Raw genomic sequence first — 284045 nt, 5'->3', positions numbered from 1 at the left:
TCAGCCAAATCTCATGCCTAAGGCAGGACTAGAACTCACAGCCTCCCGGCAATTGTTCCAAACTCACCCAACCAGCTTTTATGGCTAAAGGGGGGGGGGGGGCTAGAAATCACAGTCTCCTTTCTAGCCTCCAGAAGGGTGGTACCTTCACCCCCTAAAGCAAAAGAAAGAGATTCGGGGAATGGTGACATACACAATCGTTCAAAAGGCTTAATGTAAAAAATAAAATAAAAAATTGGCTCTTTTCCAAATGCTCTTGGTATGTTTCCCCAGACAAAGATAATTCAGGGTTGGTTGCAGACAAGGCCCATGGGTGAGGCGAGTGAGTTGCCTGGGTTCTGTTTGCAGGGGCACACACGCACGCACACACACTCAGAGCACACACAACTACAAGCCTGTTCAGAACTGCAGCTTTCTCTCACACCTCCACCTCTCTAACCCCCATCGGGAGTTGTATTTCTAGCCGAACTTGTTCTCACAAACCTTCTCTCCTCTTTTTGAGGGCGCAGCTTCGCCTAGGCTCTTTTATCATTTCGTTTTCAAGGGCTACGAAAGATGCTCGGAGATGCTCATCCTCCGATAAGCAGAAGGCAGAGAAGCATCCTTCGTGCCAGAATATTTTCCTGGGAAAACCCCCGCAGACTTTCTAGAAGTAGATGAAACCTAACTCTCAGGTCCCACCGCTGACTGGCTTCAGATATGTGGGCGTTGGGCAGGCTGGGCAGAACGTTCCTTCCTTTGCTTTGGGTCGGACTTCCTTTAAAAACAACAGGTAACGGAATAACAGAGTTGGGTGGGACCTTTGAGGTCATCTAGTCCAGGGGTCGCCAGCCTTTTGGACCTCAGGGACCACCAAACTCATAATTCTAAATCCCAGGGACCACTGACCAGTTCTGTGGGCGTGGCCTAATTTGTGGGTGTGGCTTGGTGACCATGTGACTGGCTGGGCATGGCTTGTAGGTAAATATTATAAATATTTATATAAATATTGAATTTTTTATAATAAAAAAAAGAGCAACTTTTACCCCAAATCAGGCAAAGCAGGCAGGCAGATTGAGTTGTTCACAGAATCACAGATTCACTCAGAGATCTATCTATCTGCCATTGGCTAGCTCAGTCTGTCACATAAAATTTGCTTGCAAGCAAACTCACAAAATTATCTCACAACACACCATGTATGTAAATATTGAATTTTTTTATTAAAAAAGAGCAACTTTTACCCAAAATCAGGTGAAGCAGGCAGGTTGAGTTGCTCACAGAATCATTCAGTGATCTATCTATCTGCCATCGGCTAGCTCAGTCTGTCACATAAATTTACTTGCCGAGAGTCTGCACTGAATAATAGAACCTTCAGTCCTAAGGGAGGTTCGGCTGTGCTTAAAAGCAGAGCTGAAGATCTAAAGACTAGCTAGAAAGCAAGAAATCCAACTGCTTCCTGCTTCCTAGCTAATCTAAATCTCCTGGAACAGCAGAACAGCTGATGGTCGAAAAAAGGAAAAATAGCAATTTTAGGAGGCAAGTTTGCCAAGTAAGGAGTGAGTGGGCCGGGAGCGTTCCTGTGGGCCATGTGAATGGCACAGCCTTGTGTTTCTGTGCAGCCTGAATTAGTTGCTTTGGGGGCGAGATTTCTCTGCGGCCCACCAAAATTTTCTCACAGCCCACCGGTTGGCGACTGCTGTTCTAGGTTGCTTCTCTCCTTGATTGGTTTCCACCCATTGCTTCTTGTCTTGCCTTCAGGGGCTTTGGGGAAGAGGTTGAACCCTGTTTTTTGTAAGACCCCCCCCACTCAAGTATTGGAAAACTGCTATCAGGTCACCCCTCGTCTTTCTCTTCATCAGAGCCTGATAGCCATTTTATCAGCTGTATATTATACATATATAACCCTTGACTTCTGATCAAAATTAAGGCCAGAATTCCCAGGATCGTGCCTGATTTTACGACCCTTTTTGCCCTGGTTGCTAAGCGCATCGCTACAGTTGTTAAGCAAATGATGTGGCTGTTATGGGTCTCCTTCTTAGGCGGCGGCAGGGGGGGGTTGAACTAGATGACCTACAAGGTCCCTTCCAACTCTGTTCCTCTGTCAATTAAAGGAATCCACTTCTCCCACGGACTCTGAATAGTAATAGTAATAGAATAGTAATACAGTCTTACTAAGTAGTTTGACAATGTTGTGGGAGTTAGTTGTTTAGCAGAGTTATGGCACTCGGGGGAAAAAGCTGTCTTTATGTTTAGTTGTTCTGGTATAAAAAGTAGATAATCCTTTATCATTTATAAAAAGTAGACGGGATAGGATTTCCATTTTCTGGTCTTCCTGCCCAAACGGGGCATGATTTGGGCACATTTGTGTTGCGTGCTGCTCCTTGGGGCAGGGCTAAATCGAGGAAAAAAAAACAACCACGAGGAATTCTGCCCCCAGGACTTTATACAGTCTAAATTTCAATAAAAAAAATGGATGGCGCGTGGGTGGATGGAGTAAAAGAGATAATCGTCTTTTAAGTAACAGGAAAGAACGTGCCTTTAGTTCGGTTACATGGCTGGACTGATTTTTTCTTTTTCTTTTTTCCCCCCCAGCCTGCGTGCCGTGCGTTGTAGGCAATTAAAAAAAAAAAAAAAAGGTTCAGGCAAAACTGTTGGAACAAAAGCACCACCACACCGTTCAGGTATTCAAGGAGAGAGGGCTGCTGTGGGCGCAGAAAAAAGGCATTTAAAGCACTCCGAGAATTTTGAGTGCTGGGGGGCATGTAATCTAATTATTGCCATAGCTCCATACTGCTCTGTGCGTGTCTATTCAAGACCGGCTTTTATGGATTAGTTATTTATTAGTTTAACGCTCTTTTAAGCACCTTACTGTACTGGCAATCACAGCGGGGACAAAAGGCCCAGCTTCCTGCTCACGCAGCCTTGGCTAAGCCTCTCCAGATTGTCAGACTTCAACTCCCAGAATTCCTTAGCCAGCAAAGGTCTGAATCTTGGATTCTGGAAGTGGAGGTTCACCCGGGGGGAGTCAGCTGGAAGAGAGGCAGCTCTACTTTGGGTCTAGCAATAGCAATACCACTTGGGAGTTATATATACCCCTTCACCGCCTCTTGCCCCCAGCCATCTGGTCCCTCATTTTAGTGACCTCGGAAGGATGGAAGGCTGAGTCAACCTTGAGCCGGTCAGGATTGAACTGCTGGCTATGGGCAGCCTGCAATGCTGCATTCTAACCACTAGGAAGGGAGGGAGGAAAGAAAGAAAGGAGGGAGGGAGGAAAGAAGGGAGGGAGGGAGGAAAGAAAGGAGGGAGGGAGGAAAGAAGGAAGGGAGGAAAGAAGGGAGGGGAGGAAAGAAAGAAAGAAAGAAAGAAAGAAAGAAAGAAAGAAAGAAAGAAAGAAAGAAAGAAAGAAAGAAAGAAAGAAAGAAAGAAAGAAAGAAAGAAAGAAAGAAAGAAAGGAGGGACAAAGAAAAGAAGGGAAGGAGGGAGGGAGGAAAGAAAGGAGGGAGGAAGGAAAGAAGGAAGGGAGGAAAGAAGGGAGGGAGGGAGGGAGGAAAGAAAGGAGGGAGGGAGGAAAGAAGGGAGGGAGGAAAGAAAGAAAGAAAGAAAGGGAGGGAGGGAGAAAGAAAAGAAGGGAAGGAGGGAGGGAGGGAGGAAAGAAGGAAGGGAGGGAGGGAGGAAAGAAAGGAGGGAGGGAGGAAAGAAGGAAGGGAGGAAAGAAGGGAGGGAGGAAAAAGAAAGAAAGAAAGAAAGAGAAAGAAAGAAAGAAAGAAAGAAAGAAAGAAAGAAAGAAAGGAGGGAGGAAGGGAGGAGGGAGGGAGGAAGAAAAGAAGGGAAGGAGGGAGGGAGGGAGGAAAGAAGGAAGGGAGGGAGGGAGGAAAGAAAGGAGGGAGGGAGGAAAGAAGGAAGGGAGGAAAGAAAGAAAGAAAGAAGGGAGGGAGGGAGGGAGGAAGAAAAGAAGGGAGGGAGGGAGGGCAATAGCAATAGTCCTTAGACTTATATACTATACTATTATATATTATGCTCAACAGCCCTCTCTAAGCGGTTTACAGAGCCCGCCTCTTGCCCCCAACCATCCGGGTCCTCATTTTAGCGGCCTTGGAAGGATGGAAGGTTGAATCAACCTTGAGCCGGTCAGGATCGAACCGCTGGTTGTCGGCAGAGTTCAGGCTGCAACGCTGCATTCTGACCACTGCGCGTGGCTGGCTCAGGCATTCTGGGAGCTGAAGTCCACAAGTCCAAAAAGGCCCATCGTTTCCCAGCCCTGTTCCATGCACGCTGGGGTGGGAAGGGGCTGCCAGGCAAGCAACCCTGAAGAAGCAAGGCGGGCAAAAAGCCACCTTGGGGCCAACTGTGAAAGATGGCTGCAAGACACGCAAAAAAATCCATCCGCTGTTTTCAGGAGAGGAATTAAGCGGAGACAACCGTCTGGAATCGCTGTTGACTCATCCTGTGTAATCAGGCACCTCTTTGCCCAGGGCCCTGCCAGGAGAGGAGATATCAAAGCTCCCCATTTGTGCAAAAGTCTCTCCTCTCCTCCTGCGTTCAGTGAATGAGCGTCTCCGGCACCGTAAACATCGCATACAGGCACGCACACATACGAACACGCTTGGAAGAGTTCGGCTAAGCAAGGGCCATTTCCACAGCAACGGAAAATCCAAGGCCTTTTTGTTTCAAGGGTAGAGAGGCTGACGATGAGAGTTCCTTGCTTTAGAGAAGACGGAAATCTATTAGGAACCTAGAAATATACAGCAGTAGCAATAGCTCCTTAAACCTGTATATATTACTTCACGTGCAAAACAGCCCTCTCTAAGTGGTTTACAGAGTCAGCCTCTTGCCAACCATCTGAGTCCTCATTTTACCGACCTTGGAAGGATGGAAGGCCGAGTCAACCTTGAGGTGGTCAGGATTGAACTGCTGGCAGTGGGCAGAGAGCCTGCAATACTGCATTCTAACAGGAAGGAAGGAAGGAAGGAAGGAAGGAAGGAAGGAAGGAAGGGAGGGAGGGAGGGAGGGAGGGAGGGAGGGAGGGAGGGAAATAGCAACAACACTTTGACTTATATACCGCTTCACAGTGCTTTATAGGGCCTTCTAAGCGGTTTACAAAGTCAGCCTCTTGCCCCCAACAATCTGGGTCCTCCTCATTTTACCCACCTCGGAAGGATGGAAGGCTGAGTCAACCTTGAGTCGGTCAGGACTGAACTGCTGGCAGTCGGCAGAATTAGCCTGCAATACTGCATTCTAACCACTGCGCCACCAGGGTGTTCAAAGTCCCAACTGTTAGGAATAACATAGGTTACCTAACATAGTTTGGGTAAAATAATATATATAAACTATGATAGTGATTTTATGTGTGTGTCACTTTAACTGCAAAGGATGTAATTTTGGGTGCGGCTGTAAATCGCCATAAGAGGGAGCAAGAGAACTTGATTGATTGCTGGCTTACTGGATTGCTTGCTGACGATGATGGATTGTTAACTGCGTGTTCTTTGCTGTTGCTGAAGGAAGAAAGGAGGTTCGACTTCTTCATATCTCTACTGCGAAGAGATATATTACTGGACTGATATTTGTAAGTTTACTGACCTCTTTCTCGACACTGGACTTTGCAACTGATTAATCCCCGGAAGGACTGAACTAGTGTATGATATATGGACTGTTTGACTATGCTATAAATCTTACTGGAATAAACTATTTAACTAGCACTGTGTATCTGTTTTACTGATTGTAAGCTACAACAACGTTTATCTCACATATTTGCCTGCCTGCCTGACTTCCGTGCAGGTTCTGCTAGGGTGTATATCCCTAACACCAACAACACTAAAAAAAAAAAAAAGAAGGAAAGTATATGATTGGTTCCCCCACGCTTATATGAGCCGCGGCCCTTCTTGAATTCCAACTCCCTGCTAAATTCAACTGTTTAAAAAGTGTGCCGAGGAAAATTCAGGATAAATGGAGATGGGCTGTGTGAAAACTTCCTGCCGGGAGGCGGTGGGCTGGGCCCTGGAGACTTTCCTGGGCTCTGATATCTCCTCTCCTTCAGGACTGTTGTCCCTTTGCCATTCAAAAGCCAATGCCCTTGTGACTCTGCTCTTGCCAACAACCTGGCCAGCCCATTTGGGAAACTAGCCCAGAGGCCTCTGGTGTTTGCACCCAAGCTGGAAGTAGCATTTGAAGGCTCTTTTTTTTCTTTTTTGGAGTCAGGAACTCCGTCCCAGCACCGGGGTTGAAACAGTCACACAATGCTTATCCTTGTTTACAAGCACCGTTCTGGAGTGAAGCAATTCTGCCTCTACCCTGGCAGGATGTCAATCATACAGAAACGGCCAAGGGAGGCGGGGGGGGGGGGGAGAAGGAGGAGGAAGGGGGGAGGAGGACGGCTTTGTATGCACCACAAGATCCACTGCACACCAGGAAGTGTGCCAACTCTGCGGAGACGCCGGCAACAGCAGCCTGAAGCTGGTGAGGTCTGTCTGGAGGGGCGGCTTCCAAATTCAACCCACTGCATCCAGCTGGTGGGTTAAAGTCGCTCAGATACTCTCTCAAACGGGCCTTTTCGGAAGTCCGGCCGTGGCTTGAATCTTTCATGCCTGCTGACGGTCATTTACGGCTACGAAGGAAGGACCCTTTCCATCGTTTTCAGGCCCCTCACTCAAAAAAAAAAGGACTTTTTTTTTTTTTTTGCAAGAACACACAACGAGGCAAGAATGGGGCAAAGCTGATCAAAATGCAACTGCAAATTTGAGCTTTTTTTTTTTTTTAAATTAATCTTGGCTTCCACCCCACCCCCTTCCAAAGGCTATGGGGTCAGAGTTCAGCTGGGATGGGGAAGGAGGCTATACATTCCCCTGTTCTAGAGTTAAGCTGTTAACTACATGCATACACACACACAGGTTTGAAGCTTTGCCAGGAGGGAAAAAAAAAAACATTCACAGATCTGCGAGGGGAGCTTCCACTAGTACCAACTTTGGGGCGACGGGTTGGATTGGATGGTCTTTGGGAGGACCCTCCCAACGCCACAATTCTGTGATTCCGCAAACGGGGAGCAGGGCAAAGCGTTGGAGGCTTTAACTTAAAGAAAGGGCACCAACAGTTGTCTACACAGCCATGCAATAGCCACACATCCCCACTGAGCCACATATCACACTAAGTTACAGCGCGGCTAAGCCTTTTCTCCGTACTGTGGTGAAAACCCAGCCAATTATGGCTGATTAAACCGGCTGCTACACTGTGGTTTATGGAGCTGAGAAGAAACGGGTGCCTGAGACCGTTCCTTTTCCACAGCTTCCCCTCTGACCTGTGAGGATGGAGAAAGCCCCTTCCTTAAATAAAGGGAGCTGGGATTCTCCAGACATTTTGCTTAGCGTGGAAAAAGTCACAGGAGGGTTGGCCACTTGGAAGGAAAAGAACACCAAGAATCAATTAGCAAGCAATTAGGGGGAGAGAGAGAGAGAGAGAGAGGAAAAAGGAGCCTCCAGCTCAAAGCTGCCCACATTCAATTTGGTGTTTTCAATGCAGGAGATCATGTTTGTAGCTCAGGATGGAAATAAGGGGTGCTTGGCGTTCTCTGAGCTTGGTGGTTTTCTTGCAGATGTTACATAACCCAACTAGGGAACTTCGTCAGTGCTGGAAGGGAGTGAGGAGGACGGTGGAGGGTCCTTGGTGTTCTCTAAGCTTGGAGGTTTTCTTGAAGACGTTTCATGACCCAAATAGGTAACATCACCAGTACTAGAAGAGAGTAGGGTTGGAGGAGAAGAATGACCGTGGTCCTCAGTGCTTTCTGAGCTTGGTGGTTTTTCTTGCAGACATTTCATGACCCAACTAGGTAACATCATCAGTGCTAGAAGGTGGTGCGGTTGGAGGAGGAGGAGGAGGACTGGAACTGTGGGGTCCTCAGTGTTCTCTGAGCTTGGTGGTTTTCTTGCAGACATTTCATGACCCAACTAGGTAACATCATCAGTGCCTGAAGGTAATGGGGATTGTGGAGAGGAGGAGGAGGAGGAGGAGGAGGAGGAGGAGGAGGAGGAGGAGGAGGAGGAGGAGGAGGAGGAGGAGGAGGAGGAGGAGGAGGAGGAGGAGGACTGGAACTGTGGAGTCCTTAGTTTTCCTGCAGACGTTTCATGACCCAACTAGGCAGCGTCACCATTGCTTTCCCGAGTGTTTTCCCAGGGTGACGGATGCAGCCAGCTTGATTTTAGCATTGGGCTTCTTCTCCCCCTGCCTACCCAGGCGGAACCTGCAACAGGTTCTGTCTGGAGAGAGCGCACGCAGAGCTGGCTCTGGAGCAGAATGTCCACCTGGCTTCCACACCCTGGTGTTCCTTCCCCTACGGATCCTGCAGACGGAGGCATCTTGGTGCACTGCAGAGACCGAGCACCCTGGGCGGTTTGGAAAGCATCTCTATTATGTTCATCCTTCTTCCTGTGAAATTGAGCTGTGGGGAAAGGGGGGAAGAAGGATGCATCCTTCTCTCTCTCTCTCTCTCTCTTTCTCTCTCTGTGTGTGTGTGTGTAGAGATGTCCAGCAGGGAGATCTAGGGAAGGGATCCGCCAGCCGCCAGTTGATCGCAAGCACTCATAAAAAGTAGGCCATTAATTTCCTCCCCACGCCTGGAACTACAATCATCCTGGTTCGATTTCAGGGAAAGCATCTTGTAGGGTCAGGGCTCAAAACAACCAGGTTCCTTCCTGCGGAGCGTCTAAAAGCAATCACAGGTAGTCCTTGACTTGCAACCATTCGTTTAGTGACCGAAATTACAGCGCCACTGGGGGGGGGAAGCGACCTATGACCGTTTCTCACACTTCTGACCACGACAATCTCCCCCCCCACATGGTCACGTGATCAAAATTCAGACGCTTTGGCAACTGGCTCATATTTATGACGGTTACAGTGTCCCGGGGTCGGAGTGGTGCGGTGGCCTAGAGGTGGAGCTCTGGCCTCGACAATCTGTGAGGCTGTGAGTTCGATCCTAGGTAGAGGCAGGTATTTCTCTCTCCGGGCACAGTGAGAATATTATCAGCTGAACAAAACTCCGTACTGGCAACCAGGAAGGGCATCCGGCCAATTAAACACTCTGCTAGCTCCATTCAATTGCCCAGATTCCAACCCACAAGGGATTATAGGCTCGCTAAAAGATGACGGCAGTGTCTTAGGGTTGCGCGATCCCCATTTGCAAAGTCGCGCAATCCCCGTCTGACCAGCGAAGTCAATGGTGGAAACCACATTCCCTTCACAACCGAGTTACTACCTTAACAACTGCAGTGATTCCCTTAACAGTGGTCAAAACAAAATGGGACAAGCTCAATCCCTTTGCCTTGCTCAGAGACGGAAATCTGGGGCTCAACTGTGGTCGCAAGTCAAGGACTGCCTGCCGAGGGGCGTAGGAACTCAAATAAGCAAGCCAGGTTGTAAGACATAATGGCTGTCAAAGGGCTTACCTCTAAGTAGTCCCACGGGTACGAGGCAGAAACTGTAAGGAAATCTTCCCGTACTTTTTTCCGGTCGTACTGCATTTTTCTAGCAACGATTTTTGGATTAAAGGGGATGATCGATTAAGATTCCGCTTCAGAGAATTTTAGAGACGATCCTCCCTTTATTATTTTCAACCACGCTCCCAGAATTCTCCTGCTACAGCACAGGCAGTCCTCGACTTACAACAGTTCATTCAAAGTGACCGTTCAAAGTGACACTGAAAAAAGGGACACGACCGTTTTTCACGCTTGTGACTGTTGTAGCGTCCCCAGGGTTACGTGATCAAAATTCAGATGCATAACAACTGGCTCATATTTAGGACGGTTTTTAACTCCTAAAACATTCCTATGCCTGTTTTAATAGTTGCCATAAAAAAGGGGGAAAGGAGGAAGAAAATCTGGAAAAGGAGTGCAGCAGTTTGGAAGCGAAAGCACATTCCAACTCTTCTCTTTAAAACATTGTGACTGAAATACCAGAGCTTTTGCCCACGAATATATTTAATTGGAGAACCTGATTGTTGACACCCAGCTTGTGATCAGGCTCAATTGGAGAATCTGGTTTATGAGACACCCAGGGGGGAGAGGGGGAAACAGGGTCACAGGGGCCTGTGAATGACGTAGGCCAGAGCTGGCTTCATACAGGGCAGGGCCAGTATGTCACCTCTAATGAGTCCTTTGAAGTTCTTTGAAGTTTGGCTCGAGAATCATGATTTAATTAGGGCGATTGCTGGAATCCTGACAAGGGTTGCACATGATCCCCTTTTGCAACCTTCTGACAAAATCAATGCGGGGGAGCAAGATTCACTTAACAACCGTCTTACTCATTTAACAACTGCACTTAACAAACACGGCAAGAAGAGTCGTAAAATGGGGGCAAAACTATCACTTTAACAAATGTCTCGCTTAACAACATAAATTCTGGGCTCCAGTGTGGTGGGAAGTCTACCTGTGCCTAGAAACTCATCGGGAAAAGAAAAGAAAAACCAGAATTCATTCCAAATCGGAACTAAGCTACTGAGAATAACCATAAATCTCTAACCATAAATGCTTTGCAATGCTGGCTTGCTACGGTTGTGCGACCGAGACCCCAGCGTTTTCTGCAATGCTGCGTAGATGCAATATATATATATATATTATTGCACGCTCGATTGTGTTATGAACCTGAGAACGTCAGCGGGCAAATGTTTTCCAGCTACACCTTCTGCAAAAGGCACAAAGCCATCTGTTTGGAGGGATAGTTAATCACATTTCAATCGCAAACTTCAGTTTTGTGCCAGTACCTCTTGAGTTGGCCAACGGGTTTTGCTTTATCTCAAGCCCTTCACATCCAGATAAGAGCCACTTACGAGCCAGAATATATGCGGAAACTTGTTTACAAAGGCAGGAGGACTGGGGGAGGGAGGGGGATTCTTTGCAGGGTGGAGGGAAAAGCGATATACCCCACCACCACATCCAACTAAATTTGGGACATGTCCAATTTTATTTTGCCCCTTTCGCAATTGTCTCCGTGTCCCCCCCAAAGTCAGCCCCCTGCAAAATTTCGAATCCAGGCTCAAGCTGAAGGATGATCACTGCAAGAGCAAAAAGAAAAAAAAAAAGCTGCTGGAAAATATAAAACATATTCATAATTGAGTCAGCAGAAAGGAAGACGAGTCTAGGAAGAGAGAAAAGGAAGAGGGTTTGCTGTTTTAACCCGTTTGTAATCCCAATTCTTAAGGAGAGGAGGGGGGAAAGGGGGGGATTTTGAAGTATAAAATCTGTCGTGCTCTCAATCGTAAAGGAAATTCCTGAATTGTGTTGCCAGACATTTATGAAGCGTCAGAAATTAATCCTGGGATGGCAGAATTCCATGTTTCTTGGTGGAATCAATTTTTGTTTTTGTTTTAGATGACCAAGCAATTGTGTTTCTGGAAGGGTTTTAATTTTGAGCCTGCCTCTTTCTCTAACCTATATTTTCAGTTCTGTTTATGACAAACTTAGCAGTAATAAGATGTCTGGACTTCAATTCCCAGAATTCCCCAGTCAGCCAGGCTGGCTCGGGAATTCTGGGAGTTGAAGTCCTGCCCGTCTTAAAACCTGGCGAGGTTGTGAAATCCTGATTTGACAGCGTCTCCAAACTTCCATTGCCCTTCCAAGCTGAAGTTTTCCAGAAATTAAAAACATCGAAGTCCAAGGAATCTCTGCTCTCCCAAGATTAGATCCGGGGTAAGGAAGTTCAAAATTAAGGCTCAGCTTCATTTGCCTGCAAAGGCTCCAAAGATTTATCCTTCAAGCAGGGTTAACGCATGAGTAAGAGAGGAAATCACAGCACGGGGCCTTCCTCTTCATGTGAGCCTCTGGCCAACGTTGCCTTGGGTGAGCTGAGAATCCACAGCCATTAACATCTGATGACGTTGCCTAGTTTGATAATGAAACGTCTGCGAGAAAACTACGGAGCTCAGGGAGCAACGAGGACAGAATAACAGAGTTGGAAAGGACCTTGGAGGTCTTCTAGTCTGACCCCCCTGCTCAATCAGGAGACACCCCCCCCATACCATTTCAAACAAACTTAGGCTCTCTAGTTACCATGGCACCGATAAAACAGGACCGTTTTTTACACTTATGACCGTTGTAGCACATCCCCCCCCCCATGGCGACCTGATTAAAATTCGGACTCTTGGCAACTGGTTCGTATTTATGACGGTCACAGCGTCCGGGTGGGGGGTGTCATGTGGTCCTCTTTTTACGACCTTCCAGGCAGCAAAGTCAATGGGGAAAGCCCAGCTTCCCTTCACAACCATGGGACTAACTGAACACAACCACGGCGATTCACTTAACAACAGTGGCAAGGAAGACGGTAAAAACCAGGGCAAAATTCACTCGACAAATGTCATTCGACAGTGGGCTCAACTGTGGTCCTAAATTGAGGACTGCCTGTAATTTGGGGGGGGGGGGTGGCGGCTTGTCACTCTGTCCTGGAAATCAGTTCTCTTTTTCAAACTACCTTAGGATAACTCTTAACATCCGTCCAGGATTTCTTTCCCTGTAATTTATGACCTTTGTCTGGGTGCTTTTCAATCCTCAGTCAACAAGAACTGGCCACGGGCCTCCTTCTATAAAATTCCTCCCACCTCCCCACCCCCCTGCCCCGGAAGACAGCTTAACAACCCTGCCAAACATCGCCGCAGTCCTCAAAAGGGCAAAACAGCAGCCGCCAGCTGCAAAGAGCAAAATTGCAAAGCGGAAAGAGAGGAACAAACATGTGCCTTAAAACAAAATCCACGCAGAAGGAACCTTTCCTCCCTGGAGATATTGCACACTCAGCCTGGGATGAACTGCAAGGAAAAGGGGAATTGCACAATGCTAGGGAAGAGCCCTTGCAGGGACTCTCACCATCTCGCACCGGAGACCCCCGGGGTCTCTTTCACTGCCTATAACCAACCATTCAACGATGTAAACAAAACCCCAAATCCATCTGCAGAACCATCTGAGCAAATAACACGGAACTGGGATGCTGGGATGTTTCTTTATTCCTATTTATCTTCCTGATGTCATCAAGCTTGGAAGGGAATAAAAGCAGCATCCAGAAAATGACAGAATATTAGAACGGAATAGAATAGAATAGATATTGGAATGAAGGAATAGAATAGAATAGAACACCTTTATTGTCATTGCATTCAAAAAACAATGAAATTTGAAAGCTACTCCAGCACAGTGCCCCAAACACCACATCACAATCCCACTACACAGTATTTAAAAATTAAAATAAATAATAACAATAATAATAACAACAACAACAACAATAAAAACCTAATCTAAAATCTATCTAAAATATTTAGTAAGTTAAATAGTTTAAAAATGTCATTATATACATAGGGCTAAATCACAAATGCACTGTTTGATTCAGGACAATTATTGCCTTGGAAAATAAACTGTTTCTCAGTCTATTAGTCCTCATTTTAAGACACCTATAACGCCTCCCTGATGGTAACAATTCGAAATATGAATGACCAGGATGAGAACGGTCTGGGGGAGTTTTTCTGTGCTCTAGAGAGGAGTCTGGTCTTCGCAATCTCTTCCAAAGAAGAAAGAGAGCAACCGATGGGGTTTTTTGTGCTGTGTTAAAAAACTCACCGAGGGCCCCCAAGTCGTGTTTTTTGTCTCAGACACGTCGCAATACAGAATCGGGTGTCTTCTTGCAAGGGTAAACGTGGAATCATGGGCACCAAAAAAAGAAAGGAAAACACCAGAGAGGATACGTGGCCAACAGCAGAGCTCATTTTCTACCAGATTCAGACAACCTGAGTCTGGTGTGTGTGTGTGTGTGTGTGTGTGTGTGTGTGTGTGTGTGTGTGTGTGTGGCTGGAGGCAGAGAGGATGTCCTTCAGTCTCACACTTCTGGCGTTCTGACAGTATTTTACAGCGAGCATTTTTGAGCGTACCCTGGACAAGCTGGGTGTGTCCACCTTCAGTCAGGGCTTCTCGTGAGATACGAGGGAAACTACTGAGTGTTGGAAGAGGCCTTGCCCCTTGCTAAGTGTACAGGTGGTCCTCGTCTTATGGCTGCAATTGAGCTCCCAGGGATTTAGGGTGCCAAGCGAGGAATGTGCTTGGGTGAGTTTTTGCCCCGTTTTCAACGACTTATCTTGCCACGGATGTTCTTTAAGCAAATCGCCTCAGTCGTTAAATGGACAACAGGACTGGGAAGTGAACCTGGATTTCCCCAGTAAACTTGGCTTGTCAAATGGGAGGGGGGGGGTGTCACATGACACCCTACCCCCCCACCCCGGGACACTGCGACTGTCATAAATATGAGTCAGTTGCTGAGCGTCTGAATTTGGAGACCGCGGGGATGCTGCAACGGTCGTTAAGTGTGAAAAACGGTTGTCGGTCGCTTTTTCCCCCCAGTGCTGTTGTAAGTTTGAATGGTCACTAAACAGACTGTGGTTACGTCGAGGGATACCTGTAGGCCAGTGGTGGCTAACCTTTTTGGGCTCTTGTGCCAAAAATTATGTGTGCGCACGCATTAATGTACCCTCTGCAATCCCCACCCTTACCTGCACTGCGCTGCTGATTTTTCGGCTGGTTTGAGGCCTTTTTCAGCCTCCCAGAGGCTTTTCAGGGTGAATAATAGGCCCGTTTAGACAAAACGGGCCCATTATTTGTCCTGAAAAGCCTCGCAGAGGCTTTTCCCAAGTCTCTGGGAGGGCGAAAAAAGGCCTCAAACCAGCCGAAAAAATCACTGTGAGGTGCGCGCATGCGCAGTGAGGTAAGTTTTTTCCTGTGGCTCGCATGCCAGCACAAATGGCTCTGCGTGCCACTTGTGGCACGCGTGCCATAAGTTCGCCATCACGGCTGTAGGCTGAATTAAGGCAAAGTGCTTAAAGCATTCGAAACGGAATGTGTTTTTTTATTTGCCTTTCTCACTGTCCATCACTCAGGGAAAAAGAGGAGGAAGAAGAGGAGGCAGAGGAGGAGGGTACAAGCAACGACATGCTTGGACATTATTCAAGGACACCGAACTAAGGCACCTCTGTTTTCCTGGCTGGCCCAAGTAGGCATGCCGTCTGTAAAAATAGCTGAGGTATAAAAGGAGCTGTTAATAGCAGGACTGGCCAGGCGCATATAAGACAACTGCTGTTTCTTCCTCCCTTCACAAGCTCAAGATCTCATTCAAACTTTTTTTTTTCCCAGGCTGCATCCACAGATCCTGGGAACGAAAACAGGAACTTCTCAACCCAGACAGTTTATTTGCGCTTCATTCAAGCCGTCCTCAGAGCTACAAAGGCTTGTGAGATTCCAGGTCTCGATGCCTCAACTTCCACATGGCCGGCTTAGCCTTTCTACAGGAAGTCCTCGACTTACGGCCGTTCAGAAGTTACACTGACAACCAGTCTTTGCACTTACGACCATGGCAGCAACCCTCACAGTTTGTGGGGTGGCGGTACAAGGAGGTAAAATTGGATGCAACTCACTTAACAACCGTCTTGCTTAACCGTGGAAATTCTGGGCCCGGCTGAGGTTGCAAGTGGAGGGCTTTCTATGGGATATAGCTAAGGCCCAGGGTCCAGGCAGTGCTAACAGCTGGTTTTACTTTCCTAACTGCCGGTTATAACTTCAGACCGCACAGCATAAGGCTGCTCTGAAGGTTAGGCATGGGAAGCCAGCATGCTTAGGGCCAAAGGGGGAAGGAGAGCCGAGACAGACCAATATCCGGGGACTGCTACATCGCAGAAGAGGAAGGGATGAGTTTACAGAAACGATCATCCTTCTGACTTAATGGCAGGATTTGATTGCCTTCTGAAGGAAGAGAGAAGAGGGAGGGAGGGGAGGAGGGGAGGGGAGGGGGGGAAAGAGGAGAGGGTGGGGAGGAGAGGATGGGGAGGAGAAGAGGAGGGATGAGAGGAGGGAAGAGAAGGATGGAAGATGAGATGGGGAGGAGGGGAGGGGAGGGGAGAGAGGAAGAGGGAAGAGGAGGGGGAAAGAGGAGAGGGAGGGGAGAGAAGAGGGAAGGGGAGGGGAGAGAAAGAGATTTACTGGATTGCTAAGTACAAACTTCCAATACCACTCTGGGTGTTGGACTCCTCCCAATGTGATGGATTACAACTCCAGCCCTAGTCCTTCCAGTCAGAATACCGGTTGGGCAGTTTGTTGTCCAACGCCTTCCCTGTTTACAAGAACCCAACAAAAAGCTGCCCTCCAAAAGAGGACCAGATAGATGACCGGAGAAACCTCCGACAACATCTGGGGGAAGGGAGGAAGAAGAAAACGAAGGAGCAGTGACCTAGCCTGCCCCCCATCCTCTCGCCACAACAAACAACAGGAAAAAGTCGCCAACTGCGGCCTCTCGGAGCCCCGCGCAGCAGAGGAAAGCCAGCACTCCCCCCCCCAACCCGGGAGTCCCCCTCAGGACTCACCAACCCATTAAGTCGTCTCCATATTGCCGCTGTCATGGGGGGAGCCGTCAGCGGAGGTGGGCTTGCTGCCGCGGCTTCTAAGCAGGCTGCTGTTTCCTTGCGAAGGAAGCAAAAGGTTACTTCCCTGTATACGGCTGAAGCACCGCCTCTTCCTGCCAGCCTTCCCCCCCTCCAAGAGAGAGAGAGAAAGAGAGAGACACAGAGAGAGAAAGAGAGAGACACAGAGAGAGAAAGAGAGAAGACAGAGAGAGACAGAGGAAAAGAGAGAGAAACAGAGACACACATAGAGAGAAGAGAGACAGAGAAGAAAGAGAGAGACAGACGAGAGAAGAGAGAGACAGAGAAGAGAGAGACAGACAGAGAGAAAGAGAGAGAAAAGAGAGAGAGAGAGAGAAAAGAGAGAGAACAGAGAGAGAGAGAGAAGAGAGAAGAGAAACAGAGAGAGAAGAGAGACAGAGAGAGAAGAGATAGAAAGAGGAGAAACAGAGAGAGAGAGAGAGAGAGAAGGAGACAGAGAGAGAAGAGATAGAAAGAGGAGAAACAGAGAGAGAGGAGAGAGAGAAGAAACAGAGAGAGAAGAGATAGAAAGAGAAACAGAGAGAGAGAGAGGAGAGAGAAGAGAGAAACAGAGAGAAGAGAGAGAGAGAGAGAGAGAGAGAAGAGATAGAAAGAGAAACAGAGAGAGAGAGAGAAAGAGAGAAACAGAGAGAGAGAGAGAAGAGAGAGAGAGGAGAAACAGAGAAGAGAGAGAGAGACAGAGAGAAGAAATAGAGAGAAACAGAGAGAGAGAAGAGAGACAGAGAGAGATTTGCAAATTTCAGAGAAGGCGTCCTGCTGCTGTTTTGGCAGCCACCGGATCCCCTCGGATGCTACAAGGGAGGGGATGGATGGGAGAGCGCTTTCCGCTCCCGAGTCCCGTCTCTTCTCACCATCACCCCAGCTTATTTCAGCAGACAAACAAGGAGGCTGGCCGGGTTCCAGAAACTGAACATACCTTGTGGGCAAATAATGCAGTGAGACACAGCCGCAGCTGGGAAAAGGGAGCAGTGAGAAGCAAAGAAGCTGGCCTCTCTGCAGCCAGGCAGGGGAAAAAGGAGAGACCCCGAGGGGGGTGGAAGGGAAAAACAGAAAGGAGACCGGGGAATTATTATTATTATTATTATTATTTTAAAATTCTTTCTAAAAAGAGGAGAATGGTTTCGGAGAGGAAGAGGAAGAAGAGGGAGAGGAGAAAGACAGAAAAAGAGAGAAAGAAAAAGAGAGAAAGAAAAGAGAGAAAGAAAAGAGAGGAGGGGGAGGAGGAAGAGGAGAGGAAGAAGAGAAAGAAAGAGAAAGAAAGAAAAAGAAAGAAAAGAAAAGAAAGAAGAGAAGAGAGGAAGAGGAGAGGAAGAAGAGGGAGAGGAGAAAGAAACAAAAGAAAGAAAAGAGGAGGAGGAAGTGAGGTGGAAGAGGAAGAGGAGGAGAAGGAGACCAACTGAATAGAAGCAATAGAAGTCATCCTAAAACAGGGGACCCTCTCGATGCTCAAGAAAACTTCATTAGGAGAGAAATAATGGGACATCTGATGGAAAGTTTGACCAGCCATCTTTTTAAAAAATGATTTCTTTACTAAAGTTGCTTCACTATATACATTTGGTTTCATATATATATATATATTTCATATATATATACATTTGCTTCAATATATATATATGGTGTTCGGCTTGGTTCAGATTGTAGTTCTTTTAATTGTAGCAGCAGCAGAATCTCATCTGCCATCATCAGGCTTCTGTATTGTGTCCGTCTGTGGTCAGACTTTACAGTGCTAGACAGTGCTATATCAGCTAGACAGATAGAAAGGCAGACAGATAATCTATCATGTCTATCATCTATCATCTCATCTCTCCATATCTATCTATCTATCTATCTATCTATCTATCTATCTATCTATCTATCTATCTATCTATCTATCTATCTATCTATCTATCTATCTATCTCCATCTCTCTCTCTCCTCTCTCATATCTGTCTGTCTATCAATCATCTCTCTCATCTCTCCTCTCCATCATCTCTCTCTCTCTCTCTCTCTCTCTCTCTCTCTCTCTCTCTCTCTCATATCCTCTCTCTCTTCTCTCTCTCTCTTCCTCATCTACCATCTCTCTCTCATCTCTCTATCTGTCTCTTTATCTCTCACTCTCTATCCTAACTATCCTTCTATCCATCAATCTATCATCTCTCTTATCTATCTGCACACACACACACACAGCATTGCGTTACTGCATAATTAACAGTTTAATTAATTACTTATGCCCTTGACTGACTTTCAAGCAGCTCGATTCCCCCTCTGAGATCAGCCAAGCGCAATCAAGACTCCCAATTCCCCAAACAGCGGCTTTGTAAATACCGGCTCAACTCACGCTGAACCCAAAACTCTTTCAACCCTTGAGTACCCAGCTCTGTTTTTGTTGTTTGTTTGTTGCTGTGGTGGCTTAATTAGTTCCACTACAATGTCCCACTGTCCTGGCGCACAATGGAGTCGTCCCAAGCTGCTTCACTTGATGTGAGTGCTGCTTTCTATGTACTATGGAGCTCAGAGGCTGGAGAGGGGGCGGGGGGGAGACTACAAGCGGTTGAGCCACAAAAAGAGAAGAATGGGGATTCCCTTGGGATGGATTCTAAGTAATCTTTTTTCTCCATGGAAGGTGACTCAGGAGGTAACAGAATAATGGTGTTGGAAGGGACCTTGGAGGTCCTCTAGTCCTACCCCTGCCTGGATCCAGCAGGAGACCCTACAGCAGTGACGGCGAACCTTTTTGGTGTAGTGTGCTGAAAGCGCACCCACGGGCCAGCACCCACAATGCAACGCAGTCTCAGGAGGCCGGAAAACGGGCCTTCCGGAAATACCGGAAGCGCCCATTTTCAGCCTTCGGAGGGCCTCTGGAGCCCGGGAGAGGCCGTCTTCGCCCTCCCGGAGGCTCGAGGGAAGCCTCTAGAGCAGGGGTGTCCAACCTTGGCAACTTTAAGACTTGTGGACTTCAACTCCCAGAATTCCTCAGCCAGCTTTGCTGGCTGAGGAATTCTGGGAGTTGAAGTCCACAAGTCTTAAAGTTGCCAAGGTTGGACACCCCTGCTCTAGAGCCTCAGCAGGTGGAAAAATGGGCCCGTTTCGGCCCTTCTGGTATTTCCGGAAGGGCCGTTTTTCAGCCTCCCGAGCCTCCGGGAGGACGAAAATGGCCTCAAACAGGCCCAAAATCCGTTGGGAGTCGCGCACATGCGCAGTACAGGTAGGTTTGGCTCGGGCTGGCGTGCCCACACAAATGGCTCTGCATGCCACTTGTGGCACGCATGCCATAGGTTCTCCATCACGGCCCTATAGTACCATTTCAGACAAGTGGTTGTCCAATCTTTTCTTGAAAACATCCAGTGATGGAGAAGAAAGGGAGGGAGGAAAAGAGCACAGCCGAATAACAGGGTTGGAAGAGACCTTTGGAGGTCTTCTAGTCCAACCCTCTTCTCAAGACGGAGATCCTGCATCATTCCCGGCAAGTGGCTGTCCGTTCTCTTCTTAAAAGCCTCCACTGATAAGAGCACCCACCACTTCTGGGGGCAAGCAGTTCCACTGGTGAATTGTTCTAACTCTTAGGGTTACATAGGAACTGCTTACTATTCGATCATTTCAAATGCAGGTAGACCTCAACTCACAGCGGTTCTGTTTAGTGACTGTTTTCAAAGTTACAACAGCACTACAATAAGTAACTTATGACCGTTTTTCCACACTTACGACCGTTGCAGCCTCCCCACGAGGATCAAAGTTCTGTCACTTGGCAAACGGCTCGTATTTATGATGGTTTCAGGGTCCTGGATTCCCTTTTGCGACCATTCCAACAAGCAAAAAGGGGGAAGCTAGATCTGTTTAACAACCGCCGTCCCTAACTTAACAACTGTAGAACTGGAAGGCAAGAAAGGTTGTAAAATTCTGTGGAGGTGAGCAAAATTGACTTTCACAAGAGGAATCTGGGGCTCCGTTGTGGTCGTAAGTCGAGGATTACCTGCATAGGGGTCCTATCTTCCATGCAGCCGTCCTATCTCCTTCCAAGAGACAGCTGCATCCGGGCTGCCCGCAAACGGAGCAAAGATAAAAGTACAAAATCCATTATTCCTCTGTTCTGTTTATTTAATGTATTTATAGCTCACCTTTACAGAATTAATTGAGGAAGGCCAGAGACTAATCCTAGGCAAATACCCTCTAATGACCATTTGGCAGCCCCTTTTCCAGGAACGGCGATCTGCCTCCACTTCGAAAAGTTTTCCTGATCAGGAAAAAAAAAAATCCTTTCCCAACTCCAAAAGCATCTGATGCGCAACCTTTCACCTGGAGAGAGTGCCGAAAACCACCGATTTCCAGTTCGTTCCTCTGAGGCACGCTGCGAGGAATCCAACCACTCCTCGGTTTTACAAAGATTCATTTAGCGGCCGTCCAAATTTGCACTGGCGCTGGGGAAAAAGGGGAAGCGACAAACGGAACCTGACGTTTTTCCTCTGCTAAGCTTTCTCTTAAAAGTGAATTTTGCCCACCCTTTTACAACCTTTCTCGGCACGTTTGTTAAGCGAACCACGGCAGTTGTTCAGTTAGCGAAACTGGTTGTTAAGTGAAACTGCCCCTCCCCCCGGTTGATTTCGCTTGTCAAAAGGTCGCAAAAGGGGAATCACATGACACACACACACGCCCAAGATACTGCAGCCGTCATAAATATGAGTCGGTTGCCAAGCGTCCGAATTTTGATCAAATGACCGTGGGGATGTTTCAATGGCCCTAAATATGAAAAGAATAAGGTCATCTTTATTTTTAATTTTTTAAAAATGAAATTCTGTTGCCTGCTCTCAAGAGAAAGTATATCTCTACCCATACACATACATAACACACATAAATATATACCATGTTTTTCCCGAAAATAAGACCCTATCTTATATTTTTTTTGCCACCCAAAAAGGCACCAGGTCTTATTTTCGGGGGATGTCATCCACTGACTAACCTCACTTGTGCGTGTCACCCCCTGGCCTCCCTTTCGCTGTCAGAGGCTTTCAGGAACTCCTTCTTCTGCAGCCGGCAAGGCTTTCCTGAAAACCTATGCAGCCGATAACAGAGCTCTGGATCGATCCAGAGCTTTGTTCTCAGACATAGAGACCATCAGGAAAGCCTTGCTAGCCTTGCCGGCTGCAGAAGAGATGGGCCAGCAAGGCAGGTGTCGGGGTGTGCAAGGCCTGGCTGCAACTGTCCAAGGGTAAGTAGTAGGGCAGCTCCACCCCCCCCCCCCCACATCCCCACCCTATCTTAATTTTTACCCGTCCACTCTGACGTGGGCGGGATCTTAATTAGGGCTTATTTGGGGGGTAGAGCTTATATTGGGAACACGTGTTAAAAATCAAGCTAGGACTTACTTTCAGGGTAGGTCGTATTTTCTGGGGAACAGGGTATCTACACACACACACACACGCACTTTGAATACATAGAGGAAAATGTGTCTATGGAGATTCTCAGTCATGGTTGTCCCAAAGGTGCTCAAATGTTCTTTACTGAGTCAGCTTTTGACCCACTTAATATATTGCTGTTAAAAAAAAAAATTCCACGCAGACAGCATTTCTATCACCTGGGATGTAAACACCTGGGACGCTGAGTCAGGCCCTGGATCTGTCAAGGCCCGGATTCACTGACAATGCCCTGGTTTGCTTAATATCGGGGTTTCTTCCCCCCCCCCAATAAATCAACCATTTCTGGCCTCTGTTCATTGTACAAAGAGTCCTCCACTTACAACAGTTCCTTTAGCAACCGTTTGAAGTCACAACATCCCTGAAAAAAAGGCGATTTACTGCTTTTGGAGCACAAAAATGTGTCTTTTTTTTTTTTGCTTGTTGGTGCAGTCCCCGATTAAAAGCAATTTTTAAAAAGCTACCGTAGCAAAGAGGTGGAAGTGTTTTTGGCAAACAAACATTTAGCGACTGTTCGAAGTTACGACGACACTGAAAAAAGTGACTCGCAGCCGTCCTTGTGCTTCACACACTCAAAGCGTCTTCACACTCATGGGGGGAAAAAAATCGGGTATTTCACAACCGCCACAAATTTACGACATCTGCAGCGTCTCCGGGGTCAAGTCGTCTCCCTCCTCACAGGCTCGCAACGAGAACTCAATCTGGGAAGCCGGATTCGCTTAATGGCGGGATTCACTTAACTGCAATGATTCCGTTTAACTGAGGAAAAACGGTCATCAAATCGGGTGTGACTCACTTAACGCTTTGATTAGCAAACGGAAAGTCTGATGCCGATTGTGGTCTCAAGTCGAGGACAGCTTGTACAGGAAGTCCTCGACCCACCACCACAATTGAGACCAACATTTTCGCTGTTAAATGAGAAATCTGTGGGTTTTGCCCCGTTTGACAACCTTTCTTGCCACAGCTGTGAAGCGAAGCACTTGCAGTTGTTAAGCTAGTCACGCGGTCGTTAAGTGAATCTGGCTTCCCCCAATGAAAGTCACCCAAGGGGATCATGTGACACTCGGACACTGCGACCGTCATAAATAAGCGTCTGAAGTTATATCACGTGACCATGGGCGAGGCTGCAACGGTCATAAGCGTGAAAAACGGCCCTAAGTCCCTTTCCCCCCCCCCCACCCCGGTGCTGTTTTAACTCTGAACGGTCCCCGAATAAACCGTTGTTTTACCTGTTTGCACACCTGCCTACGTGCTCCTGAAGCTGGCAAGGAGACCACAAGAGGGAGGGTTTGCAAAGCCAGGAACTGGATCCAGCCTCGAAATCAATTAGCATTCTGGCTTCATAAGGGAGCAATCAAAGTAATTAAGGTAAAGACTTTCTCTCCCCCCCCCCTTTCTCCCTCTGGGGGTGGGGGAGGCGATTTATGCTGTCCTGGAGAGTTAAAAGACAAGAGCTGTTTAGTTTAAAAGAACCCTGAGCAGGAAAGTTAAAAAAAAACAGCTCAGCCACATGTTCTGTTTTCGCAGGTCATCTGGTAGAAGGAACAGATCCTCCGCAAATAGCAGAGATACACAACGTACATTTTGGGGCAGCAGGCACCCACCCACCCTTCTTAAAATGCCCTGAAAACGCCTCTATATCGTTTAATGCAGGGGTGTCCAACCTTGGCCACTTTAAGACTTGTGGACTTCAACTCCCAGAATTCCTCAGCCAGCAAAGCTGGCTGAGGAATTCTGGGAGTTGAAGTCCACAAGTCTTAAAGTGGCCAAGGTTGGACACCCTGGTTTAATGTGATAGAAAGGAAAATATACAGGGAAATACGGGCGGTCCTCCACTTACAACAGTTCATTTAGTGACCGTTCAAAGTTGCAATCATCACCCATCTTCTTTTAACAACCCCATAATCCCTTGAGGGGGTGGAGTCTGGGCGACTGAATGGAGCTGAGTGTTTACTGGCCGGAGGCCTTTCTTGTCACCGATGCGGAGGTTTTGCCCCCCCCCCCCCCCCAGCAGGTATATTCTCATTGGCAGTGAGAAAAAAAAGTGAATTTATGACTTATTTTCCATAATTACAACGGTTGTAGCACCCCCATGGTCAAGGGATCAAAATTCAGACTTTTGGGAACGGGCTCATATTTATGATGGTCGCAGTGTGGGTCGCGGGATCCCCTTTGGCGACCTTCTGACGAAGCAATGTCGAGGGGAAAGATAAGACTGGCTTAACAATGGTGCCACTAACTTAATAACAACGGTGGCAAGAAAGGTTGTAAAATGGGGCAAAATTCACCTAACAAATGCCTCACTTATCGACAGAAATCTGTTCTTCCTCAATTGTGGTCATAACTCGAGGGCTACCCTGTTATTGTACTTGTTCAAAGGCAGGGGTGGGTTTATTTCTGGCACCCATAAAAAGCCGTACCCAGGTGGGAAATCCTGCAAAAGTTTGACAGCCAGAGCTTTTATTCTTACTGCTGCTTTGTGCGATTGTGTGAAGTTCTAGTAAAATTATCTCCCTTCTTTGAACAGGCATCATAAACCATGAAATCTGCCAAACTTTGAGGTTTGGTTCCGTTTCACTGTTTGTTCCACGATTCCCTGAGAGCTTTGAACAAAAGATCCACAAAGCTTAATGAATCAATTAATTAAACAGCTTAAAAGACTAAGCAAATTATCTTCTAATGGGTCTGGCCAAGAAGGTGGGGCAGAGACTGTAGGGAAAGAGTTTATCCTAAGCCTGCTTTAAAAGCAATTTTGCAACAAGGCAGGAAGCAGAATGTCGAAAGAGGAAGTGGCTTTCCTTTCTGTATTTCTCGGGGTGTCAACACTATATTTTGAATTTCTTCACACCTCTAGGATCTTTTGAACTTGGAAACCACCTCTTATGAGAAGCTGGACAGTGTTCTTCAACATTTATACAGAAATATTTTCCCCCTCTCTCCTTTTTCTCTTTTACAGGACTTACATGAAGAAATATTAAACTGCCCCTGATGAAATCAAATCCCTGAAAAGATAACCAGTTGTTTTTTTTAAAATGCTCTGATCTAACACAAAGGAGAACCAGACTGTAAAAAGGTTTACTTCAGCATCAGAAATTATTATTTAGGAAATGTTACATGCCATCTCATCTCAGTGCCAGGAGGTTCAGAATTGGGCTGTTTGTAAGAATTAGCCTATTGTGATGACCCAGGGTGGGATACAAAACAAACACAGTCACAGAAAATAGGTGAAGCCCCTTTTATTCCTTCACTTTGCTTCCAAGCTCCGAACATCCTTGATGGAAGACAAAAAAACTCCCACACAAACAGTTACAAGGAGGAGGAAAAAAAGCAACACAAACCAGGCAAGATAAGGGCTGGAGGACGTCCAGAGATAACAGAACACACGCTGGGAAGGACGCCAAACTCAGAGAGGAACCATAAACTAGAGATATTTCCAAGCTTTGTTTCCAGCACTGGCCCATACGCATGTCCGTCCTCTTATCCAGTTGTCACAGCTGCAGCCCATGAAGAGGATCAAGGCCCTCTCCTCCCCAGTAGACCACGTCTCTCCCTTATCCTCTCCTCCCTGCGTGCCCTAGGATGGAGAAGGGATGGGCCTGGGTCCTCCTCTGACTGCCCAGCTGGCCTCTGCCCTTCCCCAGCCTCCTCCACAACTTCCGGAGCCACACTCCCACTCCCTGTCGGCTGTTCCTCCTCTCCCTCAGAATCAGTCTCCACCAGGGGCATGACACCTACGTAGGGTAGGAACTGCGAAATGGGTCATATATAAATTTAATCAATAAAAATAAATAACTAAGGCATTACAGCCTGCACACGTATATATATGCACATGGGCTTGGGGAAAAAGCAGCAACTAATCCATCATAGGCTCCAAGAACGGGCAGTGCCCCCTCTTCCCTAAAACACCTGAGAAAAACCAACACTAAAAAACAGAATAACACGAGCTGGAAGGGACTTTGGAGGTCTTCTAGTCCAACCTCCTGCTCAATGGAGAAGCCCTGTCCCATTTCAGACAAATGGCTGTCCAGACTCTTCTTAAAAACCAACTTCTGGAGGGAAGTTATTCCACTGATTCATTATTCTTGCTGTCAGGAAGTCCTCGACTGATGACCACAACCGAGACCCAACATTTCTGTTGCTGAGCAAGACAATCGTTAAATGAGTTTTGCACCATTTTACAACCTTTCCTGCAACAGTTGTTAAGTGAATCGCTATACTTATTATGTGAGCAACAACGATTATTAAGTAAATCTGGCTTCATCAGAAGGTCGCAAAAGGGGACCACACGACCTCAAGAAATTGCAACCGTCGTAAGTATGAGTCAGTTGCCAAGCATCTGAATTTTGATCACGGCGGTAGGTGTGAAAAATGATCTTAAATCACTTTTTTTGTGTGTGTGCCGCTGTAACTAAACCAATGATCACTAAACCAATGGCTGCAAGTTGATAGCAACGCTCCACATTCGACGCAGGGAGACTCACAGCAAGGCAACGAAATGACAACAGGGCAATGAAACTGGACCACAATATCTCACACCACAGGTTCATAAACTTCCTCGATGCTTTAGAGATCCTGCAAGCCCAACCACACTGCCGGTTTACAGCCCGGATTGGCCATTCTGGTATCTATCGATGGGAAGGATAATCTACTTTACAAATCTAATACTTTATTTTTTTAAAAGGGAAAAAAGCTAATGGTTTCTTAGAAACAAACATGCTTTTTTCGCCCCCCGAAAGAGTGGAAGATGCTTTTGTGCCCCCAGGGGCTGCGTCCAGGGAATGAAACATCGCTCTGTTACTCTGAGAAATGTATTAAATCTTTACACTGTCAGCTTTATTTAAGGCTCTGGCCCTTTTTAATGCTTTTTTCATGTACACCACTGTTCTTTCAGGAAGGGTAATGACAATGCTAACCTCTTATTGACAAGGAGCACTTCCCAAAGAAAAAGTAGGCAGATTTATGTGTGTGTGTGGGGGAGAGAATTATTAGTATATATAAAAAATGGCTTCTCGTTGATCTGACCGCCTCTAGTAACACTGGGCTAAGAACGCGGCTCGATACAGGTAGTCCTCGACTTACAACCACAATTGGGCCCAACATTTCTGTTCTTAAGCGAGACGTTTGTTTGCCCCATTTTACGACCCTTCCTGCCACTCGTTACGTGAATCACTGCAGATGGTGAGAAACAGGGTTGTTAAGTGAATCGAGCTTCCCAGGTGATTTTGCTGGCCAAAAGGTGATCATATGACCCAGGAACACAGCCACCGTCGTAAGTACGAACCGGCTGCCAAGCATCTAAATTTTAATCACGTGATCGTGCGGTGGCCTAGAGGTAGAGCTCTCGCCTCGCAATCAGGTAGAGGCAGATATTTCTCACACTGAAATGGACCATTTTGTCCACGAAACGGACCTCGGAGCAGCTGTTTTCTGGCCCCAGGTGGGCAGGAGCGCTTTCGATGAACCAGAATGGCATGAGAAAATTGTGAATGAGCTTGGAGCAGTCCGAGTGAGATGTTTTGAGAATCCTTACCACCTCAAAGTGTTTTGATTGATTTGATTTCTATAGCTTTCCACCTCAAGTAATGACTCGGGGGGGGGAGGGTGTACATCATAAACATAAAAATGAAAGGAGAATTATTTGTAGCCCGGGGTTGAATTGTGAGGTCCGTGATGCTCTCTTGAATTTGGCGGTTTTCTTGCAGACGTTTTATTACCCAGTTAGGTAACATCATCAGGGTAGAAGGCAGTGAGGCTTGCAAAATGGAGGAAAAGGAGGAGAAGTTCTGTGAGGTCTTGGGTCGTCTCTCAGCTTGGGTGCTTTCTTGCAGACATTTCATTACCCAACTAGGTTACATTATCCATATTGGAAGGGAGTGGGGCTTGCTCTGTTTATATACAAGTAGTTTGCTTGAAGAGAGCACTGATGAGGTTACCTAGTTGGGTAGTGAAATGTCTGCAGGAAAACAACGAGGCTCAGAGAGCACAACAAACCCACAAACATAAGTGGTTTTTTTTGCACATCTCTAGAAAGCACTGAGAGAAGTAAAAGGTAGGAATGGCAAGAAAAAAAAACAAGAAAAGCTTTGCAAGCCACAAGGCAGGAGGTGTATTAGATAATATTCAAATTATCTGCATCCTATCCTTTAACGTCTAGCAATAAGCAGGAACCAATCCTCAAATTAATAAGAGTAATCCTCGTTATAAAGAGCCCATACACCAAAAATATTTTCTGTAACGAGCTAGCCATTTACAAACCCAGTTTGACATCACTTATGAATTCTAAGTCAGCCATTTGATGTAGGAAGATATTTGGAGCACACAGTAAAGCTGTGAATATTCCTGGTTCCTGGCTTTATTTTAATTTAAAATAATTTGCATTGTTTTCTTATAGACATGCAGCGTGGACTGGGCTTAGCATCTCCAATTTCAGCTAGCAAGACAGGTTCTCCCTTCCATCCACAGAACTGGGGTAGAGACCACCCAAACCTTACACAACAGTTTTGTGTTAAGCATTACCTGTTGTTTTGTGTGCAGCTGCCTTTGGGAAGTCTCTTCTGCTGGGAATTGCCTTCAACCGCTTGCAGCCAGGTCAAGAAAAGTCAACTCTTGCTAAGTAAGGGCTTTTCCCGCCCCATCAAAAACACACTCCCAAATTTATAGTCCAGGGTTTTTCCTGCCTTAATTACAGAGTGTTTGTACAGCCTTTCTCCTATCTCCTCTGACTCATACGGAGTAGCTTAAAGCAGCACAGCCATTTCATTTTGGGGGAAAGTAATGCAATTCAGGCTATCCAGCTTGGTTCACAGGTGGCCCTGGGTTCAATCCCCAACAGCCTTTAAAGTTTTTTGTTTTTTGTTTTTAAAGAGGGAGATAATATACACACTGGGATGGGGGGTTGGGAAGGAATTATTCTTTAGCCAAGATTTCAAAAGATCAGATGGATAAATGATCTGATCAGGCAAACAGGCAGTTTCTGAAGTGAGACATTTCCACCAGGACGTTACAACAGTTCATTTAACGACCCATTCCAAGTTACGATCACACAATTCCCTTCTGCGATTTTCTCATAACTCAAGTCAACGGGGAAGCCAGACTAGCATTGGTTAAGCTTGCTTAACCGATGCAATGATTCGAGGCCGTAAGACAGAGCAAAAATTCACTTTAACAAAGGTCTCACTTAGCAAGGTAAATTTTGGGCTCAGTTGTGGATGTATCTCGAGGACCACCTGCATTGGAGAAGTTCCAAGTCATCAATGACTTGCAGCCATTCGTTTAGTGACTGAAGTTACAGCAGCACTGAAAAAAAAAAGGGGTGGGGGCTCGCAACAGTTATGACTGTCATAGTATCCCCACGATCACCTGATTAAAATTCAGGCATCGGGGCCATTTTATTTATGACAGGTGCAGTACACCTTGGGATCAGGTGATTACCATTTGCCATCTTCTCAGCTGGCTTCTGGACAAGCAATGAAAAAAAAATCTAGATTTGCTTAATGACTGCGTGGCCTCATTTAACAACGGCAGTGATTCACTTAGCAACCACGGTTAAAAAAACAGGTTGAAAATCAGGAATGGAAATTTTAAAATGTGCAAATATGTAAAACAGCTTTTCTTTTAGGTTTGATGAATAAACCAGTTTGGGGAGGGAAAGAAAAAACATAGAACTGTTTTCTTATATATGACAGCAGCAGAAAAGGTTCTTTATAAGGCAGAAGGATTCAGATATACCCCCAGTGGAAGGATGGACAATGGAAGCGATGGGATTTGGTGCAGATGGTGGAATTGATCGCTTTGGTGAAAGAAAATACTTTATCTAGCTTTGTATCTAATTAGAAATCACTCTTGAGGAGTTGTTGGTTGAAACTGAAATTTTAACCTTGGTTTTTCATGATCAGCTTCGTTTATGACAGAATTGCTCTTTGCTGTGTTTTACTCCAGTTCAAAGGGTTACTAATTTTGATCCGTATCAAGATTATTTTTCTCGATAGTTCTTTCTGTTTACACTCCGCAATATTGTTTTGTTCCTTACTCTTTCCTCTTTCTTTTTCGTTCTTTTCTTCTGCTGCTTCGCATATTTTTTAAAAAATTTGAATAAAGCTTTCGGGGGGGAAAAAAGGAAGTGCTCTATCTATAAGCGTTGTCTTTCTAGTAGAAAGTTTCGTTTTAAATTAAAGATGTTCCTCTATCTTTGGGGCAGGAGTACACTTTAAAAAAGAAGATTCTATTTTGCACGTCTTTTAAAAGGAACGTTACTTAATTTTGCAAAAAGATATACAGAGATAAAAATAAAGATCAATCTGAGCATCTGGAAAATATTGCAGATATTAAAACATTCTGTGTAGTTTCAGAGATGGGTCCTGGGGTAAAGATCAAAGAAACTTTGAAAACTCGACAAACTAATTATTTAATGGTGGAACAAACACCTGGGTGCAAATACACACAGAGGATTCAGCTACACGACTGTATAGGTAGGCCTCGACTAACAACAGTTCACTTAGTGGCTGTTTGAAGTCACAAGGCCACTGTAAAAAAGGACTTACGGCCGTTTTTCACACTTACAACCATTGGTCACGCAATCAAAATTCGGACGCTTGGTAACTGACTCACATTTACGACGGCGACAGTGTCCCAAGGTCATGCGATTTCCCCCTTTGGCAAGCAAAGCCCACGGGGAAGCCAGATTCACTGAACAACCCGCGTTACTAACTTAGCAACTGCAGGGATTCAATTAACCATGGAGGCAAGAAAGGTCGTAAAATGGAGTAAAACTTGCTTAATGACTGTCTTGCTTCGCAAGGGAAATTTTGGCCTCGGTTGTTCAGGTCGTAAGGCGAGGACGCCTTGTAAAACTTAGTGAACTATCCTTGATTACAATCCGACAGGCAGTCCTCGACTCAATGGCCACAATCGAGGCCAAAATGCATGCCGCTAAGCGAGACATTTGTTAAATGAGTTTTGTCCCACCTTATTGACATTTCTTGCCACATTCGTTAAGGGAATCACTGTAGTTGTTAAATCAGTAACACGGTTGTTAAGTGAATCCAGCCTGTGTGGGAAAACGTCATAAGTCACTTGCGTCAGTGCCGTTGTGACTTCAAACGGACACTAACTGAACTGTTGTAAGTCGAGGACTACCTATATCCGTGATGGCGAACCTGTGGCATGTGTGCCAGAGGTGGCACACAGAGCCCTCTCGCCAGCTGCTCTTCTGGTTTCTGGCATGCGCGCCAACCAGTTGGTCTTTGCGGGCACGGAGCGCCAGAAAATAGCTCGAAAAACAGGCCAAAAAACAGGACATTTTCCAGGACGTTTTTGGTGTGAAAAGCACTCTGAAAATGGCCAAGAAACAGCCTGGTTTCCAGCCCGTTTTCCAGATGTTTTGGGGCCGTTTTCAGGGCCATTTCTGGTGCAAAAAACAACCTGAAAACGGCCAAAAAACCAGCCAAAAAGGCCTGGAAAAATGAACCTTTTTTGGACATTTTTGGGGCTATTTTCAGGCCAAAAACACCCCCAAAATGGCCAAAAAATAGGCATGCGCGGCACTAGCCAGCTGGTCTTTGGTTTTCCGGCACTCTGGCATGCGCACATGCGTGAGCATACATGTGCATTCCGGTTTGGGCACTTGGTGCTGGAAAGGTTGACCACCACTGACCTATATAGTGGTAAAAGAAGCACAAAAGGCCGGTCTGGACTTTTTCTTTTATCACAAGTGACCTACAGTTCTTACTCCGGTTCTATTGTGGAGCCAATTACGTCAAGCAGCTGCAATCCTGGATCATTTATTTATGCATCCACATTACGATTCCAGCCCAAACCCAGCAATTTAGCTCCTCAGGTGTGGCCAGCAGGGTGACGCACGACCTGTAAGGTGAAGCGAAGCAAAAGCTAAAACGAGCAGCTTTTATTTCCATTTCGAAATATTCATATTAAAAACACCAACCGGGGCCCGCAGAACTCCCATTATGTGACCAGGCAAAGCCAGACACCCAGGTAGATGGGTAGGAGGGAGGGGAGAAAAATGGATTTTCTGAACTGAAACGGGTACAGGACATTGTGTGCTCCAACGGAACTTTAAGGCGGATTATGATGTCTGAGAGAGGGATTGAAAGAAACAACGACAAAAAAACAACAGAAAGTTTCAAAAAAAGTACCAGGAAAAAAGTCTTAGCTGGACTATTCAGGTAGTTTTAATTAAAACTAGATTTATACCCAGAGGGCGCTTTGCTTTGTGAACTAAATCCTGCCTAAGATGGCTCGATCTGCCTTTTCTGTTTCTGACTTTTTCTTTCGAAAATAAAAAAATCTTGCGTACAGGCAGTCCTCGACTTACAACAACAGTTCCCTTAGTTCAAAGTTAGAAAAAAGATAATAGAAGACTGTCAAACATGGAATTTATTTTATCAATGGCTGGGGGAAAAAGGGGGTAAAGATTAGGAATATAATTTGTATTGTGATTGTGATTGTTAAGCAAACAAAATAACCCAGACAACACAATGTTTATTAAACACTAAATAAATGTAATAGTAGAAAATTTTTAAAAAAACCAAAACAGTTCACTTAGTGACCAAAGTTACAACGGCACTGAAAAATGTGACTTACGACCGTTTTTCACACTTACGACCTTTGCAGCATCTCCATAGTCACGCGATCAAATTTCAGATGCTTGGCAACTGACTCGTATTTATGACGTTCGCAGCGTGCCGGGGGTTACATGATCCCCTTTTGCGATCTTCTGGCCAGCAAAGTCCATTGGGAAGGCGGGTTCATTTAACGACCGTGTTACAAACCTTAACAAATGTGGTGATTCGCTCAACAACGGTGGCAAAAAAGGTCGTAAAAGGGGGCAAAACTCACTTAACTACTACCTGGCTAAGCAATGGAAGCGTTGCTCTCAGTCAATATACTACCTGCATATTGAATTGGATGTTTTTAATGTGTTGTTTTTTTTTTTACTGGTTCACTGCTTTTATTGTGTTTTTAAACTTTTAATCAGGGCTGCGAGACGATTGCTGATCTGCGAACATCTAAACTTTTAATCGTGCTATATTTACTGAATTGCAAGCTGCCCAGTGTCACTGACCGGAGATGAATTGAAATAAAACAAAAACCAAAACCATATAGATAGATAAAACGGAATAGGGGGTTGCTGGCTCTACAAACATTCACTTTGATTTATAAGAATAAAAATGATTATTAGTCAACCTGTTGAGTTATATAGGCTTTGAAGAAAGAAAGGTCAAGGGGAAAGTCAAGAGGAAGGAATCGGATTCACTTAACAATCTACGATTCAGTTGACATAGTGGTTCGCTTAACAACCATGGCAAAAAAAGATCCTAAAATTGACTCACTGAGCTTTCACCTTGCTTAGTGACAGAAGTTCTGCCCCCCCCTCCCAATTGTGGTCGTTAAGTGCCGATCTCTGTTGGAGTCGGTCAGCAGTTTAAGGGACGAACACGTGAAACAAAATAACATAATCAAAATGGCCAGAAAATGGAAGCAAAGAAGCGATTCTTGCCCCAGAAAATAAGAGTAAGGAGGCTTGTAATGTTACCTGCACTTTTCATATTCCCCCCTTGCTTTCTCTCCCCCTTCCGAGCACTAAAGAAAAAAGGAAAATAAAGAATACCAACCATTAAAGGGAACCGGTTGGACCAGTTTGGCCTGGAAGAAACATTACCTGTCTTCTCCACCCTCCTGAAGAAAAACTAAAGTGCAGGAACTTCCTTGCTTTATCGGAGGAATAAAAGCCCCGCCGGTGAAAATACTCTAAGAACTGATCAATGCTAGGGCCGCCCACCTACCTACCTACCCACCCACCACCCACCAATACCACGTTCCCAGGAAAAGGAAAGATATTGGGACCATTAGTTGCGATCCATAAATCACTGGCGTTTCCTGGCTCCTCTTTTCTGTACTATATAAAGAGTAGAGAGGGAGGGGGGGGGAAAAAGTGGCGAAGGAAGAGAGAGAAATGGCAGCCAGCAAGCGAAACGCGAGAGCCACTTTCAAAGGCCTGGTGGGTAGGAAGGAGGCAGAGCGTGGATTTCCTGTGAATTTTACAGGGTGGCAAAAGGTTCATGATCCTGGTCGGAAGCCTCCACCGTTCGGGCCTCTAAACTCAGGATGGGTTTTACAAGGGTGATCCCAGGACAATGAGGTCTAAGCAGAAAGACCTGATTTCTCCCATTTTCCTAACTCCCTCTCTTTTCTTTTTTTCTTCCCTTCTTTCCTTTTTTATCCCTTTACCTTGTTTCCTTTTACTTCCTCCCTCCTTCCCTCCCTCCCCATACTTTCCTTTCCTCTCTTTTCCCATACCTTCATTTCCTTCCTTCCTTTCCTTTCTACCTTCCCTCCTATTTTCATCCATTTACTTCCTTCCCCATTAGTTCCTCTCCTCCCATACTTTCATTTCCTTCCTTCTTTCCTTCCTTCCCTGCCTCCCTTCCCTTCTTTCCTTTTTCATCCATTTACTTCCTATCCTTTTACTTCCTCCCTCCCCATACCTTCATTTCCTTCCTCCGTTCTTTCCCTCTCTCCCTTCCTCTCTCCCATACCTTCATTTCCTTCCTTCCTCCCTCCTCCCACCCCTCCATCCACTGAAATGGATCAGTCATTTTGTTTAAATCAGGGATTAAGCATATCACCAACCCTTATCCGTAGTATCCTAAGGAGATCTATCACCCAGCTATTTTACCATATCATATGCATTATTCTGTGTGTGTGCGCGCGTGTGTGTGTGTGTGTGAGAGAGAGAGAGAGAGAGAAAGAGGAGGGAGGGAGGGATATTCAAGATGATTCAAAGATCCTGCAAGAAAAAAAAAAAAAGAAGAGCTTTGCAATAGAGTATTTTGTTGCCCTCTTCCTCCCCAAATTTCACATTTTATAGGAAAATGGAATTGCTGGCGTCATATGCCTTTTCCAGCTCCAACTGGCAGCCCCCACCACACCTCGACTGACCAGAGGAGGTGAAGGACCCAAGACCCAAAGGGCAGCCAGATCCCCTCCAAGTGAGGTTTTTTTTTGGGGGGGGGGGGTGCAACTGTCAAGATCAAACAGAAAAGGGATCAAATTGGGCTTTTTGGGCTGCCCTGCAAGGCTTCGCCGACCATGAAACAGCAGAAGCTGAGATGCCATCAAAAGCGTCAGAATAACTGAGCGAGTAAACCAGATGTCCCTCTGGGAACACAGGTTTCCAGTAAAAAGAGAATTTTGTACGGCTGCATTACATAACAGGATTTAAGCAGCGTGTATGTGTAAGTATTTAATCCGGGCAGAAGGAAAAGAGTATAAAATCTCCCCTTCTCATTTTTAAAGAAGCTTGAATCAACAAGTGTGAAACTCATACACAGGAAGAATTTACCTGGGGGTGGGAAATAGGTGAGACCAAACAAATATTCTGCATGTACACATAGTCCTTGACTTACAGCTATCCATTTAGTGACCCAAGTTACAACAGCACTGAAAAGAGACTTACGATCGCTTTTCACACGACCCCTTGCACCCCCACGTGATCCAAATTCCGACGCTTGGCAACTGACTCCTATTTATGACAATTTCAGTATCGGGGGGGTGTCACGTGATCCCCTTTTGCGACCTTCCGACAAATGCAGGAAGCCGGATTCACTTAATCACCAGGTTCCTAATTGAACCACTGCAGTGGATTCTCTTATAACAACGGCGGGGTGACAAGAAAGGAACAGAATTCGCTTAACAACCGTCTTCTTTTAGCGAGGGAAACGTTGGGGTCCATGGTGGTCCTTAAGTCGAGGACTAGCTGTGTAGGGAGGGTGGGGGGGAACAATGGAACCCCCCACAGGTAAAGCTTGGTGGGTGAATGAGAGGAGGGGAAGCCCCCCCAACTCTCATCAGGAGACGAAAATACATTAAAATTCCAGTTGTTTATTGAGCAGCGGATTGTGTGTGTGTCTGTGTTGTGTGTGTTTTCCTAGGCCTCGACAAATGTAGCTTGAAACAAGCAAAAGGAAAGATTTGGGCTAGGGGCTGGGGGTGCGGGGAACCTATTTTGTAGCAGTCACGACTACACGTCAGCCAAATTTAGTTGCTTTCAAGGAGCCCAATGAGAATTGCAAATGAGACGAGGGCGAAACGTGGCTTTTAGATAGATGGGGTGCTTCAAGCCTGCAATTTGGCTTAAAACTGGGGAAGATCAGAAAGTCTGGGACAAACCCCCCACCACCCTCCCAGGTTAACAAGAACAAAAGCTGAATTTGAGATTTTGGGGTGGTTGTTTGTTTTTTGCTTCCCTCCCCCGGATTTTTTTTTTTGTGTGACTCCCTAACATAAGGGATGCTAGGGATATATTTAGGATGCTGTTGTACAGGCTGCACTTGCACGTTAGCCATTCTTTTTAGGCCTCGTTGCTAAGACACACGCTTAGAGGGAGAGGAGAACCCAGGCCTTAAGTTAAGTGCGTGTTCAGACTGAGAAAAAATAAATAAATGAGGAGGAGGAGGCGGATGGGAGCTGGAAGCGAAAAACTCACGAAGAAGGGTGGCAGGAATCGGGCACGGCCAGCCTGGGGGAAAAGAGGACCAGGGGGAGGCACGATGGCCAGACTTCCAATATTGGAGGGGCTGCCCCGAAGAAGAGGAGGGGGTCCACCTGTTCTCCAAAGCACCCCGAAGAAGGCAGGAGAAAGATGCAATGGAGGGAAACGAATCCAGCAGAGAAGCAAGCCAGAACTAAGGAGAAACTTTTTAAACGGTGAGAACAATTAAAGCAGTGGTGAATGCTTCAACGCTGGATTTTTATTTTTATTTTTCCCAAGAGGAGACTGGACAGCTGTTTTTGTCTGAAAGTGTCTCCTGCTTGAGCGGGGGGGTTGGACTAGATGATCTCCAAGCCCCCTTCCAATTCTATTCATCGAAGAGAGATTCAACCTTAGAACTAAGGAGAAATTTCCTAACAATGAGAAGAAATAACCAGTGGAACGACTTGCCTTCAGACATTGTGGGCGCTCCGTCCCTGGAGGCTTTCAAGAAGAGACTGGACAGCCACCTAGTATAGGATCTCCTGCTTGTGGACAGGGTTGGACCCATGGAAAGTAGGAAAGATGCAAAGCAGAGGCCCATTTATAGGGAACGCAGGGAGTCCCTTGGCTTACAACCCTTCGTTGGGTGACCATTCAAAGTGAAAAGACACCGAAAAAAGGGACTTATGACTGGCCCAATGCCTCAGCATCTCTACCTTCTGTCGTCATCCTGCAGGCGCTCAAAAACCAGCATGGATTTAGCAGAGTTATGGCATCCTGGGGTCATGTGATTGCCGTTTGCGACTTCCTCAGACAGCTCCTGACAAGTAGAATCAACGGAGAAGCCGGGTCTGCTTAATGACTGTATGATTCACTTAACAACTACAGCGATTTGCTTAAGCGTGGGGGAATGTCATAAAATTGAGCGCAGCTCCCTCTCTTTTACCTTGTCTTTTTTCTTTTAAAATCTCCCAACAATTGAGAGTCCAGCAGGGCTTAATAGAGCAAAGACATACCCTTGGCTGCCACTTTTGAGTTCTTATTCTCTCGCAGGTAATGGCCAATGCTTGGTCTCTGGGTGTATTTAATTCCCCCAATAAAATATTATTATGCACAGGCTTGTCTTTTTCCAAGTGGGATCCCAAAAGCCAGTGCATAAATCCAAATCCTACTAACGTCTTAACGGCCTCGAGATAAAACTGTATTAGCAGAGCAGACTGGGAGAATGGTAATAAAAATGCCTTGTGGCTGAATGATAAAGAAATGGTGACGAACAAAATACAAAAAGTAGCATTTATGGTCTTAATGGCCACCTCTTGCTCCCCAGCTTCCTACCTCAAAAAAATAAATAAATCATACAAATTAAATTCTGAACAGCGGAAAAACAGGGAATCAAAATAGGAGATTAAAGCTTTCTTCCTTTAAAGCAAATGGATCATTTGTAGAGGGAGGCAATTCAGAATCTGATCATTCATATAAATTGGGTTTTTCACCCTATTTGTTATACACAACCACCCTGTGAGGTAGATAAGTTTGGGCAGCTTTGATCCCACAACTTAATGCCTGCTGAATGAACAACACCCAGAATCTCCATGCTGGCTGGTAATTTGAGGAGTTTCCCTCCCTCTCCAACATCTGGACGAAACACCATCATGAAAAGCATCCTCACCTAATTGTGAGGCTTTGAAGGCCACATAACACAGACAAGTGATACCCTGCACAAAGCCAGTATAATTTTTAATAAGCATGATCTACAAACCTAATATCATTGTAAGATGGGGTTTATGGGTTAGTGTGCTGTAAGACAATGCAAACACAAACTAGGATTTTATTAAAGAAAACCACATCTTAAAGCAGGATATGCAAGCAAAAAAGTTTCAATTAGGATAAATGTCTGGCGTACCACTTAAACACCACTGGCATTGACAAATCCACCACCGGTCAATTGCAAAAGGCAGGTCGACTTGGGAACAGCTTACATCCTGAAAAGAAACCTTTAACACCACCAAACATCCACATCTGCCTCTCCCAGGGCCTTGGAAAGGACTCGATTTGTGGATAAAAATGCCAAATCCAGTCTGAACATCTGGCTGACTGCATGACTGACATAGCAACTGAACACCATTGGCATTGACACATCCACCGTTGGTCAATTACAAAAAGGCAGCTCAACTCGGAACAGCTTACACTATTCAAACCTCCACATCTGTCTATCCCAGGTCCTTGGGAAGGATTCAAAAATGCCAAATCCAGTCTGAACATCTGGCTGTGCAATGAACCAAAACTTCAAAACTTTTTGATGGTTCATTGATATCAAGCGATGGAGACTAACCTGAATTTCCTGGTTCACTAAGAGTATTTTGGACAGGGGAGCGTGATGGAGATTTCCTTTTAACTTAGGGTACAAATTTTGAAATCAGGGGACTATTTCCATTTGGTAAAATTCTGCAAATTTCAGTTTAGAGGGAGCAGAATCTTAAAAGGTGGGCGGTCAGTATGGCTTGCTTGACATGGTCAAGGTGTAAATATATGCCTCACAGAAAGTAAAAAACTTTATGCAGACTGAACTTCACAGTTAAAGACGAGGTCAAAACCAATCCTGAAAAAATCCAGAAATAGCTTGATCTCAGCCACTTTTTTTTGTGTGTGTGTGGGGGGGGTGTTGTGTTTTCAACTTCCCATCTCTGGAATCTGCCTTGCAAGGACAAACCAGATCTGATTCGGCTGCCCTTGGGTCAATTAGCCCTTAGTTCAAGGAAGCATTTTCTAGGTTGAGGGAAGATATCAGGAGGAGGACATGACTTTCCAAGTAAAATAAAGAGAAATAGCATCTTGTGGCTGAAAAGCAACACAAATTTGATCCAGCTGTTTTAGGAGGCAAAAAAGTAACTGAAAAATAAAAAGCATGCAAAATGCAGCTGGATTTTCACCATTTGTGACAGCAGCAAAAGGGCCTTGAGTTAAACTGGTACAACTATTGCCGCAGGTGGATTTAAGAGTGTGTGTGTGGGGGGGGAGAGCTTATGAATCAGAAGCATCAAATCTGACTTACAGGTGGTCCCCGACTTACAACAATTTGTTTAGTGACCATTCAAGGTTGGAACAGCACTGGGGAAAAAAGTGACTTCTGACAAGCGAAATCAACACTTAACCGAGGTGTTGCACTTAAATCACTGCGGCGAGAAAGGTCGTAAAACGGGGCGAAGCTCACTTAACAAGGGCCTCGGTTAGCCACGGAAATTTTGGGCTCCGTTGTGGCCGTAAGTCGAGGACTCCTATAATTGGGTCCCCCCTCCCCAATATTTCATATTTTCTACTGGGAAACTCCAATGGCGGACAATTCATGGAGTGCAGCCTGCTGAAAGACACACAAAACTCTACAAGGATCACTGAGGGTCACTGGGAGGATGAAGACCCCCCTGGTTTTTTAAGCAGGGGAGGGGGGATTTTCACTTGCAGCCACACCTCGCTTTGTCTCCAAAGAACAGGGGTGACCCACCTGGGACAATCCACAAATCAACTGCCCCTCTAACGCAATTCGAGAGAGAGAGAGAGAGAGAGAGAGAGAGAGATTGCGGAAGCTGCGAAGAGCAACCACAAAAACAGGAAGCCGACGGAGAGAAGAGAGAGAGAAAGAGAGAAACTTGCGTGCAGGGAATGAACAAGGAAAGAAAAGGGTGGGAAGGCAGCTTTTCTGCTCGGCTCTCAGCTAACACTGGGTCTGTGGGCAGCCAAGAAACGTGTGTAGGAGGAAAGGCACAATGGATGCGCATGGCTTCTCCTTAAAAAGCAGCACCAAGAGGCATCAACGTTAGGCATTCTCACCTCCAGCAATTTACTCCGCTTCCTTGGGAGAAGAAATTCCTGATGGGAACAGATCGCCTCTTCTCACAACCACCTGGAGACCCTTCGTACCTTCCAGGACTCACCAGCTGACTCTCCCTGTCCTGGCTGACGTATCATCTTTATAAACCTCCAGCCTTTTACCAGGCTTGCTTAAAAAGGGAATTGTCACCTGGGGGGCAGGTTTTGCATGCGTCCTGTCACTTGTCCTCCACAGAGTTCAGATGACCACCCGTCATTCCATCCCCAATTCTGTCTTGCAAAGATCACAGTGAAGGAGGCGAGAAATGAGCCGTTGGTTCCTTCTCGTCCTGAGCATCCTGTGTCCGTGTTTCTCAAGCTCGGGAACTTAAAGAGGTGTGGGCTTCCACTCCCAGAATTCCCTCAGTCAAAAGTTCCCAAGCCTGAGAAATACTGTGCTACGCCACTCTGTCTCCCCAAATCTTCAAGATCTCAGTTCTACCCACAGGCAAAGAAGAAAGCGGAAAAAAAAACAGTGGTAAAGGGCATTTAGGACACCACCATTATTTCTATCTCCTTGCATTTTTACCCTTCTAATCTTCTACTTCTCCTTGTCTGCATTCTTTCTTTAAAATGCTTCATTTGAAAACAGTGGTAAGGAAAGTCAGCAAAGAGCAATTCATACATGTGTTCACCTCAGTGATTTATATGCTGGCTTTTTAATCCAATGATTTGTGAAAACAGCTGAGAAGCAACAAGTGATAATGCCAAGAAATATCTGCCTGGGAAGACCTGACGCATTAAACCAACAGTGGGTTAACTCTGGTCTGGCTTGGGAACATTATATAAACCCAGCCACTGCCTGTGGTTTGTAAACCATGGTTTATGGTTCAACACAAGGCATGAGTTCAGACACAGTGGTTCACCTAACAAACCCTGGCAAAACAAACTATCAGCTTAATTTTGAGCTCTGGCTACTATTACACTCCCTGTCCCACAACTGACAGAACAATAAGGACACAGTGTTTTGTCTAACACTGGTAAAGAGGTATGGATTCTTCCTGGAGTAGTATTTCTGATTTCTGAAGTGTGCTATTTACAAAGGGTTATTGCCATTAAAGTAGACCCACAGCAAAAAGTCAGAGTTTCCAGTTACATCATGCACTGGGATGGTGTCAAACCTGCCCTTCGTAAAAATGTACAACTTTTGTATATTGAAAAGGTACCTGCACAGGTGGTGCTTCTGTCCTACTCCATAGTTTTTAGAGGTTCCAACCTTGGATTGAAGGGCCCCTTTGCCTTGTTCCAGACAGACTTCGGCTGAATGTTGAAGCCACCTCGATGAGGAATCAACTTAGCTCTAAGAGTGGTTTCACCACCTCACCTTCTTTTAACTTCCTGCGCTCTTTATATGGAAGTAGATTCTGCAGAGCCTGCCACAGCATCCACCCCGTACCACATGAAAGTAAAATGAACCGATTGCTCAATATAAACCGTACACCAGATGCAAGATGACAGGCCATGCATGAACCCAAGTTCCGGTTTTGGGATCCTTTTAGTAATCCATGCAATTCCTTCAGCTGCTTGAACGAGCCGAATCATCCACGAAAACATTTACCTTGAAAAGGCGAAGGAGCCTTCCAACACAGGGGTGGGCCCAACCTTGGCAGCTTTTAAGAGAGTTGTGGACTCCAGTTCCCAGAATTCCCCAGCCAGCCATGCTCACCGCCATTCTGGGAGTTGAAATCCACAAGTCTTTTAAAGGTTGGGCACCTTTTTCTAGCCCAGTACAACAGGAACTGATCACTAAGCACCTTCCTCATGTTTCAGCGTTTAGATCGCATCTCCCACAATCACCATGCCAGGTTGGACCCCTGCTTCGGGTTCCAGAAGCACAGCTTCCCAGCCTGCTCGCTCCTCTAGAGGGAAAATAAATAAGAGGGGAAGATCTCTAACGATTACCTTCCACTGCCTCTTCCTTGGATTACCAAGAACCTTTATCTCATACCTCCTGCCTCTCGGTTGCTGACCAAGGCACCCTGCAAAACCGGGTTTGCTACATCCTAAGCAGGTGTGAGGGCAAAGTCACCCACACAGGCTCCTTCCCTCACTCCCCGGGGGGAAAAAATCGCTTTATTTACAACCGGTTTCCCCTTCCTCGAAATCACCTTTGGGAAGAGCACCTCATCCAGCCTCGTCCCAAACCTTGGCACAAATCCATTCCTCGGGGGTGTCAAGAGTCCTCCAGATGTTTCACCAGCCTGGCTCTGTGCCTCTCCGAACAGATTTTTTTTTTTTTTAAACACAGGCAGACATTTTGGAGGGGAAAGACACACTCACCCACCCACCCACCCACCCACCCAAAAGCAGCAGAACCAGTTTAAGAGGGGAAGGAAAGCAACCATCTTCCTTCCTTGGCCTCCGTGTTCGCAAAGGGATTCTTTTCTTGGTGTGGCACAGAGGGACGAAGCCAAGGAAACCCCCCTCCCCACTCCAAATTCCCAATTCAGACGGACCAATTCAGAAACCAGTGCTGTGAGGTGGGGGGGGGCAAAGTTACCCTTGCCCATTTTTTCCCCCTGGATCACCCCAAATGCAGCAAAGCCCATTTCTCTGCCTCACTGCAAGCAGCCAGACAGGCCCTTCTTCTCATTGCCCTTTGCCAAGGGGGGAGTGGGAGGGGAGAACCCCAGCTTCTTCCCCAAATCTTAGAAGAAATAGACCCCCCAAAAAACCCCTTCTCTCCCATCAAGTGCTCCTTCCAGCTCCAGCAACAGGCGATTTTTTGGGGGGGTGAGGGCGTCCCAATACCTCCCCACCACCACCAGCATGGCAAGATTAAAGGGAGGGGGGCATTTAAACCTCCCCCAGCTTAGGTGGGGCAGGAGTTGGAAGCCCCCCAGGGGCAACCCAGCTCTTCCCCAGATCTCCAATTCGCTCGGGGGACCCCAAAGACCCCCCCGCAGTCATTGCTTCCCAGCCCTACCCCCCCACCTACATTGTGCCCCCTCCCCCGTCTTTACCTGCTCCAGGTTCTCCGTCACGGTGGGCAGGGGGCTGCGGCCGCTGTTCGACATGGCTCCCCTTGGCAAAGGCCTGAGGGGGGGTCCCCCCAGCTGCTCAGCGCCTTCCCCTCTTCCTGCTCCCTGGCCCAGCTAGAAGAGCTCGGGGGTCTTCTTCCTCTTCTTTTCCTCCTCCTCCTCCTCCTCAGGGCGAGGGGGGCGGCCAAGCCACCAGCATGGGGGAAGCGGGGCTCACTGGGCGGTCGGAAGGCACGACCACCGACGCGGCATAAGGCTCCCCTTCTAAGCCGGGCTGGGGTGCAGGGTGCCCGGCTTGCCAGATCACGCGAGGCCGGGGATGAGGCGCTAGAGACCAGGCCGCGCCGGAAGATAAAAACACCGCTGGGGAAACCCGGCCGTTTGAAGGGCGTCTTGGGCCGGCTGGACGTCGCCAAGCCCCGCCGGGCCTCCTTCGCTGGGCTCCGGCACCGTCTTCCCTCCGCCGCCGCCGGTGCCAGGACGCCACTTGCCGCCCCTCGGATTCACACAGCGGCGGCTCCCAATATGGCCTCCTCAGCCGGGCTTCGGCAACTTCCGCCGAGCTGTCGGAAACAGCCGAGAGGCAGCGGCGGCGGCGACGCTTCCCACGGTTCGCGGAAAAAGCCGAAGAGGCTGGGCGGGCGATCTGATTGGCTGAGGGGGAAAAAAAAAGACGAGGAAGGCGGGTGGGAAAAAATAAAATAAAAGGGAGGGAAGGGGGAGGAGATAGGGGGCGGGGTAAAGGGTTGTACTGCTTTGCGATTGGACAGAAAGTCAAGGTGGAAGAAAACGGGAAAATAAATAAATAAAGCACTTCCGGAAATCAATGGGCACGGTATTTTTTTTTTTAAAGGGAGGGGGAAGCGTTCGGTTGTAGTCGGAAATACCCGAACCTTTTTTTTCTTTCCTAGAGACGAAAATAGCCGAACGGGCTCAGAATTTTACGGAAAGAGGCGAAGTGGGTGAGGTTTTATTTTCCTGAAGATATTCCTGATCGGCGATCAAGTACCAGCATAAAGATACGTCGATTTTTAAATTCAGATTGCAGAGTTGGCCAGGACAAACCTGATTTATTAATACTGATTTATTTAATGCCTGCATCTCTATCTGGAAAATTACCCTGATTAGCCTCTGTAAAAAGATGGAAAAGATGCCTTTTAATTGAATTTGATGATCCCTTCCGCTGTGAGCTGAATGATTTTTAAGCGCATCTTATTCGGTTTACTAGTATACAGCACCAAAGTTAGCCTGCCAAACCCTGCATGACCACTAGAGGGCTGAAGAGTTTGGGTTTTTTTTCGTGGTTTTGTGCTGCCCTCTAGTGGTGCATTCTAGAGCGGATAGGTGTAATTTTCAGCTTTGCACCCATTCATTTCCCAAGCAATTTTACAGGTTGGCTGCACATTTAATGGCAGGGGTCTTTCAAACTTGACAGCTTGAAGACTTGTGGACTTCGACTCCCAGAATTCCTCCTCCAGTCGTGTTAGTTCAGGAATTCTGGGAGTTGAAATCCACAAGTCTTAAAGCTGTCAAGTTTGAAGACCCTTGCATTATGGGAAGAAAAACGGTCCATCTAGCCCAGTTAGCAACCAACCCTACCACCCTTATGATATGTGGACTTCCCACTCCCAGAATTCTCTTGACCAGATGAACACTGGCATCCTTAAGATTTGTGGATATTTCTTGTCATCAAATACCAGTGTAATTTCAAATAGTCACTAAATGAACTGTTGTAAGTCAAGGACTACTTGTATTAGATCCCATAGAAACCCATGGAAATTTCTCCACATACTCCACACTAAACCAAAAGTAAATACTTAGGACTGACTGTGATATGGGAATTGGGTCATTGTGTATCCTGAGGACCTTTATCTTGTCGCTTTGTCACCACAATTTGTCACAACCCCAGGCAGAGGGTGCCTACTAGAAGAGGCAGGCAGGAATTGGGAGCCGTTTCTGTTAAGCTGGCTAAGCATGACAGGTGAAACTAGGTCCGAGCTGATCCCTCAGATTATTATGAAGCCGCCTGGTTTCCAAACAACCAGAATCTGCCTCTCCTTCGCAAATGAGATAAGACATTTTCCTAGTTTCTTATTTAAAACATGTGAGAAAACAAAATAGAACTCTGCCTTGCCTTGGAATGGAATGCAGTGGAGTCGAGTGGAGTCGAATAAGACTAGATTAAGAATAAGGATAAGAATAGAATAAGAATAGAATAACGTAAGAATACAATAGCATAAGAATAGAGTAGCATAGGAATAGCATAAGTAATAAGAATAGAATAGAATACAGAAATAGAATAAGAATAGAATAAGAATAGAATAAAATAGGAATAGCACAGAAATAGCATAAGAATTAATAAGAATAGAATATAGAAATAGAATAGAATAAGACTAAATTAAGAATAGAATAGCATAGGAATAGCATAAGAATTAATAAGAATAGAATATAGAAATAGAATAGAATAAGACTAAATTAAGAATAGAATAGCATAAGAATAGCATAGGAATAGCATAACAATTAATTAGAATAGAATGTAGTAATAGAATAGAATAAGACTAGATTAAGAATAGAATAATAGAATAGCGTAATAGCATAGGAATAGCATAAGAATTAATTAGAATAGAATGTAATAGAATAGAATAAGACTAGATTAAGAATAGAATAATAGAATAGCGTAATAGCATAGGAATAGCATAACAATTAGAATAGAATGTAGTAATAGAATAGAATAGGATTAGATTAAAAATAGAATAATAGAATAGCGTAATAGCATAGGAATAGCATAAGAATTAATAAGAATAGAATAGAACATAGAGATAGAATAGAATACGATAGAATAGAATAAGAATAGATTAAGAATAGATTAAGAATAGTATAAAACAAAAATGGCATAAGAATTAATAACAGAATAGAATAGTAAAATATAGAATAGAATACGGTAGAATATAGAATAGAATAGAAACTTCGTCACTTTAAATGTACACTGATCAACATACCTTAAAATGAAATTTCATTGCATTCAGCTCACAAAGGATAATCATTATACATATACCCACATGCACAGTTGCACACACAGACATGACACAGAGAAACATCACAGTCTAATTCGGATGCATACATGTACATGGTGAGAAAAACGAATCCTGTGAGTTTATAAGACAGATGGCCTAAGAAGGAACAAAGCTGTTACAGAATCTAGTAGTCCTGCTATAGATATTTGACTGTATATACGTATATATGTATGCATGTATGTATGTATGTGTGTATGTGTGTATGTGTGTGTGTGTGTATGTGTGTGTGTATCTATATCTATATCTAAATCTATATATCTATATCTATATCTATATCTATATCTATATCTGTATGGTATTCAGCTTTGTTCGGGTATTTTCCCACGTCATTATAGTTGTGCTTTTAAAGTTGTAGCAAGCGTTTGCAGAATCTCATCTGCCATCTTCAGGCTTCTGTATTGACAGACGAATACAATACAGATGAACCCAATACAGAAGCCTGATGATGGCAGATGAGATTCTGCCAAACGTTGCTACAACTTTAAAAGCACAACTATAATGACGTGGGAAAATACCGAACAAAGCTGAATACCACAATAGAGATAGAGATAGAGATAGAGATAGAGATAGAGATAGAGATAGAGATAGAGATAGAGATAGAGATAGAGATAGAGGTAGAGATAGAGATAGAGAGAGAGATATATAGATATAGATATATAGATATAGATATATAATAGATATATAGATATAGATATATAGACATAGATATAGATATATAGATATATGATATATAGATATAGATATAGATATAGATATAGATATAGATATAGATATAGATATAGATATAGAGAGATTTCTTCTTCAGAAATAGAGAATTCTTGCGCTGATCCTTTCAAATCAACCTTGTAAATTATCTTTGGGATTAACCAATTTTTAGTCCAGGATGTTGGCTGGCTACAATGGCCCCGAAAAAAAGCGACTGATGGCCAGTCCTCACCTCTACAACCATGCAGTATCCCAACAGTCACATGATCAAAATGCAGCCACTTGGCACCATTATACAGGTAGTCCTCGACTTACAACAGGTTTTTTTTTAGTGACCGTTCAGAGTTGCGATGGAAAGAGAGACTTATGAGCAGTTTTCACACTTATGACCGTTGCAGCATCGCCATGGTCATGTGATCAGAATTCGGACACTTGGCAACCGACTTGTATTTATGACCGTTTCAGGGTCACGTGATGCCCTTTTTTTGCAACCCTTTGATGAGCAAAAACAGTGGGGGAAGAGAGGATTCACTTAACAACCATGTAACTAATTGAATAACACTATCATGATTCACTTAACACCTGTGGCAAGAAAGGTCGCACAAGGGGACCAAACTCACCTAAGAAATGTCTCGCTTGGCAACATAAAATCTAGGGCTCCATTGTGGTCCTACGTCGAGGACTACCTGCATTGCCCTATTTTCCCTCTTGAAGTTGCAGTTCCACATCGAGCCACCAGGGGCGTTCCTCTTAAATTCCATTATATGGCCCTGTTTTACTCATCGAGCCTTTAGTTGTATTGCAGGTTCAGTGGGTTAAATAGGGCAACATGCAATCTCTAGGAATTTTCCATATTGTGATCGCAATACCAGATTCAGCCACCAGAGAGCAATATTTCTTCTACTGTAGTAGATTCCATTGTACAGCTGTTGCTTTGTTTTCCTCATAGAGGCTGCAATTTCTCACTGTGCCATCAGGTGGTGGTATCTCCTATACAAATCACTATAACTGTTTAACAATAAAACCATATTGGAAAGGATCCTAGATGTTTCTAGTCCAACCCAATCCAGCCCAAGCAGGGGAGACCCTATACTATTCTAAATAATTACTGTCCAGTGTCTTCTTAAAAACTTCCAGTGTTGGATCGCCGAATAATTGAATAATTGTTCAATTAAACTTCAATTAAACTTCAATTAAACACTGAATAATTGTTCTCGCTGTCAGGAAATACAGCATATTGTCCTATGTTCCATCTTGATTTTGCAATACCTCATTCAGCCACAAGGGGCAAAATTCAGGCTTCCAAAGCACGCTGGGTGTTATTCATCATCAAATGATCCAAGTTCCTAGTTCTCATTGGCGTCTTTCACGCAAGACTTGTAAAGCAGGAGATGCACTTTAGCAGATTGGTTTGCAAAATGAGATAATTTCCATTTTACTCTTTTGAAAGGGAGCAGGCGATGCTCAGAATTTCCATCAAGTTAATTAATGACCTCTCTACTCCGTCTGTCTAAATATAGCAATCTTGATGCATAAGGAAAGTGAAACTCATAATTTGGCAAGAAAAATCCTTAGGAGCAATGAAAAAAAACAACACACACCACAGAATGCTGGAAACTGAACCAACAATTATACACAAAGCTGCCCAGTGAAAAATGCAAAGAGAGAGAGAATAAGGAGAGAACAAGGAAGAATGAGCAAGAATAAGAGAAAGAAAAATGAATGAGAAAAACAAATGAGAGAAGAGAAAGAATGAGAGAGAGAGAAAAATAAGAGTATATGAAAGAGAGAATAAGAGAAAGAGAGAGAAATAAGAAATGAGAGAGAATGAGAGAGAGAATGAGACAGAGGAAAAAGAATGAGAGTATAAGAGAGAGAATGAAAGAGAATAAGAAAGGGGAAGAATGAGAGAAAAAGTCAGAAAGAGACAGAATGTGACAGAGAATGAGAGAAAGAAAAAAAGAGAGAGAGAAAGAACAATATCTTGGGTCTCTAACAAGATTACGGAAGGCCTAATAATAAAAGAATAATTCTTGATATACCATATTTCGAAAACGCCTCTCATTTTTTTCTAAAATGAATTTTTTTTTTTTAAATTGTTCATTCCATCCTTTTTTCTCTCTGGGAGTTTACTGATGGAGACACAAAAGCTTGAAGAAATCTGTCCAAATAAATAAAAAGGAAGATTTACAACAGGGGTGAAAGGAGAGGGCTCCCATTGGCCAGAAATGACGTCATGGTTTCATTCCCCCCCCCCCTTGGGGGGCAAAGAAGCTGAAGTGGGGGGGGGGACTTTTTATGTGTGTGCCGAGATAGGCCAGCTGGGATGAATCCACAAGGGAGATGCTGGCTCGAAGATGCTTAATGCGAAAAAAAAATGTTGTTGTGTGCTTTTGAGAGCCTGAAAATATGACAACAACAACAACAACAACAACAACAACAACAACAAACAACACCCAGTTAACCCATAGCAACAAGCTGTGCTTTCGTACAGGGGGAGTTTAATCTTTCAAGCAAGGTTAAAACTTATGAAGAACGGTGGCTGGGTCGTCTAGAGAAAAGAAGGACCAAGGAGGTGGGGTGTGATAGCAGTCATCCAATATCTGAGGGGCTGCCCCCAAAGAAGAAGGAGTCAAGCTACTCTCCAAAGCCCCTGAAGGCAGGACAAGGAAGCAACGGGTGGAAACTGATCAAGGAGAGAAGCAAGCGGGAATTAAAGGAGAAATTTCCTGCCAGGGAGGACAATTAACCAGCGGAACATCTCTCCACCAGAACTTGTGGGTGCTCAAACATTGAAGTTTTTAAAGAAGAGATTGGACAGCCATTTGTCTGAAATAGGGTCTCATGCCCGAGTAAGGGGGTTGGACTAGAAGATCTCCAAGGTCCTTTTCAACTCTTGTATTTCTTCCTTCCTTCTTTCCTTCCTTCCCTTCCTTCTTTCCTCTTTCCTTCCTTCCCTTCCTTCCTTCCCTTCCTTCTTTCCTCTTTTCCTTCCTTCCTTCCTTCTTTCCTTCCTTCCTTCTTTCCTTCCTTCCTTCCTTCTTCCCTTCCTTCCTTCCCTTCCTTCCTTCCTTCCCTTCCTTCCTTCTTTCCTCTTTTCCTTCCTTCCTTCTTTCCTTCCTTCCTTTCCTTCCTTCCTTCCTTCCTTCCTTCCTTCCTTCCTTCCTTCCTTCCTTCCTTCCTTCCTTCCTTCCTTCCTTCCCTTCCCTTCCCTTCCCTTCCCTTCCTTCCCTTCCTTCTTCCCTTCCTTCCTTCCCTTCCTTCCTTCCTTCCCTTCCTTCCTTCTTTCCTTCCTTCCTTCCCTTCCTTCTTTCCTTCCTTCCTTCCTTCCTTTCCTTCCTTTCCTTCCTTTCCTTCCTTCCTTTTCCTTCCTTCCTTCCTTCCTTCCTTCCCTTCCTTCTTTCCTCTTTCCTTCCTTCCCTTCCTTCCTTCCCTTCCTTCTTTCCTCTTTCCTTCCTTCCTTCCTTCCTTCTTTCCTTCCTTCCTTCTTTCCTTCCTTCCTTCTTCCCTTCCTTCCTTCCTTCCTTCCTTCCTTCCTTCCCTTCCTTCTTTCCTCTTTCCTTCCTTCCTTCTTTCCTTCCTTCCTTTCCTTCCTTCCTTCCTTCCTTCCTTCCTTCCTTCCTTCCTTCCTTCCTTCCTTCCTTCCTTCCTTCCTTCCTTCCTTCCTTCCTTCCTTCCCTTCCTTCCTTCCTTCCTTCCTTCCTTCCCTTCCTTCCTTCCTTCCTTCCTTCCCTTCCCTTCCTTCCTTCTTTCCTTCCTTCCTTCCTTCCTTCTTTCTTCCTTCCTTCCTTCCTTTCCTTCCTTTCCTTCCTTCCTTCCTTCCTTCCTTCCTTCCTTCCTTCCTTCCTTCCTTCCTTCCTTCCTTCCTTCCTTCCTTCCTTCCTTCCTTCCCTTCCTTCCCTTCCCTTCCCTTCCCTTCCCTTCTAAAAAGCAGCTTTTACAGAAGAGATTGGGCAACCCTTTGTCTGAAGTGGTTGAGTAGGGTTTCTTACTCAAGTAAGGGGTTGGACTAGAAGACCTCCGAAACCCCTTCCAGCTCTGATAAGTCTATATTCTAACCATTATTTTTATCAGGATAGCTTTTCTCCCTGTTTATCAAAAAAAAAAAAAAAAAGCGAAAAGCGAAAAGCGAAACCACAATTGGTTAGACGAACAACCTCCTTCCTGAAACTGCGGGGAGGAACCGAAAGGGCTCATTCACCCCACAGAGTAAGCCCTATCGAGGTTTCGTCGATCTGTTTCAGCTTTGTGGACTTAACCGTGAAAAACACCCTGGATTAGGATAACGTATTTATCTAGGCCTGCCTTATTCCCACGATGGTTGTCACACTTTCAGGCCCCCGCAAAGCTCTGAACACACAACAACTCGAGTTTCATAAGGCATCCTAAGCCATCGGGGTAGACTACTGCGTGCTATGGAGGCTCCACTCCTTAATTCCCTTTGCTTCCGGAGGTCAACGCCCTGTGAAATATTTGCACCTTCTCAACCAAGCGTCATTAATGCAGGTAGTCCTCGACTTACAACAATTCATTTAGAGACCATTCGAAGTTATAACGCCGCTGAACAGGAGAATATTTGAAAAGGGGAATATTTGAAGCTCAGGGTTGAACCAGGGTTAGGAGCATTTTTCACACTAACGACCGTCACAGCCTCCCCATGGCCATGCGATCAAAATTCAAACACTTGGCAACGGACTCATATCTACAACGGTTGCAATGTTCCCCCTTTTACGACCTTCTGACAAGCCAAGTCAATGAGGGGAGCCAGATTCACTTAACAACTGTATTACTAATTTAATAACTGCAAGGTCATAAAACGGGATGAAGCTCACTTAACAAATTCCTCACTTAGCCAACGGAGATTTTAGGCTCTGTGGTGGTTGTAAAGTTGGGGACCACCTGTAACCTAGACGCAAAGTTGGAAGCGTTTATCTCCTGTCTCACACTTCGCCCGTGTAATTAAATTTCTGGATCTCCTTTTTGCTGCATTCTATATCCGTATATAAATAAAAACTTTGATTTATCCTTGATGGTGTGGAATGTGCCTCTACGATGAGGGTCTGTTTCGAAACCATTCAGCACCAATAAGCCATGTTATCCAGTCCACAAACAACAAACCCCGATCAAGGCGAAAGGCGCAAAATTCAACCGGGAGTTCTTAAAAGCGAGTGTGATGACCCAAAGGGACGTGGCACAAAAGCAACAAAAGTCACAAAAGTAGGTAAAGTCCCTATAATTCCTCCAACTTGGCCCACAATGTCCAGTTATCATCGGCTGGAGAAAAAAAAAACCTCTCCCAAGAATAGTTTTTAAAGGGAAGAAATTGAGTTTGAACTCAAAGTACATATAAATTATAAATAAAAACCAACACAAATCACATTGCAGCAATTAATGAGACAGGGCAGGATAAGGGATTGAAGACGTCAAAAGATAATGAAATACACACAGTTGGGAGGAACTCAGATAAGACCAGGGGTGGGATTCTACCAGTTCGCCCCTATTCGCTAGAACCGGTTGTTAACATTCTAAGCAGTTTGGAGAAATAGTTGTTAGAAGAAATTACTGGCCTAATCCTGTAAGGAAGGCAGGAAGGAAACATTCTGGTGTTGCTTACAGAAACTGCCTCTCCGTTAACCCTTATTCCATTCTTGGCAAGACTAAACTTCCTGTCTCAGGAACGTCTCTGGAGTTTTTTTTCCCCTTCCTTTGCTGGTACTTTGCTTATGTGGAGTGACCATTGAAAAAAGTGACTTATGACCATTTTTCACACTTATGACTGTTGCAGCATCCCCACAGTCATGAGAGGCCAGGCGAGGAGATGCGTGCCTCAATGTGAGTGATATTGAGTTGGCCACATCCAGCCAATAACATGACCACCAAGCTATGTCCACCCAGTCACATGACCACCAAGCCATGCCCACCACCTAAGCCATGTCCACAGAACCGGTTGTAAAAAAATGTGAATCCCACCCCTGGATAAGACTTGACAAACCAGAATAATTTCACGCTTTGCTTCCAGCAACTTTGCAGTGCGCAGTTTGCCCTTTTAAATAGTCTTCCCAGCTGCAGGCCATGAAGGGGATCAGGGCCCTTTCCTTCCCCGTAAACCACACAACTCACGTTGCTCCCTTCTCCATTCCTCCCTGCATGCCCTAGGATGAAGACGGGGTGGGCCTGGGTCTTCCTCTGAATGCCCAACCGGACTGTGCCCTTCCCATTTCCTCCACAGCCCCCGAAGCCATACTCCCACTCCCCGTCAGCTGTTTGACCTCCCCCTCGGAATCAGATTCCAACCGGGGCATGACAGCGAGCCAGGAAACCCAACCATGGCCAAATGGATTCCCAATGGATTTTTCGCTTTACAAAGAAACGCAATTCCAAAAAAAAAAAAAAAAAAAAAACGAGAGAAGGCTGGCATCCGAAGGAGATTTTGCATTTTAAGCTCTGCGTTCCAGCATCCGCTCCCAAAATCTATTCGGCACCCAAGGGTGTTTGCATATCGCAAGGTAAACAAACACCCCTGGATGTGGCTGGACAGGTTTTTGCGCAGTAAGGGGATTATTAAAAAGACAAAACCCGCACCGCTGGGAGGCACCCAGCTCCTCCTTCCGGGGGACGGGAGGCTATTGGGAGCGTGTGAAAAGGACGAGATTACGTTGGCTGGAGATCGATCGATCCCACGGTGGGTGAGATCACTCATCCGCAGGAATTTTCTGGGAAGCTTCCAGGCAGAGACCAGGGCCAATTTTAGAGCGGTTCTGCATAAACGGGCAGGTGTAAACATCTTCCTTCGGGTACCTGCACGAGAAAGAAGAAAGGGGACAGGAATGAGGATGTAGATGGTGCTGGAAGCTGGCAGACCCCAGACACTTGAGGCCAGGAGTAGAAAATATCGGGGAGGTTCCAGTGTGGGTGAAAAGAGTTGTCCCGTTCTTTTTGGTGGAGCAGATAAATGAGGACATTAAACCTGCTGTGTTTTGGTTAATCCAGCCGTGATGGCTACCTGTTTTAAAAAGAAGGGGTATAGGGACAGGAGGGGAGGGCTGACAAGTTTTGGAGACCGGATGTCCGGCAGATGGGTGCCTTCACGTTCAAGCCAAAATCTGGGAGAAGAAAACCACAATTTCCATGGTTAGAATGGTACAAGGTGGATAGATGTAGGATGCTGCATCCCGCAATGGTTTACCCAGTTCCAGTGGGACCAGGAAGGGCTGGAACAATACAGAAAAGTTTGGTGGAAGGAAGGAAAAGAAAGAGAGAGGAAGGAAAGAAGGGGAAGGGAAGAGGGAGAGAAGGAAGAAGGAAGGGAAAGAGGAGAAGAAGGAAAAAGGAAGAGGGATAAAGGAAGGGAAGGAAAGAAGGAAAAGAGAAAGAATTGGAAAGAAAGAGAGGGAGGAAGGAAGGAAGGGAAAGAGAGGAGGAAGGAAAGAAGGGGAAGGGAAGAGGGAGAGAAGGAAGAAGGAAGGGAAAGAGAAGAAGAAGGAAAAAGGAAGAGGGATAAAGGAAGGGAAGGAAAGAAGGAAAAGAGAAGAGGGATGGAGGAAGGAAAAGAAAGAAAAAGAAAGAATTGGAAAGAAAGAGAGGGAGGAAGGAAGGAAGGGAAAGAGAGGAGGAAGGAAAGAGGGAGAGGGGATAGAGGAAGGGAGAGAAAAAAGAAGGAAAAGAAAAAGAGGGACCAAAGGATGGAGGAAGGAAGAAAAAGGAAGGAAGAAATGGAAGGAAAGAGGGAGGGAGGGAAAGAGAGGAGGAAAGAAAGAAGGAAAAGAGAAGAGGGAGGGAGAGAGGGAAGGAAGGAAGGAAGGAGGGAGGGAGGAAGGAAGGGAGGGAGGGAGGGAGGGAGGGAGGAAGGAAGGGAGGAAGGAAGGAAGGAAGGAAGGAAGGAAGGAAGGAAGGAAGGAAGGAAAGAATGGGGGAAAAGGAAAACAGGGCTTGGATTTTTTTTCCCCACGAGAGCCAGAGTGACAAACCAATTCACTGGTCAGACCAGAGAAACAGCTTCTTCTTCCTGCAACATGCAATTAAATGATGGAATTTGTAGTCACAGGATGTGGGAGGGGCTAGCGGTAGTGCGATGGGTTTCAGAAAAAAGATTACCAAACCAGTTCACGCGGCGCCAAGTTTTGCTCTGACCAGAGCTGGTCTACTCTGTGTGTGTGTGTGTGTGTGTGTGTGTGTGTGTGTGCGCGCGTGTGTGGAGCTTCCAAGGGCTGGGGCAGTCTACCTGAGGGCGGCCCTTCTTGTCCCCCTGCCGCTTGGCCTCTCCTCCAGGGCTGGGCCGGCGTTAGCATCTCTAGCTAAACGGCAAAAGGCCGTTTTGGCTAACTCAGATTCTCAGCACCAGGCTGCCAAGGGTGAGCATCGAGGGCCGGGCAGAGAGCAGCGTGTGTGTGTGTGTGTGTGTGTGTGTGACAAGTGCATGACACACGCCCAAGATGACACACCCGCACACCATTCCAGTGACCAATGTATAGACTCACCCCTGTTGTGGGCGGCTGGGAGTTGAGTCACACACAGCAAATTTGAGTCCGAGGTTGAGCGAATGCAAAAATTCCCCCTTCAGCCCAGCCCCAGACAAAAGAAAAAACAGAGATGGGTGGGGGGATTTTCAAAGAAAACACCATCACACAATGTGTGTGTGTGTGTGTGTGTGTGTGTGTGTAAAACTGTACATTTCCCCTATTACTCCATTTTTTCCCTCTCACTTTCTCTCTGGTGGCATCTAAATATTTCAGTCCGATTGTCCCGCAAGCGGTCAAAATGCACCTGTTTTTACCACCTTTTGGCTGTTTGAAGTTACAGGCCAAAAATGCGGGTGAGATTCGCCTAAGCAGCCCGACCCGTTTTAGCCACGGAAATCCTGGTTCCTCTTACAGTCGTAAGTCGAGGACTATCGGGGTCCATCTCTACAACCTGAGGCAGGTGTTGTGCAAAAATAGGGCAAGTTGTATCCGTTCATCTTTTGCACCATTAGTTGATATTTATAAGGATTGCCTTTGAGGGATTATCATTAATATTGAGTTAAATATCAAATTAATATCGAAATAAATACCACATTAATATCGAATTAAATGCCACATTAAGATTGAATTAAATATCAAATTAATATGAAGATATCTACCGTGTTTCTCACAAAATAAGGCGCGGGCCTTATTTTTTTTTGACCCTGAAAAACGGCTAGGCTGTCTTTTCGAGGGATGACTTAATTTCCTCCCCCACCTAGAGCGGCCGGCGCACGTACCTCGCCGCGAGGCCGCTTCTATCGGCAGACAAAGCTCCCTTGAAGGCAGAGTCCCCAGCCGCTTCAGGGCGTGGCTACCCGTGTCCCTCGCTTTAGGCAGTCTTTGGGTGTGTCCCCACCACTCGTCTTTAGGCAGTGCACACACACACACACACACACCTCCGCCGGAGGCGATCGGCAGAAGCTCCCTTGAAGGCAGAATCCTCAGCCACTTCAGGGCGTGGCGTGGCTACCCGTGTCGCTCTTTTGGGCGATGAAGCTCCCAATGCAGTCACCAGCCACTTCATCGGCTGGTAGAAGCGCCTCGGGCGAGCGGAGGCCGCTGAAGGCAGAGTCCCCAGCGCTTCAGGGCGGCGGCTCCGTGTCCCCTTGCTTTAAGGCAGTTTTTGGCGATGGAGCTCCCCAAATGCAGTCACCAGCCACTTCAATCGGCCGGTGAGCGGCCTCGTGTGTGTGTGCGCTCGCCCTAGGCGGCTTCTACCGGCCGATCGAAGTGGCTGGTGACTGCATTTGGGGAGCTTCCATCGCCCGAAAGAGACTGCCCTAAAGGCGAGGGGACACGGGTAGCCACGCCTCGCCCCGAAGCGGCTGGGGACTCTGCCTTCGGGGAGCTTCTATCGGCTCTCGGGGTATTCTAGCCTGGGCTACCTGCAGGGCCCTCCTAAAGGCAAGTTTTCTCCCCATCCGCACCCCGTCCTTCCCCCCCATTTCTCTTCACCTCGTGTCATTCTAACAAACGATGTGAGAAATGGCGGGGAAACGCATGGTTTAAATAGGCCTAAATTTTGGGAGCAGGGCTTAATTTCACCTCGTGCCTAGAAATCATGCTGGGCCTTCCTATCGGTGGAGGCCGTATTGTTGGAGAAACACGGTAATCGTTGCTTTAAAAAATAGGGCAAGTAAGTACCACATTTGTTCCTTTGTTCACAAGACACTGCCTCCGTCATAAATATGAGTCAGTTACCAAGTGTCTGAATTTTAATCACGTGGCCATAGGGATACTGCAGTGGTCATAAGTCTGAAAAAGGGTCATAACCTTGATTCAACCCTGAGCTACAAATATTCCCCTTTAAGTGGCCCTAAATTGTTTTTTTTTTCCTGTGCCATTTTACCATTTATAATGGTTACCTTTGATGATGATTATTAATATTGAACTAAATATCAACTTTATTCATAAAATGCATTGGCCATCCATCTTGGACCCAGATTTACTGAGGACAATATACGGACTCTGTAAACCGCTTATTAGAGGGGGCTGTAAAAGACTGTGAAGCGGGATATAAGTCTAAGGGCTGTTGCTATCTTACCACAGAATGAACTATCAAATTAACAGTATTAAATATGAAATTAATATCAAATGAAATATCAAATTAAATCTGTTAATTATTACCTGGCATCGATGACCATCACTGCCTTGAGTTAAAGATCAAAAGGCAGGATGGATTTACCAACCCAATTTATATGGCTTTTAATAAAATACGATACCATCTAAAAAAATGAATAGAATAGAATACAGAATAGAATAGAATGTAGAATATAAAGAATAAAATAGAATAGAATGTAGAATAGAAAGAATAGAACGAATAACATATAGAAGAGTTGGAAGGAACCTTGCAGGTCATCTAGTCCAACCCCCGCCTAACCAGGAGACTGTACACCATTTCTGAATTGTCTCTTCTTGAAAGCTTCCAGGGATGAAGCTCCCACCACTTCCGACTTCTGTCCCATCAAGTAGATCGATGTTCTCACTGTCAGGATTTCGAGGTTGAATCAATCAGAATAGAGCTGGAAGGGACCTTGTAGGTCATCTAGTCCAGAGGTCTCCGACCTTGGTAACTTTTAAGACTTGTGGACTTCAACTTCCAGAATTCCTCAGGCAACTTTGCTGGCTGAGGGATTCTGGGAGTTGAAATCCACAAGTCTTAAAGTTGCCAAGGTTGGAGACCCCTGATCTAGTCCAACCCCCGCCTACACACCATTTCTGACAGGTGGCAGTCCAGTCTCTTCTTGAAAGCTTCCAGGGATGAAGCTTCCACAACTTCTGAAGGCAACTTCTGTTCCGTGGGTCGAATAATAATAATAATAGTAATAGCAATAATAATAATAATAATAATAATAATAATAATAATAATAATAATAATAATAATAATAATAATAACAATAGCAACAATAGCAACAATAACAGCAACAATAACAGCAACGGCAACAATAGCAACAATAATAACAGCAACAGCAACAATAATAATATAATAATAGGATTTTTTTTAAAAAAAACCCGAATAATAATATTAATTGGGGGGGAAGAATTAAGAGGCTGTAATAATGAGTGCATTGCACTCCACCTTTCTCTGGGTGCATCCTGGAAAAATGCACGGCGTGGGACCCCAGCCCGCCTACCCCCTTGCAAACCCCCCCACGTTTGCCAAGGGGGTCTCCCCTTGCCGCCTGCGTCCCAGTGAATGGACCCACCTGCCGGGTCACGTGCCGCCCCGTGACGTCACCCTTCCCCGGGAGAGAGCCGGGCCGGCTTCTGATTGGCGGACGATGAGGTCACCCTGCCAGCAGCGGCTCCAACTCCCCCCCCCGCTCTCCGCGCCTGCCCTGCTTTCCCCAGCCGGAGCCTCGCGCCCGCCCCGAGCAGAGGAGGAAAAGGGGGGAGAGAAGAAAAAGCGACAACACAACACAACACAACTTCGCAACCAGACGGGAGGGAGAGGGGGAGATCCCCGCGTTTGCAAAGCAGCCTGCCAAAAAGGAGGGATCCGGAGCCCGGGCTCCATCCGGGATCGAGCGATCCTCGTCGCCTTCAATGATTTTCGGCTGGAGGATGTGATGCAGGTGAGTGCAAAAACACCTGGGAGGGGGAGGAGAGGGAGGGGGCTGCGTGGGGAAAAGGGGAACACGAAGAGGCTTGCTTTTTTTTTTTTTGCTGCCCCCTCCCCACTTTTGCAAAGGGGGGGAAGAGATTGGGAGCAGGAAGGGAGGAAGCCCCCGCCGTTGCGCTTACACAATTTGCGTTGTTGTGCGGTGCATGGAAGGAACTGGACCTCGGGGTGGGGGTGGGGGGCAGGAAGAGCAACGGGGGTATCTAACGGTGGAAACTGCCCCCTCCCCAACAAACGCCCCTATACCGCCACGCGGGCACCGATTTGGGAGCCGAAGGAGAATTGCATCCCCCTGGGTGGGTTTTGTTTTGTTTTCGCATTAAGGGGGGGAGGAGAAAGAGAATAGAAAGGGGAGGGGGTCCCATTGCCCTATTTGGGTGGGTGGGTGCAGAGAGGGGGTCTTCCAGGCATGCACCCCGCAGCCACAAAGGTACCCGGGCAGAGGAAGGTGAGGGGGTTCAGGATTGGGGGTGCAGGGTGGGAAGAGAGGAAAGCTGCGTGGGTGAATTGTGGTGGCTGTCTTGGTTGTTGTGACAGGTCGTCTTGGGGGGTTGCGTGGGAGACGGAGGAGGGAGGGGGAAAAGGCTCTTAGGGATGCTCGGAGGATTTTGGGGGTGGGGGCGGAAGGGAAGGGTTTCTGTTTTGCATCCTAGCTATGAAGCCTGGAGTTTTAAAGCAAGGAGCCTCATGACTTATGACACCAGGGGTTATTTTTAAGCCGGTGATGCCACACAGGGTTGGTTGCAAAGGTGGCTGCTGCTGTGTGTGTTTGTGTATGTGTGTTGGGGTTTGCATGTCTGTGTGTGTGTGTGTGTGTGTGTGTGTCCATCCACAGGCAGGGGATTGGCATCAAAGAAAGAGGTTGGGTAAAACAAAGGAACCCCCGGTGGCTGAGCTTCACATTATTATTATTATTTAATTAAATTTTTAATTCGGTGCAGGGATTTTTAATTAGATGTGTGTGTGTGTATGTGTGTGTGTGTGGGGGGAAGTGTGTTTAAAGACAACAACCCACCCCCCCTCCTTCAAAAGGGCAAGGTTCTGGGTGCAAAGGCGAGACAGAAATTAAATAAGTTGATATCAGCTTCTCTGTTTCATTTCTTTATGCTTTGTTTTAACAATTCAAGAGTTGCACAATATTTGTAGATTAGATGACGCAAGAGAGGGGGGTGATGTAGACACACTTGGGGTGTTGAAGCTGTGTAGATGATGTTTTAGAAGGGACACACCTGTAGAGTGAATAAGGGGGGGGGTAGGCAATTTGTTATGTTTTTTTTTTAAAGTTTTACATGCTGCTTTTGCAGAAAAAAAAGGGAGTTTGGGTCAAAGCTGTTGAAACTAAGTTGTTGTTGTTGTTGTTTTTAAGTGACTGGGTTGAGCTATCCATTGGCAAGGAGGGTTCTCCCAGCCTCAGTTTTTTCACCTGCATAATGGGTATAGCATTGTTGATGATGCTTGACTTGCAACAAAATCTCCGGGGGATTTAGATCGGAGATTTTCAAAAGCTCTGCCAAGGGATTCTGGGAGTTGAACTTGAGGCTTCGCTTATGTAAAGCAGGAACTCTTTTTGCTTTTCTGATAAGCTGGTTTGTTGAAACACTGCTGGGTTGTGTCTTTTCTCACAATTAGATGTGTGTCTTTGCATCCCATCTTAGATTCGATTGCAGTGTCCTCAATCTATAGCAGTATTTCCCAACCTTGGCAGGTTTAAGAGGGGTGGACTACAACTCCCAGAATCCCCCATCCAGCAGGCTTTAATATGGGTGGACTACAACTCCCAGAATCCCCCATCCAACAGGCTTTAATATGGGTGGACTACAACTCCCAGAATCCCCCATCCAACAGGCTTTAATATGGGTGGACTACAACTCCCAGAATCCCCCATCCAGCAGGCTTTAATATGGGTGGACTACAACTCCCAGAATCCCCCATCCAACAGGCTTTAAGAGGGGTGGACTTCAACTCCCAGAATGCCCCATCCAGCAGGCTTTAATATGGGTGGACTACAACTCCCAGAATCCCCCATCCAGCAGGCTTTAATATGGGTGGACTTCAACTCCCAGAATCCCCCATCCAGCAGGCTTTAATATGGGTGGACTTCAACTCCCAGAATGCCCCAGCCAAGATGCTTTCATATCTTACTTCCCGAATCGAGTTTGCAATCTTGGTGGGCATGTGTGATGTCATCGCAGGGGGACCCTCATTTTGGCATCACTGTGGTTTGTTTGGAGGCAAACTGGCTTATTAAGATGGGCCACGTCCTTCGGAGGATGTTTTTACTGGCTGTTCCGACTTCTTCCTCTGGGCACAGCAGCACAAATAAGCCCGCTGATTTCTAACAAGCCAACTTCAGAGGCTCTGCTCTGATTGGCGAACACCAGGGCTTGTCTCCATGGCACACACTCCGTGAAGATGCCGTGGCTGGAGGCCCATCGTTGGCCAACCCAGAGGGCTAGGAAGTGGCCAAAGAGACAGGTGGGGCTGAGTTCCTATCTATCGCCCACCAAGTCAGGGTGGAGAAATGCCCGCACCGATCTTTCATCCTTGGCAGTTGGAGATCTTACAGCCAGTTTTCCTCAAAATTGACAACTTTAGAGAAAATCATGCTGGCTGAGGGATTCTGGGAGTTGAAGCCCACCCCTCTTAAATCATGCTGGCTGGGGGATCCTGGGAGTTGAAGCCCACCCTCTTAAATCATGCTGGCTGGGGATTCTGGGAGTTGAAGCCCACCCCTCTTAAATCATGCTGGCTGGGGATTCTGGGAGTTGAAACCCACCCTCTTAAATCATGCTGGCTGGGGATTCTGGGAGTTGAAGCCCACCCTCTTAAATCATGCTGGCTGGGGGATTCTGGGAGTTGAAACCCACCCCTCTTAAATCATGCTGGCTGGGGGATTCTGGGAGTTGAAACCCACCCCTCTTAAATCATACTGGCCGGGGGATCCTGGGAGTTGAAGTCCACCCCTCTTAAATCATACTGGCTGGGGGATTCTGGGAGTTGAAGCCCACCCATCTTAAATCATGTTGTCTGGGGGATTCTGGGAGTTGAAGCCCACCCCTCTTAAATCATGTTGTCTGGGGGATTCTGGGAGTTGAAGCCCACCCCTCTTAAATCATGTTGTCTGGGGGATTCTGGGAGTTGAAGCCCACCCTCTTAAATCATGTTGTCTGGGGAATTCTGGGAGTTGAAGCCCACCCATGTTAAAGCCTGCTGAGGCTGAGAAACCTTGTCCTGCCAAGAGACAGATTCCCATCCCATTTTTCTTTTTCTTAAGTCCTGGGAAATCTTTAGCTCTTTCTTCACCCCTGGCTGGTTTCGCTGCCTGTCTCTTCCTCCTCGCCCGCCCTGCTTCCCCCCCCCCCCCCCCCCAAGAAAGTTGCCCAGCATCTCCTGGGCCAAACGGTGAGCTCATCCCGGGGTGAAACCCAAGAAGCCCCCATGTCCTCATCACCATGCCAGCCTCTGAGCTCAGGTCGGTATTTTTAGAGACATTGTCCAACTTTCTCTCGCTGAAAGGAAGGGAAAGTGCCTTAAGGGAACCTAGCGGGCTGTGGGACAGGTCAAAAAGGTAAGCTCTGGAGAGGGAAAATGCCCGCATGTGCCCAAGTGTGTGTGTGTGTGCATGTGTCTACATGTTTTGTGTGAGCAAAGCCCGTCTTTAAACAATCTTATTATTCAACAAGTCTGCACTGAAGTGTGTCAAAACGTGCATGCAAAGAACCTGCCTTGCTTTGCACAGATTCACCAGGGAGGAGCTGCAAACAGATCCTGAAGCAGTAGGAGCTGTTTTTCAAACCCCCGCCCTCCCCCCAATCTCTCCACACCCCTGCGAGGTAGGCCACAGAGATTCAGGGCTGAGCAGGGGAATGGGATGGGATCGACCGATGGACTTGAACGTGGCTTTGCGCAAACGCAACATTCACCTAAATGCACGTCCCAGCAGGGATTCTCTGCAAGAGGATTTGCACACCTGTGGATCTACTCATGGACAAAGGTTACGTCGTGCTGGTTGTGTGTGTGTGTGCGTGTGAAAAGCAGACTTGTTGGGCATTGGTCATTCGTGCCAGTTGGTGGGACTGGAACAGAAAGCAGCACGCCAAGGAATTTATATGGTAGATTTGAGGGTGCAACTGTTCCAGTTGGGGTTGGGGATTACTTTGATGAATTGGGATTAGTCAACAGGTAGTTATAAGCAAAATACAGGTCATTCTCAATTTATAAGTTTGTTTTTATTGATCGTTTGAAGTGCACTGAAAAAAGGGACTTAAGTTACTACCGTTTTTCACACTTACGACCGTTGTAGCCTCTCCCTGGTCACCTGATAAAAATTAACACGCTTGGCCACTGACTCGTATTTATGATGGTTTTCAGTGTCCTGGGGGTCACGTGATCCCCTTTGGCGACCTTTTGACAAGCCAAAGTCAACGGGGAAGCCAGTCTCACTTAATAACCGTGTGACTAAATTGCAATGATTCACTTAACAACGGTGGCAAGAAAGTTCAGGGAGAAATGGGGCAAAAACTCACTTAGCAAATGTTTCCCTTAACAGCGGAAATGTGTGATCGTAGCATGAGGACCACCCGTAGATCCCTGGATAAAAATCTGGATTGCAATTCGAATTAGGGCGTGTGCCTGTGTTTTGTTGGGGTGAGACTGAAGCAGGTGTCTTCACTGAAGCATTCCCTCCTCTGGAAGGGAAGGGCCGAGGGTGACAAATGTGTTCAAATCCCCAAAATGTTGTTATTATTATTATTATTTTTAAAAAACGATTCATTTGAGTTCTGCAAGATGGAAGATTTCAGGATTTATTGGAAATTTGTGCTAGGGACAGACAAAGTAGCTTGGAAAAGGATTTTGCAAAAAAATAATAATAATGCAAAATTCAGCCGAGTCCCAGCAGTTGTTAAAAAAACCAAAAAAAAAAAAAACCTCTTCCCTATCCTGGCCTCAGTCTCCAGGTCCCTGAAATGGGCATAAGGCTCTCTGAGCTGTATTGTAAACATGGGCTCCTCTGCTTGGCGTTGCAGGGGTGTTGCTGCATGGCTAGGAGCACCTGTGACCCAGAATACGATCTGGGCTTTAGAAAGCTGGAAACCTGACAGAGGACGCCTTGCCAAAAAGCTGAGCCATAAAAAGAAGTTAGCCTAAACGCATCGAAATGTTATTGGATTACGACTGCGTGGCTGTGGGGTGAGGGCACGGAGGGTGGCAGCCATGCGGGAAGCATCAGTAAATAAAAGGGCTGGGGGGGCTTCAGGGTTTGAAATAATAGCAGGAGATACTGAACGAGGGATGTTAATGGTGGGGGTGATCCCTTCCTTCGTCTCTTCATTTTTCCTTACTCCCTTCCATCCACACCTCATCTACTCCCTTCCTTCCTCTCTTTCTTCCCTTCCTTCCCTCTTAGTTTTTCCTTCCTTCCTTTCCTTCCTTCCTCTCTCCTTTCTTTCCTTCCCTCACTTAGTTTTTCCTTCCTTCCTTCTTCTCTCCTTTCCTTCCTTCCCTCCCTCCCTCTTAATTTTTCCTTCCTTCCTTCTCCCCCTCCCCCTTAATTTTTCCTTCCTCCCTTCCTTCCACCCTTTTCCCTTCCTTCCTTCCTTCCTCTCCTTTCCTTCCCCTCTTTAATTTTTCCTTCCTTGCTTCCTTCCACCCTTTTCCCTCCCTCTTAATTTTTCCTTCCTTCCTTCCTTCCTTCCTTCCTTCCTTCCTTTCCTTCCTTCCTTCCTTCCTTCCTTCCTTCCTTCCTTTTCCTTCCTTCCTTCCTTCCCTCCTCCCTCTTAATTTTCCTTCCTTCCTTCCTCCTTTCCTTCCTTCCTCCCCTCCCTCCCTCTTAATTTTTCCTTCCTTCCTTCCTCCTTTCCTTTCCTTTCCTTCCTTCCTTCCTTCCTTCCTTCCTTCTCCCTTCCTTCTTCCTTCCTTCCTTCCTTCCTTCCTTCCTTCCCTTCCTTCTTCCCTTCCTTCCCTCCCAATTTTTCATTCCTTGCTTCCTTCCACCCTTTCCTCCCTCCCTCCCTCCCTTCCAGAACTCCCAGAATTCCCCAGCTGCCATGCTTTAAGAGTGATGAACTTCAACTCCCAGAATCCCCCCCCCCCAGCCAGCTTTCAGAACACCAGCTTTGCAAACCACTTGGAAACCTGCCCCGGGTGGCCGAGGGCTGAATTGCGCCCTGTTGCCTCTCCTGCATGGCAAATCCATTTAGCTGTTTAGTAAATTTTTGCAAGCTTGCTGGCTGGGGAAATTCATGGGAGTGGAAGTCCCCCAAGCCTTACTCCTTGGGAGACCTCCCCCCTGCACGCTAGGAATTTGGGGAGGGGAGGGGAGAGCGTGGTACTAACCTCCCTTTGGCCTCTTCCCTTTCCCCGCAGCTCAGCTTTCCCAATGCCACCCTCGCCCCTCGAAGAGCGGATCGGGGTGCTGCAGAGGCCCAAGACTTTAGCCCTACGCCTCACCCACACCTTCGTCACCCAAGGCGGTGGCGGGGAGAAGCCCCTCTCCCCCTCCGCCGTCGGCCAGGACCCCTGCGAAAGCCTCCGCCGGAGCAGCATCCTCCTCCCTGGCCATTCTCACACCCTTGACCTCAAGCCTCAGGGACGAGGGCCCGAGCGTGGCTCAGCCTGGCCGCCGCCGGACCCTACGCAGGGCGAGAAGAAAGCACCGCTGACGCCACAGCTGAAGGCGCTCCTGACTGAGGCCAACCTCAAGAAGCGGGGGGGCCTCAAGGAGAACGCCGACCCTTCGGTGGATGCTTCCCCCAGCTCCACGCTCTCCAGCCCCGCCACCACCATGCACCCCTTGAAATGCGGCTGCTGGGGCTGCTGGCGGCTGATGCGCTGCGAAGACGCCGGGGCCAAGTCCGGCCTGCGCTCCCTGGGCTGCTTCTCCAGCCGGTCCAGCCTGCGTTCCCTGGGCTGCCCGGCCTGCAGTCCGCAGGCCGTGAAGAAGCTGGGGTGCTTCTCCTGCGGCCCCGTGGCTTTGCGCTCCCTGGCCTGCCTGGCGTGCAACCTCTCGGTCAAGTCGGTCAGCTCCTCCTCCAGCTTCTGCAGCAGTGACCCCATCGTGGCCTACGACCCCCGGCTGGGGTCCTCGCCGGCGCCCAGCTGCTACGGCGGGGACGAGGAAGAGGAGGAGGAGGAGGAAGGAGGGGACAACTACACCAGCCACAACGCCTGGCCCGACGAGCTGGCTAAGAAGATAGGCCCGACGACGCCGTGGGTCCAGCCGCAATCCTCTCCCTTGATCCTGGACTGCCGCAACCTGGTGGAGTTCACCAAGGCTCAGCTGCAGGGAGCCATGCGCTTCGGAGTCGCCGACGCGCCGGGACGGCGGCGGTTCCAGCAAGGGAAACTGGCTGTGCTGGACTTCCTGTCGTCCAGGGGCACCTGTGATGGGCGGGACTCTTCCTCGCGGCAGTGTCTGTGGTCCAAGGAGGGGTCTGGCTGCAGGGGGGTCCTGGAATCTCCACCGGCTAGCCCCCCCAAGCTTCCCAAGGCAGCCCCGCCTACGCAGAACCTGCACCTGGTCCTGGATTTGGTGCCCAAAGTGGAGCAAGGACTTGGGAAGAGAGGTAAGGAGAAAAACACCTGGACTGCGGGAGACATTTGGTGTTCAAACCCGAGTTTAAACTTTGTTTCAAGATAGGATTTGATGTGGCCGTTAAGCTTGAAGGGCGGAGAAAGAAGGAGGGAGGGAGGGAGGGAAGCACCAGGGCCAGCAGGCAAGAATGCTAAGTTAGAGCCTCTTGGTTCAGGAGAAGTCTACCTTAAAAACGCACCTATCTCCCTCTGGGTGGGAGCAAGCTCCTTCTAACTAAGCCACTTCTGCCAATGGAGAAGGCGTTCCCTGAAGAAGAAGAAGAAGAAGGAAAAGGAGAGGAAGAAGAAGAAAGAGAAGGAGAAGAAGAAGGAGAAGAAGGAGAAGAAAAGAGTGGGATATATCCTTGTTTTTCATTTAAGGGGCCACCCCCTGGAGCAGTGTTTAAACACTTTAAAATAGGGAGAAACAAGGCAATTCTTTCCAGATGTGGTTTGAACCAGGAGTCGGCTGGGAGAGCCACGTGCGAGGTTATGTTGGGAGTTGTAGTTCAGCAAAACATTCCCAACCCCCCCCCCCTTGCTATCCCCAAGGCCCATTCTGAAAAAAAATAAATAAAAATAAGAATAAAACCTGGGAGGGATGTTTGGAGATGCCCTACTTTTAGCTAGCTGAATGAGGGGAGGAGCTAAGGAGGAGGGCCAGGTGCCAGGGAGACAAGTGCACCTGTCATTCCCCCTAAAACTACAACTCCCATCATGCCTTGCTTCCCAGTCCCGACGAGGAAGCTTTGATTGAACCAGGACGAAGCTTGTCCTGCTGGTTAGCTTGATATAATGGGCCAAGCATCTTTTATCCTTCTCTCCTCACACTCCTCCGTTTCCAATCTAGGGAAGCATTTCATCGGCCAAACTTGACCCCTTGTGGACTTCAACTCCCAGAATTCCCCAGCCAGCATTTTTTTAAAAAAAAACTTTACGACAGAATTGCGGCTCTCAGTTGCAGTTGGTAAGCAACCACTAGGAGGCAGTATAGGCAACCGGTTTTGTCCTTATATAATCCCACGCTGCCTCCTGGTGGTCGGTCTAAGTAAGAACACGCACAACAAAGAGCCAGAAATTAGCTCTTAGGGAATTCTGGGAGTTGAAGACCACAAGTCTGAAAGGGGGCAATTTGGAGCCCCCCCACCGGATCTTACCTAGCAGGATTGGAAAGGCAGAGAGGGGGAGAAAGCACCTTGATCTCCTGTGCTTCCACCCCTCCCGTTTTGCCACGCCTTTGAACGCCACGTCTCCGTTGTGCCCCACGGGCAGGAATGCCACCCTCACGTTTCGTGTTTTGGCCGCAGGCAGTCCGATCGGGTTGGATGCTCCGGAGATCTCGGACGAGGTGGGCTCCCCGCTGACCCCCGACTTGGAGAACGCCGAACTGAGCCCCATCCTCCCCTTCCTCTACCTGGGCAATGAGAGGGACGCCCAGAACCTGGAGATCTTGCTCCATCTCAACGTGGGCCATGTTCTCAACGTCACAACCCACCTGCCTCTCTACCACGCCGAGAGCGGGCGCCTCCGTTACAAGCGCTTACCGGCCACCGACAACAACCGACAGGACCTGCGGCAATATTTTGAGGAGGCGTTTGAGTTCATCGGTACGAGCCGAATCTTGACCCAGGTTGGGGAGTCCATAAGTGGGAAATATGGTGGGATTCAAAACATTCTTACTAGTTCTATGGGCGTGGCTTGGTGGGGCTTGGCTTGGTCGACGTCACAGGGGAAGGATATACTGCAAAATCCCCCTTCCCTCCCCACCCCACTAACCTGCTTTCCAGCTCCGTTCTCCTGTGCAGGGCAACCAAAGAAGACCCAGCCAATCAGCTGGGACTTGGGAGGCGGAGAATAGATGGGGGCGGGGCCAGTCAGAGGCGGTATTGGCCGGTTCTCTGAACTACTCAACATTTCCGCTACCGGTTCTGTTGAACCGGTCCGAACCGGCTGAATCCCACCTCTGGAAATGCTGGGAAGGAAATCCTCATGTCCACCCCTAATTCTTTGCAGGAAACATTTCAGATCTAAGTGGGGCAGGGGGGCTAAAATCTGGGCAACAGGAAAGAAAAAAAGTGAAGAGGGAGAACAGGCAATCCTTTCGAAGTTACAACGGCGCTGGAAAAAAAAAGTGTCTTTTACGGCCGTTTTCCACTCTTACGACCGTTGCAGCATCACATGATTTACCCTGGGATGCTTGACACCCAACCCACGTTTAGGGCGGTGGCAGCGTCCCTGGGGTTGTGTGCGCATCCCCTTTGGCGACCATCCGGACGAGCAAACTCAACGGGGAAGCCAGATTTCACGTGACAACTGTGTTACTTTTAACAACTGCAGTGATTCATTTAATAATTGAGGCCAGGAAGGTTGTAAAATGGGACAACATTCAGCTAACGAATGTCTCCCTTGGCAACAGAAATTTTGGGCGCAATTCCTCAAGCTAATTTCTTGCTCTTTGTTGTGCATGTCCTTTACTCAGAATGACCACAAGGGGGCAGTGTGGGATTATGTAAGACAAAACCAAGTCACATATTGCCTCCTGGTGGGTCACTTGCCAATTGCAACTGAGACTAGAAAGTCCGTCACTAAGCAACAGAGTCATAGAATTAATTTTTTTAAAAAAAGCTGGCTGGGGAATTCTGGGAGTTGAAGTCCACAACTCTTAAAAGGGGCCAAGTTTGGAGTCCTTGAGCACATCCTGCCTCTTAACGCTGCCGTTTCTCTCCCCAACTCCAGAGGAGGCCCACCAGAGTGGCAAGGGAGTCCTTGTCCACTGCCAGGCCGGCGTCTCACGCTCAGCCACCATCGTCATCGCCTACCTGATGAAGCACACCTTGATGACCATGGGCGACGCCTACAAGTACGTCAAGGGCCGCCGGCCCGTCATCTCGCCCAACCTGAACTTCATGGGGCAACTTTTGCAGTTCGAAACGGACCTCAACGCCGGCGTCACGCCCCGCATCCTCACCCCCAAGCTGGCTGGCGTGGAGACGGAGGTGTGAACTGGGATGGAGCACCACCGGGTGATCTCCGTCAACTCTCAGGGCTAGGGAAAAACAAAAGGGGGAGGGGCGTGCAATAAGGGGTTTGGGAGGCAGCAGGAGGATTGCAGGCCCCCACTCCCCAAGACGGTCAAAGCGGCAAGACGACTGCCAAATCCAGAACCTCGTAGATGTGCGTCCCAACGCACAAGGTTGCCGTAAGCTTGGTTTTTGTGGGTCTGGGCGGCACAAAATTTCAGCGGCGGCTGCGGTTTCAACCGCCCACCCCTGGCTTTTTCAAGCTGGTCTACCTTTGGCATCCAGGTGGGAAGGGAAGGGGGAGTGACTGGGTTGGGGCTGTTGTGTGCCAGGTTAATTTATTGGGTGTGTGTGTGTGTGTGTGTGTGTGTGTGTGTATAAATTAGAGGGAGCTATTTCCTTACCACTGCCTTTTTTTTTTTTTTTCAAAGAAAAGATCCAGGTTACTTCCTGTCTATGCTGTGGACAGCAGTATATCCCAATTTCTTGTGCATTTGCCAATTGTCTCTGTGTTTGTGCATCTATAAGGAGGGTTTGATGAGGGGGGGGTGTTAAATGGGATGTGGGGGCGATGAGGGTGGAACGCATTCTCCAAACTGGACACTGCACTAGCTTTCCTTCTGGGCTAACAAAAAAAAAAAACCCTTCCTACAAATTGAAAACTAGGAGTGGGACAATCATCCTTTCCTCCCCTGCTTAAAAAAAAAAAATTAAGGGAAAAAAATTAAGAGGCGGCTGCTTTAACGAGCCGCAAGTGGCAGTTGCGTTGCCTGCGTCCCAGGTGCAGATCCAAAACCTTGCATTGGTTTCTGACTATGTGGACTGAGGATTTAAAGGAGGGGAGGGGGCGAGGGATGAGAAACAGGAGCCCCCTCCTCTCCGAGCACAGTTAAAGTAGCCCACCTCCCCATCTTGGCAGGGTCTCTGCGAAAACAAAACAACAAAGTTTTTTAAATGTTTAGAAAAAACGCAAAGGGACAGAAAGGATGCTACGTCTTCCTACTGGTGGGGGAGACTACCCCTCCCATCATCCTCGGCAGGCAGTGACAACAGAGGCCGCTATCTCAATAGAGCAGAGGAGGGGTAGGCGATTTTACAACCTGCAGGACTTCAACTCCCAGAATTCCTGAGCTGGCTGTGCTGAGGAATTCTGGGAGTTGAAGTCCACAGGTTATAAAGTTTATATACCCATTTCAAGACGCCTAGAATCCATTGGGGGAGGGTTAAAAGCTCACTTCGGGCTTCAGATGCAATACATAAACACATATTTTTGATCGGAAGGGGTGGGGCTCGTCTTAAAGTCCCCATGCCCCCCCCCCCAAAAAAATGGGGAATGCAAAGAGCTGGTGCCGCAGGCCCTGTGGCTTTCAATGGTCTTCCAAGGAGTCTCGTTTCTCTCTAACCCATCACCAGCTACAACCTGCCAAGTGAGCATAAATTGGGGAGGGGGAAAATATATGTGGTTTTAGAAAACTGGGGAGGGGGAGATGCAACGAGGAGTGGGCAGCCGGCAGGCCCTCCATTTCCACACTCACCAGGCCAAAAGCGACAAAAAAGCCACACAACTGTGATAAAAAAAAATATCTTTGTAGTTTCCATGTTTGTCTCTCTTTGAAGTGTCTAGATTTGTGTGTTTTTGGCACTGTTCCTATTCTTGGTTGGAACAGCCTGATCTCTTATTTTTTTATTCTGAATACTGCCAGCGGCAAGATTTTACAGACCCTCTGCAAATTCCCAGGATTGGGGTATGGGTAGTCCTCGACTTATAACCGTGTAGTGACTGCTCAAATTTACAACAGCACCGGGGGAGGAAAAAGCGACTTTATGACCAGTTTTCACATTTTGCGACTGTTTGCAAGCATCCCCGGGGCAGAATTTGGGCGCTTGGGCCAAGTCAGATTTGCTTTGGGACTATAGGATTCACTTAACAAAAGTTCACTTAACTGTAGCCAAAAAGAAAAAAAAGTCAACTCACTTAACAACGGTCTCGCATAGTGTTTGGCTCGATTGTGGTTGTAAGGCTACCTGTAATGGGGAAAAATATTGATTAGGATGAGACTGGGAATGGGTGGGTAAAGGAACAAGCTTATCTCTTGCTGCAGAAGCTTCCATGAAGGTCAGCGTGGGAAATCATTTTTTTCCAGCACACCGGATTATGAAAAATTGGAAGGGGTCTGGCAAAAAAAAGGGAGAAATTGAATAGATTTAGGGCGGAGGTCTCCAAACTTGGCAACTTTAAGACTTGTGGACTTCAAAACTCCCAGAAATTCCGAACCAAGCTAATTTCTTGCTCTTTGTTATGCATGTCCTTACTTAGAATGACCACCAGGAGGCAGTGTGGGATTATATAAGACAAAACCAAGTCACATACTGCCTCCTGGTGGTCACTTGCTAATTGCAATTGAGACTAGCAATCATAGAATTAAAAAAAAAAATGCTGGCTGGGGAATTCTGGGAGTTGGAAGTCCAGAAGTCTTAAAGTTATCAAGTTTGAGGACCCCTGATTTAGGGGGTTAAAAGCAAGGAAACGTGTTTCAGAATCCGCGACCTGCCCCAAACGAGCAGGGCCTGCGTTTTAAAAGTCTGCCCACTTCAGAATGACATCACAACTCTTTAAGTTTGCAAGCCTCTTCGGCGAAGCAAATCGATTTATTTCCTTTCCCCCAAATATTTTGAAAGCCTGATCAGGGTTTTCTTTTTTCTTTTTAAAAATAAATAAATAAAAAGAAGCGATGCGGGAAACGGCAGCTAAATTGGGAAACATGGATTCCGTTTCTGAAAAAAGACGACTCAGAAAAATAAAACCAACGAAAACACACCTTTCAAATGCACACGCAAAGCTTAATGGCTGATTTTGTATCTGCATCTGTGTGTGTGTGTGTACACACACCGGCCTCCGTAAACCTGTGCTCCTGGCTTTTGCTTCCATGATCCCTGATCCGAGCAACACCCCTTTCCGTGTAGCAGTTGTGACGGTGTTGGGTAGCAAGTCCAATTTCTCCTCTATTTCTCTCTTTTTAGACTATTTTGTACTGAAAACAATACTGCCTCTCGCCGTTCGGTTCCTCCTCCTGCCTTGCTGTTTCTCTTCTCTCTGGTCCTTGCTTTTGTTATTTATTGGGCCCGACTGTACAAGATTTCCCTTAATTTATTAAATGTCATTTCTGCTTTTGTAATGAGCGTCTCTTTTGAAGGGGGAGGGGGGAAGGGCTCCCAGGTCCCCACACACCCAAAATGGTCCCTTTTAACTCAATGGCCTCCATCAAAGCATCTCCAGGACAGGAAGCAAGAGTGGGCCTGATCAACAGCATTCACAACCTTCAACGCTATTCTGACTTCTCTTCCGTCCATTGGCAACGTCCAAATATTTGACAAGGCTTTGGGTGGGTGTTTGTCTCTGTGTGTCGCACGTGCGAGATTCAGCAGTGGGATCCCACCCCGTTCCACTACTGGTTTGGGGATGCATGCACGCAGCTTTCCCCAGTGCCAATCAGGTGAGAGGATATAAAGAAAAGCCCAGGGGTGAACGGGAGGGCCGATTCTGCGCTTTTCTCTTCATTTATTACCGGTTCGTCTGAACCGGGCCAAACCGGTAGTGTACCACCACTGGCAAGATTTAATTCGCCCTAGGACAGTGACGGTCAACCTTTTGGGCACCAAGTGCCCAAACCAGAACAGACATGCATGCTCCGGAGTGCCAGAAACCCAAAGACCAGATGTGCATGCCTTTTTGGGGGGGCTGTTTTGGGACCGGTTTTTGGACGCTTTCAGGCTGTTTTTCGGGTGCTCCAGCACCCACGAAGACCAGCTGGCTGGCAGAGAGGGCTCTGCACGCCAGAAACCAGAAGAGCCGTTGGTGATGGCGCGCATGCTTTTAGAGAGGGCTCTGCGCGACACCTCTGGCGCGCGTCACAGCCCTAGGAGAATGGCTAATGCCACTTTTATGTGGGAAGCGTGACAATGCAGGCAGGCAGAAAACATGCCTCTTGCATCACAGGTGCTCCCTATCTGTTTTTTGGGGGATCAGACCACAGCAGCAAATATATCTGAGAATTCAAATTATATGCAGGGAAGTCCTCTCTAGGATTTGGTCCTCTCTCTCCTCTCCCTGACTCCTTTTACAAGTCAAAGGCACCCTCAAGTGGTGGAGTCTGAAACTGCAAGCAATCCCCAAAAGGGGTGGGGGGGGGGGAAGAGAGAGAAAATAGATTTTTCAGTGGTTTTATTGTAAATCATCATCAGTGCTAGTGACCTTTTCCCTGGAATATAGGAGAGGACACCACTTGTTCTTCCTCTACCTTTAAGAGTCAACTCCGTTACGTAAACCTGCTTTCATTGATTACAGCAAGAACTTCCGTCCGCTTTTGAATAAAGGGGGAAAAAAAATAAATCTCGCTTGGCTTCCTGGCTTGCACCTGTTGGACTGACACCTGGATAAATAAAAGGCACAAACAGAGCGATTGCGGCTTCTTCCCACGCTGGTTTTCAAAGCCAGGCGTTGCTTAAGCTGGACACACCCCAGCGGTGGTGCGCCAGTTGCAAAACCGTACAGCAGGCGAAGGGATTTTGTTGAGCAGAGTTTATGTCTCTGGCCACCTTTTTGCCGCTACAGGATTCTAACAAAAGAGAAATTATCCCCCTTTTTCCCCCTCTGCAGGAGCACAAGTGAAACGGTAACCGGAACACAGAACTCAAAAATGTACATCGATAGAAAGGAGACCGCTTGTAGAACATAAAATATAATTTTACTGCTCCCTGTGGTTTACGAATCTGTTTGAAAAGCCCAGGTTGATATTTGGTTAAATCAGGGAACCGAAACACGGGGTTCCTTTAACCGCAGAAACACAGCGCTGCTGGCGATGAAAATGATAATCCCAGAGCAATGACTACGTCTTATTTCTTCCTGCAGCTTTTGTGGAGACAGACATAAAAAAAATGAATGATAACCATAATTAAAAAAAAAAGGCAAAAGGGTCTGACTGCAACTCAAAAAAAAAAAAGATTTCCCCCTGAGTTTCTTTTCTTTTTTTAATGAACCGACCCTGAAATAAGGGGAAGGTGGTGGCAAAACTCTCCCATCTCGACTTGCGGATTTAGCGGCGACTCCTGTTCTCCGTTTTCCCTTCTCTCGCGGTGTGGAATTTCGCCGGTGAGAAGGAGGGAAAAAAAAAAAGGAAGGAAGAAAGAAAGCCTGGGGCCAGAGAGAAAATCGGAGCTGCTTCTTGCTTAGGACGGAAAAGCAAAGTTGAAAATAGAAACAAATAATAATAATAATAAAAATAAGAATTAAGACTTGGAAAAAAACAGCGGCAGCATTAGCTCAGAATCTGTTCTCTCCTCCAGCAATAGGAGATTAGGAGTGAAGAGTGTCGGGGCGGAGCTTTCCAGGAGGGGGTGGAGCCTCCTTCTCTCAAGCTCCGCCCCGCCTGCCTGGTCCACCCAAATTTGGTCTCCTTTAACCCTTTCTCACGGCTCCCCGAGTCAAGCGGGATTGGAGAGCCCCCCTCACTTCCTTGGGGCCTGGGCGGAGGGCTGGCACCGGTTCTCCCAGACTTCGCGGATGGTACGCCGGACTTCGCGGGGCATCTGGAGCGTCTCGGCGTGGCACTGGAGGATGTGCTGCTTGACGGTGGCCAGGCAGATGCGTCGCAAGGGGTACTCGCAAACCATGCACACCAGGTGGCCGGTGGCGTCGTCGAAGTCCACCAGGAACCGCGCCCGCCACCTGGGGTTGAAGCCTTTCTCCAGGGCGGTGGAGGCCTCCTTGCCAGCCGGGCTCCCCCGTCGGGCCGCTCCCCGAACTGCCCCACAGTCTTTGGGGCGGCTGTCGGCGGAGCTGCCCAGCGGGCAACGGGGGGAGAGGGTGTCCTGGCTTGGGTGGAGGTGGCTGGCAGCGTCCCTGGAGTGAAGCCGCAACAGGGAAACGGAGCAGTCGCGATCTGGGGAAGAGAGGCAAGGGCGCGCGTCATCGGTCAGGCAATCCTCGACTTACAACCATCCTGTTTAGTGACCGGGGTTACAACGGCACTGTGGGAAAAGGGACTCACAGCCAGGGCTTTTTTGCACTTATGACCCCCGTGGTCACGTGATCGGAAGTCGGACGCTTGGCCACGGATTCATACTTACGACGGTTGCAGTGTCCAAGGGTCACATGATCTCCTTTTGCGACAAAGTCAATGGGGAAGCCAGATTCACTTAACAACCGGCTTACTAACTTATCAACTGCCTTGATTGACTTAACAACTGTGGGGGCAGAACTCACTTAACAAATGTCTCATCTAGTGACAGAAGTTTTGGGCCCACAAACAAATAAGCCTTTTTGTCTTGAGCAAGAGGGGTTGGACTAGAAGACCTCCAAGGTCCCTTCCAACTCTATTATTCTCTTTGCAATGGCTGCCGTTCTTTGCCGCCTCTAAAATCAGGAATGGGCTGCCTTAAGAACCACAAGGCAGCGAAATATTTGACTTTCTTCCCCGTGCTTGTGAATTTCCCAGAATGCTGAAGCCTCCGTGAGGCAGCTGGATAGGCGGTTCTGGCCGGATCCAGCTGCGGTGTGTTTCAGGTTCCTATAATTTTAATAGGAAGGGATCACATTTCCAAATTCTGTCCCCAAGGACGGAATTGGCGCACAAGGATGGCCGGGAACCCAGCAAAGTGGAGTCAAATTGTTGGCTTCTCTCCACTTCCCCCTTGGACATGGATGCTAATTTCTGCTCGATAAACCATAATTCTCTGCAAACATTCCCAGTTTCTGTGCAATTGATTTTTTCCCCCCTAAAACAATGAGGACTAGTGACTTTAAAAAAAAAATAGATGGAGAGAAACAGGCACATGTTCTTAATTGGTTCCAAAACCCACACGGATCAACGGATAGCACAGAAATCTCCTTTCCTTGGAAGGGCAGAGGAATCTTTTACCGGACAATATTAGTGACCTCTGGCAGAGGGAAAACCCACTGCTGATCCCCCTCCCCGCCCAATGAAACGCAACCTGATGTCCAACAAAGACCCGACATGCGAGAGAAACGAAGGTTCATGCTTACCCACGTTTTTTTTCCTGGTGTTTGCCTTCGCTCCGGGGCCTTGCGATGGTTCTGCAACCCAAACACACCACAGTGGTCATTGTGGGGGATGCACCGTCCAAATACTCAGCTTCCTGTCCCGTGTCCACCCCCCCTCCCCAGGCAAGTAGCTTTCTGCAGCTTTGAGGAGCAAATTATCAAGCCAGACACCAAAAGAAGGCAGCGTCTTTGGTTACAAGCAGTCCTCCACTTACGACCGTTTGTTTAGAAGCCGTTTGCAGTCACCCTGGTACTTGAAAAAAAGATATACGTGTGTGTGTGTGTGTGTGTGTGTGTGTGTGTATGTCTCCCAATCCAATTCAGCTGGAGACTGAATAGAGGTAGTCCTCGACTTACAACAGTTCCTTTAGTGACAGTTCAAAGTTACAACGGCACTGAAAAAAGTAACCGAGGACCCTTTTTCACACTTACCGACCGTTGCAGCATCCCCACTGAGCTTCACGTTTAAATAATAATAGTAATTGATCAATAATAGTTGTGATACATTTTTAAAAGTTGAGTTGACTGAGTTTCACGTTTTAAATAATAAATAATTGATTAATAGTTGTGAACATTTTAATAATAATTAGTATCAATAATAGTTGTGATACATTTTTAAAAGTTGAGTTGACTGAGTTTCGTGTTTAAATAATAGTAATTGATCAATAATAGTTGTGATACATTTTTAAAAGTTCAGTTGACTGAGTTTCACGTTTAAATAATAATAATAGTAATAATAATAATACCAATAAAAGGGGGAATAAAGAAGATAAGAAGAATAAATAGCAAAGGAAAAATGGGACAAGACAAAGAACTAAGAAAACAATTCTCTGGAACAGAAAGGGGAGGCAACCACTCCGTCTAAACAATCTCTTTTTAACGTAAAAATAAAATAAAATAAAAACAAAACAAAAGGGAAGAGGTTTTCCATGCCAGAATTGCCGAGATATCAGGGCAAGATACTGGAGATTGCCGACTGACCTGGTACATCAGTTGTAGATTAAAAACCTCCTGATCTGTGCCAAGCCCGGGACAGCGCCAATATTTCCAGAGTCTTTAAAAATAAAATAAAAGAAGAAGCAAGATTTGCACCACTAGTTTTGAGAGTTTCCACACCCACCTGGCTGAGAACGGCAGTACAGCTTCAGGGTGAATCCAGCGGGGAAGGAGCCATCGGTGAAAATCCGGATCTCAGCCGGAGCCGAACTGGGAAGGCCGCATTCTGAAAGCCATTCTTTCCCTAGGGAGAAAGAAACCAAAAAAATAAATATTTTTTTTTTCACCCTTTAAAACCTTTGGTCGTGTGATGAAAACGCAGAGGCTTGGCAACTGACCCCTAGTTATGATGGTTGTAGTGTCCCCCTTTTGTCTGACAAGCCAAGGGGGAAGCCAGTTTCGTTTAACAACCGTTGTTAACTTCACAACTGCCGCGGTTTGCTTAACAACCGTGGCAAGAAAGGTCGTTAAAATGGGGGCAAAACTTACTTAATGACTGCTTCACTTAGCAACAGGAGTGTTGGGCTTAATTGTGGTTTTAAGTCGAGGATTGCCTGTATTTCATCTGACACGGCAGGATGCAAATCTAATCAGCACAGATTTGATTAGTTATTATTTTATTCTGTTATTTTGCAACTAGATACTCCTTTGAGTGTTTCTTAATTGTACTGGCTTTTGTGATAAATAGGGTCTCCTGCTTGGGCGGGTTGGACTAGATGACCTACAAGGTCCCTTCCAACTCTGTTCATCTGTTAAAATAATAAGCCTTGCGACCTCTCCCAATCAAAGTTACAATTTTATTCAAGCCCTAAATAACATTTCCAAGCAGCATTAAAAATCAACGAAGAGCAATTTTCGTGGCTTCCTCCAGGACCTTGAGGACTAGAAACACTAACAGGCAGGGCAGGGAGTTCAAAAAGAAGTAGAAAAGGGATTGTGAACCGCACACAGAAAGAAAAGCTAACTTGAGTATGAAGCACCACCAAAGTTGTGGGACTGGAGATACATTTGGCAAAGAAACACCCGAGCCTCTATTTCGTACAAAATATGGTGCTTATTTGACAAAACGTCTCTCGCTTGAAAGCTAGGCAAACAAGCAAAACTTTCATTTTTGATCCAAGTCCAACATTGCCATCTCTATAGAATCACATCCTCCTCCAATTTGGGCAGCTTTCAAGCTTTCCTTTTGCTTTACATGAGGGCTAGAAACCTGAGTTTAGAAAGGCTGGAGGAACACCTCCTGAGTTTGTTGAACCAACCCTTTGTTTTGGCATTAAAACAGAGCTCAGCACCAGAGGTGGGATTCAGCCGGTTCTGACTGGTTCTAAAGAACCGGTAGCGGAAATTTTGAGTAGTTGGGAGAACCGGCCAATCCCGCCTCTGACAGGCCCCGCCAACCCCATCTCTTCTCCGCCTCCCATTGAGTCCCAGTTGATCGTCTGGGTCTCCTTTGGTTGCCCTGCACAGGACAACAGAGCTGGAAAGCAGGCTAGTGAGGTGGGGGAGGGAATGGGGATTTTGCAATAACCTTCCCCTGCCACACCCACCAGGCCACGCCCACCAAGCCACACACCATGCCCGCAAAGCCACACCCACAAAACACCACGCCCATCAAGCCACATTTGATTGGCTGGGTCTTACTTGGTTGCCCTGCGCAGGAGAACGGAGCTGGAAAGCAGGCTAGTGGGGTGGGGAGGGAAGGGGGATTTTGCAGTATATCTTTCCCTGCCATATTCACCAAGGCACGCCATGCCCACCAAGCCAAGCCACGCCCACCAAGCCACACCCACAGCTGATCGGCTGGGTCTTCTTTTGTTGCTCTGCGCAGGAGAACGGAGCTGGAAAGCAGGTTAGTGGGGGGAATGGGGATTTTGCAGTAACCTTCCCTGCCACATTCACCAAGCCACACACCATGCCTGCAAAGCCACACCCACAAAACACCACGCCCATCAAGCCACATTTGATTGGCTGGGTCTTCTTTGGTTGCCCTGCACAGGAGAACGGAGCTGGAAAGCAGGTTAGTGGGGTGGGGAGGGAAGGGGGATTTTGCAGTAAATCCTTCCCCTGCCACGCCCACCAACAGAACCGTAGCAAAAAAAAATTGAATCCCACCACTGCTCAGCACACACAAAAGAGGTGTGTGTGTGGGGGGAATCAGAGAGGGAAGGAAACCCAAAAAGCGACACACTACAACCGGTTCCATGGCAAACCCCGTGTTACCTGTGGCCTCCATGGGCTCTTGGCCCCTCGACTCCTTGGCGGGTAGCCTCTGTCGGACGGAAAGTCGCCGCTCGGCGTCTACGTGCAAGCCCTCCGCTGCGGAGAGAGAAGAGGAGAAAAGCACGGCGGGGTTCAGTCGGGGGTCTTTTAACGGGACGGGGCAGCTTTGGGAAGGAAAAGGATCTGGTTTCTTTTCACGACCAAAAAAAAAAAAAAAAAAGGGAGGACAGAGACGCACAAAAGACACGGTTAGGAAGCGGCAGCTTTTAGCGTGGAGACAAAAACAACGCCAAGGCATTTCGGAGACGTTCCGTGGCTTGTTCCGTGCTACTTTGCCAAGCTACGGGGAAAAAATTGATGCAGGTAGTCCTCAACTTACAACGGTTCGTTTACTTACGCCTACTGGGGGGAGAAGAAAAAGTGACCTGGGACCGCTTCTTTCACGCTTTACAACCACGGGGCACGTCATCCACAATGCAGATGATGCTTGGCAACAGACCTTGTATTTATGACAGTCCCCCATTTGAAACCTCCTGGCAGGCAAAGTCCACGGGGATGACTCGCTGAACGACCGTGGCAAGAAACGCCGCGAAAGGGGGGGGCAAAGTTTCAACTTTTGACAGCCGCCTCGCTTAGCGGACGGAAACTTGGGGGCTCTGCGGGCGGTCGTAAATCAAGGACGACGTGAGTCGCCAAAAGGGAGCAGGATCGGGGGCTTCATTCCTACCAGTCTTTTTGGGGGTTACTACAGACGTGGCGATTCGCTTAACGACTGCGCTGAGAGGGGTCGTAAAAAAAAAAAAAAAAAAACGGGGCGAAGAAAATCCCCTTAACGACCGAAAGGGTTGTAAGTCTAGGATTACCTGCCTGCAGCCGAGTTAGTCTCTTTTGCAGCCACCTGGCTAGGGAAGAAGAGCGAGGGAGGGGGGGAATTTTGGGATTCTCCAGCGGGTGGACTACAGCTCCCAGAAGCCCCCAACCCCCCCCGGGAGCTTAGCCTTGCAGCAAAGGATGCTGGGATATATCTATCTACCTATCCCCGAGCAGCCTCTTTGACAGACACCGAGAAAGAAGGGATGGGGTTGTTGTTGTTTCTCGGTCTGAAGTCAGCTCAGGGCTAGGGAATCTTTGGCAGCCAGGAAAGGCGGGGAGGAATTCCGACAGCCGGCCAACAAACACACTCACAACACGAACTCCTGGCACGGTGCGACTGTTCACAACAAGGAGGGTTTGCAAAAACACGCACTTTCCCAGGTGGCAGGTTCGGGGACGGGGATTGGTATTTTTTTGAAAGAACAGCCAGCAGTCGTTGACTTACGACGATGCGTTGGGAAGATACCACGGCGCTGGGGTGGAAGACAAAAAGGGAGACTCAACAACGGGCCCCTCCCGCTAACAACCGTCCCAGCATCGAGAGGGGGCTGTTGGAGGCCTCTTCCCTGCCGGTTTCCAACAAGAAAATTCAAGGAGTGGACTAGATTTGCTTAATGACCGCGTGAATGACCGCCAACGCAGCGGTTTTGCTTCAGGATGCTGGACAGAAAACAGGGCACGGCTTCGTTTGCCCGAGCAGCCACAGATATCTCAGTCCCAACCGTGGTCGTAAGTCAAGGACCCCTGGGGTGCAGGGAGGTGGCCCGGGGCTGTGAAAAGGGACGCCGCTCTAGGCAGCCTCCTGCCACCTCTGTGACCTAGCACTCACCGCGGCGTGCGTGGACAGGCCCGCGCTTCCGGCTCACGGGCACTTCCTCCGTATCAAGGAGGACTTCGATCTCGGCAGGCTGCTTGTTCTCGCCGGGGCCGCCTGGGGTGGGAAGGGCCAGAAAGGGAATCAGAAGATGGTTGGCCGTTCCGATCCGGGGGAGGGTGACGCCGCGACGGCGGCCGGGAGGCGCTTACCTGCGGAGGGAGGCGGTGAATCGGTGGCGGGAGGCAGCACGGCCCCTTCGCTCCAGCCTTCCAGGATGTTGCGCTTCTCCTCTAGGGTGAAGTCCAGCGAGTGGGCGTGTTGCTGCAGGATGTGCTGGTGGGCCGCCGCGGGGCCGGAGGTGGCCAAGAAGCCCCCGCACACCATGCACACCAGCCGGCTGTCGTCCGGATTCTCGGCTACTAAGTATTCCTGCTTCCAGGAGATACCGAGCTCATCCTGGCTGTCCGAGTCGGAAAACGGGTACTGTCCTGCGGGGAGGAGAAAAATAGGGTTTTTAATTGAGAACCGCAAACTCGCACCTAGAGAAGAGTTCTACAACTCGGATTGTTTCTCTTAAGCGCGAGGGTTCTATCAATGTGGCAAGTTTAAGACTGGTGGACTTCAACACCCAGAATTCCTGAGCTAACATGACCGGAGGAGGAATTCTGGGAGTTGACGTGCACAAGTCTTAAAGCTGTCATGTTTGAGGACCCCTGCATTAGAAGACCCTCTGATATTTTTGGAATGCCCCAGCCAAGCATGAAAGCTAGGGAAAAGGCCTGGTCTTTGGTGAAAACCAGGAGATAGTGAGTTCTAGTTCCATCATAGCCATGAAAGCTTGGCTGGGTGACTTTGGGCCAATCACCAGGAGACGGTGAGTTCTAGTTCTGGTTAGCCATGAAAGCTGGCTGGGTGACTTTGGGACAATCACCAGGAGACGGTGAGTTCTAGTTCCACCATAACCATGAAAGCTGGCTGGGTGACTTTGGGACAATCACTAGGAGACAGTGAGTTCTAGTTCTGGTTAGCCATGAAAGCTGGCTGGGTGACTTTGGGCGAATCACCAAGAGACGGTGAGTTCTAGTTCCACCATAACCATGAAAGCTGGCTGGGTGACTTTGGGCCAATCACCAGGAGACGGTGAGTTCTAGTTCCAGTTAGCCATGAAAGTCTGGACGACTTTGGGCCAGTCCCTCTTTCAACCCTACTCGCTACACAGGTTGTTGTGGGCAAAAGAGGAGGAGAAGCAGGAAGAGGAAGGAGGATTACATACGTTTGTCACCTTGAGTTACTTACTTTAGTTAAGTAATAAAGGTGGAACATAAACAAACCAAAACAGGCGGCTTACCAAGAACCGCTGTACTGTTCCTTCTTGCCAAAGGTTTACGCTACACGCCAGTGCTTCTCATACTTGCCCTAATCCTAAACCTCCCTCTCACTTTGGATTAGACAGCTCGCTTCCCTTCTTAAAATCTCCATGTCAACTCATAAAACATTCCTAGGCCCGTTTTAGTAGTTGCCATTAAAAAAAGGGGTGGGTGGGAAGGAAGGAAATCTGGAAGAGCAGTGCAGCAGTTTGGAAGGGAAAGTACATTCCAACTCTTTATCTTTAAAAGATTGAAACTAAACTACCAGAGCTTTTGCCCATGGATATATTTAACTGGAGAACGTGATTGATGACACCCAGATCGGGAAGGTGCTCAGTTGGAGAATCTTGATTCATGACACACGCAGGTGGGAGTGGGGGGAAACAGGGTCCCTGTAAATGACGTAGGCCAGAGTTGGCTTCATACAGGGCAGCGCCAGTAGGTCGCCTCTAATAAACCCTTGGAAGTTTTTTGAAGTTTGGCTCGAGAATCGTGATTTAATTCGGGCGATTGCTGGAATCCTGACACTATTGGTTGTCCAGTGCCTTGTCTCTGCCCAGGGCGCCGGACATCCCTTGTTGGGTTGTCTTCCCAGTGCCACCCACGCACCCTTGTGAGAAAAGACACCCCCACCTTTCTCCATGGGGTTCACAAGGGCTCCACCCTGCCTCCCCGAGGGGCGGAGGTGCAGCCGGGAATCAACAGCCATCTTCTCCTTCTCCCTGAAGCGTGAGATGGCTGAAGCGACCTCGGTGTAGTCCGTCAAGGGGGCCTCCGCCTTCAGCGCCATGAGAGATCTGGAGGCGGCAGAGCAGACACCCCGGATCCCGACTGTGGAAGAGACAGAAATGATATCAGTCGTCGAGAGAGAAAGGAAGCATGGGCACTGGACTTGCAACCATTTTTGTTTAGTGACCACTCGGAAGTTACAACGGCACCGAAAAAAAAGTGACCCTAGGAACATTTCTCACACTTATGACTGTCACGGCATTCCCGTGGCTGCCCCGATCAGGCGCTTGGCAACCGACTTGTATTTATGACGGGGTCCCGCGATCTCCCTTTTGCGGCCTTCCGATGAGCAAGTCAACGGGGGAAACCCTGATTCACTTAATGTCTGTGTGGCTAGCTCGACAATGGCAGTGATTCACTTAACGACCGTGGTGAGAAAGGCTGTAAAAGGGGGGCGAAACTCACTCCACTGTCTTGCTTAGCAAACAGGGTGCCTTTTATACAGGCAGCCCTCGACTTACAGCAGTTCGTTTAGTGACCGAAGCTGCAATGGCCCTAGCTGTTTTTTTTCCCAAACTTACGGCCGTTGCAGCACCGTCATAAACACGATCAGTTGCCAAGAGTCTGGATTTGGATCCCGTGACCATGGGAACGCTGCCTCAGTTGTCTCGCAGGTCCCTTTGTTCAGGGCCGTTGTAATGTTCACTCAATGGTCACTAAACGAGGCCTGCCTGTATAGAAGGGAGGCTTAGGCAGAGAAACAGACCACGGTCTGATTTCCTTCGCAGGCTTTACTACAAACACACCAGCAACTAACTACGAAAGAGAAGCAGCTCGTCCGTCCTTTTTAGCTGGCTGTTCTTGCGCCTGATTAACAAACCACAATCAAACAGCCGAAGTTCCTCTCAACAAACACGAAAAGGTTTATCCCGGCTTGCTGCCAAGGCCCCAAGATTTGGGCATTTTAACACACCCCAGTGAAGGGACTTTCCCAATAGACAAAGCAGGTTTCAGGCTGAATCAAGGCCTATTGATAGCAGCCAAGGACTCCACCAGTCCCTTAGGGGAACATCCGCATCTATAGTTTTAGATAACAGCGTCGGCCTAACCGGACAGACCACACAAGAGTCAGAGCCAGATAATCCAATTCTAGTTTATTGTACATCTACATTAGCGGGATATTGTGAGCTTAGGGAAGGGTGTCTCTCTTGAGCTTCTTGTTCTGTCCGTTGTCCGGCTGAGGCCTCTTATCTGACCAGTCCCTGGGCAGCATCTTTTCACCCAATTCCTCAAGGTCATTCCCCAAAACCATAACATCTGGCTATCTACCAGCATGTATTCAAGAAAGCTTGCAGACATTAAATAGATCTGCTTTTTCTTTTTTTCTTTTTTTTGTAGATGTTGGGCTTTTGCAACCGTAATTGCCATTTATGCCAATACAGTAGGAGAGGCCTCCCAACTTGGCCACTTTTTAAGACATGTGGACTTCAAGTCCCAGAATTCCCCAGCCAGCATGGTAGAATTCTGGGAGTTGAAGTCCACAAAGTTGCCAAGTTGGGAGACCTCATACAGTAGAAACTCAACCAGCAAGTCACTAGCTGGAAGAAGCTCATTCTTATAACGCCCTAAGGCAGTTTCCTTAACTTGCCAACTGTGAATCTGTGGACTTCAACTCCCAGAATTCCTCAGGCATAACCGTAAGATTTGTGGTTCCAGGATTTCTCAGTCAGCCATTGCTGGCTGAGGAATTCTGGGAGCTGAAGTCCACAAGTCTTATAACGTGCCCAATTTTGGAGATCTCTGCAGTTGAATGATCATTAAACAAACAGTTGTAAGTTGAGGACTACCTGTATTTAAATGTAGAAACCAAGAGGGGAAAGATTAATGTGAGAAGAGAGGAATAAGCAGAATCAGGGTCTACACAAAAACAACAACCTTGCAGAATGGTTTTTGAAAGAAGCCACCAATTTTTTTTTTACTTCTCCCCGGCCACTTTTGCATTCCTCAACTTCAAAGGTCGCTATTTTACTTTGAAGAGACAAAAAAAGGCTTTGTGTTTTGAGCACGCAAACTAAAAAGGACAAAAATCTTAGGAGCAAATGAAGTGAAACGGAACCTGTACTATTACACAAGATGAGAGGCGGGGAGGGAGAAAGCCCAGGTGTGTATTTATTTAGTTATTCAATTAATTTATACAGTTGCCCATCTCAACAAACTCCTTCCCAAGCTGCACGTTGTTGTTTTTTCATAAGAGGTTCGGAAGGAATGTGAGGGCAAGTGCATGGAAACTGGAGACTGTTTCACGTGCACGCTCAAAGAATCAACTGTATTCTCACAACCCTCCTAAATCTAAACCAGATATTGTGTTCCTCAAAGATGTCATGCTCCAAACAAAGAAACTTCTACAGGGTCACCTGAAAGTAGGATCTTGGGTGCGGTGGCCTAGAGGTGGAGCTCTCGCCTCATAATCAGGAGGCTGTGAGTTTGATCCTAGGTTAGAGGCAGCTATTTCTCTCTCTGGGCGCAATGAGAATATATATTGCTGAACAGAACTCCGCACTGGTGGCAGGAAGGGCATCCGGCCATTAAACACATTGCTAGCTCCATTCAGTTGCCTAGACTCCACTTCGCAAGGGATTATGGGGTCATTAAAAGAAAGAAGATGATCTGAAAAGTAGGATCTATCATCTGCCCAACCCGGGAAGACCTAATTAGGTTAACACAACTCACAAACCATCCACACACCCCTTTTAGCTTTCTTTAAGATATTGTTATTCCTAACCTGTTTTTTTACAGGGCTGTTTCTGATAGGTTGCACTCTTGTTCCCCCTTCTGTGTAAAGACAGATGCAAAAAAAAAAAAAAGGAATTAAGCAGTTCTGCTTTCTCTCTGTTGCTTGTCACTTTCTTGCCACTTTCTCCCATTACTATCCATTCCTTGACTTTTTTCTTCTTTTTTACATGTTGAAAGAAGCTTTTTTTTTTTGTTATTTTTGACTTTTTGTCACAAGGCTTAATTCAGTTTGAGCCTTAGCTTTCCTCACTTCATCTTTGCAGGCTCTGGCTATTTGCTGATGTTCTGTTTGAAGCCAATTATATGCCTGCTCTTCTTGGGAAATCCAATTTAAAAAAAAAAAAAACTTAAAAAGCCCCATTCCTAATCCCCCCCTTTTTTTTTTTGCCTGCAGGAATTTTTTTTAGCATAAATAAAAGAAGCACCCTCCCCCTCGAAGGTTAACCATGCAAGGTTAAAAATAATGGAATGCAAAATATTGTGTCTATCCTACTGATCCCCGTTAAATGGCAACACAAGTGGTTATGCTTTGGCCTAAGTTAAAAGTCTAAATTGGTACAATATGCAATGAAAGGAAACCTTATGGAATTTGGAAATAGCCTGTCCTGGTTTTCTTCCAAGGAGCATCTAGTCTAACCAACAATCCTTGGATTACCAAGTAGTCTTCCAACCAAGCACTAGCTAGCTTGAATAACTAAGCTAGTCACTAATTAGCTTCTAAACGGAGACCTGGTCAGCCAACTGCCATCACTTTCTGAGACTTTCGCAAAAACAAGAGAATTCAGATTTTCTTACCTACAACAAAGGCCTCCCTGAATTGGGTGATCGAAAGGGCTCAGCTCCAGAAACCAATCAGCACAGACTAAAACAAAGGACATTAACCAAAATCAGAGAAAGGGGGAAAACAAAGATAATATAATCAGTTGCCCGCCCCTTGAGGACAAATATTCCTAAAGCGAAGCTTATGTTATCAAGACAGAATAATTTCACTTTCTGTCTCTGAGGAAGAAACCTTTTGCTCCAAACACAACCTTATCACCCACTTTGTTTAAATTCATCTTTCCCCCCCCACCCAATCTCAATGGACAAAACTTGTTTGCAGACACACACACACACACACAGAGCCATCTTTCGGCCCGTTTTTTTTTTTCTACTTTCCCCTGCATTCCAAATTAGTGAATCATTAAATTCACAGCATGCCCCCAATTAAAAAAAACCACCCACACACCATCAGATAGTGTGTGGTTTTTTTTTTTTTTACATCCACTTCTCTCTTATTTTTCTGGTCTGCATTCAGATTCAGTTCTGGACTTTTAAGCAGCGGAGCCAAGGACCCATTCAGCTTAGATTCTCACTCAGCCTCCTAAAAACATGGGACAACCCCCCACACACACCCTCCGGCCCCTCCCACAAATATTCTTCGGGCTTTCCCCACCCACCCACCCATTTGCCTCTCCCCAAATCTCCCCCCCATCTTTTCCAAGTCTTTCCCAGGCATCTTCCCTCCTCCTCGCCCACCTCTTCCAGACTCACCTGAGGGGGCTTTTCCCACACCTCCCCACGTGGGGATGAGCAGCCCCCACCTCAAAGCCAGGGAAGCTGCTTTATTTGCATGCCCCCCCCACTCCCCCACGTTTTCCTCCCTGGTTGTCTTTGAATGGGGGAAAGACCACCTGCTCAAGGAACCTGGGAGAGAGACACGCCCCCCAGCCCCCTCCACCCCCAACCAGGTGATTTGGCACCTGCATGGAGCTGCCCCCCCCCTCTTTCCTGCGGCCAAAGAAGCAAATGGGGGAATAGGGGGGTCTTTGGAGGGGAGGGGGATGTAGGAGGATGCCTCAGTTTTTAGCTCCCCACTTGTAAATGGGGGTGGGGGGTGGGGAGAGAAGAGACCCCCGCCCTTCCTCATATCTTGGGAGGTTGCTTTTCGGGGGAGGAATGAAAAGCCCCCAAAGTCCTTTTTTTGGAATCCACTCAAGGGATGTTTTTGGGTGGGGGGCTACTTCAGCCCCTCTCAGGTGAGTAATGGGGGGTTAATACCAGCTCCCCCCAGGGGAGAATAGCAGCCCCTCCCCACACTGAGGGGCTACCCAGGTTTCCTGCTGCCTTGCCCCTCCCCAGGCGGTGGGGGAGGCGGTGGGGGCTGGAGACCCTCCCCCCATCCCGAGAGCTCCTACCTGGCTGCGCCGCTGCTGGGCCTCCTCGGCGCTTCTGCGGCTGCGGCCCCCGCCGCGCATCATAGAGCATGGCGGCTCCCAGCCCCATAGAGCGGCCCCCTTCGGCCCGGACCACTCCCGCTCCCTGGCTGCTCTATGGTCCCATTGTCCGAAGGGCCTTCCCCTCCCCCCCCCCCACGGGAGAGGTAGCCGGAACTTCCGCTTAGAGCGGCTGAGGGCCGCGTGCCCGTCTATCGAACCTCCCGCGCCTCTATGGAAAGCGGTCCCAATGGAGAGCGCGCAGACGCGGCGTCGGAGGCAGGAGGGCGCCTTTCCGGTTTGACGTCACGTGAGCTTTAAGGGGGCTGCTCTGTTTTTTTTTTTTGCTCTTGGCTCTCATGTTCGGCGAGCCCGGTCCCCCGTCAGCCAATCGCCAGCCACGCGTCGGCTTCTTTCTCCGCCCCTTTTTCTGGCGCAAGGCCAATCGGCGACAAGGGACCGAGTGGAGTGGGAGAGCGTGGACGAGAGAGGCCGGAGAGGCAGGGACGGCTGCCACCTGTCGGGAAAGCGGCGCAACTGCAGGAGAAAACATTCGGAAAGAATGCAGAAAGAAGCCCAACGCCGAATTGGGAGTGAAAAGTCCCACCTCGAGTCTTTTTTCTTTTTCTTTTTGCATTAATGAAGACCCTCAATTTGGGGAGGGGGAAGAGGGGAAAAAAACCCCAAGGCAATGACGTATAGAAAGCAAACTTCTCAGTTTCTACCTGCTTCCTAGTTGCAGGTAAGCTGCTCCTGAACGGGGAAGCTCTGCCTCCACCGTGCAAAGAGGGAAGGTTTATTTAAATGTACGATGAGCCTCCCTCCGCCCGAAGTCAGCTCCCCCGGCTGATTCAACGGGGCCAAGTTAATTCTGGGCTCCTCCCGCCTTTGACAGCTTGCAAAGCGGGCTCTTCTCTCCAGCATGGTGGAACTTCGGCCCCTTTGATGCCATCACAAGATGAAAGCAAACGCCCCCCTTCCTCCTGCAGGGGCTGGGCTGCTGGTCGCAGGGGGTGGGGGGGCGTCCTAGCAACCCTCCTCCATCCACCACCACCCGCTTCCTGGGCTTGCAATTTGGGAGCGTCCCCCAAACTCTCCCGGGCCCAGCTTCCCCGGTGACCGTGCTGCATGAGGAGGAGGATGGGCCTTGTAGTCCTATCGTTGGGAGATTGCTCTTGATCCGCGCTGGGTCTCTCCAGAGAGCCCCTGCTTTTTAAAAAAAAAAAAAGAGCTGGGTTTGGGCACGTCTGAACGTGTGCGTGCACGCGTCTCGATCCCCCCTCTCCGTTGCAAAGCGACGAGCGAATGCTGCCCATGGAAGAGGGGGCACAAGGGCCACGTCCTTCCCACCCACCCCCCGTCCGCTGGGAAAACCCGATTAGCACAGTATAGTGTGCCAAATTAACACAAATAGCGTGCAAAATATACAATGCACACACGCGTGCATCCCTGCACGATTTAGCAAGGGGGAAAAGAAGGGTTTGGTGAGCGTGCAAACCGTGTATTAATATTATTATTATCTATTTGATTTCTTTCCCCCCATCCTCCCCTCTTCTGGTTCCCCTTCTCCCTCCGCGCCCCCACCCCCCGCTGCAGAAATAGGCTGCGTTCCCTTTAAATTTACCCAGGAGCCTTGCAAGGAGCCCCAGGGGCCCCGGGGGGAAAGGTTTCCCCACCCTGGCTAAGCCGGAGCCTGCTCGCTGCCTCGCTCGGCCGCAGGCGGGGAAGAAAGAAGGGGAGGGACGGGTGGGGGGACACCCGCTTTGCAAAAGCGCGGCTGGACGAGGCGATTTTTGCAATTATCGGCCCGAATCGATTGCTATATAGATAGATATATATTGCATTTTATTTATGATTATTTGGGGTGGGGAAAGAGTTGGAAAATTGCATGCAATTGCAACCGAGCGAGGAGGAGGAGGAGGGGGGGGATCGATCAGTGCAAAAGAGAGGAAAGGAAGTGTGGGGGGCGATGGAGGTCTAAAAGAGAGAGAGGGAGGCGGACGGAGCGAGCGGAGGGGGCAGGCATGGAGCCCCCCCGCCTTTCCATCAAGCAGGAACCCCTGGATTCAGGTGAGAACAAAAGGGAGCCCTTTGCAAAACGGAGACACAGCAACCCCCCTCTGCTTTCCACCAACCCATCCTCCACTCCTCTCCTCCCCCACAACTGCCCCAGTTTCTCCATCCACGCCACCTGCTGGCCCTCCTTGCATAGAAAGTGGCCCCTCCCCCATATCCTCCCCCCATCTTCTTCCACTGCCCCTCCTTTGAAATAAGGCTGCCCCATTCAAAACCACTGCAAAGAGGGAGGAAGGAGCCAGGATTGGGCCTCCAAAGCTTTGGGGAAGGATGGAGTGGGGGGGGGAGGAAAGAAGGGGTGGGGGCTTCCCAAGAAAAGGGGATGAGAGGGAGAGAAAGGAGGGCAGGAAGATATAACAAACAACAATCACTTAAAATGCACCCCCTTCCCCCCTTCACCTGGCCAGCCCCTCTCTGGCTTGGTTGAGGGGGGGGGGGTAGTCTGGTGCAAGGGCCCCCCTTCCTCCTCCTCCTCCTCCTCCTCCTGGGACCACCTGGAAGGAGGGAACCCACCCACCCCAATCCTCTCTGCTTTACTGCCCCAGCTCTCTGGATTTTGCGCAAAACTTAGAGTTGTGCCAGCCCCTTTTGGTTTCCTTCCTCGGGTTTTTTTTTTGGGGGGGGGGCGTTTTGGGGTGGGGTTGTCTTTGGGGTTGAGCATCAATTCTGCTCTTGGGACTGTGGGGCGAGTGCCCCCTTCAGTGGGGTGTGTGTGTATGTGTGTGTCCCTGGTTTGATTGTTGTCTTGTAAAAGAAGGGAGACTGCTGGTTGCTGGTTTTGGAAGGAGGTGTCCATTGAGACGGGACACAAACACACACACAACGCACAATCTCACTCACTCTGAAGGTGTCTTCTGGGACACAAACACGTACACACACAATCTCACTCACCTGGAAGATGTCCACTGGGAGAGATAGACACCCACACACAAACACAACAAAAACACTAACACACTCACTCACTTTGAAGATGTCCTCTGGGAGACACACACACACACACGCACACACACAAATACTGGGAGAGAAGTCCACCCGCACAACAAACACACATTCACTCTGAAGGTGTCCATTGGGAGACACACACACACAAACACACACACAAATACTGGGAGAGAAGTCCAAGGACACAACAAGCACACAACAAACACACATTTATTCTGAAGGTGTCCATTGGGAGACACACACACACACTAGGAGAGAAGTCCACCCACACAACCACCACACACAAACACAGTAACACACTCCCTCTGAAGATGTCCACTGGGAGAGACACCCACCCACTCAGGGGATGCCGGAACAGTCGTAAGTGTGGATGATGGCCGTAAGTCACTGTTTTCAGAGCCATTGTAACAGTCAGTAAACAAATGGTTGCAAGTCGAGAATTACCTGCATTTCTTCTCCCTTCTCCTCCTCCATCATCCCTCATGTCCACCAAAGGCGGACAATTCTACTGGCCCACCAACTGTCCAAGGAAGCCTACTGGTCACTCAGCAAATATCCTTTAGGGGCCACCACAGGGTCATCAAGACTGATCGCCCTTGGCACTTACACAAATCAAATTTTGGGTGGCCAGCTTCTCCCGTGGTTGCCTTCCATACAAGTAAACCTCAACATATCCCCATTCATTTAGTGACGGAAGTTACAACGGCAGTGAAAACAGTGACTTATGAACAGTTCTCCCCTTTTACGACCGTTGCAGCTTCCCCACGGTAACCAAATCCCGGTAAACCAGCTAATCAAAGCTTGGGCCATCTGGCAACCAGCATGTCTTTACAACCTATGGTCCTGGGCTCCTGTGATCAACATGGCTACTCTAAGGAAGAGAAGGACCTGGGGAGACAGGAGAGCAGCCTTCCAATATTTGAGGGGCTGCCACGGAGAGGGGGAAAGGGTCAAGCTGTTTTCTAAAGCACTCAAAGGCCAGACATGGAAGAATGGATGGAAACTGAACAAGGAGAGATTCAACCTAGAAATAAGCAGAAACTTTCTGACAGGGAGAACAATCAACTCATGGAACAGAAGTTGCCTTGGGAAGCTGTGGGAGATTCATCACTGGAGGCTTTCAAGAAGAGACTGGACTGCCACCTGTCAGAAATGGTGCAGGGTCTCCTGCTTGGGCCGGGGTTGGACTAGATGTCCTACAAGGTCCTTTCCAACTCTGTTAATCTATAGCAATCTATAGACCCTCCCAGCCGGCTTCCTTCCGACAAGCCAACTCACGTTTGCAAAATGATTCGTTGAACAACTGACCTGATGCACTTAACTCTGCCAAAAAGGCGACCAAATCTGGCGCAGCTTCCTTAGCAACGGCCTTGCTTAACCACGGAAATTCTGCTGCCAATTCTGGTCGAAACTCAAGGACTACCTGGCAGACAGTGCAGGGCATTAAAAACAAGGACAAACAGGCTGAAAAACAGCTGCTATCCCAGAGCTGAATTCTGCTGTATAGTGCAACATTAACGCAATATCAAAGGTTTTCAATTCAATTGTATAGAATGCAAAGGATGTCTGTTTTCGTCTTGTTTTTGTATGTATAAGGTACACTGAAGATGGCATTTAATTTCATTGTACAAGGTGCAATGACAATAAAGGAATAAAGTAACCATGTTGCTTGTATCCTTACAGTTTATATTGTTTTATTGTTTCCTAGTATGATTTGATTGCTGATTAGTAACCTATGACTATCACTAAGTGTTATATCTTATGGTTCTTGATGAATGTATTTTATTTTTCCTTTATGTACACTGAGAGCTTATGCACTAAAGACAAATTCCTTGCGTGTCCAATCACACTTGGCCAATAAAGAATTCTATTCTATTCCCTATTTTATTTTATTCTATTCTATTCTATTCCTTTTTTATTCTATTCTGTTCCTTATTCTATTCTGTTCCTTATTCTATTCTATTCTCTATTCTATTCTCTATTCTATTCCTTATTCTATTTTTTATTCTATTCTATTCCTTTCTATATTCCATTCCATTCCATTCTATTCTGTTCTTCTCTATATTCTATTCTATTCCTTATTCTATTCTTTTCTATATTCCATTATATTCCATCCTATTCTCTTCTGCTTTCTAATCTATTCTATTCCTTTTCTATTCTATTCCTTTTCTTTTCTATTCTATTCTATTCTATTCTATTCTATTCTATTCTATTCTGCTTTCTATTCTGTTCCTTTTTTATTCTGTTCCCTATTCTCTTCTCTTCTCTTGTCTTCTCTTCTATTTTATTCTATTCTGTTCCCTATTCTATTCTGTTCCCTATTCTATTCTATTCTATTCTATTCTATTCTATTGAATAAAACTGAGCCTTTGTATCTTATCTCACCAGGAGATTCCACCTGTCCGGATTCCCAACATAGCGGTGAGCCAAGCTCTGGACATCTCTTGCGTCCCGCCGGGAACGGCTTGCTACGGGGGATTACCAAAAAGGACCCCATGTCCCTCTTGGCCGGAGGACGCAAATACTCGGACCATTGCGAAGCACGAGCGTCCAGGCCTGGCAAAAGCCGGATTCCCGGGCGGGACCACCGGCGGTATTACCACGAGCACTGGCGGGCCGAATACCTGATGGACTTCAATGCGGCACGTCATGGCATGATCTGCATGGTGTGCGGCAGCTCGCTGGCCACGCTCAAACTGAGCACCATCAAGAGGCACATTCGGCAGAAACACGCGTACTCCCTCACCTGGAGCACCCAGGAGAAGGAAGTCATCATGAACAGTTGGGATGCACACTTGGGCCTGGAGATGGAGACGGAGGGGGCCCGCGAGGCTGCCAAGGGATCTGGGGCGCCCCCCAGGGATCACGGTAGGCTGGGCATCTTCCGGGACAGGATTCTAGATTTGGGTGGGTGGGTGGGTGGCTCTGGTTTTGGCCTGGACTGGAACGCCCCAAAGTCCGCTTGTTGGGAGTTTAAAGCAGGAAATGCATGTAGGTTAGTGAAGAACTCATGTTGGATGGCTATCAAATGTATCTACCGTATCGATCGGATTTCTAATTTTTATCAAAATTTCTATCAAATTTCTGATTTTTAATTTCTAATTATCTTTAATGTCTAATCTTTTATCTAATTTCTAATCTTGAATTTCTAATTTTACCTAATTTCTGATCTTTTGTCTAGTTTTTAATCTTTAATTTCTAATCTTTATCTAATTTCTAATCTTTTATCTAATTTCTAATCTTTAATTTCTAATCTTGTATCTAATTTCTAATCTTTAATTTCTAATCTTTATCTAATTTCTAATCTTTTATCTATTTTCTAATCTTTAATTTCTAATCTTTATCTAATTTCTGATCTTTTGTCCAATTTCTAATCTTTAATTTCTAATCTTTACCTAATTTCTAATCTTTTATCTAATTTCTAATCTTTAATTTCTAATCTTGTATCTAATTTCTAATCTTTAATTTCTAATCTTTATCTAATTTCTAATTATCTTTAATGTCTAATCTTTTATCTAATTTCTAATCTTTATCTAATTTCTGATCTTTTGTCCAATTTCTAATCTTTAATTTCTAATCTTTACCTAATTTCTAATCCTTTATCTAATTTCTAATCTTTAATTTCTAATCTTGTATCTAATTTCTGATCTTTAATTTCTAATCTTTATCTAATTTCTAATCTTTTATCTAACTTCTATCTAACATCTATCTAATTTCTGTTTAATTTCTAGCATTTATCTATCTAATATCTATCTAGAGAGACAATTTGGTGTAGCGCTAAGAGCACCAGGCTAGAAAATGGGAAATGGTGAGTTCTTGACCCACCTTAAAAACCAAGCTGGCTGGGTGACCTTGGGCCAGCCACTCTCGCTCAGCCCTGGGAAAGAAGGCAATGGCAAACCACTCTTGAACTCTTGCCAAGAAAAATGCAGGGATATGTTCAGGAAATCACTTTAAAAAAATTAACTTGAAGGCACAGACATGGTCTTGATCTCTATCATCTCTTATTCTATCTATCTATCTATCTATCTATCTATCTATCTATCTATCTATAGCTCATCTATCTTATCTATCATCTATCTATCCATATCTATCCATATCTATCTATCTATCTATCTATCTATCTATCTATCTATCTATCTATCTCTAGCTCATCTATCTTATCTATCATCTGTCCTGTATCTTATCTATCATCTATCTATCTATCTATCTATCTATCTATCTATCTATCTATCTATCTATCTATCTATCTATCCATCCCTATTGTATCTGTCTGTCTGTCTGTTTATCTATCTATATTTATATCTCATCTATCTATCTACCTATATCTCATCTATCTCTATCTCTGTCTAGCTCATCTATCTTATCTATCATCTATCTATATCATCTATCCTGTATCTTATCTATCTATCTATCTTTACATACATACATACATACATACATACATATCAAATGAGATAGATAGATTATTGATAGATGATAGATAAGAGATAAGATATCTATCATCTATCTAACTATCATCTAACTATCATTTATCTATATATATGTATCTAATCTATCATCTATCTATCTCTATCTTTCTGTCTATGTATCTAATCTATCATCTATCGATCGATCGATCGATCTTCCTGAAAAAAATCAGGAGATATTTATAAAGCAAGACCATGGAGTTAAAAAACTCTCTCTCTCTTATCTCTCTCTCTCTCTCTCTATCTCTGTGGTTTCTTGAACAAGCTTCTCTTGACTTCCCATTCTTTGATTTTAATTCATTTAAAAATGTCAGCCACCTTTTCAGGTTATCGTTGTGTGGGGGCTTTACCTGTATTTCCAGAGCTGCTCCGAACAGGTGGAATTGCAGACTATTTTTTTCCCCCTACTTATTTCAGTATTTGAAGGCTGCTGTCAAATGTTGAATATGTGGCAGCACGTTAAAAAACAAATATTGAAATAACTTTTTTTTTTAAATGAAAAAGTAGGGTGTCCTTACAGAGTTCAAGGAGGGCTTCTAAGTTAGGAAAAATAAAAAACAAACACAATTCTATAACCTGTCTGGCCAGTTCTAACTCTTCCTTCATTTCCTTCTGGTACAAACTCCAGCCAACAAGGGGGTGGGTTTGAGCCCTTCCCATTTCATTCCCAGCCGCTTCCAGCTCTGTTCCTTTTTCTAAAAAACTCCCAACAAATTCTGATTTTCGACAACAGAATGGAACTTGCTGGAGAATGAAAAAAAAAAATTGTTTTACCTGTCTTGTTCCACACAGGAGAGGTCTCCCTGGATGGAAGTCGCCGGAGATGCCGCGGGCCAGCTCCTCTTCCCTCTCGCGGGGCACACCGTTCCTCCAGTCTCACCCTGAAATCTTCCTCGGAGGGCGAGTCCCAGAGTTTGGAGCAGTATTTGAAGCAATCGTTGCAGAGCTGGTTCCAGTCCGAATTCCTGATGGACTACGATCCCCAGGGCAACCGTCTCTTCTGTATGATGTGCGGTTCCTCCTTGCCCAGTTTGAACCTGGACGACATCAAGCGTCACGTGATGGAGGCGCACCCCACTTCTCTTGGCTTCACCCCGGCCGAGAAGGGGGCTATCCTGGAGGCATGGAACTCTCGAGAGTTGGTGCTGGGAGCCGAGGGGAGAAACGTAGAGGACGCAGGTGAGGCCGGTATGGCGGGACTAAGGGTGACGTGACAGCAGCGTTCCAATATTTGAGGGGCTGCCCAAAGAAAAGGAGGCCAGACAAAAAGATGGAACATTTTTTCACATGTGGTGGCAATGCCCAAAAGATAGAAAATATTGGACGAAGATACAAAGATGGTTACAAGAAATTACAGAACACCAAATACAATTTTAAACCTGAAATATTTTGATTAGGAATAATTAAGGGTGAAATTTAGCAAACAAATACAATACATCATTTTACGTATAATAACGGCGGCGAGGATAGTTTTTGCACAGGGCTGGGAAACAAAAGATACCATCTGAAGAGAACCTGATACAAAAAAAAACTGTGCTGAGATTGATAAACTCACAGCGGAATTAAAAGGCAAGGACGAATCGGAATATTAAACGGTTTGGGATAGATGGCACAAATGGGTAGAACACAGAAATTAAGAATTAATGTATAGGAATAAATGTAAATATATGTATTATTAATGACACAGTACTGTTAACAATGTAAACAGATATGCAATTTTTAAAAAAATAAATAAATAAAAGGGAAAAAATGAAGAAGAGGGGGATCAACCTATTGGCAACAGGACAAGAAGCAACAGATGGGGAAAAGTGAAGAGATTCCTACTGATGAAAATGCGATCAGAAAAATATTCAGAATGTGCAGGAATGAATAGATGAGCCCTTGCAATTAAAGAGAAGGAGCAAACTGAATATTACCAGATACGGGAACTATTTTATCGATGGCCAGAGGAAAAAAATACGAAAGCTAGAAGGAGCTAATAGACTAGTGAAATACAGAAAATAGGTTTTTTAGAATTAAACATGATAAGAAGAGGAGTGTTAGAGTGATAGGAATATTATGTATCTCATTAAGGATAAGAATAAAGAATTAATATCAAAGTGGTGAATATGGTTGCCAAATTTAAGTGTTATTGCACAAGATTTTTGTCACACCGTTAAATGAAAGATGAATTGCATGTATTTCAAATAAAATAAAATAAAACTTATAAAAAAAGAAGCAGCGACGGATGGAAACTAATCAGGGAGAGAGAAGCAAGCTAGAACTAAGGAGAAATTTATTGACAGTGAGAACAATTAACCAGTGGAACCACTTGCCACCCCACGTCTAAGCAGGAGACCCCTACACCGTTTCTGACAGGTGTCAGTCCAGTCTCTTCTTGAAAGCCTCCAGGGATGAAGCTCCCACAACTTCCGAAGGCAACTTCTGTTCTATGGGTTGATGGTTCTCCCTGTCAGAAAATTCCTCTTTATTTCTAGGTTGAATCTCTCCTCGATCAGTTTCCATCCATTATTCCTTGTCTGGTGCTTTGGAAAACAGCTTGACCCCCTTCCTCCTCTCTGTGGCAGCCCCTCAAATATTGGAAGGCTGCTATCCTGTCTCCCCTGGTCCTTCTCTTCCCTGGTCTAGCCAGGCCCTGTTCCTGCAACCGTTCATCGTATGTTTTTTTCTGTTTCTCATTGCCCATCCAGAAACTGGCATGTCTGCCCAGGAGGATCTGAGCACGAAAGAGCTGGACTCTTCGGCTTCGCCAGATCGCCCCCCGGCAGAAGAAGGGATGGATGAGGCCGGCCCGTGGGACTCGGAAGGGAGCAGCCCTCGCGTCCCGGCCCGCGGCCGAGACCACCGCCGGTACTTCCAGGAACACTGGCGGGTGGAGTACTTAATGGACTACAATGGGCTGCGCCACGGGTTGGTGTGCATGGTTTGTGGGAGCACCCTGGCCACGCTCAAAATGAGCACCATCAAGAGGCACATCCAGCAGAAGCACCCCGACTCCACGCAGCTCAGTCACCACGTCAAAGCTCTCATCGTGCAGGAGTGGAACCAAAAGGTGGCCCGTCTTACGGATGGCGACGACTCCCAGCCGGAAACGGATGCGGAGGCGGACCAAGGTGAGGGAACGCCTGTACGTGGGTTGCACAGGTGTCATGGTCAAGGTAAAAAGGTTCCCCTCACACATCCGTGCTAGTCCTTTCCGGCTCTAGGGGGCGCTGCTCATCTCCGTTTCAAAGCCAGAGAGCCAGCGCTGTCCGAAGACGTCTCCATGGTTATGTGGCAGGACTAAACGCCGAAGGCGCGTGGAACGCTGTTCCCTTCCCACCAAAGGGGTCCCTATTTTTCTACTTGCATTTTTTTTGTTAACGTGCTTTCGAACTGCTAGGTTGGCAGAAGCTGGGACAAGGAACGGGAGCTCACTCCGTGATGAGGCGCTAGGGATTTGAACCGCCGAACTGCTGACCTTTCTGATTGACAGGCTCAGCGTCTTAGCCACTGAGCCATCGCGTCCCTATAGGTTGTCATGAGGAGGCTGGAACTGCCCTGGTTGCTGTACAGGTTTTTGGTTTTTGTTTTAAAAGTGAGGCACGTGACAGTGATTCTCAACCATGGTAACTTTAAAATGGACTTTTCCAGGATTCGCCCTTCAGCATGGATTAGGGTTAGAGCTGGCTGGGGGATTCTGAGAGTTGAAGTCCACCCATCTTAAAGCGTGCTGATGGGGGGATTGTGGGAATTGAAGTCCATCTATCTTGAAGCAGCTGGTTGGGGAATTCTGGGAATTGAAGTCCATCTATCTTAAAGCAGGATGGCTGGGGAATTCTGGGAGTTGAAGTCCATCTATCTTAATTCTGGGAGTTGAAGTCCATCTATCTTAAAGTAGGATGGCTGCGGGATTCTGGGAATTGAAGTCCATCTATCTTAATTCTGGGAGTTGAAGTCCATCTATCTTAAAGCAGGATGGCTGGGGGATTCTGGGAATTGAAGTCCATCTATCTTAATTCTGGGAGTTGAAGTCCATCTATCTTAAAGCAGGATGGCTGGGGGATTCTGGGAATTGAAGTCCATCTATCTTAATTCTGGGAGTTGAAGTCCATCTATCTTAAAGTAGGATGGCTGGGGGATTCTGGGAATTGAAGTCTACATATATTAAAGCATGCTGGCTGGGGGATTCTGGGAATTGATGTCCATCTATCTTGAAGCAGCTGGCTGCAGAATTCTGGGAATTGAAGTCCACCCATCTTTTTTTTTTTTTTGAAAACAATTTTATTGATTTTTAAAAACAGACAAAACATAAAAACATCCAACTTTCTTTCATAAATATACAAACAGTTTTATCGGTTGGTTTACCAATTTTTTGTGCATCCATTTCATGGTCTCAATTACAATTACATTACATAATATCTCATATTGTCAATCAGAAATTATATACCCTAGTATCACTATTAAACAATCATTTGACAAATCATGGGAAGTCCACCCGTCTTAAAGCAGGCTGTCTTGGAGATTCTGGGAGTTGAAGTCCACCCACCTTAATTCTGGGAGTTAAAGCCTAGATCCCTTAAAAGTGCAAACGTTGAGCAGCATCGCTCCAAGCTGAAAAGGGGAATAACCAGTGAGGAATCCCAGCCTCTGTCCCTTTGCATAAAAACACAATTATCCCTGACAAGCTTGCCACTCTCTTTTGTTCTCGCTTTCCAGCCGAATCGCAGCATGTTTACAAGCCACCTGCCTCTCCAGAGGATTCTCCGGAGGCCTGGGCCACTGCTAAGAGGGAGGAAGATGCAACCGGAGCAGAAAGGCTGGTCCTGCCTCAGCCGTCGTCTCCAGGGGTTGCCTCCACGCCGGCCGGGGCCCTGTCTCGCCGAAGCCAACGCCGGAACTACCAGCCTCGCTGGCGGGTGCAGTACCTGATGGACTACGACGAGCAGAAACACGGTTTGATCTGCATGGTGTGCGGGGGCACATTGGCCACCCTAAAAGTCAGCACCATCAAACGGCACATCCTCCAGGTGCATCGGTTCTCTCTGGAGTACACCGAGCTGGAGAAACAGACAATCCTCGAAGCTTACAGCGAAAACGAGCGCATTGCCAGGCGCGACAGGGCGCCAGGTCCCAAAACGCCCGCTGCGGGCATCGATTCCGAAACTCGGGACGTTAAACCCGGCACGAAAGAGGCAGGGAAAATGGCGTTGGGTTACAAACTCTCTCTGTGTGCAGTTTAGCCAAACCAGCTCTTGGCACCATTGGGGGGGAAAAAAACGGTGAATCAGAACGGTTTCTCCTCTCCCTGCGGACAGCCGAGAGGGTGGAAATGTTTTTCGGAGAAGCTGCAACTGGAGCCGACGCTTGCAGAGGCCCCAAAATTATTCTTTTCCTTCATGTCTGGAGAATTTGTTTCATTGCATGTTGTGTTCCAGCAGCAACAATATTATTATTTTTTTGTTTTGCCCCTCTGGGCTGAAGAGATTTTTGACTCCGAAAACTTGGGGGCCAGGAGCTTATGGTACATGGAGAGCTGGAAAACAAACAAAAAATCAAGCCAAACAGGGAAAAAAAGCAAGGATGTCAGGAATGGAAAATCGAGAGGTAGACTTTATCTTGAAACTGTAATCGTCGTCGGGGGGGAAAGAAATAGCAGGCGTGCGAGCTGCTGAACCTTCACGCATGGCATTCCTTCTCCTGCGACTTTGCTTCAGGAAAGCACTTAATAGGCTGGTAGATGTGGTTTTATTTTATTTTATTTTGGATTCTTGTGTTGCGGTATTCAGAGGTACGAGCCGGCCTGCGGCAGCTTCGGTTGTCCACTAGTTTCGGGGGGAAAAAAAACATCCTTGCCTTACCACAGTTGTTGCTCAGGATTAGAAAGCATCTCTCCAAGCCAAGGCTGGGCCTAATAATAATAATAACCCTTACCTGGAACTCAGGTGGGTGTGGACCTGGTGCAGACGGGCCAGCCTTTTAGGTTTTCCTTTTTTTAAAAAAAAAAAAAAAAGGAAGAAATTTTTTTTGGGGAAGTTGCATGCTACAAACCCACAGGGATTTTCTCCTCTGGAATCAAGCGTTAAGAAACGAAGAAGGGGGAACAGGTGGGAGAGGGAGTGGAGGACATGTTGGCCAGCCTGCGGTGGGAAGCGGAGTTGTGACGTGGGAGGGATTAGCGCCAGGCATTGTGGGCGGGTGGTGCTTATTCTAAAGCTTTCAGTTTTGCAACAAGCAAGGCCTTTTTATTCCAAAGCCTATAGGACTGGGATGGCGAACCTATGGCACGGGTGCCACAAGTGGCACGCAGAGCCATTTTGTGCGGGCACATGAGCCCCAGCCAAACTTACTTGCACTGCGCATGCTGATTTTCGGCCCGTTTGGGGCCTTTTTCGGCCTCCCACAGGCTCGAGGGAAGCCTCTGCAGCCTTTGTAGGCCGAAAAACAGGCCCGTTTCGTCACTTCCTGTATTTACAGAAATACAGGAAGTGACAAAACGGGCCCATTTTTCGGTCTACAAAGGCTGTAGAGGCTTCCCTTGAGTTTCTGGGAGGCTGAAAAATCAGCCAGGAGGCGCGCGCATGTGCAATGCAGGTAAAGGGGTGACAGGGATCGTGCATGCATGCGTGGGGGGGCGCGCGCGCATTGCCTTCTGGCACGCGTGCAATTTTCAGCGCAGGAGCCCAAAAAAGGTTAGCCACCCCTGCTACAGGAGAATTTCTCTGAGGATATTATGAATTCTGTTTCTCCTGCGCCCCAAAGCTGAATAATGGCGACTTGCACCCAGAACCGGAGGGGCGGGGGAGGGGGCTGGGCTTAGGTGGCGCCACTTAAACGAAAATCCCGGGGGAAAACATTGAGCTGAGTTCGCAGTTTTCTCTTGGCGTTGTACTTGAAAGCAGGTGTCGAAGAGCTGACGCATCACAAGATAAAATCAATTGATTCTGTGTTTCGTTACCATGCCAGGCATAGAAGCGGCATCAGTCACATGCTTTCTTCCGTGAAGAATTGAACCAACCCTTTTAAATATCCCGACTAGTGCAGTCCAGGAAAACAAACAAACAAGTCTCATATAGATGGTTTTGCAGGGTTTGCTCTTCCGCTATGAATTTTGGCACTTCGGTCCTCCTGGATTCCAGGTTCGGTTCCTGTGTAGTTTGAGACCATGGAGGACTTCCATCCGAGCCCTCGGTTCTCCTTCTGCAGCAAGTAGTAGGTGGGTTGCAGATCCTTCCAAAGAACAGGGCACAATTTGGAACGGTAGATATAAATCCTGGCTAAGAAATGATGGGAGACTACGTCTGCTGGTCGAGAAGGAAGGAGAGGGGTGGGCTTTCTCGGAAGACCCTCTAGGCTGCACCCAAATTGTTTGACCTGTAATGGGCCAGCAAGGAGGGTCTTTCAGGAAACAGGACTTCGGAAAGAAGCAGGGATCAAATGGAAGAGTTCCTAAGCTTGGTGCTTTTCTTGCAGACGTTTCATGACCCAGCCGGGTAACGTCATCAGTGCTAGAAGGGAGTTGGGATTGTGAAGGAAAAGGGGAGGAGGAGGAGGAAGGACTGGGGACACTGGGGCTCTCTGAGCTAGGTTGTTTTTTTGCAGACGTTTCAGGACCCAACTTGGTAACTTCGTCAGTGTTAGCAAGGTTTGTTTCAAATGGTGCTTCTAGCACTGACGACGTTATCTAGCTGGGTTACGAAACATCTGCAGGAAAACAACCAAGCTCAGAGGGCACCGCCTCATTTTAACCCTGAGCTACAAACATTTTCCTTTATTAGGGATCAAATTGGTAGGAAATGAGAGGGGGGAAAAAAGGATTTGGCATATTAGAGTGACTGGCTGATCTGGGAAACTTACTTGGTTTAACTTGGATTGCTGAGCAAAAAAACGAGCTAAACCACGAATCGTCATTAAAAGACTTTCTGGATCTTCCTGAATTACACACCTTCTGGAACTTCTTGCCTGCGATCCTGCATCTTAGGGGTGCCTGGGGTCATCAGCAAAAAAAAAAAAAAAATGTGCCCAATTTTCACCCGGGTCTTTTATAGAGTTGCAGGCTGCAATTGAAGGGCAATCACAAACTGTACGTTAGCTCTCGGGTTCAAGCCACCCTAAAAGCTGCATCGCTTTGATATTCTGCGTTGCCTCAAAAACAGCCTCAAAGCGACCCTAACTGGTTTTGCAGCCGTCGCCCCGGAAGGATCCCTGAACTTTTAATGTTTTTTTATTGAGAGTAATTAACGCAGGAAATTCTCCACTAGATTCAAGCGGGCTCCTGCTGGTAAAACTCGCAGCGGGACAAACTGGTTTTTAAACAGCCCCAAGGCTTGCTTTGTGGACGAAAAAGGAGCTATCTATAAACCAGGCACACCCATATTTTTGGCAAAGGAGAGTTGCCTGCTCTTTTCTTCTCTTCCCAAAATGATGTCGCCTCGTTTCTTCCTTCCATTCATCATCCCTAAATGGCCAGTTTCGTGGCTGGCCCTGTTTATGTCCTCAAAAGAGTTTTGCCACCAAAAAAAACCCCATTGCCGATGACGACAACCTTGTGACTGTGTGGGAACTTTTGTCTCCGTCGCTTGTGGGAGGGGGGGGGGGAAAGTGTTTTGCATCGATACAAAATGTTTTTATATTATATATATATTATATATACGAGCACAACATTTTGTAAAAACAGGTTATGGAAGGAGGGGGAAAAAAATCCCTTTAAAAGTTCTGCTATTTTAAAACGCAACTCCGAAGGTTCCTTCTTTGCAAAGTTTTGGGGCCTCCCAATTTTTCCCTTTTGCTGCTGTGGGTTTGGGAGTTAAAAAAATAAATTGAGTGCCAAGACTGGGAGATCCCCAGATGGGCTATTTTCAAAGGGGGAACGGGCAAGGAAGTGAGTTCGAATCCTGGCCATCTCTGGGGAGGAGAGGGAGCAATCTGCCATCATGGAAGGCGAAGATGTTGGATCAGAAAATGCAGATTTTGCCGTTTCGCAGGTTTTCTCTTCACTTCCAGGTGGCTGTGCCTGTGGCCTTCGGCTGTTGTCCAGCTGAGGTGACCTTTGGCCTCTGGAGTGTCCTTCCCAAAAAATGGAGTGGATGACCAGTTGCTTTGCCGTTTCTAGCCATTTGATGGGAGCTCAACCGTGGGCCGATTCTGGCGTCGGCAATCAAGCAAGTTGTCATATTCCTCATCTTAAAACCAGGGCTCTCCAAAATGGTTAACTTTTTAAAGACTTGTGGACTTCCAACTCCCAGAATCCCCCAGCCATCAAGGAAATCCAGGCTGGGGAATTCTGGGAGTTGAAAGTCCACAAGTCTTAAAAAGTCACCAATCTTGGAGACGTGTCTTAGACAAACGCAATGCCAGGGAAGAACTCAACCCGGCTGGCCCTTGCTTAGCACCAACGATGGAGCTATTTTGGGGGTTGTTTTTTTTTGGCAACCTCCTAAATTAAGTAGGAAGTAAATATGGATCATTCAATTGTTCTTAAGCCGATCCCCCCTCCCCCTTTCCATTTAGTTGTGTCTGATTCTCGGAATCTGCCTAGAGAAACCCTCGGCCATTGCCACCTTCCTAGGGCTGGGAGAATGGGGCTGGCCCAAGGGGACCCAGCTGGCTTTGTGCCCAAGGTGCTACTAGAACTCCCCATCTCCTAGCTCGGGGTCCCCAAACTTGGCAACTTTTTAAGACTTGTGGACTTCAGCTCCCAGAATTTCCCAGCCAGCATAGCTGTTGCCAAGTTTGAAGGCCTCTATTCTAGTTTGATGCCTTCACCACCGCACCATGTTTAAGAAACATGGCATATAAACGGGTGACTCTTTAGCGGACGCTGCTGTGCCATTAAAAAATGAAGGCAATCGGACCCCAAAAGCACAACAGACTTGAGGGGATGGGGGAAGGGCCGCCATCCCCAAAAAAGAGGGTCAACTGCCTTCATTTTTTTCTAATTGCAAAAAAAAAAAGAAGTTTTGAAGCGTTGCAAAATCAAGAAGCGTTGCCTTGAAGGGACGATGATGCCACCGTCCCGGTTTCGTGTCGCTCTTATTTTGGGGGGGAAACCAAAGATTCGAGATCACCAAGTGCTCCTTTATTATTCAACACCACATCAAAGGACAGTCGAGACCCCCCCCTTCTTCCCACCCCCCACACTGTTAAGCCTCAAGCTTTCCTGGCACCCTCCCACCCCCCCGTCCCGTTAAAGCACATCGGATGCGAAGGGCCGTGGTGGGTAATTCTTGTTTTTTTGCCATCTACGTATACATTCTTTAAAAAAAAAAAAAAAAGTCTGCCCGGGCGCAAAAGGGCGTCTTGTTTCCACAGTAGGCAAACACAGCGGTGACCGAAACAGATGTTGGAAGCATCTGGTGCAGAAAAAGGCTTTTAAAAAGGGTATTTTTGGAGGGGGTGGAGGGAGGGAAAGGTGGGGGGTGTTTGAAGGGGGAGAGAAATCAGAGGCTTAGGGGTCTCCTCGGGAGCAGAGGATGGCATAGAACAGGGCTGTCCAACCTTGGCCACTTTAAGACTTGTGGACTTCAACTCCCAGAATTCCTCAGCCAGCAAAGCTGGCTGAGAATTCTGGGAGTTGAAGTCCACAAGTCTTAAAGTGGCCAAGGTTGGACACCCCTAACATAAAGCACGTTGGAAATGCCTGCAATTCTCTTTAAAAAAAAAGGGGGTGCCTAAGTGGCACCCCAAGAACCAGCCTGCCGCTCTACCCCGTGGGGCTTTTCTCCTTTGTGGGATGCTCTTACTGAGCCAAGATTTGGGGCTGATTCGTCGAGGGTCTCCCTTCCCCGAGCCTGTGCCACCCCCTCCCCACTTTCTAAACAGCCACCCAAGGGGCAGTTTGCCAAGGGGTGGGTGGGTTGCGGGAAGGGGAAGAAACCGAGGCAGCCTCGGCTGGGGTGGGGGAGGCAAATCCTTCCTATATCAGCTTCCTATTTCTTTCCGGGGTCTTCCTTTCTCCCCCCCGCCTCCAAAAAAAAAAAAATCCCCCCCACCTTTCAATTGTCAGCCTGTCAACAAGACGCACTGCCTCTTTATTTCTCTCTCTTTAAAAGCCCAGTTAAGTTTCCATTTTGGCTGGAAAGGGTAAAACAGCCATGGAAATCCCTGGGAATTTATTATTATTATTATTTTTTAAAAAAACTTTCTCTGCCCAAAAGGCTGCACACTTCCATGAGGACTGGCCTCTTTGCTCTTCCCTGAATCTGAATTTCAGCCATGCTCCTCTCTCTCTCTCTCTCTTTTTCCGAAGCAAGGATCAAGAAAAGGGGAAGGGGAAAAGGAAAAAAAAAAGAGGGAAGGCCTTTGAAGGAAGGAAAGAGGGAGGGATTCCTGGCTGTCTTTTGAGGCTAAAACAGGATGGAAAAGGGGGAAGTAGGAGGGGTTTGTTGTGTGTGTGTGTTTTTTTAGGACAGCCATTTGTTACAGCAGCTGCAGACTTTTTTTTTTTTCAGTTCAGGATCACACACCGGAGGGGGGAAAAAAAATACAGGATTCGGGTGGAGGGAAGGAAGAAAAAAAATGGAGGATGAGCTAAAAGAAAGAGAGGGAGCGAAGTCGCAATGGGGGACACAGAATATTTCTATTTCGGGGGAGAAGAGGAAAAAAAAAGTGGGGGGAGAGAAAGGCTGCCCAGAGCTTCCTTAATTAAGAACATCTTTTTGGGGGAGAGATAAGGAAGCTGCAAAGCTGGTGCAGCAGATTCCTTAGTCCGTCCACCCACCTCCCCAAATTGGAGACCCCACATTTCACCACGGAAGGAGGGGAGGGGGGAGCGAAGGGGAAAAACAAAACTTGGGTTGGTTCCTTCCCCCTTCACCTCTGGGGGAAACTGAGGAACGATGGGGCCTTTGCTTTTGAGGGTGGGGGAGGTGGTGGGAGGTGGGGGTGTCTTTCTCCAAGGATTCCCCCCCCTCCCCACTTGCAGGGGGCTCTTTCCAAAGCCACCCCCCACCCCCACCCCCACCCCCTTCTCAAGTTTTTAAAACTACCCGATAAACCAGTTCATGATTATTCCAGTGCATTCGAAGAGCTCAGTGTTTCGGCTTTTTGGGGAGGGAAGGGGTGAGGATGATGGTAATAATAATAATAATAATAACAATATTATTATAATAATAATAAAACACAATCAGTAAGCTTGGAACGCAGACATCAAGCTGACTTGGCAAGTTCCTTCATAAGATACGAGTAACAGTGATTATAGCCATGACACAAGGGGAGTAATTTTGTTGTTGGTGGTGGTGTGGATTTTGTTAATGGCTGGGTCTTCGTGTGCCGGAGAAGATTATTCGGGCTTTTTCTTCACGGTGCCGGGCAGCTTCGCTTGGATCCTGGGGGAAAGAAAGAGAGAACGAAAGGCCCTGAGAACGGAGGAGCAGAGCCACGGAAAACTCCCCGGTGGGTTCTGGCTGCAGCCGATTTTCAATTCTTTTTTTAAGAACGGAGATTGAACGCCTTGCAAAGGCCTTTTTTTTTTGGGGGCTCTGGGAGGGACTGAGAAAGCTAAAACAGAAGAGTATTTGCAACCCTGGGTTTTCTTCTAGAGCCTTCACCAGCCCAGGAGAAAAGAGAGATAAAGCTAAAACAGAAGCGGAGGGAGGTTAATAGCCCTTGGAGCATTTTTAATATCCGTAATCCCCCAATTATTTTTAAGAGGTTTCATATTTGATTGTCAAATGTGGAGGCTACGAATTTTGATTGTCCAGCAAAGTGAAATTTATTTCCTTCCTTCCTTCCTTCCTTCCTTCCTTCCTTCCTTCCTTCCTTCCTTCCTTCCTTCCTCTATCCATCTCTTTCCTTCCCTTCCTTCCCCTTCTCATTTTTCTTTCCCCTCCCTCTTTTCCTTCTTCCAACCGTTTCTCCTTTTCCTTCCTTCCTTCCTTTCTTCCTCTCTCTCTATCATCTCTCTCTTCCCTTCCCATCTGTCGATCCCTTTCTCCTCCCCTTCCTTCTCATTTTTCTTTCCCCTCCCTCTTTTCCTTCTTCCAACCCACTGTTCCTCCTTTTCATTCCTTCCTTCCTTCCATCCATCCATCCTATTTATCATCTCTCTCTTCCCATGTGTCGATCCCTTCCTTTCCTTCACATTTTTCTTTGCCCTCCCTCCTCTTTTCCTTCTTCCCTCCCACTCTCCATTTCTCCTTCCTTCCTTCCTTCCTTCCTTCCTTCCTTCCTTCCTTCCTTCCTTCCTTCCTTCCTTCCTCCCCTGTGAAGCCCAATGACCTGAGTTTTGGCTAATGGCCTTCTTTCATCGCCAAGGGGAGTCCCGGGACAGACCCCCACCCTTAGCACACCTAAACCACCTCCACCCATTCTGAGCAGCTGGCAGTGGGGAGAAATGCCTCACAACGATGAGACAGAGCCGCCTTCATTTCCACCTCAGAGACTGCCTAGAACTGCTCAGTGTCTTTTCACGCTACTCACTTTGTCATGGCGGATTTGGCTTGATCCCGGATGATCCCGACATAATGGTCGATCTGAGTCTGAGGACCAAAAGCAACAGGGAAGGTAGTCAGGGATAGCAAAGAGGGTCATACACTGTCCAAGTTATACAACTCTGCCCAGGGTGGTAGCAGTTCAAATGAAAAGTTTATTGCGAGCTTATTCTCTCTACAAGAATGTGAATTGCTGTCCAAACATATTGGAATTTCAATGGAATTCGTGGTGGCCTGGCCTTAGATCTCTTGTGGGCTTGAAGAGACTCAAGACTGATGATGTGTTTGACCCCTCCTCCTCTCTCCCATTCATAGCTCTGGTCTGTCGCCCCCCTGCTTTTAGGCCAGTGTTTCCCGACCTCGGGCACTTGAAGACGTGTGGACCAACTCCCAGAATTCCCCAGCCAGTCCTGCTTTGTGCCTTGCCGGCTTGGGAATTCTGAGAGTTGAAATCGACATGTCTTAAAAGGTTCCCCGAGGTCGGGGAAAACCCTATCTTTAGACTTTCAACACAGGTCCCCGTCCTCTAATTTTCTGTTCCCCATTTAAAAAACAAAGAGGGGGGATAAAATGCTGGAAAAGAATGCAGCAATATTCCATGCTTGAAAAATAAAGAAGAAATAAAACACATTGCCTTCCGTTCTTATTTACTCTTCCAGTCCTAACAAGCTGTCCAAATGCCCCCAAAATGGGATCACAAATTCTGTTCCTCTTTTTTTTTTTTTTTTTTTGAACACACTGCCCTGTTCTCTGTATGTTTCAAAGCTTGAGAAGAAGTTTGCGATTCCCTGTTGCTGTTTTATCTAGGAAAAAAAAAAGCCAGAAAGCGGCCAAAGTCCCTTAATATTGTCAAAGTCACCAACTTTCTCCAAAATCCCATTATTTCAAGCAATCCTGGGAGACACAAACCCTATTATCGTTATTATTATTATTATTAATCTTCCCAAATGGCTTGCCCAGAATTCTTGGGACCGAAGTTACCTTACCTTATATTTCTCATAAACAACCGGCATGCTGAAAACCAGCAATTCCCCTAAAAAAAAAGAAGAAAAAAGACATTAAAGGTCAAATGGGGTGAAGCTCGATTCCGGAGAGGCTTGTGGGGCCAATCAACAGATCTCCAAAACCCAAAAGCTACCTAAAAAATTGAGGATGGGCCTCAGAATTGAAAGCAGGCCTCTCTATGGTAGATGCTCTTTGCCTCACAGAAGGGGGAAACTGCGGGGAAGCTGTGGGATTTTTGATTAGGGGACTGGAGGCTCAAACATAACCAAGAACGGCTGCAGGAACTGGGTGTGTCTAGTCCGATGAAAAGAAGGACCATGATAACAGTCTTCCAATATCTCAGGGGCTGCCCCTAAAGAAGAGGAAAGGGTCAAGCTATTCTCCAAAGCCCCCGAAGGCAGGACAAGAAGCAACAGGTGGAAACTAATCAAGGAGAGAAGAAACTTAGAACTCAGGAGAAATTTCCTGACACTTAGAACAATTAATCAGTGGAACAACCTCCAGAAGTTGTGAATGTTCCAACATTGGAAGTTCTTAAAAAGATGTTGGATAACCATTTGTCTGAAATGGGTGTAGGGTTTCCTGCCTCAGCAGGGAATTGGACTAGAAGACCTCCAAGGTCCCTTCCAACTGTTATTCTATTGTATTATTCTATTCTATTCTATTCTATTCTATTCTATTCTATTCTATTCTCTATTCTATTTTCTATTCTACTCTATTTTCTATTCTACTCTATTTTCTATTCTATTCTATTCTATTCTAATTTCTATCCCCTATATTCTAGTCTTCTATTCTATTCTACTCTATTCTTTCTTCCAATATCCTATTCTATTTTCTATAAAATCTATTCCATTCTATTCCCTCATTCTATGCTATGCTGTGCTATTCTTATTCCATCCCATCCCATCCCATTCTCTACTCTACTCTACTCTACTCTACTCTACTCTACTCTACTCTACTCTACTCTACTCTACTCTAACAAATTAGGCAAGAACCATCATCTCTAGACACTCAAAAAGAGGAAGGTTTAGGGCTGGGAGGAAATGCACAGCAGCAGCAGGTGATGGAGGGACATTTAAACCTTTCTTGGGCTGTTTTATCATGCGGTCCAGCAAAGAAAGGGTTTTTTTTTTTTGCTTTGGCCATTGCTGATGTCCCGTTTCTTATCATGCTACCCAGACCGTTTTTTTTTTATTCTGGATGGGCGTAAGAACTGCCAGTTTTTTTCAAACAGGTGCCTTAGATAACTTTTTTTCTTTTTTTAAAAAACCTTCTCCTTCCTGATGTCTCTTCCTTTATGGGGCTGCGTACTTTCGAGAGCAAACTTAAGAATCAATCAAAGCCGCCTGGAGTCGCTTGGTAGAGAGATGGGTTATAAATAAAAATAGAATAGAAACGAAATAAAAATAAAATAAAATTTAAAATAAATTAAAATAAAATAGAAATAAAATAAAAACACATTTAAATATTAAATTATAATAAATTAAATTTTGGAAGAGGTGGGATGCTGTAGAGGGGAAGGTAACAGACAGGTAGTACTGGAGAGACCTGGGTTCAAGTCCTCCCCTCAGCCTCAAGAAGCTCCCCGAGAGACTCTGGGCCCGTCCATCCCTCTCAAGTCAGCCTACCTCACAGGGCTGTGGTTCTGGGGAAAAACAAATGCCCTTTTGAGGTCCCCAATGAAGCACGGGATATAAATCTAAAACCAAAACGAAGAGTAACGAACGGAGGAGGAAGCAAATGGGGGTCTCGGCCCCCTGCCTGCCTGGTCACTGGGGAACCGTCCATGCTTTCTATCTCTATCTCTGTTTGTAACTTACCAAGGATGAGGAGGGTGATCCCATTAAAAATGGCCCCGACGTACGTCATCAGCCACATGACGACTGCGAGCTGCAGACCAAACAGGACAGGGCAGAGTTAGCAAGAATGGGAGGGCAGGAGTGTGCGCTCGGGGGCACTGAGCGGTGAAACTGGGGCAGCCAAACCTCTTTTGATAGCGGCCAGGTTTTCCTCTGCCCACTGGTGTCCGACTTTAGGGACGGTTGCTCGCCTCCGTGTCTTAACCAAGGGAGCCAGAGCTGTCCGAAGATGCGTCCGTCTTCATGTGGCCAGCATGACTCTAGGGGCACAGAACGCTGCAGCCTTCCCGCCAAAGTGGTACCTATTTATCTACTCGCATTTCGCACGCTTTCAAACTGCTGGGAGGGGGGTGGGGAGGAGTGGGAGCTGGAGCTGGAGCAAGGAACGGGAGCTCACCCCTTTGCACAGCGCCGGGGTCTCGAACGGTCAACCTTCTGGGTGACAAGCCCGTCGTCTTAACCGCTAGGCCAGTGGTGGCTTGCCTTTTGGGGCTCCCATGCCGAAAATCGCGCGTGCGCTCCCGTGCCAGCACCCGGAAGGCAACGCATGCGCCTCCCCTCACGCCCCCTGAGCATGCTTGTAAGACATACACACACCGTGTATGCATGCCAGATTCCCAACGATCAACTGGCGGGCGGGCGGTGGCCATGCATGCGCAGTGGGGCTCTTCCAGGTGACCTTTCGTGTGCTGTGCCATAGGTTTGCCATCATGGTGCTAGGCCACCGTATCTCTAGTAGACGAAGGTGGGTGGAGGGAGCCACCCTTTCTCCTCCGAGAAGGGAAAAGAGAAGCCAGCCCCTTCCCTACGGGGCTACCTGTGGCTTACCTGGGAAGCTGCTTAGTTCACATTTTTAACGTGCCCAATAATTCCCCATCTCAACACTAAGCCCAAACTCAACAAGGTTAGGAAGTGGGGTGGGAAGCTGGTTAGAGAGTGGGGAATGGAAGCCCCTTGCCTCCTGCTGAGTTACCACCCGCCAACCTTTCCACGCCCCCGGGCAAAGCACCCTTGGCCCAAATGCCTGAGTCAGGCCTGGCGCTGACCTTCAGTGAATCAACCAAATCTTCCACCAGGAAGAGGCGCAGGATGGCTTTCAGGGCGTGATTGATGTGGACCAGGGCGGCGCTGACATAGTGATGGAAGGTCTCGGAGGAGAGGGCGACGTCCATGTCTAGGTAGGCTCTGAGGAGGGAAGGGGGAGAGTGTCACAGCGAAGGAAACACAGAGGTAGTAGTCTTCAGCTTACGGCTGATCCCTTAGTGACCCTGAGGACACAGATGAACCTCCCAGTGGCCTCAAGGACCCTCTGAAAGGATGCAAATGACCAGCTGTGTCCTCAGATAAATCTCTGTCCTCAGATCAATGGGTCCTTCCACACCCATTTGCACCACTCAGGTGACCCTGAGGACACAGATGAACCTCCCAGTGGCCTCAAGGACCCTCTGAAAGGATTCAAATGACCAGCTGTGTCCTCAGATAAATCTCGGTCCTCAGATCAATGGGTCCTTCCACACCCATTTGCCCCACTCAGGTGACCCTGAGGACACAGATGAACCTCCAAGTGGCCTCAACGACTCTCTAAAAAGGATGCAAATGACCAGCTGCCCGCAAGGAGTCTAAATCCTTCCATTCCCAGTCAGAGCTGAAGAAGCTTCTCGGAGGAGAAGCGAAAGCCCAGTTGCCTCTTGAAAAAAAATAAAAAATAAAAGCACCTTTGGGACACACACCTTAAAGGTTGCAGAGGTTGAGAAACACTGCACAACAGTGTTTATTCTTCATTGTGCCCCACAAACACCCATTTAATACGCTCCTGTCCAGCACTCGGAGGGCCCCTGGGCATCCCAAACCACTCAGTGGAGATCTGCCCATTTCACAGAAGGGACAACCGAGGGCAGAAGAAGAGACCCAAAGGTGGACCCCCCAAAGCCCGCTCACTTGAAGGGATGGCCATCTTCGGATTTTTGCACAGCTTGGATGACGGACTTGTAGACCCGGAAGCAGATGGTGACGGAGAGCAGGGCCAGGATGAGGTACGAGACGACGCTGATGACGCTGAAGGCGGCCAGGGAGAGCAGCAGGATCAGGGTGGTGCTGAAGACGGTGCCCGTCTTCTTGACATCCCTCCAGAAGATCAGGTCTCGCACTGGGGAGGAAGCGGGAAGAGGGAAGAGTTAGCGGAGGAGAGAGCGCGGGGGCGCAGGGTTTGGAGTTGCGGTACTGCAGGCGACTTCGGCTGCTTGCAATTTGGCAGTTCGAATCTCACCGGGCTCAAGGTTGGCTCAGCCTTCCGTCCTTCCGAGGTGGGTAAAATGAGGACCTAAATTGTTGGGGGCAAGAGGCTGACTCTGTAAACCGCTTAGAGAGGGCTGTAAAAGCACTGTGAAGCAGTATATAAGTCTACGTACCATTGCTATCTTCCTCCCTTCCTTCCCTTCCTTCCCTTCCCTTCCTTCCCTTCCCTTCCTTCCCTTCCTTCCTTCCTTCCTTCCTTCCTTCCTTCCTTCCTTCCTTCCTTCCTTCCCTCCCTCCCTCCCTCCCTCCCTCCCTCCCAGAATGCAGTATTATATGCTAACTCTGCCCACTGCCAGCAGTTCAATCCTGACTGGCTCCAGGTTGACTTCAAACTTCCGTCCTTCCGAGGTGGGTAAAATGAGGACCCAGATTGTTAGGGGAAAGAGGCTGACTCTGTAAACCGCTTAGAGAGGGCTGGGAAGCGCCGTGAAGCGGTATATAAGTCTATTGCTATCCACGATAAAATGGAGCGCAACAGCCCTGCAGGGGAAAACCTGTACCTCTAAATTGCCCAGCCAGATGGGCAGTGTTTAAATTTGAAAATAAAAAAATAAATAAAAACAAATTACAACTAAGGGGAGTCCTCGACTCACCACAGTTCACTGAGTGACAGTTCTAAGTTACAACGGCCCTGGAAAAAAAAAGTGACTTAGGACCGTTTTTCACACTTAAGACCGTCGCAACGTCCCCCAGGGTCAAGCGATTTAAAATTTCAGGCGCTTGGCAATGGGTTCATATTTAGGACGGTCACAGTGATCCACTTTGGGGACCTTCTGACAAGCCAAGTCAAAGCCAGATTCACTTAACAACCGTGTGACTTATTTGACAACTGTGATTCGCTTAATAACAGTGGCAAAGAAGGTCATAAGATGGGGCAAAGCTCACTTAACAAATGCTTCACTTAGCAACAGAAATTTTGAGCTCGTTTGTGGTAAGTCAAGGACCACCTGTATTTACAATTGGGCTGTTTTGCAGCCTTCTCACGATGCATTCAGATTCTCATTTTAAACTAAAGGGAAGCCCCCCTCTTGAATCAGTGTCACGCCCGTGGGGAGTCTGAATCCAAGGAGGAAGACGAACAGCTGATAACAGGGAGTGGGAGTGTGGCTCCGTTGGCTGTGGGAAAAACTGGGGAAGGGCAAAGTCTGGCTGGGCAGAGCAGGGGAGAGGTCGAACGAGGGAATTCAATGGAAGACCCAGGCCCACCCCCTCTTGATCCTAAGGCACGCAGAGAGGAATGGAGAAGGGAGCAATGTAGGTTGTGTGGCTTACGGGGGAGGAAAGGGCCCTGATTCCCTTCATTAGCCACAGCTGGGAAGAGAGTTTAAAAGAGATGCAAGCTGAGTGTGGCATCTGCTGGGAGCAAACGTGACTTTATCTTGTGTTGACTTTAGTTATCTATGTTCCTGGTGTCCTCCCAACCGTGTTGAGTTATTCACATCTGGAATTCTTGCTCCTGCCCTGCCAAACTAATTACCTCATTTTGCCTTGATTGGACTTATAGTTACAGTTTTTGTTGACCATGTTTTGGATTTGATTCTCTGCAGCCAAAGGCTGTTCCTGGGAGTTTTTCTCCAGCCCAGAAGGTAACCAGAAGGTAACCAGGCAAAGTTGGAGCTTTCTACAGGACTTCTACGGATTATCTGACTGTGTTGCCTTTGTGCCACGCCCTTTTGGGTCATCACAATCAGTTTCAAAATATAAAGGAAAGAAAAAAAGAAATAGAAAATCTTTTTTTTTTTTTTAAAGTAGATTGACACAGATTTGTAGTCGTAGTCACATAAAATCAGCCTCTAGTCACAACAGTTGGGAATTGCAATCTCCAATTCATTAAGACTGCCGAGAAGCAACACAGAAGCTTTCAAAAAAAAATTTTTTATGGCGGAATAAAACCCTCTCTTAATTCTTCTTCCATTCTCCTCAGGAGGGAGTTCCTGAACACGGAGTACCGCAGTTATTTGTAATAAAAGAAATACACCGATAATAATTCTGTTTCCAGAATATTTTTTGTGGAGAATAGGCACAGCCAGTATTAAGTGAGACAAGGTTTTCTTTAAAAAATAAAAAAAAGGGAAGCTTTTGTAGATTTCAACTTGATTATTGACAAGAGTTTTTATAAAGTTTTCATCGCAATTTACTTTTGAACTAAAATTCTGCATTTCAGCTCTTTTTAAGGAGAGGAAAGGTAGAATGCAAACATCCCTGTTTCTTCAATTTTTGGATAATGCTGTGGAGAGGAGGGGGGGGGATTCAAATGCCAAACAATAAAAAAACTTTTTGGTTTTGTCTTCGCCTGATCTCTTCCTTTTTCTCCTGCTTTTCCAAAAACTGAAAAGGGGGCGATTTTAGGGCTTTGCCACTTTATAATGCAGGCCTGCTAATTTAAGCTTTCCTACTTAAGAGAGCAAACTGAGAGTGTTTTGATGTGGAAAATACAGATATAATAAATGCCATTTATATTCCTCAAAGAGCAGATTCAATTGAGATACAAGACTACTCTTTTCAACGATTTTATATATTTATTTAGCCACCAACCGCCTCTCCCCTATGTTTCAAAATCCTCCCAGTTTACGATACAGGTAGTCCTCCACTTACAACCGTTCATTTAGTGATCTTTCGAAGTTACAACGGGACTGATTAGGACCGTTTTTCACACTTACGACCACTGCAGGAAGAAAGGTTGTAAAATGGGGAGCAGAACTCATTTGACAAATGTTGTTCCCTTCACAACAGAACTGTGGGTTGTACATCGAGGGCTACTACCAGTGTTATCGGTGTCATTGAATGCTGGGACCCCCATCTAAGCCAGAGATCTGGAGAATAAGAGCTCAGGCTTTGCACACAGAAAAAGCATGTGGGGCTAAACTCAGACAAGCCCCCCCCCCCCAAAAAAAGAACACAGACTCGTGGGATCAACACAGAAGGCAGCATTTACAACTCGACACAAGGCTTCCTCTGTTTGGGTGGCTGGGTGGAAATCCACTCCCCCTTCAGGGGTCCATGGGCCACGGGCAGCTGGCCAAGAATAAAAGTTTATCAAAACCCATCCTTTGGAGGCTCCATGACCTAGAAAGGAGAGGGGGGAAAAGGGTGTGTGTGTGTGTGTCGGCCCCTTCTATCTCTTGTTAAAAGATGCAATCTCCCCAAACTGAGCCCGCAGCCCTCCCCAATGTTTTTCTTCTGGGGTATCAAAAACATCTCTTTTATATTTTTTTTTTATACCATGCCATGTTCAAACCCCATTCTGATCTAAACTACAAATGTAGGGGAGATCTTCGGAATACTTGGTGAGAGAACACACACACACGTAGCGTTTTTGCCAGATTTTAAGCTCCAGGGTTAGGGAGCTCCAACTCTTCTTTCTCCCACACTTTGACAAGTTATGCGAAATCCCACCAATGGCTCTCCCTCTGCCCCACCACCCCAAACAAAACCTAGAATTGTAGGGCTGGAAGGGACCTCGGAGGTCTTCTAGTCCAACCCCCTTGCTCGAGGCAGGAGCCCTTATATTACTTCAGACAAATCTCTTCTTGAAAACCTCCTGTGATGGAGGCAAGCGGTTCTGCTGATGTGAACTGTTCTGTCAGATTTCTCTTCGGTTCTGGGTTGGATCTCTCTTTAATCAACTTCCTGCCCTCAGGTGCTTTGGATAATAAGTTCACCTCCCTCCTTTTTAGGACAGCCCCCCAAATTCCTGGGATGCCCCCCACCCCAATCCTAATAGCTGGACTGGTTCCCTTCCTAACCAACTGCTTTGAATTTTCTTCATTATTAGAAATATTCACTGGATTTAAAAATAAAAAAAACAGCTGCAAATTCACTGGCAATAGTTTACGGGGTGCAGTTTTGGAGGACTATCCTCATCATACGTTACAGGTAGTCCTCGACTTACGGCCATAATTGGCCCAGAATGACAGTTGTGATTGCAGTCCCTAAGCCAACACGACAGTCATTAAGCGAATCCATTTTACCTAATGGGCTTTTTTTTGCTGGAAAAACAAAGCAGACGTCAGAAACTGTCAAAAAGCATTAAAGTGTGTGTGTGTGTGTGTGTGTGTACCCATCATAGACTTCGAAATCAGGTTGCAAATCACCTGTGGGTCCATCGTAACAGTCACCAAGCAACTGGTTGTAAGTTGAGGATTACCTGTAGTTCTTGTCTAGAAAGCTCTAATTTAGTGACTGGTCTTGGTGAGAGTCTATGCAATTTAGTTGTGTCAGTGAGCATTTCACGAGTGGGGAAAGCGTTGTGGCGAAATTAGCAGCCGGGCTGATAAAATTCTCTCTGGAGAAGGAAGAGACCAGGAGATCAGCCTCTTGAACTGTGGATAGTTAGATCTCAAGAACTGAGGTTCTTGCACTCGACCGTGCGTTGAACAGCTTGGGAGCTGTAGGAGGAATGGCAGAAACTGGAGGCCGAGTCAAAAGAGGAACCAGCCTAGAATCCTTACATAGCCATAAACGGACTAAGTCCAACCTCCTTGCTATTCTGTTGAGCCTTATCTAACTCCAAGCAGCTGCTGATTGTTAGTTGAGAAGATTCTTGCGCATAACCTTTCAGCAATAAATCAGTTTAATTGGATCTTAACATGTAGATCTGCTCTTGCAACAGACCCGCTAAGGAAACCAACGTGACCCGAAATCGTTATGCAGCCTTTATGGATACGACCTAAAGAAACCTCACTTTCTTATATACTTTTGGATACAACTAATTTACAACTTAAGAGAGATATTCTGAAAGAACAAAAGATACTCTGTCAGCTATCTTCATTTTGGAATTAAGTAGAACGGGGGGAAAAAACTACTATCTTAAAAGAATTTCAATTTAGAAGCCAAAAGCTTAACAAGATTGTGATGCAAGAAAGGATAATGTTTTTAGAAAGCAAAAGGATTTTTGTGTGTGTGACAAAAGTGTCTTTGGAAATGAAACTTCATCAGAATGCTGCTTATTATTATTGTTGTTGTTGTTGTTGTTAAAAATATTATTAATTTTACAAATAAGAAGGTAAAAGTAAGCTTATCCAAGTGTCCACTTGTCACCCCAGTGGAAATAAATGTAGTTTCAGTTTACTTTAGTTTTTGTTTATTTTATTGTCATTGAACCTCATACAACGAAATCAAACACCAGCTTCAGTGCACATCATGACCACGAAAATAAACACAAACACACATCCTTCACACGCCACACACTGAATTGAATAAATAACCCAATAGCCATGGTTATGCGGGAAGCCACATGCAAGCCACATCATTACCTTCTTGTGTGGTTTACCTGAGAATTGAGCCAGTAATTTGGTAATGGCGTGTAGTACGGACGGCGGCTCGGGAGCAAGCGGGTGAGTTTTCCCAAGACTGACGCCGGCGGGAACCAGCATCACGTCGACGGCCTGCTCAAGGCAGAGCGGTCTCTTCTCCAAGGCAGACTTTGGAGCGGACGCTGGAGCATCGGGCGGGAACTCACAGTACTGTCGGGAATGCCTCCCCCGGGGGGGAGAGAAGAGCGCAGGTGTCTCCATCTCGGCTTTCCTCCCCACCTCTTTGAGGGCTGTGATGGTGATGTGCTCGTGTTCAAAATCTGGCTTTGCTTGGGGCGGCTGCTGGAAGTAGGGCCACGCTCCTTGGGAACGAGCCGCCTTCAGCTCTGCCTCCGAGAACATCTCGGGGATTCACCCCCTTTGGATTTTAAGCACTCCTTCATGAAGTCCATAAAACTCTCGCTGCCCAGCCCATCGGGGCACACCACCTCTTTGACGCTGCCCAAAGTGATCTTCCTCGAAGGGTCTTCGGCCTTGGGAGCCTTCCTCGGCACCTCCAGTTCCCCGGCATCGAACACCTGCTTGGCTTTAGAAGGTTCTCTGGAGGGCTGAGATGCAGGAGAGAGTCTCTCCGTAGGCTGGATTGCGTTGAACTCATCAGCAAATCGCCAACGGCTTTCCAAGGACTGGGAGGCCATTTGGTCTTCCTGAAGCTCATCAGATGCCTCCTCTTCCTCGTCTATGTATTCAATTTCTGCTTCAGAAGAGCCTGTGAGTTTGGAGAACCCCTGGCAATTCTCAACCACCACCTTATTCGGGAATGTCAGGTCATCTGGAGCATCTTCAATGACCGTGTCATCAGATTCTCCAGAGCTATCCGCATCGGCGGCTTCAGGCAAGCATGGATTTGGCCAGGAGAGCTCGGCTGTCATCTGGATGGCTTCCAGAGGAGCACTTTTCACTATAGCTACGGCTTGGCCAACCGTGGCTTGATTCTTTTCTACTTTTGGAGACGGCTTGCCTTTGGGGTGGAGGCTGATTGTCACAGGCTGGTGAGCCTTGCCAGTTTCCATATCGCTAGGCCTCGCCACCGGTTCTGGAACACCGCCGCTGGTTTCGGTGGACGAGGCCTTAAAGCCTGCGTTGATAAAGTCATCCGCCTTGTCTTCCAGGTCCTTGGGAATCAAGTCCCAGTTAAGCAGCTCGTTGGTGAAGCTGTGCATTTCACGGACACATTTGGAGACTTCCTCTAGAGCCGCCGTGGTGCCTGAAGACTGGCGAGAGAGCCCCGGTCCTGAGGGAGGCCGCCCACTGCTACGGGGTTTTGCCTGGAACTCGCAAATGCTATCTTCTGGGATGTCAGTCAACAGCTCCCTTTCGCCGTGTATCACCCAGTTGCTCCCGATCTCCTTGGAACTGTTGGTCAGGACCTCTTTGAACTCCGTATCAAATTCCAGTTGGTCAGCAATGACCTCAAAGGGAGATTCGGGGGAGTCTTTTTCCACGGGCGGCTCAACGGCGACCCTGGGAGACGCAGTGGAATGTGCACCGAGAATCTCAGAAGGAACCTTCTCACGTTCGTCTTCCGAGTTGGCCAACAGTGCAAAGGGGGTGTCTCCTTTTGACGCTCGTTCTGCTTCTGGCTGGCATCCATTCTGATCTGTCTTACCATCCAGAGGACTAGCTCCTCTGAAATTCTCCCGCGGAGGAGTCGCTTCCGTGATGGGGCCGCAGCTATGTATTTTGGATCCAACCGAAAAGGGCAATTCCATTTGGCGAGGAGATCCCAGCGATATGGTCTCTATCCTTGAAACTTCCTTGGTCCCTTGGACGCTTCCTTGTTTTGGTCCTTCCAAGACTTCCTCTGATTGGTCTTTGGGGAGAGCAGATTTGCCGCTGGCTTCCCTCTGATTCCCGGAATGTGTTAAATAAACTCCAGCTGATGGGAGAGAAGACAGGAAAGGAGCAGGGGACTGCATCCGGCAAGCTGAACCGGGCCCAGGAAGATTCCCCGATTTAAACGGGGATACAGAGAGAGAGAGAGAGAAGGACGCACACAGGATCGGCGACAAAATGCCACAATCAAGCAGGCAACATGCTCGTCACGAAACGAAAGCCACGATTCTACCCTACCAAATTCTGCGCGCATGCATAAGATTGTCCCCTGAAGGACAGGAACATCGTAGGGAGGCCGCAATCCATGTAAACGTAAAAAATAAATAAATAGTGAGCAACATTTAATTTCATGGGAGGGAGACAGCCGAAGTCAGCCAGAGAGAGAAAGGCAAAAGAAGAGATCATGCTGGGCAGGTGAACAGAAGAAGCCACCCCTGCCCCAAATGCAAATAAAACTGTCTCAACAGATTGTTTGAACAAGGCTCTCCAAACTTGACAGCTTTAGGACTTGTGGACTTCCAACTCCCAGAATTCCTGAGCTAACATGACTGGAGGAGGAGGAGGAATTCTGGGAGTTGAAGCCCACAAGTCTTCAAGCTGTCAAGTTTGGAGAGCCCTGTTGTAGAAGGTTGTCGGGTGCTTTGCAGGCCAGACGTTGTCGGAATGATACAACCTGGGTTTCCCCTTGCAGTATATCTTATTTCTACGCCTACTTTGGGATCAACGCTTACTTTTGTCTGATCTACCTTGTGCTACTCCTAAGGCAAATATATCATTACAACAGTTTATGGAGTGAAGGATTCAAAACTTCTTGCTTGCAGGTGTTTCATCACCAAACTATTTAACACCATCAGTGCTGGAAGGGAGTGAGATGCATTTGCTGCTTATTTACTATAGATAGTCCTTTACAACAGTTCATTTAGTGAACGTTTGAAGTCACAATGGCACTGGAAAAAGGGACTTACGACCGTTTTTTTCCACGTTTAACGACTGTGGCAGCACCCCCATGATCAAAATTCGGACATTTAGCAACTGGGTCATATTTACGATGGTCGCAGCATCCCCGGGGTGTGTGTGTGTAAGTGTCACCCAATCCCCTTTAGCGCCCTTCCGACAAGCCTAGTCAACGGGGAAAGCTAGATTCCCTTGTGACTAACGAAACTGCAGCGATTCACTTATAACAACCGTGGCAAAGAAAGGTGGTTGAAACGAGGTAAAAAGTCCACTTAACAGCCGTCCTGCTGAGCAACAGAAATTCTGGGCTCAATTGTGGTCGTAAGTCGAGGAGTCGCTGTATTGTTTCTTCCAGCTACAATCCTGAAAGATAACGGGCCAGATGACCTGGGGGGAGGGAGGGGAGGGGAGAACACAGGTAGAACACCTGCTTTGCTTGTATAAAGTTTCAAAATTCATGTCCAACATCACCAAGGCCAGGAAAGAACTGAGCAACCTGGAAAAGTAATTCTCAACTTGCAACCGTTCAAAGTTATGACAACCCCACCCCGCCCAAAAAAACTATTTACAACCTGGTTTTGAAGTTCTGATGTTGTTCCCACCACCACAAAGGTCACATTGACTGTGTTTTGGGAGCCCTTACAAACGATTTGCAACATATCATGGTCTAATGACCACGATTTACAACGCGTTGGCCAGAAACCGGCGTTTATTCCAAGTTTCTTGCGGTAAATGCCGATTGTGTATGAGTTCACTTAACCACCAAATGCTCATTTAACGATTGCTGGAGGGGGGGGGGAATGGTCGTAAAGTCAGGTCTGCTCACCTGGTGCCCTGATTTATGACCGTCACGACTTAAAAATGGTAATTGCCAGGCTTAACTACAGTTGTAACTCGAGGACGACCCGTATTGGAGATGGTGATGCAGTGGTTAGAAAGCAGTACTGCAGGCTACTTCTGCTGACTGCTGGCTGCCAGCAGCTCGAACCTCACCAGGCTCAAGGTTGACTCAGCCTTCTGTCCTTCTGATGTGGGTAAAATGAGGACCCAGATGGTTGAGGGCAAGAGGCTGACTCTGTAAACTACTAAGAGAGGGCAGTGAAGCGGTATAGAAGTCTAAATGCTATTGCTATTACCCTCCCTCCCTCGTGGTTATAATGCAATATTTCAGGCTAACTCTGCCAGCAGTTCAATCCTGACCGGCTCAAGGTTGACTCAGCCTTCTGTCCTTCCGAGGTGGGTAAAATGAGGACCCAGATTTTTGCGGGCAAGAGGTTGACTCTGTAAACTGCTTGGAGGGCTGTGAAGCACTGGGAAGCGATACGTAAGTCTAAGTGCTACTGAGCCAAACAGATCCCAAATCCAAACATCTATTTTCTCATGAATGCCAAGAAATTCCACTCCCCAAGCGGGAACATCCATTTCCGGACATGACCCAGCTGCAGCTTTCAGAAATCCCAACCGTAATCCTAAACTATCTAGAAGGCGCTAGATTAGAAGAATACGCAGAATCAAGGCAACTGAAGTTCCAAGCCAAAAAAAAAAATTAGCTGGACTAAATTCAGGGAAACTCATTTTTCCTGGGTGTGGGCAGGGATTATCAAAGTGGCATGGTGTGCCAGCTCCTGAAGGCATCATCCCACACACACACACACACACACACAGACAGGGGGAAAAAAAACCCACATCTTTTTGGTTACGCAGGAGATTTGTCTTCCGAAATCACCCACAATACAGGAATTGGCAGGCTGTTTTCTTAAAACAAGCGCAGGGAAAGGTGCAGGAAATATTAATGTGGGGTTGTTTCCTGAGCTTTGGGTGCTTTTCTTTAAGACATTTCACCACCCAACTAGGTAACGTCATTGGCGGTACGCGAGAATGGGGTTTGCTCTCTCAAGGTTCAACCCCAAGTTACAAATATTATCTTCAATCAGGTATCATGCTTAAGGAGTCTAGGAACTGTGTTCTCCAGGAGTTAAAGGAAGATTATGGTCAGCTTTTCCCCCCCTTTAGATTTAAAAGATAAAGGCAATTTTTGCAATCTTAATACACACCACCTATCACTAACATCTGATTGCCCAATTGCACCATTGATCAATGGGAAGCCAGCGGAAAACGTGCTCCAGCTTGCAGGCACTTCTAGTGTGACCTTCCCAACACCTTTAATATTTGCAGTTGAACATGGAGTCTTTAGTGTTCGACCCCTGAAAACTGGAAACACACCTGTGAGCTGAACTCTCAGAACAAGGCAACTCAGCCTCAACGTACATTTTGGTTATTTGCAGAAGCACCTCGCTTCCAAACCCTTCCATCTGTCGAAAACATCCGGGCTAAAAAGATGCACGGGAGACCCGAAAAGAAACTCTTCTGACACGCCAGAGAAGCTTAGCCAAAAAAATCTTCGCTTCTACTCTCAGCAGCCACACAATCTCAACAGGCCAAAGCTTTTCTGTACTAGCCTTAATGAAAGGGCTCGTGCTTTTCAAAATTGTGCTTTCTGCAGGGATAATGAGTGGGGTTTCTCCCAGAAGTACAGTACATTTTGGAAAGAAAGAAAGAAAGAAAGAAAGAAAGAAAGAAAGAAAGAAAGAAAGAAAGAAAGAAAGAAAGAAAGAAAGAAAGAAAGAAAGAAAGAAAGAAAGAAAGAAAGAAAGAAAGAAAGAAAGGGAGGGAGGGAGGGAGGGAGGGAGGGAGGGAGGGAGGGAGAAAAAAAAAAGAAAGAAAGAAAGAAAGAAAGAAAGAAAGAAAGAAAGAAAGAAAGAAAGAAAGAAAGAAAGAAAGAAAAAAGAAAAGGGAGGGAGGGAGGAGAGAGGAAAGAAAGAAGGGAGGGAGGGAGGGAGGGAGAGAAAGAGAGAGAGAGAGAGAAAGAAAAAAAGAAAGAAAGAAAGAAAGAAGGAAAGGAAAGAAAGAAAAGAAAGAGAGAAGAGAGAGAGAAAAGAAAGAAGGGAGGGAGGAAGGGAGAGAGAGAGAGAGAGAGAGAGAGAGAAGGAAGGAAGGGGAAGGAGGAAGGAAGGAAGGAAGGAAGGAAAAGAAAGAAAGAAAGAAAGAAAGAGAATGAATGTTCCTAAGTTAAAACCCTCACCACCTTCACACTTAAAAAAGATTTGCAGACCAGAGTCCGAAACTGGGACACATATTCCTTTGCAGGCCAAAAGTCCAATGTCTGGCTAATTGATGCCTCCAATTTAAAAGAAGCCTGCATGAGTCGAAACGACCTTCAGCAGAATCAATTGTGATCTGCAGGCACCAAGGCGCCTTTGGCCTTAATATCTTGCTTAGTCAGAGGCCTTAAGAGAAATGGAAAATCATTCTGACTCCCCTTCAAAAAAAGAGCTGCCAGCAAATCCAGGGTTTCACTCGCTCAGCAAACGCCATGAAAATGGAAGGGATTATTAGCAAAAGTCAGGGGGCCCAAACACACCTGCGCTTTGCAATTCCAACATCCAGAGTTGGCTTCTCGCTCCAGAAGTGTCCTGGTTTGGCATTTGGTCACTGGGTTAAAGTCCCAGCCAAGCCCTAAGTGCCTGCCAGGTTAGAGAAAGTTGGCTTAGGGGTCCCCTACAACCCAGAAGATATCCTCCCCCCAACAAAAAAGCTGCACAACGAGATTTCCTGGATGATTCATTTACAGAATTTATGATTCCTCTTCATTGCAAACCAATGAGTCAAGCAAGATTTACTGATTGTTATCAGTCATGATAGCTAAATAGGAATGTCTGTTTCTTGGAAGCCTTATATTAATATCTATTGTTGAGTGGGACTGCCAGAGATATTTTTTGGTGTGTGTGTGTGTGTGGGAGGGTTACCTGAAACCCCTTACGAAGAAGAGGTGCTGCTATGCTGGGTATCGTTAGCTCGCTTCCCATTTTGGAAAAGACTTTAAATCAGTAGTTCTTAATCTTTTCTTCCCCATAATGTTGTGGTTAGCCGGCAGCAGGTGTGGACGGCTGAGGAGAGCGAGGACTCAGGTGAGGGGCCAGGACCATCGGGGAGTGGACTGCTGCCTTCAGAGAACATGGGGGCTGGCAGCAGCGATGAGGAGGTTCCCGAGGAGCCTGTGCCAAGTGCGCGTGCGTACAAGGTTGCTCGGAGGAAAGAACAGCTACAACACCACGGGCGACTCGGGAGAAAGGCTGCAAGGGAACGGCCCCTCCTTCAAGAAGATTAAAAGCCAGCTGTGAAACTTTGCAGAAGGCAAAGACGTTTTGAAACTCCAGCCTCGTGGGCATTCCAGTATCCTGAGTTTGCATTTGAATATTTTTGTCTTGCAAATTATTTCTTGGCTGTTATCTTTTGGCAAGCCTTGCACACATTACAAGGTTTTCTGTTTCTTTGGGATTGTGTTTGATTTGTTGGAAAAGGGCGTGGGTCAGAATAGATAAAAAGCTTTTGTGGCCACGGACCCCCAAAGGCTTCACTCAAGATTTCAATCAAACTGTTTTCAAGCCTTTGCACCCTGCGGACTACAAGGTCAGAACCCCTGGTTTAGATCAATCCAGGGATTGCTGAATTAATAGACTGATCTTCAAATGCCTTTCCAAAGAGACACAATGCCCAGGGTAGCTCCTTAATGGTTACTACCTCCCAAGCTGGACTCTTGATAATGGCCGATAAGCTACTCTGGAAAGAGGCCTATTCACTGGGAACCAGCCCGTTCCAGGTCAAACCACTTTATTTTGTGAATTGGGAGATTCTGGTGATAAGAACAATCAACCAGTGGAATAACTCGCCTTCAGAAGTTGTGGGTTCTCCATCACTGGAGGTTTTAAAGAAGGGACTGGACCACCTAAAGTGGGAGAAGAGGGTCTCCTGCTTGAGCAAAGGGGGTTGGACTAGAAGACCTCTGAGGTCCCTTCTAACTCTGTTATTCTAAAAACAACCCTGGGATGGTGCTCATTATTGAGATGAGAGACAGAAAGAGATGTCGGAAGACCAGAGGCTGGAAAACTCTTGGATTAAAACTTCCAAAACAGAATTAATCCCGAGAGGGCTCTGAATGACAAAACCTACAAAAACTGGCTTTTGCCAGGGCACTCCGCCTCCACAGGACTACAGCTCCCAGAATTCCCAGCTAGCATAACTTTGGAGTCATAAACCTGGATGCATTATCCTGATTCACAAACAGTGACCACCAATGAAGGAAACCACTCCGAGCACTCAAACCTGAGTTTGCATTGCACCCCAAGTAATGGCGTGTTTAACCAACGTTAAATAAAACCAAAGTAATAATGCACTTGCTAGGTTCGCCAAATACCTCCAATCCAATCCGACCATTGAAGACTGGCAACCTTGGTGCTAGCATCCCAACCTTGGTGCTAGCATTTTCCTAAAGGTAACTGGACTTCCTTTGTTTGAAGAAGTTTTGTTTCTCATACAAGGAGCTTTTTTAGTTCTGAAGAACTGAAGCACCTTTGGGACAACCTGGCCGACTTGAGAATCTCCACAGCCCCTTGGTGCTACTGCTACAGACCGAGGCTGAGTCAGTCTGTGGAGTCCTACCCATCTTCCCCATTTCCTTCTCAATGTTTTGTCCTGGGACAATTCAACTCTCCTTCACTGTTGCTACAACCACCCTCAACTTCTGTGCAGTTGCCAAAATAATTTTTTTTCCCTTCCTTCCTTCCTTCCTTCCTTCCTTCTTTTTCCTTCCTTTCCTCCTTCCCTCTTTCTTTCTTATTTGCATTCGGTACTTCGGGGACACCAAAAAAAAAAAAAAAAAAAAAAGCAAGCTTAACGAGACAGGTGGGGAAAATTAATTCACGCAAGAAACACAGTGCAGGGAAGCAGCCACAGAGTCAGAGCACGTCATATAATTAAACAGCACCACGGTAGGAACATTTCAGCACTTCGTAGCCAAGCTGGGTCTCCGGTGGACGCGGAGGGAGAGAAAAAAGCAGGAAGAAAAATGTTTTATGGTTTCCAGAAAAGAAAAAGAAGGGGAAAAAGGCTGTAACTGCTTTCCCGCCCCTGAACCCCCAAAATATCTATTTGGGGGCAGCTTCCTATTCTTACAGCAGTTCAAAAACCAGAGTCTATAATTACGGATGTTAAAAACCTCTATATGGAAGCATCCTGAAAGGCGCAAGATGCTATGCTGGTATGTTTCTGCCATGTGGGTCAAAAGTGAGCTCCCCATTCCACCCCCCCACCCCCAAAAATCCTTCAGAGGTGGCCAGGTGGGAAGTTATGGTTCATAAGTATCTACACCGGTGCTCCCCCATTTTGGGGGTGCAAGGGACCGGTTCCATGGAAAGGTTTTTCCGTGGACCGGAAGGGGGGCATAGTTTCGTGTGCTGCCTTTCATCCCACAGGTGGGGCTTCCACTGTTTGCACAACCTGCTTTCTGGCATGCCACAGACTGAAAGGCTGGGGACCCCTGATCTAAAGGGCCACAGCCCCCTTCCCCTTCCTCCAGGGCCTCAGGTAGCTTTTAGCTCTTATAAAACGATAAGCCTCCTTGTGGTCAGAACCAATTCTGATCCTTGTTTTGCGTTGTATTCAACGGGAAACGTTCTTCTTCCGGGATGGGCCGGTACCAGAAAGTGAGTTGTCTTTGAGGCGTGTGTGTTGCACAAACACACCCGCAAACATCTACTAATAGAAGAGCTTCTTTGTAGCTCCGGGGTGGAACTGTGGCGTCTTCGTGGACGCCATTCTTCTCTGGTTTCATCACAAGGCTGGCTAGATTTGGACTTCAATGGGCAACAACTTGCCAGGACTTTGGATAAGTGGGACCTTCTGCAGGAATTCAAATTTTGAGCCAGGGACGCCTTCTCTCTTAGATATGTTAGTGGAAGTTTATGTTTCCTGGCCACCTAGTTTCTCGAAGGCCAAAGATGACTAAGCCAGTCCTTCCAGCTCTCCCTGCATGGCTCAGCATCTCAAGTCTACAACTACGATCACAGATTCACACAAGAGCTCTGACGTGCATAGGAGGCGGCCTCTCTTATCTAGGTGCCTAAACAGCCCACAATAAAGTCTTTCCAACTTCCTGCGGCTCCTACTGATGACCTTGTTTGCCCTTCCAAATATCCTGAGCGACTCTTTCAGGTTGGGAAATCCGGTGGTGGCCATTGGAGGTGCCAGGGCGCCCGAGACAATTCCAAGAGGCTTTTTTGTTAGCCCTTCAAAATTGTTTTTTAAAAATTAAAGAGGCGCAAAAGTTGAGAGATCTCTACATCCCAATGGAAGTTCCTGGGTAACTCTCTCAAGAGAAGGTGGGAAGGTGTGGGGGGAAAAACAGGGTCAAGGGTGACAGTGAATTATGTGTCTCAGAATCGGGTTTTGTACAGGTCATGCCGACACGTTCGCTCCGAATAAATTCTTCTAAGTTTTTGAAGCTTGGCTCGAGGCTCATGATTTAATTGGGGCAACTGCCAGAATCCTGACAGTGGGGAATTCTGGGAGTTGAAGTCCACACCTCTCAAAGGGCCCAAGTTTGGAGATCCCCTGTTAATAGTTCAGTAACTTCAGCAGCTTAAAAGATGTGTGGAATTCTGGGAGTTGTAGTCCACGTATCTTGAAGCATGCTGGCTGGGGAATTCTGGGAGTTGAAGTCCACACCTCTGTAAGAGTTGCCAAATTTGAGAATCACTGCTTACAGACTCCCCTCCCCCAATCTAAGGCAGATTTGTTGGGCCTACTGGAAAGAGAACCCAGACAGGAAAAACAACTTTGTTTGGCAAGAGAAATTTGCTTGGAAAAGCACATGACTTGGTCACTGGGAAGCTGACAAAAAGCCGAACTGAGATCTTGATTCTTCTTCAAACTATCAAAGCTTCACTATTTAGAAAGATAATTGGCTTTAGATTTATTTATTTTTAAACCCTCCAGCTTCGCAGATACACGCAACTCAACCCTGCTGTCATCAGCACTCCTGCAAACAGAATCAGATCGATCAGAAATTATCCGCTTTCGAATTCGTGAGGAAAGGCCTTGCCTGACGGAGGCAACCTAAACTTTTTCCTAAACCTGAAGCTCGTGGCCAATTCTGGTCCATATGGACCACAGGCTCAGCAAACTGGCTCCATTGACTGTTTTCAAAAGTCTGTAGAGATTCTCAGTCATCCTGAAACCTGGGGGGAAGCACCTTTGGGGACAACCTTTTCAAAAGTTTTTGCTACCTGTCCTGATTTTAGGCAAGGCCATGGACGAGCAGCCTCGGAGGTCCCATTGGCAGGTTGACCGAAAAAGGGAAAAACCTTCTCTTGTCCCCAGTTACAGCCTCTTTCAACATTTTTCTTTCAGAAGCGGTGGGGGGTGGAGGGTGGGGGGGGGGGGTTGGATTGTACAAGAAAATGACAGACTTGCCTTGTGAGGTCGAAAAGAGAGAGACAGGCTGAGAGGAAGTAACAAAGGAATCTGAAAGGGAAATACATAGGATGAGACGTGGTAAACCCTAAAAGAGGAGGCAAGCAAGTACACGGTTAATCAGGAAGGTGCCGAGACACCTGTTCTCAGGTGCCCGTCTGGAAAACAGCGGCGGGAAGGAGGGGGGGGGGTGATGGGAAGAATGGGAGGCTGCTCACTCACCTTGATGCAAAGTACCTATGAAACCCAGGGCACCTGCCCAGCTCTACCCTTCTGCTCCGAAAGGGAAAAGGACAGGCGTGGAACATGAGCGTTGACTTCAGTGGTTCGGTTTTTAAAATTAATTTAGGAAGCAAATTTTGCTTGGGCATCATGGAAAGCCAACAGCATAGGTGGCCCCTGACTTCTTAAGAGACCTGACTTCTTAGCCTGAGCAGGGGGTTGGACTAGAAGACCTCCAAGGTCCCTTCCAACTCCGTTATTCCTACGACCATTCTTGCCAAACCTCTGTTGCTTAAGCGAGACGGCGGCTGAGTGAGCTGTGCCCCGATGAATGACCTTTTCCTTCCGACAATTGTTAAGTGAACCTGGCTTCCCCCTCGACTTGGCTTGTTCAGGGATGACATGACCCCAGGACACGGCAACCGTCATAAATAAGACTTGGTTGCCAAGCGGTACTGGGATGCTGCAACGGTCACAAGCATGAAAAACCCTTTTTTCAGCACTGTTCCAACTTCGAATGACCGATAAAGGAATGGCTATAAGTCAAGGGCTATCTGTAGATGCTATTCAACAGGGCAATGGATTCCTTGGGAAGGTGGTAGACAATAGCACTTATATACCGCTTCACGGCACTTTTACAGCCCTCTCTAAGCGGTTTACAAAGTCGGCCTCTTACCACCAACAATCCAGGTCCTCATTTTACCAACCTCGGAAGGACGAAAGGCTGAGTTCAACCTTGAACCTGGTGAGAATCGAACTGCCAAACTGCTGGCAACCAGCAGAAGTAGCCTGCAGTACTCCACTCTAACCACTGCCCCACCGTGGCTCAGTAAAGGTTGGGGTGGCTGTCTTAAAAGGGGAGGGGGAGGCGCTCTAGGAATGGGCTAAATCGGGGGTCCCAAAAGGTCGAGGGATCACTGGATCAAACGATATCCAAGGTCCGTTCCCTTTACAAAATAATTACAAAATTCTAACACCGTACACAACCCCCCCCCCCAAAGTCCCCATCCTTGGCCTTCCAAATCAATCTTTGGCTCAGCGTGGAACAGACACATCTCAAAAGAACGTACAATTGGTTCGGCTTGGCAACTATCTTCCTGAGAGCATGCTTGAGAAAGAAAGAAAGAAAGAAAGAAAGAAAGAAAGAAAGAAAGAAAGAAAGAAAGAAAGAAAGAAAGAAAGAAAGAAAGAAAGAAAGAAAGAAAGAAAGAAAGAAAGAAAGAAAGAAAGAAAGAAAAGAGAGAAAGAAAGAAAAGAGAGAAAGAAAAGAGAGAAAGAAAGAGAGAAAGGAAAGAGAGAAAGAAAAGAGAGAAAGAAAGAAAAGAGAGAAAGAAAGAGAAGAGAGAGAGAGAGAGAGAGAGAGAGAGAGATTTATCCAACCTTTCCCCAACTTCAACCAGTTTGGAAAGAAAGCAAGTGGAGTAATGTGCCCAAACTTGAGATGTACCAATTTAGCAATGCTTCTGGCATGGTGCCCGGCACTGAAAGCATCCTAGCCCCTCCTCTTCACCCCAAAATTTCGACACCCAACCTATTTAATCAGCCACAAAGAATGACTCTTATCTTTGCCAAAGACTAGTTGACAAGCCGTGTTTTGGGGGGGGTTTTTTGGTTGGCACCTGGAGGCACTGCAGGAGGCGGGTTTGTCTCTGCTTTTCACAAAAAGCACATTGTACATCCTTGGCAATGCACTGCAACCCACCCCTCTGGCTCCGGCCTGCAACGTTACAGGGCACACACGAACATGCTGCACTCAGGGAAAAGATGCCTCTCTCCAGAATAAATGAATGATGAGAAAGCTTTTTTATAAAGCTGGTTATAATCCTCCTCTCCCTGCCAGGGTATCTCCGACCTCAGCAGTCCTCCTCCAAAGGAGCAATTTCAGTCTCGTTGGGTCACAAGACGAGAGGAATGTTTATTCAGATTTATCGGCCCTTGCAAAGATTTGCAACCCCAGCAGCGGTGAGTAATGCAGAGGGCTCTTTTGGTGGCTGCCCGGCTGGGATTTCTACCCAAGTGAAGCCACCGTGCTAAAGCTTTCAAAACGTTGGGAAAAGGTTCATTGGAAGAAATAACTTGATTGTCGGAGAAAGCGTCAGGCGAGACGGTTCAAACCACGGGCAAAATTTTGAATAGAATAGAATCTTTTATGGGCCAAGTGTGATTGGACACACAAGGAATTTGTCTTGGTGCAAATGCTCTCAGTGTACATAAAAGAAAAGGTACATTCGTCTAGAGTCAAGAATCATCAGGTACAACACTTAATGACAGTCATAGGGTTCAATAAGCAATCAAATCATACTAGGAAACAGTATAAATTGTAAGGATACAAGCGACAAAGTTACAGCCATACAGTCACAAGTGGGAGGGGATGGGAGATAAGGAGTGATGAGAAGATTAATAGTGATAGTAGTGCAGATTTTGTAAATAGTTGGACAGTGTTGAGGGAATTATTTGTTTAGCTGAGTGATGGCATTGGGGAAAAAAACTGTCCTTGTGTCTAATTGTTCTGGTGTGCAGGGCTCTATAGCGTCGTTTTGAGGGTGGGAGTTGAAACAGTTTATGTCCAGGATGTGAGGGGTCTGTAAATATTTTCACAGCCCCCTTTTTGACTCCTGCAGTATGCAGGTCCTCCATGGAAGGCAGGTTGGTAGCAGTTGTTTTTTCTGCAGTCCTAATTACTCTCTGGAGTCTGTGTCTGTCCTGTTGGGTTGCAGAACCAAACCGGACAGTGATAGAGGTGCAGATGACAGACTCAATAATTCCTCGGTAGAATTATTGCGTACATTTCTGGCCATTTTCATTTTACTCAAGTGGCCTGAAATATAGCGAAGGAACCAAAACTTTTACAACAAGAGCCAAAGGATAACAATCACACACACACACACACACACACACGAAAAGAGAGAGAGAGAGAGAGAGAGAGAGAGAGAGAGAGAGAGAGAGAGAGGTTGAGCTCCTGAATAAACCGGTGCTGAGCTATCGAAATGCCCCAATAAAGCAGTCACATTTTTTTCTTGATTCATCAAGAACTCAGGGAGCGACCGAGTCAAATATTTAGCCTGCTCTTTGATTTGCAAATGAAATGCTAATTTAGTTTGCCAAGCAGCCATTTATATGCCCCTGCTACATCCTGCAAGGCAGTGTCAGCAGCAACCCCATTTTGCAGAAAGGGAAGCCGAGGCTGGTGGGGGGGGGGGGAATTAAAATTAAAAAATAAAGCTGGCCACAGGCTATCTAACCGACTCACCAGGAAGATTAAAAAAATGCAACGGGGGGCCCTTTTTTGGTTTCTTATATACGCTGCTGGTTACTACTTAATACACACAAGAAAGAAGTTTTTTTTTGGGGGGGGGGTCTGCTTTTCGAAGTGGGGTTGGGTTGGTAGGAAGCCAACCAGCCTGACGAAGTTAACATCTTTAAAAAAAAAAAGGAGGGCAGATCTAATCAGGTCTAAATCTTAGATCTAATCTGAGTTTAGCTGTACATTTTATTTACTTAAGCCTGTTTCTCACGTTCTGATGCAGTTTTTCAGGCTCTGCTCATCCCAGAATTTGGCAAGTGGGAAATGTTTAAGCCAAGTTCTCCCACAAAGCAAAGCTTTGAAATCCATCCCTCGCTGCTTGAAATACCAGCTCCATTGTACAAAGAGTCCTTGATTTACAAACTATTTGTTTAGCAACTGTTTGAAGTTACAACAGCGGTTTAAAAATAAAAAGGTGACTTGCAGCCACTCCCCGGCACTTACTACCAGAAGATACAGGCAGCTCTCGGCTTACAACAGTTCATTTAGTGACCATTTGAAGTTACAGAGCCACTGAAAAAAGGGACTCGTGACCGTTTTTGACACTTATGACCGTTGTGCCAACCCCATGTCCATTGTACGACCTTCCTTGCCACCGTTGTTAAGTGAACCACTGCATTTGTTAAGTGAGTCACATGGTTGTTAAGTGAATCTGGCTTCCCTATTGTTTTTTTTTGCTTGTCAGAAGGTCGCAAAAGGGGACGCTGCGACCGTCATAAATTTGAGTCAGTTGCCCAAGCGCCTGAATTTTGATCACGACCACGGGGAGGCTGCAATGGTCGTTAAGTGTGAAAAACGGTCCTAAGTCGCCTTTTTCCCATGCAGCTGTAACTCTGCATAGTCACTAAGTGAACTGTTGTAAGTCAAGGACTAACTGTAGACCTGGCAGAGAAGAGCAACCAGGATGATGAGGGGACTGGAGGCTAAAACATACGGCGAACGGTTGCAGGAACCGGGCATGGCTAGTCTAGGGAAGAGAAGGACCAAGGGAGACAGGAGAGCATCTTCCAATATTTGAGGGGCTGCCCCAGAGAGGAGGAAGGGGTCAGGCTGTTTTCCAAGGCATCTGAAGGCCAGACAAGGAAGAATGGATGGAAACTGATCCAGGAGAGATTCAACCTGGAAATAAGGAGAAACTTTCTGACAGGGAGAACAATCAACCAATGAAGAGAAGTTGCGGGAGCTTCATCCCTGAAAGCTTTCAAGAAGAGACTGGACTGCCCTCTGTCAGAAGTGGTGTAGGGTCTCCTGCTTAGGTGGGTGGGTGGGGGTTGGACTAGATGACCTCCAAGGTCCCTTCCAACTCTGTTCATCTATATACCCTTCCTCAAGGGGCAAAGCCCCCTTCCTTCCCCTCCCAATGGAACTGACTGCCCATGTTTACTGAGGCTCTACGGTCAAGTGGAGAGAAATTGTCCTTTCAAAAGGAAAAACAAAACAAACAAGCGTTAATGGCCATTTTATTTTGCTGAGGCAACCCATGGCACGCTCTCGTGGATCAAAGTGGAGAGCCACCCACGTGACGAGGGCCGAGGAGGGTGTGGGGTTGAGACAGGCTTGGAAGGCTGCCCTAGAATGCCTTTGTATAAAAAAGCACAGCCCGTATAGTCTCGGGGCAAATGAGGCAGAGAAATGGGGAAAGCATGGATGTGCGGCTATCTTGTGTAAAGGCCCAATTTAATCCAACTAGCCTGTTGCAATAATGACTTGAGGGATAGAAACCAGGCTAAACGCACTAATCGAGGCTCTGTTTGAACTCCGGGACCAGCCTTCCTGGTGGTTAGGTTATAAAACAAAATACCAGCACCAAACCCAGCTGGCAATATTACCAGCCTCTTGCAATGCCTTCTGTGCGCATCAACACCCCACAAGGACCCACCATTTTGGCTGCTTGTTTTTGAATACACTCCTTCTCTTTTGTCCGGATGGTGGGTAGTTAAACAAGCCGGAAAGATTGGGAATGACCACCTTCAACTTCTGTTTCTTTGAATTTCTACGTCCTTACAACTTTTTTTTTTTGGTGGAGGGTGGGGGGCACGGTTGTTAAGCAAATATGAAGAACCGTTGCAGGAACTGAGCCTGGCTAGACTAGTGAAGAGAAGGACCAGGGGAGACAGGAGAGCATCTTCCAATATTTGAGGGGCTGCCCCAGAGAGAAGCAAGGGGTCAAACTATTTTCCAAGGCACCTGAAGGCCAGACAAGGAATAATGGATGGAAACTGAACAAGGAGAGATTCAACCTGGAAATAAGGAGAAACTTTCTGACAGGGAGAACAATCAACCCATGGAACAGCTGTGATAGCATAATCACTTGAGACTTTCAAGAAGAAATTGGACTGCCGTCAGAAATGGTGTAGGGTCTCCCGCTTGGGCGGGGGGGTTGGACTAGATAACCTACAAGGTCCCTCCCAACTCTGATTATCTGTTAAATGACGGAAGGTCTCATAGTTCAGTGAATCCAAACTTCACCCTATTGACTCTGCTTGTTAGAAGCCGGCAAGAGACAAACCCGATCGATCCAGGGTGCTTGAAACCATCCTAGCTACACCGCCTGTTACCAAGGCACCCGACTTTTGATCGTGGATCTGTGGCACTGGTAGTACGTGCAAGGAGTGGTTGTGAGTCTGCAGGCTTTGCCAATCGGTTGGCAGAGTCCAGGCCTTTGTGCCAGTCTTTTGCACTGCTAACTTCTTATGGAGCCTCATCATATTTATATAGCATCCCCTTTGAACTCAGATTCGTCCAAATCCATTCAAGGATGACCTGGCTAACCTTCACAGCTTTTTTTCTGCCTAAAAGGCATTTTCTCTTTCTCTGCTGCAATAATCCTGAGAGGTAGAGTAAAGGAAGATGGCAGGATCTGATCTCATACTTCCCAGAGCATCTTTTTGTTTCTAAAGCTTGATATATCCCAGCTGGGGAATTCTAGAGTTGAAGGCTGCTCATCTTAAAAGCTGCCAAGATTGACAAACACAGATTTCGGGCCTAAACGAATAAAACCAAGGTCTGATTTGAAATTATGATTCCCACTGTAGAACATCTTTAATGGCTGAAAAATGGCCCAAGGGCAAACTTATTTTTCTGATAAAAAGATTCTTTAGTGTTACTCAATTCTCAGGAAGTGAGAATTTGTTTTGTTTTTTTAAGTGGCAAGTCAAGGCAAAAGAGCTGGAAGGAAATCCACTTGTGTTTTTCTTAAAAGTTCACCACTGCCAAAAAATAATATAAAAAAAACACCCCACTTAAGGGAGAGCAACACCCCAGTTTTAAGGATCGAAGTATAATTTCCCTCCCTAAAAGTTTATGCAGATGACAAGAATTACGAATGGTTTTTAAAAGGTGCGGTTTTAGTGCTTCGCTGTGGATCTAGCACAGATTCCTGTTGGACACAGATCAAATACCTGTTTCCTCTCATTATGCTTTATTATTGGGAAGCCACATTGGCTGATTTTAAACATTTGCACTGGACTCTTTTAAGCTGTAGTTTTCCAAGCACAATATGCGAACCCAGCCGGGCAAATCGGGAAAGGTCAGCAAGTTGTAATTTGTTCTTCATGAAAAGTTTATGAGCCTCCGTGCTCCCTTCCACCCTCCTCTTATGAAGGTCACTTCCCTCCCATGGAATGACTAAGGCAGTCGTAGTTGGTCAAACTTGGCCTTTGCCAATTAATCCACATCCAAATCTATTTGAAGCATCACTCCAAACGTAGGTTTGAGGGACTGGACAGAACGGTTACAAGAATTTGGGTCTGTCTCTAGTCCAGAGGTCTCCAAACTTGGCAACTTTAAGACAGGTGGACTTCAACTCCCAGTCTTAAAGTTGCCACTTTTGGGGGACCCTTGTTCTAGTCTAATGAAAAGGGGGGCTAGGGGAGACATGATGGCAAGTCTTCCAATATCTGAGGGGCTCCTACGAAGACGAGGGGACCAAATCATTTCCCAAAGCACCAAAAAGGCTAGACAAGAAACAACGGATGGAGACTAACCAAAGAGAAGCAACCTAGAACTAAGGAGAAATTTCTTGACAGTGAGAACAATCAACCAGAAGTTCTGGAAGCTTCATTACTGGAGGCTTTCAGAAAGAGCCTGGACAGCCATTTGTCTGAAATGGTATAGGGCAGGGGTCTTCAACCTTGGCAACTTTAAGACTTGTGGACTTCAACTCTCAGCAAAGCTGGCTGAGGAATTCTGGGAGTTGAAGTCCACAAGTCCTAAAGTTGCCAAGGTTGAAGACCCCTGCCCTATACCATTTCAGACAAATGGCTGTCCAGGCTCTTTTAAGGGTCTCCTGCTCAAGGGGGGGTTGGACTAAATCAGATAGTACTCCTACATATTTTCATTATATATATATATTTCTTAAGTTTTCGCAGGTACATTCAGCTTTGTTCGAGTATTTTCCCACGTCATTGTAGTTGTGCTTTTAAAGTTGTAGCAACGTTTCGGCAGAATCTCTTCTGCCATCATCAGGCTTCTGTATTGACAGACGAACACAATACAGACGAACACAATACACAAGCCTGATGATGGCAGATGAGATTCTGCCAAAACGTTGCTACAACTTTAAAAGCACAACCACAATGACGTGGGAAAATACCCGAACAAAGCTGAATACCATATATATATATATGTATGTATGTATGTATGTATGTATGTATGTATGTATGTATACACACACACACACACACATATATACACACACACATACCATTTTTTATTATCTTGCTCCTTCCTCTTGGCTAACAAACCATAAAACTTATCCCATATTTTATAATAGTCCGATTTAGCAATGTAAGACAAAGAGGTGTGTTAGGAGGATTGTACCTTGTTCAGTGGTTTTTCATGTATATTTTTTGTTTTTGTTTGTGTTTAATTAAGAAAAACTTTTTTTTTTTTTTTTTAAAAAGAGGGGGTTGGACTAGAAAACCTCCAAGATCCCTTCCAACTCTATTATTCTAAGCCAGGCTAGGCGAAGTTAAAACTGGCTATTCAGGAGAAGAAAACATAGTCAAAGCTCATCCGTTGCTGGCAAAGGCGTGAATTAACTATTCCGTTTCAATCCAGACAGAAAAAAACGTGTTATTTCTTGCCTCAAGCTTCCCATTCAAGAACATTACATTTCCAGAACACAAAAAACAAGTTTGGGGGAATTAACTTCCCAAGTCCTCTCCTTTGTTCCAAACAGAAGCAATGCGATGCTTAACGCACAGCTTCAAAAGAAACATCCAAACGCACCGTAACGTTGCATAATTCATATTTATCTGGCAGTGGCAGTCTGATGCAGCATTTCAAAATGTCTGTTAGGTTGAATGCATCTCGGGCAGACCTGGCAAGCTCAATCCTTAATTCTTTTTAAAAAATCAGCAGGAACTTAGTCGAGCCCTTTCAGGCCCAAACCGTCATAGGAGACTAGCGATGAAAACAGCTTCTGTACGAGTTTAACAAGAGGGTAGTAGAAAGCCAACATTAATCATGCTTAATAATGGCCCTGCTGGCTGGGGATAATGGGGCCTGCATATTGAAAGGGTTTGCCATGAGCTATAGAAAGAAACCGACAATCACAACATGGAAAAATTAATTGTACTTCAACTGTCTAATTCTGGGATAGTCTTGAGTTCCCGCTCAAGAATTCAGAAGCCAAAGGCAACCCAAGAGTCAAGAAACTGAAGATTGACAGGGAACCTTCTAGCAAACCCAAGGTTTCTGAACCAGTTCTACAACTCGTGTTGAAATATGTTAACTATTACAGCTCCTTAATTTGCCCACTTCTTGCCTTTTAGTCATGATTTACTAATTTGGCAAGTGGTACTCCACCCTTGCACCAGGTAAGCCCATGCTATTCTGTCTGTAGATGTCCCTTTCCAACATACTTGTCAGTGGATGAATTCCTACATCACCCAAATATTGACAAATTCTAGGTTTTTAGACCTCTTTACATTTCCCATTTTGCATTTCGGTGGCCAACAGGCCAAAGGAAAGATTTTCTCCACCCCAGAGATACAAATTCATAGCATTAGCTGGAATTTGGCCATCATTTCCTAACAAGCTGGATTTTAAAAATGTGTTTAAAGCACACCCTTCTAATACGAATATTTATACTTAACCAATAGACACCTTGCATTCTTTCTTTGAAAAGTCTTTGTTGCTAATAAAGTGGTTTGACATTTTAAGTTTTCTAGTGGTGGAAATCCATGTCAGTGGTGGAAATCCATGTCAGCAACAGATGAATCCAACGTACTAGTACTCTGTGCATGCAATCCTCAACTTACGACCATAACTGAACCCAAATTTTCTGTTGCTAAGTGAAAGAGTTGTTAAGTGAATTTTGCTCCCATTTTATCACTTTTCTTGCCAGACCAGTTAAGTGAAGCACTGTAGTTAAGTTAGTCACAAGGCTGTTAAGTGCATCTGGCTTGACTTTTGGTCACAAAAAGAGGATCGTGTGACCCTGGGACCTTGAGACTGTCATAAATACGAGTCAGTTACCAAGTGCCTGAATTTTGATCACGTGACCATGGGGATGTTGCAATGGCCGAAGCGTGAAAAAACGGTAAGCCGCTTTTTCAGTGCCGTTGTAAATTCGGTCACTAAACGAACGGTTGTAAGTCAAGGACTACCAGTATAATCTGTATGGGTTTCATGAGTGAAAGGCATTATGCATTTCTTTTTTAAAATGGAAACGGAAAAGTCCATTGCTTAAGAAAACAACTATGTGGATCAGGGCTGCCGATAATTTTTGCAAAATCAACAAAAGGTGAGCGGTGACGTCTACATCAGTTACACCACCAATTTTATTTATTTTTTAATTACATGTTGGATTCAAAAGAAACTTAAGTTAGCCTTCCTCTCTGGTGGATTTAAATCAAAACAGCCACCTGTCGTGGAAAGGAGCCCCCCCCCAACACACACACCAAAAAGCATTCAAGCCCTCAGCATATCTTGTTGCTCCTACAATTTCACAGATCGCTGCCGATACAAGCTTCCATGCTCAACTCGGCATCCCAAAGAGCTAGAAACCTGATCTCTACACACAATCTGGAGCCATTCGTTGCCCCCGTGCCAATTTCTGGCTTTGTCTGGTATTTTTGCAGAGCAGATGCTCGAGACGCTCTTCAAGACCTCCTAAAATTATGTCACTGTTTGAAGTCGAGACATACGGCCAGCTGTTCATCAATGCTGATCGGCCTCACCCCAACCAAGACACGCACACACACCCCTTCTCCCTTTTCTTGGTGTGTGTGTGTGTGCCTGGAGCAAATGCGAGACATTTAAAAAACGAAAAGAAAAAAAAAAAACCTCCTGTGTTTGTCTTAGCAACGAGAAGGGACGAGGGAACACCTGGTTCTGTGCATCACACTTGAGCATTAAAATGTGACCCGTGGGCGTAAACCCATTTTGCATACCAAAATGCAGGGCGTCACAAGAGAATGGGACTTAATTCGAGAAATGGCAGCGAACCCAAAAGCGATGGCGATGCAATATATAATAAACACAAAATTGAATGGACGTTACATTTCATATTTAAATCGTCTTGTGGCAAAGGCATGTCTTCTCCCGGTTACCAATCGGGGCCTTCGCTCTCCGGGTGGCCTAAAATAAGGGAGATGGTTTCAAACGTGGGGGAAAAAAAAATCTCTTTTGTGATGGCATTTCATTTATGGAGGCACACGCACCTCGAAAAACCTGCCTGGTACCAACATCATTACTCTTTTAGGGCCCAGGCAAAGGTTTTTATTTATTTTTTTCTACTCCGGGCCTTTCTGAAAACCAGGTTAGTGTTGGAGAATTTCAGAGTGTTACTTTACTGAGACGCTATGTTGTATTACTGCATTTAACGCTGCAGCCCTCCCACCTCCAACCGCACCACTTACAGCAGAAAACTGCAATAAAGACACAAAAACCATGAAACCAGCAATGCTACGAGGCTTCTTGGAGAATGCAAACCAGGGGCCAACGCCGCTCCAATTAAACGACTTGGAAACTTAATCGTCACCAAAAGGACTTGATTTTGGTCGTGGGGGCTGGAGACGCTGGGTAGAGAAGGGAGTTCAACCCGAGAGCAGTTGGCTTGGAGGTGCAAAGTGCGTCCAGGGATGAGTAACCTGGTTTGCTCATCACGGCAAGAGGGTGAAGCTACAGACGGAGAGGCTACTTATGGAGTGGCGCAGAAGCGCAACCTTTACTCTGTCTGGCAAGGATCATTTCTGGTCAGCAGGTCCCCGTGAAACCCTGGAGGCTTTAAAGAAGAGACTGGGGGAATGCCTGAAATGTTATAGGGATTTCTTGCTTGAGCAGGGGGTCGGACTAGAAGACCTCCAAGGCCCCTTCCAGCTCTATTATTCCATCAGAGGGCGGGGGCGGGATTTAACCCCTTTCGATCTGGATGCCTTGTAGAGAAACCATGTGGGAGATAGCCAGCTTGCTTCCCCAAACCAGCATCCACAGCTAGAATAACAGTGACAGGTGGGAGATACATTACAAGCTCCAGCCCCGCCCCCAAGAAAGGCATCATTCCCCCACCCTCCCTTCCCCAAATGGGACAATCACCCGCCTGCCAGATTGGGCCGATATGCTTTTTCTGCAAAGGGCCGGATCCTGCTCAGGAATGAGCCAGCAGGGTCAGCCCCCAACCCCCCGTTTTTGCCGTCTTGCCCGTGCCTTTCACTCGCCCGAGCGACATCTGCAGTGCAGGGTTTTTTTTCTTCCCTGCGACGAAGAAGAGGCGGCTTTTCTTACCAGATCCTGGGAGAAGAAAAGCTGCCCAACCCATCCAGACGGACGGAGGGGAGGGAGAGGGGAGCCTTCGAGGAGGGGAGGGAGAAAGCCCCCCTCCCACTTTAGATAAAAGGGCCTTTTTGTCTTGCCTCGATCCCCTCGGGATCAAGGTCTCCAAAAGGCTTTTTTTAAAAAAAAAAGGGGGGAAGATCAGAGCCACAGGGGAGGCTTTCCCAGAAGCAGTTTTTTTTAATGTATTCCTAACCCACCCACCCAAAAAAAAAAGAAGCAGCGAAGAGAATATTTGGGGTTTGGGGAGGAAGATTTAAATGACAATAGAATGCTTTCTTTCCCGGCTGCAAGCACCCAGACACAGAGAGAAAATTGTTTATCTCGGGGGAAAAAATCCAATGCCCTTTTCTCTCTCCCCCCCACCCGCCACCCGACTGGGTCACCTGCCTGGCGTGGGAATTATTATTCAGGACTTGCCCTCCATTACCCTGGACCTTTGGGAGGGAGGGAGGGGTGACAGGCAATGCTTCCAAGAGGAAGCTTAGCTAAGTGGGCCCTTGGGGACCTCGACTCATCCAAAACATCAGGGTGCGCCTTCCTACAATTGCAAGGGGAGATTTTCCTTCCCCACCTCCGATCCATCTGGTATTCCCAGCCCTCAACGCTCAGCGAGGGAGAGCAATGCCACCAAGGGGGTGCAAAACCCCCGTTCGGGCTCCAACCTCAGATCCAACGACACCTCGAAGGAAAGAAATTTAGGATTCCCTTCCAAATCCACCCCCCCATCATCGAATCCCTTCCTCGCCTCGGTAGCAGAGAAAGGCAAGTCTCGAACCCAAGCCCCCCCCCCCCTGCAGTGTTAGGTCAGACCAGACTGGAAGGCACCTGGAATGGAGGACTGGGGAAGGGGGTTTGTAACCTGCAATGCTGTAAGCTACCCCAATCCGAGATTGCTTCATTTCCCCGCTGGGGAACATTCCCTAAGAATTTCTGGCTTTCCAACAGACAGGATGACAGGTAGGCTGAGCAGAAGGCTAAACCCCCACGTTCTCCCAAGCCCTGGGAACTGCCACGCCCTTCCCCTTCCTCCCCACAGCTCCATCGGAGGCCTCTTCCTAGGTCTCAGAGCCTCCATGATTCCCAATCCTCCCCCCCCCCCCAAAAAAAATCCCTGGGGAGGGGTCTTCAAAAGCACCAGGTACACCTTGGTTGGTTTGGACTTTCGTGGCAGCTGTCAAAAGGATAAAATGAAGAACTGTTTTTTCACAAAGAGGCTACCAGTCCTGCGTATAAAAGAATCTCTCAGAAATCTCCCATGAAAAAAAAAAAAAGAATATTTAACATGTCAAGACTGGGCAATTTAGGGGGTTGGGTTGCACTGAAAACTCTAGTCATATTAAATGCATTATCTTGATTTGGAATTAAGGGCTGCAGCAAAAAAAAAACCTTGCTTATTTTGAGTGATCTCCCCCCTTCCAATCCCGCCAACTGCTCCCTTTTCTTCTTGCCATATGGTTATTATTTTCCCACAATGTTCCTTTTTTTTTGGAGGGGGGGGAAGGGAACAGTAAAAATTGAGGAAAGGTTTCAAAGCCCAGAATATCTGTATTTCGAATTCAGTCCTGTTAAACAACAACAACCCACCTTTCCTTTCCATAAAGGAGCTGCCCCCCCCCAAGCTATCAGGGGTGAAGCTAATTTTTAAATTCCCTTTGGAAGGGGGGGGGGAAATGCCTTCCACCTGGTTTAGATGCTTCCCAACCTTGCAAACTGCATTGCAAAAAAAAAAAAAAAAAAAAGATAAGAGAGAAAAGCTTTGGTCTGCATCCAACTGTCCTTTGAATCTCATTTGGGTATATAACCTAAGGATCTTCCCTGCTTCCCGCTGAGGGGAGTGGCAGACCCCCCCCCCTCCCTCCCCAGGGATGGGGGAGGACGCCAGGTTGGAGAAAACAGCTGTAATCAGCCATCACACCAACAGCCAGTTTTGACTTTATCCTCCGGGGCAGGGAGCACATAATGGAGCCAAGGGCGGGCGTGAACTGCCCTCAGCCCCCCCTTCACTTTCCTTGAGAGAAAGGCTGGAGCAGGGTTCATCTTCCCAAGCTTGTGTGTGTGTGTGTGTGTGTGTGTGTGTGTGTGCATGTACATATGTGTGTGCGCACACGTGTATGTATATATGTATATATATATGTGTGTGTGTGTGTGTGTGTGTGTCTATCTATCCATCATCTATCTATCCATCATCCATCCATCCATTTAGCACATTTCAACCTTGCTTTGCAGGTGGCTTTTGAATCCTGCAAGCCATCTGCAGCCATTAAGGAACTGCAAGGCAGAGAGAGAGAGACACACACACACACATTTCCTAGACCAATAAACGTAATTTAAATATATATATATATATATTTATCCTGCATTCTGCTAGGGGAAAAGAGGTGCTCTGAAGCCTCTCCCCCGCCATTATCTACCTTGTTTTAAAGAGGGGAACAGCAAATATCGGTATAATATTGCCATGGTGGCTTTATTCAGACCCTGCCATTTTTATTTAATTATTATTATTATTATTTGCAATTAAATGCAAGGGTGCGCTATACCCTACATCCCAGCTAACCTTAATGGGGAGGGTGGGGAGAAAGCCAATAAAAATATCGAGTCCCGATAAAATAAATTAATGCAAAATGGACACACTTAATTGGCACAAATCAGCAGACCCCCCCTAACCCCCTAGCTTGTATATGTATATATATATATATATATACATATATATTTAAATGCGAGAGTCCCCAGGAAATGCGCATTTTTTCTCCCCCGGTTTTCGATCTCGTGCTTAACAAGACCACCTTACGGCTCTTCCCGTCAACGCGCACTCCCCCCTCCCGCGCAGTCGCCGCCGTTCCTTCCACTGCTCACTCCCCCCGCTCCGTCCTTACCAGCGCAAGATTGGGGGAACCTGCCCCCTTCAGGTCTCGTCCTCCCGCCTCGGAGGAGCCGCCCCCGGCCGAAGAAGAAATAAACGGGGACTGGGCAGCCGGATCAGCCATTTTCGCCTACGACGTGGGAGTGTATATAGATAGATGATAGATATATTTGAAAAAAAAAAAAAACCGAACGTCGACGAAGTCTCTCCTCTAAACGACCGCCCCGCTCAACGGACGAGCACCGACTGACCCAACCTGAGGCGACGAGGCCGCAGTGCGCAGGCGCAAGAAGAGGGCGGTGAGCAAACGTGCCGCGAAGGGGCGTGTCGGGCTGGGCGCCTTGGGGCGCAGGCGCAGTGGGAGAGGAGGGCGGGAGGAGGCGTGTCTTTGAGCTGTCAAAATGTATTCTTTTTTAAGACATCCGTGTGTGTGTTTGTATGTGTGTGTGTGTGCATTTAAATTAAATCAGCTTGTATCAGCTTGTATGTGTGTGTGTGTGTGTGTGTGTGTGTGTGTGTATGTATGTGTGTATATATATATATACACATATATATATATAAAATAACCAAAGATCCACATACAAATACCCGCGAAAACCTCCAAAAACAAATATATATATATATATAAAATCAGCTTGTATATATATACATATATATTTAATATATAAATTAAATCATGTATACACACACACACACATATATATATGTGCATAATACACACACACACACACACACAAAAGCTGATTTAATTTAAATAAATATGGAAGTGACTAAATATACCAATGTAGTTTTGTTGTTAGAGAGAATTGAACGTGACTTATGAGCTGCCCAGTAGTTTAGGAAAAAGATGACATCGATGTTTTTTTTAAAAGACTGATGCTATTTTAATGCCCAGTAATGCATTATTCTAAAGATGACTTTTAGGGATGAGTATATTTTAATTGTAAATCATGCACTTCCCATTTACTGGATGGCTAGTCATCACAAACATCTATTGTTTTGAAAGAAAAAGTAGACATGCCTCTTAATAATAATAATAGTAATATTATAATGTCATTGGTTTGAGTTTGTTCTTGGCTAGAATATTCTCTGCTGCCCTTTTCCTCTTCTGAATTTTAAATGTGTATTTTTTAAAAAAATTACATCCTGTTATTGCATGGATGTTTTTATTGAGTTAGCCATTCCAGACTTTGCTGAGGTCAGATGGGTGGATGCATAAATATAGCCCATGTAGTAAATAAATAATAAGAATACTGTAAAAAAAAAACCTCCATACCTATTCGACTTTGGTTGACCTTGGAAAAGTCTTGGGGGTGGTAGTTTTATAGGCTGGACATAGAAATAGAAAAATTTCTTGAAAGCAGAGTGTGGCAAATCATTTTTATATAATGTCTGTTGTTGTCTTTGTAAGGAGTCTGGATCTCATCAGCAGGCTTTTAAAAAAATGTATGAAAAATTATGTATCAGAAAACGTTAAACTTAGCTCTAAACCAGCCAAACATGGTTGTATGTTTTTCATACACAATCCATACCTGGCGCTTGACTTAACAAGCTTTCGTTTACTTTAAAAAAAAGTGACTTATATCTGGTCTTTGCATTACAAACATTGCAGCATCCTCATGCTCAGATGATACCAAATTTCAGGCGCTTAGCCACCCGCATGTATTTATGGTGGTTGCAGCATCTTGCTGCCGGCTGCCTGCAATTTGGCGGTTCGAATCTCACCAGGCTCAAGGTTGACTCAGCCTTCTGTCCTTCCGAGGTGGGTAAAATGAGGACCCAGATTGTTGGGGAGGGGCAAATATGCTGACCCTGTAATAGAATACTTTATAGAATACAATACTTTATTGGCCAAGTGTGATTAGACACACAAGGAATTTGTCTCCGGTGCAAAAGCTCTCAGTGTATATACAACAATAGGGATAGATCATTATCACAGTCATTGCGAAATACATTTATCATAAAACATTGGATAGATACAACACTTAGTGATGGTGATGGACACTAAATAAGCAATCAATATAAATCATACCAGGATACTACGTAAGATACAGCATTTGTGAAATGACTGAGAGTCAAACTTGATTCAAAGTCTTCTTTTTATGCACCAAATGACACGTGTTAGGGTTTTGTTTATTATAAGAAAGCATAATAATTCAAATTATACAGAGGACAATGTAGAACAGATTGCAAATTTGTATTTACAAAATAAGAAAAAACCTTTATACTATTAACTGAATAAAATACACTAAATATGCAAATTGTGCATCACTTAGGGCTGTAAAGCACTGTGAATATAAATGTAAGTACAATTGCTATCCCTTCCTCCTTTCCTTTCCTCCAAACCACATGCCCACTAGAGGGCAGCAAAGAGCCACAAAACTCCAGCTCTTGCTCCACCTAGAGAGATTTTTTTTGTACAGCCCTGTACAGATAGTCCTCCCTTAATGTCCAATCGTTTATGACCATTCAAAGTTGTGTCAGCCACAGAACAGGAGGGCTGCATGTCAGATGGGTCAACTTTATTACCAGCTGCAGTGTTCTGCAGTCACAGGACTGCAGCTGATGAGGGTTTTTGTGGCTTTCTGCAAATGGGTTTGCTTAATGACCACCGTGAAAAAGGATACAAAATTATGTCCAGGCCTTCACTTAGGACCATGAAATTCCAGGTGCAATTATAGTCGTAAGTTGAGGGCTACTAGTAACCTTGTTGTAGAAAGTCGGCTTAGCACAGTGGTGAAGGGTCCAGTCTAGAAATCAAGAGACCATGAGTTCTAATCCCACCTTGGACACAAAGCCAGTTGGGTGGCCAGGGGCTAGGAAGGAGACAATGGCAAACCACTTCTGAAAAACCTTGCCAAAAAAACTGCAGGGATTTGAACAGAAGAAAAAAATATCTCTGCTAGGCTAAATCCATTTTCTTTTAAGTCAAGTTTTTTTAAAATTTATAGATAAGCATTTTGAATACGGTGTATTGTCCGGGTATACCATTTTACAAAAGGAAAAAGGAAAAAGAAATAGTAACATATATACTGATAGCGATAGTAGTAGTCCCACAGAATGATTCTAACCATATTTATATTTATGTTGGCTTATTTGTAATCCTATTGATTATATCAGCATACTTACAGTTATAAACAACGTTCATGTTTAATTTATACATAAGAATGCTCTTTCTTCATCTAATTTCTACCTCTTATCTCTAACCATTGATAAAACCTATTCTACGTTAAATAATAAATAATTCCGTATCTCCTTTATCTTTTATTTTCAATGTCAACCCAATATTTCTTGCACAATGCAATATTTTCCGAATTATATTTTCATCTGATGGGGTGTTCTCATTTTTCCAATATTGTGCAAATACAATTCTCGCTGCAGTCAGTACATGTAAATATTAAATATATATAGATTAAATCCATTTTCTGTACCATATTCTATTTCCATTTCACCCCTGCATAAACCGAAAACTAAGCAAAGGGCTATGTTTGCATAAATGCATGAACCCCACCCCCCAACCAAAAGAAAGTGGGTGAAACCTCTGAGGAAAACCCAGCCAGAAAATGGCTATTGAAATTCTCTTCAAATATCCAGAGGAATGCACTGCATTTCTGAACGGCTTACGGAGAGATTGAAGAAAACTGGGTTGGTTTTACCCAGCACTCTGCAACAAAGTCTAAAAATTTTTTTTTTTTAAGAGATTAGGCACCTTTGAAACATGCCAAACCAGTTCCTTAATAAAGCACTATGAAAGGCAAGAAGCAGGAAAAGGGCAGTCAGCTTCCAACTTTTACAGCTGGGATATCCTACATTTTCCGAAGCAAAAATCTTTTGCTTGCTATGGGTCAGGAAAAAAACAACCCCTATTTGCATATGTTTCCTTTCCTGAATTTCAGCTTTGTGATTATCATCAAAGCTGCATTTGCAAAAGAAATGAGAGTGCAAATATAAGGGATTTAATTGTACTCAGTATCAGCACTGAAAAAGTGGCTGATAACCCATTTTTCATACTTACAGATTCATTTAACAACCTAATAACCGCAGTGATTCACTTAACACTTGTGGCAAGAAAGGTCGTAAAATGGGGCAATGCTCACTTAACAACTGTCTCGCTTAGCAACAGAAGTTTTGGGCTCCATTGTGGTTGCATTAATTAAAGCTTTACCCAGAGAGCTGGGTCACTGCACAATGTTAATTTTCTCTGCTTGCATTTCTCTTTGCACCAATCGCCAAAGCACCCGAAGGCAGGACAAGGAACAATGGTTGGAAAACTAATCAAAGAGAGGAGCAACCTGGAATTAAGGAGAAACTTCCTCACAGGGAAGACAATTAACCAGGGGAACTCCTTGCCACCAGAAATCGTGGTCGCTCCATCACTGGAGGTTTTTAAGAAGAGACTGGACAGTCCCTTGTCTGAGATGGTATAGGATCTCCTGCTTGAACAGGACTAGAAGATCTCCAAGGTCCCTTCCAGCTCAATTCTAATTCTAATTCTGAATCCTATTCTATTCCACTCTATTCTACTCTACTCTATTCAACTGACATCCTGCAGAAGTGTCCCATTCCAAAACCTGTCATCCCAGGCCACGTGGCTGGGAATAGAATAGAATAATAGAATAGAATAATAGAATAGAATTAGAATAGAATAGAATAGAATAATTAGATTAGAATAGAATGAGAATAGAGAGTAGAATAATTAGAATAGAATTAGGTTAGAATGAGAATAGAATAGAATTAGATTAGAATAGAATAATATAATAGAATGAGATTAGAATAGAATAAGAATAAAATAAGAATAGAATAGAATGAGAATAGAATTAGATTAGAATAAAATGAGACTAGAATTAGATTAGAATAGAATAAGAATAAAATAAGAATAGAATAGAATGAGAGTAGAACAGAATTAGAATTAGAATAGGGAATAGAACAGAACAGAATAGAATAGAATAAGGAATAGAATTAGAATAGAATGAGAGTAGAATAATTAGAATAAGAGTAGAATAGAATCAGATTAGAATAGAATGAGAATAGAATGAGAATAGAGAGTAGAATAATTAGAATAGAATGAGAATAGAATGAGAATATAATAGAATGAGATTAGAATAGAATAAGAATAAAATAAGAATAGAATAGAATTAGAATAGAATAGATTAGATTAGAATAGAATAGAATAGAATAGAATAGAATAACAGAGTTGGAAGGGACCTCGGAGGCCTTCTAGTCCAACCCCCTGCCTAGGCAGGAAACCCTACACCCACTTCAGACGAATGGTTATCCACTCTCTTCTTGAAAACTTCCAGTGCTGGAGCCTTCACAACCTCTGGAGGCAAGTCGTTCCACTGATTAACTAACTGAATGATGGGAGGGGGTGCGCTACCCTCCTCCTCCTCCCCCTCCCTCCACCGCTCCCACCCTCCCCCTTTCACATTGGGAAAAGCGTCCTTAAAAGGCCTTCCAACATCACCGACTCTTCTTTCCTTGCGGGCCTTTTTTTTTTCCTCTCTGAGAATGCCCATGGCGGGGTTCTGGACTCCATCTCCCGAAATGCCTTGCGCCAAGAGCAAGCCCGAGAAAAATGCGTCCCCGCGTCCTCTCTCGGGAGTTGTAGTTCGCCCGGCTTCCCCTTCCAGCAAGAGCGCCCCCCGCCCCCGCTGGCGGACTTCATTTCCCGGCGTGCCTCTCCGGAGGAGCACCCCCTCTCTCCCCTCCCTTCTCTCTCTTGCAAGGCTGCCCGCGCCTTCTTCTCCCCGCGTGGTGCCGGCTCCGCCTTTGGTTTGCACCGCCATGGGGCGGGAAGAGGGCGGGCGGGAGGCGGCGGCTGCAGCAGCGGCTCCGTGTCATTCCTTCGGCAGCAGCGGCGGCCGCGGAGTTAGCATCGGGGGGCTCATCAGACTGGAGGCTGCCGGTAGGGATTCCCCCCCTCGGCTTGCAACGGGCAGCCTCTCCATTGCACCCTCCTGGGGCTTTTTTTTAGGGGTGGGGGGAAATGCACGGTCCCCCCTCTTCCCATGGGGGGTGGGGCGGGAGGAAAGATGCCCCCTAGTTTGCAAAGGGTGCTCAACCACCCTTCCCCTAATCCCCAGCCAGTGACAAGCAGAGGAAAACCCAACACCCCCCAGGTCCCACCCCCAAAGCAAAGAATGGCCTTTGGCCAAGTGGGTTGGGGATGATGGGCTTTGGGGGACCCAAAACATCTGGAGGGCCCCGTTTGGCCTCTCGGGTGCTGGATGCAATTCATCAGCTTTGGGAAGGGTGGGAAAGGAGGGGAGGAGTGCGTATTATATTATTATTTTATATTATTTTTATTTTATTTTTACGATTCCTGCCCCCGCCCCCCTTCCTTTCTTTAATTGCAACGTCTGGGTGCTTTTATAGGACCATCGCCAAGGTTTCTGCTTCGTTGTTGTTGAGGTTTACAAGATCATGCACACACATGCGCTGATCCACAAATCGCCTAATCCTCGTTTGGGGTTGTGTGTGTGTGTGTGAGTTGGGGAGGGGGGGGGAAGAAGGCAGGTTGTTGTGCAAACTCAGCCATCTTGTACTACTTGAAGAAATGCCAAGCAAAGGGTGCAAAGCAAACCATCCAACAACCGTATATCTATGTCCTGGCTGAGATTCTGATGCTAATCCACTCCCTATCCTCATTTCAAGGATCCCAAAAGAGAGGAGGCAGTGCAATTAATATTATTATTATTTAATCTTTAGTGAGATTCACAGCCTTTGGGGCTGGTTGGTAGCTCAACAGCTCGAGTCCTAACCAGGGACCTAGGAACTGTACAGGTAGCGTCAGAGGATATAATCTGTTCCCAGTAGGGTGGTTTTTTTTTGTAGAATCAGGGTATTCAAGTCTGATAACTTCACAATTTCCAAATAGCGAGGTAGCCTTTTAGGTATTGCTCCAAGGGCTCCAATTACAATTGGGATAACACTATTATTATTATTATTATTATTATTATTATTATTATTATTATTATTATTATTATTATTATTATTTAATCTTTAGTGAGATTCACAGCCTTTGCAGCTGGTTGGTAGCTCAACAGCTCGAGTCCTAATGGACCTAGGAACTGTTCAGGTAGCGTATTATTATTACTATTATTATTATTATTTCCTCCAGGGGGATTCTGTTTCTCCCATCTGCCTTTGATGTGGGCCTTGCGGCATTTATTTTATTTATTTTAAAAAAAAAAGAATGGCTTATTCTTGCATTGGGATAAGCGTCTGTTCCCCGCTTAAGGAATATGTGCAAAGATTTGAACCGGTTTTCCCACATGTTTCTTCATCTCTTGTCTCATTTCAACTTGCGGGTCGGGTTGCAATCCTTTCGCAACAGGTTTACGGCCGCCAGGGAGCCCAAACTTTCTGCGGCTTTAAGCGAGAAAAACAGTTCGGTGAATTTTTGGCCCAGTTTCATCATCTCCCCGGCCGCTGTTGTTAAGCGAATCACTGCAGTTGTTCAGCTGGTGGCGCGGTTGTTAAGTGAATTTGGAGGTCGTAAAGGAGATCACGTGATTTCTGAACCATTTGACTTTTGAACCAGATGACTCTGGGGATGCCGAACGGTCGTAAGTGTGAAAAACTGTCATAAAGCATTTTTTTTTGTACTGTTGTAACTTCGAACATTATTATTAAATTAACCATTAAAAGAACAGTTGTAAATCAAGGACGACCTGTAGTTTTGAAGTCAGCTTGGTCCTCTTCAACCTGTGACCTCCAAATAATTAGAATGTGCAGCATCCACTGTCTTGACCGCCAGATGGCTCGAACTGATGGGAAAAAATAGAAAATTAATACAGATCTGGAGAACCTCACTCCCATCGTCCTCCCCAGCTCAAGTGTTTGGGCTTTGATGAGCTGTGTAATTGGGTGTCTTGTTTCAACTTCCTAAAAACCTTATTTCAAAGCTTTGTTTGAATTACATTTTATCTAGATTGGTATTTTCCACTTCAAATTGTGTGGGAATTCTGGGAATTGAAGTCCCTGTGACTTAAAATTTACCACCATGGAGAACCATTGATCTGTAGACTGAGTTAGCCTTGCAGCGTTTTAAGGAGCCCGGCACCTTATCTGATTGTAATTTGAGACTTTTTTTTTCTTGCAAGTAGAATAAAAATACCATTGATTGTGAGTGACAAGTGCTTGAACATTGTTCACCTTCAAGATCAGAAACAGGAATTCCTCTTGTTTTTTGGGGAGCTCTGCAGTCCCGTCAGCTCAACCTTCTTGAGAAACCAAAGACTTTTCATGCGTGATCCTTTCCGCTTGACCACAGATGGCTCACAAACAAAGGAAAGAATTTGCATGTTCCCCATCGTGGAATAACAGAGTTGGAAGGGATCTTGGAGGTCATCTAGTCCAACCCCCTGCTCGAGCAAGAGAATCTATTCCAAATATTAGCCTCTACCTAGAGTCAAACTCACAGCCTCCTGATTGTGATCCACTGGGGCGTGGACCTTTCTGTCCTCAGATGGACGGCCATGCTAAGGTCCACCCTAAGGAATGGCCAGAAAGCTACGGTTTGCCTCGTAGAAAGCTGTTCCTTGGATCCTAGAATTTCCAGGATGGAGCCTCCATGGAGTGCCTCTAAAGCCCAGTTTATTGCAAGGATTAACAGAATAATGGAGTTGGAAGGGATTTTGGAGGCCTCCTATCAAACAGAAGACCTTATTGCAAGCCAAGTGGTTGTCCAATCTCTTCTTAAAAACTTCCAGTGTTGGAGCATTCACAACTTCTAGACGCAAGTTGTCCCACTGATTAATTGTTCTCACTGTCAGCAAATTTCTCCTTAGTTCCAGGTTGCTTCTCTCCTTCATTAATTCCCATCCATTGTTTCTTGTCCTGCCTTCTGGTGTTTTGGAGAATAGTTTGACCCCCCTCTTCTTTGGGGCAGCCCCTCAAATATTGGAAGCGTGCTGTCAAGTCACCCCCTTTCCATCTTTTCATTAAATTGGACGGACCCAATTCCTGCAACTGTTCTTTGTGTGTTCTAGCCTCCAGGCACTTAATCATCTTGGTTGCTCTTCTCTGCATTCTTTCCAGAGCCTCAGCATCTTTTTTTTTTTATGATGTGATCAAATATGGTCTTACCCAAGGTATTATTATAAAGTGGTATTAACACATCATGTGATCTTGATTCTGTCCCTCTGTTAGTTTCCTACTTTGCTTGCAAGCTCGGTTAAAAAGTCTTAACTGATTGCTGGACGCTGAAAACAGCAAATGAAAATAGCACGGAGGTTTAAGGAACAATTCCAGGTTTGTTTCTTCTCTCTCTCTCTCTCTCTCATAATGTAAAACAGACAAGGGAGCGGTCTTTATTCTGACTCACTGCATCCACGGGCTTGGCTGGCAGCGTCTATGGTATGTTGTTGAGTGGATTGTGCTTTTTGGCTCGGTTTGCGCCTCTGTGTGTGTATACAAGAATGCAGAGCTGCCTTCTTCCTTTCACGGAAGTTGGGACTTTCAAAGAAGTGTGGAAAGGCCCTTCCAAAACTTTCCGTTAGCAAAACAAGCCGCAAACAATTAAATCTCTTAAGGGAGGCCTGGATTTCCAAAGATCGACTTCCTTTAAAAACAAAAACAAAAAAACTGCCCAAATTGGACAGAAACAGCCCAGAGAGGGAAAAAAAAATCCTTGGTATGGTTTTTGAGCAGGTTTTTTTTTTTTAAAAAATTGCTAACTTAAGCGTGCCATGCATGCTTCCATTTCAGTGTTTTGGTTTTCTTTTCTTTTTTTAAGAAGGGGGTTGGGTGGAAAAAAGAATTTTCTCAAAATTTGGCCTCTTTCCCAGCTCTTGGTTTTCCTGAAAACTGAGAGCCATTTTAATTCCGTAGAAGTGATTTTTAAAAGCCTCATGTGCCCTATTTAGAAGAATTATGCCCTCTGGGTTGAGATCCCACTGCTCCCAAATCCCCTTCGCTTCCCCCATCCAGTTCTTCTCCTGCTGTCTGTTCATTCACAGGCCCTTTTGTGTTCTCCTTAGTTTTCTATTTTGTTGTTATTGACCATCCATGATGCTGATAGGAGCAGAAATCTTGTCCTCTCTGAATGCAAAACTGCATTCCGTTTTGGTTGCCACGGTGTAAAAAAAGATGTGGAGACTCTGGAAAAAGTGCAGAAAAGAGCAACAAGGATGGATAGAGGACTGGAGGCTAAAACATACGAAGAACGGCTGCAGGAACTGGGTATGTCTAATGAAAAGAAGGACTAGGGGAGACATGATAGCAGCGGTCCAATATCTCAGGGGCTGCCCCCAAAGAAGAGGGAGTCAGGCTATTCTCCAAAGCACTTTGAAGGCAGGACGAGAAGCAACAGGTGGAAACTCATCCAGGAGAGAAGCAACTTAGAACTTAAGAGAAATTTCCTGACAGTTAGAACAATTAATCAGTGGAACTGCCTGCCACCAGAAGGTGTGAATGCTCCAACACTGGAAGTTTTTAAAAAGACGTTAGCTAACCATTTGTCTGAAGTGTTGTAGGGTTTCCTGCCTAAGCAGGGGGTTGGACTAGAAGACCTCCATGGTCCCTTCCAGCACCGTTATTCTATTCTAAGACACCCCTTAAAAGGAGGGATGTAGCTTAAATTAAATCCCAATTTTCTTGGCCAAAAGTCCTTGGCTTTTCCAAGAACGCATGACCCAACCTTCCTTGAATAGATAGGGAGAGAAAGAGTTGCTGTAGGGGCCTTGAGTAACTTATAACAATAATAAAAAAAAGGAACATTTCTGCTCGGCTTTTGAACTCAAGATGCTCAGGGTGGTCTGAAAGAAAGATTAAAAGAATAACAGTCCTTGCTTAAATCTAAAACACACAATACAGAGAAAAGAGAGTCACCAAGAGAGGTCTCTTCAGGCAGAGCGTTGATGAGCTAAAAAAAAAAAAGCTATTTTCTAAAATAACTAAGACCCAGTTAGTTGGTCAACAAATGAGTTGCGATGAGTGGTTTTTCTTCCTGCAATCAAAATGGATGATTTGTTGAATTACCCCTTTTTCAGCTGCTTTTTGTGTGTGTGTTTGTGTAGCTGGGAAGGTAAGTAGATGAGAATTAAGAAAGTGGCAGCTGGTATTATTATTCCTGAGCTCACAAGAGGGAAAAAATAGTGCAAGGAGCTTGTTTTTGATGGAACCACCTCCTTTCAGTGACCCCATAGTCCCTTGCGAGGTGGAGTCTGTGTTTACTGGCCGGATGCCCTTCCTGTGACCAATGCGGAATTATATTTAGCAGATCTATTCTCAATGTGCCCAGAGAGAAAAAAAATATCTGCTTCTACCTAGGATCGAACTCACAGCCTCCTGATTGTGAAGTGAGAGCTACCCCTCTAGGCCAACGTACCATTCCTGGTTTTTTTTTTTTTTTTAATGGATATGGGCTATTAACCCAAGGGTGACTCTTAACAACTCCAGAGATCCATTTTCTTGCAGGAGAAACTAGCTCTTCAGATGACTTCATGAGGCACCATCATCATTGCTGTCATTGTGTTAGAACAATTTAATCAGTGGAACATCTTACTTACAGGAGTAAGTTTCAAGAAGACAAGACAAGTTTCAAGAAGGTTTCAAGAAGACAACCATTTATCTAAAATGGTGCCTCCTACTTGAGCAGCCAGCTGGACTAGAAGATCTTCAAAGTCCCTTCTAATTCTTCTGTTCTGTTATCAAGTCCATCCATTTAACTCTGGTCTTCTTCTTTTTCCTTGCACGTTTCCCAGCATTAGGCACTTCTGAACGGAATCTTTGTATAACCTGGCCAAAATAAAATCATTTGAACTTAGTCATTCGTTATCTTGAGTGACCTTGGTTCATAAGTGGCCAGAAGTAGGAACGTTTTCCTTACAATGCTAGAAGTCAACTAATGAAGTTAGTGACTAACTTAGTTGATCAGTGGATGGATGGAAGGAAATATTTTGGGCGTGGCGTACATTTTGAACGTTGGAACTGGTTGTTGCTGGTTGAGTTGTCTGGATGGAGATTATGCAACCCCGAGAAGAGATTTTATCACCAACTTCTAGTTAGAACAAGTGCCGTCGCAACCAACAGATAGAAGTAGTGTCGGGAAGAGCTTCCTTGAAACCAGACACCCGATAAAGAGCTAAAATTGCCACATTTCACCTTCCCAGCTCTGGAGGTGCAAGATTTTCGCTTAAAAAAAACCCCCACACCTTCCTGGGCTTCTATTCTGCAAAACTTCATTGTTTCTGGTTGTAAAATGAGAAGCCAAGGCCGTTGACTTGAGCTATTAGCGAGGATGAAATATTGATGTTACGGAAAGTGGTTCCTAGGTACATTTTGTTTTTTTAACCCTGGCTGTTGATGAGGTTTCATTTTGAAGACGGATAAAACATAAAAATAAAATAAAAGCACTGGGGTTTTCCTTGCACCATTATCCACTGGATTAAATGTCTGCTTCACGCTTTTCGCAACTGGCCTTGCCTTCCTTTGAGGATCTGTATTACAGGTAGTCCTCAAGTTGCGACCACAATAGAGCCGGACAATTTCTGTTGCTAAGTGAAACATTTGTAAAGTGAGTTTTGCTCCATTTTACCACCTTTGCTTGCCACAGCTTTTAAGTGAATCACTGCAGCTGTTAAGTTAGTCACATGGTTAAGTGAAACTGGCTTCCCCGTTGACTTTGCTCGTCAGACGGTCGCAAAAGGGGACCACGTGACTCCTGGGGGACTCTACACCTGTCATAAATATGAACCAGTTGCCAAGCATCCAAATTTTAAACACATGACTAAGGGAATGCTGCAACGGTTGTGTCAGGATTCCAGCAATCGCCCTAATTGTCAAGCCCGAAATTGACATAAGTGTAGCCATTTTAGTTAGTCTTAGTATATATTCTTTTTCTTACTTTCTCTGTGGTAGTCATGGGGGGAAGAATTTCGGGCTTGACAGGCTGCCCTTCTCAAACTTCTCAAGCCAAACTTCAAAAAACTTCAAAGGATTCCTTAGAGGCGATTCATATGCGACCAATTCTGGCATACATAATTTCCAGTCCCCTGTGACCCTGTTTCCCCCCTCCCTCCCCCCTGGGTGTCTCATAAACCAGATTCTCCAATTGAGCACCTTCACAGGCTGGGTGTCATCATTCACATCCTCCAATTAAATATATTCACGGGCAAAATCTCTGGTAGTTTAGTTTCAATCTTTTAAAGATGAAGAGTTGGAATGTACTTCCGCTTCCAAACTGCTGTACTGCTCTTCCAGATTTCCTTCCTCCCCCCTGCCTTTTTTTAGTGGCCACTACTAAAACAGGCCTAGGAACGTCTTATGAGTTGACAGGTTGTGTGAAAAATGGTCATAAGTCACTTTTTTCAGTTTTTAAGTAACTTTGAACGGTCACTAAATGAACCGTTGTAATTCAAGGACTACCTGTACTGCACAAACCAGAAAGGGGGCTGAAAAAAAAATATTTACAGACCTCTCACATCCTGGACATAATCTACCTCTATTTCTCCCCGCTAAAATAATCAGGCATAAATATTTCCCCCCCCCCATGCCATCAACTCTGCTAAACACTTAATTACCACAGCATTGTCTCATTTCTCTCTCTTTTTTTTCCTCGTTGCTCCTACTATCTTCTCCTTATTTATCGATCCGTTGTTTGTAACTTACGATTAACGATTGTAGCTGTGATTTATGGCCTATGTCTTTGCTCTTTTTATGTATGTACCCTGTGAAGGTTACACGCCGGAGACAAATTCCTTGTGGGTCCGATCACACTTGGCCAATAAAGAATTCCTACCTTACACTTTTTATTTTCTATATTCTGCACCTGGCAGGTACAGAATACGCTTTCTTTGCACCCTGTGGCTAGGAATAAAAAAAAACGCCCATGGAATTTGCTCCTGTGCGAATTCATGCATGGAAGAAGAACTCCTGTGAAATAATGACGGCTGGAAGGATGCAAAACATCTCTGGCGATTTTAGTGCTTTTCTGGAACTCCGTCCCTGTTGCCATGGTAACGGACCGCTTTGGAGCATCTGAGGATGGGATCGGCCTTCAAATGAACGTTTTCCTTGGCTTCCAGCCCTCCCCAGCATGAATCCCCAGGAGAGCCCAGAAGCAGCAGCAGCAGCCAAAGGGGGCTTGCGAGATCTGGTCGAGGGTCCTTGCCCCACATTTACAAGCTAGAATTTTGATCGACTCAAGATCACGTGAGGTGTTAATACTGCTTTCTAAGGCCTTGTTAAGGCCACACTTGGAATGCTGCATCCAATTTGGCCAAAATATGAAAAAAAGGATGTTGAGACTCTGGAAAGAGTGCCAGAGAAGAGCAACAAAGATAATTAGGGGGCTGGAAGTTACAAAAAATATATAAAGAATGTTTGCTGGAATTGGGCGTGTCTAGCTTGACGAAAAGATAGACTAAGGGGTGACATGATTACAGGGTTCCAATATTTTGAGGGGCTGCCACAAAGAACCTCTTCTTCAAAGCACCTGAAGGCTGGACAAGAAGAAACGAATGGAAACTAATCAAGGAGAGAAGCAACCTGGAATAAATTTAGGAGAAATTTCCAGACAGTGAGGAGGACAATTAACCAATGGAACTGCTTGCCACCAGAAATTGTGGGTGCTCCAACACTGGAGGTTTTTAAGAAGAGATTGAACAACCATTTGTCTGAGTTAAGAGGAAAAAGTAGGAGGAGGAAATGCAGCTGTTTTTCCCAGTGTTTTCGTCGTCCTGTTGCTTCACCGTTCGACGCGGCTGCATCCTGGAGAAAAAACACACTGCATGGAGCATCTGCGTCTTCTTTTCAAACAACAAAGTGTGTCATTGAAATTATACAGCGGGAAGGGAACATGATTTGGTGCAGCGGCTTTCCAACTTGGATGCTTTAAGATGGGTGGACTCCCAGAATCCCTCAGCTGGCTGGGGAATTCTGGGAGTGGAAGTCCACCCATCTTAAATCATGGTGGCTGGGGAATTCTGGGAGCGGAAGTCCACCCCTCCAAGTTGCCAGGTTTTAAAAACACTGATCTAGTCCAACTTTCTGGAGTGATGAAGGAAAGTCATCTAGCTCCATTCTTTAAAAAAAATCAGAACTGGAAAACTGCAATACCTCTTCCTTATATCTATTGGGTATATTTGTATATGTGTATACGTACTCTGGATGGATGGAAATAGATAAGATGGATAAGGGAGAGGGAGAAAGATTAGATAGGTTAGATAGATAAGATAAATAGAGATAGATAAGATATAAAGATAGATTGATAGATAATTGATAAATAGATGATATAGATTAACAGATAAATAGACGATAGATAATAGATTAATAAATAGATGATGATAGAGATAGATAAGATGGATGAATGGAGCTTTTTAAATCCAGGGCCTTGCTATATAAATATATCTTAATTGGTTTTTCAGGAGTCCAGAAAATTGAACTGGAATAATGCATTATGGAAAGAAAATCAATAAAACATACTTATTGTGGCCTGTTACGCGCTCTCAGTGGCTCGGCACAAAATAGTTTTTTTATCAAAAATGTTTGTAAATGTTTTGAAACTGGCCCAATCCCCACAGTGTAAATATCAACATTCTTTACATTGTAAGGCGTTGCGTAGACACCAAAGAAGAAATTTCAGCAAGCTCAAACAACCACATGTGTATTATATAAGTTGTGGTTTTTGGGGGGCTGGGAGGGAAAAATCACACCGTTGAAATGTCTTTGTTTGGCAAGCAAGGATTCCTGTTTGGGAACGGAAAATGTTTAGACATGGAAATAGTACCACGGTGGAAGAATTTCTGAGGACAAAGCATTTCTGTCTCTTGTTTTAAGTCTTGATTTTTCTGAACTGTGTTTTGCCTTGATTATAAAAAGGAGACCAGTGTAACAGTGGTGGGATTCAAAAGTTTTGCTACCGGTTCTGTGAGCCTGGCGTGGCTTGGTGGGCATGGCAGGAGAAGGGTACTACAAAATCCCCATTCCTTCCCCACCCCACTAACCTGCTTTCCAGCTCCATTCTCCTGGGCAGGGCAACCAAAAGACCCAGCCAATCAGCTGGGACTTGGGAGGCGGAGAATAGATGGCGCGGGGCCAGTCAGGTGGCATTGGCTGGTTCTCCGAACTATACCACCTCTGCAGTGTACCTTCGCTTCTCCCCTTGAAAAAAGCTCTTTACATTGTCCAAATTCTGGAATAGCATTTGAATTTTGACTACATGACCCGAGGGATGCTGTGATGGTCCCATGTCATGCCCTTGTTGGAGTCTGATTCTGAGGGGGAGATTGAAGAGCTGACGGGGAGTGGGAGTGGGGCTCCGGTGGCTGTGGAAGAAACGGGGGAAGAGCACAGTCCGATTGGGCATTCAGAGGAAGACCAAGGCCCACCCCCTCTTCATCCTGGGGCACGCAGGGAGGAATAGAGAAGGGAGCAATGTGGCTTATGGGAGTGGGAAAGGCCCTGATCCCTTTCATTAGTTGCAGCTGGGAGAACAGGATATAAGAGGGGTGTTTGCACACGGCTCCTTGCTGGAAGCAAAGCGTGCATTATCTTTGCCGAGGCTTATCTGGCTTTTGGTGTCCTCCCAACTGTGGGTGCTGCATTATGCTTTGAAAGTCTGCAATTTATCATCCTGGCCTGCCATGTTAATTACTTCAGTGCTGTTTGTGTTTGTTTGTTTTTTATTTCTAATTATCTTTACTTTGGGTTCGGACTGCATTTCTGCCCTTCGTAGACTGTTTTTTGAAGAGTTTGACATCCAGCCAAGGATAACTGGACATTGGGGCCAAGCTGGAGGCATTAAAGGGAATTTATTCTACTTTTGTGACTTTATTATTTTTGTGTCACACCCCGGGTCATCACAATCCCATGTGTGGAAAATTAGCACCCTATGTCGCTTTTTTCCAGGGCAGTTGTCACTTTGAACAGTCACTAGAACGAACCATCGTCAGTCAAGAACTACCTGTACGTGTATTGGTGAATTATTATTTTTTTCCCCCTTTCTTGACCGGAACAGGAGGAGATGCCATGGTTGGAACCAAGCCGGGTCCTGTTCAAATCGTTTTGGTCCACAAAGAACAACATTCCTTTGAGTTGGACGAGAAGGCGTTGAGCCAAGTCCTGCTGCAAGATGCCATCCGTGACCTTGACGTGGTGGTTGTGTCCGTGGCAGGCGCTTTCCGCAAGGGCAAGTCTTTCCTGCTGGACTTCCTTCTGCGTTACCTGTACACGCAGGTAAGGCTGGCTGCCCATTGCGTACAAGGGCAACGCCATATTTCGGCTGTCTTGAAGGATGATCATTATGTAACTTTCGGTTTTCTCACCTTCCAAGGGTGATGATATTCTTGTTGCCCTTTGTGTGTTGTTTAGTCATGTACCTGTGTGCCTAGTAGATCTGGGATTTGAGGAAGTTTCTTTTTTTAATTAAAATTTTATTTTTTTAATATGAATATAACAATGTCTACCAACCTGCCTTCCATGGAAGACCTGTCTACTGCACGGGTCAAAAAGTGGGCTGTGAAAATATCTACATACCCCTCACATCCTGGACATAAACTGTTTCAACTCCTTCCCTCAAAGCGACGCTATAGAGCACTGCACACCTGAACAACTAGATACAAGGACAGTTTTTTCCCCAACACCATCACTCTGCTAAACAATTAATTCCCTCAACACTGTCCAACTATTTACAAAGTCTGCATTATTATTACTATTAATCTTCTCATCACTCCTTATCGCCCATTCCCTCCCACTTATGACTGTATGACTCTAACTTTGTCGCTTGTATCCTTATGGTTTATATTGGCTTTTCCTAGTATGGTCTGGTTACTTATTGTACCCTATGACTATTATTATGTGTTGTACCTTATGATTCTTGATGAATGTATCTTTTCTTTTACGTACACTGAGAGCATTTGCACCAAGGCAAATTTCTTGTGTGTCCAATCACACTTGGCCAATAAAAGAATTCTATTCTACGAACATTCCACCTTCCATTAAATAGTGTGTCGTCTGGGTACAAATTGCAATCTGTGCAATAACAATCAAAATTTACAACAGTATTACATTACATTGATATTGATTCTCTGATCTTACAGTAGTAATATTTAACATCGTAAACCTATTCATTTCTCCCTCTTAACGTGTCTTCTAATAAGAAAATAATAATAAATGTAATAATCCTAATAGTCATAATAATGATCATCGTATTGTTTTCATAATAACAATCATCATATTGTTTACATCTCTATCTTAACATATTTTCTATATTTCACTGATCTCCTCCTTTTATTTCTAACTTCCGTTTCTATTCTCTAACCATCGGTAAAATAATTCCCATGTCATATAATAGTCAGTTGGTTCTTTCTCCTTAATTGCAAGTGTTAATCTACTCATTTCTGCACAATCTAGTATTTTCCTAATCACATTCTCATCAGTAGGGATCTCTTCACCTTTCCAGTGTTATGCAAAGACAATTCTAGCAGAAGTTTCTTAAGGGAACCAGGATAATTGTCCTAAATAATTTACAATCTTTTTTATCTCCCCTTTGACTTTAGGGGGTCTTGAGATAATCTAGATTTTTACATGGAACACCTACTAATCCCTGGTTGTTCTTGGTTAACTGTCAGTATGACTAGCTGAGGTTCGAATCCCAGAAGGATTGCTAGCTGATGGGAGCTAAATAGCTTGAAATAGATTTATGCTAGTCTCCCTTTATTTCTTTGTCGGTAAATATAAATTCAACACAAAAGTTAATTGTCAGTGTTTTCCCAACCATGGCAGCTTTACAATGAATGGACTTCAATTCCCAGAATTCCTTAGGCAGGCTTGCTAGTTGGGGAATTCTGGGAGTTGAAGTCCACCCAGCTGAAAGCATTCTGGCTGGGGAATTCTGGGAATTGAGGTCCACATACCTTAAAACATGCTGGCTGGGGGATTCTGGGAGTTGGTCCACATATCTTAAACCAGGGGTCTTCAAACTTGACAGCTTCAAGACTTGTGGACTTCAATCCCAGAATTCCTCCTCCAGTCATATTAGCTCAGGAATTCTGGGAGTTGTAGTCCACAAGTCTTAATCTTACCAAGTTTGAAGACCCTTGCCTTAAAACATGCTGGCTGGGGGATTCTGGGAGTTGGTCCACATATCTTAAACCAGGGGTCTTCAAACTTGATAAGATTAAGACTTGTGGACTTCAATCCCAGAATTCCTCCTCCAGTCATATTAGCTCAGGAATTCTGGGAGTTGAAGTCCACAAGTCTTAATCTTACCAAGTTTGAAGACCCTTGCCTTAAAACATGCTGGCTGGGGGATTCTGGGAGTTGGTCCACATATCTTAAACCAGGGGTCTTCAAACTTGACAGCTTCAAGACTTGTGGACTTCAATCCCAGAATTCCTCCTCCAGTCATGTTAGCTCAGGAATTCTGGGAGTTGAAGTCCACAAGTCTTAATGTTACCAAGTTTGAAGACCCTTGCCTTAAAACATGCTGGCTGGGGGATTTGGGGAGTTGGTCTACATATCTTAAAGCATGCTGGCTGGGGAATCCTGGGAGTTGAAGTCCACACACCCCTTAAAAGTTGCCAAGTTTGGGAAACACCTAGAGAAAGAATAAATTGTGTTTGAATCTGGATGCCGTCGCCTATTTTCTGCAACTCAGCAAAGGAGAGTCGCTTTCCAGTTAGGAAACGTAACTTAGCAAGCTGAGGCTTGTTGCTGTTCCTTTGCAATCATTTTATACCACGGTGGGAAGGTTGCATAAGAGCTTTCTGTTAATACAAAGCTTCTACTGTATTTTGCTCCCATGACTAAAAGTTTTGAACCCGGGATCAGAGACCTGGGATCCAAATCTTATTCCCCCCTCTTTCTGACCCTTTTGCAGCTGTGCTTTCCCCAGAGGGGCACACAAATTGTATTTATCATCTCCAGATTTCTGCCCCCCGCTTCCAATCTTATTTTCATCCTGTGAAGGTCCTGAAAAAAAGTTTAAACTCCTTTTTCGTTTTTGTAAAAACAGATTTTTCTCTGGCCTCTAATAAGAATACAATGATAATATTAAACATAATAATCCTAATAGTCATAACAACAACATTCATTGTATTGTTGACTTCTCTATCTTAACGTATTTTCTATATTTCACTGATCTTTTATTTCTAACTTCTATCTCAGAGACGAGAAAAGTCTCCCTTTGACCCAACAGGCTCTCAGATTTCAGCAGTATGCTGACCTAGAACGATGGGAGTTGTAGTCCCTTTGGTCTGGGAAGTCCTCCTTGAGAAAATGTAGCTGGAGGCACCGTAATCGGGGGAAAAATTTTGGTCTTATGATCCTCAGAAGATTTTGGAGGCCTCTTGTCTGACGCTGCGGTGTCTTTTGTTTTGTTTTTTCCTACAGAAAGAAGACAGCAAAATTGATTGGCTGGGGGTGGAAAATCAGCCCCTGACAGGGTTTTCGTGGCGGGGGGGCTCGGACCCCGAGACCACCGGCATTCAGATCTGGAGCGAAGTCTTCATCGTGATGAAGCCCAACGGGAAGAAGGTGATGGCACGAGTGGCTACGGAGTTGGAAAGGAAAGGCCAGCTTGTAGAAATAGATCTGAATTTCAGGACTAAAACCCAGAGCCTTTTTTTTCTCTCCTGGACAAAACAGAATGACAGAGTTGGAAGGGACCTTGGAGGTCTTCTAGTCTAACCCCCTGCTCAAGCAGGAAGCCCTATGGCATTTCAGACAAATGGCTGTCCGATCTCTTCTTGAAAACCTCCAGCGGTGAAGGAACTACAGCTTCTTGGAAGCAAGTCATTCCACTGGTTAATTGTCCTCACTGTTAGGAAGTTTATCCAGAGTTCCAGGTTGGATCTTTCTTTAATTAACAGAATAGCAAAATAAGAGAGTCGGAAGGGAGATTGAAGGTCATTTAGTCCAACCCCTGCTCGAACAGGACACCAATACCAGTCCAGACAAATGGCTGTCCAATTTCTTGTGAAAAGCCTCCAGTGTTGGAGCACCCACAATTTGCAGAGGGGAGCCGTTCCACTGATCAATTGCTCTCACTGTCAGGAAGTTTCTCCTGAGTTCCAGGTTGCTTCTCCCCTGGATTAGTTTCCATCCGTTGCTTCTTGTCCTGCCTTCGGGTGCTTTGGAAAATAAATTGACCCCCTCTTCTTTGGGGAAGCCCCTCAAATATTGGAAGACTGCTATCATGTCACCCCCTAGTCCTTCTCTTCCCTAGACTAGCCAGGCCCAATTCCTGCAGCTGTTCTTCGTATGTTTTAGCCTCCAGTCCCAAACACTTGTGGCTTTTCCCACTACAACTTCCCTGAGCCCAGAAGTGGCTTCTGAACTTTAGATTTTAATTAAAACAAGCATACAAAAAGTTCTTAGTATAGTAGCTATCCTAGGACATCAGTGACAGAGAGAGCAGCTTTCCAAGACTAACCTGTTTGGTGACTGGTACAGTTGATATTATTTTATTCTTCTCATCCAGATCATCATTTCTATTATTGCTCTAGCTCAGTGTTTGATCCGAGGCTCCCAAAAACCTAAGACTCCAGAAAAATCAAAACTATTTCCCAGATCTTTGTAAAAATTTACATTCTCTCTCATTACTTTTGGCTTGTTTAAAAAGCACGAAGAATTATGTTTGTGTCTAAGGAGTTCAGACTTACCGTTTTTACATGATTCTGCCAATGTATCAGTTTTCATTTTTAATGTAAAATGCAACATGTATAATAAACCAAATCTCTTTTGAGATCATCATTTTTAAAAAGTGGGTAGGGAATTTGAAAACAAAACTTTTTTTTTTTAAAGGACACCCTTTGGTTAATCTGTTTGATGGGTCTGCGGCAAAAATAAGTTCCTTTGGAGGAGAGGAATTAAAAGGTCTTGTACGGGTTTTTTTTTTGCACGTATTTGACCTGAAGAAAATCATTTGTGGGTTTTCCCCCTCCTCTGGCGGAGAATCCCCTTACTCCGTCTAATTCTGTAGATCGACCGATTGGCCCAAGCTGGTGAGAACGCCTGATGAGCCTTCGTCTTGGAAGTTCAACAATAAATAGTAAATATTCAAGAATTTGCCTCTTGCTTGCAGGTCGCCGTTGTGCTGATGGACACCCAGGGCGCTTTCGACAGCCAGTCCACCGTCAAAGACTGCGCCACCATTTTTGCTCTCAGCACCATGACCAGTTCCGTTCAGGTGAGCGGCCATCCGTTCACTTCTCAGAAAGTCCTGCTGTTTGCAGCTGGCCGTGATTGGCAAGTTAGGAAAGCTAGCATGGGGTCCCACTAGGAGTGACATAAATGCAGGAAGTTAGCTGAAGGTCGTGATGCCCTTGGAGACTCAGATGTCTGTCTATCTTCATCCATCACCTGTTGGTCTGTCTGTCCACCTGTGTTATCTTTTTATCAATCTATTATCTAACCATCCACCCATCTCTCCCTCTCTTTTGATCCATCCTCTCTCTCTCTCTCTCTCCAATTATCCATTTTTCTTAATTCTTTCATCCATGATCCATCCAACCTATATCTGTCTATCATCTAATCTACCTGTCTGCCTGCCTGCCTATCATAGAATAGAATAGATAGAATAGAGTTCAGGTGTGCTTGGACACATAAGTCACATGTCTTGGTGTATATGCTCTCAGCGTACATAAAAAGAAAAGAAAAGATTCATCAAGAATCATAAGATACTAATCTAAACTAAAGTAATAGATCTAATCTACCATCTAATCCAGGGGTCTCAAACACAATTTACCTGGGGGCCGCTGGAGGCAGAGGCTGGGTGAGGCTGGGCCGCATAATATTATACTTTATATTTATATTATACACTAATATTATACTTTTCATATCACGGTGGGGGCCACAGGATATCGTCCTGCGGGCCGCAATTGGCCCACGGGCCACGAGAATGAGACCTCTGATCTAATCTAATCTAATCTAATCTAATCTTATCTATCTATCTATCTATCTATCTATCATCTCTCTTATCTCTCTACTTACCTACCTACTTCTCTCTCTCCTATCTATCTATCTATCTATCTATCTATCTATCTATCTATCTATCTATCTCTCTCTTATCTCTCTACTTACTTCTCTCTATCTATCTATCTATCTATCTATCTATCTATCTATCTATCTATCTATCATCTCTCTTATCTCTCTACTTACTTCTCTCTCTCTATCTATCTATCTATCTATCTATCTATCTATCTATCTATCTCTCTATCTATCTCTCTATCTATCTATCTATTTCTTTCCATTCATCCAACCATTTTATATATGCCCATGATTCTGGACAGCTTTGCAAAATTAAAACAAAACGCCTAAAACCCCAGAAGCATAGTAACCCTACCAAGCATTAAAACAATACAGGTAGTCCTTGACTTATAACCCCAATTGAGGCTGGAACTTTAACCGCTAAGTAATGTGGTTGTTAAGCAAGTTGTGCCCAATTTTGTGACCTTTTTATGCTGCAAATAATGAATTGCGTACACCCTTTCCTTTCCAGATTTACAACTTGTCCCAAAACATCCAAGAAGACGACCTCCAGCAGCTCCAGGTAGGCAGGAGCTCTCCATAAAGTGTGTGATTATTTTCATGCAACTGGTCCTCAGTGTTGTTTTGTTTTTCTTTCTCTTTGTGCAGCTCTTTACCGAATACGGGCGTCTGGCCATGGACGAAATCTTTCTCAAGCCATTCCAGGTATGTGTTTGGTCAGTCAGGAGTAGGGAGAGGGAGACTGCCTGGGCCACCTCGGGCTCCATTTATAATTCACCTGTGGAACTCACAGCCACAGGAAAACGTGAAAACTTTGAAATCCAGGCAAAAGTTGTGAATCTGAAAAGCTTTAAGTTGGCCGTGCTCGGATTCGGGTTAGAAACTTGATCCCGTGTCTTGGGTTCTAACCACTGTTTTGAGATCAAAGCAGAGTTGTCTTGATTTTGCTTCTCCAGGATCTGGGACAACTTGGATCGAATTGAATAATTTTGCATTCAGATATTTTGCACCCTTTAAAAAAAAACAAAAAAAAACCAGGCACCGTCTAAAGATCGCAAGCTTCCTGCTTGGTTTAAAAGCCACTTCGGTGGACAAAAGCTTTAAATATTAGTTTATTTGCTGGCTTTATCTGCCACGTTACTTTCAAGATAGCTTATATACAGCAACCTAATCTCCCTTCCACAACGACAGTCCTGTGAAGTAGGCAGGCCTGAGCCAGAATAACCTGCCCAGAGTCCCACAGAGAAGGGACTTCTATGGCTGAGGGAGGATTTGAATCTGGGTCTCCCCATTCGTAGTATAGTATCTTTACCACTGGAACACCACTGCCTCTGATACTGAGAGGGAGGAACTGACCCCCAAGTCCTCCAGGGAATTCCTGTGGTCGAGATGGGACTGAAGATCTCTGCTCTCTGGGTCCAGAACAGAATAACAGTGTTCGAAGGGACTTCAGAGGTCTTCTAGTCCAACCCGCTATACCAGTCCAGACAAACGGCTGTCCAGTTTCTTGTTAAAATCCTCCAGTGTTGGAGCACCCACAATTTGTGGAGGGAAGCCGTTCCACTGGTTAATTATTCTCACTATCAGGAAATTCCTCCTTAGTTCTAGGTTGCTTCTCTCCTTGATTCGTTTTCATCCGTTGCTTCTTGTCCTGCCTTCAGGGGCCTTGGAGAATAAGTTCTTCCCTCTTTTTGTGGCAGCCCCTCCAATATTGGAAGACTGCTATCATATCACCCCTAATCCTTCTTTTGATTAAACTAGACCAGTGGTTCCCAACCTTTTTTTCGCCCCGCACCCCTAAAGAAATTTCACTCGAACCTCGCACCCCCTGAAATTTAGACTTTAGGAACTACTGAACGCGTTAACTATATGGTACGATTGAATCTTTTCAGCTATGTATGTGACGGCCACTAAATAACGATACTTAACTCTAAAATGAAAACAAAGTTAATCCATTGCATAATAAATAAAAATGCCAACATATAGCCAATATCCTATTATTTACCTGGACTTTTCTCGCACCCCCTGGAATATCGTCTCGCACCCCCAGGTTGGGAACCCCTGAACTAGACGTACCCAATTCCTGGGATGCGGTGGCTCAGTGGCTAAGACGCTGAACTTGTCAATCGGAAAAGCCGGCAGTTCAGCGGTTCGAATCCCTAGCATTGCCGCGTCGCGGAGCGAGCTCCCGTTCCTTGTCCCAGCAGCTTCTGCCAACCTAGCAGTTCGAAAACACGTAAAAAAATGCAAGTAGAAAAACAGGGACTCCTTTGGCGGGAAGGGAACAGCGCTCCTCCGTGCGCCTTCGGTGTTTAGTCCTGCCGGCCACATGACCACGGAGACGTCTTCGGACAGTGCTGGCTCTTCGGCTTTGTAATGGAGATGAACAGCGCCCCCTAGAGCCGGAAAGGACTAGCACGGATGTGCAAGGGGAACCTTTAGCCAATTCCTGCAACTGTTCCTCATATGTTTTACCCTGCAGAACCTTTGTCGCCACATAACCCTGGCCCTTAACATGCCTTCTCTGCAGGAAAGAGACAATTTCTGTGCCTTGGAGTGGCCACAGCAGGGAAATTTTGGGCTACAGAGGTTTAATCTGAGCCTTCTCTCTTTTAAAAACAAAACAAAACAAATTTTATTAGTTTTACAAAACAATACACAAACAATCAAGGCATAATAACATAAAAGATCTTTTCTAAGAAAACCAATAGAACATACAAAATAGTTCCAAATTGTAATATATATATATTTACGTTATCTGTTCAACTTCGTATCTTATCCCAACTTCTCCTTTTCATTCTATTATCCAAATTATATTTCTTGCTAATTAAAATTTTATTGCCTTTCAAAAACAATACACAAACAAACAAAACATAAAACATAAAAAAAAACATAAGACATCTTTTCTGAAAGCTGCTTGATCCCGGGTTAAAACTCTTCGCACAGACACAAATTCAAAAATCATATTCACTTTATATATCATTCCATATCTTATTACCATTTTCAATTTTCTATATAGCTTCTTCCCTCTTTTATCTTTCTTAGTTTTATTTTATTTATCTCATCTCAATTCAATTCATAATACTTATCATTCTTTGTCTGTTCTATTTCCAGCTATCCATTCATCTTTTCTCTTTAAATATACTTCTCCTGTACACTGATTGGAGTGACGCCTTTGACTCTCTTAACGCAGACGCTGATGTTCCTGGTGCGAGATTGGAGTTTTCCCTACGAGTATAACTACGGCTTGGACGGAGGCATGAGTTTCCTCGATAAACGTCTGGAGGTAAAGCAAACAAACAAACAAAAAACCGTCCAGACACTCTGTGCTAGTTCTGGCAAGCGTTGGGTTTGGTTGGACCTGTTCTGAGTCCTCCTCTTTTTCCGCCACAAGGTCAAATCTCACCAGCACGAAGAGATCCAGAACGTTCGCAAGCACATCCATTCCTGCTTCACCAACGTCAACTGTTTCCTCTTGCCTCATCCGGGACTCAAAGTGGCCACTAGCCCGAATTTTGATGGCCGTCTGAACGGTAAGGCCTGGAATCTCTGAAGGACTTGGGTCTTGACATGGAAAAGACCTCACATGCTCAACACAGCTGGGAAAATCCTCTTTGGAAAAAAAAGGTCTCCCGGTTTTATTAAAAGCATTTCAGAGTGGGGTTGTCTGTCTGGCTTCTGTTTAATGGCAGACCAGGGATCTTCAAACTTAGCAGATAACCGATAATCAGAGTTGGAAGGGACCTTATAGGTCATCTAGTCCAAGAGACCCTACACCATTTCTGACAAATGGCAGTCCAATCTCTTCTTGAAAGTCTCAAGTGATGGCGCTCCCACAACGTCCGAGGGCAACTTCTGTTCCATCGGTTGATTGTTCTCACTGTCAGAAAATTTCTCCTTGTTTCCAGGTTGAATCTCTCCTTGTTCAGTTTCCATCCACTATTCCTTGTCTGGCCTTTGGGTGCTTTAGAAAATAGCTTGACCCCTTCCTCCTCTCTGGGGCAGCCCCTCAAATATTGGAAGATGCTCTCCTGTCTCCCCTGGTCCTTCTCTTCCCTAGACTAGCCAAGCCCAGTTCCTGCAACGGTTCTTCATATGTTTTAGCCTCCAGTCCCCTCATCATCCTGGTTGCTCTTCTCTGTACTTTTTCTAGAGTCTCAACATCTTTTTTATAATGTGGTGACCCAAACTGGATGCAGTACTCTAGGTGTGGTCTTACTAAGACACACTTACTAACTTCATAACTTTAAGGCTTGTGGACTTCAACTGACTGGTTGAGGAATTCTGGGAGTTGAAGTCCACAAGTCTTAAAGTCTTTGGAGAGAAGGACCAGGGATGACATGAGAGCAGCCTTCCAATATTTGAGGGGCTGCCACAAAAAAAGGGGGACTATTCTCTAAAGCACCCGAGGGCAGGATAAGAAGCAATTAACAGAAACTAATCAAGGAGAGAAGCAACATGAAATTAAGGAGAAACTTCCTGACAGCGAGAACAATTAACCAGCGGAACGGCTTGCCACTAGAAGTTGTGGGTGCTTCATCCCTGGAGATGTTTATGAAGAAACTGGACAGCTGCTTGTGCAGAATGAAACAGGGTCAAGTTCGAATCTCCCGCCCTCCCCTTTTACACCCTGATAACGAGGGAGGATCTCTTCTCATCCTCTTTCTCTCCCCTTTATGCAGCTGAGGGCTCAGCTGCCTCTTATCGTATTTTGCCCTAAAAGGCTTTCCCCATATAACATTACAGTCATTACATGCAATAATAAATGTCTGTATTTTATAAGGCCATAAAACAAACTCATTTCCGGGGGGGGGAAAGAACTCCACTCCCGTTGCATTCTTCCTCTTTTTCTCTTTTTCATCCACCTTTCCTTTTTGCGTAGACATCGCCGACGAATTCAAGGATCAGTTGAAGCAGTTGATCCCCTTCGTCCTGGATCCCAGTCAGCTCTTAGAAAAGGAGATCAATGGCTCGAAAGTGACCTGCCGAGGCCTGTTGGAGTACTTCAAGGTGCGTTTCATCACACCGAGCATTGTTTGCTTTCTTTTTTTTCTTTTTTCTTCAGCGAGATGAAGGTCAGCAAAGAAACAAAGATATTGAGGGCTGCTCGGTCCGGCGGCCGGATTTAATTAGCGTATTTATTTAAAATTGTTTATAAGCAACTCTTGAGCTGCTTGCAGTCAGATCTTCCCGTGGATTTGGGGCAGGTGTACACAGAACAGAACAGGGAAAAAGGGATAAGAATTTACCAGAATGTTAAGAAGCAGGCGTTTTGGGGAGTCACGTCTTTTTAAGATCACGGATCTAGCTACTGGTTCCCAAATGGGAACCATCTCAAATCTGGGCCTGGGCAGTCATGGTGTCATTTCTGTGGCTGTTTACCCCCCAAAAAAGAGAGAGATAAGCTTCTTTGATCCTCCAGAGTTCAAAAACTCTTCCTCCTGCAAAGTCCTGAGTGAGGCACCAGTAGGAACTGAGCTATTCAGATTTCCTTCCTTCCTTCCTTCCTTCCTTCCTTCCTTCCTTCCTTCCTTCCTTCCTTCCTTCCTTCCTTCCTTCCTCACACAAATTCCCTTCCTTTCTTCCTTTCCTTTCCTTTCTTTGTGGCTTTTCTCCCTCCCTCCCTCCCTTCCTTTCCTTCCTTCCTTTCCTTCCTTCCTTCCTTCCTTCCTTCCTTCCTTCCTTCCTTCCTTCCTTCCTCACACAAATTCCCTTCCTTTCTTCCTTTCCTTTCCTTTCTTTGTGGCTTTTCTCCTTCCTCCCTCCCCCTCCCTCCCTCCCTCCCTCCCTTCCTTCCTTCCTTCCTTCCTTCCTTCCTTCCTTCCTTCCTTCATCAGTCACTCTCTCATTCACTCCTCTTCCTTTCCTCTTTCCTCCTTCCCTTCTCCCTCCCTCCCTCCCTCCCTCCCTCCCTCCCTTCCTTCCTTCCTTCCTTCCTTCCTCACACAAATTCCTTTCCTTTCTTCCTTTCCTTTCCTTTCTTTGTGGCTTTTCTCCCTTCCTCCCTCCCTCCCTCCCTCCCTCCCTCCCTCCCTTCCTTCCTTCCTTCCTTCCTTCCTTCCTTCCTTCATCAGTCACTCTCTCATTCACTCCTCTTCCTTTCCTCTTTCCCTCCTTCCCTTCTCCCTCCCTCCCTCCCTCCCTCCCTCCCTCCCTCCCTTCCTTCCTTCCTTCCTTCCTTCCTCACACAAATTCCCTTCCTTTCTTCCTTTCCTTTCCTTTCTTTGTGGCTTTTCTCCCTTCCTCCCTCCCTCCCTCCCTCCCTCCCTCCCTTCCTTCCTTCCTTCCTTCCTTCCTTCCCTTCCTTCATCAGTCACTCTCTCATTCACTCCTCTTCCTTTCCTCTTTCCCTCCTTCCCTTCTCCCTCCCTCCCTCCCTCCCTCCCTCCCTTCCTTCCTTCCTTCCTTCCTTCCTCACACAAATTCCTTTCCTTTCTTCCTTTCCTTTCCTTTCTTTGTGGCTTTTCTCCTCCCTCCCTCCCTCCCTCCCTTCCTTTTCTTCCTTCCTTCCTTCCTTCCTTCCTTCCTTCCTTCCTTCCTTCCTTCCTTCCTTCCTTCCTTCCTTCCTTATCAGTCACTCTCTCATTCACTCCTCTTCCTTTCCTCTTCTCTCCTCCTTCCTTCCTTCCTTCCTCCCTCCCTCCCTCCCTCCCTCCCTTTCCTTCCTTCCTTCCTTCCTTCCTTCCTTCCTTCCTTCCTTCCTTCCTTCCTTCCTTCCTTCCTTCCTTCCTTCCTTCCTTCCTTCCTCACACAAATTCCCTTCCTTTCCTTTCCTTTCTTTGTGGCTTTTCTCCCTCCCTCCCTTTTCTCCCTTCCTTCCTTCCTTCCTTCCTTCCTTCCTTCCTTCCTTCCTTCCTTCCTTCCTTCCTTCCTTCCTTCCTTCATCAGTCACTCTCTCATTCACTCCTCTTCCTTTCCTCTTCTCTCCCTCCTTCTCTTCTCCCTCCCTCCCTCCCTTCCTTCCTTCCTCACACAAATTCCCTTCCTTTCTTCCTTTCCTTTCCTTTCATTGTGGCTTTTCTCCCTCCCCCCCTCCCTCCCTCTCTTCCTTTTCTTCCTTCCTCCCTCCCTCTTCTTTCCTTCCTTCTTCCTTCCTTCCTTCCTTCCTTCCTTCCTTCCTTCCTTCCTTCCTTCATCAGTCACTCTCTCATTCACTCCTCTTCCTTTCCTCTTTCCCTCCTTCCCTTCTCCCTCCCTCCCTCCCTCCCTCCCTTCCTTCCTTCCTTCCTTCCTTCCTCACACAAATTCCCTTCCTTTCTTCCTTTCCTTTCCTTTCTTTGTGGCTTTTCTCCCTTCCTCCCTCCCTCCCTCCCTCCCTCCCTCCCTTCCTTCCTTCCTTCCTTCCTTCCTTCCTTCCTTCATCAGTCACTCTCTCATTCACTCCTCTTCCTTTCCTCTTTCCCTCCTTCCCTTCTCCCTCCCTCCCTCCCTCCCTTCCTTCCTTCCTTCCTTCCTTCCTTCCTCACACAAATTCCTTTCCTTTCTTCCTTTCCTTTCCTTTCTTTGTGGCTTTTCTCCTCCCTCCCTCCCTCCCTCCCTCCCTTCCTTTTCTTCCTTCCTTCCTTCCTTCCTTCCTTCCTTCCTTCCTTCCTTCCTTCCTTCCTTCCTTCCTTCCTTATCAGTCACTCTCTCATTCACTCCTCTTCCTTTCCTCTTCTCTCCCTCCTTCCTTCCTTCCTTCCTCCTCCCTCCCCTCCCTCCCTCCCTCCCTCCCTCCCTCCTTCCTTCCTTCCTTCCTTCCTTCCTTCCTTCCTTCCTTCCTTCCTTCCTTCCTTCCTTCCTTCCTTCCTTCCTTCCTTCCTTCCTCCCTTCCTTCCTTCCTCACACAAATTCCCTTCCTTTCCTTTCCTTTCTTTGTGGCTTTTCTTTTCTCCCTCCCTCCCTTTTCTCCCTTCCTTCCTTCCTTCCTTCCTTCCTTCCTTCCTTCCTTCCTTCCTTCCTTCCTTCCTTCCTTCCTTCCTTCATCAGTCACTCTCTCATTCACTCCTCTTCCTTTCCTCTTCTCTCCCTCCTTCTCTTCTCCCTCCCTCCCTCCCTTCCTTCCTTCCTCACACAAATTCCCTTCCTTTCTTCCTTTCCTTTCCTTTCTTTGTGGCTTTTCTCCCTCCCTCCCTCCCTCCCTCTCTTCCTTTTCTTCCTTCCTCCCTCCCTCTCTTCCTTTTCCTTCCTTCCTTCCTTCCTTCCTTCCTTCCTTCCTTCCTTCCTTCCTTCCTTCCTTCCTTCCTTCATCAGTCACTCTCTCATTCACTCCTCTTCCTTTCCTCTTCTCTCCCTCCTTCTCTTCTCCCTCCCTCCCTCCTTCCTTCCTTCCTCACACAAATTCCCTTCCTTTCTTCCTTTCCTTTCCTTTCTTTGTGGCTTTTCTCCCTCCCTCCCTCCCTCCCTCTCTTCCTTTTCTTCCTTCCTCCCTCCCTCTCCTTCCTTTTCTTCCTTCCTTCCTTCCTTCCTTCCTTCCTTCCTTCCTTCCTTCCTTCCTTCATCAGTCACTCTCTCATTCACTCCTCTTCCTTTCCTCTTCTCTCCCTCCTTCCCTTCTCTCTCCCCTTCCTTCCTTCCTTCCTTCCTTCCTTCCTTCCTTCCTTCCTTCCTTCCTTCCCTTCCTTCCTTCCTTCCTTCCTTCCTTATCAGTCACTCTCTCATTCACTCCTCTTCCTTTCCTCTTCTCTCCCTCCTTCCCTTCTCTCTCCCTCCTTCCCTTCTCTCTCCTTCCTTCCTTCCTTCCTTCCTTCCTTCCTTCCTTCCTTCCTTCCTTCCTTCCTTCCTTCCTTCCTTCCGATATTCACTGAACTGGGCTACTAACTTAACCCCTTTGCAGTGATTCACTTAGCAACCGTGGCAAGAGAAGTCGTAAAGCAGGGCAAAACTCACTTAAGAAACATCTCACTTAGGAAGAGAAGTTTGAGGCTCCATTATGGTCGTATGTTGAGGGGTAACTTTAGCTCAGCCCATCTATAGCGTGGAGGAGGCTTTCCTTACTGGATTTAGGACTCACGGGTGTATTTTTAGGTTGGGATGAAAAAGGGTGCAAATGAACGGAGCCCGTCGTATAATAATTGTTTGTTGATGTCCTTCCTTCTTAGGCTTATATCAAGATCTACCAGGGGGAAGACCTGCCACACCCAAAATCCATGTTGCTGGTGAGTTTAGCCTGGAGAGGGGAGAATTAAAACACAGATAACAGATAATCAGAGTTGGAAGGGACCTTGTAGGTCATCTAGTCCAACCCCCTTCCCAAGCAGGAGACCCTGCACCAATTTCTGACAGATGGGAGTCCAAATCACCGATGTCTTCGTTTAGTGACCATCTGAAGTTATAACAGCACTGGAAAAAAAAGCGGCTTACCACCGTTTTTCACGCTTACAACCTTTGTCGCATCCCCGTGGTCATGTGATGGAAATCACTTGGCAACCGACTCGTATTTATGACGGTTGCCATATCCACAGGTCTTGTGATCCCCTTTGGCGACCTCCTGACCAGCAAGCAGGAAGCCAACAGCCCCACGTTCCTAACTGAACTACGATTCGCTTAACAGCAGTGGCAAGAAAGGTTATTAACTGGGACAAAGCCCACTTAGGAAGTGTCTCGCGTAGCAGCAGACATTTGGGACTCCATTGTGGTCGTAAGTCGAGGACCTTGCCTGCGTTGCCTCTGCAAAGCCTGCAGAGCTGGCTCCGGTCGCAATAGCGAATAAAATCACAGAGCTGTACAGAAAAATTTGCAGCAATAAACCTGCAAATGCAACCCAAGACGGTGGTTGCTATCATAACACCTCATCCTCTTTGAGAATCACATAATGTGCCAGTTTCCACACACCCCACACACACACCTTTCTGCAGTTTTCCGAACTCTTAGCAGAGGATGGGGAAACTCCCTTCTGGCTCCCTTCTGATGTTTCTCCTCCATTTGCAGGCCACGGCTGAAGCCAACAATCTGGCGGCTGTCGCTTCGGCCAAAGACCTGTATTACAGCAGCATGGAAAAGGTGAGGGGGTCGGAGGGGGCTTGGGGTGGCATTGGGCTGCCCAGGAATCGTTCTTGACTCGTGCTGATTTGTCTAGAGAAGTTGTTGAGGTTTTTTGTTTTTTTTGCCAAGAAACATTTTCGGAAGGGGTTTTGCATTGCTTCCTTCTTCCCAGGGCCTGGCCCAAAGACACCCAGCCGGCTTTCATGCCTAAAGTGAGACTAGAACTCACTGTCTCCTGGTGATTGGCTCAAAGTCACCCAGCTGGCTTTCATGCCTAAAGTGAGACTAGAACTCACTGTCTCCTGGTGATTGGCTCAAAGTCACCCAGCTGGCTTTCATGCCTAAAGTGAGACTAGAACTCACTGTCTCCTGGTGATTGGCTCAAAGTCACCCAGCTGGCTTTCATGCCTAAGAGTGGACTAGAACTCACTGTCTCCTGGTGATTGGCTCAAAGTCACCCAGCTGGCTTTCATGCCTAAAGTGGGACTAGAACTCACTGTCTCCTGGTGATTGGCTCAAAGTCACCCAGCTGGCTTTCATGCCTAAAGTGGGACTAGAACTCACTGTCTCCTGGTGATTGGCTCAAAGTCACCCAGCTGGCTTTCATGCCTAAAGTGGGACTAGAACTCACTGTCTCCTGGTGATTGGCTCAAAGTCACCCAGCTGGCTTTCATGCCTAAAGTGGGACTAGAACTCACTGTCTCCTGGTGATTGGCTCAAAGTCACCCAGCTGGCTTTCATGCCTAAAGTGGGACTCAGAACTCACTGTCTCCTGGTGATTGGCTCAAAGTCACCCAGCTGGCTTTCATGCCTAAAGTGAGACTAGAACTCACTGTCTCCTGGTGATTGGCTCAAAGTCACCCAGCTAGCTTTCATGCCTAAGGCAGGACTAGAACTCACTGTCTCCTGGTGATTGACCCAAAGTCACCCAGCCGGCTTTCAAGCCTAAGGTGGGACTAGAACTCACTGTCTCCTGGTGATTGGCTCAAAGTCACCCAGCCGGCTTTCATGCTTTGGGCAGGACTAGAATTCAGAGTCTCCTGGTGATTGGCTCAAAGTCACCCCACTGGAACTAGAACTCACTGTTTCCTGGGGATTGGCCAAAGTCACACAACTGATTTTCATGCCTAAGGTGGGACTAGAATTCACCACCTCCTGGTAATTGGCTCAAAGTCACCCAGCCGCCTTTAACGCCTAAGGCTGGACTGGAACTCGCAATCTCCCAGTTCCTAGCCCGGTGCCTTGAACCACCCACCAAACCGGCTCTCCCATCCAGCTTTTACCCTGCCCCGTAGCTTAACCTGCTGGTCCCCTCTCCCTCTCCAGATCTGTGGCGGAGACAAGCCTTACGTGGCCCCCGAGTTGCTAGAGGCGAAGCACCGGGAGCAGAGCACGCGCGCTCTGGAGCACTTCCGGCGCATCAAGAAGATGGGAGGCCGGGAGTTCAGCCAACGCTACGAGGACGAGCTGACGCAGGAGCTGAGCGACCTCTTCGAAGACCTGGCCAAGCATAACCAGAGCAAGAACATCTTCAACACTTTCCGGACGCCCGCCGTCCTCTTCGGGGTCATCGTGGTGCTCTACGTGACCTCGGGGGTCACCGAGTACGTAGGACTGAGCGTGGTTGCCCAGCTGTGCAACTTACTCGTGGGGCTGTTGCTCCTCTCCCTGCTGGCCTGGGGCTACATCCGATACTCGGGCGAATACCGCGAACTGGGCATCGCGATCGACAGCACCGCGGAGTTCGTGCTGCAGAAGATACGGGCTGTGGGGTACGTAGTTGGCTTAGTCGCGGTGGGGGGAGCATTGTTTGGCACTTCGATCCCGACCGGCCCCAGGTGGGCTCAGCCTTCCATCCTTCCGAGTTCGGTAAAATGAGGAGGACCCAGATTGTTGAGGGCAAGAGGCTGACTCTGTAAACCGCTTAGAGAGGGCTGTGAAGCACTGTGAAGTAGTATATAAGTCTAAGTGCTATTGTCCCTTCCTTCCTTCCTTCCTTCCTTCCTTCCTTCCTTCCTTCCTTCCTTCCTTCCTTTCCTTCCTTCCTTCCTTCCTTTCCTTCCTTCCTTCCTTCCTTCCTTCCTTCCTTCCTTCCTCCTTTCCTCTCACAAATTCCTTCCTTCCTTTCTTCCTTTCCTTTCCTTCCTTTCCTTTCCTTTCCTTTCCTTTCCTTCCTGGCTTTTCCCTCCCTCCCTCCCTCCCTCCCTCCCTCTCCTTCCTTCCTTCCTTCCTTCCTTCCTTCCTTCCTTCCTTCCTTCCTTCCTTCCTTCCTTCCTTCCTTCCTTCCTTCCTTCCTTCCCTCCCTCCCTCCCTCTCCTCCCTTCCGTCCCTTCCAAGATCGATAAATGAGGAGTACACAGATTGTTGGGGCAAAGGGACTCTCCCTTCCTTCCTTCCTTCCTTCCTTCCTTCCTTCCTTCCTTCCTTCCTTCCTTCCTTCCTTCCTTCCTTCCTTCCTTCCTTCCTTCCTTCCTTCCTTCCTTCCTTCCTTCCTTCCTTCCTTTTGGTTAGAATGTAATATTGCTGGTTAATTCTTCCAGCAGTTCAATTCTGACTGACTCAGGATTGACTCAGCCTTCCGTCCTTCCAAGATCGATAAAATGAGGAGTACACAGATTGTTGGGGGCAAGAGGCTGACTCTAAACTGCTTAGAGAGGGCGATATAACACTGGAACAGTACTTTTCCAGTGCTATTAAGTACTATTGCTCCTCTTCTCTTCTCTTCTCTTCTCTTCTCTTCTCTTCTCTTCTTCTCTTCTCTTCTCTTCTCTTTTCTCTTCTCTTCTCTTCTCTTCCCACTGGTTAGAATGTAGTTTTGCAGGCTAATTCACTGCTCACTGCCAGCAGTTTGATTCTGACCGGCTCAAGATTGACTCAGCCTTCCATCCTTCCGCTGTCGGTAAAATGAGGACCCAGATTGTTTGGAGGGGCGGTGGGGAGGCCAAGAGGCCGACTCTGCTGAATTGTGGTCTTAAGTCGAGGACTACCGGAAAATCAAGAAACGATTGGTGGCTGCTCGGGTGCGAACATTTCCCTCACCTGCGCCGCCTTCTCCTCACCTGTGTGCTTCTTACCTTCACCAGGTCTCCTGCCCATGCGACCCCCTCCAGAGAGCAGCCCCCGACCCCACCACCGCACAGGAAGTCTCAGTGAACACGGCAACGCAACGAGGTCTGACTCCCAAAATCTCATCCTTGGAATCCCCAGAAGGAATCGCTTCCCGCAGAGCTTCTTTCATAGACAGCCAGTCTGAGCTTTTGAATCGGGCGGGGGAAATCTCTGCTTCTTTCTCCCCGCCCGCCTTCCCTTGACGGACCCCCTCCCCTGGTTTTTCATCCCCCCCCACCCTCCCTTCAAGAAAGAAATCTTCTGCACTTTAAACGGGAAAGAAAACCGCCGCCCGAAAACAGCCGTAGTGCCTTCCGTGACGGAGAAAAGGAAACCAACCCGACCAATTATTGTCTTCGGCTGCCGACTTTTGTTTTCGAGGTGTGTCGGTTGTACCAAGAAGAAGATGCCAACTCCTCTTCCCTCCCTCCCCCCACCTCAAAAAAGCCCCCCTTCCACCTCTCCGGGCATCCACCTCGGAGTGCCTAAATTACCCGGCCCTCGTTTGGGGTGAGAGTTCAGCCAAACTTCAAAAGGATCTGCTGTGGGCCAGCCAGGCCTAAGCCAAATAATTAAATAAAATTAGGAAAGCTTATTTTATTTTTAGTGCCTTTTCGAAACTTGGACCAGGCCTGCTCCGACCGAGAGAATCGCGCCCAGCTAGCAGCTCCACTGCCCTAGAAAGCCGCCTCGGGAACCTCGAATCCAAGAGAAACGAAAAGACGGCGGTGTGTCCAACGGCTCCCCGCGTATCGCCGCCGGTGTCTTTTGTGTTTCTCGTGGCATCTGCTTCGTCTTGGGTTCTTGCAATTCACCTTATCCGGGACATTATGAAATGCAAGGGGATCTCCTTAGTAGATCTCTTTGGGATCTTCGTCTAGGGATCCGTGGTGAGCCGTGCGGGGCCTTGGGGAGTTTTCCAGGTGTAGTCAAGACATTGTTCCTTGAATGTGGTCCCTGTGTGTGCATCTGTAGACACCTCTCAGCCGTCCTGGGCTCGCTGGGTTGAGACACTGCCTTATGGGCTGTACTTTCTGTATTTTACTGGTATGGAGAATTTCTCCCGTCCCCCCCTTTTTTTTTCTTTTTTCCTGTTGTTCCCAAGCTGGGGAGGGGGGAAATGGTCTTGGCCTCCTCTTTCCATGTGTGTTTGAAGGCCGTTTTCCAGTTCTGAGCCACGCTGTTTAAATTCCGACTGTTTCTCCTTCCTTGGTGGCTCACCAAATCAACCTTGGGATGATTAATTTAAAAAAAACAACAACTCTATAGCAGGGTCCGTGCTCCATAGCTGGCAAACTTGCCCAAAGCTCAAGCCTCTTGGACCCGTGCTCCCACACACACACACACACACTTGGAAACCTTACTTATATAGGCCTCGCACCAAAAATTATTATTCTGCTCCAAGCTTTGAGCCATTCTAGCCTCCCTCCATCACTAAGCCTTCTCCAGAGGGTGGAATAGCTTCATGCATTCTTCAAGGTGCCTTTTTTTTTTTTTTTTTGCCTTATTTTTGCTGCTGCATTTGGAGTCTCGCTTGATTGCAAAGCACAAAGTTAAGTCTTTTTGGCCCATTAGAGGGTAAGGGAGCCAAAATCCTTGCAGAGTTCTTTCCTGGCTTAGGGTCAAGATTGCCCTCTGGTGGCCTTTCCTATCACAGCAAGTCTTATTTTCAGAAGAGGGTCTTATTTTGGGGGGTGTTTTTTGCCTTCTACCTCTTTTTTTTATGGGAACAGTCACCCCATTTTTTAAACATCACAGGCCTCTAAGCTCCCAACGCAGCTTTGTTTATTCTGGAGAAAGTCTTTCAAATGCCAACTTTTTTTTAACGTTGGGGTTTTGCGCCTATGGAGTCACAAGAATTCGAATGAGCTAGTTTAGGTCATTATTTTGTACAGGACACAGCTGAGTGTAATATCTAAAGTGTGGTAGGAAGACACAGATCCTTCTCCTGGGCTGCGCCGGAAAACCTTAGGCCGTACGAAGAAAATGCAGCCGTGAAACACAGACCAGATTTTCTTTTTAATGGGTTGAGTGGGAAATAGAGAGCCATGTTTGTGTTTGAGGACAATTCCCAGAATTTCTTTGGCCGTGGCTCCTCGGAATTCTGGAAGTTGCAGTCCGAGACACACAGAGGTATGTGTCTGTTGGGGAGAAGGAGTGGATGCTGTCCCTACTGTTTCCGCCTTTCGCCCTTCGCTATTTTCAGAACTCTTTCAACAACTTTGTCAGTCGTACACCAAAACTTTTCCCCCTGTGGACCAATGTGGTCAGGATGTTGATGCTGAATTATATTTATAAAGCACAAAAAGAAAGCATTCCACTTTGCAACTGCGAAAATAAAGACTTGGTACACTGAAACAGTGCGAAGGGCGTGTGTGTGCATTTATTTTGTGCTTGTGTCTTTCTCTGAAAAACCCACAGATAGTCCTTGGCTTAACGACAGTTCGTTTAGTGACGTTCAAAGTTACAAGGGCACTGAAAAAAAGTGACTTAGGACCGTTTTTCACACAATCGTTGCATTCAGAGAGCATCCTTCCAAAGAGATTGTCTTTAGGACTTTTTCAAAGCTCCCAGCTTCTCCCACGTACCTTATTTATATATTTGCCGGTGTCTTATTTAAACTTAACATTTGTATATCGGTGATTGCATGACATCCGTAGATGCTAAATAAAAAATAACCAAGATAAGTGGTTAGGATCAAGAAGAACATTGCTAATAAGATCAAAATGAAATGGAAAAAAAAAACTGCTGCTTTTGATCTCTTAGTACATACAAAACCACTTCTATTCTTGGAGTGGCTCCGAGCAAAGTCTGCATTTTGTTTGCTTTGTGTTCATTTTCGGTCTATGCCCTAGTTGCGTTCAGACAGGATCCCCAAAACAGACCCAGTTCTGGATCATTTCAAAAGTTCAGGAACGGCCAAAAAAGGATATCACCAGCAAAACATCCAGGATGGGAGTGGTAAGTGAACAGGATAGAAGGCTTAAGTTGGAGACTGAAAGCAAAACAATATTTGAAAGGGGCACTGTATGTATTTGTGTTTGTGTGTTTGTGCTGGTATGGCAGTATAAGATGCTGCAAAAGATTAACCTTGCAGCATCATCAAGATTCAGCAATTTTATAAAGACAGAATTACCCTTAACTGGAGATAGGAAGACTGTGAACAGTTTGGGCAAACCCAAAGATGCCATTAGGCTATTTGCGAGATTGCAAAGCATTTCTTCGGTCTGTTTTTCTCCTGTGGAAAACAAAAGGTGAACCACAATTTGGATAGCATCATTGTCCTAACATTGTAAAAAGAGATTAGATATCAGCTGTTTATGAGTGCAGGTTTTCTCAACTGTCTATTTTAACAAGAGTTCCAATTTTCAGAATTCCCCAGCCATCATGTTTTAAGATGGGTGGGTTTCAACTCCCAGTATGGTGGCTGGGGAATTTTTATTTATGTATTCATTGGGGTTTTTTATCTTGCCTTTTTAAAAACTTCGTAAGTAATTCAAGGCAACAAACATGCATGTTCTTGGTGCAAAAACATTCCATGGCTGGTCACAGACATCAAGTGAAGGATGTTTTATCATGTTTTGGTTTCTGCCAACAACAGCAACTTGTCTCAAAACATCCAGGAAGTTGATCTCCAGCAACTGCAGGAAGACAGGAGTCCCCCATAAAGTGTGATTTGTTTTAGCAACTGATTTTCAATGCTGTTTTCTGTCTCTGTGTGCAGTTCTTTGCTGAAAAGTTGTGTTGGTTGGCGGACAAAATCTTTTTCTGGCAATCTCAGGTATGCATTTGATGGGGGAGGAACTGCCTCCGTGTAATTAACCTGTGGAACCCTCCCAGACACAGGAAATGGCGAAAGGTAGAAGCGGGAGAATGTTTTGTACATGAAATGCTTAAATGTTTGCCAAAACCCCACCCGCTTCTAACATTGATGATGTTGCCTAGTTTTGTCATGAAACATCTGCAAGAAACCAGCCAAGCTCAGAGAGCACCAAGGACCCACATTCCTCCTCCTCCTCCTCTCCCAATCCCCATTCCCTTCTAGCACTGATTATGTTACCTAGTTTGGTAATTAAACGTCTGCAAGGAATCAAGCTCAGAGAGCACAAAGGACCCCATAGTCCTCCTCCTCCTCCTCCTCCTCCTCCCCTCCCCTCCCCTCCCAAACCCCATTCCCTTCTAGCACTGATGATGTTACCTAGTTTGGTAATTAAATGTCTGCAAGGAATCAAGCTCAGCACAAAAACCCTATAGTCGTCGTCGTTCTCCTCCTCCTCCTCCTCCTCCCCTCCCCTCCCAATCCCCCTTCCCTTTTAGCACTGATGATGTTACCTAGTTTGGTAATGAAACGTCTGCAAGAAAACCACCAAGCTCAGAGAGCACCAAGGACTCCAGAGTTCAACCTTGCGCTTCAAACATTTTCTTTTATGGGTTTGAGTTTCTGGGCCAGGGCTCTTCACACGGTCTCTTCCCTTCTGCACATGAGCCCGATGGGGACACTGGCTCCATGAATATCTTTGCCTACAGAGCAGTGGTAGAGAAGGAACTGCTGTCCATTGGGGCAGGGACTGATCGCTACCACGTCAACAACAAGCATGACTTCCAAGGTACAGTCCAGAGCCCAGAGGAGATTGTCTCCAAGGCAGAGAGGCTGGTGGGCCAAACAATAGAGTATAAACTCATCAGCAAAAATTGTGAGCATTTTGCCAATTGCCTGCGCTACAATGTGGCCTGGAGTGATCAAGTAAGTGCGGTCTTTGGAGATTTAGACAAATCTCTTTTTTCTATATCTATCTATCATCTATCATCTATCTATCACCTATCTATCATCTTTCAATCATCTATTGTCTATCACGTATCTATCATCTATCAATCATCTATCTATATCAATCATCTATCATTTATCTATCATCTATCACCTATCTATCATCTATCCATCTATCTATCACCTATTATCTATCAATCATCTATCTATCAATCATCTATCACCTATCTATATCATCTATCTATCTATCTATCTATCTATCTATCTATCTCTATCATTCTATCTATCTATCTATCTATCTATCTATCTATCTATCTATCATCCATCTATCCATCCATCCATCTAATAATGCAATTAAATATACACAGTCATAATCTTCCAACTTCTAATCTTGACATACATATTGTGATTGCAATAAATTATTTATTTATGAATACAATGTATTTGTTGTCCCCTGTTGTGTTGTTACTAGTTCAATATACTGAAAATTAATCCATGCTCCACCACAATTTCAGTATCCAAATTATCTCAGCGTGCCAATAGGGCCTATTATTATTAAGACTTGGCCAGTCCCAATGTTTTTTCTCCAAGTCCCCTAAATTCATAGTCCTTAAACACTATCAGCTTCAATATAATTTTACACAGTTATTAATCATAATACAATCAGATATGTCTAATCATAGTCTTCCACCTTCCATACTCAATAGGCTTACAGTTATAAAAAAATTCTATTGTATTTCAATATATGGACAGCTATTTTCCCAATTTCCACTTTCATTTTTTTTTTAAAAAACTTTTTTTAATACAATCAGCATATTCTTTTTAAAATCTCATCATTTATTGACTTTGTGGAGATTTTGACAAATTTCTCGCTGTCTCTGTCTTGGGATGATCAAAATACTGAAAAATAACACTGCCGTTGTGAGTGATGAGAAGGTCTTTCCACATGGTGCTCTGTGGCTGTGTTGGGACTAGAATTCCCAGAATTCCTTGGGCTGTGGGAGCTGGAGGATTCTGGGAGTCACAGTCCAACTAGCTCCCAAGCCCATGAGGGAGTCGGCTTATTTCCCAAAGTGTTCAAGAAGTAACGGGTGGAAGATAATTAAAGAGAGATGCATCCTGGAATTAAAGAGAGATTTCCAGACAGTGAGAACAATTCACCAGTGGAAAAGTTACCACCAGAACTTGTGGTTTGCTCCATCACTGGAGGCTTTCAAGAAGAGATTGGACAACCTTTGTCCAGGGTTGCACTATAAGGCTTCCAACCCTATGATTCTATAAAAGGTTCTGTTATGTGTTCTAGGTTGCGGAGACCTGATCAAACTATAGAAAATCCAGAGCCTTTCTCGGGCTTGGGTAATATGATCTTTTCTTGCACCAAAGAGAAATCTTTGCTGAGGCTCTTTCTCTTCGATTTGCAGGTCTGGGATACGTGCGTTGGAATCTTAGCCGCTTCATGCTTCGTCTTACTCCTAAGCCAGAAGATCTAGCAAGGAGAACTTCAATCTGGCCTCAGTGAAGTCTCAGAGAATTCAATATTTCTCCAATATTTTTGTTTGCTTTCTTCCTCTTTCCCACTCTCTCCATCTTCTTTGCCTTTTTCTTGAGATACGAGCTCGCCCAAAGAAAATCTACGCTTGGTGCTCTCCTCTCCAGTTTCAGTCACAACTGCCAAATAATAGTTCACCAACCCACGTCAATAGTGAGCGCCTGGTGCAATTTCTTCCACACTTGTTTGGATCATGTTTCCACTCGAGCTGGTTGGGGCTCCGTCTTCTTGGTCTCAGAGGGTCCACCTGTATCTTCTCAGCACAAGGGTTGCAGATGCTTTGTGAAGACAATTCACTAGTGGAACAGCTTCAGAAGTTGTAGGGCCTTCATCGCTGGAGGCTTTTAAGAAAAGACTGGACAGCCACCATCTGAAATGTTTGAGCATCTCCTGTTTGAGCAGGGGGTTGGATTAGAAGACCTCTAAGGCCCCTTCCAGCTCTATTCTGATTGATTGACTGAAATAGACCAGGCCACCTAATCTCACTTTATGGCATGGCTACATTAACAGAACCTTGCAAGTCTGAAAGTCCAGGTCTACCGCTCTCTATTTTACAGCCTGAGAAACTAAGGAAGATCCCTACATTTCCCCCCATGTCCATTATGCAGCCGAGGGCTGGGCTGTCTTTTGTCCGACTGTTCCCATGGAAGCAACTCTTAGCCCAGTCTCCCAAGGTCTTTCTCCTCTACAGCCCAAAAAACTTAGGGAGGGTCTCTCTTTTGGGTTTCCCCCACCCTGTCCGTTATGCAGCCAAGGGCTGGGCTGTCTCTTATCTGGCTGTTCCCATGGAAGCATCCCTGCCCGGCCTCCAAGTTTATTCCCACATGCCACTACGGGTTCTTACCCAAACAGCTGAAGGTCGCACCCAGGGAGTATTGTTCTGTTCTCCCCGTCACAGCCGTTCAGGGAAGAGAAAGAGAAAAAGGCCCAGATTGAACCAGAGTTTAGGAAACAGGCATTTGGCAAGCCATGTGTGTTAAGAAGACCAGAGTAGTGTCTGGTTCCCAAATGGGCATCTCACAGTGGGGGTGGGGCGGGGGTGGGATTCTACCAGTTCGCACCTATTCGCTAGAACCGGTTGTGAACATCCTAAGCAGTTGGGAGAACCGGTTGTTAGAAGAAATTACTGGGCTAATCCTGTAAGGAAGGCAGGAAGGAAACATTCTGGTGTTGCTTACAGAAACTGCCTCTCCGTTAACCCTTATTCCATTCTTGGCAGGACTAGACTTCCGGTCTCTGGAACTTCTCTGGTGTGTTTTTCTCCTCCTTTGCTGGTACTTTGCTTGTGTGGAGTGGCCATTCAAAGTCACAATGGCACGGAAAAAAGTGACTTATGACCCTTTTTCACACTTACGACTGTTGCAGCATCCCCACAGTCATGAGAGGCCAGGCGAGGAGATGCGTGCCTCGAAGTGAGTGATATTGAGTTGGCCACGCCCAGCCAGTCGCATGACCACCAAGCCATATCCGCCCAGTCACATGACCACCAAGCCACGCCCACCACCTAAGCCACACCCACAGAACCAGTTGTTAAAAAATTTGAATCCCATCCCTGGGGTGGGGGGTGGGGGAGGAATCTGTGGTGGGTCCTGGGTTCATTTCCATGGTTGTTCATTCCTTCATCCTCCAAAGTTCAAAAGGTCTTTTTCTCAGCAAAACATAATCCGGACTGAGGCAGCAACACGAACTGTTTTTATCGTTGTTGTTAGTTTCACCGAGATAAGATACGGCTCTCCACTTCTCACCTGGCTTAAGTCTGGGAAACCGACCCGGCAAAGCCTGCCACGGTCTTCTGATGACCTCGATAAAGACAGGCAGTTAAAATGGGCCTCTTTTGATAACCACAACCAAACAGATCGCGCAGATCCAACAAAACCACGTCCAAGAACGCAGCTGCCCTGAAAAATATGGACCCACCTGAATAGAATCAGGATACAGACACTCCTCGACTTACAACAGTTCACTTAGTGACTGTTTGAAGTTACAACGGCACTGAAAAAAGCGAGTTAGTTTTTCTCACTTCAAACCGTTGCAGCATCCCTGGGCTCACATGATTTCCATTCAGACGCTTGTCAATTGATTCATATTTATGACCGTTGCAAGCAGAGGAATACCTGTATACCGAAGTATGCATTTTTGTGTGTGTTTTCTGGAAAGCAACTCCCTATACAGTTGGTACTGCACTTAACTCCGGAATTGAGCTGCACGGTCATAAGTTGAGGCGGTCATTCTGTGGGTCACATGATGCGGACGTTGTTAAGCGAATGCAACAGCTGAAGAAATGAGAACAGTTTCCCCAATGAGTGTGTGGTTTATTTTGCTGGAAACTAGCAAAAAAACTCGTCAGAAATCAAACAGGGGATCGCGTGTGACATTGTTCTCTGTGGCTTTTTTTTAAGAATACAGAAAGCGCCTCTGGTTCCCAAATGGGCCATCTCAAGTTACGGACACCCAAGTGAGCAATTGGGTCATTCCCACGCTTGGGTACCAAAAAAGGCTCCCCAAGAGTTCAAAAAGTCTTTTTTTTCCCCCACCTCCCTCTGAGGCAAGAGTTCTGAGGGAGGCACCAGCATGAAATTAATCTGGTTTAAGTGGCTTAAAATTTTTAATTCCATAACAACACAAGAGCAAACAATAGATACAAACTCAAGGTTAATCTCACCAAACTTGATTGCAGGAAATGCAACTTCAGCAACAGAGTGGCCAATGTCTGGAATACTCTACCTGACTCTGTGGTTTCTTCCCCAAACCCCAAAAACTTTAACCTTAGACTGTCTACTATTGACCTCACCCCTTTCCTAAGAGGTCTGTAGGGGGCGTGCATAAGCGCACCAACGTGCCTACCGTCCCTGTCCTATTGTTTCTTTTTATTTTTCTTATATGTATCCATAACTACGTTTTTACTTATACCTATTATCTTGTAAGCAATTGACAAACCAAATAAATAATAATAATAAAATAATAATAGTTTGGTGGACGTGGCTTGGGGGCCATCCTTTGCGCGTGCGTGCAGAGGTGAGATGGGAGGCTGTAGAAATAAAATAAAATAATAAAATAAATAGCTTGGCTTTCCTCCTCTTTTTTTTTTTTTTTTTTTTAGTTTTACAGTCAACAGGATCATTTCTAGGAAATTGAAACAGAAAGTAGCTTCTGTTTTTGTGGCAGCTACACGTGAGATCATCTGCAACATTTCCGTTCTGCGATTGTTTTGGCAAAGTTCACATTTGTGTTAGCTCCTCTTTCACTTTTGCTACATAGCTGCCTTCAGGCAGGACACCCCACCCCACCCCAGAAACAGATCCTGTTCTGGACCTCTTCAAAGCTCCCAGCTTCTCTGTCACTTTGGAATTTTCTTGCTCCAGATCCCTGGGAAAGGACAAAACTGCATAAATATGACCAACCAAGTATCCTGGAAAGGAGAGGTCAGTGAACGGGACAGAATCCTAAGATGGAGGCCCAAGGAAAAAAGTATTTGAAAGGGAAGCAGTGTATATTTGTGTGTGTGTATGTGTGTGTGTCTGTGTCTGTGTTTGTGCAGGTATTGGGGTGTGTTTTATGACCCCCTGGGGTGATGGATTATACTTTTCAGGGGTGAACTTTGTCCCAATTCCTTAATCTTTGTGTCTTATGTTTCTTGGACACAGGATATCAGTTGCTGAGTTTCAGAGAGTGTGTATGTATCCAACTGTTTTTTCTGCAATTCAGCTTTACGGGCTGATTTTATCCCATTAAATGGTTGCAAGAAAGAAACATACTGAAGTCAGGTTTAATAGGAGGAGATGGATTGGTTTATTTAGTGACTCTTCACTGAAGACTTAAGACTTTGTCGCTTGTATCCTTATGATCTATACTGACTGCTTCCTAATATGATTCGATTGCTTATTGTACCCTGTGACTATTATTAAGTGTTGTACCTGATGATTCTTGACTCTGGACGAATGTCTCTTTTCTTTTATGTACACTGAGAGCATTTGCACCAAGACAAATTCCTTATGTAAACAACCACACTTGGCCCATAAAGAATTCTATTCTATTCTATTCTATTCTATTCTATTCTATTCTATTCTGTTCTGTTCTGTTCTGTTCTGTTCTGTTCTGTTCTGTCCTGTCCTGTCCTATCCTATCCTATCCTATCCTATTCTTAACTCTTGACAAATATATCTTTTCTCTTATGTACATTGAGAGCATTTGCACCAAGACAAATTCCTTGTGTGTCCAGTCACACTTGGCCAATAAAAGAATTCTATACTGTTCTATACTATACTTAAGACTTTTTCACACAGCTGTGGCAAGCATCCTCATGGCCACGTCATCAAAATTCAGACGCTTGGGCAACTGACTCGTACTTATAATGGTTGCAGCGTCCCGGGGGTCACATGATCCCCTTTTGCCACTTTCTGACCAGCCAAATCAACGGGAAAGCCAGATTCACTGAACAACGGTGTTACTCACTTAACAACCGCAGTGATTTGCTTAACAACTGCGGCAGGAAAGGTTGAAAATCGGGGCAAGGCTCACTGAAACAGATGTCTCACTTAGCAACAGAAATTCTGGGCTCATTTGCCATCGTAAGTCAAGGACTGATTTCTATCATGCCTATCTTGCTTTATGAATAACTCAAGGCAGGAGACACACATAATAACATTCTTTGTGCAAAGCCCAAGATCAGAGAGGCCTCCGGAAGGATGTTCTATTGAGTTGTGGGTTTTCTCAACAACAGCTATGTACTTCGGGAAAACTTGGGTTCTGAATTTAAAAAAGTTATGTGTGCATCTGTGTACTGAGACGGTATCCCAATATGTTGCAATGACGAGGCAGTCGAGGTGTTTGATCATGATCAACTGATTCATGATGAACTTTATTGGAATCTAGTCTTGCATTTATACACATTTTTAGTTATCCTCTAACATTGGTTAACTTTGGTTTCTGCTTGACTTTCATTATTGTTCAGCATAGTAACTAACACAATTAACGATCTCTAGTCAAAGTCCAACATATGTTTACTTCCTCTCTCTAATCCTCCTTTAGATGAGTAACTTTGTTTGCCTGAGTTGTATCTGCTTGGAACCATTCTTTTCTGTTTGAGGTTTGCCATCAGATAAGAACATTCCTGCAATTACAACTCTACACCAATATTTGAGGGGCTGCCCCAAAGAAGAGGAGGCCAATTTATTCTCCAAAGGACCTGCAGGACAGGAAGCAACAGATAGAAACTAATCAAGGAGAGAAGCAACCTAGAACTAAGGAGGAATTTCCTGAGTGTTAGAACAATTAATCAGTGGAACAGCTTGCCTCCAGAAGTTGCGAATCTCCAAAACTGGAGGTTTTTAAGAAAAGTTTGGACAGCCATTGTTGGAAATGACTCCAGATAACAAGAAGTTGGATTGGTTTTGCATTTGGAAGAGATTTCTTTTCAGGTGGGGAGGGGGGAGTAGAACTCCTTAACATCGGAGCATGGTATTAATAATAACATAGGAAATACTAATACTCTGATGGTCATTTTGAAAAATCCTTTGTTAGTGAGCCCCTAGAAGCCAAGAGGAACATAGGGGCCAAATTCCAGTTTGTAGGCTTTACGGTTCTGGAGATTTTGTGATGATGCGTGAGTGGAATTTCGCTTTTATATTTATAGATGGGATGCTTGAACAGGGGTTGGACTAGAAGATTCCTTCCAGCTCTGTCATTCTGTTCTTTTGATTCTATAGGAGATTGCATCACAACTTTATGTATTTTTTAGACTTCCTGCCTTGCTGCATGACGGCTTGCAGACTTGGGTTCTGCTTTCATGGTCCATTGGAGTTTTGCATCTGTGTGCAGGTTTATTAGAGAAACTGGCAGGGTGGGTGTGTCGCAAAGATGGCTGGTTTCTCTATACCAGTGATCCCCAACCTTTTTTACGCCGCGGCCTGGTATCCCCAACCTTTTTTATGGCGCGGCCCGGTACCGACATCAGCTGGGCGCCGCCATCTTGTTTGATGAAAAAGTGCTTCCGGTGAGCTTTCTACCCGGAAAAGCTCACCGGAAGCACTTTTTCATCAAAACAAGATGGCGGCGCCCAGCAAGCCAGCGGCCCGGTAGGACTTGTTCCACGGACCGGTACCGGTCCGCGGAGCAGTGGTTGGGGACCCCTGCTCTATACTGCAACCTGGTCTTCCTTTCCTTGCAGGTGGACCTGGAGCCTGGGGACTTGATTGAGATCTACCGGAAGGGATACCAACACTGGGCAGTCTACGTGGGTTTGGGCAACGTTATCCATCTGGCTGCGCCAAGTAAGGAACGTGGGGTGGGTTTGACCTTCAAAAGAACCCATCTGAATGTTTGTATCTGAGCTGCAATATTAATTTGGGGCAAGGATTTAGGATAGAGCTGTCCTTTGGATCTGGCCAAGCTGCTATGAAATTCTGAAGAGCAGAAAGTAGCCATCTCAACCTTTATATTGCAGTATAATTTTCCCATGTTCTTCTTTTGTTGTACTTGTGTTTTGGTCTGTGACTGCAAATAAAGTATTTCCTTCCTGTCCCACACTGTCTCTTTCCTTGTGAAGCTGAATATGCAGACGCTGGAGCTGCCAGTCTCAAGTCGCTCTGGACCGACACAGCAATAGTGAAAAAGGAACAGCTGTCCCGTGTGGTAGGGCCAGATCACTACCGTGTGAGCAACAAGCATGACTCCAGATATCCTGTCCGGACTCCAGATCAGATCATCTCTTATGCAGAGAAGCTGGAGGGCAAAACATTGAAATATGGAGTCACTACCCAGAATTGTGAACATTTTTGCAACAGCCTGCGCTACGATGTGGCTCGGAGCGATCAAGTGAGTGTCGAACGTAGCATTGTTTACAACCGGTTCACCCAAACCATCCCGAACCGGTAGAATACCACCACAGGGATTAACTTATTCTCCCAAACACCTGAGGTCAGGACAGCGAGTAACCGGTGGAAGATCATTAAAGAGAGATTTCATCCTGGAATTAAGGAGTTCATCCTGGAATTCCTGAGTGAGAGAACAGAGGGGGGGGGAGGGGGTTGGACTAGATGGCCTACAAGGTCCCTTCCAACTCTGATTATCTGTTATCTTTTATCAATGAAAGAACTTGCCTCCAGAGGTTGTGGATGCTCCATCACTGGAGGTTTTCAAGAAGAGATTGGTCAACGCTTTGTCCGGGATGGTATAATGTTCTCCTACTCCAGTGGTGGGTTGTACTAGAACCGTGATGGGAAACCTATGGCATGCGTGCCACAGGTGGCATGCAGAATCATTTGTGTGGGCACATGAGCCCCAGGCAAACTTACCTCACTGCTCATGCGCATACCTCCCAGATGATTTTTGGCCCATTTAAGGCCTTTCTCGGCCTCACAGAGGTTCGAGGGAAGCCTCTGCAGCCTTTGTAAGCCAAAAACCAGGCCCGTTTTGTCACTTCCGGTATTTCCAGAAATACCGGAAGTGATGAAATGGGCCTGGTTTTCGGCTTACAAAGGCTGCAGAGGCTTCCCTCGAACCTCTGTGAGGTTGGAAAAGGCCTCAAACGGGCCAAAAATCGGCTGGGAGGAGCAGTGCAGGTAAGGGGCGGCAGGGGGAGGAAATCATGTGCGCATGTGCAGGGGGCTTGGGGGACCCCTGCATGCATTGCCTTCTGGGTGCTGGCACATGAGCGCGAGTGCAATTTTTGACACAGGAGCCCAAAAAATGTTAGCTATAAGACATCCTCCAACTCTAAGGTTCTATAAAAGTTTCTATGATATGTTTTGTTCAATGTCCTTTATTGTATCCCCCTTCCACTGAGATCCGTTGGCCAAGGCATACACGGAAGAGGCCTTCATCCTTCAGTGGATAGATGGCCATGGTTAAAATGATGATGACCGTGAAGGATGGTATGTTCTAGGTTGGGGAAACCTGGTTAAACCATAGAAAATTTAGGCTGTTTTTTGGAATTTGTGTAATAGGTTCTTTCCTTGAACCAAAGATCTTTCTCTTCCTCTTCAATCTGCAGGTCAACAAAGTGATCTGGGCAGCAATGGCAACAGCTGTGGCAGTCATGCTACTCTGAAGATCTAGCAAGGAGAACCTCTGGGGCAACCATGGCCTGGATGGCTGAGAATCTCCATAGACACTTGGCTTCAACTAACAGTCTCCAAGAATTCACTTTCTCTAATATGTTTTCTCTCTTTACCTCTCTCTCTGTGCCTTTTTTTCTTTTCTTTTTTTACAAAAGTACGATTTTGTCAAAAGCAAACCTATGCTTGTTACTCCTCTCCCCGTTTCAATCACAATATCCAAATAAAAGTTCACCATCCAATGAAGATAATGTCTGGCGCAATTTCTTCCATACTTGCTTGGACCATGTTTTGACTTTGACCTTGGTTGGGCACTACATTGGGGCTCTGAGGCTCCATCTTCTTCCTCTAAGAGGGTCAACCTTCTCAGCCCGAGAGTTGCAGACTCTTTGCCTAGATCAAGGGTCTTCAGATCTGCCAAGTTTTAAGACCTGTGGACTTCAACATGGGGGTGGCCTTCAACATCAGCCATTTTAAGACTTGTGGCCTTCAACTCCCAGAATTCCTGAGCTAACATGACTGGAGGAGGAATTCTAGGAGTTGAAGTCCACAGGTCTTAAAGCTGTCAAGTTTGAAGACCCCTGGTCTAACATGGGGGTGGCCTTCAACATCAGCCATTTTAAGACTTGTGGCCTTCAACTCCCAGAATTCCTGAGCTAACATAACTGGAGGAGGAATTCTAGGAGTTGAAGTCCACAGGTCTTAAAGCTGTCAAGTTTGAAGCCTGCCCCCCCCCCCCCCCCCCCCCCCTCACCCCTGTCCTAGATGGACAGGCTGGAATTCGTCAATGAACTTTCTTGAGGTCTCTTGATACAACATTCCAGATTTGAAGTGAGCAGCATCCCATTTAATGTTGATTTTGATGCTCCCAAGGCGTTGTCTCACTTCCACATTCCATATCTGAACCCAGGGCAAAAGTCTCCTCCACATCACTTGGATGAGGGACCCCATGTCCATTGGTGGCTGCTTTCCACAAGGGGTCTAGAACCTGGGTCTCTTAATCTAGAACAGGGGTGTCCAACCTTGGCAACTTTAAGACTTGTGGACTTCAACTCCCAGAGTTCCTCAGCCAGCTTTGCTGGCTGAGGAACTCTGGGGAGTTGAAGTCCACAAGTCTTAAAGTTGCCAAGGTTGGACACCCCTGATCTAGAACCTTCATCTCTACCCCTTACTGTCTTTCTTGAATGGATATTTGGACTTCTGCTCTAATCAGCAGGCTGTGAACTCCAGAGGTTGGAAATTGTTTCCATCTGGGCCTCAATTTGTACTCTCAAATTGTCAGGCACCCATGTGCTTCGCCAACGTTCTCAAATATATCGATGCAAAATTAGTTTTGGAGGAAATGAATTGCATTCCCCAGCTCACCCTGGAGGTATTAGTCCACCCTTCTATGTTATCTAGTGCTGCGTTTCTCAGTCTTAGCCACTTGAAGATTCACATGGGCTTCAACTCCCATAATTCATCAGCCAACCTCACATGTCTTAAAAGTGCCACGGTTGAAAAACTCTGATTTAGTGGGTGCGATTTGGTTTCCTGCTCCCCATCTTTATCAAATTCAGGCTGTATTTTTTCCCCCCTCTCCGCTTTTGGATCTAGTCTACATTGGTGATTGTGGCAGAAATTCAACAGGGAAAGCTTTCTCCTTCTTCTGGTCTGGGATAAGCGATGCAGCATTGGTGATGTCTGTGTCACTCCTCAGCTCGCAGTAAAATTCCTTATGCCAACAGGATTGAAATTTTGGACCTGGACAGCTTAGAACTACGCTGCCTACGGTCTGACCTAAGCTTAGTATGCAAAATTGTCTGCTACAACGCCCTACCTGTCAATGACTACTTCAGCTTCAACCTCAATAACACACGGGCAAACAATAGATACAAACTCAAAGTAAACCGCTCAAAACTCGATTGCAGAAAACACAACTTCAGCAACAGAGTGGTCAACACCTGGAATTCACTACCTGACTCTGTTGTTACATCCTCACCCCCCCCCCCAAAAAAAACTTTAACCTTAAACTGTCTACCGTGGACCTCGCTCCATTCCTAAGAGGTCTGTAAGGGGCGTGCTTAAGAGCACCAGTGTGCCTACCGTCCCTGTCCTACGGTTCCCATTTATACGTACACATTTATCATGTATATACTGATTATACCTGTTTATACTTATATGTTTATGTGTTATGTTCATACTTATACTTGTTTTCTCATACATGCTTGACAAACTAAAACAAACAAACAAACAAACAAATACATAAATTTAGATGTATAGTTTTAATGTGTAATTTTAATAAGATCTATTTAAATTTGGACAGCCGCTTGTCTGGAATGAGGCCTCCTGCATAAGCAGAAGGTTGGGCTAGAAGTCTTCCAAGGTCTCTTCCAACCAATGGTTGGATTCAAATTTTTTTACTACCAGTTCTATGGGCGTGGCTTGGTGGGCGTGGTGTGGCTTGGTGGGCGTGGCAGGGGGAGGATACTGTAAAATCTCCATTCCCTCCTCACTCCTGGAGGAAGGATACTACAAAATCCCCCTTCCCTCCCCACCCCACTAACCTGCTTTCCAGCTCCGTTCTCCTGTGCGGGGCAACCAAAGAAGACCCAGCCGATCAGCTGGGACTCAATGGGAGGCGGAGAATAGATGGGGTTGGCGGGGCCAGTCAGAGGTGGGATTGGCCAGTTTATTTTATTTATTTATTTTATTTATTTATTTGATTTGCCAATTGTTTACAAGATAATAAGTATAAATGTATACATAGTTGTGAATACATGAAATGGGTACATATAAGAAAAATAAAAGAATAAGAGAAACAATAGGACAGGGACGGTAGGCACGTTGGTGCGCTTATGCACGCCCCACTTATGCACTCCGAACCACTCAAAATTTCCGCTACCGGTTCTGCAGAACCGGTCCGAACCGGCTGAATTACCACCTCTGCTTCCAATCCTATAATTCTATGTTCTCTATAGATTGCCAGGCAGATGTTAAACAGATATGGATCCACGTTTCTCCAGCAGGGGGCGGCAACGCTGCCCCTGAACTCCCAGTTGCTTTTAGAAGGGGGGGGGGAATGGCTTTTTCCCAAGGACACCGAAGGGGGGAGTCAGGCCGCCTTTGACCGGTTCCTCCCTTCAACGTTTTCATCAGCTGATGTGTCAAAATCCCAGCTGACTTGCTGGTTGGCTTCAGAGCCGGAAAAAGGTTTGCTTTTTTTTTTGTATTATTCATGGGGCCCTGTGCTGAATAGAATAACTAATTCAGTGCAATTTCCTGTTTTCCCCCGCAGTTTTTCTGGATTGGACATGCAGAGTAGAGCAAGTGTGGGATTTTTTTTTGAGGGGGGAGGTGGAGGGTAGGGGGCAAACCAGGCCGTTATTTCCAGCATTTGATTCTTGGCTAGGCAGGAAAGTTCTAAAATAAGACCTGTGTGTGTGTGGTTGTTTTTTCCCCTTAAGTGACAAAAAAAAAAAAAGCAAGCAACAGGATTTGGTTGCTGAATTGATCTTCACTTGTAGTTGGTATTTGGCATTCTTTTACTGTGCGTGTTTGTCTATGTGTGTGTGTGTGTATGTGTGTAGGGAGGCCAATCCACTTTCGTTTCCTCCAAGTGTATTTGCTTGGTTGTTTCTGGGTGCTTTTATTTTCTTTTGTGTTATGATTTTATTTTTTTACAGTATTTATCCAGGATGCTATAGGGTCTCATGCCTTCAGTAGGAGGTTGGACTAGAAGACCTCCAAGGTCCCTGCTAGCCATTCTATTCTATTCTATTCTATTCTATTCTATTCTATTCTATTCTATTCTATTCTATTCTATTCCATTCCATTCCATTCCATTCCACCCCACTCCACCCCACTCCACTCCACTCTATTCCTATTCCTGTTAATCTATTATATTCTTATTTCTATTTCTATTAATTCTATTCTTATTTCTATTTCATTCTATTCTATTCTGTTCTTTCCAATTCTATTCTATTCCATTCCACTCCACTCCATTCCTATTCCTATTCCTATTATTTCTATTCTATTCTTATTTCTAGTAATTCTATTCTATTCTTAATTCTATTCTATTCCATTCCATTCCTATTTCTATTAATTCTATTCCTATTTCTATTTCTATTTCATTCCATTCCATTCCATTCTTCTTCTTTGCAGCAGTTCTTGACTTCACTTATTTAATTTCAGTCCACCATATAACAAACTAAGGACACAGGTCAAGGCTGCCTCTGATTTCTCCATACACTCCAGTGATTTCTTATGTAAGGCTAGGGCAGGGGGGGGGCACCCTGGTCCAACCCAGCGATGCCAAGCAAAAGGGAGGGGCAGGTGAGGGGGGGTCATAAGACCCTGTTGCCAGGAGATGCCCCTTGTCATAATCCATTCAGGACCCCCAGCAGCTGCCAGGTCACCCAAGCAGGACACCCAGCCTGGCTAGTGCTATGTCTGACTTCTTTGTTTGGTTCTGTGATCGCGGATCCTGCCAGAACGTTGGCCACCCCGCCAAGACCCTGCCCGCCAAGGGGGGCACCATGAAGGCATCAGCCTCAGTTCCTCTTCGGCTGCCGACAGGCAAGAAGCAGGCTGCAACTAAGCCCTCAGCCCTGGAGGCCTCCACAGATCCCAAGCCACTCAATAAGGGCCCACTGGGCAGGTCGCCCCCCCTTCAAAAAGAGCCCCCCTTGAAGAAGGACGTTGGCAAATCTATAGCGCACCCCAGTTTAGCCGGGAAGAAGCTATGTTGGACGGAGGACAACGAAGCAAAGCCGGCGGCTTGTCCACAAGGCCACGCCAAGCAGAAGAACAGCAGGTCGTTGGTGGGGGCAGCCCAGGCTTCCTCCGTCGGACATGGCCCCCAGCCTTTGAGTGTCACCGAGAAGCAGCCGCCAAGACCTCCCAACGCCACGATGAGGGGAGCACGGAGCGGCCTCCTCCGCGCGCCGCACGTGAACGCCAAGGGAGACCAGCCAGGGATGCCCGCCAAGGCAGCCTCAGGGGCGGGCAAGACAAGCAGCACGGTGGTGTTGAAAAAAAGCAAAAAGTTGCACCACCAGGCTTTGCTCACCAAAGGTACAGGCCTCTGGATGACCTGCGTAACCGAGCACAGCTGGTTGCAACCTGGAAGTTCAGGCGCCCCGAGTTGGATGTGGAGCTGATAAGAACATAACCCTGAATTAGAGAGAGAGAGAGAGAGAGAGAGAGAGGAGAGAGAGAAAGAGAGAAGAGAAGGAGGAGAGAAAGAGAGAGAGAGGAGAGAAGGAGAGAGAGAGAGAAGGAGAGAAGGAGAGAGAGAGAAGGAGGAGAGAAGGAGAGAGAGAGAAGAAGAGAAGAGAGAGAAGAGAGAGAGAAGGAGAGAGAGAAAAAGGAGAGAGGAGAGAGAGAGAAGAGAGAAGGAGAGAGAAGAAAGAAAGAGAGAGAGAGAGAGAAGAGAAGGAGAGAAAGGAGAAGGAGAAGAGAGAGAAGGAGACAGAGAAAGAGAAAAGAGAGAGAGAAAGGAGAGAGAGAAGAGAGAGAGAGAAAGGAGGAGAGAGAAGAGAGAGAGAAGGATATCTATCTATCTATCATCTATCTATCTATCTATCTATCTATCTATCTATCTATCTATCTATCTATCTATCTATCTATGCAAAGGATTAATTCAGGCAAAGCAATAACTATTTATTAAAGTGGAGGGTTTAGTTTGTTTTTTAAATAGCTTACAGAAATAAGTGAACCCTATACAGGTGGTCCTTGACTTATGACCACAATTGAGTCCAGAATTTATGTTGCTAAGCGAGAAGTTTGTCGACGGGAGCCTCGGGAGGCCGAAAAATGGGTTTTCCGGAAATACTGGAAGTGACTAAACGGGCCCATTTTCAGCCTCCCGGGGCTTCCCTCGATTCTCCACGAGGGCAAAGACGGCCTCAAACGGGCTGAAAATCAGGTGGGAGGCATGCCTATGCGCAGTGCACGGGGCAGGCGTGTTGTACGTTCATGTGCAGGGGGGGGGCGGAGAACATTGCATTGCGCGCATGCACGCTTTCGGCACACAACAAAAAGGTTCGCCAACACTGGGATAGGGAGACGGGATACAGGTGCAAACGGATGTGAGTCTTCCTGGCTTGACAATGCTGGTTTGATGTCTCAGGTCGTGGCTGTACTGTAGCACATGGTACCGTAGCACATGGTGACATGGAGCAGAAGAAGAACTCGATTCCTAAAATCATCCAAGCAAAGCTTTCCAATCTGGTAAGTTTATTCCACTGAATAAATGAGTCCTGAAAGAACGTATAGACTACTGAACTGTATGCATTTTCTGCCTTTTTCCACTAAAGGGATCCGCGTTATTTTATTCTGTTGGTTTATAACTCTACAGGCAGCCTTTGATTTACAACCACAATTGAGCCCAAATTTTTCTGTTGCTAAACGAGATATTTTATTAAGTGACTTTTGCCCCATTGCCTTTCCTGCCACTGTTGCTAAGTGAACCACCACAGTTAAGTTAAGAAGGAGACAGAGAAAGAGAAAAAGAGAGAGAGAGAAAGGAGAAGGAGAGAGAAGAGAGAGAGAGAAGGAGAGAGAGAAGAGAGAGAGAAGGAGAGAGAGAGAAGGAGAGAGAGAAAGAGAGAGAAAGAAAAAGAGAGAGAGAAGGAGAGAGAGAAAGGAGAAGGAGAGAGAAGAGAGAGAAGGAGACAGAGAAACAGAGATGGTTGGGAAGCGAATCTGGCTCTGCTTGTCAGACGGACACAAAACAGGATCGCATGACCCCGGGGGACACTGCAACCGTCATTAATACCTGCCACAACCAGGTGATTCACTTAATGATGGCCGGAGTCACTTCACTCCAGTGATTCACTTAACAACCAGGGCCAAAGGTCATCAGATCGGTTGTGGATCCCTTAACCATTGCTTTGCTCAGTGATGGAAATTCTAGTTCCAATCGTAAGTCGAGGACTGCATGTATAAACCAAGTAGAAACTTTTAGAATAGAATAGAATGGAATGGAATGGAATAGAATAGAATAGAATAGAATAGAATAGAATAGAATAGAGTAGAGTAGAGTAGAGTAGAGTAGAGTGGAGTGGAGTGGGTGGGTGGAGTGGAGTGGAGTGGAGTGGAGTGGAGTGGAATGGAATGGAATGGAATGGAGTAGAGTAGAGTAGAGTAGAATAGAATAGAATAGAATAGAATAGAATAGAATAGAATAGAATAGAATAGAATAGAATTCTTTATGGGCTAAGTGTGGTTGTTTACATAAGGAATTTGTCTTGGTGCAAATACTCTCAGCGTACATAAAAGAAAAGATACATTCGTCAAGAGTCAAGAATCATCAGGTACAACACTTAATAATAATAGTCATAGGGTACAATAAGCAATCAAATCATACTAGGAAATAGTCCATATAAACTGTAAGGATACAAGCGACAAAGTTACAGTCCTACAATCACAAGTGGGAGGGGATGGGTGATAAGGAGTGATGAGAAGATTAATAGTAATAGTAGTGCAGACTTTGTAAATAGTTGGACAGTGTTGAGGGAATTATTTGTTTAGCAGAGTGATGGCGTTTGGGGAAAAAACTGTCCTTGTGTCTAGTTGTTCTGGTGTACAGTGCCCTATAGCATCGTTTTGAGGGAAGGAGTTGAAACAGTTTATGTCCGGGATGTGAGGGGTCTGTAGATATTTTCACAGCCCCCTTTTTGACCCATGCAGTATACAGGTCCTCCATGGAAGGCAGGTTGGTGCGAATTCTTTTTCTGCAGTTCTAACTATACTCTGAAGTCTGCGTCTGTCCTGTTGGGTTGCATAAACCAAATAGAAACTTTTTTTTGCAGGCTAAACTTCCAATCCATGTGCTTACAGGAGGCATGAATTTTGTGATTGGGTTTCCTGGTTAATTGTAGAAAATGGCTGAGCGCTGCTGCTTAGAGGCTGACATTTGAGACCCAGAAACCACACACACACACACACACACACACACACACACACACACACCCATGATAGTGGCTCATTGGCTAACTATCCCTTATTGGGATGAGTAAATGTTTCCAGGCGGTGCTTTTCAGAGCAGACTCAGCGCTCCCAATTCCACTTTCCATCCTGTTTGTTCCAAATTGTTAGTTCTGTTTCAGGCAGCTTCCAAAAGGACAGTGTTTGTGTGTGTGAGTGTGGGGGGGTTGTATGTGCGTGGGTGTGTCCTGTGTTGGTGTAAAAGTCAAAGCTGCAGCGAGCAGAGAGAAACGAAACTAACATATTCAGCATGGACGAGGTAAGTGAGCAGAAGAGAGGGAGGGTGGCATTAAAATTGTGCAAAAATCGGAAGTTCATTAATTGTGGCTTTGCTTTGCACGGGGTGGAGTGGGGAGAAGAGAAACTACTATTGTTGAAATATATTCAACCAGGAGGGACAATCCATGTGTATGTTTTTTTAAAAATTCCTTTTTATGCAGTTTTTTTTCCCTCGTCATCTTTGCTTTTGCTTGGCTCTTGTTTTCTTTTGAGGTTTGTACTTTAATTTTGGAAATGAAATTAAAGTTTCATGAGTAAAAAAAAAATTGCACAAACACTTTTGCATACTTACAAGCAGGTTATTGACTTGAGAGAAGTTGCACCCAAACATTCCACTTACGCCTGAGAGAATGTTCTCTTTGGGTTTCTCATAAAAGCCAGTCAAATCAATATGATTTTAAAAAGTAACTTTTTTACCCAGCTCACTAATTTATGGAACTTAAGGTTGTTCAATATTATGATAAACATAAATTGGGTAGCTTAGTTTAAAAATAATTGGAAAGGTACCTATTTTCTGTATTCTAATTATTTAAAAGTGCATTTTAAGAAGGCAGTATGTGTGATTATATGAACATAATTTGAAAATACAGTTTCTAGGGCTTTTGTTTTGCATGCATAAATGTGTCCCATGAGGTTTTGTGCAGGTGTCAGACACCTGTGTTTTTACTTTGCTGGAATATGGAATAAAATTCTGTGATTTGCTTTGCTGGAAATATAGGATCCTTACTGATTGTGTTACCTTGTAGGGGAAGTAAGGAAGGAACAGTTGAGTTCATACAAAGGGAGTTAACTCAAGACAGCATTCACAATGACAACATAGGTTTTGGTTAGATGGGTTTTAGGGAAAGATTTGGGTAGATGGCTTAGATCTGGTCAAGCCAAGCCACTTGGATTAATTTACTGCAACTCGGTGTAATGCACAACCCGAAAAATGGCGAGACTTCGCAAACCCAATGAAAGATGTTGTGTGAATGCAGCCATTTCTTCCCACAGATTTGGGGCCTTTTGTGGGCAAGGATGCTGCAGTAAGGGAGAACTAGAAGGCAGTGTTTGTGTGTCTCTGTGCACAACTCTTTGCCGTACAAATGGGTTGGGTTGCATTCGGTTCTCGAGTAACTGAATCTTTGGGTGTTTCAAAATCCTGCTTTGTGGGCACGATTTGGGCTGTTGTTTATTGAAGTGTTTGTGCATTTGGTATGTGTGAATTGGACTTAGCTGGCTGAGGTCATGTTTGCTAAAAAACAGCAGACAGTCACTATCTGGTAAACTCTTAAGCCATGGAAGATAACTTTATTTAAATAACTATGGAGATACTCAACTATCCAGGCCATAGTCAAAGGTCCTTTTTGAAAGAAAACTGGACCTTTTTTTTTTGGATATTTTTCCTTTAAAATGTTTCACTTCTCATCCAAGAACCGAAGAAGCTTCTTGGATGAGAAGCGAAATATTTTCAAGGGAAAAAAAATCCAAGAAAGTTCAATTGTCTTTTGGAGAAGCACCTCTGGGATTTATCTCAATAAATTTTATCCAAAAAGGTTTGTTTCCTGTTGGAGTACAGGTATTCCTTGACTTAACAACCACAATCGGGACCTGAATTTCCATCGTGCATTTGTTAAAAGAGAGTTGTGCCAGGTCTGTGACCTGTTTTGCCACCGCTGTTAAGCGAATCACTGCAGTTGTTAAGTTAGTGACCTGGTTGTTAAGTGAATCTGGTTTTTCCCCGCGGACTTTGCTTGTCAGAAAGTCACATGACCCCAGGATACTCGAACCGTCATAAGTACGAGTCAGTTGCCGAGCTTCTGAATTTTGATCAAGTGTTCCAGGGGTCATAAGTGTGAAAAACCTTTTTTCAGTGCCGTTGTAACTTTGAACGGTCACTAAAATGAACCGTTGTACGTTGAGAACTACCTGTAACGCAGATTGCCCGACGTTTTATGGAGTGGAGCAGAATATTTGTTTGCAGGTGTTGTGCGTGTATCTGCTGAGGTTAGTTTTTGACATTATTTTCCTTCATTAAATAAAAGCGCCCCGAGCATCAGATTTATAATTGATTGCTCAAACATTTTGAAACACTAACCTTTAGCTGCAATGGGGGAATCTGATTCTGTATACCTAATATGATGTGCTCCTTCGGATTAGCTGGTTGTAAATAATGAATTGCTGGAAAAACTAATCAATAAGGAGGAAAGATCCCTCCAGGACACGAGAGAAGCTTTGGAATTGATTCAGCATCTGTAATAACAAGCACAACAAGAGCCACAACGATTGTTGGTTGCGTGGGGAGGGGTGTTGTGCAGCTAGGGGAAAAAAAAAAACATTTCTTACAGATAAGGACTATCTCTGGCTACAAAAATCCTTCACTTAGGATCATTCAAGAGAATGTTAAAACAAATTGCTGATAGGAACAACCGTTCTCTGTTCTCTGTTTTATTGCGGGTGGGGGGAAACAATCTGCAAAGTGTGTCAAGGGTAAGAAAAAACCAACAAACAAAACAATGGTACAATAATTTGCAATGCTAAGGAACAATGGGCGTTCAGTGCATCTCCATCAGAGGCCAAATCAGCAGGCCTATTTTCTATAAAAGAAACATTTGTCCACTGTTCTGGAAATGCCCCTTCTTTAGCCTGGATTATCTGGTGACTGAGGTTCCTTTGTTTTCTAGCTCTTATAGATGTCGCTTTCTTTCTCCAATTGCCTTAGCTGGAAGGTTTATTTTTAAAGCCTTGGGTTTACATCTGTTTTGCATGAATGTGTTTTCTTTGGTTTGTGTAGGAGAAGTGCAGGCAGGGACAGGGGCGGGCGGAGGCAAGCAAGTCATTAGCCTAGAGCAGGGTGTCCAACCGTGGCAACTTTAAGACTTGTGGACTTCAACTCCCAGAATTCCTCAGCCAGCTTTGCTGGCTGAGGAATTCTGGGAGTTGAAGTCCACAAGTCTTAAAGTTGCCACGGTTGGACACCCCTGTCCTAGAGAGTCATGACTTTCACATAAATAGTCTAACTCCAACCTCTCTTGATTTCTGTTGACCCTTATCTAGTACCAATTTAGCATTGAACATTAGTTGACAAGTAACAGTAGCAGGGTTGGAAAGGACCTTGCTGTCAGGATTTCCGGCACATAACCTCATTTAAATCCATGAGTCTCTAGCCAAACTCCAAAAGGATTTATTGGGAGTTAAAAGAGGCGGCATTGCCTGGGTGTAGCCGATTCTGAGGCACATCATTGTCACCCTTGACCCTGGTTTTACCCCCACCCTCTGGCTGTATCATTCATATTCTCCAATGGGACACCTCCATAGCCCAGAGTCATCAATCACACTCTCCAGCTAGAATTTTACACAGCAGAAACCTCAGTCACCTAGAAACTATCTTATGAAAACATTTATGGGATGCAAGATGCCCACTGCTTCCCCCTCTCTTTCTGTTGGCAACTCTAAAAGATCACAGAAATATTTTATGAGTTGACACTTGGAGGTCATCTAGTAAGTTCAATCCCCTGTTCTCTCAGAATTATAGTCTTTCTGAATAAATGGCTCCTATTTCGTAAAAGCCTCCAGTGAACTTCTGAAGGCAGTTTGGTTAATGGTTCTCATGGTTAGGAATTCTTCTCCTTCGTTCCAGGTTGATTCTTTCCTTGGTTAGTTTCCTCAGCAATAAACCTTCTTTAAACTGCAACTTGGCGCGTGGTCCTGGTTCTTTGCTCCTGACCATCTTCTTTTATTCACAGGTTGGTCTGGAGCTTGGGGACTTGATAGAAATCTTCCGCTTGGCCTACCAGCACTGGGCGATCTACGTGGGAAATGGTTACGTGATCCATCTCGCTCCACCAAGTAAGGAAATCTCTCTTGGATGGGCGGGGCAAATGTCCAGCTTGGTTTGCACCTCTGCATTTTAACCACGATTCTTAACCCTGGGAAATTAGCAATGTTGGCCAGGATAGAAGTAGTCCTTGATTTACAACCATTCGTTTAGTGAGCATTCGGAATGACATTGGCGCTGAAAAAAATGGATTTCTGTTGTGAAACAGTGCAGTTATAAAGCAGTCATCATGTGACTGTAGCATTTTTAAAAAAATGCAGTAAATATTTTTAAATATGTAGTATACCCATTTTTTAAACATTAGTTGCATCCAGCCTTTATTATTTTTACAAATAACTCAAGTTGGAAAACATATCCAACATATCTTCCTTCTCTTATTTTCCCTGCAACCACAACCTTGTGAAGTTAGGCTGAGAAAAAAGGACTGGCCCAAAGTCACCCAGCTGGCTTTCATCCTTAAGATGGAACCAGAACTCACACTATTCTAGTCATTGTCCCAAAGTCACCCAGTTGTTTTTAATGGTTAAGGTGGGAATAGAACTCACTGTGTCCTGGTGATTAACCCTAGGTCACCCAGCTGGCTTTCATGGCCAAGGTGGGACTAGAACTCACCGTCTCCCAGTTTCTGGCCTGGTGCCTTAAACAAGGTATTTCACCTTGGCAACTTTAAGGCTTGTGGACTTCCTTTCCCAGAATTCTTAGCGAAGAGCGTATTTATTTCTGAGAATTAAGTCCACCTATCAGAAGGATGTCCAAGGAACAGAAGGCTGATCTAAGCTAATATCGAGGACAGATTTATCCAACCTTGGCAACTTGAAGTCCTGTGGACTTCAACTCCCAGAATCCCCCCTGGCTGGCTGGGGAATTCTGGGAATTGAAGTCCACAAGTCTGCCCTAGACCCTATCGGCTCTCCATATGAATGACTCTTTCCTACCTTCAAGGCGAACTTGCGGGAGCTGGTTGCGCCAGCCTCATGTCCACCCTCACCAACAAGGCCTTGGTGAAGAAGGAGCGGCTCTTGGAAGTGGTGGGCCATGACCGATACCGGGTCAACAACAAACACGATGCCAAATACACCCCACTGCCCGTTAACAAGATTATCCAGCTGGCTGAAGAGAAGGTGGGCCAAGAACTGGAGTATAAAATCACCAGCGAGAATTGTGAGCACTTCGTCACCGAACTGCGCTATGGCGTGGCCAGGAGCGATCAAGTAAGGGGTTCCTTTCAAACTTTTCTGGACAAAATTGGGGGGTCTTTTGTTGTTGTTTTTTGCAGGTTTGCAAGCCTTGGAAGAATGCTTGTGTGTAAATGCCTCCTTTTAACTCTCCTGAGTTTGCCATATAAAGCCTCGACTATACATGTAGTCCTTGCAGCCACTCATTTAGTGACAGTTCAAAGGTACAGTGGCCCTGAAAAGAGCGAGTTAGGACCGTTTTTCACACTTAACAACCGTCACAGCATCCCCCTGGCCACGTGATCAAAATTCAGATGCTTGGCACCTGATTCATATTTATGACGGACTCTCTGTACTAAAACTCAATTAACAACCGTTTTCCTTAGCGGTGGAAATTTTCAGTTCAGTTGGGGTTGTAATTGTGAGCGTTCCTTGTAAGAGGAGGATCCTCTTTTGGGGAACAAAGCAATGTCTGCAACACCCCAGACCCCTACAAAGCAGACCCCCCCCCCAAATTCCATCTCTTTTCCCTTCCTCTCGGGATGATTGACAAGTTGCCAATCGCTTCTGGCAGCTGCCATATTAGCACATCAGGAACATGGAAGGTGGGGTGGGATTTGATGAAAACCATGTACATAATTATTATTTTTTTTCAAAGAAGACCAACTAAGATGATTAAAGACCTGGAGATTAAAACATAGGAAGAACAGTTGCAGGATTTGGGTTTGGCTAATCTAGAGAAAAGAAGGACTGCGGGGGGGGGCATGACAGCAGTGTCCCAATTTTTGAGGTGCTGCCACAAAGAGGAGGGGGTCAAGCTATTTTCCAAAGCACCAGAAGGCAAAACAAGAAGCAATGGATGGAAACTAATCAAGGAGAGGAGCAACCCTGGAACTAAGGAGAAACCTCCTCACAGGGAGGACAATTAACCAGTGGAACAGCTGGCTACCAGAAGTTGTGGGTGATCCATCACTGGAGATTTTTTAAAAAGACTGGACATCCACCTATCTGAAATGGTATTGTCAGGGCTCCGGTAGTTATCCCCATTTAAATCATAGTCTCTAGCCAGATTTTTCAAAGCTTAAAAGAAGATTTATTAGGAGTAAACATGCTGGTGCTACCTTGGTGTATCGTAATTCATATCCTCCAATGGGACACCTCCATAGCCCAGAGTCATCCATCATGCTCTCCAGTTAGAATTTTGCGCGGCAGAAACTTCGGTCACCTAGTTACTATCTTTGAAAACATTGATGGAATGCGCTTTCGGTTTTGCAAGCTGCCGCACTGCTTCCCGCTTCCCTTTCTGTTGGCAACTCTAAAAAAGACCAGAGAAATATTTTATGAGTTGACAGGTATAGGGTCTCTTGCTTGAGCAGAGGGGTGGACTAGAAGATCTCCAAGGTCCCTCCTGGCTCTATGCTCTGGTTCTGAGCCAAATCTTTACCCATCGTCTTTCTTTCTACCTTTGCAGGTCCGAGATTTCTTTGTGGGGGCGACCATTGCGGGCCTGGCTGGCTTGTTTGTTGGTGTCGGCGCGGCCGTGGTCAAGAGGAAAAAGCAGCAGAACCAATAATGAGGAAAAAAAAAAGATTCTCTCAGAATTCCTCAGCTCCTTGGCATTTGTATCTGTGGGAGTGTGTGTGTGTGTGGGGGGGGGGGGGCTAAGTTTCTAAAAACTTGAGATACGATTGCCGTGAGGAAAAAAAAAAGTTATTTTCAGCCGTCTCTCCAAATCCCATCTTCTCCTTTAACGCCCAGGCAGGAATTTAATGTCCACAGCTACATTCAGTCACACAGATGGTGTGATGACTCGGGGCGCGGCATCATGGCAACATAGTCACATAAGTAAGAAAAGTCCCTTTAATACCTCCAACTTTGCTCCCAATGTCCAGGTTACCTTCAGCTGGAGAAAATGCTCTCCCAAGAACAGTCTTTAAGTGGAGGAAATTCAGTCCGAAAACAAAGTACATACAAACTGTTAACTAATGGTATTCAGCTTTGTTCGGGTATTTTCCCACGTCATTATAGTTGTGCTTTTAAAGTTGTAGCAACGTTTCGGCAGAATCTCATCTGCCATCATCAGGCTTCTGTATTGTGTTTGTCTTGTATTGTGTTCGTCTTTAAAAGCACAACTATAATGAGGTGGGAAAATACCCGAACAAAGCTGAATACCATACATGTAAGTACCCGCGAAAACTTAAGTAAACAAACTGTAACTAAAAATCCACACAAACCACGCTGGAGCAATTAACTGGACAGGGCAGGATAAGGAATTGCAGACTTCAAAGGCCAACAAAACACACACAGTTGGGAAGACACCAGGAACCCAGATAAGCCTCGACAAACAAAGATAACTCACAGTTTGATTCCAGCAACTTTGCTGCAGCTTGCCTTTTTAAACACTGTTCCTAGCTGCAGCTAATGAAGGGAATCAGGGCCCTTTCCTCCCCTGTAAGCCATGCAAACCACGTTGTTTCCTTCTCCATTCCTCCCTGCGTGCCCTAGGATGAAGAGCGGGTGGGTCTGGGTCTTCCTCTGAACCCCCTCTCCCTTGTTCTACCTCCCTCCTGCTCTGCCCAGCTGGGCTTTGCCCTTCCCCAGTTTCCTCCACAGCCAACGGGGCCATACTCCCACTCCCTGTCAGCTGCTCAACCTCCCCCTTGGAATCAGATTCCAACAGGGCGTGACAGATGGTCTGAGTAACTAATTCTTCACTTAATCCGGGGTAAATGGATTTTTGCCTTCCTCCAGAAAAAGCTAACGTTAACCAACTTGGATTAGATTTAAGTTTTGCAACTGGCCTCCCCAAATTCTGGGTTAAGCTTCAGACAGATGGTGGAGACAATGGACTGAAGGTCAAGGAATTAGGCAGAGCCAGTTAAATCTGTTTTAATTTTCAGTGTGCAATACCGCAATTTATTTTCATTGAATGAACGCAGCCGACCTCTGCTATACTTTTAACAATACGGTTTAGCATCCAGTTCTGGAGAGTTAAGGCTTTGGGATGGGCCGGATGTGGTTTTTAAGCTTCAGGTTGTCAGTCGTAGCCAAGAGAGATGTAGATAACAGGTAGTTCTCGACTTACAACAATTTGCTTAGTGACTCAAGTTACAATGGCACTGAAAAAAGTGACATAGAAGAGAAGAGAGAAGAGAGAATGGAATAGAAGAGAAGAGAAGAGAAGAGAAGAGAAGAGAGAAGAGAATGGAATAGAAAAGGAGTAGAATAGAATATATATAGAATAGAACAGAATATAGAATAGAACAGAATAAGGAATAGAATAGGGAATAGAATATAGAATATAGAATATAGAATATAGAATATAGAATAGAATAGAATAGAATAGAAGAATAGAATAGAATAGAATAGAATAGAATAGAATAGAATAGAACAGAACAGAACAACAGAATAGAATTCTTTATTGGCCAAGTGTGATTAGACACACAAGGAATTTGTCCTGGTGCAAATGCTCTCAGTGTACATAAAAGATACATTGGTCAAGAGTCAAGAATCATCAGATGCACACTTAGGACCGTTTTTCACACTTTGACCATTGCAGCACCCCCATGGTCACGTGATCAAAATTCAGATGCTTGGCAATTGGTTCATATTTATGACGGTTGCAGCATCCCAGGTTTCGTGATCCCTTTTTGCGACCTTTGGACAAGCAAAGTCAACGGGGAAGCCCGATTCACTTAACAGCCGCGTGACCAATACAACAACTGCAGCAACTCACTTAACAACTTTGGCAAGAAAGGTCGTAAAATGGGGCGAAACTCACTTAACCGATACCTCACTTAGCAACGGAAACGTTCAGGCTGTATCTCGGCGGTTAAATCAGGGAATGCCCGTTTGATGTAGAGATCCCTTGAGACCTGAATGTCCTCCCCCAAATTTATTACAAATGCATTTCAAACTTTTTCAGGCCGATGAAACTGTTAGTTTTTTTTTTTTTTAAAGTATCCTTGAATTTCTGATCTAGAGGCAAATCTCTCGTGATTGATTGTGTGTTGTTGTGTCTGAATTGAAACCTCCCAAACCTTTACAGAACAAAGTTTGAAAAAACAATTTCCCTTCTTCAACAGATGTTTTTTCCCCCCTGACACGGGACCTGAAAAGGGGGTCTCCTTTCTGCCCCCCCATGTAAGCTCTCTCTATAACTGCAGTTTCCAATGTTTGCACATAACTTTTAGCACCATATTTCTCCCCCCAAAGGCATTGGTAAACAAAGCCTGGCCAATGTTGCTTCTAGTTAAATTAGTGGCAGAATTATTTTTCCATCATTATTAGTAGTTCAGCCCTGGAGAACTGTGGCTCATGAGGCTAATGTTACACACTTTGAATAAATTTAAATACAAATGTATATTTAATTTAAATGCAATTATACTTAATATAAATTTAGTAAATAAAGCTTATTTGATTTTTTTTTCCCACCCCAGTGTGACTGAAGTGAGAATCCTTACATATATATACATCCATATATACATACATGCACACACACACAGACACACATATACATACAAATACATATTATGCACATAGATGCACACATATATGTCATATTTTTTATGTTAAATATGGTTTTACATTGTGTAAGCTGCCTTGAGTAGCCATGAGCGAATAGGCAGTAATATAAATTCAGTAAATAAATAAAGTAAATAAATAAATATACATATCTGTATAGATATATACAACACACAAATACACACATCTGTCCGTCTGTCTGTCTACCTACCTACATCTATCTTTATCTATCTTTATCTATCTATCTATCTATCTATCTATCTATCTATCTATCTATCTATCTATCTATCTATCTATCATCTATCTATCTATCTATCTATCTATCTATCTATCTATCTATCTATCTATCTATCTATCTATCTATCTATCTTATCTGTCTATATCTTTCATCAACTATTATCTATCTATCTATTATCTATCTATCTATCTCAATCTCTATATCTGTCTTTCTCTCTGTCTCTCTTGCATTTCAGACAATTCCGCCGTTCCCTGGAGGGCAACGGGAGAGGTAAAACCTCGGGGGGAAAAAATTCATAGTTAGTTGCTTTTTATTTGATTGCTAGAAAATACAGGGAAAAGACTGGTGATTAAAAAAATAGCCACTGCCCTCTCTAATCGCACGTCAACAGCATAATGAGGCATCCCATTTCCAGTGCAAAAACACCGATTAAAAATAAATCTACCTCTTTGATGGTAAGGGGGAAAGAAAGGTTTTTTTTAAAACAAACAAGCAAACCCAAATTGCTCTTTCAATATATGATTTATACTCGACATGAGGAAACAACGCAAATAAAAGCTTTTTGAGTTTCGAGCCTGGTTGCTTTTTTGAAGGGGCTGTGAATGATTCGGAGGGGGGGGGCCCGTTTGGGGATTTGGCATGGTCCTTAGTCACACAGGGCTTAAGTCTGAAGGAGCCACTTTCGATCACTTTGCAAGTGTTGGAAGAATTATCCTTCTTGGTTCAGTTCCAAGTGGGGAAGGAAGACATTGAAAACACGGTGACTGCTTGGAAAGATGGTTTAATGGTGGACAGGATCACATGCCTTGGGTGAAAAAAGAAAGAAGGGCAGAGATGCTGGGAGTCCCTGGGGTTTTATACCCTCTGTTGGGATTTGAATTTGGGCTTGCGTTCTGATTGGTTGTCAGACTCCCATGGGGCCATGCAGGGTCAACTCTGTAGGCTGTCCTGAGTCCCAGGCTTGGTTGAGCCTTGCTGGATGATGATGTCATGAAAGGGTGTTTAGGCAATTCCTACTATGGCTTTACCTGGAGTAGATCTTTGTTATGTAAAATAGACTAGCCTAGGTCAGAGTCCATTAGCAAAGGTGTGGAGGGGTGCTGAGTTTCTGCCTCTACTTTTCTTTTTAGGGGAAATATTCTGCCTTTTTAATATTTCCTAGGATATTTCATTTTTTTCTAGGAGAGGGGTGGGTGCTAACATCCCACACAAGGAAAACAAAAAAAAAGAAGCATCTGAGAACTGGGGTTTAATTTGGAGCACAACGGGGCTGCCGCTTCCCTTACATCTTTCATTGGATTTGTCAAGAGGGGCCTTCAAGATGAATGACCTCAACCATCACCATATCCACCTCTTCTGGTCCCTGGCTGGCTCTGGAGAGCGGTCTTTCCTTTTCGTTTCATAAAAAAATTGGATTCATGAACAGGGAAAGTTGCAAGTACTGTAGTTCTCCACATTCAGAGTTAACCGCGGCACTGGAAAAAGTGACGTGTTTTTTTTTTTCACACTTAACCGACCGTTGCGGCATTCCTCATAGTCACGGGATCAAAATCCAGAACTCTTGGCAATTGGTTCATCTTTATGACGGTTGCAGTGTTTAATGTGGCCCTCTTCAGCAGCCATCCAAAGTTATGACGGTGCTGAAGGAATGGATTTGCCACAAAGAGGGACACACCTGAAGGCAGTACAAGAAGCAACAGATGGAAACTAATTGTCATGCCCCTGTGACAAGGAGTGGAAGTGTGGCTCCAGAGGTTGTGGACAAAACTGGGGAAGGGCACAGGCCAGTTGGGCAGTCAGAGGAAGAGCCAGGCCCATCCCCTCTCCATCCTAGGGCACACAGGGAGGAGAGGATAAGGGAGAAACGTAAATGGGGTGGTCTATGGGGGAGGAAAGGGCCTTGATCCCCTTCACGTGCTGCAGCTGGGAGGACTGTTTAAAAGGACAAACTCTGCATGGCCCAGTGCTGGAAACAAAGCGTGGAAATATCTCTGGTCTGTCTTTCCTCTCTTGAGTTTGGTGTCCTTCCCAGTGTGTATTCCGATGTCTTCAAGCCCTTATCTTGCTTGGTTCCCTTAATTGCTTCAGTGTGGTTTGTGTTGTTTTTTTCTATTTATAATTTATAGGTATTTTTAGTTTAAACGGCATTTCCTCCTTTTTGCAACTGTTTGTGGGGGAGTTTTTTTTTGTCTCCAGTCACGGATATTTGGAGCTTTAAAGCCAAGTTGAAGGAATTAAAGGGGTTTCACCTGTTTTTTGTGACTTTGTTGATTTTGTATCCCACTCTGGGTCATCACACTAATCAAGGGGAGAAGTAACCTGGAAGTAAGTAGAAATTTCCTGAGTGTTAGAACAATTAATCCGTGGAACAACTTGCCTCTAAAATTTGAGGATGCTCCGTCACTGGAGGCCTTCAAGTAGAAACCAGTCTGAAGTGGTGTAGGGTTTCCCTGCCTTAGGTTGGACTTGAAGACCTCCAAGGGCCCTTCCAACTCTGTTATTCTACAATAATATTTCATAGAGGTTTAGTTTTCCTAGGAAGTCATTTTCCTGATCTGGTCTACTTTACAAGGCTGGATTTTCTCAGAAAACCCAGGGCAGCTTTCATTACTTATGGAATGGAGCCAGAGAGCAGTGGTCCATTATGAACTGGAGAAGCCCAATTAAAACCCCAAGCATGTAAGGGGTTGACACCATCCCAAGGCTGCCACAGTTAGCCATGATCAGCCTGAAATAATTTAAATAACATAGCTCAGATCTTGTTTTCAGTGACTGACAAGGAGCTTGCACCTTGGTGGGATTTTGCTGCGGTTTTAGTTGATTTTAATTGGGAAAGAGTCCTACTTGTAAAAAAGAGAAACTGTCTGTGTCATCCAGAGATGGATGGAAGCACAGCCGAGGATCAAAGGCAGATCAAAGGCAGTTCTGTGACAGTATCGAATTCTCTGGTCGAGAAGATGGCAGGGGATTAACTCTGCTGTGTGAACCAGGTTCATTGATCAGCTAAGTTTGTCTTCCAAACTGGCTTAGCCAGGATCACATACCCAGCGTCATCCTCTCTTGTTTGAAAAAAAAAAAGCCCTGGTGAGAAATGAGCTTTTGAAGGACCACGTGGACAAAAGTGATTTATGGAAAATCAAAACAAAGACACTAGAAATATGAGCCAACAACTCTTCCCCCCCACTCTCAACAATATCTCCAGGGACCTAAAAGAAATGCCCCATAGATTTGGCCCTAGCTGACCCGAAAACTATAGTAAAAAAAACAAAAAAACATATCGAATTATACATATATTAACAGCAGCTAGAATTGTATTTGCTCAAAATTGGAAAAATGGTAAAATTCCGACAGAGGAAGAGGTGATTGAAAACATTTGAATGTGCAGAAATGAACAGATTAACATTGGCAATTAAAGAACAAGAAGAAACGGAATATTATATGATATGGGGTTTATTTTATAAATGGTTGGAAAATAAAGAAAGAAGTTAAATGAATATAAGTGGGGAAACAGCCTTGAGGGACAGAAGGAAGGGAAACGATGAAGACAATGGTCAGATAACAGAGGTCCGAGTCCAGGACAGGAATATAACATAAGTAAATCTCCCTCTAATTCTCAGGGAGGTAAAGGGAAGCGGGGAAAGGAACAACACAATCAGACTTGCAGGATTCTGTTACCCCATCTTTACAATAAAAGTAGTCCTGATCTACAAGACGTTGGGTTGTTACTCGGATTTACCTTGAAGGGCTGGCAGGGACATAGTGTGGTGCTCATAAGTTGTGCCAGGTTTTAGATTCAATGCAAACGCAGTTCCCCTCTGCAACTTATTAAAGCAGCTGTGTCTCTTCCTGTCTGCAACTTATTAAAGCAGCCATGTCTCTTCCTGGCTGCAATTTATTAAAGCAGCTGTGTCTCTTTCTGTCTGCAACTTATTAAAGCAGCCATGTCTCTTCCTGGCTGCAACTTATTAAAGCAGCCATGTCTCTTCCTGGCTGCAACTTATTAAAGCAGCTGTGTCTCTTTCTGTCTGCAACTTATTAAAACAGCTGTGTCTCTTCCTGGCTGCAACTTATTAAAGCAGCTGTGTCTCTTTCTGTCTGCAACTTATTAAAGCAGCTGTGTCTCTTTCTGTCTACAACTTATTAAAGCAGCCATGTCTCTTCCTGGCTGCAACTTATTAAAGCAGCTGTGTCTCTTTCTGTCTGCAACTTATTAAAACAGCTGTGTCTCTTCCTGGCTGCAACTTATTAAAGCAGCCATGTCTCTTCCTGGCTGCAACTTATTAAAACAGCTGTGTCTCTTTCTGTCTGCAACTTATTAAAGCAGCTGTGTCTCTTTCTGTCTACAACTTATTAAAGCAGCCATGTCTCTTCCTGGCTGCAACTTATTAAAGCAGCTGTGTCTCTTTCTGTCTGCAACTTATTAAAACAGCTGTGTCTCTTTCTGTCTGCAACTTATTAAAACAGCTGTGTCTCTTCCTGTCTGCAACTTATTAAAGCAGCTGTGTCTCTTTCTGTCTGCAACTTATTAAAGCAGCCATGTCTCTTCCTGGCTGCAACTTATTAAAGCAGCCATGTCTCTTCCTGGCTGCAACTTATTAAAGCAGCCATGTCTCTTCCTGGCTGCAACTTATTAAAACAGCTGTGTCTCTTTCTGTCTGCAACTTATTGAAACAGCTATGTCTCTTCCAGGTCGTAAATCAAGGACTAACTGTGGATGTCTCTTCTCTTCTCTTCTCCACAGCGCCAGTGGCTTTCTTTGTCAACAGACCGTTGTTGTCCAACAACAGGACAAGGCTCAAAGCTGTCCTTTGGCTACTCAGTAACCTTTTATTTTGGTCTCTAGACTGGGCTAGTCTGCTTCTGAGACAAAAACCCCATTGCCAGGCGGGCACATTTCAAAGCTCACTTCTCTGCCAGGTTGCTCCGACATTTCCCAATCTAATATTCTCCAGAAAACTTGCAAAAGGTCAGGATATTGTGCGAAGGACATGTTTGATTGAGAATAACATTCATTTCTTGTTCAGTGGCAGCTGTAAAGATTTATAGATGGGGAAAAAAATTCAGTGCCTTGGAATCCTATATTGGTTTTTCATGGGGTTATCAAGAACATCAGGACAGCCTCTATCTCCCTTCCTTTGGGGAGGGGGTGCCTTAGTCTACACCCCTATTTGCAATATCCTGTCGTCTTTAGTTCTTTACTATAAATCATCATCATACCCACCCGAGAATCATGCAATTAGCTGATTTCACATTTGAATGACTCCATCCAAATTGTGCTTCGAAATGCTGATTGTCTCTGGAGTCAGAATAAAGGAAACAGAAATTTCTTTTCCAGTCTGGATATTTTACATCTCTCTTTTTGAAGGAAGATTTGAGAGAAAAAAACCCTTGAGGTTTTGTTATTTGCAATCTGAATCCAGCTCAGGAGACCTCAGCAAGTGTCTCTGTTATTCTCTGGCTTAAATGATAATTTTCAGTGATAATTTATTTCCATGGTGTGTTTTTTTCCATCGTTTTTCCTTTATATAAATGTTTGTCAACTTTGATCATTTTAAAATATGTGGATTTCAACTTCCAGAATCCCTCAGGCTAGCTAGCTGGGGAATTCTTGGAGTTGAAGTCCACCCATCTGAAAGCCTGCTGGCTGGGGAATTCTGGGAGTTGAAGTCCACCCATCTGAAAGCCTGCTGGCTGGGGAATTCTGGGAACTGAAGTCCACCCATCTTAAAACATGCTAGCTGGGGAATTCTGGGAGTTGAAGTCCACCCATCTTAAAGCATGCTGGCTGGGGAATTCTGGGAACTGAAGTCCACCCATCTTAAAACACGCTAGCTGGGGAATTCTGGGAGTTAAAATCTACACATTTTAAAGTGGCTCAGGTTGAAAAACACTGCTCTGTATCATGTATTTTAAAACTTGGTTATTAGAAGTTTGGAATTAGAAAAAGAGAAATGGCAAATGAGGTCACCAAAACATGATTTTAGTTTTCTTTTCCCATGTAACCATGGGAACTTTTAATAAATATACCAACAGCTGGCATAGAGGTAGGGAAGAGAGAAAAAATGATTTGGGTCTTTTTTTAACCTGTCCTCAAATCAGTCCACAAAAGGGGGATTACAGAAATGTGGTTTTGGAGGGGGGCAAATCTTCTCTGTCGTGGCCCCCAAATTCAAATTCCCCGATGGAATAAGGAGTTCTCTCTTATAGCTTGTCACTATTTTTGTTAAAAAATAAAACACTATCTTGTTTAGTTGTGCGATTTTACAGTGCATTTCGAGTTATTATAACGCTTATGTGTTCATTATCACTCTTACTAGCTCCCTTTCATTTTTAAAAATTAAGTTTGTGAGATGCTTGGAGGGTTTTGTTTGAGAACAGAAAGGACAAGGCTGTTTTCAAGTGTCTAGCTGCAAAGATGAATTCATAAATAAGGCATTACTTACTGGGCTTTATAGCTAGCAAGAGATTGATGTTCATCCCATTTCCCCGTTTGTTTTGTGCGGGGGTGGGGGTGGTTGTGAACAAATCACCATCTAGGCACAAATGTGTAACAGAAGGCGCAGACATCCAGAGCAAAAGGGTGGCACAAATCCATGCCGGCAGGGACATTACACTTCGGGAAAAACTGCAGAGAAGAACAACTAGGATGATTTAAAAGGCCTGGAGATTAAAACATATGAAGAATGGTTGCAGGATTTAGGTTTGGCTTGTCTAGAGAATTGAAGGACTAGGGCAAAAGTGCTATTCCGCGGGTTCTGACCAGTTCTGAAGAACCGGTAGCGGACATTTTGAGTAGTTCGGAGAACCGGCAAATCCCGCCTCTGACTGGCCCCGCCCACACCGATTCTCCGCCTCCCGAGTTCCAGCTGATTGGCTGGGTCTTCTTTGGTTGCCCTGCACAGGAGGACAGAGCTGGAAAGCAGGTTAGTGGGGTGTGGAGGGAGTGGGATTTTGCAGTATCCTTCCTCCAGGAGTGGGGAGGGAAGGGAGATTTTGCAGTATCCTTCCCCTGTCACACCCACCAAGCCACGCCCACAAAACCGGTAGTTAAAAAAAAACAAATCCCACCACTGTACTAGGGGTGACATGATAACAGCTTCCAATATTTGACGGGCTGCCACAAAAAAAGAGGGGGATCCCTTATTTTCCAAAGCACCTGAAGTCAGGACAAGAAGCAACAGATGGAAACTGATCAAGGATAGAAGCAACCTGGAATTAAGGAGAAATTTCCTAACAATGGAGAACAATTAACCAGTGGAACCGCTTGCCTCCAAAAGTTGTAGGTGCTCGATCCCTGGAGGTTATTAAGAAGAGACTGGACTCTCTAGAATGTCTGGAATGGTATAACTCTTACACTGCAAAAACATATGGACGACACAACTCGACCAGGGCAAAGCAATAGACGCAATCTACATAGACTTCTGTAAAGCCTTTGATTCAGTGGTACACGACAAACTACTCCTAAAAATAAAATCCTATGGTATATCTGGACAACTGAATAACTGGATAGAAGCATTCCTGTCAAACAGACAACAAATGGTCAAAATCGGGAGCGTCCTATCAAATCCAGTACCTGTCAATAGTGGTGTCCCCCAAGGCAGTGTTCTAGGACCAACTCTCTTCATACTCTACATAAACGACCTCTGTGATCATATTAAGAGCAATTAGCGTTCTCTTCGCTGATGATGTAAAGCTGTTCAATACCACAGACAATACTGCTACCCTACAAAAAGATCTTGACTATGTATCTGAATGGTCAAACAAATGGCAACTTCAAATCTCAACAAATAAATGCTCTGTCTTACATATTGGCAAAAAAAATCAGAAAATAAAATACAAGCTGAATAGTCAAGATCTTGTTGATGACCCAAGCTCTGTAAAGGACCTGGGAATACTCACCTCTAATGATCTAAGTGCTAGAGCCCACTGCAACTACATAGCCAAAAGGCATTAAGAGTTGTTAACCTAATCCTACATAGCTTTTTCTCTGGTAATATCACACTACTAACCAGAGCATACAAAACATTTGCTAGACCAATACTCGAATACAGTTCATCAGTCTGGAACCCTCATTACGTATCTGATATTAGCACAATTGAGAAAGTCCAGAAATATTTCACAAGAAGAGTTCTCCACTCTTCTACTCGTTGTAGAATACCTTATGCCACCAGACTTGAAATTCTAGAACTAGAAAACCTTGAATTACGCCGTCTTCGGTCTGACTTAAGCATGGTATATAAAATCATACATTGCAATGTCCTACCTGTCAATGAATACTTCAGTTTCAACCATAACAACACAAGAGCACACAATAGATACAAACTCAAAGTAAACCGCACCAAACTTGATTGCAGGAAACACGACTTCAGCAATAGAGTGGTCAATGTCTGGAATACTCTACCCGACTCTGTAGTCTCTTCCCCAAACCCCAAAAACTTTAACCTTAGACTGTCTACCATTGACCTCACCCCTTTCCTAAGAGGTCTGTAGGGGGCGTGCATAAGCGCACCAACGTGCCTACCGTCCCTGTCCTATTGTTTCTCTTATTCTTTTATTTTTTTCTTATATATACCCATTTCATGTATTCACAACTATGTATACACTTATACTTATTATCTTGGAAACAATTGACAAATCAAATCAATCAATAAATAAATAAATAAATAAATAAATAAATAAATAGTCTGCTTGAGCAGGGGGTTGGACTAGAAGACCTCCAAGGTCCCTTCCAGCTCTATTCTGAATTTTTACATAAATTCGTTTGTATTTGGATCAGAAAACACCTCTCTTAACTCACTAACTCCGCGTCTCCCAAGCGGTTTGTCTGCAATTTTTCACAGGTCCTTGAAACTTTCCCGTTCTCTCTCCCCATCAATAAAACTGCCCTTGTGTTTTATCTGCGCTTGTTAGTCACAATCGCACAATCTACTGCAGGCAGTCTTTGACTTACGACCATTCATTTAGTGACAGTTCAAAGTGACAACGGCAGTAAAAAAGGTGACTTACGATTCATCCATCCGTTCTCACGGCTACGCAATTAAAATTTAGGGCATTTGGAAACTATCCATATATTTATCACGGATGGAACATGTTGCAAGCTGTCCAGAGTTGTTTGATAGCAGATGGACGGCAAATAAATTTCGTAATAAACAAATAAAATAAAAGATCCTAGGCTGATGTGAGCACCGTTTGTGACCTTCCCAGCTGGCTTCCAACAAGCAAAGCCCGTAGACGAAGCCAGATTCGCTTAATGACTGTGTGATTCACTTACCAACGGTAACAGCAACAGGAAGAATGGGATTATATTTTGCCACTGCATAAGACCGCCTGGATTCTGGAATTTGGGAGCTGTGTCCAGGGATCTCCAGACAATCTGCAAAATAATATCAATAGCACTCAGACTTATATACCGCTTCACAGTGCTTCACAGCCCTCTCTAAGCGGTTTACAGAGTTGGCCTCTTGCCCCCCAACAATCGGGGTCCTCATTTGAATGACCTTGGATGGAGCCAACCTGGAGCCGGTCAGGATCGAACTCTTGGCTGTCAGCAGAGTTAGCCTGAAATACTACATTCTAACCACTGGGAGGGAGAAAGGGAGGGAAGGACAAAAAGATAGAAAGAAGGAAGGAAGGAAAGAAAGAAAGAAAGAATGAAAGAGGGCAGAAGCAATAGCACTTAGACTTACATACCACTTTATAGTGGTTTCCAGCCCTCTCTAAGCAGTTTACAGACTCAGCCTATTGCCCCCCCAACAATCTGGGTCCTCATTTTACCCACCTTGGAAGGACGGAAGGCTGAGTCAACCTTGAGCCTGGTGAGACTCGAACTGCCAAATTGCAGTCAGCCAGCAGTCAGCAGAAGTAGCCTGCAGTACTGCAGTCTAACCACTGCGCCACCGAGGCTCATAATAATAATAATAGTATCATCAAATTAAGCACCTGATTTAAAAATAAAAGTCTCCAATTTTTGGGGGGTGAGTGGGGGGAGGCAACAGCTCGAGAAACCCCTCAAACGGCAAACCCTGTCTTAACCCAACCCATTCACTTGCCTAGACATGAGTGTCTTCCTTGGTTACTTGGTAACAGGTGAGGTATCACCTGCCCTATTATGTCACTCTAAGCACCAGCTAGGAAATGGGAGGTGAATTCATTTGCCACAGGAAAAAAAGTGAGCGCCCATTGCAGGTACTGGGGGGGTGGGTAGGTGGGTGGGTGGGAAGCTGGCTGGATGGGTACCCCCCTTTTCCCTCCCGCTCTGCTGGACCCAGGCTGGGGTCTAGGGTGACTTGGATCTGGGCCAGCCAGGAGAGCAAGGTGGGATGCCTTTGGGGAGAGGGTCTGAAATATTTTCTTCCTTGCTTTAGGGACCTCTCATCGTCCAGTTCTTCTCTCTTGATTTGGGGGTTCTGATCATTAAAAAAAATGTCAGAAACCCCCAGCCCCAATTGGCCACTTTGGAGAGTCAGTGACAATATCGCCAAATTTCAATTCCTTCCTTCCTTCCTTCCTTCCTTCTCTCCCTCCTTCCATGTACCTCCTTCCTTCCCTCCCTCCATGTTCTTCTTTCCCTCCCTCCTTCCTTCCTTGTCTCCCTCCCTCCGTGCCCCTCCTTCCTTCCTTCCTTCCTTCCTTCCTTCCTTCCTTCCTTCCTTCCTTCCTTCCTTCCTTCCTTCCCTCCATGTCCTTCCTTCCTTCCTTCCTTCCTTCCTTCCTTCCTTCCTTCCTTCCTTCCTTCCTTCCTTCCTTCCTTCCTTCCTTCCTTCCTTTCTTCCTTCCTTCCCTCCATGTCCTTCCTTCCTTCCTTCCTTCCTTCCTTCCTTCCTTCCTTCCTTCCTTCCTTCCTTCCTTCCTTCCTTCCTTCCTTCCTTCTCTCCCTCCTTCCATGTCCCTACTTCCTTCCTTCCCTCCCTCCATGTTCTTCCTTCCCTCCCTCCTTCCTTCCTTCTCTCCCTCCCTCCGTATCCCTCCTTCCTTCCTTCCTTCCTTCCTTTCTTCCTTCCTTCCCTCCATGTCCTTCCTTCCTTCCTTCCTTCCTTCCTTCCTTCCCCTCCATGTCCTTCCTTCCTTCTCTCCCTCCCTCCATGTCCCTCCTTCCTTCCTTCCTTCCTTCCTTCCTTCCTTCCTTCCTTCCTTCCTTCCTTCCTTCCTTCCTTCCTTCCTTCCTTCCTCCATGACTTTCCTTCCTTCCTTCCTTCCTTCCCTCCATGTCCTTCCTTCCTCCTTCCTTCCTTCCTTCCTTCCTTCCTTCCTTCCTTCCTTCCTTCCTTCCTTCCTTCCTTCCTTCCTTCCTTCCCTCCATGTCCTTCCTTCCTTCCTTCCTCCCTCCCTCCCTCCCTCCCTCCTTTCCTTCCTCTCCAGTTCTGAGGGTTGAAGTGCACCCATCTTAAAGCATGCTGTCTGGGGGATTCTAGGAATTGCAATCCACCCATCTTAAAGCATGCTGGTTGGGGAATTTGGGGTGTTGAATTTCCACCCATCTGAAACGTGCCAAGAAACACAACCCCAAAATGTATATGGCACAGAATGATGGGCCAGGATTCCTAATTCTTCTACCCAAGCAGGAATTCTTTCCCCCAGAAACACAGGGCCGGGAAGAGAAGGAAAGGAATCCCTTGCTATCTATATTTATGAACTTTTGCACAGACAAAAAGTCTCAGCCCCGAGGGGGTTTCCCTATCTAAATTTCAGTAGAAGAGAGAGGCAGTGGGAAGCCAGGAGAGAGAGACAAAACTAATCAGGGCGAAGGAAAATGCATATTAATTGGGGCGATTAATCATTTTGTGCCAACTGATTAAATTTAAATGCTTTTGCAAAATCAGGGGATCTTGATGGGAGCTCTTTTTAATTTGCTGGCAAAAATTGCTTTCACAAATAAATGCCATAATTCACAGTTCCCTTCATTTGATATTTCCTCCCTTTAACCAAAAAAAAAAAAAAAAAAAAAGGGGGGGTTTGGAACAAAACAAACAAAACATTTAAAAGCTTTTGTGTTAAAATGTGAAAAGGCATCTTGAATGGATTTAATCCGCCCTAAATTTTGGGCAACTTTGCTGCTTGAGATTCTACAGTGATAGTTAAGGCTGACTCAAGAGCTGGCTGCGGAGCAGCTTTAGCCAGGTCTGCTTAAAAACAACAACCCTATAGGGCAGGGGTGTCCAACCTTGGCAACTTGAAGCCTGGCGGACTTCAACTCCCAGAATTCCCCAGCCAGCAAAGCTGGCTGGGGAATTCTGGGAGTTGAAGTCCGCCAGGCTTCAAGTGCCAAGGTTGGACACCCCTGCTATAGGGTAAGGCAAAGGGCTAGTCCTTGTCCCTTGCATCTGGAACTGAGCAAACAATGGTTTAACCACAGCCTTTCAGTGATTTCATGGCTGAGGTAACACTGGGGTGGAGATAAACTACTAAGTTTGGTCTTGGCCCACATTGAGAGTTTCCGGTCTTCAAAGGTTTGGGTTGCCTGCTAGACTTGTGAGTCTTCCCACATTGGGGGGGGGGGGAGAAGCAGGTTCTTTTCAGCCTCCCCCCATTTCTCAGATGGTTTCTTCCTCCCACCCAGAAAGAGGCTTCTGGTTTTCTGCTTTAGGCAGAGATTGATGGAGAATTCCTTGTGGATTTCTCTTTTGGGAGAGCAGGGGGCAGCTGCTTGGGGGTGTGGGGTGACTGTGGCTGGGTAGGTCTGGGGGGGGCATTTCTTTAGTATGACTTTCTTTTGGGGTTGAATGATGGGCGAGGGGAGAAATCCAGGGATTCTGCTGGTGGGTGGAGAGAGGATTGTGCCAAGGAAGAAGGAAAGTTTCTTTATTCGAGGCACCCCGGTATTATGCCACGCTGCTTCCACGGGCATTCGCACCCCAATTATCATTTTATTTTTTTAATCCAGCTTTTATTATGTATATAAATCTCTCGTGACAGAGAACAGGTGGCTGTCATGCCTAAGGCGGGAGTTGTTGTTGTTGTTGTTGTTGTTGTTGTTGTTGTTGTTGTTGTTGTTGTTGTTGTTGTTGTTCTTCTTCTTCTTCTTCTTCTTCTTCTTCTTCTTCTTCTTCTTCTTCTTCTTCTTCTTCTTCTTCTTCTTCTCCTTCTTCTTCTTCTTCTCCTCCTCCTCCTCTTCTTCCTCTTCCTCTTCCTCTTCCTCTTCCTCTTCCTCTTCTCCTCTTCCTCCCTTCCTTCCTCCTCATAGCACTGATGATGTTATCTAGTAGGGTAATGAAATGTCTGCAAGAAAACCACCAAACTCAGAGAGCACCAATGACTCTACAGTTCTTTTCCTCCTCCTCCTCCTCCTCCTCCTCCTCCTCCTCCTCCTCCTCCTCCTCCTCCTCCTCCTCCTCCTCCTCCTCCTCCTCCTCTCTCCTCCTCCTCCTTCTTCTTCTTCTTCTTCTCCTCTTCCTCTTCCTCTTCCTCTTCTCCTCCTCTTCCTCCTCTTCTTCCTCCCTCTTCCCTTCCTCCCCCTTCCTCCTTCCTTCCTCCTCATAGCACTGATGATGTTATCTAGTAGGGTAATGAAATGTCTGCAAGAAAACCACCAAACTCAGAGAGCACCAATGACTCTACAGTTCTTTTCCTCCTCCTCCTCCTCCTCCTCCTCCTCCTCCTCCTCCTCCTCCTCCTCCTCCTCCATCTCCATTTTTCCCCCTGAAAAGCGCTAAGAAAAACTCCAGATGGCAGGGCAAGATTTGGAGGAAAGCGAGTGGGATTAATGAAGAAGGACAGAGAAGGGGACCCTGGCCAACAACACAGGTCCACCCCAATCGCGCTAAAGGGGCTCCAGGGAAAGATTTCACTAAAGAAACAGGAATTATTCTCTGTTTTTTTTTTCTCCCTCTCTCCAGATATGCCCGTAGGAAGTCGGCACTGAGAAAAGACAAGGACATCCTAGCCAAGATGAATGAGGAGGAGCAGAATAAGTCAGCCCTTTTTATCAGGGTTAAAAACCCAGCCCAGCCGGTAAATGGGGGGCCAGGAACAAGGCGGGGAGAAGAGGGGGGTGGGTTGGAAAAGGGGGAAAGAAGCAGCCAATTTTTATTTATTTTTTTAAAAGAAGGGACTGAACAGATGTTTCTGCACTGCAAGTGGCTGGCATTTGAACAGAAATATTGGTTGAAGTGTAACAGAAGAAACATTCAACATTTGCTTCCCCCCCCCCCCTGTCTCTGATCCTGTTTATGCTTCTAAGACCCATTCTGGGTTACCTGCAAGGCTCTGCTTGGAGCAGTGATAAAAGAAGAGATTTGGACTGATAAATGTCTGGGGGGGAAAAAAAAATCGATTTTCAGTGCAGGAAGCCGTCAGCTTTCATGGATTGTTTAGCAACAGAAAATAAAATGGAATGTCCTTTTTTTTTTTTTTTCCATTTACACCCCATGACCTCGTAGGCAGTAGCGGGATTCAATTTTTTTACTACCGGTTCTGTGGGTGTGGCTTGGTGGGCGTGGCAGGGAAGGATACTCAAAATCCCCTTCCCTCCCACTCCACTAACCTGCTTTCCAGCTCTGTTCTCCTGTGCAGGGCAACCAAAGGAGAACCAGCCGATCAGCTGTGGATGTGGCTTGGTGGCGTGGTGTTCTGTGGGCGTGGCTTGGCTTGGTGGGCGTGGCAGGAAGGATACTATAAATCCCCCTTCCCTCCCCACCCCACTAACCTGCTTTCCAGCTCTGTTCTCCTGTGCAGGGCAACCAAAGAAGACCCAGCCGATCAACTGTGGGTGTGGCTTGGTGGGCGTGGTGTTCTGTGGGCGTGGCTTGGTGGGCGTGGCAGGGAAGAATACTATAAAATCCCCTTCCTCCCCACCCCACTAACCTGCTTTCCAGCTCCATTCTCCTGTGCAGGGCAACCAAAGGAGACCCAGCCGATCAGCTGGGACTCAATGGGAGGAGGAGAATAGATGGGGGCGGGGCCAGCCAGAGGTGGCATTGGCTGGTTCTCCGAACTACTCAAAATTTCCGCTACCGGTTCTATAGAACTGGTCAGAACCTGCTGAATACCACCTCTGCTCGTAGGCCTCAATTAGCTCTCATCCTCAGTCCTCCTCATCTGTAAAATGGGAACATGGCTTGGCCAACTTTTGGCACACTTTTGTCAGTCTTTCTGGGTTTGGGCATGTGTGTTTATTTTTGGAGGCAGAATTGTATTTTGCTGGCTTGCTGCAATGCATTTCTCTCCCTCCTGTCCCCGATTTGCAATTGCCCTGAATTGGTAGATTTGGGGGCTACCGTGACAGGTTTTGCAACGTTATGCCCCTTTATAATTGGGTATGACTAGTGTAATGAAAAGAAGGGCTAGGGGTGATATGATAGCAGTCTTCCAATATTTGAGGGCCTGCCGGAAGGAAGAGGGAGTCAAGCTATTCTCCAAAGCACCAAAATGCAGGACAAGAAGCAACAGATGGAAACTATAATGAAGGAGAGAAGCAACCTGGAATTATGGAGAACAATCAGTGGAATGACCTGCCTCCAGAACTTGTGAATGTTCCAACACTGGAAGTTTTTAAGAAGAGTTTGGACAACCATTTGTCTGAAATGGTGTAGGTTTACCTGCTTGAGCAGGGGTTGGACTAGAAGACCTCCAAGGTCCCTTCCAACTCTGTTATTCTGTTATTGTAGTAGACCTCCAAACTTCTGATATATTTGTTGGATTTAGGAGAGGCTTATAAGTACCTTTCCAATTTGAATGATTGTGGTGGCATAAATCAACCTTCCTTTCTCAGCATAGTCTACCTGTCGGGATTATAGAGAGGATTTTTTTTTCTTTTGCTAGAAGAGCAGGCTCCAAATTTCAGTCCGAGCATTTTCTCTTTGGAGGTGGGGTGGGGTTTGGGGTTGGATCTTTTATTCTCCTGCAGTAAATCCCATAACCGGCAGGTGATGCTACAGCACCATAGCAAACCTTCCGAAGTGTGAATTTCGCCTCTGTGTTTTGGAAGGCGCCTGTCTCTTTAAAAATGATCTTTGCAAAAGAAAAAAAAGGTTTATTGGGCAAGGAAGGTGCACCCCATATGTGCAGCAATGTTTGGCATGCAGAGAAGGTAGGCAACAAACAGCTGGAAAGAAGAGAAAACCGAGCGAGAAGGTTTGGTGCTAAAGATGAATCTGGTCAGATGAGAACAAAGTAAAAAAAAAACACCACAATTTCACACACCTTGTGTACGATGCCACCTTGTCCATTATGCCTGGACTTTGTTTTTTTCCTCAAGGAAGACTCCAGTTGCCTCTTGAAAAAAGCACCTTTGGAGCTGGTCCCAGTTATAGTTGTAAGTCAAGAGCTACCATTGAACTCGCTAATAGGAAGAGGACAGATGGGGTGTAGTGATGGCCACTGAGTTGAGACCTTTGTGTCTTCCAGGAGGAATTAAAGCCAGGAGACATTATTGAGATATTCCGTTCTTCTTGCCAGCACTGGGCCCTATACCTAGGGGAGCAGCAAGTGGTCCATTTGATAACTGAATGTAAGTATTTTAATCCCTGGAGGTGGGAAAGAGGATGGCTTTTTACTCCCCCATCAGCGAGATCAATTAACCACCGGAACGGCTTCCCTCCAGAAGTTGTGAATGCTCCGTCACTGGAGGCTTTCAAGAGGAGAACGGACAGCCATTTTGTCTGGAATGGGATATAGGGCAGTCATGGCGAACCTTTTTGTTGTGGCGTGCCAAACCGGCACCCACAATGCAATGCGACACCCCCCGTGAATGCACACACAACCCTCCTGCCCCTTACCTGCACGGCACATGGGTGTGCCTCTCAGCTGAATTTTGGCCTATTTGAAGCCTTTTTTGCCCTCCCGGAGGCTCGAGGGAAGCCTCTGCAGCCTCGGGAGGCCAAAAAAACAGGACCGTTTCGGCACTTCCGGTATTTCCGGAAGGCCCAGTTTTCAGCCTTCCGAGGGTACAGAGGCTTCCCTCGAGCCTCCAGGAGGACCAAAAAGGCCTCAAATGGGCCAAAAATCAGCTGGGAGGCATGCACAGTGCAGGTAAGTTTGGCTGGGGCTCGTGTGACCGCATAAATGGCTCTGTGTGCCTCCTATATAGGGTATAGGATCTCCTGCTTGAGCAGGGGGTTGGACTAGAAGACCTCCAAGGTCCCTTCCAACTCTATTATTCTGTTAAGCAATAATACTTTATTGTTGTCAAAGGTCACAAAATCTATGCCAAAGCCAAATGCGTGGCACCAATACACTCTTGAATATAACAGAAGGAGAACGTTATGTTTTGGAGGACGGCCAGTGCAAATTTGGGGTGACCTTGGCATGGAGATGGAACCCAATGTCATTTCCTCGTTGCCCAGGGTCTTTTCAGTGGTGGGATTCAGCCAGTTCACACCGGTTCAAGAGAACTGGTTGTTAACAACCAGTTTGGTGAACTGGTTGTTGGAAGAAATCATTAGGGCAGAGAACCAGTCGTTGAATTATTTGAATCCCACCACTCGGTCTTTTGCTGATTCGGGCAGCTTTTCTTCCTGTTTCCCAGGTGAACATTTTGCCGATGGCTCTCCCAACCCCTTGGCCATCTTATCCGAGAGAGTTTGCGTAAAGAAGGATTGGCTGGAAGACGTGGTCCGGAAGGACAGGTACCGAGTGAATAATAAACATGACGAGACCCACCCACCACTACCCCTCTCCAAGATCCTGTGGCAGACGGAGGAATTGGTCGGAAAGGAGATGCCGTACAGCCTGAGCAGCCAAAACTGTGAAAATTTTGTTATGGAGCTACGATATGGGCCAGAAATGAGTGAACAGGTGCGTGGCCTTGCGTGGGAAACATGTGAGGGGGAGGGTAGCCAGGTTGCGCATACAGAAGGGAAGGGAGGTTTGGGCGATTTGTAAGTTTGGGGCTTGCACGGCAGTGGAGTATATTGGTTAGAGAAGCCTTTCCTCATTCAGTGCTCATTTGGCAGAATACAAAGTCATTCCTCTCTCCATTTTTCCTTTCCTTTCCTTTCCTTTCCTTTCCTTTCCTTTCCTTTCCTTTCCTTTCCTTTCCCTTCCTTCCCTTCCCTCCCTTTCTTCTATTCCCTTCCTTTCCCTTCCCTTCCCTTCCCCTTCTCCTTTTCCTTCCCTTCCCTCTCCTTCTCTCCTTCCCTCTCCCTCTCTTCATTCCTCCCTCCCTCCCTTGAAAGCCAGTTGGAAGGGTCATAAAAGATGACCACATAACCCTTAGACACTGCAAACGACCCTAAATACATGCCGGTTGCTAAGCGCCCAAATTTTAAATCACGTGACCATAAGGATTCTGCAAGGGTCATAAATATGAGAACCAGTTGTAGGTCACTTTTTCCAGTGCTGTTGCAGCTTCAGTTTCTCTAAACAAATGGTTGTAAGTTGAGGACTGCCTTCAGGGAACCATTGTAAGTCACTCTGAACAGCGCAATCCCTTGCATAATTATGGAGCCCTGCTATTCAGGCCAGTGAGTTTTACTCTAAACTGTGCAATCTCATGGACATTTATGCGCAAGTAATTACCTCTGAGCTAAATGGGACTTTTTCCTTGGATAAATTTTGGAGGGCGCCCTAAAAAGGAGCAAGCACCTATTAAGCTATACCTGTAGTTTTGGTAGAAAGGAAGACTTCCATGCCAGCCTGCAAAAGAGACCTAAAATTAAACCAGACTTGCTGTTTTTGTTTACAAAGAGCGCCGAAATATCACAAGCTAATCAATGGATCAATTTTTATGATGCATGTACCAATCTATCACGCTGGTCAACCTGGCGTGCATTTGGGGAGGATTTTTGCTAATGCATTTTAGTAACGGGGAAGAAATATTTCCGCAGTCAATGGGAGAGACATGCTTATGTCTGAAAAATATAACCAACAACTGGCCAAAAACTGAGCCAATGAGGTTCGCCTCTCCTTTGCAAATGTTTGTTTCCTAGTGGTCAGAAAAAAAGCCATACAGGTAATCTGTGACATAACGACCACAATTGAGCCTAAAATTTATGTCGCTAAGCAAGACGTCTGTCAAAATCCGCTTTGCCCCATTTTACAATCTATCTTGCCACGGTTGTTACGCGAATCGCCACCGTTGATAAGGATTAGGAACACAACTGTTAAGTGAAACGGGCTTCCCCCATTGGTTTTGTTTGTCAGAAGGTCGCAAAAGGGGATCACGTCAACAGCAACAGTCATAACTATGAGTCAGTTGCCAATCGTCTGAATTTTAATCACGTGATGACGGGGAGGCTGCAAAGGTTGCGCCTGAGGGGAAAAACGGTCCTAAAAAGTCATGTTTTTCAGTGCCACTCTAACTTTGAAAGGTCACTAAATGTACTGTTATGAATCAAGAATTACCTGTATTTCATTCCAAAAAAAAACATTGTCCAGGTTGCTAAGACTGTTTCTGTTCTGACCCACGCCCTTTTCCGACAAATCAAACACTATCCGAAAAGAACAAAAATCTTGTGATGCTTTTACAAAATAATTAGCTGTGATAAGCACAAGCCTTGCCAAGCTGTTCGAGGCTTGCCAAAAGATAACAGACAAGAAATAATTTGCGATACAAGAATCTTCAAATACAAACTCAGGATACTGCAATGTCCACGAGGCTGAGGTTTCAAAACGTCTTTGCCTTCTGCAAAGAAAGTTAGTTTCACAGCTGGCTTTGATCTTCTTGAAGGAGGGCTCATTACCTTGCAGCCTTGCTCCCGAGTTGCCCGTGCTGTTGTAACTGCTCTTTCCTATGAGCAATCCTGTGCGCACGCACACTTGGCCCAGGCTCCTCGGGAACCTCCTCATCGCTGCTGCCAGCCCTCACAATCTCTGACGGCAGCAGTCCAGTCCCTGATGGTCCTGGCCCCTCATCTGAGTCCTCGCTCTCCTCAGCCATCTGTACCTGCTACCGGCTAACCACAACAGTTTCTCCCCCCCCCGCCCACCTTTCTTCTTCTTGAAATATTTTTATTTATTTATTTATTTATTGAATTTATATTGCCGCCTATTCGCCCGTGGCGACTCGAGGCAGCTTACACAATGTAAAACCCTATTTAAAACAAAAATAAAAATAAAAAAACAATTAAAAAAACTAACAAAAAAATCAAATAAAGGAGTAAAGAACAAAATTTGGGGGGAAAAAAACCCCAAACTCCTATCCCCCACCCCGCCGACATCAGACCACACTAGCCATTTGATGGGCTCCATCCCTCTCTGGGTTCTGAAATATGCTGTCCACTTGAGTTTCAGAAAGTGGTAATCTGGCAAGCAAATTCAGAATTTGATTTGCAGCCAGAAGTTAAGCCGCAGAAGGTCCCAAATGAGCCAGAACATTGCTATTTAGTATTAACTATTTAGAAAAAAAAATGTTTTATTCTCCTTTACAACTCAGGAAGAGCTTTCAGGCCAAGCGGCTCCCAGAATAAAGAATACAGAGGTAGTCCTCGGTTTATAATCACAACTCAGCCTCACATTTCCATTTGCTGAACTATCTTTTCTGCTGCGTTTTACGACCTTTGTTGCCACAGCTGTTAAGTGAATCACTGCAGTTGTTAAATTAGTAACCCGGTTGTTAAGCGAATCATTGATCTTAGCTTGTCAGAAGTACGAGCCAGTTGCCAAGCGCCTGGATTTTGATCATGTGACCATGAGATGCTGCAACAGTCATAAGTGTGAAAAATGGTCATAAGCCACTTTTTTTTCAGTGCTGTTGTAACTCCGAATGGTCATTAAACGAATCGTCTACTATCTGTAATCACTACAGAACATCACAAGAAATACTGCACCTCTTGGAAAGTTATTTATGGAGCAACAGAAACAGGAAGGGCCCATTGGGAAGTTTCTGATGAAAAACCCCAAAAGGCAAAAATCAGACAAAAAGAAAGCAGCAACAACAAACAGAAGGATGTTTTCCTTTTAAAGTTCAAGATCTTTCAGTAGAAACCAAGTAAATTAAACTGGGCCAGAATTTTTCGGATTTGAACGACATCATTCAAAAAAAGGAACAACACCCCCCACTTCCCCCCCAAAAAAACCCCAACAACAGCACTTGTTATTTGACAGTTTCCAGATCTCTGGTGCTGAAACAAACCTGCCTTGACTAAACTAAGAGTCCTTTCCCAGTGGGTGAAGGGGATATTGTCTCTCCCATATCCCCAGGACTTATAAGCATTTGTGAATGCTCCTTTTAAAAGCCCTTGATTTGATTTTAAAGGCAGACAACAGGATTTGCTGTTGGTGATATCTGCAGAACAGAGGTTTGCTTGCTTCCTGTTGAGAGGTGCTTGGATAAGTCAATACAACACAGTGGGAACTGCAACAAAATGTGGTAATGTGGAGTGATTGTGCTCAGGGTCCCCGCCAGCCAATGAGCCATGCCCTCTCTTGGACCATCTATTTCATTATCTTGCCCAGACAACAATTTACTGGAGATGTTAACCCATCGTCTCAGAGCCATCAGCATCTGAGTCGGTGGCTTCGGGTTAGGAGACATCAGACTTGCTCTTCTGGGCATGTTGGTGCTGCAGAATCCATGGTTGAACCCCGGAAGGTAGACAGAACCTGTTCCAACTTTGAAGACCAAAGTTGGTCTTGCATTGTCATGCAACGGTCCGTCAAAGAATTGACGGGAAGTCAACGAATTATAAAATTGGAACCAACCCATCTTCTGAAGGAAAACCAAGTCAACTGTCCATGAAGGTTGGCTGTCCAGCCTCTTTTTAGAAGATTCTAGGGTTGCAGGACCCACTACCTCTATAAACGCAGAACGTTCCATCAGGAAATCAATATTCATCTTCCATTGAAACAAAATCTACGTATTTGCAACTTCTGATCATTATCTCTAGTCCAAATTCCTTAGAAGATTCCTAAGCACCTTCCTTATGACTTCTTTTGATGTGCCTGAACCCCAATATCATGTCTCCCCTTTCTGTCATATCCCCTGATGGAACATCAGGAGATATGTTTAATATTTTTCCCTGTCAACATTTCAATAGTTGGCTGTTGTATATGCATTTATTTTCTGGATGCTTTTATGCGGTTTAGCAGTTTTAGAATCTGAGTCTCCCAGACTCACTGGATTGAATTGGGGGACTATTGAAATGGAATAAATAAAATAACAATACAATCATGGAAATCTCTCTAGGTCACACCCAACGGAGTCAAGGGTTGAATGCAAGCTAGGATTTTCAACAGGACGTTGGAGAGATACGTTCAGAAGTGATTCGTGTTTTTGCACTTACTGCTGAGTAAACCCCATCAAAGTGGGTGCAGTATAACTTGCAAGTAAAACTACCCAGGAACACACATGGATAATAGCATTCCAGCAATCACTCTAATTAAATCATGATTTATGAGTTGACAGTAGGTTCCCTTGAATAAGAGGATATTTTGAGGGAAGGTAGTAGCTGGCAATGGCTGCAAAAAATAGGGGGGGAAAATTGAACAAAGCTAAGGATGGAACAAAGCTTTGTAAACAGATCCTGGACCAGAGATGGACCACATCACCCTTTCAAAGTTGACCTTGAACTCATTTTTTTGAGGCCCAAAGGCCACCATTTTTTATGTGTCTGGTACGTTAGGGTTGAGGGAGCTAGGTAGGTCTTATGGAAGATAAAGATTAGGGAGGAGATGATGGGTGTCTTCTAGGACTTGAGGGGCTACCACAGAGAAGAAGGGGTTGACCTATTCTTCATAGCACCAGAGGGCAGGAGGGGAAGTAACAGTTGGAAGGTTATGAAAGAGAGACCCAATCTAGAACTAAGGAGATATTTCTGGACAGTGAGAACAATTATTCAATAAAATAGTTTGTGGGCGTTCCATTACTGGAGGTTTTCAAAAAATAGAGTGGGCAACCATTTGACCAAGAATGGTGTAAGATTTCCTGCCTTGAGCTGGGGGTTGGTTTGGAAGACTTCCAAGACCTTTCGTTCTACGTTCTACGTTCTACTCCTCTGTTTCTTTTCCATCTTTCAGGAAGAAATTAAACCGGGAGACCTGATTGAGATTTTCCGTTCTTGCTATCAACACTGGGGTATCTATGTCGGAGAGGGCAAGGTTGTACATTTAGCCCCTGAATGTGAGTTTCCATGGAAACCCTAACAGGCCCAGCATGAGGGTGTTTGGGACTCCACTGGTGGATCAAATAATAACTAACCATCATTATCTCAGTGGGACATCCACCGAGATAGTGGGGGGGAGGGCTGAGGGCTCAGGGGGTGGCCCAACAGGCGTTAACTAGGTTAGTTAAGAGACCTAGTGATGGCCTCCTCACCAGGGGAGATTGTTCAGTGCCAGCGCTCCTTAGTTTCCATTTCAACGTATTGTGAAAGCACGGAAAATGGGTTAATCCACTAACCAAATTAAAGTCTGCTGCGTGCAGCCAAAAGTGTTTCTCCTTCACGTTTAATTCACTTCCCCGTGTAATTTTGCCGGGCCTTGTTCTCAGCTCAGCCTGGTTACTTCACACTGGATTAGCCTAGATGAAAAGGGGTTTAGAAAGCTTGCAGTCCAACACGTCTCCGTATATTGTTATATCTTTAAAATGCTGTGTCCATTGTCTTACTGCCTGAGACTTTTGTAATAACGTTTTAGCAGATTGTAAGCCACGTGAGATGGGCAGCTGGTACTTTGAAGAGGAAAAAAAAAGGAAGGAAGGAATAAAAGGAATATCCAGCTTCTGTGTTAATGATGCAACGGATGCGGAATAATCTCATTTAAGCCCAAATATTGGTGGTTGTTGTTTTTTCTTTTAACTTTTAAAAAAACTAAAAAGATCAAAAGTTTAAGATGTTTTGGTGCTCTGTGAGATTGGGTGTTTTCCTGCAGACATTTCTGCAAACTAGATAAAATCAGTTCTAGCCTAGTTTAGCACTGACAAAGTTCTCTAGTTGGGTCATTAAACATCTGCAAGAAACCATCCAGAGGAAATTAAGGACCTGACAATCCTCCTCCTCCTCCTCCTTTCTAGCACTAATGATGTCCCTACTTGCATCAGGAAATGTCTGCAAGAAAACAGCCAAAATCAGACAGCACCAAGGACATCCTCTAGTCCTCCTCCTCCTCCTGTTCCTCCTCCCTCCCTCCTTCCCTTCTAGCACTGATTATGTTCCCTAGTTGGGTCATGAAACGTCTGCAAGAAAACCACCAAGCCCAGAGAGCACCAAAGACCCCCCTCATTTCAACCCTGAGCTGCAAATATTCTCCTTCAAGAAGCATGGATGTCCCCTCCCAGCATCCTCAAACAGTTGCCAAGGCGGAGCAGCGATGGCCAATCTGGTGGGGTGTTGCAAGTCCACGTGACCGTGGCGAGTGTCTATTGTGAACCGGGGTTGTGTGTGTGTTGTGTGAAGGCAACCTTCTTCCTTCTTTTCTTCCCGGCAGGTGACCGTCTTGCGAACGGGGCCGCCAGCGTCCTGGCGGTCTTGTCTGATCGAGCATATGTTAAGAAAGACTGGCTGGAAACGGTGGTGCGGAATGACCAATACCGAGTGAACAACAAACACGATCATACGTATCCCCCCCTGCCCCTAACCAAGACTCTGGAGCGGGCGGAAGAGCTGGTGGGCAGAGAGATGCCCTACAACCTGACCAGCCACAACTGCGAACACTTTGTCATGGAGTTGCGATATGGCATTGCGATGAGTGATCAGGTACGGGGAGAAATGGGTGTAGGTAGTCCTTGATTGACGAGGCTCAACGGGGCACCAGAATTTCTGTTGCTAAGCGAGGCGGTTGTTAAAACGAGCAGGGCCTGATTTTGTGACCTCTTTCGGCCTGGATGTTAAAGCGAATCCCTGCATATTTAAGTAAATCATGCAGTTCTTAAGTGAATGTATTTATTTAGAAAATTTATATTGCCGCCTACTTGCACATGGTGACTCACGGCGGCTTACAGCCGACACAAAAGCACATGGTTGTAAGTTGAGGACTATCTGCAGAGGTGATAAATAGAGCTGAGTCTACAATGACTAGAAAACTTCCAAGCTCCAACTCTTCCAACTTCTCTCCTCTCCTCTCCTCTTTTCTCCTCTCCTCTCCTCTCTTCTCTTCTCTTCTCTTCTCTTCTCTCTCTTCTCTCTTTCTCTTTCTCTTCTCTTTCTCTTCTCTTCTCTTCTCTCTCTCTCTTCTCTCTTCTCTTTCTCTTCTCTCTTCTCTTCTCTCTCTTTCTCCTCTTCTCTCTCTCTTCTCTTCTTCTCTCTCCTCTCTTCTCTCTCTCTTCTCTTCTCTCTCTCTCTCCTCTCTTCTCTCTCTCTCCCTCTCTTCTCTCTCTCTTCTCTTCTCTTCTCTTTTCTCCTCTCTTCTCTTCTCTTCTCTTCTCTTCTCTTCTCTTCTCTCTTCTCTTCTCTTCTCTTCTCTTCTCTTCTCTTCTCTTCTCTTCTCTTCTCTTCTCTTCTCTTCTCTCTTCTCTTCTCTTCTCTTCTCTTCTCTTCTCTCTCCTTCTCTTCTCTTCTCTCTCTCCTCTCCTCTCCTCTCCTCTCTCCTCGTCCTCTTCTCTCAACGTCATTCCCACCTCTCTCACATGACACCCCTCTTCTGCCATGCCTACCCAGGTTTTTCCCACCCAGTCACATGTGGTTTTTGTGGGAAATAAGTCTCTCTCCCTCCCTCCCTCCCTCTCATTTCTGTTTTTTTGTGTCTCAGGCCAGGTGAGGAGTGACTGGGAGGGGAAGGCGAAGGGCGGGGCCAGCCAGTGGTAGGATCACCCAACAGGGAGCCACAGCAGAGGGGCCCAAAAGCCGCATGCGGCTCCAGAGCTGCAGGTTGCTGACACCCATCTTAGGCGCTCCTCAGTCTTCCCAGGCCACTGTCTGTAAAACGGGCACAGCCGGGCGATGTGCTTTTCACCTCTTCTCTATCCTTTCTCGCAGGTCACGGAAGCCATAGCTGTGGGAACAATTGGCATGATGGGCGTGGCGGCTGCCATGATCCGATCCGCGGCCAAATGGCGCAAGCACTACAACGAATAGCTGGTGGGGAGGGGGCGGAGTCCTCCATGGCAGGATCTTTACCAGCTCTGGGGGTGTTTGGACTGCCTAGCGTCTTTTATTTGCCATATTGTTTTCAGACCACCAGACCAAAAATTAATCAGATTTTGTGGCAGGAAGCCACCACCCGCATCGTGCTTGGAGCCAATAAAACTCTCGTGAGGACTTAACACGCTTTATTTGGGGGGGGGGGGAGCAAATCCCTGTTTTTGGTGAGGAAGGACCGTGTTTTAAATTGGATGGCTGAATGTATTGCCTTTCGGGTGCATTCAGCACCGACTGTTGGAAGAAACTGGACTCAAGGGCATTGTGGGTAATGTATTAGCAATAGCACTTAGACTTATATGCTGCTTCACAGTGCTTCACAGCCCTCTCTAAGTGGTTTACAGAGTCAGCCTCTTTCCCTTAACAATCCAGCTTCTCAATTTACCAACCTCGGAAGGACGGAAGGCTGAGTCAACCTTGAGCCGGTCAGGATCAAACTGCTGGCAGTGAGCAGAGTTAGCTTGCAATACTGCACTCTAACCATTGGGAGGGAGGGAGGGAGGAAAATAGCAATAGCACTTAGACTTATGTATCGCTTTACAGTGCTTTTACAGCCCTCTCTAAGCAGTTTACAGAGTCAGCCTCTTGCCCCCAACAATCTGCCTCCTCATTTGACTAACCTGGGAAGGATGGAAGGCTGAGTCAACCTTGAGCCTGGTGGGATTTGAATTGCCAAATTGTATTAACTCTGTATAAGAGTAAGTCTACTTCAGGAGCATGGTGAGAAATTTACTAGAGGTTGGGCAGTCATTTTTCAAAGGGTGTGTGTGGGAAAAGGCCGTGCCAGGACATAAATACTGACAGCTGTCTTAGAATTTGTGATATGTGTTGATAAGATGACTTTGCTCCTGTCCTGTGGAACATTTATTTTCCAGATGCTTTTCCTCTAAAATATCAAAGCAAGGTAGCTTAGGCTGAGAGTTGGAGGCTCAAAAGCTACGTTTCCAGTTGGATCTGAGTCACTGCTGCTATTTTCTTCTGGCGTTTTTTTAGTCTTAGACGAGTGTTTCTCAACCTTGGCGACTTTAAAACAGGTGGACTTCAGCTCCCAGAATTCCCCAGCCAGCTAAGACATTTGAGATTCCCAAGGCAGGAATGGCTTTCTACCTTCCCCAATTCTCTCCGAAATTGTGCATCTTTTTTTTAAAATTATTATTATTATTACCGTCTTGCTTTCCAGCTGCTCTCAACACTTCAGCATTTGCTGATGGGGAAAGGCTTGGGAAGATGGGCTGAAGTTGCATGGCGTGCAAACACTTGCAAACTTGTGAAAGACAGAAAAAATGGGATGGCAAGGAAGCGCCACCCATTTGGCTTCCAGATTATCCTCATCTCTAAAAGCCACGGCAAAACTCACTATCTTCTCTCTCCTCCTCGCGCAACCTTTATTCTGGCAGAAATTGGAACACCTCCTCGTTTTGTGTCTGGAAAAATCCCAGGAGCAGCTCTTGATGATTTCCATTTCTGGGGACATAAATTTAAATAGATGGTCTTATTACCTTGCAGGAAGACGGGAGGAGAGGCTGCTTCTGCCTGCCCTTAAACAGCTCTCCATACATTTCTCTTTTTATGGCTAGAAATAATGAGATTGTAGAGATGCCGGGGAGAAGCCAGACTTAGAAAGATTACTACAAGGTGGTCTTAAAACTGGGGTGGGGGTGGGGAATTGAGGGTGGGCCAGGAAGGCAGCTGAGAAATCTACCTGGAAAATGGTTTTTGACCATCCCTTCTGCAAACTGCAGTAGAAGTAAAATGAGAAATTATTCTGATAAGTTATTATCAACACAGACTTCAGAAAGCACCTGAGTTTTTGGACATGTGTGAACTCTGCAAGCGTGTTGGAAGCCCTCACATCCAATGATGGCCGTAATAAGTATGCCTATTCAAAAAAGCCCATTTGTGGGGAGGAGGGTCAATTGGTGAATTTCCTCCTTGCTGTTCTGCCTTCTAAAAAGCTGTTTTTAGGGGCTGCTTTGCTACCTGTGGGATCTGGAACATTAAACTACCAAGCGATTACGTCCTTTCTTTATTGTGTTTTTATTTGCTTCAATTCCAGACAAAGTAGCTCATGTTGGCTAACATTATAAATCAATATGAAAATCACATCCCATTTAAAATCATAACAATTTCTACCCAGCCCTGAAAGGCAACAAATGAGAGATAACCGCAGTAAGCCGACCACAGGAATTGTATATATGATTATAAAATCACCAGGCAACAATTTTTAAAAATACAGAGCCTAATAAGACGGAGGAAGAGTTTGGGTATAAAAATAAGTGTTTAATATCACCTTAATGCAACACCAAAGAAGAAGCATTACAAAACAAGCTTGATATTGTATTAACACACTTCCTGCTAAACTCATAAAATACCAAAGCAGATTTTCTGAAGTTATCTTTGTTTTCACATTTAGGGTACTCTGTGAATGGGCATACTGTGTGAATGGATTCCCATCTGGTTGAGAGCTTAGCTCCAGCTGGGATGTGGAGGTGGGATAACTATCCTAGTGTCCTTCCAAGCTAAATGTAGGCTAAATGTAAGTAGGTTGGAGAAAGAACATGTGGACTATTTAGCATCGGCCTGAATGGATCACCTAAGGCTTCAGTCTGTTGAACGTCACCTCCTGACCACCTCACCAAGGTTGGGGAAAGCTGCATTGTAGAAGAGAAGAGAAGAACAGAGTTGGAAGGGACCCTTGAAGGTCTTCTAGTCCAACCCCCTTGCTCAAGCAGGAAACCCTACACCATTTCAGACAAATGACTGTCCAGTCTCTTCTTAAAAACCCCCAGTGATGGAGCAGCCACAACTTCTGGAGGCAAGCTGTTCCGCTGGTGAATTGTTCTTACAATCAGGAAATTTCTCCTTAGTTCTAGGTTGCTTTTCTCCTTGGTTAGTTTCCACTCGTTGCTTCTTGTCCTGCCTTCAGGGTCTTTGGAGGATAAATCGACCCCCTCTTCTTTGGAGCAGCCCCTCTAATATTGGAAGACAGCTATCATGTCATCCTTAGTCCTTCTTTTCATTAAACTAGACATACCTGATTCCAGCAATTGTTCTTCATTTGTTTTATCCTCCGGTCCCCTAATCCTCTTTCTTGCTCTTCTCTGCACTCAACATCTTTTTTATATTGTGGTGACCCAAACTGGATGCAATATTCAACCTTAGGGTTCTCCCAATTCTAGAGCATTCTCAGAAAGGGAAAGTTCTGTTTTACAACCTTCTCTGCATTTATATCGCCTTTCGAGATTTGACTTTCAAGATTTGAAACTAGGGTAGCCCCATGCCAGGAAGCCAACGGGAACAATTTTTTTCTCTCCAAAAGCTAGATGGGATTTAGCTGTCATTAATCCACTGCCCAGCCTTCAACACCATCATTTCAGTGTTGCCAGGATTAAATTTTGTAAATATAATATCTCTGAGGTTGATCTGCTATACTTCACCCACCCCTGTGAGAGGACCAGAGGCTTTGCTAAGGTCTAGACCTAGACACAATTTCTGGGCTGGGGAAATTTAATCGGGATTGACGGAATTATTTTTCTTTCATTTTTATCATTCAATAGCAACTCCAGACCTCCTTGAAACCCAGCAGGTAAAGGAATAGCTTCCAGCACCTGGCTTTCCTTGCATAAATCTTCTTTCTTGCTTTGAAAAGGTGTCTTTTCTGGCAGGTCAGATCAAAAGTGGGCAGCCTTTGGAAATAAAAGTGGCAATCTTCCTATCTGGAGCTCCCCGCATTGTTTGAATCTTCCGTGTCATTACAAGGTCTTTGCTGGCCTGAAGTTAGCATCAATTCACAAGATTGCTGTTGACCTATAAAGATTTATATAACCTTGAGCCCTCTGGAAATGTCCTGAATGCAGAACCCCATGTTCAATTCTTAACCGTCGAAGTTCAAAGGGAGAAGAAAGTAGGGTGCTATTTGCTTCAAGTACCCATAACTATACTTGGGAGATTAAATAGTTGTTCTGGGGAGCTATCCTTGTTGGTTAAAAGTTTCCTGGCTAACAGGAGAGGGAAAAGCATGTTTCAGCTGAATCTTCTACTTGTAGACCAAATGTAGACCACTCACACAAGGAGTGCGAGTATATGATCCTCGAGTCAAAGTAGTGGTAGTGAATCCATTATTGAGAAGAAGGTAATGTAGATTAGAAGAGGAATTTCCTAACAGTGAGAACAATTAAACCAGTGGAATGGCTGGCCATAGAAGCTGTGGGTGCGCCATCACTGGAGGCTTTCAAGAAGAGATTGGATAGTCATTTGTCTGAAATGGTAGAGAGTCTAGAAGGCCGCCAAGGCCCCTTCCGATTCTGTTATTCCGTTACCAGAGTGGTCTTTCATAGCTCATTCTCAGAGTTTTCAACCGTTTTGAGATTCATCTATCAAAGGTCATCTAGTTGCAGAAAATCCGCCTCCCCTGCCAGCACTGGTACACTTTTCTACTCCTTCTGATGTTCAACCATGGACCAGGTGGGTCAATAGTCAAGAGAATGGAGAGGTTGTTCCCCAAAACAGAGCTGTTGAAGAATTACTGCTGTATTAGAAAGAACCTGTTTGGCTAATCTTGGAGGAATGCAGTGGAAAAGACGAGAGCTAGACTGAGAAAGAAATGGAGAACATCCTCAAGATCTTGGATGAGCTGAGGGAAATCAAGATCACCTTTGAGACATACAAAAGATAACCAACTCAAGGAACAGCTCTGAACAGGAAGCCTTCTTCTGATTTTGGTCATGGTGAAAGCCTATCATTCATCCCAGGACAAATTTTCACACTGGTTTGGGTAAGTCACTCTTTGTGACAATTGGTAGCTTCTCCGAATATTCCAGATACACGTTTTTGTTGGCAAATACCAGCCATACATCAAAGTTAACATTTATCCAACATCAGCCCCTAGAAGCCACCTTAGGTCCCTTTTCTGCAGGCATATCACTTCCGTGAATCCAGAGGGTTTGATAAACACTCAATTAATCTCAACTCACCTGGAACCATGGTTTGAAAACCCAATTGCGTTTACTTCCTGTTTCATAATTCCTGCCACTGGCATCTCAATCTTTTCTCTCCGTGATATTTATGAATGTTTGCTGATAGGTGCAGTCATCTCAGCTCAATCAATTTGCTAACATTAACCTACAGCACAAAGATTCCTGCTGAAATTATAATTGGTTTTGAACTAGATATACCAGCCCTATCTTTAATTACTTCCTAACATATCAGTTGCCTTGGCAACCTTGCTTGTGTGTTCCATATTACCTGCAGCATGGACACCGAGGCCATGCCTTCAATCATGCCTTGATTATTCGGTTTCCGTGGCAACAAGCAGCTCCTTGCAGGAATTGGTGGTATCCATTTGGTTGTTTTTACGGGCAAGCCGCACCGTATTAGATCCTCAAATACAGTCTTGCTTGACTGCCTGTCAGATTTTAGGATTGTCAGCTACATTTATTAGGTCTCGGGAAAGCCTAATGGCAAGACTTGAAAATCACTGGATTAAACGGAATAGAATCAAGTTTTCAAACCGAATCACCAAGTTTTAATGCATTGGATTTAATCGGCTGCTTTGCAATTGATTCAGAGATTCAGTAAACTTTTGTCCGTGCAATCAAATATTTTTGCTGTTGTTTTGCAGAATCCATTTGATTTCGCAAATCAGATTATCCAAATTTGGACACAAAGCCCAGGTGATTCATGTACTTTAGAGGTTATTACTCTAAAGTCCATTCATCACTGGCTTACACAACTATCTTTGATTTCCCTTTTTTGCAGATATGTTATACATCATGCAGAAAGGAGTTGCTTCAAGAAAGACTGCCTTAAAAAGGAGAAATACGTGCAAATGCATGTTCTCAACATCACCCTGTTTTTTTAAAATTTAAATTAAATTAAGTGAGAACATTGCAATTAGCTCCTTTGTGAAATTCTCCTAGTTAGTTAGAGATTTGGAAGAATCTTTATGCAAATAAACCTTTGCTCTATAAATTGGATTTAACTATTTGATATCTGAAGCCATCTTGGTCTAGTGGTTCAGGCATCAGGCTAGAAACCATGAGTTCCGTTCTTGTCTTGGACACAAAGCCAGCCAAGTGGCCTTGGGCCAGCCACTTTCTCTCAGCCCTGGGAAGGAGGCAATGGCAAATCATATCTGAAAAACCTTGCCAAGGAAACTGCAGGGACTTGTCCAGGCAATCGGACAAAATTGAATGGAAGAAAAAAAAAATGTCTATTCTACATGACATTCCACAAAATTCAGAATATGCCCCAAGATTTTCAAGAAGAGAATACCGCTGCCTTAAAGTTACAGAAGTATACTTTTTTCATGCTCATTTAAATATACATGATTGATTTTTTTTACAAAAGATAAACAGAAAAAACAGATTTTTTTTTTTAAAAAAAGGAACATTCTGAAACATATAAATGGTGAGCAGATATATCACTGTATTGACTTTCAAGTCAATTAAAATACAAATAAAACAAAATTTAAGGCTCACCTCACCCCCACCCATTAGTGTTTTTGAGTGCAATCCTAGCCAAAAATTACCTCTCGGGGGTGAGAAAATTAGCACATTACAGTTTCAAAGTAGGTGTAGACAGGAAGCAGGATGAAGTAATCCGTGAAAAGAACTGGACAGTAGACCTGTTTTCAGAACCATGGACAGAGAATAAAGAAACCAGACATAGAGTCTTATTTATATACCAATAAACCCATCTTCTCACTGAGGGATTTGTACATGGTGTACAAATAAAATGTTAAAAATATAGAACATAAACAATAGCAAGTGACTACTGTACAGTACAGGAGAGGATGGAAAAGTGTTGTCTCTCCATTAGAAGTGGCCTTCTATTTAACAAGAGCTCTGACCGCTGATGCCTGTGAAGTCTCCAGCCGAAATAAAATTTTGAAACCTGCTCCTACCTAGTAAATATGTTTATATTGTGATGCATTTTCATGGCAGTTTTTTTTTTGTACTATGCTTAGTTCCATATGAATACCAAATAAAAACCCTCCTCCTCCTTTCTCTTCCTCCTCCTTCTCCCCCTCTCCTCCTCTCCTCCTCCTTCCTCTCCTCCTCCCTCTCTTCCTCCTCCTCCACTAGTAGACAATGTTGGGCATCACAATTCAACAACTCACAAATGTTTTGTGTGGAAATGCCATCTTCCACTGAGCTTATCTCACCTGAAATGACAGGTTTTCACCCCCTTTATCACAGTGTTAACAATTCACCTTTCCTTCGCTGTTCCGGTATAATTTACAGCACAGATCCCTATGTGTGTCTACTCAGAGTAAGCCTGATTGATTTTGCCGAAGTTGACTTCTAGGCTGTCAAAAGGATTGCAACTTCATTTATTAGTTCACACAGTATGTTCCTCCAGTTTGAGTAAAAAAAAAAACAGGTTATTTACTTGTTTGTTTGTTTATTTATATTCATAGAGGAAGTCCATTCATTCAGAGACTACTCAAAATTACAATGGCACTGGAAAAAAAAAAGTTTAGCTGAACTAAATTTAGGAACCTGTTAAATAAATAGATATCCTAGGCCAATTCGCTTCAGTTGGAACTTGCCTATTGCAATAACGGCTCAGAGTTTCAAACGGGAAATGTCACTTTTTATTTCTGGTTTTATTTTGGGGAACAACAGAAGCAATTATGAAACCATTGGAAATCTGGAAGGGAGCCAAAGAATTTACATTGCATTATTTCTTTCGGTGAGGCAGTGATTTTAAATAAGGTTTTGGATATTATTGTTAAGGATACGATAATCAGGGAAAGGCTTGACTTAATTTCGGCATCTGTATCTTAAAAAAAAAAAAAACTAATTTTATTTTGCATTCCAGCTTCTGTTCTATTCATGAAAGGCTATAATTTGATACATAAAAAAACAACCTATTTAAAGAAAATCCTCTGGGTAACTCTGATTACAAACTGATTCTCTTAACCTGGATATATTTTCCTTTGAATTTTTACTGTTGAATTATATCCAGGGTTGCGTGACCTTCCTGTCACGTGGTTCTTTCTATTTGGAACCTCATAAAAATGAATTGGACATCCTAAAGGGTAAATCAAAATGTAACATTGCATGGTCACAAAACACTCAAGAAACAGGTGCCCCTCACAATTCTACTCAAAAGTTGCCAGTGAATTATCAGACGGGAATACGACAGCAAGGAAAATAAAACCAAACACAAGGGATGTGCGAATCAGCCTACATCCAATTCAAATTTGCATTACGATGCTGGGTTAGTTTAATATAAACTTTTGAATGAAATCGCCCGATGGAAGAGTATGTTCTTCAAAAACCATGCATGCTCTCAGTAATGAAAGATAGTTTTGCTTCTCCAATGAATGCATCCTACAGTTTTAAAATAAGCTATTTGGAAGGTGCCATACAGGCTGCTTTAAAAAATAAAATAAAATCCAAATTACGCTTCTAGATTCTAGACTTGTGAGTTTGGTGACCTACTTAGACTATATAAAGGCTCAATCATTTGCATAAAGAACAAAAGAAACTGGCTTTTTTTCCTGATTTGCAGAGAGAGTATCACAAAATCTTGAACCTTGGTTCTAGTTCAGTGTTCTAATTTTTTTTTAAAAAAAAATAAAAATAAAAATATTGCTGAGTTCCTTGCAACAGTGAATTTTATTCCCGGTAACAGCTCCTGTTGTTTAAATCATAGAATGATTCAAAGCAAACAGCTGCGTGGGTACTATAACCTTTTATTTATTTATTTATTTTTATTTAGAAGATTTATATAATTGCCCATCTTGTGTAACTGAGGTTTCAAGTGGCCTACTTCAGATTAAAATAAAATAAAAACCAAAAACAACAATGACAATGAAAAAACCCTATAAAAATAAATAAAATAAACCATACAAAAGCATTTCCTTTTTTTTTAAATGTCTTGGTTTTCCATATTCCCTCTCTAGGGCTGCTCTGTTTCCCCATTAATTATTTGATTCTCTCACTTGAAACATTCTCATCAGAGCTGCTTTAATTTCTTTGTTTCACAGGCTGTGGATAATCGGATTAAAAAAGGGGGTCAGGACAGCGTAAATAACAGCCAGCGCCTGGCCATAATCCAAGAAATGACTTTTTTGTCAGCCTGACATATATGAACCAAAAGGCCTCCAGTCCCCTCATCATCCTGGTTGCTCTTCTCTGCACTTTTTCTAGAGCCTCAACATCTTTTTTATAGTGTGGTGACCAAAACTGGATGCAGGACTTAGGTGTGGCCTTACTGAGGCTTTATAGAGTGGTCTTAGTATCTCCCTTGATCTTGATCGCATCCCTCTGTTGATGCAATTTAGGATTGCATTGGCTTTTTTGACTGCCACTGCACACTGTTGGCTCATATTTAGCAGTTTGTCCACTAAGACGCCAAGATCCCTCTCCCAGTTACTGCTGTTGAGCCTGGTTTCACCCAGTCTATATGTGTCCTTTTGGGTTTTTCTTGCCTAAGTGTAGGACTTTACTTTTCTCTACATGGAATTTCATTTTGTTAGATAGGGCCCTGTCAAGAACCATCTGGATCTTGAGCCTATCTTCTTGGGTGTTGGCTATTCCTGCCAGCTTAGTATCATCTGCAAATTTGGTAAGTTCCCTTTCTATTCCCTCATCTAAGTTGTTAATGGAGATATTGAAGAGTCCTGGGCCTAAGACGGAACCTTGTGGCACCCCACTGCTTACTTCCCTCCATGTAGACTTAGGCCCATTAAGGACTACTCGTTGAGTACGGTTTGCCAGCCAGTTACCAGTCCATCTAGTGGTGGTGCTATCTATCCCACTTTTTTCTAGCTTACCAAAAAGTAGGTTGTGGTCTACTTTGTCGAATGCCTTGCTGCAATCTAGGATGGATTTTAAATATAGCTTCCATGTGCTGTCCAGACAGTTTAGAGTTAATGGGATAGTTAGGTAGCAATTGTGAGCTGTCCCCTTAAGGGAATGTATCATGGGGGAAAAAGGATAGAAGATAAATCATCTTTTTACTATTCTGTATCCTGTACAGATGCAGATAGATAACTCCACAAAACATCCATAACAAAGTACTTTTATTGGTTCATCAGGTATCCTCATAACTCACATTTGTGATGAAGTTCTTCTTTAATGACCAATCCTTTGCATATCTGTCTTGTAGGTAAAAGGATTATTTATCTTCTATCCTTTTCCCCTCATGTTGTAGTGATAGAAGTAGAAGAGTTACCACAAGTCCATGAGTTCAGCCAAGAGTGAGGAAAACCTCCCCCAACCCCTCGAGGGTCAATTTAGTGACCAATCAGGATTACAGATGTGGTCACGTGATATGGACTACATTTCCCAGGATACCTTAACTACATTTACCATGATGCATTCCCTTAAGGGGACAGCTCACAATTGCTACCTAACTATCCAAATCCCATTAACTCTAAACTGTCTGGACAGCATACTCCAGGAAAGTGGCCAAAAGTTTGCAGGCATTGAAAATAAAGTTGATGTTTCAATGCAGACTTAAAATCAGGGCTGGAAGGGACCTTGGGAGGGTGTCTTCTAATCCATCCCCTGGCCAAGAAAGGAAACCTTATATAACCCAGACAAATGGATGACCATTTGCTGATCAAAGTGAGCAATGGCGGGAAGTCACAGAACAAATCTTCAATCTGATTTGGGTCCCAAAAGGACAACCCGGAAATCAAGATTATTTTCAACCATGGGGTCTAGCAAGTCACAGATCCAACAGTTAGTTGGGTAGACATCTTGTTGCTCATGAAAGTTGGATAGTTCAGTGAACTGCAAGTGGCTAGAAACTGCCATGGCAGTGAAGAAGTAGCTTTCTGGGGATTGGAAGAAATAGGTTTGTAAGAGGCATGGAGAGAATTAAGCTTTCTCTCACTGAACAAGTTAGAGAGAACTTTAGGGATGGTGGACACCATACAAAAGATTTTTAAGAAAGAGATGTCATTGACACAAAAAGCACATGGGGTATGGAGATGGAAGTTCAAATGAATGATGGTGAACGTCAACAGATTGGCAATGATGGTGAAGAACTAGATGAGGAAAAGCAGAGCAAAAAGAGTTTTCTGGAAGTGCTAGAGATTTGGGGGGCCAGTGATGATGAATTTGAACACCTTCATCTGGTTGAAGGTCTCCAGGATAACTACAAACAGATACAGATTAACAGGGTTATAGGTCTTCAACAGAGAAACAGAGCTAAACCATATTGGTACTACTGGGGGAAAAAAATCTGCAGAGAATTTAAAGCATTGAAACGTTGAACTTTCTCCTGCGTGGAATTCTCTCTTGAAGGAAATTGACCTCAAATCCCTGACAACTCAAGAAGGGGATGGAAGAGACAATGACTGCAAACAGGAAGTTAGCTGGAGACTCTTGTTTTACCCATCACCTGTCTCTGACTTCTTCAGGGGAAATGTCAAGCTCTTAGCTGTCAAGGCCTAGCTTCGATTTGTCATGATGAATCTAGCAAGTGGGATGTTAAGGATGGGTGGTACAGCCTGTGGCTTCAGAAGTGCTTACAACTCTTCAGCTAATTCCAGGTGCCCTTCAACAACTCAATGCAAGATGTCAGCTCAAATAAATGCTCTGCTAAATGCTCTGTCTCGCCCCTTTTCAGAAGTTTCCTATTCCTGCAGAAAGAGACTTCTGTCTCTCTATTTTATTCTCAGGATGGTTGAGAACATCTCTCAAATTTCTCTTTTCTTCTCACTCGGCCCTTGGAGAGGGGCAGTAGATGCTGCTGCTTCTAGTGGTGTTTCTTGATGGCATCCCTTCCATCATTCAGCAGTTTTGCCCACTCTACTCAGTCTGAGTAAGATCCCTCAATTGAATTCTCTCCTGAAAACGTGGGATTGATTGGAATTAACAGATTAACAGGTAATCAGAGTTGGAAGGGACTTTATAGGTCATCTAGTCCAACCCTCCACCCAAGCGGGAGACCCTACACCATTTCTGACAGATGGGAGTCCAATTTCTTCTTGAAGGTCTCAAGTGATGGCTTCCAAAGGCAACTTCCGTTCCATCAGTTGATTATTCTCACTGTCAGAAAGTTTCTCCTTATTTCCAGGTTGAATCTCTCCTTGTTCAGTTTCCATCCATTCTTCCTTTAGAAAATAGATTGACCCCTTCCTCCTCTCCGTGGCAGCCCCTCAAATATTGGAAGACTGCTATCATGTCTCCTCTGGTCCTTCTCTTTTCTAGACTAGCCATGCCCAGTTCCTGCAACCATTCATCGTAGGTTTTATCCTCCAGGCTTTTAATCACCCTAGTTGCTCTTCTCTGCAGTCTTTCTAGAGTCTCAACATCTTTTTTATAGTATGGTGACCAAAACTGGATGCAGTACTCTAGGTGTGGCCTTACTAAGGCTTTATAGAGTAGTATTAGTACCTCCCTTGATCTTGACTGTAACCCTCTGTTAATGCAGCTTAGGATTGCATTAGCTTTTTTGGCTGCTGCTGCACACGGCTGGCTCCTATTTAGCTGGTTGTCCACTAAGACTCCAAGATCCCTCTCCCAGTTACTGCTATTGAGCCTGGTTTCACCCAGTCTATAGGTATACTTTTGGTTTTTCTTGCCTAAGTGTAGGACTTTACTTTTCTCTACATTGAATGAATAGTCTAGAAGTTTGGAAAGAGATATCTGCTTCCGAAGTGTCTTCAGGGAAGAGCAGAGTAAGTTCAGTTGCCTTTTGAAAAAGCACTTTGGGGGCAACCATGACCTGGATGACTGAGAATCTCCATAAACATAGACTTTGTTCATGGTTTTGGTTAATTCCCATTTGGATTTCTGCAATGCGTTCTACATGGGGCTGCCCTTGAAGATGAAAAAGTGGCTCAATCAATCAATCAATCAATCAATCAGAACATCATGCTTCACTCAAGGCAGCTTCCCTGCACAGTTCTACTCCCTTGAAAGATATTTCAGAGCAAATTCTCTTTCCTCAAGCTGAATGAGAACTGGTAGGAAAGAAATGCAGGATGCACAATTATTTCCGCACTTGTTAAAGTCTCTCTCTTTTTCATTGTACATCTCACTTGGTGGAGGGTGTCAGATATGGAAAGAAAAGGATATCCTAAAGAGAACAGTTCCTCCCCATACTTTAATTCCAAGCTCTCTTTCTTCAGACATTTTTGATCCGATAAGTCACACCAAAAAATAACAGAGAATAAGTGGACTTGTTTAATGGAAGGATGGCAGCGTTACCACCATGATTGCATACACCATTTTACCGTTAAGTAATTTGTCGTAATAAAACTAATTATACCAGTTATTACCAACACGACTAAAATCCTAGCTGGCAATGTTTGCATCCTTCTGCAGGAGATACAGTTGAAAAAAGTGAAGTTGCTAAAGAAAAGAATATATATTTTAAAAATGAGTCATTGTTTTCACACAGCTGTGTGACAACAATGAAAGTTTGTACTGGATAAAGCCACTATAAAATATGTATTCCCAAGATACATGGTGCCCCAAAGAAAACATTCAGCATTTAGACAAGCCGGGCTAAAAGCATATAAAAACATAGAAGGCCACGGGATATATTAATCAGAGAAGGTCATGCCATCATTCGGTGAAATGATAGGGTGCTTTGTTTTTATTTCTGTTTCTGTTTGTTTCTTGTAAAGGCAGCCCTTCAGTGAAGCCATCAAAGTAACATAGGAGAAAACAGTAAAAATGGCCCTATAAAAACAAACCTAAGTGGTATAATGGCATTTTAAAAAGTGTAGGGGAAGAAAAAAAAATATTGTGGAGTAGATTAAAAAGCCTCCAGTCGCTTTGAAGTCAACGAGACATTCAAGAGCTTATGTCCCCTTATATCCCACAGCCCTTACTTCTGAGTAAGTCTGGAGAGGTTTGACTTTTATCTGACTAAAATTAGCAATTGTATCGCAGTGCGAAGCTAAATGTTTCTGGGTTATCTAGCTCATTTCAAGGCAAATAGGATGCAAAAGCTTATGTTACTATGGGGAGACCTGGATTCAAAGTGACGCTTAGCTATTTAACTCTGGACTAATCACAAACTTTGCGGGTTCATTGTGATGGCGAAATGGGTCTCTGTGGGGGAATGAGAGAGATGGGGTTGTGGGGCACCAGGCTGGTTTTCCAGGGGGTGAAAAAAAAGGAGAGGGTTAACTTAATTTGTTCCGTAAGGCTGAGCCAAACTTTCATGGGAAAAAATCTTTTTTGTTCACCTCTGAATTTCCAAACGGAGTCAGAAAGGGAAGAAGCAGTTTTGAACCCTAGGCTGCAGCCTCGACAGAGAGAGAAAAATTCAGATCAAGGCATCCCACTGATTTTTTTCAAATTAGTCCAAATCATGGTCATTCAAATGATTGATTTGAACTGGATGGAAAATGAACAGGTGCTAACAGAGCAACGTGGCTTCAAAAAAAAAAAAAAGGTGCATGCGATTTTTAAGGTTGCATCAACCGCAATACAGATAATCCTCGACTCACCACCTTTCATTTTCCAAGATGTATCTCTCGTGATGTTCTCTAGTGATTACAGATAGTAGACCATTCATTTAATGACCATTCGAAGTTACAACAGCACTGGAAAAAGTGACTTATGACCATTTTTCACACTCGTGACTGTTGCAGCATCCCCAATGGTCTCATGATCATAATTCGAATGTCAACTCATAAAATATTTCTATGGTCTTTTTAGAGTTGCCAATAGGAAGGAAGGGGGGAGCAGTGCGACAGCTTGCAAACTGAAAGTGCATTCCATACATGTTTTCAAAGATAGTAACTAGGTGACTGAAGTTTCTGCTGTGCAAAATTCTAACTAGAGAGCACGATTGATGATTCTTGGCTATGGATGTGTCCCATTGGAGAATATGAATTATGATACAACCAGGGGGTGGAGGAAAACCAGAGTCAAGGGTGACAATAAATTCTGTGTCTCAGAGTTGGCTGCACCCAGACAGTACTGGCATGTTAACTCCCAATAAATCTTTTTAAGTTTTGGAAGTTTGGCTCGAGACTCAGGATTTAAATGGGTGTAACTGCCGGAATCCTGAGATCGAATGCTTGGCAACTGGCTCATATTTATGACGGTCACAGTGTCCCAGGGTTACGTGATCCCCTTTTGCAACCTTCTGGCAAGCAAAGTCAATGGAGAAGCCAGATTCACTTAACAACCGGGTGACTAATTTAACAACCGCAACTTAAGGATCGTTGGCAAGAAAAGTCATAAAATGAGGCAAAGCTCAGATTCACTTAACCACCATGTTCCTGACTTAAGAACTGTAGTGATTCCCTTAACCACTGTGGCAGGAAAGGTTGTAAAATGGGGCAAAACTCACTTAGCAACTATCTCACTTAGCGGCAGAAATTTTGGGCTCAATTGTGATCGTAAGTCAAGGACTACCCGTAGAAACATCAAATGAGAGAAAATAATAGTTTCAATTAACTTTGCTTCCCACATATTGTTGTGTCCTCATCTGGGTGGTAAATAAAGATTCAGATAATCCAGAAAAAAGTTTACCTTCCCTTCGATTCAGATCAAGATTCAGCAGGCAAAAGTTTCGTTGGGAAAAACTCTGATCCCATCCTGATTGGGTCTAAAAATGGCCATTTTCCAACTTTATTTTTCTAATATTTGGAAAATATGGCAAGGAAGGGATGGAATGTCGTGAAACTAAAACTTGACTCAATAAGAAGTTCATTAAAAAAAAATCAGATTAATTAAGAATAGTGTTTAAGGTTATTCCCATGCATTTAATAATTTTATGCTGCAGGTTTAGAAATTGTGGGATCTGGCGTTGATGCGTTGCATCCATGGATTCGAAACTATTTCTTCATGGCCATAAGTTAAAGTGCTCTTATTTTAGATTCACATTAGCTCTGTTAATTAAGAAAGAAGCATCCATGTTCTGGGCAGGTAACTGTGAATTATTGAGTGCTGGAGGCCAAAAAAAAGAGGAAGACTTATGAACTTCCTGGCCTTTTGCAGGTTTTTATATCTTTATGATCTCCTTAGTTTGATTCAGAAACAAAAGCAATTTTAGATATTTTTCTTCGCTGCACAAAATATATATCTCATAGCTCCAAGCCATATTTTACTGGTGGGGCTCTGTTCTTCTCAGAGGATCCATTTCAAGCTGATTTAGGAGACCAAGTAAAATGGATTGACACTAGATCTCTGGATCAACCCAGCAACTTGATTTCAAATTGCCCAACTGCATAGCTGACGTCCAGTTCAGTTGGAAGGACTTGGGTGCATTCACAGTTTGTTTATTTTAATATTTTCCCCTGAATGGATTTGGAAGTCTGAATTGAACAGCCATGCCAATGGAAATGGAACTCCAGATAAAACTGGATTTGAAATCTGAATTTCATCAGGAATTTGGGGAGGAAATGGAAGGGGATATCCATGGCCCTTACTAATGGGTTCCAATGCATGCAGAATATTTTCTCTTAGCGGGAAAAAAACACACCATATAATATCAAATCAAACATTCACACTCAAATGTCTTATTCTCTTTTTCACCTCTTGGAGCTTCACATGTGAAGAATTGTGACGTATAACAGAGTTGGAAGGGACCTGTGAGATCTTCTAGTCCAACCCCACCGCTCAGGCAGGAAACCCTAGACCAGGGGTGTCCAACCTTGGTAACTTTAAGACTTGTGGACTTCAACTCCCAGAATTCCTCAGCCAGCAATTCTGGGAGTTGAAGTCCACAAGTCTTAAAGTTGCCAAGGTTGGACACCCCTGCCCTAGACCATTTCAGACAAAAATGCATTTTCCATTCATCTGACCCCAGAACCTGCCCAGATGTGAAGTTTATATATAAAATAAACATAAATATTTATATATAATTTTTCCCTCACTGGATTGCCTGGTCTTTAGGGGCTTGTTACACATTTAAGAGGTAACAATTGATTAATTGGTTCCAAGAAAACAATGAATCCTCTTGGTGCCAAATTCGATGTGGATTTGTTTATCTCTCTGTGAATGTGCACGGCTAATTTAAACTAAGTCAGAAGTTGGCATGCTACAAATGAGACTACTAGGTTTATGAGTTTGGCTACAGGATAGAGTGGTTTTTTTTTTTTTTTTAAGTTTTGGCTGATTTAAGATGGGTGGACTTCAGCTCCCAGAATTCCCCAGCCAATACGCTGGTCCTTAGTGGTTTGGCAAAACAAGAACCTGAGAGAAGCCAAAATGGACATATATATACATACCTAGGTGTGTTCGGGTCTTTTCTGTAATTAAGATTATTCTTAATCTTACACAGGAAAAGACCCGAACACACCTAGACACACACACACACACACACACACACACACACACATATATATACCCATTTTTAAATGTTCCTTTTCTGTCATTGACCATGCAGTGCAAACTTTGGGAAGGGGCCCATTTTATATAATGGTTTCAATTGATCAATTACATTATAATTTAACCATTATAATTAATGCATTAGTTCTTATTAGTTTCTTCAGAAAGCTTTTGTTTCATTGTTCCCTTTATTAACTTAGTGCTATATAGTCCTTTATGATTTATTATTCATTTGCATTTATTTTAGAATTCATCCTGACTTTAATCTGCTAGAAATTGCCTGGGGGAAACCCGGTTTTCAAGTCCAGCATATGGATTAATTAATGATGATAATGTTGGTTGTAATAATTTGTTTGAGTATGTTTCATTTTATTTAACGATGATTTCTATACCTCCCACCTTACCTAAATGAATAATTAGAGATCATCACCATCATAATTATCATCACCATCATCATTTCAGCATCTAACAATTAAAATTCCAAGACTGTGAAACAAACTTCCCAAATTATTGCCATGTTAGGCGTTACAGCCGTAGAACAACCTCAGAAAATTAGAATTAATTGACCTCCCAAAATTTAATTTACAAAAGAGCAACTTTCCTTAGAACCCTATATATCATCAAGGAGTATTAAGACTTCAGAAGAAAGCTTGACTTGATCATAAATCACCAGCATTTGGTGAGCCTTCTTCAGAAATAACTATAATTGGATAAAAATGCCAAATCCACTCTAAACATCTGGCTGGCTGTGCAACCAACCACAACAATATCATTATAAAACAAAAGTATTATTCTTATCACGATGTATTTGGCTTACAGTGGCCAAGATAAAAAATGCGTGCCTCGATTTTCTAAATATATATATATATATTTGGGGTTGGAAAAAAATTGAGGGGAGACTCCTTTTCCCACTTGGGGGTCACCGAAGAAAACTAAGGTGTTTGGATTTAGATATTATTATCTTATTTCTGCTCCACATTGGGTTTTTATTCTGCGGAAACATCTGGTGTGCATGTTTTAAATTTCCATCAATGCCACAGAGGTCTCTTTAGAGAATAAACAGCCCTTTATGGGCTAAATATTGCATTTTTAAAATATTCTGCAAGCTATTGAGGGACAGCTACAGGAACACATAATGTAAATGATTACATTGGACTACACAAATACGGATCCATGTAGCTGACAATAAAACAGCAGAAGGGCTTCCTTTGTGTTAAAGGAAAGGAATATTATACCCTTTAATATAAAAGTATATTATCTGACTCTTTACGGGTGTCATTAATATTGACACAGCATCAAAGTGGAAGCGAGTGTGGTTTAATATTCCCTCTGCAGCTCATCAATGGCTGGATAAGAGAAGCAGATCTCTAAGAGAAGATAAATCAGAAAAGGCGAAACAAATCTCAATTAAATCCCAGGCAATTGTATTCACATTTTTTATTTCATTTCAACATCCACCATGTTAGAGAGTTTTGTTAATATCCAAATAAGGAAGAACAGGGAGTCACAGGAGAATCCAATGATAACCAGTTCACTGTTTTCTGAATTCTCATAATACAGGTTTGTCCTCAACTTACAACCCATTCGCTCAGTCACAATGGCGTCGAAAACAGTGAGTTATGACATAAGGTCCTTGAATTTACGACGGTTGCAGGCAATTGGCATGGGTTTATGACGGTTGCAGCTTCCTGAAGTTACGTGATCTCCACTTGCCCCAGCTTCCAACCAGCAAAGGGATTGGGGGGGAATGCTGGACCTGTTTAATGACTGTGTAATTCACTTAATAAAGGTGGTGATATGCCTAACAATTAAGGGTGGGGGATCACATCGGGCATGATTCACTTAACCACCATCTTGCTTACTGAGGGAAATTTTGCTCCCAATTGTGATAGTAAGTCGAGGACTACCTGTACATGAATCCTAAAATTAAGCAAGAGGAGTTCATACAAGTAAACTACAACAACAAACCACTCCAACTGACCACAAACCAAGCTTTGTGAACATCGCTGCTAGAGCTTGAAGCGCCACGGTTTAAAAAGGTGGATAGCAGCCTTAGATGTGAGGAGGGGTACCTAAGGAGGTCATTTAGTCCACCCCACAATTCAAGCGAAGAAAGCCAGAGTTACAGCACTGGGTGCTCAGGACAATTTTATGTCTCTCTGCTGCTTGCAGACACTAATCCTGCTACAACATACAATTCTACCACATGCAACACCATAATGCAGTTAAAATCCATCAGAGGAAGGCTTGTGCCTCAACCCAGCCTTAATGAGTATTTTAACTTGTTGAAAGTGTTTGAATTGTGGTTGAATAGATAGTTGTATACCAATTTTTATGGGGTTTTTGCATTAAATTAAATGTTTTATCCTTTTTTGTAGATTTTATTAAGGTTTTTGTTATGTTTGTCCCTCTATCATCCATCTATCTATCCATCCATCCATCCATCCATCCATCCATCCATCCATCCATCCATCCATCCATCCATCCATCCATCCATCCATCCATCTATCTATCTATCTATCTATCTATCTATCTATCTATCTATCTATCTATCTATCTATCTATCTATCTATAAATAAAATTTGTTAGCTTTTCAGCTTCTAAAATTACTATAACATTATTTTGATTGGGCATAGAAGATGGGCGTCTTTATAAATGTTTTAAATAAACAAACAAACAGACAGATAGATAGATAGATAGATAGATAAATAAATAAATATTAATTGATCGTATTTTGTTTTTCTTATGCTAGTCTATGACATAAAGATGTGGTCTTGATGTGAGCATTAGGGTTCCAAGTAATAGATCCATTGCAAGCAAAAACTCAGAGGCAGGTAGATTCCTCAAATAATAGCTTGATTGGAAATATCAAATCGGCACATATCTAGTGAAAACCAACTCTGGGAGGACCCTTGGTTTTCACCTAATTAAAAGTAAAGGTTTTCCACTCAACCCAATCATGGCAGCGTCCAAAGGACAGGAGAACTGGTAGCGGAAATATTGAGTGGTTCGGAGAACCGGCCAATGCCACCTCTGACTGGCCCTGCCAACCCCATCTCTTCTCTACCTCCCATTGAGTCCCAGCAGATCAGCTGGGTTTTCTTTGGTTGCCCTGCATAGGAGAACGGAGCTGGAAAGCAGGCTAGTGGGGTGGGCGTCATTTGCTAGTCCTGCTTTGACCACCCCACATTTCCTGCTAATCATCCCCTCAAGTCTTCTCCCTCTAATGCAGTGATCCCCAACCTTTTTTACGCCGCGGCCCGGTATCCCAACCTTTTTATGGCGTGGCCGGACCCATCAGCTGGGCGCGCCATCTTGTTTTGATGAAAAGTGCTTCCAGTGAGCTCACCGAAGCACTTTTCATCAAACAAGATGGCGGCGCCTGCTTTTTTTCCGGAGAAATGGCTTTCACCGAAACTCACGCGGCCGCTTTTTTTGATGAAAGTGCTTCCGGTGAGCTTTCTACCGGAAAAGCTCACCGGAAGCACTTTTTCATCAAAACAAGATGGCGGCGCCCAGCAAGCCAGCGGCCCGGTAGGACTTGTTCCACGGACCGGTACCGGTCCATGGACCGGTGGTTGGGGACCCCTGCTCTAATGTACTCTTTTGATTCTGGTCTGTCCTAAGATCAGAGGTAGAAAACAACTTGGCTCTCTTCTGTAAGATAGTCCTGAAAAGTCATCCCAGCCTTGCAAAACATCTGGATTCTTCTGCTCCCAAAAGCTTGCATCAACAAAGTAGAGTTGGTGCATCTGGGGAGGAGGAGGAAGAGGAGGAAGAGGAGGAAGAGGAGGAGGAGTGAATTCACCAGGCTGCAAAATCAATGATGACAAAATGGAATGGCTCCCCATCCAACGGCAGAGATAGATGGTTACTGATGACCTCTCTAGCAAGAGCCGCATCAGGAAGACTCCAGGACCAAGGTAAGATGTATTGGATGGAAGATTGTCTGTAAGTGTATGGCTTTAAAATCATTTTTCCCAGCAGCCTTTGCAATGCAACAGGAGAGGGGGAGAAGAAATAGCTACTGCATTGTCTCTGCTGAAAGAACAACCAGTTTTGCTCCCCTAAAATATGTCTCAGTTGTCCATCATTGTATGAGCATTTTCCATCCCATTGTATGAGCATTTTCCATCCCAGCTGCTCCCATGAAGAACTATACATGGATTTTTCTCTACCCTCTTCACCTCCCTTTCCTTCCCTGCTGTCTTTTAGCTTGTAAGATCAATTATTAATTTTGTTTTACTGCTTAGGTCTGAACCATCCTGAAAGTCTTTGGGGCAATATATATATATATTTGATATATATATGTTTTCTTAAGTTTTCGCGGGTACTTACATGTATGGTATTCAGCTTTGTTCGGGTATTTTCCCACGTCATTATAGTTGTGCTTTTAAAGTTGTAGCAACGTTTCGGCAGAATCCCATCTGCCATCATCAGGCTTCTGTATTGTGTTCGTCTGTGAGTCAGACTTTTACAGTTGTTTCTGTTTTAAATTTGGGGCTAGCCTACTGCTGTGCCAGAATGGTTTTTTATTCATCCTGATTGGTTGGGAGTCTTGGTCTGTGTTTATTGGTCTTGGAGTTTGCTGTGTTCTGCTTGATTGGTGTTTCTAATATCTTCTGTCTGTTTTGTGGCTTTTTTTGTCTTGATTGGCTGGCAACATTGTGTTCCTGTATTGGAGGCTTTTAGTGCGGCTTGGCTCCGAGTAAATGGACGGCTATCATTTGTTAGGAAGCTAGGTTTCATCTGGGTGCCTGGTTGGGGTGCATTTGAGCTGGAGGTATCAGGGGGATCTGTTTGTGCCCAGGTGTTTGCCTGGCTTGTGGTGTGGAGATTTTTTTGTTTGTGAGTGCAGGCTTCCAAATAATTGACAGTCTGGTGGAATCATCTCTTCTATTTATGCTTTCAGGTCTTTTTTTCAATCTCTATGGCTTCTCTGATAATTCTGTGGCTGGGGTTTTCTATAGTGGCTAGGGTTTTGGTGCCATTGAAGTTGATGCTATGACCTGTGGCTTCCATGTGTTGGACTAGTGAGGAAGTGTGTTCCAGCTCTTTTACTGCATTTTTGTGTTCATCCAGGCGGGTACTTATTCTTCTATTGGTCTGTCCAATGTATGTGGCCGGGCATGATGCACAGGGGACTTCATATATGCCTTGGTTTTCCAGGTCAATTTTAACTTTGGGGTTTCTAAGGATGGCTGCTATTTTTCTGTCTGTTTTGAAGGCAGTCTTGATGTGATGCCTGTGTAGTATCTTACTGATTTTGTCTGTAGTACCTCTTATGTAGGGCAGGACAGCTGTTCCATAGGTCTGTTCGTCCTCTAGGTCTCCATTATGTCTCAGTGTGTTTTTGTGGATCAAGCCGGTGATTTTGCTTTTGTGGAAGCCGTTGGCTGTCAGTACTTTAGTCAGGGTGCATAGTTCAGTCTTTATGTGGGTCTTGTCTGCCAGGCGTTTGGTTCTGGCGATTAGTGTTTTGGCCACGGAATTTATCTGTGCTGGGTGGTGGTGGGATTGGGCGTTGAGGTAGCGGTTGGTGTGTGTTTTCTTCTGGTATATGGTGTGTCCTAGTGTGCCATCTGTTTTTTTGTAGATTAGTACATCTAGGAATGGTAATTGTTTGTTTGTTTCCGTTTCCATGGTGAACTTGATTTTTTTTGGGGTGTGTGTGTGTGCTGTTTAGGTGTGTTAGGAAGTTGTTAGGAAGTGTGTTTGGTGTGTTAGGAAGATAGATATAAATATATATATATATATATATATATATATATATATATATATATACACATATATCTATCTATCTATCTATCTATCTATCTATCTATCTATCTATCTATCTATCTATCTATCTATCTATCAAGGAATATATAAATAATGCATGAAGAATAAATAACCCAAGGATTACAGATCACTTAACTATCATTTCTTGAAGTGTAACCAGTCAGCTTTTGGTAATGTGGTATAAATAATCAACTCAGGGGATTAGGGCTAAGTTTGATGTCTTGGATCAGTTTGTCAAATGGGTTGGATCCAATCCAGTACTGAGATTTGATTCCGGTTGATCAAACTGTTCATGAATCCATCTCCTATCCTGACATCTCCACTTGATTATCAACAGCTTGTGCAAAATAGAGGAAGGCTATCCGATAGTAAATGGCACTCAGTACATCTTAAATTTCTTTGTTGTATTGATAAATCTAGCTAGGAATAACTAGAAAGCACCATAAGAAGAAGAAAACAAGCATAAAATATCAGCTGCCAAAGTTATTTACTCAGTGTGAATTCCTGTGATGGGAGACATTCCAGAAATGGATAATTGATAAAAAAAAAAAATAGAATAATTGAAAACAGATTACAGAGATCTCAAAATCTGGAGGATAAGCTTTATTTAAATTCATTTATCCGCAGAAAACATACATTCATGCAAGTGTTTGAAGTGGGATGATTTTACACTGTTATCTCAGGTAATCTGTCACACATGGAGTGTTGAATTATTAAGCAAATAATAATTCTATACTTTTTCTAAAACATTGATGGGAATGTTTGCAGAAGCTATTTCAGTTCTTTCTTGTGCAGTTTACTTAGATCTAGTAAAATCAAACGAATATCCTTCATTAGCCTTTATTTTGAATTATCTCTTTTATTACATTAACTTTTAATAATCTGGAATAGATTTATGTTTTAATAAATCTCTGGGTTGAAAACCTTCGATAGCATGTGTCCAGGGAAATTGAGACATGGAAATTGGACTGTTTTAAATGTGCCCAATAAAGGATAAGTTACAGAAAACAAATTCTCATTAGTTGCATTTTTAGACAGGAAGGCTCATGGATACTATGGAGAATATGAATTCTAAATTAGTTTTAATAGCAACAACATAGCTTGGTATATGGAGAAAAGATCACTCCGTTCTTACATTGGTTGTCCTGTGTTTTCCTCTGACAAGTGACTATTTTGAAGAATTTAGTAAGTGGTGAATGCTCTGTCTCTGTGTGTGTCTTCTGTTGGGTAAAATGGATTTATTGAGTACTGCAAATCATCATAACTTAATGGTATTTATGTGAGCTTAATCTCTGATGGATGAGATTATCATTGATGACCAATTAGATCTTATGAAAAGGAATATAGCACCAGTCCAGCATGGTTGACCACAACTAGAGTATGCATCCAGTTTTGGTCACCACATTATAAAAAGATGTTGAGACTCTAGAAAAAGTACAGAGAAGAGCAGCCAGTATTATTAGGGGACTGGAGACTAAAACATATGACGAGCGGTTACAGGAACTGGGCATGGCTAGTCTAGTGAGGAGAAGGACCAGGGGAGACAGGTTAGTGTTCCAATATTTGAGGGGCTGCCACAGAGAGAAGGGGGTCAAGCTATTTTCCAAAGCTCCTGAAGGCCAGACAAGGAATAATGGATGGAAACTGAACAAGGAGAGATTCAACCTGGAAATAAGGAGAAATTTTCTGACAGTGAGAACAATCAACCAATGAACAGAAGTTGCCCTCGGAAGTTGTGGGAGTGTCATCACTTGAAACTTTCAAGAAGAGATTGGACTTCCATTTGTCAGAAATGGTGTAGGGTCTCCCATTTGGAGGGGGGTTTGGACTAGATGACCTACAAGGTCCCTTTCAACTCTGATTGTCTGTTTTATCAGGTTGCAACAACAGGAAAACATCACAATACACCCCAATGTCTGTCATCCAGGTCATAGTTATTCACCTTCCTTGAAGGTATTTTGCTTCTCATCCCAAAACATCTTCAGTAGAAGGGAAATGCCTTCAAGGAAGAACAAAGGAAGTCCAGTTGCCTCTTGATAAAGCACCTTTGGAACAATGCACCACAAGATATATGCAAGCATGTATATGTGTATGCAATATAAATACTGTATACACACATACATCTCTTCCCCACCTGTTGTTCTTCAAATCCTGGTCATGCTGGTGGAGATGATAGACTTGGTAATTCAAATAATTGGCCTTTTGTGTTATAAATCTGAGTTGTCAATTTGACCTTCGTGCTGTCCACCTCATCACCAGCCTTAAGTTTAAATTTCACCGCATATTTCATTGTCGATCGCTCAATCCAAAGCCTTGTTCCAAGAGATTCAAGGTCTGAGAAGTCTCCTTGGGTGAATTCTCCTCTTTATTGCCCTTAGGATTTCTTTGTTTCGAAGGCTATAAATTATGGGATTGACTAATGGAGTTAGGACAGCGTAGATCACCGCAAATGCTCTGTCGTACTCTAAGGAATAGCTCGTCTTCAGTCTCACGTACATGAAAATGATGCTTCCAAAGAAGAGGAAGACAACCGTCAGATGTGACGCACAGGTTGAGAAAGCTTTCTCACGGCTCTCGGCGGTCTGGATCTTCAAGACTGTTTGGATGATATTGGCATAGGAGACCATGATGAATGAGAAAGTCACTAGAATGATGAAAGCATTGACCGCAAAGTCAACCAGCACGTTGATTGAGGTGTCGGTACAGGCCAAGCTGAGCAGTGGTGGGAAGTCACAGAAGATGTGTTTGATCTGGTTTGGGCCGCAAAAAGGTAACTTGGAGACCAGGATGACTTCTGTGATGGGACACATGAAGCCGCAGACCCAGCAGCCGGCTGCCATCTGTGCACACATCTTGGTTGTCATCATAGAAGGGTATCTCAGGGGCTTACAAATGGCGAGATACCTGTCGTAGGCCATGGCAGTAAGCAAGTAGCATTCAGTGGCTCCAAGAGAGTGGAAAAAGTAAGTTTGAAGGAGGCACCCCATGAAGGATATGCTTTTCCTTTCACTCACCAGGTTAGACAGCATCTTGGGAATGGTGGTCGCCGTGTACCAGATCTCCAAGAACGAAAGGATGCTGATGAAAAAGTACATGGGTGTATGGAGCCGGCCATCGGTGCGGATGACCATGAAAACCACCAGATTGCCAAAGATGGTGGAGAAGTAGACGAGGAGGAGCAAAACGAAAAGGAGAGTCTGGAGGTGCCGAAGGTGAGGAAATCCCACAATGATGAATTCAACGACTTCGGTGTGGTTGTAGCCTTCCATGTTTCCTAGGGTTCCCTCTGGATAGCAATAGATCTGCAGGATTACAGGGACAATTAAGCCACAAAAGCAGGACTAGACAAGTTGTTTTTGAGAGGAGCAAAAATGCAGGAGGATCTGCTGGTTTTCCAAACAAAGCTAGTTTTGATCATTGGCACAATCAGAGAAGAACCTTAGGACCAACACTGAGGTCCTCATTTTGAAGAGCATCCCTCCAAACTCAGCAAAGTTAGCTTATCATTAAAAAAAAAAAAGAATTAATATGCACAAGAGAGTAAGATTGTTAAACCCAACTCACCTAACTGTCTTCAAAGTATCCTACTAATTACACCTTTGTACAGCAAAAAGAAAAATCAAGGGATTTTCCCAACATGTTTGGGAGAAACAACAAGCTACAGCCGTGGAACTACATGAACCCCACTGCACTATTATTTCCAAGATGCTTTAAAAACAACAAGTGTTCTTGGTATTTATTGGTGTTAAAGTCAAGACAGGCAGAATTTACACTTGTACAATCTAGTTTTTGCTTTGTGTTATTTCTCTCTCGAGCTTTGTCATAAAAGATGTTTATTCAGAATGGAAGCATTTTGTACGAAAGAATGTTAGGAACAGAATTGGAAGAGCTCACAACGTTTGCACACGAATATCCATTCTTAATTCAGTTTTTTTCCCCTTCTAGATTATATTTGGAGGGCTGGCGTTCCATGAACCCTTGCTGATTTGCAGTAACGCCCAGTTGAAATTTCTGTACCCCACTTGCTTTAAAATACCAAAAATTATGCACTTTAATTGCAGAATGGTCTGTCTTCAGCAGCTGAACCACATCTTTCCATAGATGAGTAGAGGAGAGAGTCCTCTACTCATCTTTGGTCCTGAGTTCGAAGGACTTCGGCTGCCCTTTTGCTTCTCTTGCAATTTCAGCTTTGAGAAAACAAAACAGACCTGTCAGAAGCAGAACTGAAAAGGTGTTCAGACAGGTGAAGCCAATTTTCCAATATGTTGTAGGGTACCCTTTCCAGAAAATCTGATTCCATATAAAACTGCAAGGAGAAAAAGTGAAAATAAGCAGTCGTACTTGAAATGATGGGTATCTGGCATGTTGGTGAATGAATTATGCCCCTGCGAGTTCTTTGTTTAAAAATCTTCAAAGGAAATGGTTAATTAGCAAAAAGAAATAAATGGGTGAGCACTTACCACTACCCAAACTTCATACTCCTCTTTTATGAAAGCGATGAAGAGTTCTGAGAAAGGTTTGAGATATATATATATTTCTATCTTCTCTTACAGTAAATCAAATCTGGAAATTATCCTGAGATCTCCATTTATGTCTTCAGAGAGAGAAGGGGGCTTAGGGTTCCAACCCCCCGGACTGGGTCCTTTGGGTTTCTAGAAGAAAACAGTTTTTTTTCCCCCAGCACACCACAAAGTCCTCAGTGGTTCTTCCATCCAGCTTGAAGAAATCAACAAGTAGTAGATATATCCATCCTTCTGGTCTTAATTCAAATATAGAGACATATGTATATGTGTTTATATGTCATGTGCCAGGTCTGGACTTGTATATAAGGAGCTAAAGTTGAAAGATCTGCACTACATCCAAGTTGTTTCTGAAGTTGGTGGAGAAATTGTTGTCATTGTTATATGGCTGTGCCAAAACTGAAGTTTTTGTATTTATCTGGAACACAGATACATTGAAGTTTGTACCAACTTTTGTAATGCACCTTATGAACTCTTTTTCTCTTTCTCCTTCCCCTTCTCCTTCTCCTTCCCCTCTTCCTCCTCCCTCTTTCCTCCTCCTCTGAAGGCAGACAAATGCTTATCTTATGAGAAAATGAATGGAAACCTGCACTAAATTTGGGGGCTGATATGAAAATAAGCACGGATATTTTTTGGCAGTTATCGATAAAGAATTGCAAGTGGGTGCAGAACAGAGATAATGCAGCAAGAAAAAGGTGAGAAACGAAATGAAGTAAAGCCTAGAGGTCCATCCATCTCTAGTTGTTACCAATCTAATGAATAACTGTTGAAGAATTCCAAAGGTTTGAAAACCACCATTCAAAACAATGAAATCAGGGCCAGTTGCACCATTCGTGGCCCTGCCATATTGTGGCAAAATGCTTGCGAATGGAGTCAGGTATGGTGTGAAATTTGTTACGCTCCTCCCAAGGCAGCTAGCTTGACGACTTTAGGACATTGTCCCATCTCCACTGTGATTTCTCTCAACTACCATGAATGCTAATTTGGATTTGTGTGTATGAAAAGGGATGGAACCAAACCATTAAATAGTAAAGGATCGGGCTGAAAGGTGAAAGTGGAAGCAGTATGTTCTACCCCATATTTGGGTAGATCAGGTTACCCTGATTTAAAAAAAAAACACCACATAAATAATAAAGCTATCTATCCAATTGGCCATTGAAGGAAAGGAAAGAACCGTTTTCATGCATCCAAATGTTTGAGCTGATTTTTCCAGGAAAGATTCTGTTGCAATAATTCCAAAGATATAAATCAGGGTGGGATTCTACCGGTTTGGACTGGTTCTATAGAACTGGTTGTTATGGTTCTGCGCAGTTCAGAGAACAGGCAAGTGCCCTTGGCTGGCTCCAAGGGGGGTTGCTGCAAAAAAAAAAAGAAAGAAAAAGAAGAAGAAGCCACGCCCACCCAGTCACATGGCCACACCCACCTAGCCACACCCATCTAGCCACACCCACAGAACCGGTTGTTACAAAATTTGAATCCCACCCCTGACATAAATGAGAGATTACTGTGTTTTATAAAACAAGCTTAATCAAAGCAGTTAACATTTAGGAAATGCAATTTGCATAACCTGCAGTAGACGGCTCATCTTAACGTTAAGTTTGTTGGAAGTGTAAAACCGATATGCTCCAATGGAGGCTCTTAACAGATCACAACACACTGTGTGAACGTGGAGAGATACAGAGCTATCTGCTGGTACCAGAAATGCGTGCCGATAATGACTTAATTTTGGCCAATGATAAAACCAAGAAGGCGCCTTCATTCCGGCATTTTAAAGTTTGATCTAGACACAGGAGAAAACCTTGGTTTGGGTTGTAGCTTCACCTGTGATGCAAATTTGGTCCATTTGGCTAGGGATAAATAGTTGTACAAAATGGACAAATTCAAGAACTAGAATTAAAGACATTGTGCGAATGCAATTGTTGATAACTCCTTAGTTTCAAAAGCATGGATATCAGATCATCAAACTACAATCGGTAGGAACTGCGTCTTTCTTCCCAGTAGAGCTTTTGTTGTGTTCTTCATTAACAAACACTTATGGGATATCTTCTCTTAATGAGTTTGTTTTCTTTGTCCTCTTTCTTCATCAAGAGGCAGCCAAAATCTCATCACCCACATTTGGGACTTAAGTGTTAAGGGGTTTGTTTGTAAGGAAACAAGGGAAATGAACTTCACTTTTAAAAGGGTAAGGCCCAGCATGACTCCCTTCCATTCCCCCACGGAGTAATTAACTCAACCCAATTAACATGGAGAAGAAACAGATACAAAACTTTTCTGGGGGAGGAGTTAGAAAAAGTTTGCGGAAGGAAGAGATATATGGCCACGTGTGGCATTGAATTCACTGGTAGGAGTAACAGTGAAGCAAGCCATCGAAGACCCCCAGATGGTATTTCTCCTTCTTTTAGAATTAGAATTAGAATTCTTTTATTGGCCAAGTGTAATTGGACACACAAGAAATGTCTTGGTGCAAATGCTCTCAGTTATACATAAAAGAAAAGATCCATTTGTCAAGAGTCAAGCATCGTAAGGGACAACACTTAATAATAGTCATTGGGTACAATAACCAATCAAGTTTTGGCCTACTTTCCTATTTGTCTTTCTCTGAAAATACACCATAACATAACATAGACCAGGAGTCTCCAAACTTGGCAACTTTAAGACTGGTGGACTTCAACTCCCAGAATTGCCCAGCCAGCATGACAAGCTGAGGAATTCTAGGAGTTGAAGTCCACAAATCTTAAAGTTGCCAAGATTGGAGGCCCCTGACATAGACTGATGGTAAGGTGCAAGGCTCCACAGCTTTTTCCACCCCCTTGAAATGGCTTTGCAAATGGCTTTGTTTTACTGGAGGTTTCTAAGAAGAGATTGGACAACCATTTGTCTGAAATGGGGTTGGAATAGAAGACCTCCAAGGTCCCCTTCTGTTATATATCCTTTCCCACAGGCAGGAGAAACAGCTATACATCCAGGCAAATGTTAATACTTTATTAATCCTTTGCTTTCCTCCAGCAAATCCAAGATAAAGCTAGAAAGACCATTTTGGCCAACATATTGCTTTCCAGAGTGGCCAACTAAATATATTTCTGGAGACATGGAAGTTTTAGGTTTCTCTTCTTGACAGTCTTTAACAGCTGCTCTCTAGCTTCTACATGAAGACGTTGGAGGCAGTAGCCATATAACATTTTATTCTCCAGCTGTTAGCTTCCATTCTTATTCTTATTCTTATTCTTATTCTTATTCTTATTCTTATTCTTAGTCTTAGTCTTAGTCTTAGTCTTAGTCTTAGTCTTATCTTTCTTCTTAAGCTGAGGGAAAAAGTAGTAACAATGGAGCTGAGCATCAGACAAGAAAATCCAAATCAGTGGAGACCATAACTTTATTAGGGCAACTCAGGTTGTACAAAACAGTTGGATGTTTGGGAGTTCCAGGAATAATTCATTAGACACGGGAGATCAATGCTAGAATAACACCTTTTCTTGAAGGTCTCATTACTTCTTCTTCTTCAGCTTTACTGTGGTGCCAGAAAACAGCCTTATGGAAGCTTTGTCAACAACGTTCTTCAACATTGCATTGTGATTGCAGATTGTAGGTGTTATTCCTTAAAAACCGGCAGGCGCGTAGATTCAACATACCCTCCACTGGATTTTGGACTTGAAACTGGAGAGGGAATTTACCAGGGTTTGTTTGGATTCCTTGTCATGAAATAATGGCATAATTCTCTCACGAACTTGGAAACACCAGGTTGAGAATATGTGTGTTTTTGTGTGTGTTTCTTTTAAAACAAAAAAATAAAAATGTCTAGGGAGAGGACTTAAATACTTGGAAGCACCGATCCACATCTAAAACATGCCTTCGCAACTCCCTCTGTGTTAAACAATTCAGAGAAAAAGGCAAAATGATTCATAATCTTTTTTTATTTTCTGCCATGAGACGGAGAGATGGCTGAAATTTCATGAGATTTGGAAATCTTGGCAGATTGTCAGTGTTTTATGGAGGCAGTGAGGCATTCAGGGTCTGGAAAGGTCACCGACTTCTGAACCAAATAAACTCTTCAGAATATTTTACTGGATATTTTACAGAGCCAGGAGGTGGAAACACAACAAAGAAAATGAGGACGAGTAAATCCTACATTCTAAGTTAAACAGAGATATTTTGATGAAATGATTTCAGTTGAACAGGGAAAGATAAATTAGAGCTACAGTATATCAGAAGCAGAAAAGATTATTAAAAAAGGAAACCTTTTAAAACATTTAAGAAATCGCTCTTTCAGTGCCAAGTGAGATATAAACAGGCAGTAAAAACAACATAAATAAAACTCCAGTGTATTGCCAGGTTTTAAATATAGGAAGCAATAATAACAATCACCTTAAAACAATAAAGGCCTCCAAAGCAAAATCAGAAAGAAACACAAAGGAAAAAGCATTTGTGCCATGTAAATCTGGCATAAATGTCTGAGAGAACGCAGACTGCCTGACCCAGGGGATTTGAGTCTTTGCCGTTCATTTTTCCTCTTCCAAATCCTCCAGAATTAAATAGAAGCAATCAGCATCTCATGCTCCGAGACGAGCGAAAAATTAAGACACCTGTCCTGGAGACCATCTCTGCCGGGACTCGAACCCGGAACCTCTGGATTAGAAGTCCAGCGCGCTCGTCCATTGCGCCACAGAGACCTCACCGCAAGCTCAGCATCAGGACCAGAACTGAAAAAGCACATACCTTCTGCATCACTGCTGAGCAATTTTAGCATCCTTCTATTTCTGGGTAGCATTGTTGGGGGAGCCAGAGAGAAAACCTGGAGCCGGAATTGTATTTCTTCAATTCATTGAATGGATCTCTTTCCACATTCCCCCATCCTTTGCTTTAACAGGGAAGAAAGGGAGTGGGTGTAGGAGGAAAATTCTATATATAATTCATTGGGTATTCTTCATCTCTATCACACAGAGAGGAAGAGACAGCAAAAACCCGGAACCGGGATTGAAATCTCTGCTCAGCCGATAGCTTCCAGTTCAAGATCTCTATGTCTAGCACCACGGACAGCGCAAAATGCCCAGCTTTGAACATGACAGCATTAATTCTATTTCAGTGGGATTTTTGCCAATGTTCTCCTCAGCCTGGTTATAATCAAATGCAGAGAAGCACTTTGTAGCATTCGTTAAGGGAAGAAAAAAAAAACAGAAAAGAAACAACAATAACAAAAACGGAAGAATTGCAATTCTTAAATACCTCCCACAATTTGTAATAATACTTTTCGTCCAGATGCTAACAGAAACCATGGACAAGACTAATATGTCATTAAATTTAGGTTGGCAGTGGATTTAAAACCTGGCAATGTGAAAGAAGTTTGGAGCCACTTTATTTTAGAAACGGACCAGGTAAACCCCAAAAACTTTAACCTTAGACTGTCTACTATTGACCTCACCCCTTTCCTCAGAGGTCTGTAGGGGGCGTGCATAAGCGCACCAACGTGCCTACCGTCCCTGTCCTATTGTTTCTCTTATTCTTCTTTTATTTTTCTTATATGTACCCATTTCATGTATTCACAACTATGTATACACTTATACTTATTATCTTGTAAACAATTGGCAAATCAAATAAATAAATAAAATAAATAAATAGAATGTTAAAACATAAAGTTCTTTATTTGGGTTTCAAATGCTGTGTGAAGTGAACCAATATGGTTTATATTCTTTACATTTTTGGCAAAAAAAAACAACAACACAAAACCCATAATTTATTGCTGTGTCAGTACCTGGAAGAGAACAAATGGTTCTAAATTTTCAGATTTACAGTCCCAGGTTCCAAATTTTTCTAAAGGAAGTCCAAAAGAGAATTCTGATGTGATGGAACGTTTGACCTTTCACACCACAGTGTCATACATAGGAAAGAGTCAGGGTTTACTGCTCGAAAGACAATCGGTGTAAATAAGCGTGCTTATGTTGGACCTGAATGTATGGAGTGAATGACCTAGTTTGCCACTTCCTCATCAGGAGATTCACCATTATGCTTCATCAACACAAAATGGAAATAGTTGTGTCTCAATTGCAGTGAACATATTTATTGTCCTTCCGTATGCAAATAATGGGAAGCAGAAATTTCCTGGTTTTTTTTTCAAGTTGGTACAAGAAAAAATAATAATGAAGGGGGGAAAAAAACCCTCTTATTATAGTACAAGTGGAGAGAGTGGATTATTTTGAAAACTTTTATTCAGCCATTTCTCTATTTCCCATCTCCTGTCAAAGCTCTGGATCGACAATAGATGCAAAAGTTGTCGAAGTTAGCAGAGATGGCTAAATTGGCTTCTTTGATCAAGGAAAGAAAACCACAAAAACTTTTGTTACTAATTGGAAATGACTTCTGGAACTTTGTGCTTGAGGTAGAAAAAAAACCAAAACTTTGATTTTGGGTTTTATGGTTTAGATAGATTTGTTGTTAGAGAAATGGCTAGTTTAAATTATTATGTAAAAATAAAAAGTTGTTACCCTATTCTACTGCATCAAAGGAAAATCAATGCCTTTTCTTTCTTTCCCCTTCCTCTTTTACATACTTTCCCCTTCCCTATTTTTCCTGCTATTTGCATTATATATATATTGTATGTTATATTATAAACCAATAATTATTTTTTTTTTTAAAAAGCTCCATTATTGGTGACCCCATGGATCTATTTTCTGGGTTTGCACGATATACCACAACATAAATGTGACAAACAGGTGGGGTTCATACAACAAAGTAAACCACAACCCCACTCCCAAAAGCAGGCTTAACCATTATCAAGCTTCCCATGTCATATGATGGTATTCATAATGAATGAATGAATCAATCAATCAATGAATCAATCAATGAATTCTTTATTGGCCAAGTGTGATTAGACACACAAGGAATTTGTCTTGGTGCATACATACAAAGAAAAGATACATTCATCAAGAATCATAAGGTACAACTCTTAATGATGGTCATAGGGTACAATAAGCAATCAAATCATACTAGGAAACAGTCAATATAAATCATAAGGATACAAGCGACAAAGTTACAGTCATACAGTCACAATTGGGACGGTACATAAAGAGCCACCGAGTAAAAACTGCCTTGGGCCACCCTTTAGAAAATGTGTCTTATTTCACTTCTTTGTTATCTTCTCCCAGGGTTGATCCCACCCAGTGCCTTCAATTTTTCACCCCAAGGTTTCATCCCCATATTCTAACTTAATCTTTGCTGTCCCCCTTTTTTCTTCTGTCTTTCTCTCTTGCCCTTGTTATGTTTTTTTTTTGGACTCCGGTTTTATCTCAGCAGGTCATATTTTGGAATTTCTCCATTTTCCACTAACCCCCAACCACCCCGCCACCCTTTCCATCTTTTCTGAACCCTTGTAAGTCTTGGATGGAGCTTTGCAGGCCTGCCAGTCTGCAAAGCATCTCTATGGAGCAGTTGCCATGGGAACTGGTGTGGTGTCTTCGGACCTCTTATCTCTACAAAGGCATGGCTACACTCCAATTAAAGCTTTTACCAAAAGGGTGATTTCTGTGGTGATGGGTAAGCTTTCTGTCCAGGAATGATAAAATAGAACTGCTGATTTTCAAGAGTTCTCTTTTTCCTCTTTTAAAAAAAAAAGTGTGTGTGTGTGTGTGTGTGTGTGTGTGTGTGTTTTTCCTCCATGCCTGTCTGACAACAACTTCTGGCATGGGCTGCTTTAATTCATAGCGGCTCTGTGTGATTTCAGGCGAAGATGATCTTTGAGCAGGATTAGCACCCATGGGTAGATTTTTAAGATGTTGTGCCTCCTGTGGGGTGTCTGAATTCTATCTCTGACTCTCCCTAATTTATTTTCAAGAGCTCAGTCATTCAAGTAACTGAATATCCCCTTTAATTTCCCTACAACGGTGCAAGTTAGAAGGATTGTAAATAGTGAATATGGGGATTGGTCAAGGACAACAACATGACAAACCCAGATGAGGCAATTGCAAAACATGACAAACCCAGATGAGGCAATTCACTTGGAACAACTTACATCCTATGATAATAGCAATAAGCATTTAGACTTATATGCCGCTTCACAGTGCCTCTCTAAATGGTTAACAGCCTCTTGCCCCCAACAATCTGGGCCCTCATTTTACCGACCTCGGAAGGACGGAAGGCTGAGTCAGCCATGAGCTGGTTAGGATCAAACTCCTGGCAGTGGGCAGAGTTAGCCTGCAATACTGCATTCTAACCACTAGGAAGGAAGGAAGGGAAGGAGGGAGGAAGAGAGGGAGGGAGGGAGGAAGGAAGGAAGAAGAATAGCACTTATTTTCCTCCCCAAAAGCTAAGCCCAACCACATATCTTCGTAGCAAAGCACGGGTAACGAGCTAGTTACCAATATAGCTTGCAAAACACAGCTGTGTTACATAGACTGAGACAGTTGAAGGTTCTAAGGTCTTCAAGGGCCGTCCCATGTAGAATGTGTTGCAGTAGTCAAGTAGCTGATCAGGGCATGAGTGACGGTCTGAAGGATGCCCGCAATCTAGGAAAGGGTGCAATTGGCATACCAGATGGCTTTGTACCAGTGGTGGGATTCAAAAAAGTTTACTACCAGTTCTGTGGGCGTGGCTTGGTGGGCGTGACTTGGTGGGCGTGGCAGGGGAAGGATATTGTAAAATCTCCATTCCCTCCCCATCCCACTAACCTGCTTTCCAGCTCCATTCTCCCATGCAGGACAACCAAAGAAAACCCAGCCAATCAGCTGGGACTCAATGTGAGGCAAAGAATAGATGGGGTTGGCGGGGCCAGTCGGAGGCGGGATTTTTGCCGAATCTCCGAACTACTCAAAATTTCCGCTACCGGTTCTACCTGCTGAACACCACCTCTGCTTTGTACCAAAAAATGTCAACATGGATGCTTGATATGTCCATCAGAAGCAAAAAGAGCCTTCTTATTTTTTTTGAAACTACCATCTGTGATCCTTTTAACTGGGTTTGCTCAGGGTTTCATTGCTGTGGTCTGCCTTCCAAATTGAGCTGGGAATGGCAACCCAAAAGCGATGGGGCCAAACAAAAGATATGAGAAATACAAGAGACGTCTGAAGGAAAGCTGACCGTCTTAGAAACGCCGAAATCTTCAACAGGAACCAGAAATCTTTGGTACACCTTTCAGTCCTAGGAGAACCAACAATCGGCTTGAGTTAAGTGAAGAAAAGCAACTGCTTTAAGTTCAACGACCGACCATTTAGGAAAAACAGAATTAGTTTTTCTGAATTCCTAATGATCTGGAAGATTCCGCTACTTAAATTCGTAGGCATTACTCAACACAAAGACCTCCCTACAATTTCCAAAAAACAATGTTCTTTTTGCATTACAATGCAGAATATCGCTGTGATCTCAACAATGCTACCAATAATTTTGTTTTATTTTAGAAACATCTCTGTGTGCCACGCTCATTTCCTCTGCGTAGTTTTTACTGCTTTAAATGTTCAAAGGAACTATTCTGCTGATTAAAGGAACAATTTCATGCTATGTTTGCAAAGCAGCCAAGAAACGGTTGCAATGTATGAATAGAATTTCCAACACTGCAGGGCATTTTATGCTAATAGACAGGCGCGGTTTATTTACAAGTGCTCCTCGACTTAGAACCGCAATTCAGCCCAACATTTTTTGTTGCTAAGCGAGACAGTTCAATGGATTTTCACCTCATTTTACAAACTTTCTTGCCACTGTTGTCATGCAGTGGTTATGTCAATTCATAAAATATTTCTCTGGTCTTTTAGAGTTGCCAGCAGAAAGGGAGTGGGGAGCAATGCAGCAGCTTGCAAAACTGAAACTGCATTCCATAAATGTTTTTGTAGATAGTTTCTAGGTGACCGAAGTTTCTGCTGGATAAAATTCTAGCTGGAGAACATGATTGATGACTCTTGGCTATGGAGGTGTCCCATTGGAGAATATGAATTACAATACACCCAGGGGGTGGGGAAAAACCAGGGTCAAGGTTGACAATGAATGATGTGTCTCAGCATTGGCTACACCCAGGTAACACCGGCATGTTTACTCCTAATAAATCTTCTTAAGCTCTGAAAATCTGGCTAGAGACTCATGATTCAAATTGCGGTAACTACCGGAGCCCTGACAAGTTATGTTAGTAACGTTGTTAAGTGAATCGTCCTCTCCATTTAGGTTGCTTGTCAGGAGGTTGCAAAAGGGGATTGGGTGACCCTGGGACACCGTCATAAGTACGAGCCAGTTGCCAAGTCAATTTTAATCATGTGACCCTGGGGATGCTTCAAGTGTGTAAGTTGTAAGTGTGAAATGAGTCACTTTTTTCCAGTGCCGTTGTAACTTTGAGCATCACTAAACTGAGCATCACTGAACTGTTGTAAGTTGAGGATTACCTGTCCTGTAGCTCCTTTCAGAACCCACTCAATTTTATATGCAAGGCTTTGTAAAAAAAACACAACTGAACTAGGTTGTGTAAAACAGGGAATGTTGGGATGCACAAAAATGAGAACTGACGTGGTTTTAAGATCCGAAAGAGAAGAAAAGGGAGACTGTTGCTCTCTTTAAGGGAAATGAACCAAGCTCAAATGATGGCTTTCCTTGATGACTTGCAATGAAGTGGCTAATTAAAGACTCAGGAGCTTCCAAAAATGCCAGACCTTGCAGAAAAAGACCTTGCAGAAAGTGGACAATAAGGATATGCTCTGATTTCATCAAAATCAGGAAATGCAAAGGCGCAAAGCATGGAATAATACGTCTGTGACCAAACCAAGCACCCATGTATGCTTTGAGGGAGCCTGCATAGATACTTAACTTGGTTACCCATTTGACACAATGCATGGAATAATTTTACCCGATGGGAAAGGCTCATGTGTACACCCCTCCACAAAGATGCTATGTTAAAACTGCCCCATCTTTTTAATGGCATAAATAATGCCAGTAAAGTACTAACACCACTTTAAAAATCCATAGTAAGGCCATACCTGGAATACTGCATCCAGTTTCGCTCATCGCATTACAAAAAAAGATGTTGAGACTTTGGAAAAAGTGCAAAGAAGAGCAATTGAGATGATTAAGGGCCCGGAGACTAAAACATATGAAGAATGGTTGCAGGAATTGGGTTGGGCTAATTTAGAGAAAAGAAGAACTAAGGGTGATATGATATCAGTCTTCTAGTACTGGAGGGGCTGCCCCGAAGAAGAGGGGGGTCAATTTATTTTATGTACATAGAAGAAAAGATACAGTTATCAAGAGTCAAGAATCATAAGGTCAATTTATTTTCCAAAGCACCAGAGGGCAGGACAAGAAACAATGGATGGAAACTAACCAAGGACAGAAGCAACCTGGAGTTAAGGAGAAACTTTCTAACAGTGAGGACAATTAACCAGTGGAACTGCTTGCCTCCAGAAGTTGTGGATACTCCAACACTGAAGGCTTTTGAGAAAAGATTGGACAGTCATTTGTCTGAAATGATATAGGATTTCAAAGTCTACGGAGATTCTGTCATCCAGGCCATGGTTGTCCCAAAGGTGCTTTTTCAGGAGGCAACTAGAGTTTGTTTTTCTTTTGAAGATGTTTTGCTTCTCATCCAAGAAGCTTCTTCAGCCCTGACTGGATGGTGGGGAATTTATATGAATAGAACAGAATTATTTATTGGCCAAGTGTGATTGGACACACAAGGACTTTGTCTTGGTGCAAATGCGTTCAGTGTACATAAAAGAAAAGATACATTCAGCAAGAGTCAAGAATAGAGTAGAGTAGAGTAGAGTAGAGTAGAGTAGAGTAGAGTAGAGTAGAGTAGAGTAGAATAGAATAGAATAGAATAGAATAGAATAGAATAGAATAGAATAGAATAGAACAGAATTCTTTATTGGCCAAGTGTGATTGGACACACAAGGACTTTGTCTTGGTGCAAATGCTCTCGGTGTACATAGAAGAAAAGATACAGTTATCAAGAGTCAAGAATCATAAGGTACAACACTTAATGATAGTCATAGGATATAATAAGCAATCAAATCATATTTTTGACTCATGCAGTAGACAGGTCTCAATGGAAGGCAGGTTGGAGGTAGTTGGTATATTCATATTTATATTCCTTCCTTGGTATAGGATGTCCTGCTTGAACAGGGGGTGAGACTAGAAGACCTCCAAGGTCCCTTCCAGCTCTATTTTGATTGATTGATTGATGCAGGTGTGCCTTTTTTTTTACCCTAAGCAAATCTCAACTATGCCTCACTCTTCTTGATTTTCACTTGTAAATGCAGCTGCCAGGTGGGAGACAAGTACTGTACAGAAACTGTGGGGGAGAGGGAAGAAGGGAGGGTTGCATGCTTGTGATAAACTAAGGATTTCTATCTTCTTTAAAAAGAATAGCCAGACTTTGCCATTCTTCCTTATTCCAGGCTTAATTCAGCCCCAGTGGAGGTTCTTCTTTTTTTCTTCCCCATGACACGAAAATGAAAGCATCGCTTTGTTGCACCTCCGTCCCCAATATAGCTTCTTTTCAACACCTTTCTGCCGAACCTGTGTGCTTCGGCACGCAATTCCCCGCCCTCGATCAAGCTTGAATCCTATTTCTCGTTACTGTAATGATTGTTTGCCTGCTTTCCCCCTATTCAGGTATTTTAAACGGGGTGGGGGGATGACGATCGAGAGATTGGCAGTCCAGCCTTTCGGAAAAGGATGCTGTTTTAAGAGATTAAAACATGCACACCCCTCTACTGAGTTGGCAGATGCCTTTGTGCAGCCTCCTTATCAACCTGTTAATTTTTTGGGGTGGGGTGGGGGTTGGGGATGTGCAAATGTGAAAAAATGAAGCTTTATTGCAAAATCCACCACTACCCCCACCACTTTACAAAGTTATTAAATAGCTTGTCTGTGCAGCAGCAAGGAAACAGCAGGGAAGGGAAGGAAGAACAATTTCAGCACAAAACTTGTAATTTTGTAACGTTGCAGTCAGAAAAGAACTGCAATTACTCAATGCCCCTGACTTTAACCATTGGTCCTTAGAGTCACTGCTACGAACTGGGTCATCCTCCTGGGTGCTCCTTGCTATAATTTCTGGACTTTGGGGGCTCCACTGGAGCAATGGACCTTTGCGCCTTAGAAGTGGTTTTCTGGATGGTCAATTCAAGGTCTACAGACCCAGGACACACCTGGTGGTATATATTCATTTCAGCTAGGTTGAGGTTCCTCAGGAAAATACTGTTTTAGACAATTTAAACATTTTTTTTTTAAATGTCATGATATAAGTAGGTGGTGGAAAATTCCTGTGAGCTTAAGGAGAAGAATATAACTGCCGAGTGAGGCTCCATTCAAAATCCAAGAAAGAAAACCTTAGACTCCATTGTTATAGAGAAAAGGGCTTTTAATGGAAATCAAAGTGGTAGCATCAAAAGAATTCAAGATGTGAGGCATTAGGCGTGAAAATCACGTATACAAAGTGATGGCAAAGTTTCCACCCACAATAGTTCAAACTGGCCATCCAGTCTGAGATGTGTATAATGCCATGTGGGGCATCTTCAGGTGGTGTTTCAAATATCTGTCTCGCCAGGACAGTTGGTGTGATGACCCAGGGTAGGATACAAAATAAACACAGTCACAAAAAACAAGTGAAGCCCCTTTTATTCCTTCACTTTTCTTCCAAGCTCCAAATATCCTTGACTGGAGACAAAATAACTCCCACACAAGGAGGAGGAAATGCTGTTTAAATTATAAAGAGTAAAAAAACAACACAAACCAGGCAAGATAAGGGCTTGAAGACGTCCACAGATATCAGAATACACACTGGGAAGGACGCCAAACCCAGAGAGGAACAATAAACTAGGGATATTTCCATGCTTTGTTTCCAGCACTCGCCCATACGCATGTCCGTCCTCTTACCCAGTTGTCACAGCTACAGCCCATGAAGAGGATCAAGGCCCTCTCCTCCCCAATAGACCACGTCTCTCCCTGATCCTCTCCTCCCTGTGTGCCCTAGGATGGAGAAGGGATGGGCCTGGGTCCTTCTCTGACTGCCCAGCCAGCCTCTGCCCTTCCCCAGCCTCCTCCACAACCTCCGGAGCCAAACTTCCACTCCCTGTCGGCTGTTCCTCCTCTCCCTCGGAGTCAGTCTCCACCAGAGGCATGAGACTTGGTCTTATTAGATAAGAAGCTACAGCTGCATAGTAAGCAAGTAAGCACAGTAGTCCAACTCCCTGCTCAACAGGAGACCCTATATCATTCTGGACAAATGGCTGCCCAATCTTCTTCTTTGAAAACCTCCAAGATTAAATTGATTTCATTGAATAAATACTGTAGAAATAAGTCTTAGTTCTAGGCTGGTTTCTATTTTAAGAGGAATACCCAAGTCATTTCTTCAAGGGGTTTTAAAGAATTTGATAAGCCATTATGGACATTTCTATGGGATATACAAATTTTAATTAAATGAACTTACTTCTGAAGATGGGAGGGAAAATTTAACCGAGCAGATTTTCAATGAGATCTTCGGCTTGAATTCTAGCTGCTGGTTTTAAGTGGAATGTGAAAAAAAAAAGTTTGAGTATGTTACTCTAACTCCCATCAGCCACAGCCAGAAGTAAAGGATGATGACAATAGAAGTTGAGTTGGAGGTTCTCCGTTCTTGACTGAGAGAGTTAACCTGAGAACCTGAATGTATAGTAGATTCAAGACCAAATGACCCTTTGAACGGCCATCAGCAATGCTGTGTAACGGGGTATGATCCATACCCAGTTCAGGGCTGGAATTAAATATATTTACCTAAATAAGTTACTACTTTTGACCAATGGCTTGATCCTTAATTAAAACAAACACAGAGATATTTTCAGGTTCCACTGAAAACCCCCAAATACATACTTCTACTTCTGCACGGATACACACACACCTACTGCATTCATACAACACGCATCAGCCTTTGAAATAGGCCAATCCAGGATTCCTGGGATACAACTTTATTATAACAAAATCCTCAAGTCCACCAGAATTTCTCTTTGCCTCCTCTTACACAAAACAGTATCAAGGGGTGGTTTATTTTGAGGGGTTATTTTGTCATGCATTTCTACTTTTTCAGGACTAAAGTGTCATTTCTCCTCTCTTAATGGTTTGTGAATTGCTTTCCTCCAATTTCTTTACAATATGCTGTACTTATCCTGCATTACTATATTTTTTTGGTGTGGCTTTAGAGTGTTATTTCAAGCCAGCCCTTTTAATTTATGATCCCATGAATTGTCCACTCACTCACCCACCAAGCAGACATTCAGTAACCAAGTTAAATATGTCGTGTGAACTTAACTCAAATCATATTTACAAGAATATTTTCATAAGGAGACCTGGTGAGATTTTTTTTGGGGGGGGATCCCTGCCGCTTAAAAAGTAGCCCATTCAATTTGTGGGTGTTTCAGCTATATCCAGAATGGCCTCCAGATGGCAGCAGAGAGATGTGTCTCGTTTCTTCCTTTCCGTCTTCATCTAGTTCAATCAATTCTTTTTCGTCTTCATTACGCCACCGAGCATCTATTTAGCTCACAAATTAAGTTTATTTATTTATTTTTTCTTTGGGGTTAAATCTACATGCTAGAAAAGACAGAGGCTGAATCCCACGAACGCAGATCAGCTGCATACCCAAAGGATTTCTGTATAACATGGTTTGGAAAGGGCATCAAAATCATTAGAGCCAATTCTGAAAGGCGGACAGCTGGCATTTGGCACCAGAAAACATCGTCCTTCGGATCTTTCTTCCTGCAAGGAAGAATCTATAATTTTTGCCTTATAAGTTGCGTCTCCTTGCCCAGTGCTGTAATTTTCAGAAGCAAACCCACTGGAGAGAAGGGAACCCTTACAGTCAGGGGTGGGACGGAGGGAACTGAGCGTCCTTTATCTGCCTT

The 284045-nt window shown here is 45.0% G+C and overlaps 9 protein-coding genes and 1 non-coding gene across 19 annotated transcripts; 6 read left to right on the top strand and 4 right to left on the bottom strand.

The window, feature by feature from the left end:
• Positions 1-58745: 58745 nt before the first annotated feature.
• Positions 58746-70131, top strand: LOC113427054 (dual specificity protein phosphatase 10-like). The gene is made up of 4 exons (XM_087943176.1): positions 58746-58991; positions 65405-66603; positions 67918-68217; positions 69347-70131. The coding sequence occupies exons 2-4, from the start codon at positions 65418-65420 to the stop codon at positions 69610-69612; spliced, it is 1752 nt and encodes a 583-aa protein (XP_087799302.1). The 5' UTR covers positions 58746-58991; positions 65405-65417; the 3' UTR covers positions 69613-70131.
• A 3820-nt stretch (positions 70132-73951) lies between these two features.
• SPINDOC (spindlin interactor and repressor of chromatin binding) lies at positions 73952-97064 on the bottom strand. 4 transcript variants are annotated; one of them, XM_087943175.1, is made up of 10 exons: positions 96942-97064; positions 87281-87347; positions 86475-86524; positions 83597-83794; positions 81806-82084; positions 81609-81710; positions 79907-80002; positions 77811-77930; positions 76673-76723; positions 73952-75569 (listed from the first exon to the last, which is right to left on the bottom strand). In XM_087943175.1, the coding sequence occupies exons 4-10, from the start codon at positions 83751-83753 to the stop codon at positions 75136-75138; spliced, it is 1239 nt and encodes a 412-aa protein (XP_087799301.1). In that variant the 5' UTR covers positions 83754-83794; positions 86475-86524; positions 87281-87347; positions 96942-97064; the 3' UTR covers positions 73952-75135. The 4 variants fall into 4 exon arrangements, with proteins under 4 accessions (XP_087799301.1, XP_087799297.1, XP_087799300.1 ...); XM_087943171.1 differs by lacking the exon at positions 96942-97064 and adding an exon at positions 88663-88923; XM_087943174.1 differs by lacking the exons at positions 81609-81710; positions 96942-97064 and adding an exon at positions 88663-88923.
• On the top strand, positions 88940-101705 carry ZFTA (zinc finger translocation associated). 2 transcript variants are annotated; one of them, XM_087943170.1, is made up of 5 exons: positions 88940-89422; positions 94087-94566; positions 96960-97346; positions 98858-99280; positions 100866-101705. In XM_087943170.1, the coding sequence occupies exons 2-5, from the start codon at positions 94194-94196 to the stop codon at positions 101387-101389; spliced, it is 1707 nt and encodes a 568-aa protein (XP_087799296.1). In that variant the 5' UTR covers positions 88940-89422; positions 94087-94193; the 3' UTR covers positions 101390-101705. The 2 variants fall into 2 exon arrangements, with proteins under 2 accessions (XP_087799296.1, XP_087799295.1); XM_087943169.1 differs by lacking the exon at positions 88940-89422 and adding an exon at positions 90648-90750.
• A 5577-nt stretch (positions 101706-107282) lies between these two features.
• Positions 107283-146584, bottom strand: RTN3 (reticulon 3). Its single transcript, XM_026689519.2, is given in 11 exon segments — positions 107283-108472; positions 109566-109624; positions 110563-110609; positions 112402-112471; positions 113487-113625; positions 114379-114586; positions 120008-120391; positions 120394-121929; positions 131151-131201; positions 146334-146348; positions 146351-146584. Coding segments are annotated over 11 exon segments (2649 nt in total). The 5' UTR covers positions 146445-146584; the 3' UTR covers positions 107283-108426.
• Positions 146585-152074: 5490 nt separating this feature from the next.
• Positions 152075-184689, top strand: ATL3 (atlastin GTPase 3). 3 transcript variants are annotated; one of them, XM_087943163.1, is made up of 14 exons: positions 152184-152225; positions 153327-153398; positions 163284-163501; positions 166658-166801; positions 168351-168455; positions 169767-169817; positions 169904-169960; positions 172449-172541; positions 172650-172788; positions 174138-174265; positions 178336-178392; positions 179165-179236; positions 180545-180990; positions 182302-184689. In XM_087943163.1, the coding sequence occupies exons 3-14, from the start codon at positions 163295-163297 to the stop codon at positions 182369-182371; spliced, it is 1569 nt and encodes a 522-aa protein (XP_087799289.1). In that variant the 5' UTR covers positions 152184-152225; positions 153327-153398; positions 163284-163294; the 3' UTR covers positions 182372-184689. The 3 variants fall into 3 exon arrangements, with proteins under 3 accessions (XP_087799287.1, XP_087799289.1, XP_087799288.1); XM_087943161.1 differs by lacking the exon at positions 153327-153398 and having other exon boundaries at positions 152075-152225; XM_087943162.1 differs by lacking the exons at positions 152184-152225; positions 153327-153398 and adding an exon at positions 153645-153888.
• Positions 184690-191866: 7177 nt separating this feature from the next.
• Positions 191867-196945, top strand: LOC113432610 (phospholipase A and acyltransferase 3-like). 2 transcript variants are annotated; one of them, XM_087943168.1, is made up of 5 exons: positions 191881-192062; positions 194807-194909; positions 195185-195453; positions 196424-196511; positions 196631-196945. In XM_087943168.1, the coding sequence occupies exons 1-4, from the start codon at positions 192033-192035 to the stop codon at positions 196472-196474; spliced, it is 453 nt and encodes a 150-aa protein (XP_087799294.1). In that variant the 5' UTR covers positions 191881-192032; the 3' UTR covers positions 196475-196511; positions 196631-196945. The 2 variants fall into 2 exon arrangements, with proteins under 2 accessions (XP_087799293.1, XP_087799294.1); XM_087943167.1 differs by lacking the exon at positions 196424-196511 and having other exon boundaries at positions 191867-192062.
• A 2882-nt stretch (positions 196946-199827) lies between these two features.
• Positions 199828-211537, top strand: LOC113427552 (phospholipase A and acyltransferase 3-like). Of its 3 annotated transcripts, none has more exons than XM_087943165.1 (5): positions 199828-199886; positions 202807-202907; positions 208670-208772; positions 209704-209972; positions 211408-211537. In XM_087943165.1, exons 2-5 carry the CDS (start codon positions 202851-202853, stop codon positions 211507-211509), a joined length of 531 nt encoding a protein of 176 aa, XP_087799291.1. In that variant the 5' UTR covers positions 199828-199886; positions 202807-202850; the 3' UTR covers positions 211510-211537. The 3 variants fall into 3 exon arrangements, with proteins under 3 accessions (XP_087799291.1, XP_087799290.1, XP_087799292.1); XM_087943164.1 differs by lacking the exon at positions 199828-199886 and adding an exon at positions 201073-201749; XM_087943166.1 differs by lacking the exons at positions 199828-199886; positions 202807-202907 and adding an exon at positions 204491-204924.
• A 13252-nt stretch (positions 211538-224789) lies between these two features.
• Positions 224790-240681, top strand: LOC113427550 (uncharacterized). Its single transcript, XM_087943731.1, has 7 exons — positions 224790-224866; positions 228531-228645; positions 231040-231142; positions 232160-232428; positions 237589-237691; positions 238996-239264; positions 240483-240681. Exons 2-7 carry the CDS (start codon positions 228583-228585, stop codon positions 240579-240581), a joined length of 906 nt encoding a protein of 301 aa, XP_087799857.1. The 5' UTR covers positions 224790-224866; positions 228531-228582; the 3' UTR covers positions 240582-240681.
• A 25335-nt stretch (positions 240682-266016) lies between these two features.
• On the bottom strand, positions 266017-266958 carry LOC113427549 (olfactory receptor 6N2). Its single transcript, XM_026690065.2, has one exon. It carries the CDS (start codon positions 266956-266958, stop codon positions 266017-266019), a length of 942 nt encoding a protein of 313 aa, XP_026545850.2.
• Positions 266959-272802: 5844 nt separating this feature from the next.
• TRNAR-UCU (transfer RNA arginine (anticodon UCU)) lies at positions 272803-272876 on the bottom strand. The gene has a single exon. It is a non-coding gene; the product is annotated as a tRNA-Arg (tRNA).
• Between the last annotated feature and the right edge of the window lie 11169 nt (positions 272877-284045).

Source organism: Notechis scutatus, chromosome 14 (genome assembly GCF_049901735.1).
Source record: "Notechis scutatus isolate UNSWTSFEM ecotype Mainland chromosome 14, rNotScu1.2, whole genome shotgun sequence".
In the NCBI taxonomy this organism is placed as follows: domain Eukaryota; kingdom Metazoa; phylum Chordata; class Lepidosauria; order Squamata; family Elapidae; genus Notechis; species Notechis scutatus.
Note: the sequence above shows the minus strand (reverse complement) of the source record. Positions and strands in the feature narration are given on the sequence as shown.

Excerpts from the sequence above, each read along its gene's own strand:
- LOC113427054 (XM_087943176.1), top strand. The coding sequence starts at position 65,418 with ATGCCACCCTCGCCCCTCGAAGAGCGGATCGGGGTGCTGCAGAGGCCC. Across the intron at positions 66,604-67,917 it reads GCAAGGACTTGGGAAGAGAG|GCAGTCCGATCGGGTTGGAT; the intron begins GTAAGGAGAAAA and ends TTTTGGCCGCAG. Across the intron at positions 68,218-69,346 it reads GGAGGCGTTTGAGTTCATCG|AGGAGGCCCACCAGAGTGGC; the intron begins GTACGAGCCGAA and ends CCCCAACTCCAG.
- SPINDOC (XM_087943171.1), bottom strand. The coding sequence starts at position 88,750 with ATGGGGCTGGGAGCCGCCATGCTCTATGATGCGCGGCGGGGGCCGCAG. Across the intron at positions 87,348-88,662 it reads CCCAGCAGCGGCGCAGCCAG|TCTGTGCTGATTGGTTTCTG; the intron begins GTAGGAGCTCTC and ends CCTTTGTTTTAG. Across the intron at positions 76,724-77,810 it reads GTACTGCCGTTCTCAGCCAG|AACCATCGCAAGGCCCCGGA; the intron begins GTGGGTGTGGAA and ends TTTGGGTTGCAG.
- ZFTA (XM_087943169.1), top strand. The coding sequence starts at position 90,705 with ATGGAGCCCCCCCGCCTTTCCATCAAGCAGGAACCCCTGGATTCAG. Across the intron at positions 97,347-98,857 it reads GAGAAACGTAGAGGACGCAG|AAACTGGCATGTCTGCCCAG; the intron begins GTGAGGCCGGTA and ends TTGCCCATCCAG. Across the intron at positions 99,281-100,865 it reads GGATGCGGAGGCGGACCAAG|CCGAATCGCAGCATGTTTAC; the intron begins GTGAGGGAACGC and ends CTCGCTTTCCAG.
- ATL3 (XM_087943161.1), top strand. The coding sequence starts at position 152,105 with ATGGGGCGGGAAGAGGGCGGGCGGGAGGCGGCGGCTGCAGCAGCGGCT. Across the intron at positions 169,961-172,448 it reads TCTTTCTCAAGCCATTCCAG|ACGCTGATGTTCCTGGTGCG; the intron begins GTATGTGTTTGG and ends CTCTTAACGCAG. Across the intron at positions 179,237-180,544 it reads ATTACAGCAGCATGGAAAAG|ATCTGTGGCGGAGACAAGCC; the intron begins GTGAGGGGGTCG and ends CTCCCTCTCCAG.
- LOC113432610 (XM_087943167.1), top strand. The coding sequence starts at position 192,033 with ATGACCAACCAAGTATCCTGGAAAGGAGAG. Across the intron at positions 192,063-194,806 it reads AAGTATCCTGGAAAGGAGAG|GTGGACCTGGAGCCTGGGGA; the intron begins GTCAGTGAACGG and ends CTTTCCTTGCAG. Across the intron at positions 194,910-195,184 it reads TATCCATCTGGCTGCGCCAA|CTGAATATGCAGACGCTGGA; the intron begins GTAAGGAACGTG and ends TTCCTTGTGAAG.
- LOC113427552 (XM_087943164.1), top strand. The coding sequence starts at position 201,122 with ATGTCTGACTTCTTTGTTTGGTTCTGTGATCGCGGATCCTGCCAGAAC. Across the intron at positions 201,750-202,806 it reads CCAGGCTTTGCTCACCAAAG|GTCGTGGCTGTACTGTAGCA; the intron begins GTACAGGCCTCT and ends TTGATGTCTCAG. Across the intron at positions 208,773-209,703 it reads GATCCATCTCGCTCCACCAA|GCGAACTTGCGGGAGCTGGT; the intron begins GTAAGGAAATCT and ends CCTACCTTCAAG.
- LOC113427550 (XM_087943731.1), top strand. The coding sequence starts at position 228,583 with ATGAATGAGGAGGAGCAGAATAAGTCAGCCCTTTTTATCAGGGTTAAA. Across the intron at positions 231,143-232,159 it reads GGTCCATTTGATAACTGAAT|GTGAACATTTTGCCGATGGC; the intron begins GTAAGTATTTTA and ends CCTGTTTCCCAG. Across the intron at positions 237,692-238,995 it reads TGTACATTTAGCCCCTGAAT|GTGACCGTCTTGCGAACGGG; the intron begins GTGAGTTTCCAT and ends TCTTCCCGGCAG.
- LOC113427549 (XM_026690065.2), bottom strand. The coding sequence starts at position 266,958 with ATGGAAGGCTACAACCACACCGAAGTCGTTGAATTCATCATTGTGGGA.